Consider the following 246958-nt stretch of genomic DNA (forward strand, 5'->3'; position numbering starts at 1 on the left):
GAAATCTACCACCAAGATCTGGAGGGAGGAGCTGGAGGCAAAAATTTTTGCAAGGGTAAGAGGGAATGGAGCTCACTAACAAAGCCACCACATTACACAGATAACTTCAGATAGCTTAATTGGATTGAATCAGCTAATTGGACTGCAACAAATCAACTAAATTTGACACTTAACATCCTCTAAAAAACAAGCCAAGGGCAGCTAGAGGAACAGGGCAGACAGGGAGAAAGCAACATGCAGGGAGGAGGCAGTGGGGAGGTTGCAGGATACGTCCCCCTTCCTCACCGCAGAGGCATCCCATTCTGAAAGTGGAAAAAAAGATAAGGAAAGGTGAAAGACTTTCCAGGAGGAAGTCTTCACTCACAAAACCATGTAGATAAGGGGAGGACAGAAGTGGGATGGGCAAGCTTCAGGCAAAATTTGAGCAGATGTCGTTGACAGGGATCCCCCAAAGCAAGTCGGGTCCCATAATGGATGGTCATGGTCAGGAATTAGCTCTACAGGGTGATGAAAGAGACTTAAATAAACCCAAACCAGGACACACATCTGACCTGAGTGACTTCCCTCAGGTCTGACTGCCTGTTCATATTGCAAATTACAGCATGCAGAGAAGTCAAGGGACCCAGATGCTGCCTCCAGGGCAGAAGCAGCAGAGCCTGAGCCACAGAGCGAGTGTGCCGCGTGAGCCCTGTGCTACACAGGCACAGAGCGATCTGATAGACATCTCGGGGCTGGCAGGAAAGTTCCTCTGTCTTCAGTGGCCCTGTGAGGCAGAGACTAGCAGCAGTGCCATGTGGGTATGGGAGAGAAGGGATGCAAGAGGGTACTGGCCCTGCAGGGCCAGAGGAGGGATTCTGAAACTTATCTCCATCTCCAGGAAGGATGATGAAGCCTCTCAGCAAGGAGGGGACAGTTTTTGAAGCAGGAGGGTTTAGGGCTTTCATACCACATACTTTTCAGCTTCCAAAGAAATTCCTTTGGTTAGAGCCACAGTTAGGCTTTTCTCTTTCCCACTGAGGGTGACTAGGCTTATCTGGGAGGGGTTAAGGCTGATTAGGTGCCGTGGGAGGGGTGATCCTCCAGCTGGGACTGAGCTCACCTGAGCAGGTTGGGGGCTCAGCTGAACAGCAGTGCCCTGAAGCCTATGGAATGTGGGGGGAGCCTGGCTCCCTGCAGGCAGGCAGGTGAGCATGTGTAGGGTGGCTCCTTGAGTGACGGCATTCCCAAGTGAGTTCCTGCTCCTCTTATGAGCTTCAGGGGCTCCCGGGGAAGCTGAAGAAGAGCAGCCCGCAGGGATGGCCAGGCCGTGAGGCGGTGCCCTGGAATGGCATTGTCCTTCAGGCACGGGTAATTTTTGAAAAACAGCTAAACAAAGTGATTGCTATTTACAGAGTAATGAGCTGGCCGGTCAGAGACACTACAAAAACTGGCCTTTCTAAAATCAGCTAGCAGTGTGGTTTCTGAGATGCTATTTTCAGCATGCTGTCAAAACAAATCTCTATCCATAGCTGAACTGACTGACTCTTCTTGTCAGGACAACTACCCTTAGCAGTGGCTGAACCAGTTCTAATGCAAGGTTTCAAAAACAAGAGCAATATTTACTGGTTGATTTGCGTTATCTGTAGGAGGGAAGTGGGAAAACTGCATAGCTATGAAAGTGACCTCTTGAGCTGATCCTGCTTTGCCCTGCGAATGCCAGGGCTGAGTACTTGCACTCAGAGTTGATTGGGGAATCATGAACATCTAATTCACACCACGTAATAAAAAAAAAAAGAAAAGTTTGAGCAAGGGCTAAATCCCTCCCGCTTAGGTCAATTGCTAACTGCTTGATGGCAAGCAAAACAGTTCAAGGTTTCAGGCACTTTTCTCTGTGACATCTAGTACCAGCCATGGTCCCAGACAGACCTGAGACTGCAGGTCTGACTAGCCTGGTGTTTCCCCTACTTCTAGATCCTCCAGCTATTTCAGAACAGAGAGGCCCAACACATTTAGACGCACAAAGGCAGGAGGAGTGGCTCAACTGCAACCCTCAGGTGCAAGGATGTTGGTGCCCATCAAGCAGACATGCACGTGTGCTGTGAAGGCCGTCTTTCCAAGTTGTGTGTGCGTATAAGCATTCAAATGCTTCTCACTTGAATAGTCAGGCCAAGTTTACCCTCTTATAAAACACATCCTGCTGTAAATTAGAATAAGCAGCCATTCATAGGAGGCCTGCAAAACAGAAGGGGTTTTGTATATGCCATTCTTTAAGGCAGCAGCAGCCCTTTAAACCTCTTTTATAAGCTGTCGCAAATGGGCTCCCAGCATGCTCCTTACTCTGAGTCAGCATGTAGACAGTGATTGAAGCACTGGAAACAACATTTTGAGGGTGCTGGGAGGCCTGGGGGACAGATAGATATCAATTGCTAAACTCAAGACTCCTCTTCAAATCGGTGGCACCTTTCTATCTAGCCCTAGATAGACCACAGTCAGGTGTGAACCTTGTGCAGGCACAGCATACCAGAGACTCAGGTTCTTGGGGACTGACTCTGAAATAGGTCAGTGTCATAGTCCACTTTCCTTCAAGCCTGCTGCATAGGTCCCCCTGTCCTTAAAAGCAGACTGTGTAGCTCTGGTAAATACTGTATTGCTTTGTAATCTCTGTGCCATGGCAGTGCCCTCCCATGCTCATGGTCCCACGCTCTCACTGCCCTTGCCTTAAGGCCGTGATGCTCCTGTGCTGCCTTTTACCCCCATCCCCACCTCCTGTGGGGCAGCAGGGCTCGGTGATGCCTCCACAACTTTTTGCCTTCCAAATATTCTGGTGTGTCTTCATGCCAGCCAGCTTTTGCTCTGCAACAGTACACCTCCCTGCTGGGTTTATGTAGTCCACCATTATCTCTGCTTCCTGCTCCATGTGTTTTTAATGCTTTAAATGCACAGAGAAAGACAGACTCCCCTCTAACAGGTACATGCAGTCATGTTTCAGGCAAGCCCCACTCTGAATGATCCGGGTCCCTTTATAGGGGAGCTCTTAGAATAGTAGTTATTAATTTTTCCATTCAGACTAAAAAGCAACATCTTGGACCAAAGTTTTTCCCTAGACACAGAGATAAAATCTTCTTCCAACATTAAAACAAGACAGAAACTGTGATTCTTGATTTGACAAAGGAGTACAATGATATCTTTGGCCCTGGTCTGATTGCAAGATGGAAAAGATATTGACTCAGTAAGATATTTGTGCCTGTGGATCTGATACTTTGGGACAAGCGACTTAAACTGAGGTCATATGATGAGATGAACTCCTAGATGATTCAAGGAAAATGAGTTTTAAAACATCTGTTCTCATGTTCAGCTTTTCCAAATCCTTTATGAATTATTTGTTTCCAAAAGTCTACCAACCATAGGAGTATATAGGCTCACATTTACCTTCCTGCCCAAATCCTGCAAGACTGTTCAGAAACATAGAGAGCAGAAATTGCCTCTTAAATAAGCACGTAGGCTTATGTTTGTTAACGCCAGAGGCTGATGCTAGCTGTCTGCTACTGGTTTGGAGACTCCAGTGCTTTGGGTGGATAAATGCTTCCTATTCAAAATAAATGATATGAAGTTGAATCAACCTATGAGGAAAATAACAGCAGCCTAACTCAAGAAGCCCACAGCTGGAGGGCTGCCCATCTTCTCTCACTTCCCAACTGGTAGCAGGTGTCAGAGCAGCACCTACCTCACTGATAATGTGACTACCGTTTAAAAGAAAGGATCTGTGTGACCTGTCTGTACTGAAGGGTTTTGACACTGGCCTTTCAGCAGAGAACACATCTGGACTATGTTATTGATTGCCCATCATGACAGACCATGTCACATTGTGGTGGGAAGAATGAAAAGAAATGGGTAATAGGACCAGGAGGTTCTTTCCGTTAGAGGCTCCTCTTCTTCCTGTGCTCTTGGGTCAGCTGAGTTATGAAATGATGATAGCTCTAGTGCAGGCTTAGGTATTCCAAATGTAGGGCGGCGTGTATGGCTCTGACTTTGGGGGGGTAGAATAACCTTCCTGGCTAAGACTGCAGATGTGTTTGCTCTGGGCTGAGCTCATGGCTGGTCTGTAAGGTTGAATTACACACCCAGACTCCCAACGAGCCAAAGTGCATGAGATTCCTGCTTGGTCACCTATCATCTTGGCGGACTTTTAAGTCTGGTTTTATCTTTGCATTTCAAAGGTTTCACTGACATGCTGTTCCACTGCTCAGCCATTAGGAAAGAAATATAAAGGTACGTCCTCACGCCAGCTCTCTCCTCCTCCTCCTCCTCAGGGCCACCGCCACCTCTGTCGATATGCTGTTGTGGTCTCTGCCGCGCTGTTGCAGCTCTCGGTGGTACTGCTGCACAACGAGCAGCACCGGGGCTGCCACGACAGACCCTTCTTCCCCATGGCCAGGCCTTTGCCTTCTCCTCCAGCTGCACCTGCCTTCATCAAAGTCTTCTGCTTGCGTTCCAGCGCAGCAGCAGGGCGTGAGCACCAGCGTTTTGCCTGCTCTCCAGGCACTGCTTTGTTGCCCCTTGCCTTTTTGACCTTAAAAACGTTGTGGGAGAGCAGTGGCTGTCCGCCTGCGAGCCCTGGCCCTCCACAAGCCCCAGCCTCCTCCGTGCGTCCACGCCGGGGCTGGTGGCCATGTTGGTCTCCAGGCCATGCCCCGTGAGGTTCGCAGCATAGCTCTTATATCGCTCCGTAACGTGAGACAGCAAGACCTTCTATCAGATGGGAAAGGTTTTGTTGCAGCTTGACAGGGCAGTTCACTGCAGCCTTAGTCAGTGGTTTCTTCAGGCTGGCGCAGGGGCTGGAGACCCCACGCTCCTCCACCCAGGGCTCACGGGTTGTCAAGGCCGTGGCCCCTTCGCTACCTTGAAGAGGTTACGGCTCTGCTTTCCCTCAGGTGTTTGCACAGTCCCTGTCACGGCCCTCTAGAGTCCCCACGGGTGTCTGCCGGGTTCCCGTGGGCTGGCCGGAGTGGAGTATACAAGGCGGCAGCCGAGGAAGAGGTGGCGAATTCTTCGTGCTCCATTTGCTGCTTTACTCAGGCCCCAGAGGTGCTGCCCCCCGAGCCTGCGTGGTCCTCTCTAGCCGTGCCTTCCTCAGCTCTCCTTCTCCTATGGTATATTTTGATCCTGTGTTGCCTTCCCACTTTTTTTCCAATTTATTTTTTATTTTATAGCTTTGATAACTGCTTGGCCACGTCACCTCTTTTGCAGCCCTTCCTCATAATCTTGTTGGTGAGCCATGCTTATCTGTAGAGGTTTGCATAAAAGCAGAACCACCTCTCTAAATGTCTCTGTGATTTCCGTTTAAGGAATGGGGTGTTTAGGATTGACACGCTCCAGTCCATGCTGTTCAGCTCAGCAAAGCTAAAGCACGCACTTGGCTTTAAATACTCATGTAATTCCACACAGGTCTTCATTTAGTCATCTTTAAAGTCACTTCTAAAGGTTTTATTGACTCAAATGAGAGGGCTCAGAAGTTGGATAGAATCCTTTCGAGCCAGTCTGGCATTGCCACAACTGGAGAAGAATTAAATCAGGCCTGCTCTGTAGCATCTTTATCAGGTTCAGGGAGTAACCAAGAAGTTTCACTTGCTTGGTTTTAGCCCAAGGGTTCATTTTGTGCTTGCACAAAACATGCTTGGGTTTTGACATAAGTAAATACACAAGAGCTGTATGTCCTTATATTGGACTCAACTTTGTTCTTGGCTTCATATTCACATTTTGTCCCTTTATTTTACGTTATGACAAATCCGCTCTTGAACACGCATTGTGCATTTAGCCAGAAGTTCGAGAAAAACACTCTCCTTTCTCATCCAAGTTTTTTCTCCTGTTTTAATGTGTTTTGTCTATTTCCTTGCTACCTGTGCTAAGGACACAATGCCCTTGGAAAAATCTTGTTTCGCTGCATATACCACACCCTTTGTATCTGTGCTAACTCTAGAGACAGGCAAAGCACAATGCAAAGGTGTTCAGACAGCTTTGGCCCCTGCCAGCTGTTTGTCTTTGCACATTTCATGCATTTTTAATTGTACACACTTCTGTTTGTCCCCAGCTTAATGCTTTCATGAAGAAAGCCTGGCATTTGCTTGATTTGCAGCCATCCACTTCTTCGCAAGCAAAATCCTGTTTCATAACAGCCCTTCTGCAACTTGGGTGCTGGTTATACCACAGAACAATGTTTTAATAAATGTTATTTACATTTTTCAGGGTAGCTAGAGGGGTTTTGGTTTTAATTAGCTGAGTAAGAGAGCCATGACTGATTATACAGACACAGAGCTGCTACCATCATCTCCCAGCTCCATACCCATGGCTCCTGTGCCAACATAGCTAAACCAAGGAAAAAATAGTACAGGCCCTTGCAGGCAAATATTTTTTGAAAGAGGGGGAGGGGGAAATCGATGAAGATGTTACAGTGTGTATTGTGCCTGGAGTCCTCAATAGTTTTTCCTTACCTGATTAATTGCCTAAGCCAGAGGCAGAAAGTGTCCTTTAGATTTGGGAGGAGCGAAGGGAGTGCAAGCCCTCCTGCCATCCTCCTCCAAGCAATACTTCGGGAGGTTCTTATATGGAAATGCTGCCTGCTGAGAACCATTTCAATGAACTATGGGCTCCTTCCTCCCCTATCTTGCTGCTGCTTCCATCTCCTTCCCTTCCTAACCCTTACTCTCAGCACAAAAGTAAAAGTTGCTCAGAATCCCCCTGCTTATGAAACCTGAAAGGAGCAAGGTCCAAGGGACAGAAGGGCAGCCCAGGAAGCTCTTCAAGGAGGGACCTCACTCAGTAGCTCAGCCTAGGACGTCGCCAGGAATGTGGCCAGCTTGGATGGCAATAGAACCAAACAAGGCATCAGGCTTGCAGTGCTTGAGAAAACTTGCTAGTAGCCCTGCAACATTTTTTGGCTGAAAACTTCCCAACGCTTTGGACACTTGCAGGATCTGGTCCCATTGCGAACAGATTTAACTGCCAATGTCAAAGGAAAGCTTCATTCGGCTACAGGCCAAGTGCGAGTAAAAGAGTGATGGATGCAGGCTTTAGCTGGCAAAGTGCTTCTGGTAACTACAGCCTGGAGTGGGCTGTGGAGGGGAGAAAAGGGGCATGCCTATACTGTTGCCTGGTACTGCTGGGTCCTGCTCTACCACGGAGAATGGGGTCTCAGATTTGCCCACAAACATACTCCGTGATACTGGGCTGGGTGGGATCTATCCAGGACATCCTGCACTTAGCGATAAGACAAACTGTGCTGTTCACAACTCTACCCAGAGTCAACACTGGCAGTCTTCATGGTCAATCTCCTGCTTCTCAGACACTGTGTATTGCCACTACTCTCTTCCAGGGTACCTTAACCAAAGAGATGAACACAAGGCTTTTGAATATCTTCATTAGCACAAGCCTGGCCCTTCACAGAGATAAACATGTGTACTTAAAATGCTGAGATCACCTAGAATAAAACTCTATGTGTGAGAGTGGGACTGGCTTAATAAATACCATGTGTTGAAAGCAGCAACAATAGTCACTTTATTATTTTCCCAAAAGAGAGTTGCTTCTCTTCTGTGCACAAACTAATAGGTTAGCAGACTACAGTGCTCGTGAATGCCTGTCTGAACTCATCTGTTTTAGGAACTTCCACTGACTTCAGCAAGCCATGGTGGATCAAGTTGTATTTGCACTTCCTAGGACACACATTTGAATTGAAGATCAGCTAGTTCATTCCTCACTTCTCAGCATTGTGCCAGTTAAACACAAATGACTAAGCCCAGAACAGCTATCCTATTTCTCACTGATCACAGCTACCCACACTACCCCTGTCTAGCACAAATTCCTGCTGACATCTGAAATTCTCTTCTAACAAAGTCCACGCAGAGGATAAATTAAATAGCTTCTCTGGTCTGCAAGTTTTTCATAGTTCTCCTGTGTTCCTGTTATTACAAATGGAAACCTTTTCCACAGGTTTAAGAACATGAAACCTGGGTAGAGCCATGGGGTGCTATTTCCACTTACGTTCCCTGAAGGCAGTTTTTCTGAAAGTCATTTTATGGGGGGGTGGGAAATGTCCTGTGCACCACACCCACTTTCAGCTAGCTTCATACCATTTCTACAGTCAGGAACCACAGACCATCTGCAAGAGGTTTAGATCTCAGGCAAGCCAATAGCCACACAAATTCCAAGCCAGTGGGTTCATATTACACAGTCCGATTTAGAGCACATCCTATTTATCTCATGGGGTAATGACAGTTCAAAAGCTGCATGTGTGCAAGCAGGTAAACTTAATTCAGGTGAGAGCACTGAGCAGAAGAAACAGGCTAAGGAGACTTAAGGAAGAGTTCACAGCTATCTCAAGTACAGGAGCACAGTCTTTGGGCTGACTTCCCAGTTCATTTGAAATTAATTCTATGCCTTTTTAAAACAAACAATAACAAAGATGATTCTCGGTTGTACTGACCATTTCTGACTACTATTGGAAATCTCTTGCTAGCACTTCATGTGTCTTGTACCATGCATTTTCTGGTACGGGTGATGATCTATTTGGGCTTGCAATGAGCAGGGGCAGGTTGTGGGGCAGACAGGGGACTAGATTAACTTGATGTTAATGGATGGCTGTACCTCCTAGAAGAGCTTTGGACTCAGGATGGAAAGCCAGGGAGACTTGCTCTTGCAAAGCATCTGTTGCAAAGCATCTTTTCCTCCCTTTTGGTAGGGAATCGGTTGCCATCCTCACACAACAGCCAAGCAAGTATTTATATGCATTTCTGTAGTGCTTAATCACATTGCAGCTATTAACCATAATCACTGTATTGTAGTTAAGTATGAAGAAAGCCTGTTCTTCTGTCCTAATGATTACAAAACTCTCTAACCATACACAACTAGACAGACTTGCACATGCCCACAACACCACAAATCAACAGGTTTTAGCCATGCTTTTAAACTGGAATTAACCACAGATGAGACCTCAGGCAGGGTACTTCTGTCACAGTAGCATCAAAAAGCTGCTCTCAGTCACACACTGATGGACACTGGATGAGCAGTTGCTAATCCCAAGGCTGAACAGCCTAGATTGGCAAGGCAGAGACTAGCTGAAGCGAAGTCCCACCACTCCGTACCTCAGCTCCCTAGCTGCAAAACGGGACACGCCGTAAGCAAATTGCTTAAAGGTCTCGATGGAAGTCAGTGAGACCTAAAAATTGAAGCCACATTTTCTGGTCTCTAACCTGTGCCTCTGTAAGACAAATAAGGAATTTGTCTTCGTATCTGAATTATTAATCTATTGTAAAAAATACAACTACCTCAGTCCATCACCCTTAGATTTCACTCTTGTAAACTATTTCTTGATGTGTAAAGAACATGCTAATATATCACTTGGATGCCTTTGAAGAAATGAGCTCAGTATGGGAGGACAGTGCTGAGGGGAATATTCATGAAGATTAATGCTAGCTTAGCCTCCACAAGCTGCCTCTGCTGGACTTCTCTAGGCATAATTAAAAGCAGCCTAGTGAAGTTTTTCGTCGCAAGGCCTACTGAAGGAGCCCATCTCTTCCCTCTGGCTGCAGAGGTGGGTAAGGAAAATGGCTTCCCTAGGCTAACACCAGCCTTTGTGAAAACCTCTCGTTGAAAGCAGGAGAATGCAAGGATTGCAGAACACCAAACCCAACATCTGGCTGCTATTGAGGGAGGAGTTTAATTTTATTTTAGTTAGGCTTGTATCAGCTGGCCATGGGAGCAGGAGAGAATCTGGCACTGAATATGCTGTGTGAAGACTGGGATGTCTCTTGCATTCTCCATGCCTGCCTCTTGCTGGGAGAACAGAGGCCCTGTGATAAGCGTTTGAGTTCCTCAGGAATTACATCTGCTGCACAGTCTCGCCAAAAGCACTCTGCAAATAAAACTCAGTTGTTCACTTGTTTAGCACTTCACCCTACAGCAGGGCTGGAACACCCAAGGCTGCGTGAACAGACCACTCCACGATTCACCCATGTTAACTTGCTGCTCTGGCCAGGTCTAAAAGTAAATGGATCATTCAGGGAAAGGGTCATATAAAACTAAAGGGTCTGTACTGGGCAAAGGAAAGTTATTTTCCACAAAGAGAAAGAACTATAAGTGATGTCTATCTTCTACGTTTACCCCTTGTGCAAGACAAGTAGACTTGCACAACTCTTGGATACAAGCAGGAGGAACAATATCTTACAGATTACTTTATTACTCAGATTGAGTAACTGGTATGAATACTTGAGCCTCTCTGATATAAACCACAATTATTTTACATTTATGGATCCCACTGAATTAATTATTGAATGATAACAAGGTGGTCACTAGATCACACAACAATGAGGTCCTTTACAGCAGCATCTTTTGAAAAACATGATGAGGGTAAGGATCAGGGGGGTTTTGGCTGTGGGGTTTTTTTTCCCTTTCTCCCTTCCCCTCTTTGAGACAAAGGTGGGCTTGGTTAAAGGAGAAAATAATTTGTCTGGTCGCATACTCTTCTGACAGAAGAAGTTCCTTCAGAGGCGCTGAGATGCCCTGCGAGGTCTGCAGGGGCCCATTAAAGCGTCAAGCTTTCCTGCAGAACTACAGCTTTCCACTGACAAATCAGCTCCACAGTGGATTCAGCAGATAGTTTACCTTAACCAACTACCGAATAGCAGACCCGTACAGAAATTTTCCCATTCCCTTCACATCCTGTGCTGAGCTCAAACCACCTTATACATGTCTGATGGAATAGCAGGAGAGAAAATAGGAATGTCAGCAATGAAATGCTCCCTGACTGCAGTGACAGGAGCCTCAACCTCTGAGGTGATGGCATGACAGACAGGGAAGCAGCTTCGCTCTTAACTTGAGCACAATTTGTTCCAACAAGCTTACCTGAAATGCTGGAAAGGAACAAACTAGATCAGTGAGTTATTTCAACTTGTACCCATGCAAGTTTTCTCAGACAGTTTTCTTCTACTTACCCTTTGCAGAAAACATTCTAGTGTTCCCAGACTGCATCAATGACAGCGCAGTGGAGAGGAAGTTATTTGCACTTCCTCATCTGGACAAGTTTAGTTCTGCTTTACTTCAAGTACTTACTGCCTTTAAGATGTCAGATCCCACTATCTCTAATTTACATACTTAATCCCAACACATTTAGTAAGGAGGTGCATTAAGTATGACCACTGCTCCTATTGAAATTTGACCACAAGCAGCTCTGTGGATTTTATTCACATTTATGGGATCCTAAAATTTTGCTGCTACACTATTGATAAACATCAGTATCATCAAACGATGTATTTCAGGATTCCCACATATATGGTCCCAGGCTTTGAGACTTTCAGTCCTCTCCTGAGACTCTCTGCCTTTTCAAAATCAAGAGTTAAAATGAATGAACAGACATGCCCCACCTCACACACACATGCAAGGAACAGCATTTCAACTACGCAGTTTTAAAAATTTCTATTTTTGCCAATTCCAGCAGAGCTAGAGCTGGGAGGGACAGGGTGGGGGGAATTTCTGAAAATCCAGTCCAAATTAGAAAGGCCTTTAATTATTAAGCAGGGCATTTCACTATCATTCTTTTGCACCTTTTTTTGTTGCAGGCACCCATCTCTCTCTTCTCTATCAACCTCTCTTCTTATGGGACATTCTAACTGACAGACTGGAGGGCATGAGTTTCATTCCAGCTTTTTAACCCTGAGTTCAAATATCAGAGCAACCCATGTCAAGAGAGGAAAGAGACCCTCAGCTGCAGTTAATCCCACGCTTCCCATTTTGCTGCCAGCAGGATCCCCCTGGCTTCTTCCCACTCCTCCTCATGCACTCCAGATACTAAGGGAGAGCAACCCAGGCTGCCTAGCAAACACCACCCTGGTAAAAGCTAAACTTCACTGCAATCCCATTTCTTCCCTTCAATCAGCCATGCTTTCCCCCCTAAGTCTTGAAAATGAAGCACTGGTCAGGCTCAGCACAGTCAAGACTTTTGTGTTGGGGAGGCAGAAGGGCAGGTTTTGAGAGCGGACCCTCACACCCTCTCTCCCCCTCTTTGCTTCAGCAAGTTCCCAGTACCAGGAGTCACTGTCAGGTGAATCATTTTGTTTGACTGTTCCCTTTACGAAACATGCCCTCCAGGTTCAGATCAGCTCTTTGGCTTGAGACACGAATCTCTTGGTTCCTCTGCAAGGAGAAAGTGACACCAACCATTATTCTCACAGTTTTATTTGTAAAGGACGTAGCATGAAAAGCTGTATTTCAATGTACTTCAAAACCTGAAAAACCCATGTCAGTTTGTGGTGTGTATGTTAAAGTGCTTGATATAACAATACTTTTACTAATGTCGTCTTGAAAATAATCCAGTTCTTATTCAGTTAGTAATAATGTAAAGACAAAATATACTTAATGGAGACATTTAAGGATCATCTTAAGCTATACAGGGCACATTTGTACATTTCAAGTGTAACATACGGTATTTCCCCTTAAGATGCGCACCTTCATTTGATTGAAAGAAGGAATTTTCTCAAATATGCCGCTGCGCAACTATTCTAAAAAGACATTTTTGAACAATGATATCTAATTACACAAACCAACTTGGAATAAACATGAGTAGGTTTTTCACTAAACAGTAGAATTTAATTTGTTTCAGAGAATTATAAATACATATTTTGTACATAGCGAGGCATTTGATTCTCTGACTCCCTCAAGTTACCATGCTGGATGTTAGTATAACAGGACTATGCAAACTCAGACATCTGCAGACGGGTACTAGATAGGATTTTTTTTTGTTGTTTAAAAGCAGATACCAGAGAGCTTTGGTCTTTTGCAAGATTCCCTTTCTCAACCAAAGAAGGTGCTTTAACACTGAAGTAAAAACTGTGTTAGCTTAGAAGAATCCTGATGGGTTTCTCACCATTCTAGTGGGTAGAATGATTTCTGTAAACCTTACAGAAAAAACCTCACAGCTTCCAATAAACAAAAGTAGTCTACTAAAAAAAATAATCATATATGGTAGAATAAAAATTCAGTACAAAGAACCGTACTCCCAAGGTTGTCAAATAACTAGTCTTCTAGGAATCTGAGGCACTCAGGTGTGCCCCTTTCAACATATCTTAGGGTGTTTTATTGCCTACAAGGAAATATTAGACATACACAATTTTTACTGTATTATTACTAATATGATGTGAAACCTGACAAAACCAAACGAGTCAACACTTGCTGAAAAAGCTGACGTGAAGTTGTGTTAAAGTTAAGTGCTAAAGGTTCCTTAATGGAGTTTGAAATGGGGAAATCCCTGTTTTGAATTTTAAAATTTCTTAGGTTTTGACTTACTTTAACTTATGAAAGACTTTATGTAGTTATTGCCCTTTTCTCTGTGTGTGGTTTATTCATCTATGCTTGACCTTTAGAGATGCCCACATTTCTACTTTATCCTGCTTGCACTTAACCTGTGTCATTTTGGGTGAATGTTACAACTGCTTAAGTCATAAATAGTCTTTGGAGAAGTATGCAGCAGTATACTTTTGAGAAATATCCAGCTAGCAAATGCAGATGATGCTGCAAAGAAATCCAAGGACTAAAGAGGTTATTATTTCAGTAAAATGAAAGTCACTTAGACTGGGTTGGGCGTGAAAAAATCATGTATAGCAGTCACTAGACATAAAAGGCCTGAGTTGTAATAGAAATCAAAACATCCTAAGCAGTCATTACCAAATAATGCTGCCACATGGTTTCTGTTGCTAAATGTGTAATTTCTTGATAGAGTTAAGTACTAGGGACACATTTTCAATTGCTGCTGAAGGGTTGTCATGCATCTTCTGCTGACTTTAAGCAGAGTTGCCTGGCCACACAGAAAACCCTAACACCCCAAATTTCACATTTCTGGAAACGTAAGGGAGATGTCACACAGCTGTGGGCTCTGGCTACTAACTCATGACACCATTCACAGCCTTTATGTTAGTTACTCACAGTAGTGACATGGCAGTGCTGCCTACAGTATTTGGGATGAGTTTCATCAGTTTAAGGAAGTACAAGCCCAGGAGGAAAGAACGGGTATTAAAAGCTGGAACCCTCATTAAAGTCAATGACTCCCTGACAGTGTTATTTTACTTCTTAAAACCAAAAATCTTCTATAACATAAAACTCTTCCTTCTAATGAAACAAAGTCACATGAAGAGTTTTCTTCTGGCTGGGAATATGGAATATGACATGAAACTTTGACACTAAAGTGAGTGCTGGTATAAGAACTGGACAGCAGAGGAACCACAGGAAAGTAAAGCTTGACAAAAGGCAGGTGAGAAAGCAAACCCTAATTTTCATCCTCTTTCCTTTTCCTTAGCTCTCATCCCTCTCTCCACCGCATGCACACTATACTAGACCTGCTACTGCCCACCATTCCCAAGTCCCTCCTAATGCCACTTGAGAGCACAGTGCAAGGCAAGACACTTACAGTACCAGTTAGGGGCCTTTCCCAAGCCACAGCTGACAGTGAGACATCCATAGAAATCCACTGACGACATGGCCAAGATCATAGGGAATAAACAAGTGAAAACAAACACCTATATTTAAACTAACCTCCAAAAACTAAAACCATATGAAGCTAATTATGCCCTCAGATCCTTCCAACTCCCATCCACAAGAATGGAAAATACACTCCGTATTTGCTGCATGGTATCCACAAGATGATTTTAAGGTAATCTCTTGTTAAATTTTTAGCGTACAGGATTTTAGTTGCTCCCAGTTCCTCTTCAAGAGCTGTAGCTATATACACACGCCGTATTACTAACACATTAACTGGAAAGAGCGTAGGAGAGGAGCCTCAAAATACCAAAGTAGATTCTTTTTTTTTTTTTCTCCTTTTGCTTCATTCCTTTTTTGTTTTGTGTAGCTGGATAATTTAAAAAAAAAAAAAGTAATCAAAGATCCTGTACTTCCCAGGAGTACTCATTCTGCGGGATAAAGGAAGACTCATAACCTGTCAGCATTTCAAAACCAGCTGATACAGTTCAGTAGCACAGCAACATTGGTGTTTGTGGCTCTACAGCAACGATTCTTCTCAAGTATAGCAAGAATTTGGTACGAACCAAATTCCTCAACATGGAGAAAAATAAAAGTCATCCACAACATGAACTGGCTGAGCGTGAGGGGGAATCATCAGAACATCTAGACAGGCAAGGGACACACTGAGTGAGTCAAGCAAGCCATCGTTCCCCATCTCAGGCTGCAGCAGCACCACTTAAACAGGTCTCATACTCTCAGGCTCCGAGGCTGACAGCAGTCCTCCTCTCCAGTGTTTAAGCATTTCAACACTTGTCTCCTCTTTTGGAGATCAAAACAAGTGACACAAAAGACCTTACAGAAAAAAAAAATGACAACTCACAACTTCCGTGCATGGAAAGGGTTGAGTCTTCAAACAAAAAACTAAGACAGACCATGTACAGTAGGGTAAAACAGCATATGCTTACAACATTTCCAAGAGTGAGACAATCACAATGGCTACATAAGGATATTTGCTGTATTCATTTGCAATACCTGAAAAAAGCCCTGCTGAGTTTGCGCTGTATTTACACATTGATTGGCTTCTTCCTTGCAAGCAAGTAGCGGCATCCCTTCCCACCTCGGTCCTTCCCTCCCCCCAGTCCTTCCCCTGGGTTTAAGCTACTCATAGTCAGAACAAGAACATTCAGTCTAAGAAAAATTTCTTAGAGTAATATAATTTCTTAAAGAAGATAGCATATTTACACACATCTAACACATGAAAATACTCTATTTTATACTAAATTTCTGTTTCAAATAAACTACAATACTGCATCTTAGCTTTCTGCAGCTTTAGAGGACAGTCCCCATCGGGCACAAACTGGGCTTCCCGCTCCCACTTCAACCAGCAGCTTTGCCTTACAGTGGTGCACTACCATCGCGTTCAAGTCCTGACAGGTCTCCAGTTGTGGTTTGCTTGCTTGGGAAAGGAATAATGAAGTTCTCAGCAAAGCCATGCTAAACATCCACTCCTTTAACGAGCGATCCTTCTAGGACGATGTTGAAATCTTGCAATGTCTGTAGGACTCGGATAAGGGAGTTGACAGTCATGCGGTCCCGTAGGAGAGCATTCTCCTCATACATCCTTGTAATGAGTGGGCACTCTGCCAGCAATGGGATCCACTGAGAGAGCAAGTGGTCCCTGCAAACAGTATGAAAGGAATTATTTTAGCACCAAGTACAACAGATCTCAAACTGAAATTCTTCTCCAAGAACACAATCCAAAACGTGCAGTCTCTTTTTGCAGGTGATGCATATTGTTTGCAAGTAAAAGTTTCCTGTGTAATCACAACCCTTGATTTTGTTAGTAAAATGCAGGTAACTGAACATACTGTAGGAAGGAAGATGGAAAGGTATCAGCAGAATTGGACAACTGACTTTGGAAGAATTCAGCAACATTTTCAGATCAGGAACAAGGAAAGTACAACTCAGGAAAAAACAACAGACTGTTTTCCAACTGTTTTTTCATGTATCCAGACAGACAAGACAGAAATGGTACTTAGTTCTAGACATACCAACTTTCACCCTCCAAAATACAACTAAGCCCCTCCCTCCAAGTGCAAGACAGAAAGCATCCTATTAGGAAAGAAAGATTAATCTAGAACACTTTTGTCAAAATTATAACAGACATCCCATTTTCATAGGCAAAGTGATTCAAAGAGGGTTTAGAAATGCATCAGCTCTTGCAAAGGAACTCTGCATTCCCAAAGCCAGCACTTCATCAAAAATACAATTTTAAGACAGATTTTGTACATAAGACTGTCAAGCTAACACTTATAAAAGAGCTCAAAACATTTTTAGCAGTTTAGACACTAGCCATGTATCATTACTGCTTCTTTGCTCCAATTTTTCATGTAGCATTAAAGCTGCCTAGAATAGGTACTGGATAATAGATAGATATGGGATGTCTTAAAATGGAAAACTAAAGGCAATAATGGTGTAAAGATATTCTTCTAGTCTAATGCAAGAAGACACATCTAACAAAGAGCAGTTAGGTACCTTGTCCCCAGGCAAACCAGAATTTGGAATTTGCCGTCCTTTCCAATGTTTCTTGGAGCTGTATTGATGGCATTCACATAATGACAGAAGGTTTTGCATGAAGATCTCTGAAGCAAAAGGGCCTCCTCATTGTCTCCAATCTGGTCACTGGTTTCAAAATAAGCAACAGCTTTCTCTGTGGTAGGGAGAAAATCAGAACCCAGTGAGCAGAAGTACTTCATTGTGACATAGAATTACACAAGGGAATCCTTAAAAAAACCAACCTGCTGAGAGCTATTGCACAGTTTATATATGGATTCCTCACTCTGAAGACCACAGGTAGGTGGTGATCTCCACCTTTGCTACACAGCAGTGGTCAGCAGACTGGTTGATGTCTAATACAGTTCAGTAACATCAAGGAGCCTCACCAGAGTACCTGTCAATGGTTTCATTGTAAGTGATACCATCAGCTTTGATTTTTCACCTTTTCTGAGTAAGCACTTATGCTCAGGCTAAGTATCTCAACTTGTGAGCAAGTTTTAAAGGAGTAAGTACGTCTTAAATTACCACAACACAGGCCTACAGATAAGCATCACCAGTAGACCAGTGCAGTGATTAGGAGAATTCTCATAAGCAACTAGCAATGTAAACCTTTCACTCCCTGCCCTTTCCCAGCTCTCCCCTTAACATGGATTGCTACTCAACCCCAACCTCCAGCCTACCTTCTTTCTGGGTAGAAAAGCAGCTGTTTGAACATTCATCTATGAATAAATGACTAGAATTTGAAGTGCTTTTAAATTTTTGCACAGATTCACACTCACCCCTTATATAGAGTTTAGTATTTGTCATCTTCCATCTTGTTTCTCATTGACTTTAAGCAACCTGGAGCAGGTGCTAGGCAGGAACAAATGGCACCCTAGCTGACGAGAATCCAAGATCTGTGCATGAGTAGTCATTTTGCCCTAATCTTGCTGCTTCTGCCTCCAGATCACACACCATCTTACCTATGAAATCCCAGATGAAGACATTCTTATGAAAAATGCGAGCCGATTTGAATCCATGGTGGAAGACCTGCTCCAGCGCTGCAACCAGACCGTTTTCTCCACACAACAGAATGGTAAGGCTCCCTCTCTGTGGGAAAGGGAAAGTCTGTAAGTACAGCTTGCCTCGTTTGTACGCCAGAAGCTTCAAATCTAAAGGTTAACAGTCTCTACTGATACTTCAGTTCCATTTGTTTATAAAAATATTTACATGCATTGTAGATACCAGACAAGTAATGAAAAGTAGGAAGTACCTCTTTCTCTGGCTTGTGAAAGTGTTTCACAATATTGTTCACGGCTTCCCCGATTCCCTCCTGGATCTGTCCCGCATTAGGCTCTGTGAAAGCATGGAGAGCATACTAGCTGAAGATACCAACTTCAAAACATTCATCAAATTCTCATGATGACATAGCTTGAACTGCAGGAATTATTCTGTATCTTTACAGAGTTCAGGCAATCATTTGTTTGGGTAAACCTGAGCCTTAATTACAAGCAACTGATGAGCAACCTTGGAATAGTCAAATAAATCATCCTACTTAAAAATGCACAACCCAAGGATCTGGCTTGATAAATATTTTATTTGAGTTAATCACATCTTGCTCATCACATAGAGTACAGCAACCCTCACACGAAGAGGCATGGGCTGAAAGGTTGTAGCCCAGTCATTTGACTCACTTCTACATGACAGAGGCCAGAAAACCCAGCACTCATTAATTCCTGACTTGAACCCACAATGTTTTGTTGAGTCAAAACAAGTATCTATTTTAGGCACATGTCTAGTCATTGTACCAGTATGAGGGGCCACAGGCAGAGAATATAACTTACTCTGGGAACCATTAGTAAGGAATCTTCTGTGTTAAAATGTATGCCATGTTTCTGCTCTGAATCTGTTTAGCTGCCTCTGCTACTGAATCATGCTATGCCTCCACCTGCTACCACTTCATCTTCCTATGCAGGTACCTGCAGAAAATTATCTAGTCCCTCATTCACTTTCCGATTAAAACAGACTGAACTTTAAAAATTTCATTTTAAGCAGATGTTCCAGACTTCAATCACTTTCATAATTTTCTATGAGTCTTTTCTAGTTTTTCAGATGTATGTAGGTTGCTATTAGCTTGTCCTACAGTTGTTATTTTGGAAGCACAGAGTAATTCAGTATCGTATTAGTACATGATGACCTCCACACTCTTTGGCACGTCTAACACAGGGCCTCATGTAGCTCACAAGACGAATGAATTATTGGGCCTTAGCATTCTCAGACCTAAGGAAACGTTCTGGTGCCCACTCCTCCAGGTAATATGGATTCACACATATGAAGAGCTACAGTGGTCCCGTGGTGGTTTTTAACTGCTGCATTACTCCTGGAGGCTAATCTTTCCTTGCTTGACATTTCAGCAGTCATGTCCTCTAATTTTACAGGAGCTGGACAGATTTATGAACAGGATCTATGCTGTACTCATCTGTATGCTTTAGCGGAGAATGCCTCATGTGGCCCTTACAGTCCCATGCCCCGTTGTAGCCAGGTGCAGTTACTCATAAAAGCTAATTTTAGGGACGTGAAGTTGATGTCCCCTAGGGTCCCTCTGAAGATGTGCTCCTCCAGAAGGCAGTTCACAGCATATGCATCAGGCTCTGAACCGCCCTTCAGAGAGGACTGTCTTCCCACTGATAGCAAAGTGAGCTGGGAAGCTGAGCAGCATCAGCTACTGCAAATTCTGCTGCCTCCTCCTCCCTCATATCTTATCTCCATGCTCCAAGGAAAGAGATTATTATCTCTCAACTGTCAAATGGGGACATTGAAAGAGGCAATGTATACAGTCACAGAGCAAGCTGCAGACACACAAACCAGGCAGGAAAAACTCATCAGCTCGCAGCTGTTCCTCTGCACCAGGCCTTGCTTGGGTAGGAGCTCTCCTGTTCACAGCAGCTTTATTTCACAGCAGTTGCTGCCCCCTTCACTAGGGCCCTGGGGAGAAAGGAAAGGACTTACTGGTGTTCTTCCCTGTGAGGGAAGTGATGCTCAGTCGTCGAGCCGTGGTAGGAGATTTCTGCTGGGGTGGGGTACGACACTGCTTTCCCAGCTCTTCGTCAGGCGTGGAGGACACCAGCTCTCCAATGAGTATTCGCTCCAAACTGCCATCGTCAACACCCTTTCCCAGCCATCGCCCACAGGGAAACCTGCCATGCAGCCAGCACAAGCACAGGTCAGCCACACAGGTAGTCCAGCTTGATCTCAAAGTTAGAGGGACAGCTAGCACCCATAAACACTGCTAACGGGCAGGGAATACTCTGTAGCCAGAAACTTTTCACAAACCAGAACTCAGTAGGCAGCATCCCCTGCACCACAACTGATAGGACCAAACCGGAAAACTACATTCACCTCCATCCTTAGGAAAAGGGAAATATGCAAAGCTTGCATGAAAGCACGGGACAACAGAAATTATTATACACGTATTTCATGGGCCACATCTTGATTTCTGCCAGCTTATTTTTCACTTGCAACCACCACTAATATTCAGTCTTTACAAATATTGTGATTAACAATTAAATCCCCACACAGAGTTCCCACCCAACTGAAGCTGTGACATCTCCTCATACTCAAAGCTCACCTCACATTTTATTGCTGTGCTTTTTGACCCCATCCACAGTCCTAATGAAATCCATGGACATGCCCATACCCCCAGTGCTTGTACTCCATTTCCTCCTATTTCCACCATACACTGTGGCCAATCCTGAGCTCTGGAGCTCACCTCTCTGAATTACAGTTTTCCAAGTCAACATTTAAAAAAAAATGAAGTCTGCTCAGCCAGATGTTTTGTAAAACCAATGATAGGTTAGGAGATAATTTTGACATGAGGTAGGTACTCAATAGAAGATTAAGAAATCATCAGAACCTTTTATTTTCTTGTAATCCAAGTTTCTGTACATTTTTTATAGTACTTAGATATCTGAATATTTTTTAAAAGAAAAAGAAACCAAAGATTTGCCCTGAACTATCATTCCAGCTCTTGGGGGTTTAAAGAGTTCATTTGTGCACAATTTTACCACACTACTTTAAGTCAAGAGATTTAATTATTAGACACAAACATATGAATCACTTCAAAAGTATCCATACTGCCTGTCTTGTCTCAGAGATGCAAAGAAAATCCTACATTCAAGTCTCATTTAATATTTATCACATTATCTGACTTCAACTAGCACTTCTGAAATGAGAGAACTGGGGATGGGGGAGACCAACCCAAGCCTATCAGGTACCCAAATCAGCCTACAGTGCTCCATCAACTGAGGAGAAGATGAATGCCGCCTTGCTTTCTCTAGATTTAACAAGAATTTCAGACAAAGAAAATTAAAACTTGTTGCTTACTTGTACGTGTGTCCTGTTATTTCATTTCTGACCATGACACAATCAACCAGCCACTTGGCTAGTAGCCCTGAGTTGTCATGACCAATCTGAACGGTCGTCAGCTTCCCTAAATTCTGGCACTGAAATGAATAACATTTTTTACTTAATTTAAAAAACAATAGACAACCCCCCCCCATGCACACATATGGTCTCAAATGTATGTTTTTATTCATTTTCCTTTGATTTATACAGCAAGTATTTTCAACCAAACATGCAGAGTGTTTTGAAAAACAGAATAATTATTTTAAGACAGGAGAAAATAAAGACCTTGAAATAAAACTATTAAAAGCTTGTGAAGAGATTACATTCTTTGTTGTGAGCATTCGCTCTGAATATTTCTGAGAAGTATTAATTACAAATTTCTGAGCTAAGGTGATAAAAAGGTGTGCTTTTGTAGAAGAAATAGATCTTCAGTACAAACAGCTTTTCAAAAATGCATTTTGAGCATACTGACCTCCAGCTGACTTACTCTACACTATGAAACAGTCCCTAGATCCTTTATTATTTTCAAAGATCAACTTTCTTATTGTTGGGCAAGACAAAAATCACTAACATGAGACTCTTACCACCACAAAGAGACAGAACAAGGAAAACAAGGGACTGTGAATTCCAGTGCAATATGTTAATTGTAGGTGGGGCTGGCAGCAACATCTATTAACGTCACCTAAACACTTCCCTTGCAAGACCTTGGTTTTCATTGCTTCTAATACTGCCAAACAAGCAGCTTGGGCTGACATTTTCCATAGTGGGTGGCTACCCAAGTTGATATTTTAGAAAAGATTCAGCCAAAGGAATAATCCAGAACAGTGTTAGTATGGTCCTTAGAAATGTCTAAATATGTTCTTTTGCTAGTTAGAAGCCTGGAGATCTTTTCTACAAAATACTAATATCTGAATGAGGCAGCCATTGTATCATGGAAATATCCTCTCTACCTCTGTCAAAATCTACCTGTATTTGGCAAGAGTTTTCAGGTTTTGGTTGTCTTTTTTTTTTTACTATTGCTGTTGAAGATCAGTGTGCATATGCTCAATGGATGCAACTTCAATTTTACTAGCAGGTTTTCCTACAAAATCACTCCTTACTGGATATGGTACAGCCTGGAGCTACAGGAGCCTGATCGGGCTTTGCCTGCAATTCCCGCTACCAGCTGCTTTGGGGTGGCAGGAAGCCAACCAGTAATTGATGGGTGGGAAAGCAGAGGGCAAAGCCAGGTAGTCAAACACAAAGAGAAAACCACAGCAAGCACGGAGAAGAGAGCCCAATGGGGATGGTGGCTTTAGGGTTTCCTGGGAGTAGCACCCAAAGCTAGGAAGTTGAAGGGCTCAGGGGTTAGACTGGCTGGTTGGAAGGAAAGCAGCAATGCCGGACGAGGAGCTGGAGTGGGAAGAGAAGAAATTTGGGACTGGCCAGAGGTTGAAAGGGACCTGGGTGGTGGTAAGTGGGAAGACATTGAAAGAAGGGAAAAGAAACTTGGAAGGGAAATGAGGAGTCAGAAATGAGCCCTGAAAGGGAAAGTTAGGCAAGGAGACTTGGAAGGGAATGAGACATGGAAATAGACTGGCTAGGTGAGAAGAGGAGCCCTGGGCTGCTAAGCAGTGAAGCCTGTGATGAAAAGTGGTATGTGCTCACAGGAAACTTTCATCTAGCACAGGAGAGGCAGGCAGCACTCTTTTCCTGTACATATCTGAATGTACAGCAACCTTGAAAACCTGGACAGAATCTGAAATGCTGTGATCTTAAGACAATAAACCTTCACCCAATTTGTGTTAGTTTGGAACCACGTTTCAAACTGAAAAGCAAAACGTAAAGAGCATGTACTCACCTCAAATGTCATTTCTAGGTGGTTTTTAGGAATCTGCATTACGCCTGTATCTCCTAGTTCTCCTGATACACAAATCCAGGGGTTTGATGTGGTTATTGCATTGCTTAGTTTTTTGATGGGAATTATCACTGACCTATAAGGGATCACTAAGAACAGACAAGGAACAGTAAGTTAGCCTTGACTTCTCCCCCCCGCCCCGCACTCTCTGCAGCAAACCACGCCTCCCCCTCGAAGACAAGCTCTCATCCCACCTCTCAGCAGCCGAACAGGGAAAACTCCCCCTCCCTTCTCCCTCAAAACACCACCATAAACCCGCGGAGCGCCTTGCCGGTTCTAACCAGAAGCAACGGCTCCGCAGCCCGGCTGGTTTTTTGGTTTTTTGGGGCGGGGGGGGGGAGCCTGCCGCCGGCATTCATGAGAGCCAGCAGCCCTTCTGCAGCGCCGCCACCTCGAGCGGAGGGGCGGCGGCGGGCAGCGCGCGGCGGCGGGCAGCGCGCGGCGGTGGCGCCGCACGGTGGTGCTGCAGCACCACCGTGCGGCGCCGCCGCCGCGCGCTGCCCGCCGCCGCCGCCGCCGCCGCCGGGGCATCAAGGCTGTCTGATGTGTCTCTGTAGACATCCCCCACCCCCCCTTAAAAATTATTATTATTTTATATTTTGGTTTTAAATCTGCACCACCCGTACGTGCTTAAGAGAAGGCCCGCCGGCCACCCCGATTTGGATTTGACTCCGACACTGCAAGACTCTCTCCTTAACGTTTTACAAGCTGCCTTTTTGACTGGGTAAGATGAGCCAGGCTTTTTTGGTTTTGTGTGCCATACAATATAGTGCACTCAAGAAATTCCAAGCGCTTGTCCTGCAGGGAAAAGCTGTCAGGCTGGATGCCCTGCAGAAATAAGGTAATCAAGGATGAATAAATCTCTTTGCGCTGTGCTAGTTCGGAGGAGATTTATTGCTTTAAGAGGAGAAAAGGTAGAATGAGTGCCTGTTTTGACAGCCACGTAAAACCTGCTTCGCTTCACTCTAAACAGGCAGGGAAATGAAGACTAAGGGCTGCCAAGGTGAATCCAAATAATTAGGTCATCTCACGGGGTTCTGCCTTCTCCGCATTGCCCAGTGCTGGAGAGACAAAGAATCATTTTCAGATTTCGATCCAGTCTCTGCTCTCCTTCTTACAAGAGAGGAAGGGAGAGGGAATCTTTTTGGCATTTAAGGAGAGACAAAAAGAGATTTAAAATATACAGCAGAGCACAATACAAGTGCCTTGTATTTCATCCTCCAAGACCTCCCTCTCCTTCTCAGTCTGCAGAAAGCAGGCTGTTAGGATGCACACTTAGCAAAGGCCAGCAAGAAGCATTAGGATGTAGAGGACTTGTCTGGGAGGGAAGATGAAAGAGGCTATGCAACCCGGTGAGGAAAATCAAGTGCTACAGTGGCACTCTCTGCTGATTACTCTCCTTTGTGCAACGCTCTTATCCAGAGCACTCCCACACAACCTTGGCTCTTCAGCTGGTTTCCCAGAGCAACACCCAGCACCCACGAGCCCGCCAGCAACAACTAAGGTTTCCAGATAAGGGCTCAGCTACTCAGGCACCAGCAACAGCAACATCGTCTCTTACAAATCATGACGGCAGCTGATTTTTATTCAGGGGGGAAAAAATTGATTCTCCAACTCACTGATTGTGGTGAAGACGCTTGTGAAGCAGAAGTAATCCACGGCGTTGAGTGAGAGCAGGTGATACAGAAACTGTTCCCGTTCTTCTTCACAGCGCAGGAAAGCGTATCGCTTGTAAAGTTTCCTGGTAGAAACAAATACATTGCTTTTTTTTGTTCAAAAAGCACCATGCATCTGAAAAGGTGTTTGAATCTCAAAACACCAAATGAAGAGTTGATCTTAATGGGAGATTCCCCAGCTAACATAAGCTGCTAGAAACCCACAGGCAGCATTTACCCCCTATGCTACACGTGTTTTACAGATCACTCTCAGCTCCACACTACCATAGCAAGGCTACGGAGCTGATTTCGTTACAGGATCAGTTTTGGTTTTGCTGCAAAGCACAGATATAAACTAACACTACTCACAACAGCAGACCCGAACCAACATACAGCAACCTCATTTCTTCCCCGTATCTTCCCACTGTGGAATAGCCTTGTCTAATAACCTAATCTTCCTTCTGCTCCATTCTGTGACAGACAAAACTAAGGCGGCACCAACCAGGGAAGGCACCAAGCAGCAGCAGGCATCCTCCCACCACACCAATTGCCCAAGGCAGTGCAAAGGCACACCAGGAGTTAATCTGGCCCCTGCTATGACAAAGCACACAGCTTGTGACACTGCCTGTAGCCTGAAGGCAACAGACTCCCAAAAAGCTGCTGAGGTAGACAGATGTAGATGAAACTTCAGGAAAAGACAGGTCTGCCACCATGCCTTTACCTGATCACCCAAGAGGTGACTGTCTCCAGCTACTCCTCTTTCTTCCTGTTAGCAGATTTGAGGATTTGGTAGCTTCCGACATAAATCATGTGTGTAACTCATCACAGAGCCAGAACTGCATGCAATAGCTAGGACTTTTCATAAGGTTTGGTTTTTTTCCTAAATGCATTGCTTTGGGAACATGAAGTCAGGGAACATCTACACGGGCAGATCCTTTAAGTGCCTGCGCTTGCAAAAGGAGGCAAAGCTGGGGGAGCTGCTAACTGGCTGGGAGGGCCGGCCTCTAACCCAGCTCATTGGCAGTCAGGATGGGGGCCTGCATTTGACTTGAGTCAAGGTAATGCAGGGCTGCTGTGAGAAAAGGGGCATTCTTGCCCCTGCTGCTTCATTTGCACAAGATATAGTGATTGTGGGGCTGCGAAGTGGCTTGGATCAATGCACTGATCTGACCAAAACCTAACGCCTCCTTCCTGAAAATTTTGATTCATTTTCCATGCAGGTGAGCATACTTCAGCCCTGCTGGGTGGGCAGTACCTCCTCCCCCAGCTACCCTCTGCCCTTCAATCAATTCTAGCTGGAAACCACAGTATCCAAACGGGGTGCCTGGCTGCACCTCAAGCCTGCACAGCACCTTGACACACCACTGAGGGAGACGTGAAAGTGAAGCTTTGAGAAAAAGAGCCAGCTCACTTGGCAAGTGCCTGGTTGGAAAGCAGCTGCTTCAGGTGCTGAGACAAAAGCTTCTTCTCCAGAGAAAGTCTTATCCAGGCTCGGGCTCGCCCCACATCAGTCTTTATCTCACTCATGTTCTGAACATGCCTGAAATGGGTGGGAAAAAAAAATAATAATAGATGAATCATAAAAATCCTACATGCTTCAATGGCAACATCCAGTGTGATGCAGCAGCTGAATTGGAAAACATCTCCTGACATCATTTCTAGAGAAAGAGACCCCCAGCAGCGCCCCACAGAGCCCTGCACTGTGGCACTGAGACCCTCAGCAGCCCCAGGCTGGCCCGGGCACATGGGGCAGCCCTTCCCAGGCACAGCGGGTTGCAAACCAGATGCACTACAGCCCGTATCAGCTGCTCTGTGTTCTGGCATTTGCTTGGCCAAGGTGAGCAGGGGTAGGTCTGCTCATCCTTGCGTTGCCTGAGGTAGATGTCCTCATGGACACTACTAACACACTTACAAAACCCAGCAACCTTGCGAGACCCAGTTATATCACAGTCACTCCCTCAAGCTGCTGACACAAATGGGTATGTCTGGGAGGGCAGAGGACAAATACATATCTTAAGAGTTTCTCCAAACCACGATCTACTCTGAAGGCTCTAACAAACCCCTTGATGGCAGCAGCATGTGAAATCTGAGAAAAAGAGCATTGTTGGGGCAAAACCAGTGACAGGCAATCACAAGCAGAATCACATTTTCAGGGATATGAGAGGCCCTCGTGTGATAATCTGAACAGCCCTCCACATGCTTGGTCTGTAGGAAAGCAGAACTGTTCCATAGGAGCTTTCTCCTATGATTTTGCTTTGCTTTTTTTTCAAACTTCCCATATTTCAGTTTGGAGAATGCCAGAAACCCTAGTTTTAGAGCGCAGGGAGCTTTAGAAGAGGAAAAGAACTGCCATGGCAGGGCGAAGCTGCTTCCAAAAACCCCCCACTTGGTTAAATAAACAGCAAGAAAAATGAGTAACAGTTTCCAGCAGGGGAAAGAAAAGGCTGCAATTTCTTAATTTTCACGCAGTTTACATGTTAAGTGCACAGGCAATTCAGCCCTCCAAACCTCCATGGCAGGTTCCAAGTAACATCAGCTGAGTCTGAACTGCTCTCCCTTGCGATTTACTTTCCAGCTCCTGCATCTTCCTTGCAGGCCCTCCGTGCATTGCTGAGCGTTAGGGAATGTAGCAATATTTACTCCAAAGAAAATCCAACATAGTCATGCTGTGACTGATGCTTTTTACATTGACTAGTACAGTCTCACTGTCTTGTGCTTTCCCCCATCTGTTATACCCAAGCGCGTGCTTTGCGTTATATTTAGATCCTGCATTATTTGAGGAAAATACTCTCTTGTTTATAGAGCTTCTAACATAACAGGACTAAGACCTTAGGGGCAAATTTGCGAAGTACTACTTAGTGCTGTCCAGAAATACGTGTTTGCTCTGCACAAATGAAGTGGATACCAGACATAGCTCAGTAGCACCGTTCTCCGCCACGCTGACCTACCCAAATTCTCAAAATACAGGTCTACTTTTGCAATCCAAGCTGAGGTGTCTGTATCACATGGCTCTGTGCTGTACATCTATGAAGCACCATCAGGAAGAAACAATCAATAGGAGTAACAGTAGCTTGCCAGTGGAAAAACCTAGGTTACTTAAAACCCCCTTTAAAAAAAAAAAGGAAAAAAATTTTTTTTTTTTTTTAAAAAGGAAGTTTCCTCCTGTTTCCTAATGTGACACATGGGTAGTTCTCTGATGGACCAGGTGAGAAGTACTACCTCTCAGTGACCTGTAAAACAGACCCAGGAGGGCACATTACGCTTACAAGTCCATGCCCTTTCTGAGCAAACTCAGCAGCCTCCCCCTGTCAGCAGCGATGCCTACCAGCTGAATCAGTGCCGAGAGCCTTGCTCCTGGCACTGGAAAGCCCTTCCTGGCTCCGAGCGTGGCAGCCAGCGTTAGACCCTCCAGCCCAGACAGCTGGGCACATGATCCGATCCGGAGTCCTTGAGAAACAGGATGCGCACTACGCTCAACTACACTGTGTCGAGACACTTTCCTCAGACATCTCAAGTCTTTTGAGATGGGAAGATCAAAGCACAGACTATCATCTCCCTCCCTCCCCTTCCCCCCCAGTGCTTGGCTTGGATTACATCTAATATGAAACACTGAGTAGAATATGTTATTTTCCTGTGAGAAGATTCAAGAACAGATGGACTCAACCTTATTCCATGCATGCTCTGTACCTCTTCATTACCTGTTTCTGGTTCAGACCAGACTGGCATTAATTGTGCATTTGGGAAAAATAAGGATCTGCCACCACGTGGCTTGCCAGAGACATTAAAAAGATTCAGTAATCAGTCTTGGTGTCAGCAACAGCGGACTGTAACAGAACAGAGCATTCAGGAACTCAAATTTATTTCACTCTCAGTTGTGGGAGTCAGAACAGCTCTTTTTTTATCGGTGACCTAAGCATAAGCACTGTATGCTCACCATCGCACAGCAAACTCTTCTTGTCAGAGCACTGAACAGCAATTTCAATGCAACTCCCTAGGTTGGGACTTGCTTTTAATCCCATTAGTAATAAAGAAAAATCTATTTACCCGGTCAAATGTAAGCCTGGGGTATGGTGAAACATACCCTCTGCAAATAGCTGTGCTGACAGAAGAGGTTACAGCTGCTCAGTATCGCCATGCCCCCAAGGATGGTGTGCGTGCTCCCCATCCCAGCGCAGTCAGAAATGAGCTGTAGGTAGGTAGCAGGTCTTTGCTAACCCAGCTTCTCTCGACTGCAGCAGGTTAAGCATCATAGCCGTGGGCCCAGCGCCTGGGGCTTGCATCCTCCGCTGCAAGCTCCCCACGGGAGGGGAGGCATGACATGGGCATGAAAGCAAGTGCTGGTAGCAAGGAAGAGCTTGCCTGAAGGGGAAGGACCCGAAACTTGAACCCAGCTGGACCAAAGGTTTCGGGGAGTTGCCTTGGCACTGACTGGTCTGGCTGGACGTGCAGCGATGTGCCCAAGGGGTGAGGCCATGCTGGAGGCAGGCTGCAGCAGGAGTCTGCCAGGGAGCTGGAAGAGGAGTGGGAGAGATACTGCAGATCCTCACCCCAGGGGGAAAGGCTGAAGGGCATACCCCCAAACACACTTGTGCAGAGAGTCTCCATGCAAAGAACCAAAATAAACAACTTGAGCATCTTCCTTACCACATCTAAGATGCCTGGCTTTGCGAGGGAGGCAGAGGACACACCACGTTACCTGTAGCACAGGCTCATCGCACATTCAGAGCGTGACTGTGATTCAGCCCTGCTTTTGAAGTTGTTTACATAACCTTGCATGAGCCATCAAAAACAAGCTGTGCTTAAGGCAATGCTTAATCCTCTAGCCATTAGTTCAGTTAGCACTGCAACCCCGGCAATTTAACAATTACCCATCCTTCTAACTTCAGCATAAATCTGTGTGTGCAAACAAATATTAAGCAGCATTCCTTCCAACCAGGATAAAGTATGCCATGAGATTATGGATGACAAATTCAACTCACCATCTGCCCAGCATTGTCTATGACCAGACATGTTTGTGGACAATCACAAATACCCAAGATACTACAAACGGTAATGTTCTGCTTCTGTAATTTTTCTCTGAAAAGCAGCTGAAACACTCTTGTGATTCAAGCAAGACATCTCAGATCCATGCTGGGCTTTCATTGCTCAAGTGGAAATACACAGAAGATGAAACCCATGCATGCAGCAGCGAGCGCACGCAGCCTCCTCTGTCAGCAATCCCCTTCCCGCACACAAGTTTCCGCTCTAGATCCTCGTTTGTCCCTTCCTCAGACCGACCCTCTACATGCCTGTCAGCCTCACAGGACTGAATTAAGTAAATAGCTGCCACATCCCATGAGAGGGATGCTAAAATGACAGACACATGTTCAAAATGACCTCTTGGCATTATACTCCTAATTACGCTGTATATATTCTCCCTCCCTCTTTCGTGTGTTGTTTTAGCCTTATGTGGCATGTCATATTCTTCGAAATCAGAGCACAAGACTTAAACTACATAGCATCAGACAAAAAGGTTGCACACTGCAGGTGGGAAGCACAGCCATTTTCTTTCAGAAAAGCCTGACTAATCTGTGGGATCTCACATCAGAAAAAAAAATCTGTAAAAACACGCATGGTAAAAATCACATCACTGTAATCATGTTTTTGTGAATTAACTACAGTTAATCTTATTTCTACTATAAGATTTTTTTGCCATATTTTTATGTGGAAGAAGGACATGGTATTACAAGAAACAATACTCACGTTGCCTCACACATTAAATTGCTAGCAATTGCTAGCAGTTCTCTACAGATGAGCATTATTACATTACTCCTCCCCTCTTTTCATGGCACTTTTACCCCACTGCAACGTTTAGCCATAGCAAGTGAAGTATCAAAACAGTGGCTTGACCTGGCAGTGGCTTGGTGGAAGAGATGCCCTGAAGAGATGCCTGGTGCTGTCACATCAGCCTCCACCTCTTCTTACTCTCTCATCCTTCCAATTTCCAACCAACACTTTCTAAAAAAGCACTCCAGAGCCAGGCTATGATCTCCTACAGAGCACCTGCCCTTACTTCACATTCCAACTTTAAACTCACCCAAATGCTAGGTTTGACTACATTTCTGAATTCGTACATTTATTACTATTTGTCATAAAATGTTAATTGAAAAGAAAGAATATTGCTCAGGCATTGCAAGCGGGTTTTTATATCCCTTTGCTTTGTGTATCAACTGTATTTGCCGCATCAGTAATTTAAAACAAGCAAAAAGAAACAAACTTGAAGTACCAAGGAATTCAACATATCTGCTGTTAATTGTAGAAGTTGGTTTTATTGCTAGAAGAACTCCCCAGGGAAAACAAAAACCCTAGTAAACTTGTGTGTTCTTCATTGTCTATTAGCTAAAATAAATGAAGTAAACATGAAAAAAAGTTTTGTAAAATAAAAAGGCAAGACTTTGTAGATTTGAATGTGGGCTAAGGGGAAGGTTTAATTCTCCTTAGCCTTTGTAAACCCAAAGCTAGTAAGGATCTTTACCTTACCCTACACAATTAAAACCACAATTAAAGCTTTAGGAAACTGTGTACCTCATATCTTGTATCAGGGAAACCCTCAGAGTAGGCAGAGTAATTCCTGTATCAGACTTTCGTCTTTCTGTTCCAACAGCAACTACAATGGAGAAAATATACGAAGTTAATACAAAATTACAGTAATGGTCTGCAATGCATTTGTTTTACATATAGCTGAAAACAATCTTAAGTGGCTGGTAACTGCAATGTTTCTGTGCATTATCATTAACTCTATCCTGGAAATGTAGAAGCAGACAAAATGAAAAATGCTTAATACATTACCTATTCCTTCCTTAATCCAGCACTGAACTTGGAGATTTAAAAGCTTCCTTTTACGTATGTGAAATGCATTAACATAAATGTGTATGGTGATGAGCTTTATTAGTAATATGTTTTTATGGAAAGCTCACAACTGAGAAGGATGAGATAAAATTAAGCTACAGTAGCATATTCGATGCTAAGAATGCCAAGCATTTCTGTGCTCCGCTACCCTGATCAAACTGCTTTGTGGTGACACATTTTGCTCTCAGGAATTTGTGCCTGCCAGCCAGATTGCTTAGTGCATTACTCATTGAAGATTACTAAAATATCTTTTCATGAGCAAGACTAGTTTGTCCATAGATGTGTCTTTGAGGACTGATCATACAAGTTACCATCTGCATGATCTGGAGGACTGGAGAGTCTTTGGAAGATGACCCACTAAAGTTCAGAGATTTTTACTACAATACCCAGCAGAAGCCTGTAGGCAGGGAGATCCCAAGGTCATCAGAAAACTAACGTCTCTCACAACACAGAAGTGATTTAGTGATTGTAAAGGGCCAAGCCAAAGCATAAACTGAGCACCTAGACTGATGGATAGAGATTAATTACACAACTTCTGAACTGTACTGTCCACCAGTATAAAGATTTATTGAACATGGAGTTATTCACATTGGGATTTGAGAGACAGATTGAAAGAAAAATGTCAGCTGTCTGAGCCACAGCTCCACACCTTCAGCTCCTTCAGAAATCACCTCTTGCAGAAGCACTGCTTCTCACACCTCACTCAATGCTGGTTAAGAGGGAACGAAGGCAGTGAATAGACATCGAGTGATCTTCCAGACAGGGATGTCATGGTTTAACCCCAGCTGGCAACTAAGCCCCACACAGCCGCTTGCTCACTCCCCCCAGGTGGGATGGGGGAGAGAATTGGAAGGGTAAAAGTGAGAAAACTCATGGGCTGAGATCAAGACAGTTTAATAAGTAAAGCAAAAGCTGCGCACACAAACAAAGCAAAACAAGGAATTCATTCACCACTTCCCATGGGCAGGCAGGTGTTCAGCCATCTCCAGGAAAGCAGGGCTCCATCATGCCTAACGGTTACTTGGGAAGACAAAATGCCATAACTCCAAATGTCCCCCCCCTTCCTTCTTCTTCCCCCAGCTTTATATGCTGAGCATGATGTCATATGGTCTGGGATATCCCTTGGGTCAGTTGGGGTCAGCTGTCCCGGCTGTGTCCCCTCCCAACTCCTTGTGCCCCCCCAGCCTCCTCACTGGTGGGGTGGGGTGAGAAGCGGAAGAGGCCTTGGCTCTGTGTGAGCACTGCTCAGCAGTTAAGAAAACATCCCCGTGTTATCAACACTGTTTGCAGCTCAAATCCAAAACATAGCTCCATACTACCAACTATGAAGAAAATTAACTCTATCCCAGCCAAAACCAGCACAAGGGATAAACATGTTCATTTGCCTCCAACGATGTCAATCTATTTTGTCCAGACACCAAGGCATCCTCATAATGATTATGAAAGGTCTCAAAATGTAAATGTGATACTAGCAAGCAAATACACCAAAAATCCTGCGTGGTTTCATGTGGCTGCACTGTTCCTCCCAGGCCCAAGTTCATTCACTGTGATGGACCCTTGATGGAGTCAACTGCCAAGTACTCACCTGGGGACTCTGCACTATGCTCTTGCTTCTCTTCTCTCTCCTGGTACTGAAGTAAATGGGACCACAAAGCAGATTTCCCCTGAAAATTGAATATGTAGTACATAGCTTTAAATAAATCAGGCAAAAGAAAAGAGGCCAGTGAACATGGCAAAATTATGGGATGGCACTTCAGTGGGCCAAATGTTCAGGAGTGAGAATCAATCCTTCTCTCTTGGGGCATGAAGCCTCAGGAAGAGGAGAGGACCATCTCACTGACCTAGCAGTCACACCACCCGCCTTGTTTCTTTGTCCTCTCCCTGGGTTTCCCTTCTGAAGGTTGAAAGACAAGAAACTGAACACCTATTTGACAACATCATTGCAATTTCCAGAGGTACCTCTCAAATAAAAAAAACCCAAGCCCAACAAAACAACCCCCTCCCCCCAAAATCAATCCCCCCAAACTCCCCAAGCCCTCACAAGATATGAACCAGGGACTCTGAGCCCAAAGATACCTCCCACTTTAAGTTGGAATGACACCACTGAGCAGCAGCTTAAAAGGTACAGATGACATTCAGTATTTGCTAGAGTACTGTATGCACAAAGTCCTGAGTTTCCAGTTACCAACCTGCTTGACCTGCAGACCATGGCTCCAGATTCTTTCTAGCAGATCACAGAGACTAGCAATCAAAGTATTTTCCTCCAGACCTGTTATGTTGGCTTCTCCATGTCCCAGCTCAACTGCTTCATGGCCCATCTTCTCTACCAACATGCGTTTAGTCTATAAAAAAAAAAAATCCCCAAAAGTTTCTAAGAATGTTATCCAACAACGGACGGAATTTATAGATGAGTTTACTTAAACATGCTTAATCTAGAGACCATCACTAATGGCCTGACCACAGAAACTTCAAATCTCTTTACAGAGATTGTAAATTAAAAAGAATAATTAAAAAAAAAGTTTACACGATTACTCCATACTGTCCTATTTCCATACCCTTTATCTATTGTCCTATTCCTACACTGTTGATCTATTACCAACCAGTATCAAAAACAAGAGTACAGAGCTAAATACATTTTTGGTCTTACTCAGTATCTGTTTTTCTTCTTTTTACAGCTACTAAAGTTTAAAACTCAGGTAATACAGTATACCACCAGCTGCAACTGACACAAAGACAGAAAGAAATTATATTTCCATGGCTATAAATATATATATATAAAAAATATATTTATATAAATATATATATTCTTCAATATTAGAAATTACTATACTTCATTTGCTCTGCATAAACAATATGCACAACAGTTGCACGTGCTGAACACTTCCTTTCTTGACCGTGGGTCTCGAGCCCATTATGTTTAGGCTACATTTACATGTGAACAATTAAAGGAAATCCTCCCTAAGATGTCTGATCATGCTGGTTGTCCTTCCTGTCCTTTTTACTCATTTCATCAACTTTCACTGCATAAAGAGAAGAGTGATAACACGTTCCTTTATTTCCTAGCAGTTGAAAAACATAACACTAAAGGGACATCCACCCTGCAATAGCCTGGTACACCAACAAACCAACGGCATTCCAGCTGTGAAGGACTTTCAGCACATCATCTGCAGATGGTGTTTAGGCTCAGTTTAAGCAAGGGAGAGCAGGCAGTGGGAAGGGGGAGGACCTACCTTCATGCGACATTCCTTCAGTAACCCTTCCACAAATTTCCAGTTGGTCTGTGCAATCACAGCTGGAGAGAGGTCTGAGAGTTTGGGCTGCCTTAAATTTTTTCCTAAACTCCTTGCCTCCTGCATGTATTTCTAAAAATAAACAGAATAATTTTAGATATTGCAAGTCAGAGGGACTCTCTTCACCTTAATTCTAGGCAAGCAAATGCTGGTGAAAAGGAATAAGCTAGTGTTAATCTAGGAACACCACCATGATTTGTCTGATGCTTAGGTGTTGGGCTGGAGAAGTGGAATGCTCCCTTTTGACAACAGAAAAACAAGGTATTTTCCTGTGTGGAACTGAAACAGTCAACATCAGCTAGTGAACTGTGCTGTTAGCCACTAGCACAAAGTTAGCCACAGCAAGTGCATAAAAGTGCAATACCTTCATTCAGCAGTAAAATGAAAATACCAAGTAAAGTTTCCTTCCATTGTTACTCGGTTTTCACTTAAAAAGAAAATTAAAAAAAATTAAAAGCCATTTGTCTAATTTGTTGCAGACTGTACATGAATGGAAAAAATCCTCTGAAAAGAAATCACAAGAAAAAGAAATATACCTAGTGAAGGAGAAAGACTTCACCCATTACTTTTCATCTGGACAGTTTATGTCGGGGTGGGGAGGGTGGAAAAGCAGACTTGATTTTATTCGCAATTACCTTCTTAATTACAAGCAAAGCTCATTTTAAATGAAACTGACGTTTAGGATCATTCATATTTTTACTGTGGGGTGGTAATTAAGAAGTATGGAAAAAAATGGAGTGCTCTTTAAAAAAAGGATCCAAGCTATAATAAAGGACTTTTAAACCTTCCTGCTCCATTGCCTTATTGTTCAGGGCTTTTTTATTGTTTGGTTTTTTTGTTAAGCAAAAAAACCCAAACCAATCAAAGCGTCCTCTGCCCCCAACATCAGTGAGAGGGCTACATGCTGAGCAAAGCTAAGAAGTTGGCCACATTTAGGTGTGCAAATATGAGGCCTATCAAAAAGTTTCCCAAGCATTATTCATAAAGTTTTTGTTAAAAAGAGTAAAATAATAGAAAGTTGCCAAATAAAACAGTCTTGAAGCATGGCGCTCATAGCCTGGTGTGGGAATGCTCCATTTCCATAGCGTGTTTTTATCCAGTTAATGCTGCCTCTTTGGGGGACGGTATGTGACAATGACCACTCTTCCTGCAAAAGGAGCGGATCACATCCCTCCAGTGACTTAGTGCTGCTGCTGGCTGAGTTTTCTGGGGGACTGAGAGGTCATTACGGCTGCTGCATCAGACCTTTTTGTCTGGGGAGAAAATAATTTATTTCATAGAATCATAGAATGGTTTGGTTTAGAAGGGACCTTAAAGATCATCTAGTTCCAACCCCCCTGCCATGGGCAGGGACACCTTCCACTAGACCAGGAAAAGCAAAAGCAAAATCCAAACACATTGAAGTTAATTGAAATAGCTCCTTTTTTTTTTATGGGGGAGTACAGTTTTTCTGACACAATCGGATTTTTTCAATTCAAAATTTGGACAAGAAACACTTAACATCAGTCCAACAGCTCAGACAAGAATGTAGGGTTCTGCCATGGAAAGCTATATTCAACAGAAGTGTTCAGCTAGGTAATTACAGGTTCACCGATACTGTAAGGACTTAAAAATAGTTGAAAAACTACTTGTGGGAATAAGAAGGAAAAAAAAAAAAAATCACAGATGATGAAAGCGTGTTGTTCAGCAAGCAGTCTCACAAGTGACTTCCATCTAACTCAGTGCAAAAATTAGCAATGAAAACAGTGAAAGAGTAATACAGGGAATATATAATTAGGAAATCTAATATTTCTTTTTAAATGTAAAGGCATAAATAAAATGCAAAGTGCGGTTATATTCTGAAGAGTACAAACATGGATAACCTTACTGTATTCATTGTATGTCTTGTTATTATATTAAAAGAAAAAAGAAAAAAATATTAACACTTGTAAGTTCAAGAGAAAAGTAAGGGTGGGACGAGAGAACCAATTGATTGCCCTTTGCCTGTTCATCAGCATCCACACACCACAACCCTCTTCCACACTGGGACGTGACAATCCAGCAGTCAGAAAACAATGGGTTTTGGATATGACACTCTAAGCTGAATTGCCAGGCGAGCAACATGGGAAAAAATGAAGCAAAACAAAATTCTTGTCTTTCAGCCTTGGAGCCATCATGTTTGCCAGGGAGCTGGCGTGGAAGCCTAGAGCCAATTTCCAGCTACTTTTCTGATTATAACCACACTTCCAAGCGCTACAGGGATGTGCTCATACTCCACGAGAAAGGGAGAGGTTCGAGATGCAGTGAAGACAGCAGTTCCTCACGCTAACAACATCTCAAAAGCAGCTTTCAACAAGAAAAACTAAAACATACCAGGCAGCATTCAGAGAAGGATTTTTTAGGCGGCCGTGCAGGAGGGGGTGGCCCCTGATCCCACTCCCAGAAGGCCATTGAGTTCTGACGAAGCAAAAGCTCCTCCGATGGCTAAGAGGAGGCAGATGCCCCAATGGCAGAATAGCCAGAGGAAAGAGGAGACAAAGCAAAAGAAGCATGCATATGATCCACAGCCAAAAAAAGAAGAAAGTAAATACATGACAAAGTATTGAAAAGGCTCTGCTAAGATATACATACGCGGCAATGTTTAAAATATACTTGCAAAGCCATGTTAGCAAAAATAGCAACAAACACATACAAGTGCTGTTTTGCTGTGTTTCCATGAAACATCATTTGAAGCTGTAGTTCAAGAGTCCACTCATCCATTCTCGTTCTTTCAGAAGGCAAATGCCAACACCAGCCAACTTTATTCAGCAAGATTTACCACAAAACAGCATGAGTGTTTTATTTTTGCTAGTGACACACAAAAGAAGCACATGGACATCAATGGAAAAATATGGCAGAAAAAATTTAATGAAGGACAAGAAACTGAAAAGATGGTAAAGAAATGTGTGTATGTGACTGACATTTACAAGATGCATGGGAGTTTCCAAGCTTTAGGCATAAAAAGGCCCCAAAGTCTTAACCTTTGAAACAAGCTTACTCATGTCAGGAATCAACATAAGAGAGGGAGAGAGAGAAAAAAAATTCCATTTAAAAAAGAAAGAACCTTGCCTCATTTGCCTCTACAGTGCTGACATTTATTCAAGGACTTGACTTTTTCAGAGACCTTCACCCTGGCCAGAGCTCGGCAGCTGCACCCAGGCAGGCACCAGGGCTCTGCTCTCTGCATGCAGTAACGCGACCAGGGTCTAAATCAGCAAATAAGCCATTTTCCTGACAACAAAGGGGCTGTCTTATTCCAAAATAATAAAAGCATTTTATTTACATTATGTGCTTTGAAGTTTTACAACATATACAAGCATCTGCGACAAGCAGCGTCTAAATGGCTACAAAGACCCACACAAACCTTACGGTAGCCACAAAACTGCCTGAAGTAATAACACATCATTTGTCTAAACCTCACCTCCTGGATCACAAGCTCGTGCCGCCCGCAGATGATGCCACCTACCTCCCTCAAATCATTGTCCAGCCCAATGTGCTCCGAGTGCTGCCGCAGGCGGTCTTTCCTCCGCTGTGTGGTGGTGCTGCGACTGGCCCAGCGGCTGGGAAATCAGAGAGAGAGAAGACACACGTGAGTGGAGAAAAAATCACGTTTCCTGATGGAAATGTGCCCACTGCCTGCCAGGGTCTCCAGTGGGAGCTCCTGTGTTACCCAAAATTCAGCTCATGCCACAACATTGATGCCACCACTAGGTAAATCGTACTTAGTTACCCAACACCACCACTAGTTTGCTGTGTTTGCTGAAGTTTGATAAAAATGGTGTCTGTAGGAACAAACAAAATACAATGATGTATTTTGAGAAGCAACTTCTAAGACCTTCCTCTTTTGTGAGAGGTGGTACTTCTCCTTTCTCCACTTTCTGTGGTACTTCCAGGAATTACTTCAGAGAAACTTCCCATTGCAATAGTAACTACTGTGATATGGGGTGCACCTATGTCTAAAGGCTATAAGCAATATTGATGTTCCTGGGATTAAACATGTTGCTATCTTCATCATATCTTTTTTTGCATCAGGTTTCTAAATACCACAGAAAGCCTGTATTTTTTCTACATGTTCATATATGTCCAGTTGAATTTTTTCCTCATCTGAAGCTGTTGCCTGAAAGCAGCCACTCAGTAACCGGGTTTGAAACCAAGCAACCTTAAAGCTCCCAAGTGTCCAAACTCCTTTATGCTGGATACTATAAAAAACCACAAAAGAAGATAATTCTGTCCCAAGGAATTTCTAGTCTGATTGTAGGGTTTCTAATAATACCATAGCCTTCTGTCAAATCCTTGAAAACAAAAATGCTCAACTGGTGCAGAGAATAAAGAAGTTAATACATTATTTATAAAAGAAAGTTGAAATAACACTGTATAAAGCAACCTATCAAGCATTAAAAATAAGTATCTTAATGCACATGAAGTCTATATCTTCAGAATGATACTACTTAATTACTGTGGTTGTGTTTATTAAAATTAAAATTATCTTTCAAATACAGTAAAAAAAAAAAAGCCTTTAAGTGTCTAGCTTTTCAGTTGCTTCATGAAGTCATCTGTTCTGCCTCTCCCCTGCACTCAGAAGTTAAAGAGCAAAACCAAGGCGAAGCAGAATATAAAGCCTGCCCAGGGCAGCACTCCAGCTCTGGTGCCTGGTGGGATGTATGAATAAGGCTTGGGAGGAAACTGCCTGGAAGAATTTGAAGGGATAAACTAAATCTGGAAGAAAAAAAAAGAAAGAAAAAGAAAAAACCCACCAAGAAAACAACACCCCACACTCCCCAACCTCAGTACTTGAGTCAAAGGGACCCTTCAAAACCTGTGGCCATCCTGGCCTCTCTACTCCGGACTGAATTGTCTATACTGGGCACCATGCCAGAACGACTGCTGTGAGATGGCTTCTTCTATAGGAGATGTGATCAACAGGCAGAGCCCCAAACCCAGAGATTTGGGTTCTCTGACTTTGATAGATCTATACAGAAGGAAACCTAGAGAAGCTCATGTCAAAGACAGAGGTGTGTGCTTGGTAAGCTTCTCCACACAGGTGGTATTGGCGAGGACAACAGTCTCCAGATTCCAAACCCATCTATTTCTGCGTGCACCCCAAACAGGAGCATATACATATAGGATCTGGGATCTGAACTATTTGGGCAAGGAGTTTCAGCTGGCTACATGTAAGCAGCTGCATGCCTGGAGAAGGGAACCTTTGCAGGGAGCTGGACGTGGGTCCTGACATGTCCAGCAAGCTGTTGGGGATGCGTAGGGAGGAGAACCTGACCCAAGAGAAGTGCAGGGATGTGACCTCTGGTAAACCCTCCTGTTTCTAGGGAGGACTTTGCATAGATGTACCTGACTATCTCTACCAATTCCTCCAGTGGGTTAACCGAAGACCAAATTTTGGCTAGCCACACAGATAAAAAGGGAAAAGAGTCACAGGAACTATAGTTTTTATAGTCGAAGTCCCTTCCTGCCTCCCAAATAACGTCAAGAAAACAAGTACAAAGAAATAAACATCTGTGTCTGCATGTAATTATGGTTCAGCACCTCACCATCCCATATGACAAGAAATTTATTTTTAAAGCAATATAGCCTCAAGTCTCTGGTAACTAAACAAAACAGTCCAATAGGCGTCTGCACAGAAAACGCTGATACCTTCTCAGAGGAGTACGTTACTGACATAAGTGTCTTTGCACCTTCTCAGAAGTCTTAAAAATATACAGCCTGTGAGTTTAGTAAGTTACCAGTTCTTTTTTTTTTCCAGAAGCAACAACCAACGCCTCATTAGATGACTAAGAGGGGGGAAATAAAACCCTACATTTTAACAATCTCAACAAGTAGAAATGCAGCAGAAAAAACACCCCCTTGAACAGAGTATAGCAGACATATAAGTGAATTTAGCTACCCAGCTCTGGAGACCTTCCATTTATTGCAAATTAGTACCATGCTTACACTTCACACCATAGAATGCCAATGATACATTGGAAAGTTAAGTTATAGATCAAATATTACCTATATCATATTCTTCTGCTCCAATTTATATGGTATTTTCTGAATTCTAGACAAAGTTTGGATCCTCTCCACCTGCATTTCTGCAGTTACTGGAAGACATAAGAATTGCTAGAAGCGTCCTTTGAGGGAGCACATCTCACCAAAGGTGAAAGCAGAATGAAAGCCACAGAATAATTACAAGTAATACACCATCATTAAAGCATTTTCAGTTAATTCCAGCCTTGTACTCCATCTGGGAGAAGGCACAGACCATTCTCCAGATTATTAATCAGAACTATTTGAACACTTTAAGCATCCAAACATAAAGATCATTGGGCATTTATGAAAAAAAGATTGCTCCTCATTAGCTGGAGCAATTACACATGCAGCGAGCTGCGCACTCCCTCTTCCCCAACCTCTAAGCTGAGGAAGAGGAGCTGCTGGGGCGCTGGGTGAGGTCTGTGCATTCAGATGCCACTCTGAATCTCTCCGGGAGATTTTGCGAAGATCTAACAGCAGATAAGCGGGATTAAGCAGCTAAATCTTTTAAAGCCTTTTCTTTACTGGGCCACATAGAATTTTCCCAAAATAATGCTTCAATATTACAGTAACCATTCCCTCCCCTCTCATCAGCAGAGATTGCATTTTAAATTACTCCTCCTCACCCTTCAGTCACTTGAAGTGATTTTAAGAAGGGTAAAAGCCCTCTCTGGTGGCCACACCACCTCCCTTGGGTTGCCAAAATCCCACGCAGGTGCCTCTCCTGGACCTGCCGTCAGCTGCTGCCTTATTCGCGCCTCAGCCCTGGCGCTGCCGAAGCAGCGAGGAAAGCTGTACTCACGCAGGCAGACCGCCTGCTTGTTGTCAGCCCTTAGTCTTGGGCTTTTCAGCTAAACCACTACTGCCCATGTCCCTGTGGAGCGGATGCCAGAGGAGGCAAAGCCCTCCTGGCTGGTCCCTGCCTTGGGGGATGAGCCCCGAGCTGCCCGGCACCTGGGAGGGCACACAGCACTGCTGCCCAGCCTAGATGCTGCCCGAGTACTCCCTGACCCCCAAAATGCCTTATCCCCTTTATTTTTTGCCTGTAGAGCCATGAGCATGGACTACTGGCATGTTTCATTTATTCCTCACAGCGGACGCATTGCTACAAGCACCAAGTCTCTGGGGACGAAGCAGCCGCAGCTCGGGCACTGTGTTGCAGAGAGCCCAGGGACAAGCTGCCTACGTGGAGAAGGGAGAAAAGGCTCATTTCGGTAGTCTGCCCGTTCTAACTCCCACGTCCAAAGATGAATGCTCTTCACCCCCAGGGACTGCAAAAAAGCAGTGATATTTCAGAGGAGGGACCAGGGAAGACTGTGCTTTGTTCAGTATAGAGAAATTAAATGAAGGTACCTCCAACTGAAGACGGTGAAGTCAGTATTGTTTAGTATCAAATTAGGTTTGCAGAGGTTGGAGGAAATGTAAAGGTGACACTTGGAAAAGATCATACCTAACCTGTGACGCTTAATTTCTGTAATAAAAATGGTGAGGTAGTCAGCATCAAAGCTGAACTGTCAGAAACCAATCTAGCAAAACAGCAGCCTCACACCAGGGACTGGCCATGCAGAACTGCAACCTTGTGTACATCTCTCTCTCTCTCTCCCTACCTTTCCCCCCTGCCCCCCTTTTAAAAGCTCCATGGAGAAATGAAGAAATGATGTCTACCCAAACCAGACACGGGTGTAACAGGCAGGATATATACTGCAATAAATGCAACACACTGCTGGAGAACTTCATTCTCAGACGGATTTAACCAATATTGCCATCACCACGAAAATCACTATCATAATTTACAGTCTATTTACAGTGATAACACAGAGAAGGAAGGAGACAAATGCACTTGCCTATAGGACAGAACCTAAATCTCCTCATATAGACCATCTCCTGTGGCAGACTGCTATTTAGGTCTGCAAATCATGACAATATCGCTTTTACCTATATACTTCCATCAAAGGAGTTATCTGGCTGCATTTCTGTATTCACAAATTAGCACATAGCTGCACTACACCCTCCACCAAATCCCCCTAAAGCATGCATGCAGCCTGCACGCATTAAATACACACAGACTGCACATGTAATCTGCCTGGGTTCAGAAGTAGTTTGCGTGGGACTACACAGAGATTCCAAGTCAAATACACGTCGGACCAAACAAATTAAAAGGAAGGTTGAAACCAAGCTCCACCTGATCATGGATGGGCTGACAGGGGAAGGGTTCTGCACTGTGAATCTGCTCTGCACACACTGCTCTATGGTAAGGAGGATGAAGGCTCAATTAGAGACTAATGCACCTTTTCCATCTCTGCTGTAGGGCTGAACAGGAAAGCTTTTAAACTGCTGATTGGGTGGACAAAAATGAGCAAAATGCCTTGCAGAGAATGATCTTGCACTGACAGGCTGTCTCATCAGATTACATAAAAACCAGTGATTTAAAAGGGTGGTACCCACAACCGCCATCCTCTGCAGGGAACGGCAGTAGCTATTTGCCAGCATCACCCCCTAAGCGCTGACAAACCACTGTCCTAAGTGGTATTTAATTTGCAAACTCCCTTGAGACAGTAACACTGTTCAGGGGAGAGTAAACAGCATAGAGGGTGCAAGAATTCGACACACATTCTTCCCTGTGAACTTTAATATATCATTTTAAAATAGCTGTGCAGAATTAACTGAAAGAAGTTAATTACCCTTTTACCACTTTGCACCAGTTGAGCAGAGGATTGCCCACCAGGTTCCAAGACCCCATAGCACATAGTTCCTATTTCAGAAAACATTTTTAAGCAGATTTTCAGTTACACTTTACTCTTGAAAATGAATGTATTTGAACACAAGTGGTTAATATGTTCATTGCACCTGTCAGTGGTTTGCTATATTAGGTTACCTAATGTATTGTAACTGCTTGTTTCAGATTGTCATAAGTAAAAGGTGAGCTTTTACTACTTGCAGAGTTTAAATAACATCAGTGTTGTGTGTGGATGGCTCATTGCTGACTCATTTCTTGCTCATTTAGATGCGCTGCAGAGATGCTACTCTATACTACTTGAAAATGCAATTGTTTGGCTTGATTAAAAAAAAAAAAAAAAAAAAAAAGAAAAGAAAGCTTCTTTGAAGATAGCCAGCCTTAAAACAGTACCCAACAGATAGGAAGGTAGAAAAAGCCCATATAATATGAAGCACTCAGTACAAGAGACAGACCACTTCCCATACAAAAAATAATATAGTTAAAACCAGAATGAATTCTATCATCATATAGAGATTCAGCAACCACTTTGCATTATATATAAAATTTTCTTTAAAAATATTAACCGATGTTAATGTTAGTGAATAAGAAAACAGTAGTTCTATTTAAAAATTAGGAGAACCAGAACACCAGGCAGATAAACCCTGGGCAGTTCACAACTGGAAGGGGGGGCCAGTGATGGAGGCCAGAGGACAGTGCCGACACAAGTCGTGCCATAAACTGGAACACAAAAATGAACCAATTTCATACGCTCCTAATGCATGAATTTTACAAATAAATACTGACACAGTGGTGAGGTCAGCAAAACACAGCACAGGAACAAATGCCTGGAGAAAGCAAACAAATACTTTTGAAATCTGCTTCATGGGTAAAAGCAACACATCACTTAGCTAAAGCCTGAGGTTAGGAGGCCGAGTATAGCGGGATCTGTGCTTGAAGACTTGGACTGCACCCTCCTTTGGGGATCACTGCAGGTCAGGTAGGACACAGAGGACAGACGAAGCTCGCAGGAAGCTGGGATACAAGTGAGAGGGCTCGGGAGAGAGAAGTGGCCAGGGCAGGACAGAGGAAACAGGCTGGTCAGGGAAGGGAGCAAGGAGGAAAGCACGACTCAGGTAAAGAAGGTGGGAAAAGCAAACAAAGAGAAAAGCAAAAAAGGATAATTTAAGCCATTTTGTAAATGTGTAACAAAGCAAAATCCTCCTTTGAAAACCAAAAGAAATTAAGGAAAAGAGTATCAGTTCAGTTGTTCTTTGCAGGCATTCACTACAAATTGCCAGACTGCAAATACATTCCCATGCTTGGTGTGCAATCAATGTTTCCCTCTGCAATATTTAATCTCATTTATCAAGCTTCTTAGTACAAATTAAGTTACAAGGTAATCAATTAGATTGAAAACACAGCTGGTTTCATTGTTTTAATTTTGCACTGTAAGCATATTCACCCTAATTTAACAATTAGCTAATCAAAAACCATGAAGTGTTTATGTAGCTTGGCTTTTTGTCATTCAAATTCCTCTCCTGGATCATTGCAAATGCATCAGCCAGTGGAGTCCCAGCTACAATTTTAAAAGCCTGGCAGAAAACACATGCAGGGAAGGAAGAGAGGAACATGTAGAAACCACAGAGTGGTGCCGGGGTTTGAAAAAGGAAAGGAGGGCTCTGGAAACTGCTGCTCATTTCCAGATAAATAGACAAACTGCCTAAAGGACTGCAGCCTGTTTCCCCCGGGGATGCTTTCTAGGAGGACTTCTGCAGAAGCCACTATTTTACAAGGTTAGAGCGGCATGGATGGGCCACGTTTGAAACCAGAGGAAGCTGCAGCTGCTGTCTGCAGATTCAGAAGGTTTTCCCATGACTTGGGGCATGTATCAAAGGTGATGAGTGCAGAGGGAGTCGCTCAAATGGAACATTGCTGCCTGATGGGAAAAAGGACAGAACTGGGTGGGGCTTTTTTCGGTTTGGGGGTTTTTTTTAATTGCTATTAGCTGGGATGAATTGCTCTTTTCTTTACAGAAAAATAATATTTTTTTTAACTTATAGAAATAATTTGGATACAGTTATCATCTTTTGTTTAAGTTTAGATCTGCATATTCTGTAGTTAAAGTCTTTCCATGATCTGGCAGTTTTGATCAAAAAGATGATTAGGGAAACTGTACACCTGGGACCCTATTCTCCAATTTTATGGAGGTGGGGGTTTGGGGTGCGGTCTTTTGTTTGGTTGGTATTTTTGGTGTTTGGTTTTGTTTTGGTTTTTTTTTATTTGCTTGTTTTTAAACTTTTCATTTCTTTTCAGTAAATTGAAGTTGGAGTTCTTGTCAGTGAAGTTATTGCTTAGCTGAGCAAGTCAACATTTCCTGACCACCACAGGGGAAGAGGTGAAGACCATCCTAATGACACCAAGCATGCACCTGCAGTCTGAATGCTGGTAAGAATAGGAGAAAATGTAAGAGGAGTTGCTCTCCCTACCCACAAATGACCAAGCAGGTGAGAGAAAGCAGCAAGCAGCCGGAGGAGCACAGGTTCACCCCCTTGTCCACTCTTTTAAAGGACATCCTGAGGGGAAGCGGAAGGAGGCAGCAGAGTGACAGAAGTGGGGCAAAGCACGCTGCTGAGCATGGCCGTGGGCTGACAGATGAAATATTATTAGACTTCACTTGCATGACAGACTTTGGTGTTTTAACACTTACACATGGTAATGTGATCAACGTTTGTTTCCAGCTGTGTTTAAGTGGAAGTGATCCAATATGACTGTCAGCCCTCCCTCTGTCCCCGAGCCCTGCTTTCCATGCCCAGCAAGCAAGAGCCAGACACCTCCTCTCCCAAACACAATTTCTGCCTGTCTAGGCAATGTGGTTTTCAGGGATCACATATAGGATCTAGAACTAAAACTAAAAGTGTTTGTTCTTTGCATTATATTTCTGATTTAGATATATTAGACATAGAACAGCCCAGTAACTGACAGAGGTATCTTCAGTGCCCTGCCTGGTTACAGGAAGGGAATAGCTAGATAAGTTCTATGTTCTATGAGTTCTAGTTACGTATTTGTTAGTTTATCTGCCCAGAAAGGGAAGCAATAAAAATCTGATTGCTGGCCAGTGAGGACGGGTTTTCAGTAACACAGCTTTGAATTGGTTTATTTGCTACTGTCCAGCAACAATTGACTGTAACATGGGAATGATTCCCCTCTCCCCCGCCGCAAATACACTTCCTTACAACATTCAGGACAAAATTTGCTATGTAGAACTGAAGTCTGCAAAAATTATTCTCATCTACATTAACTTTATGAACACACACAATAGCTACATCTGAAGTGCCTGGGAATGTAGCTGAAACGTTCCCTTCCCCCATCCCCATGTGCAGCTGGCCAGTCCTGTATGCAAGTGTAACGTATCTCCAAGAAGCATACACTAGGAAATTCGAATCAACGGAAGGCTATACTTCAACTGATTTTGTGGTCAATAGAATTATGCTGTATTTGCAGAGAGCATGAAAAGGCTATCTGTTTTATACGTGGGTGTAAATTCAGCAGAATTACACATCTTAAATGAGAGAGAGTCCTCTCAGCTGCTCGCATAAAAAGCCAGGAAGCAGAAAGATATAAACAGATGGTCTTGAGATTTTCCAATTACAAACCTTTTTGGCAATATACAACTGGAGGAATTCCAAACATTTGTCACTTTGACACCGCTTTGCAGTAAGTAATGGGATTTGGGTACTTACAAATTCTGAAACATGCTGCAATTTGAAGACCAAAACCAGCTATCTAAATCAAAATTATCACTCAAGGAGTTAAAGTCACATTTTAGAATAGGTACCAATGTAACAGAAGCATCTCAAAAGGCATAAGGAAAACTATTTTTAATTGATGCTTATTCATACATTCACTAAGATTCTGCAACAGAGCCAGAAGATATAAGCAACTTTGAGCAAGCTGGGCACGCTCACACTGTTGCTGACACTGTAAAACTGAAACCCACCATAAGGATAAGAGGCAGACTGCTAAACACAGCATCTCACAAGATGAAGAAGTCCTCCATTCCTCAAGGGAGCATTACCTGTAAAGTTTTGTCTCGGTTTGCAAGAAGACTGCAAACAAAGGAACTTTGAAATACACATTCCTCCTCTTTTTTTTTTTTTTTGTAAATTATTTTTTATTTGTTTTAAAGAATTACGATTCTTTAAATATTCAATGCTTAAGGGTATCTTATTTTATCATTTGCAAGTCTTATTCCTAGTAGGTTATTAAAAAGGGATCAGCTAGCACTGGGGTGCACAAAAGGTATATAAATAGAATTGAGTGGGCACCTCATACAGGAGCTCAGAGCAGCGTGTGTGCATGCATATGTCTAAAACAAGAGCTAGCTTTAATATTTGGAGAGTCGTAGCTTTTGGAGCTCTCAGATTTATCGGTGCTCCCACATTTTGACCTACCACAGAAACTGGAAGTGAGGTCTTGAGCTAATAAATACTTTCATGAAGTAGCAATCATTGATGCACAAATCTTTCATTTTTGAAGGGGGAGAAACTCCCCCTTGTTCCTTGGGTTTGAGGGAAGGAAAAAAAAAAAACCCCAACAAAAAAACCCAACACTCAAACTTACAGCACTTACTTTATATTATAACTGTATAAATGTAAAGGGTATCAGTACTCCAGGTTCTCATTTTACAGTAGGTAAATTAATTATGTAATGACACACTCAATTCCACAGCTATAGGTACCCCAACCTTCATAGCAAAGTGCACTACAGAACCTTATCAGACTCAGAAGAGAAACCCAGGTACAGAACCACATACTTGCCACCCTCACCAAGTTATTCTTCTAGGTTATTCCAACACAGAAACTGAAAGAGAGCTATAAAAATCTTTGGGTCATGTAATAACAGCTAAGAAAAGAGAGGAACAGAGTGGGCATTAATTTTATTCTGCAGGATGGTGTGGAGGTTTCAATACCAAAATTTCTTTCAGAATCTGAATTTTGGTTTGGGTTTCCAAATTATCCTATTTAGTGCAAAACAGCAAAGAAATGAATTTTAAATTTATTATGCGATGATAAAACTAAAAATATGTATAAGAAGACACAGTACTTACTACTCAACAGAAAACAGTATTGAGGAATCTTCCCAAAACCAGAGCTAACACTTTCTAACATAACCCAAACCATGGCTATAACTTCAAAACTCGCAGCCCATACAAACCAGAAATGGAAAGAGTTGCTAGGCCTCATTAGACCGGTCAGAAGCCATCCAAAATTAGGAATTCTGTCCAATGATGCGATTCTTTTATATGAGAAACCTGCTTTCAAATCCAGGAAATAAAACCTGTGCTTACTTGTTATTGGTGGGTCCTGTTGCCAAGACATCTGATTGCAACTTCGGGAAAAAACCTTGTTCGTATTTCCCTTGGCCGATCTTCATATCAAGTAAGTGTGGGTGGATAGCTGTGTGATCAATCTTCATCAGCCGCTGCTCGATGGATTGGGCTGCAAGTTACAGTCACAGGTGAACAACCACGTCAGCAAACCACCTGAAGACACATGCTACGACAACAGAAGTGGTCATGCTCCAATTCCTGAAAACGCTCTAAAAAGTTAAATAGTGACTTTAGACCCAGAAATCTGCCACTTACAGAAGTGAGGAAACATCTGCGCTGTTATTTTGTTATTTTGCTTTTAGTTTCTTCACCCAACACAACTAGTATGGGCACAAACAAGTTAGCTGTTAAGCAAGCAGGTATTTACGGGAGCCTACAAGATGGGTTATGAATTGGCAAGAGCAGTGCAATCTTTCCCCGAAATTTGGTGTTTGGCTTTAATGCTCCTTCGGCAGGATGGAGACCTCTGAGGCCAGCTGCAACTCTCTGCAGGGTTGGGTACCTTGCTTCGCCCCAAACATGTCTCCCTGGGCAGACACATGGGGGGGTGATACCCAAGTTTTGCAAACATCTGGCACCTATAATGACCCTCCTCCTGAAATCAGATATGCCATTACTGGATAACAGGCCTTCAAAAAGCATAGCTAACTGTAGCAAGGCCTAAGCAGCATCAAGAAGATGATCAGATGCTTGGAAACAAGGGAGGCTACAGCAAGACCAGAGAGGGCTCCCTGGGAATCTCGGCTCCGCTGAGACTAATGCGGTCCAGTCGTTTGCTTCAAGGACGTGAGGATTTAATCTCAAATCTTGAGCAGGATGAAAATAAAATCTGTCACCCTCTCAACATTGAGTCAGATGCACTGTGAAGGAGAGGGGAAAGGAGGTGTATGGGGGAAATCAGCATTTAATTAGCAACTTTAATATTCAACTCTTCGTAGCCCATCCATTAACGGGCAGGCCCGTTCTTTTCAGCATATCACGACTAGTGAATAAATATGCAAAATGTGGAAGCTAAATCCATTTTCCATTTGTCAAGAACAACACAGAACTCGTTTCCTATTTTACAAAACTGTGATGGGAGAGAAACTGTCATAAGATTTACATACATTATCATTAGAAACTCAGCAGCTTTTTTTTTTCCCCCTCTAAAAAAAAAATAATAATCGCTTCATATAGTTTTATTTTGGAGAAAAGGACTGGGTAGTGTGGTGTCAGAGGGTTTGAAGGGTCCCAAAAATAGTAGGTTAAACAAACAGGTGCTGGATCGGTCTAGGGTCACATAGTCACATATATTGTGAATGGTAAATATGAAGATATAAAGGAAAGTTGGTATTACTATCAGTTTGCTGCTTTTCACAAGACAGAAAATGAGGTTCCGGTGCCACAATATCTACCAAAACTAGACGCTGAATAGACAGTTGACCTGTAAATTAGAATTGGTTTTAGACAGAAGAAGTTAAGCAGACACAGGATTTCTATTTCTGCCACATTTGTAACAAGTAAAACACTCTGAAGGAATTAAACAGACAAAAAACCCCCACATGAGAAATGTGTTTGCCCCAGTTCATTAATATGTGTCCCAACAAATTTAAGAGTATAATTTTCCTGTATTACTTGGAAATGAAATAAATACTTGCACAGCAAGAAACTCAAGTATAACTCAAAAATGCAACCTCTGACTGTAATGGAAAAAAATCCAAGTCTTTAGTACACAGCGTATTGTTCATTAACACTGAGCGTCTATTGCTGGAGCTACTAAATATGCCACACAGGATTATGTCCCTGGCATCCCCTGCTGCTCTAACCAAATGGTGTAAGGTAAAAAAAGGCCTTTTTAGGGGAAGGGGGAGATGAGGCCAGTGGAGCAAACACCGGGGCTCAGCTTGTCGGCGTGGCTGGCACTGGTCCTACCACCACGGTGAAGGAAAGCTCTCCTGGCAATGGAACAGGAACTGCCTGAAATGAGAAACAGCGAGCCCAGCAATGTGGTTTGGTTTGTGTTTATCAAAGGCACCAGCCTAGGAGAGCTCAAAGGGAAGGTAAAGGCTCCTGCTGGTTTTGGTGTTTAAAAGCATGCTGAAGTTTTTGCCTAGGGAAAATAAGGACACCGCTGAGTCCTCCTCAGGTAGCTCTAGTGCTTCCTCATCAGCTGCAACACTCAGATGACTGAGGACCTATATTTCTTTGTGGCTGACATTGTACTTTTGAATATTTTACTAGCCTGTCTGAACGTACCTGCTTCTTTCAAAGTGCTGCATTTCTGATAGTTGGATGTCCGCAGTGCAGGGGCCCTTACGTTATATAGCCTTATTTTCTCAATTCGGGAGTCAAAAACTCGCAGAAAAGGGTCCTTCTCTTCCCACTGGGAGATTATCTTATTGTCTATGAAGGTTGCAAACATCTGTGTTTCAATGAAGTGTGAAAGGAATGGGAGGTAAGGCTCGGGTTGGTCCGAAAGGAAGGAAGCCTGAAATAGAGAAAAGCTTGTTAGTGCCATGTTCCCGCCCAGCATTGACACAACGAGCCATCCTACAGCAGAGAACCGATGCAGCAGTCAATGGGAAGGCTTGGACGAGGCTTCCCCACCACAAAAACACCTCTCAGAGGACAGGATCCAGCTACGAAGGGGTTTGGCTCACGGGTCACCACTTTGGTCATGACTGTGAGAAATAAGCAGTCGGGAAGGCTTCGTGACAGCTAGAGTAAAGGGAGCATCGAGCTACTGTAGTAGTGACTGTGCTGCCAGCTTTTTCAAAGGAGCCTAGCAGCTACCACCCACAAGAATGAGCCCTGTGCAACCCGCAGCAGACCGCTGCCATGTGTGCCCACTTGGGACCTCTGGTCTGCACATCCCTGCTTGGGACCCAATCACTTACTGTCATACATATCAAGGGGTGTACAATGCTCTTCAGCTAATGCTCTTTTGTGAAGCTAAGCAGGACAATTAATCACGAAATTCCAATTAAAATTGAGTGTGTGCCTAAGTCTCTAACTGAGCTTTGAAAATCCTGACCTTAACATCCTGTTTTACTGCAGAAGTACTAGCAGAGATTGCCCAAACGACCCCCTCCTTTTGAATGCTGCACTGTTCAACGCCTGAATACAAACAAGACCAATAAAAGGCATGGCAGCATTTTTTTTGATCAAAAACTGACTCAAATCAATATTTAGTCTGTTCCTGACTGTTTAACCCTGTAACATTCTCCTTGGAGAAGGACTTCTATCTGAAAAAGCTGATGGCTAAGAGCGCTATCTACTTTGCAAAGTCACTTGGAAATAATAACTGTGCAAGCTTCCAAACATTTCTCATTCCTTTTGCTGGCCTACAGTCTATTTACTTCCCCATTTCCAATTTCAGCTTCCTTTTCGCTCTTGTATACAGACTACAAGGGAGTCATAACAGTACTCTTCTGCCATAACGATGCGATAACCTTCTACAGAACAACGCTACTCATTAACAAAAAGCCCTACTGAGAGATTATGAAACAATAAACACTGGATTTGGGTTTTGTCTCATGTGTGCACCTCTCCTCTCAGCAAAGAAAAAAGAAAGAAAGAAAGAAAAAGTCACTTTCCATTGCTACCCTTCCACCAAACCCACAGGAGAAGCCCCATCAGCTGGGCAGACACCTGCCAGCACAGTTCGTACAAGCCAGGACAGCTCAGACTGGCTCAGTGGATCTGCACCGATCTACTTTGGCAGGCTATCTGGCCCTGTGTAATCAAAATGGACAAATCTCTCAGTCAGGCAGATGAAGAATGGCGGATTAAAGAGTACCTAGGCTATATATACATACTATAGCTATTCTCCCCCACCTCCCAAAAGCACTTTCAGATGGAAAAATGAATACACAGCTATCTTTACTTTGTCAAAATTTTGCATTTGTTCCCTGTTTGTCAGCCACGACTCCATATCGGGGGCAGCCTGAATGACAAAAGCCTCGTAGTCTGCGAACATCTGCGTGAAGCGGTTGGCAAAAACCTCGCGAAGCTGCACGTTCAGTTTGTAGTCCCTCAGCTCCACCTCCTCACACGGCAATTTCCCATCCTTCTCCTTTTCCGCGAGGGGAGCTGTGATGGTCATTTTTTCCATCGTCACGCCTGTTCTCTTGGCGAGGGCTTGCAGGCGGGCGATGGTCTCGTTGCCTTTCAGCAGCTCGTACATGTTGAGGGCATTGCTGGGGATGTTCCCGTTCTTCTTATCATTCACCAAGTCACTAAGAACCAGGTTCTTGAGTTTGGTGGCACTGTCGCTGCAGTGCAGGTTACCCTCTGGTGGGATCCCAAACTGCAGGAGAACCTCGGAGATTTCCTGGATAAACTCCAGCTTGTTGGGGAACTGAGGGAATTCCTCTGGCAGTTCAATGAAATGGTTATCGATGTCTACAAAGCACAAGTTTGCCTGAAATACAAAGAAAAGTTTCAAAATGGACACTCGGCGCTGAACTGGCTCCTCTGCTAAGTAGCCCTATTTTCCCAGGGTGCTTCCAGACAAAAAGGTAAGAACATACACATGCAGGAGACTTAAGCTGTGTCGTCTAGCCTGTGACATTTCACATTTCAGTAAAGTTAGGGGGCAACTGAATGGCAATGATTTAACAAATAAATAAAGCCTCCTGCCCTCTCCTGTTCTCCTGGGACTTGCAGATCCCAAACTTCTCACTATAAAGATTTGATATCCCCTCCCAGACCAGCCAAGGACACACCAGCAAACAGGATGCACAGCACCACTTCTCAGCCCATGTAAATACTATCTGTGTGAATTACCACATCTCAAGGGCACGTTTATTTTACCAGGAGCCAACTACAGGAAGCCTCTGTAGCTGTGCTACCAAGGAATGAGATGTTCAGTGAGAAAGATGCTGCTGCTGTAAGCAAAGCTACAAAAGAGAGTCCCATGCAAATCCTTCAGGATCATGTCTGAGTATAGCTTGTCCACTGGAGATCAAGCCCTATTTCCCCACTCCCCCCCCCGCCCCTGTTTCCATGGAGGCTTTTAATCTTGGCAATTCCTCTGCCTGAGATTTAAACAGAGTGCTCTTCGACAGCTTTGCTACACATGGAGATGAATCTCAGCCCATAAGATTAAAGCTACATGAAGACATGAATCTAGCGGAGCAGATACTTTTACCAGGAAAGTGTCAGTGGGGGGATGGAAGAACCCTACATAAAAATTAATTACATTGCAAATGCACCCTCAGGAATAATAGCTGAATGAAAACCAGTAATTGATCTTCTGAACTGCGGCTTACATCTGAAATTCTCTGTCTAAGTGCACCGTGCTGAATAATATCTTAAACCAGGTCAGATTCCCAAGGTGCTGAGCTCTGATGGGTTTTACCCTGGCATGAAGCTGCAGAACGGGAGATGCGGAAACCCCCAGGGCAGCAGCAGGTCTTTGTTAGCCTGACTTGGCCATTAGCACAGCTCCTCTGCCTTCTCCAAGGCACTTTTACTGTTCTTTACTTCTCACCAAACACAATAGACTAATCTTCAGATTATGTGAACAGAAAGGACTTATTTTCCTCCTTTTCTGAAAAGGTGACTTTTCAGCAGGACAACACATTCCACAGCAGACATGATTGTAATATATTGGATATTTCAGGGACATGTTTGACATTAATCACCTTTCACATAAATACTTTAAAGGGTATTAGGATTCATTTGGTAAAGCAGGAGCATCACTTCAGCTCACTTCTTCATAATAAATTTGGACTGTACAAAGAAAAGCATTTCTTCATACAAAACAATTTGCTTAACTATACAGCTATTAAAGAGTTGTGGTATGCACGGTACAGTTCTTTAGCTCAGGGACTGTCTTCTTATCTATCAATATTTCATTTCAAAGGCTTTTTAATTTCAGCTCTGCATATCATTTACAAAATTTGAAAAATGAGATTTGGATTCAGAAAACCCTTGGGGAATTGGTCTCACTTCTCTCTTCAAAAACATCTGATGATTAAAGTTAATGCAGAGAGATTAGTAACCTTAAACAGCATGATGGCCAGTTGTTAGAATTTTTATCTCTAACAAACAAATGGTTTATATTTAGAGCAAAAGCTTGAAAAGCTAGCCCCTGGCCTGAACAATAAAGGAATGCTGAAGTGAACAGCGCTTCCTCACTGCTTGCATGTTGAAGGATTTTCTATCTTTTTATTGTCTAGAGGAATTTGAGATTCAAGATCTTCCCTGTTCAATACCCTTTCTTTCTTTCCCTTTCCCACAGTTACTGGACCTGTGGTGTTCATAAATGCTATGCTGATATTTCTCACTCATTTCTTAAACATTGTAAGGGCAGGGGAGGGGGAGGGGGTGGAGAGGGTGTTCCACCCCACTATTACTCTTCCCTCACTGGCAATATTTAATCTGTTATTCCAGTGATACTGCAAGCCCATCACATTAAAATTTTAATTTAAGGAAAATGACAGCTTAATCTGCTAACTAAAACCATATGACTAATAATTTTAAAAATCGCAGTAATTATGTAACATTAGCATGGTTTTACTGAAAAGCATAGCTAGATACCAGCTTCGTTTCCACACCAGTGCAAATTTTATGTGATTGAGCTATTGTACCCACGAGGTAAGACTTGATTTGCACTGTTACATGCCACCTAGGCTAAGAATCAGTCACCTCCACCTAATACTTAAAATAAATCTTTATTAAAAACCATATTACTCTTGCCCTGTGTTTATTCCTCCACTTCCACACACAAACTCCTCCTCCTGCATATTCTCCTCTGCTGCTGCTCCCACCTGCCTTCTCGGTAAGAGGACCTATTTGCAAGCCTTAGGACCTCTGCCCCCAGGAGAGGTCCCCACATGGACCTGGGCACAGCAGTGCCACTGTCATGAGATGTTACAGCTTACGAACAGTTATTCTTAAGGTTCCACTGATTTCAAGAAGAAACCCAAGTTAAAATGCATGGCATGCTCAAGGGATGGGTCCTGTCACCAAAGACGTTTCAGTATGGAGAGTGATCAGTGGCCAGGTTAAAATGTGAAGCAGTTTTAATTATCTTGGTCAAATTCTGAGTAGAAAAATCTCCATTTCACTCTTTACCACCAGTGATTTTAACACCTAGACTAGGAGGAATACCTTTCCTTCCTTTTTTTCTCTGGGGAAAACGTGACAGACCAGGCAAAGTTTTCACTTCCCATTGCACAGCAGGACAGAAGGTCTTCAGTCCAAAAGACCATCATTGGAGTGAGTCAATATTTTAAAAGTACGTATGTATGCCTCTAAGTGGTTCACGGGCACGGTATTAATGCAAGCCTGTCTCGTTTGAGGCCAGGACACTGGTTTAGTTAACAGACCTCGACCCAGCCAAGAAGACGTGGGCTCACCCTTAGGTGGAACAAGGCTGGCAGGACGGGGCACGCTTCTCCTCAGCAGTGGGGAGACAGGGACAGGTTTATACCATCTAGCAACCACACCCAAGACCCAGTTTCACAAGGACCATCCCCAAATGAAATGCTCTTTAGCCATCTGTCATGTCAATAGGACTGTTGACACTGACAAAGAGTAACAAAACCTGGTGAAGTGTGTGATGTGGGGAAAGCAGAGAAACTTTCAGTGTCACAGCAGGAAGCAGAAAGAGAAGCATTTAGAAGTCAATGCAATTAGCAGCACTCATTAAACTCAGAAATGGACCGGAGAAGGGCTGCGGAGACTTCCCCCATTACCTCACTCCTGCTCGCAAACAGTCTTCGCTGTGCCAGAGAAGCCTCCTAACACCAGGCATGGCATTTTCCAACAGGGATTCACACAAATATTAATAACACTGTCGTGGTTTAACCCCAGCCAGCAACTAAACACCACGCAGCCGCTCACTCACTCCCCCCCACCCAGTGGGATGGGGGAGAAAATCGGGAAAAGAAGCAAAACCCGTGGGTTGAGATAAGAACGGTTTAATAGAACAGAAAAGAAGAAACTAATAATGATAATGATAACACTAGTAAAATGACAACAGCAATAATGAAAGGATTGGAATGTACAAATGATACGCAGTGCAATTGCTCACCACCCACCGACTGACACCCAGCCAGTCCCCGAGCGGCGAATCCCTGCCCCCCCACTTCCCCGTTCCTATACTGGATGGGGGCGTCACATGGTATGGAATACACCGTTGGCCAGTTTGGGTCAGGTGCCCTGGCTGTGTCCTGTGCCAACTTCTTGTGCCCCTCCAGCTTTCTCACTGGCTGGGCATGAGAAGCTGAAAAATCCTTGACATTAGTCTAAACACTACTGAGCAACAACTGAAAACATCAGTGTTATCAACATTCTTCACTCTGAACTCAAAACATAGCACTGTACCAGCTACTAGGAAGACAGTTAACTATCCCAGCTGAAACCAGGACAAACACGTTTCAGAGTAGCAACCCCAAAGGCAGAGACTGACCTCCTGAGGCAGCTCCAGCTTGGAGCGGTCGGTTCCCTCCTTGGACTGCAGCCCCATCAGGTAGGGAACCGGAGCATCCAGAAAATGCAGGAGAGAGGCAGGAAGGATGGGGACATACACATGCTGCCACTGAAACGGGAACAGCAGCGTTGTGATCCCCTCTGCCACTGTCATCAGACGCTGATAATCTAGACAGGGAGAGAGAGAGACAAGACACCGAATTATCTTTCTGTTTCACTTTTGAAATCTGGTTGGCAAGGACATCAGTGACAAAACAAGACAGAAACCATGTTTATGTGGTAGGATGTTCTTTTGAAAATAAGACAGTACTTAAAAACCTTAAACATTGTTTAATTCATCAAAACTCATTACCCCCAGGAAGAAACTGCTGAGCATAAATATTCATATCTTATCTAGATCTATTCCATCATTAAATTCATTTATTAAAAGGATACCAAAAGTTCTCTCTATAGCACAAGATAATAATACTCTAATTCTATAAAATTTTTCCTTTTTTACAAGGGAAAAGGAGGAGAAAGAAATGAACTTCAAGGAAACATTGTGGTTTCTCACTTGCTCCTGCCTGTCTGCTTCTGCTCCACTTGCTACTACTTCTAAGGCTGAGTGTACTTTCCAGAAGACTTGCCTTGGCCACATACCAGCAGAAGTTTACACTCCCTAAGTATTTAAAAGCACTGCTTTTAAGTAAAGTCCAAACAGAAGCCTAACAGAAATTTAGTTCTCAAAAACATTCTGTATAGCTAGCATATTTATATTGCATTACTTTCCCAAATTTGTATTTAATCCACTAGTTCACTGCTTTGCAATGTTTTGGTTCAAGTAAACACATGGTGCATTATTTTTTAAATTAAAATTTAATTTGATCCAGCTGAGCTGCAAGAATATTTCAGAGTTTGGATAAGAGCACATTATTTCTCAAATATCCAGCTGGCATGATGCAATACCACAACCTATTTATTAACATAAATGAGGGAATCTAAATTTGAGAACACAGTTTAAAAAAAAAAAAAAAAAAAAATCACACGTTGGTATTAAAGTGGTGGTCATCCTTACAGAGAATCTCAAACTGCAGACAATCCATCAGGAAACAGGTAAAGACCCCTGGGTTTTGTAAGCTGCTGGTGAATATGAAACCAGATGATTGCCTCTACTCCATATTACAGCAGCGTCTGCATTAATTACAACTCCCCCCAAATTTCTAAGAAATGAAAGTACTTAAACCCCAATTCCTTAGGAATCTTAACTTATCATGAAGCAGCAGCACATCTCATTTAACAGTAGTGGTCAAAGACAGGAACACCAAAGTGCAGGCTTGTAAGTGACTCTGAACTTGGATGAGGTGGATGGCACAGACAAGAGGGGGAGTCAGTTCCGATTCCTGTCCTGGGCCTCTGCCACATGTGAAAGCTGCTCTTCACTATTTGCAAAAGGAGTTGTTCCCCCCAGCTTCGCTGCATGGGTACATCATCAGAAACCAGCAAAAGTGGCAGAAGGGCTATCTCCTCCATGGCTGTATCCAAAACCAGTTATCAGTGCCAGGCAAGCATCACAAGCTTTGCCTTGAGCAACCAGAAGACCTTCACTCTCACCAAGGCCAGATGCAGATCCTTGGAAACACTTGGGTTGTTGCCCATCTCTCCTAGCCCTTCTGCCCCACTCCATGAAATTAAAGATACATGTATGAACACTCTGGGTTTGAGTGGGGTAAGAAGGATTTTTTTCCTATAGCCCCACTGACTGCTTCTGCCTGGATAGGAACTCAGCCTGGCCCTTGCTGTTTCCTGAACAAGCCAGCCTGATACCCTGGCAGACATCAGCAACAGCAAAAGCACTTGTCATCTGACACTACTCAGCTATTAGGAGGTCACTGGGAAGATGCACTTGAATAAATACGCAAATTAAAACAACAAATTACATAACCCATTCTCCTTCTTGCTAGCACCTCTCTGTGGAAAACCAGCCTCAATCTGCAGAAGGTCAGCTGGCAGGGCAAAAACATTTTTCATCTTGTCTTACTAATAGCTAGTCACTCAATCTTCAAAATTATTTTCACTCATGGAAGTCAGTCGCAAGGTTACACCTCAAAACCATTCCCACCTACAGATCAGTCATTTATGAATCTCTCCCTATGCAATTTTCTATAATTATACATGTCCATTGGCTGTCTTGTTGAGGAGCACTTATACAAACTCAACTTACAACACTTACTGGTGAAGCTTAGGCATCTCATAACATTTCGTAAGGTTAAAAAAAAAAATCAAATACAGAAAGTAGCATGTCTTAGTATGCATGAGACTATTTTGAAGTCTGTTCTGGTCTACATAGCCGTGTGAAATAACAGGTCTTCACAGCAAAGCTGCAAGTATCTTTTTGGATAAGGGCGTTCAACTCTGGAAATGCATGCTTACTTTTCTTTGATGCTACTGATAATATTTAACATGGTCACTAGCACAAGTTTTGTAACCAATTTGCTATAAGAAAAGCTGTTTTTAAAAAAAAAAAACCCACAAAAAACTAGCACTGACCAAATTATTAGGCTAATTGTTACCATCTAGCAATGCTTGTTAGCAATTAGCAGAGATAAAAGACATTTATGTACCCAGCATCTTTCACTGAAGAGAAGGAATTTCCCAGGTTCCTCCATCAAAATCCTACTAAAAAACCTGGAAATAGTTCTTCTGATATTTGTTTAATGAAGTAAGAAACTCTAGTTACTTTTTATTTACTTTCAAGCCTGTACAAGGTTAGGCACCTATCCTGTAAGGCACAAAGTCTTTTTTGATGGAGAGATCCTTGTACCTATCAGCATCTGACAGAAGCTTAAGTGGTTACTGAGGACAACCTGGAAACAAAGGATTCCTCCATTTCCCCAAACCAGAGAGAGAAAAAGGGGAGGCAGAACAGAAAAAAAGGAAAGAGGGAAAGAATGGAAGCAGATGGAAAAAACAGGGTTTGTATAGACTCTGTGTGCTTGCATCAAGGGGGAAAGCATTTCCAGATCCTATCCCGCCATCACTACTAGACTTAGATAACAACCTTCAACTGCAAGCCAAGTTTTGCCTGTTATTTTATGAATGACAGGCCCAGGTAGGAAAACTATTCTCTGATCCTACTCTAACCTTTAAAGCTAGAATAGGGGATTAGATAGTATTTGCTAGTTTAGGGAGTGTCTTTTGAGAAAGGCCTGTCTGTTGAGCAGAGCGAGGACATGACAGTCGTGTTTCCCATCCATCTGACATCAAGAAACATCCGGAAAAAGATACAAAAAGTAAAAACACTGCCTGGGTGATATCCACAGAAGGTCACAAACTCAGAGTGACGAATGCCTCAAACCAAGGCAATTTCCTGAGACCTGTGAAATAAATCCCTTCCTCTTCTCAGGGCTCACCCACCTCATGTGGCGTATGCTACGCTGAAAGCAGTGAAAGGTCCTGCGGTGCCAACAAGGCTACTACTGACTGCTTTAAATGCACGAGCAGAAGGTCACAGCCCATGGTGATGGCCCACAGCAGCAGCTGGTGCCAACAGAGCAAAGATGTGATCTGTGCAAAATCATCCCCAGGTACAGAAATTAGTAGCAGACAGTGGAGACCTAAGCCTAGGGTGCTGCCTCCCCTTCTCTTTGCTGTGCAGCCCGGGACAGTGGAGAAAGGACCCAGAAGATCTGGAGACTTACTGAATGTCCCAAACACCAGATGTGTTTCTCTGCAGCATGCAGATGGGCTTTTAGCTTTAAATTTCTCTTACTCTGGATCTCCTTTCCATCTGATTGCTCCACCTCTCTTATATGCATTGCCGTATCACTCTCTTACTTTCCGTTTTCATTTCTCCCCACTCCCAAAGCGATGACAGCTTGTACCACAGTATTTATTTTGCTTGGGAGATATACCTGCAGCCCTCAGCCTGCCTTCTTGGGACAGGGAACTATCCTGTGTTCTCCAGCACAGGGAACACCACCAAGCACAGCCCCTACAGCAAGTTCTTCGTGTTCGCAGTTAAATCTCTAATTTGTACACACAACATTTTCCAAGAGAAACTGCTCAAGGAGCATAATCCCAGAACAAAGTGGCCCCTATGGCTTCTATTGCAACTCCTGCCTCCTAACAACCGCTTAGCTGGATTTGGCACGGGTCTGTCTCTCACACTTAACCTTCTCCTTAAGTGAAGAAGAGGGCAACAGAGTCAAGTTCAAAGACTCTGGATCCAACCCCTTTTTCTGGCAGCATCTGCGGGGGCCCTTGGCCAAGTCCCTGCATCTGACTGCCCTGCGCAGGACACGTAACCGCAGCGGGGACCCGCTCCGCCGCAGGTCGGCAGTTCTGCTGTGCAAGTGCCATGTTTCAGCCACGCTTTGCAAAGGTCTGGTAGCGTTCGCATGGCTCACAAGTTACAACGTAATGCTTAAAATGCAAACCCCGAGAGATTCCTGGATAATTACAAATCACTATTTTGTGCTGGAGATGGAAATGGTTTCAGCATTTGAACATCAATTCACTATAAATGTTTTTCTAAAAGAGGACAAAATTTGACAAATACTTGTACTGATGTTGTTTCTCCAAAATACAATAACAGGACAATAACCAATCCGCATGGTATTACAACAGATACTGTGCACGCAGAAATACCTATCCCAAAAAGCTTAAAGTCCAAACACAGGCAGTGACTGAGAAAACAAAACAAAATAATCCTTCTTTCATTTTACAGATTGGGTACAGAAGCTCTGAGATGTTAAGCAATTCACAAACCTCAACATAAAAATTACTTTTCCTGCTACAAGGAGTCTGATATCTCAAAAACCTTCTATGCTGCAGCAAAGCAAAACCAAGATCCTTTGAGAGGCGAGAGGGACACCAATGTTACCACTGCCCAGAACAGCTAAGGCCTCCCTCATTCAGGTGCTACCTCCAAAACAGGTTCAAATCTTTGGTCGTAATCAAACAGAAGAGAATTTCACCTGGAACCTTCTCAGCAAACACCCAGCCACAGGATTTTTGAGTATAAGACACGTGTAAGAGTATACACACGCTCAAACCAGAAACAGCGTTCTTGCTGTGATCAGTACGCTGTTATCCAGTTTCAACACACCCAGCCTTCCTGATGAAAGAAGAGCTTGGCAGTTTTCCAACTCTCTGTTCTAGTAACCTACCAAAGCTAAGGTAGAAAGCACTACCACAGAGCTGGAGTTTCAGCCTGGTTCTTCTAAATCCAGCACGATGCTTTAAAAATAGACTGTGCTTCCTCTTTCTTTTCCTTTTTAAGTCCCGCTTTACATACAATTTGAAAGCACTTGGAAGCATTTGAAAAGATGGGTTACCTGGACACCACTTGCTTTCCTCTACTGCTTTTTGAACATGCATAAAGTATAACAGCAGCTTTGCAAAGCCACGTATTTAAATATGTGGCCTGGAAGATGATAATCAGATGATGTTCTCAAAGAGCACCTTATCGAAAGGAACAAAACAATTCTAAGCAATAGTTTTACACAAAACAAAGCCAACAACAGAGGGGAAAAAAATAAATCAATGAACCTTAATGAATAAGAGCTAATTCTTCAGAGGGAAACACCTGAACCGGCTTTAAAACATTCTCATGACTAATAGTTTTTCCACATGCTACCTCTTCAGTCAAAGTATTATAAGCAATTGCTGTTCAACTGCTACTTTTTGTAACAAGGGATGGATTAGCTGAACCAGGTATATTGGAAAAACTGGAAAATAAAAAGTAACATTTTGCTTTGAGCTCTGAGCATGAGTCAGGCACGGTGCACAACAGTTATGAAACCTGTCTAGGGGCTTGGTACCTTCAGATCTGTAATGTTTATATATAGCATACTGCAGATGAAAAAGAAAATCTGAAATTCACATCTGAAACAAAAATTGTTTATGAAAGCAAAGGTTTTCAAATCAGATCTCAATAGCTCCACAGAAGCAACGCATATAAGTGTCACAGACTTCAAAGCACCCTGGAAGCTTCCACCTTTCATCTGGTTTGTATACCAGCAGCTGCAATGACTGACAAGCCAGACCAGGTGATTTTCAAGAGATGTTCAGATAAAATGCACAAAAAACACTTCAGGAAATGTTTATTCGCCATAGAAATCACCTTGCACCAGTGCTGCCTTCAGGGAACTCGGACAGGTCGGTGACATGGGGTTGTAACCAGCACACCGTCCTGGGGAAATGACCCACAGCATCTCAACGCTCTTTATGCCCAACAGAAGAGCGGATTTACCAGCGAGTGATACAGCGCGAGTTACAAGATAAAAGCAGAGTGGCAATTTATGCAAATCTGAAAATACGTATTTTCTTAAACAGGATGATCAAGACGAGCCTGCATCTAATTGCCTGAACTAAGAACTGGCCTCTCAGACTGGGGGTCAGCTCTGCCCCAAGGGAAACATCCCGAGGCTGATATTCACCAAGGCCAATTCTTCCCATTTTCCCTCGTTGGCAAATGCTTAATGGAAAAAAAAAATCACTTCCACTTCAATAAATTTCCATTTATATGATTTATCCATGTCACAGCCTGCCATCGGTGGTTCAGCATAAATTAGTTTATGATTAAGAGCCACCTTAAGAATTAATTCACAGGAAAATTTGAATTAGCTCCCATTGCCAGCATGGTTAAGCCTCCAAGAGCAGGGCAAAAGTCAGACAAAGCTGACAAGACAACAGCAGGACACATGAAGATGCCCCTGGTGACACAGGGAGCCCCTTGCTTGTCCCTGCGGACACTGGGGCAGAGCAGCCTCCCCAGTGGGCAGCAGCTCTGCGCCAGGGCAGCAAGGTGGTAGGGAGGGCACACACTCCAGCAGGTAACAACTTTGCTCAAGACCACTTTTGACTGCTGTGTTATTTATAACTAGCGTTTGCCATAGTTGGAATGTAAAGGCCTAATTTAACTTTCTTCCAACCCGCGCTGTTCTTAAAAGGTAAAGATGTTTTATAATGGAAAATAATAAGACCCAATTAAAAAAAGTGGAGAGGTGGTGGAGTGTTTGTGTGTGTGTGCATAGTGTTAAAAGCAGTTGCCCCATCTTCCTCTACAGTTGATTGTGAATACAAACAGGAGTAGGGTGGTGGTACAGACCTGTACTAGCTCCTTGTTTCCAGATGCTTTAAAAACTTGACTTTTCAGGCCATATTGACTTCAGCCAACAAAACCGAGCAACTTTTAATTAAAGAGCAGTTTTGTCTTTTCACCTAAGTTAAAAATGAAGAGTACATTTGATTCTCTGATTATTCTACCCAATTACTTGTCTCCTTTCCAGGGGAACACGCTCTGCAGTCTCCTCTGACTGTGGTGCTGTTGAAGCCCTAAACCCAGGTCTCTTTCACAGCATAGACACATTTTGTCCCTATGTAAACTGTTCTCTGCAACAGCTTCCCATTAGTTTTGATGAATACCAGTGTGGAGTGCAACTATTTAAATGAGCAGAAGAACAAAGGTTTTCTACATAACTATTTGGTGTAAAAATGCTTTAAAAGGCAAACACATCATGCGTGTATTCATTTTAAAAAATCTCCCCCAAAACAGACTTTGTAAGAAACATCTTTCAGACACCACCTTTTTCTAGGTGATGACTACATATGCATAGTCATTTGTATTATAATTTCTAAGACTGAAAAAAAATAATGCAAATAATATTTCAATCTTTAAGGAGTAATTACTCAAGCCCTTTGAAAAACAACTTGGGGAAAGCTCAAAATTATAATGAATAGAAACAGCCTAAGCTCTAAGAAGTTTATCTTTGTCTCTTCCACACGTTCTCTCTCATGTTTAAATCCCTAGAAAGGCAGACATACAAAATGGATTGCTGAGGTTTCCACAGAGCCCACAGTTTAATTCATCTCTCTCCAGCAGACATCTCATGCCAGTGGCATTTTGTTACCGATCCTTGGGAAATTGTAGCAGCTATTGCAGAGTGTTATTAGCTTGGACACTGCTGGGAACCTGGACATTCACAATACTCTTACATCTCCACGGTCGCACGGGAGACCTGTGCTCTGAATAAAATAAAGGGCACTTGCAAGAGTATTAATTTCTACGATTGAATAAACGATAATAAAACTACAACAGCAAGTCTGTTTCATAAATGAAAGTCTGTAAGCCCCAAGCTTACACAACGTTAGATGTGTGCTACACCATGTGCCTTGTTTAGTGATAACAAATACGACTCTGTATCAGTTTTTTCTGCTTTATTGGGAGTCTGGTAGCTCTCATGTCCTTCCTTTGAAAGTTGCAGGAAGACATCATAATCCAAGCTTTGATTTTTAGAGGATGAAGTTTATAAGGCTGCAATCCAAAGACTGCACCCTGAATAATTGCAGGGGAAAAATATCTAATCCCCTCCCTTGGTTTTCAAAGCCCCAGTGTTAAAATTTGGCCCTATTTAAACTTAAAAGTATTCTCTATAGGCAGGAAGATGTAACCTGAAGCCACAGGAGTTCTGCTTCTACTACTTTCAGGTACAGCTTTCTGTATCACCCTTGCAGGCCAAAGCCGGCACTTAGAGCAGTCTGTTACATCTACCCACCAACAGTGATTTTGATTAACTCCCTGGAAGTCCACACTGTCTCCATTAACAGTAAGGACTTGCCTTTTCAGTCTTGCCATTTAGGGCACAAGCACAGGTCTCTGCCAGTTCCCAAGCTATTCTTGCCTTGTTCCGCGTTTTGCCCTAACACTGCCACAGCACCGTTTGCTGCTCCCAAGCTCCACAGACGTTTCACAGCTTCAGACTGAAATGCTTTTGCACCAGAAGGACATAATTAATTATCCACATCGGTGGTTCCCAAACTCTAGTTTGTAAAGCCATGATAATAGCTCCTTAGCACCTGGCTGCTTCAAAGTTTAAACCATAAACTTGAGGCAAATTGAGGATCAAGGTAGTTGCCTGCAGTCCAAAACGTTTGGAAACAAAAAAGCTTAAAAAGTGAGCTCAAAAAATGAGCTCATCATTATTCTACGTCAGTCTCTCCACCACTGTGCTTCACCACCAGAGCTGCAAAGTGAAGTTACAGTCCACTGCAATCCCTTCACTCTCCCAAAGTGATGGGATACCACTCACCCGTAAAACACCATGAACAGAGCAACTAGATACCCAAAGTTGACAGTAGCAGCCATGGTACAAACAGCTACCAATTGGTCCTGTCTCCACCGCAGAGCTGAGCCAGACACTCTCGTGTCATGCTGGGAACGTGTCCAGGGCAAGCTGGGTAAAGTCACCCGACACCCTCACCTCTTCATTTAGTTGGATGCCTTTGTTCAGGCTGCTGGAAACATTATGCCTCAGCTACAGGGTTAAAAATAAACTTTTTCATCATCAACTACTAGTTCACTAGAGAAAAAACACTCCAGAAAAGCTAGTACAGTCTCTGTGCAACCTCCCCGCCAGCCCTTCGCTGCTGTTTCCACCAGCTAGGTGCAACTCCACCTGACCACAATCTTTTCACCAGGCAGCCCACTGCCCACGCTTGCCTATAAAGTTTAGAACTAAAGCTGTTCAGCCAGTTGTTCCCAGTGTTCGTAGTCTTCATATCCCTCCTGCTCTTTCTTGGCTGCGAAAAGTAATCTGCCTTTAGTGGACAGATGTTTAGTGAGAAGTTTCAGGTTCTCTGCAGACGGCCAACAGGCTCATTGTATGTTCAGGGCTGTGCAACAATTTGTCCTTTTCACTCAACTTTCCAAAAGAAGTCTTTATTCTTGAAAAAGAGGAACAATTACTTTGGCAAACTTGAATTAAAAGCTTCCTTCCAACGAGGCTAGGAGAACCACAAAAAAAGTCAGCTTACATTTCCCACGTGTTATTAGCAGCGCTCTCACTGAAATAGTTTGGTGAACTGAAGTAGGTTTTGGTCTAGTGTCTGATTTCTTGAGTATGGTAGCATTTCAGTGAGTTCTGACTTTGGGTTCATAATGCTGTCTTGCTTGAAATTGCACCCTGTGGATGCAAGACCATCTTCTGCTAATCTCTTGTTGAATTTGGGAAAGTTGCAGGAAGGCCAGGCCACTGGAAACACAGTCCAGCGAGTCCACCCTCTTTAAAGCAGAAGGGGAAGGAAGGACAAATTTGCAAAATCACTCTTTCATTTGTTACTTTGGAACAACAGATACATAAGCCAAAAACTTCTTTTCATCTTTTGCCTTGAAAGAACTTGGGAGTTAAGAAAGTGTTTCCCCCTGATGGATCTCAAAGCTTAGAGAGGAGACTTCAGTGGTATCTAGCCTAGTTATATCTCAAATAGGAGAAGAGCTGCTTTGTTTTCCTCTTTCAGGAACTGCAAGACTGACATTTAAAAGAAGCCGCAGTGCACAATTAGCCAAGCACCCAGCTATCAGGATATGCCAGAAGTGAGGCTTTGCACTTGACCTCCACTCCACATTCCTCACCTCTGGGAACCAGCATTATGATGCTATTTACATAATCACAGTATTTCCCTAATACAATTCTATGCTTTTCCCCATGCACCATCAAGTTGTGTCTATATTAGATAGGGAAGTAACGGTCATGTCAAGGACATCCCTAGAGTCACCAATAATAGCGGAAGAGTGGCGGGGGGGAAATATCTGAATTTTGGAGGGTAGAGAGGATTAATTCTCACTATCTCATTTTTCTTTAAAAAAACCCCACAGTGCAAACCCTTAAATTATAGCCATTAATTGGAAGAAAACCACTTATTTATCTAAGTTCTGGTGGCACTGAAAATCGAGTCAAAATTATTTAGTGGATGTTTTGTATCTGTCTCAAGGACTATTAAAAAAGTAATGCATATGCAGGTTGCTATCCATCTGCACAATATATTACGAAAATGTAATCTGAGAAGCAGATTTTTCCTAATGCTACTACTGTACAGTAAAAAAAAAAAAAAAAATCTCAGTTTTCAGTCAGTCCATAAGCAGGGACGAGGGTTGGAATGATGAGCAGGGATGGGGAGGCATTGCAGTGGTGTTGCTGCTTAATGTCAAACCCCAGTGTCAAGTGGCAAAGGCAGCATGATTCAAACTGAGGAAGAAAGGAGTAAGCACACACACACAGAAGCAGAAGGGAGGGGAAAAGCAGCCTAATCAAAACTAACAGCAGGATTTCTGCTCACACTGCAAACCGAGAGCAGATAAAGCCCTTCATTTTCAATTCTTGAAAGCAAATCCCTGGAGTCCATATGGAGAAGTACTCTGCAAAGAACCAGCAATTCTTTGAATTCAGTCATTTGCAGAAGAACTACCCTTCTTCCACCTCCCTGAACGTTTTTCCCCATTCTCAGTCATTTAGTCATTAGTATTACTATTACACACTTACTGACCTTTTCTTTTATATAACAAACCCAAGCATTCACTTTTGGAGCCTGAAAGTTTGTTCGTTACCCATACTAATTTTAGACTACGTCCCATCCTCTCTCTCCTCTCCATTTCCAGCTGTCTGTTGCTTGAACCACATCTCTTGAGAAGTCTAGGTATTCAGCACCTCTTCTTCTTTTTGTTAAAAGGTACACATACCTCCTGGCTTCATGTTGTTCATTCTAGTCTGATGGAACAACCCCGCCAAACTTTTTCCCCAATGCACATTTTCCTAATTTAGCGTCAGCATCACAGAAGCCACTTGGGAACCCAGATAATATGGACAGGCATCCAGGGAGTCTTCGAGGAACGTCCGAAAGGTCTGGACAACCCCTTTAAAGTCAGCAGGAACTTGAACTCGACTTGTTGGAGCACTCTGGTGCATCGCAACAGTTGCAACACATAACTTTTGGTAACAAAGTATCACCAGGGCCAGACTCACAGCAACCAACATCATACAGGAGACAGTAACAGGGGTGTAAAACCTCAGAGCACACCCAGCGCTAAGTCAAGATTCCCAAAACTCGTAGCAGAGTATTGCCCTATTGCAGAAAGACACAACCAGAAGAGAAAAGGTACACACCAGATTTTCAAAAGCTTGCTGGCATACTTCAGCATGGACAGGCTCTGCGCAAGCAGCTTCTGCCAATGTAGCTAGCCTTTGCCAATTGCAATCTTAAGTGTCTCAAAAAGAAGTACCAGCATCCTTGCCAGAAAAGTTTCCAAATATCTCAAGTGAGACTACAAAGGGATGCCCTGTAACTCCACTCAGTTCCAACCCAGCATTAAAACTTCAGCCTCTAAGTGCTAAAAAACTCTCAGCGCTTTAACCAGAACGTATCCATGATGGGGGGGGCGGGGGGGAGAAATCTCAGCAAACTTCAACATGCTGCTGAAATTTTAAAAAGAAAGTAGCAAGAGTGTCTTCTGCAAGATGTATTACTTTCTGCTGGTATTTTTGCAGAAGATAGGATTAGTTTCATGCTGTCTTGCAGCATGATCAAGGGCAATGTAAGTATAATAATTAAGGGAATTCTATTGCTAGCTGTCACAAGTGATAAATATAATGCATAATTAAACAAGCAGCACCTAGACTGCCTGGAGGAAACAATTATTTAGTGCTTTCATTAGGACAGACTTGTTTCTCCCACATTTTTTCATTACATTCTCACATTTAACAAATCCACCGAAAATCATCAGCTTTGTATTAGCTCCTGTGGCTGCAGCTGCCCAGGAACTGCCCGCTGGGAACAGACCCAACGTGCATCACTGGACAAGTGCCCACCTTGTGAGTACAGAAGGATCTGCATCTCCAGAAGAACGCAGGTGAAAACCTGGACTAGGTTCTCCAGGCCCAGCAGCTCGAAGACCTCCCGCAGCGGGTAGTCAGACAGCGGCAGCTCGTTGGGCCCAGGTCTCTGGCAAATGATGGGCTCGTAAACCCCGTAAAACTTCAGCGACCTCCCGGGGGGCGGCAGGGGCACCTCGTAGAGGATGTTGTGGATGTAGCTCTCCAGGGGCAGAGGTGGCGGCTGCTGGGAGGTCACCGCCTTATAGAGCTGGACCAGGAACTTCTTGCAGGCTTGCATGAAGGGCAGAGGCATGATGAGGCATATGCATTTGGAGACGTACAGCGTGTCTCTGCTGATGTCATAGGAGTTGTACCGCTGGAGCTTGGCAAGGGACGTGGCGTCACCCTCGTCGATGCTGCTGGCCAGGGAGTCCATGCTGCACGAGGAGGAGGCGCAGACGCTGCTGTATTGCTCTGCATTGTGCATCTGGTAGAGCGTTTGCATGGCTGTGCAGATCTGCTTGCTCGTGACCTCCTCGTAGAATGTGAGCACAAACCCATACGTACGAGAGCCGTCTTCTCTGGTGATGATGAATGAATGGAGCTGTGGATCTCTGTTATCTGCCTGCGTCCTGAAAGACAGCCCTTTGGGCATACACAGCTAAGAAAAGAGAAAACAAATAGATTTAGTTATCTACACTACAATTTTATTTTGTTACTTTTGCTTTACAGGCACATTCTTTTTATCCACCGCATCATAACAAGCCATTTATCATTAAACACAATCCCCCTGAAAAGTAGCCCAAGAACAAACAGCCTAAAACTGATGCTACTTAAAAAAAGAGGTAGACATGACTGAAGAAAGGAAAACACCCTCCAAAATGACCTATCTATTAAGTGGTTACGACTCATTTTCATTACTTTGTGAAATTATTTTCACTACTGAATAGTCTTTGTCTCATTTACTTAAGCATCACATAAAAACACCCAGTTTTGTTCTCATTCGCATATATTGTGCCCACAGTACTCTCAAATCAGAGCCAAGGAAGCATCTTATACCACTGAATTCAAATTACACAGACTTCTTGAAATTCTTTGATCTTCCCTAATTTTCTTAAAAGAAAAAACAAAACAATTGACTGACAACTATTACATTTACTTTCTTCCTTAAATGCTACAAAATAGCTTAGATTGGAAGAAGGGGGTGGGAGGGGAGGGAGGGAAACACCCAAAATCTATGAAAGCCTTGTTTTTTATTTACCACTCAGCAAAATCTTTTGCAGTGATTCTACTACACTGGGTGTTTCTCTGAAACACAGCCCTAGTGATAACTCGAGGCATTTTTCCAGGCATTCCTCAGGAATTCTATCAGCCATCTAATACAAAATAACAAACATCCAGCAAAACTTGTTTTGAATGTGCATCAGCATGAAACTCCTTATGTTCTAGCTAAATCAGTATGTTTATAAACAAAGAACTAAAGCTTCCATTGTACCTTCCTTCCATCTGAAGAAATAAAAGGAAAGAAGAGAGGGAGAGCCTTCAAAGTGCTCCTCCTGTTCCAAAACGCAACTTCCAAAGAAGCCAACTTTCCCAAGGGATGTGAGCCTGCACATGACTGAGTGCATCCCCTAATGCCTTGACCAGGAGTAAATTCTTGTGATGGTAGAAGAGGTCAAGAGAAATAATTGTATATTTTCAGGTACATCCTACCCTGAACTTCACCAGTGCACCTTGCAGGAGACCATTCAACAGCCTGATAAAGCTGCTACAAGCCCAGCTGGGATTTAGGCAAGTGGTCCAGACTCACTTCACAACATGCTAGCAAGCCCCTAAGTTATCTAGGGCAGCTCTTCTGTATTGCTCTAAAAGGTAATGTACAGGGAAATAAGTAGCCTGGAGTTGGTAGTAGAATTTAATTCAATTGATGGGCTTTGCTGACATCAACCATGAAATTGCAGCTTGAACCATTTTTGAACAGCAGCCACATTTCCATTCAAAAGGTTTATAGTTTTTATCGAGGCATTAACAGCAGTGCCGTGGTTATGGCTTCTCCAATAAAGTAGTAGTAAAAAAAAATCCTTGTTTCACACGTTATTTAAATTTATTCTGCACAATATCTCTTATCCTCATTTTTTGGCAAGCTTGCTTAATAAAAATTTATTTCTAGAATGTGGGCATTCAATAGCAGCTATAGCTTTATCAAATCCAATCAGGCCAAAATAATAGGTTTTAATCTCAACACTATCAAAGATTATATTTTCCTCACTTTACAGAAGAATATCTGGATAAGCAAATTATATGTACTGGTACAATCAAGAACAGATAAGCATCAGGGAAATTCAGACTGGCTACGACAGTTTCAGAAGGCTCTTTTAAATAAATTGCCTCCAAGTCTTAATTATTATTCCCTCGTCCTTTATACATCGAGTATACACACACAAAGGGATGCCCATCTATTAAGCTTCAACCACGGCCCGGCATATGCAGAATATTGACATTTTACGACCCTGGCTGCAAACCCTGACACAGAGACTGCCACTGTTGTTACACCTACAAGAGGACACAGAAAAAGGCAAAGAAAGAAAGAAGATGGGAAAGCACTGAGGCAGGGAAGAATGACCAAGAGTCACTTAAGAAGCTAAGATCAAAAGGAAGGGCCTGTGCTCATTTTCCAGCAATACAGAAAGCTTCAAATTTGCAGTTAATGCATGAAAACTTTCATCTTAGCGCCTTAGACATCAATCATTTCCCATCTTGTCTGTGTTTGTCACATGTGCCACAGGAGAGTGTTGGGGAAGAGCGGCTTGGGACGTGCTAAGGGGGTTGAAAGCTTTGCCTGCTGGTGAAGCTGGCTGACTAATGGCAAGAAGGCAGTCAGTCACCTTTATTACATCTTTGTACAAACACAGAAAACTATCCAAGATTACTGATCAAAGGACAGGATTTTGGTTTTCAGAGCACTTTACTATTTATATTTAAACATATCCATCAGCAGAAAAACATGGAATTAAATCATACTTGCAATAAGGCTTATAATCAACATGGTTTGGAAAAACAGAAGGAAGCTGCACAAACACAGACAAAAAGATACGAATCCATACCCCATCTCTAGAAGTGATGGGTAGGAGACACCCTTCTCCTAAACATGGAGGCAGGACACAGATACACACACACACACACACATTGTAATCCCTCCCTCCTTCCTCCCAGCCATCATCAGTTGCAGATATTTCTGAACCAAAGGTCCCCTCTGGACCACTGCCCATTAGCATTGGTTCACCTCTTCTCCATTAGATCCTCTATTTCACTTTTTAAGCCCTTGCATATTTTTCATGTTCACAGCATGCTGCAGCAGGAAGCTCCATACCCAAATTGCACTGTGGGTGAGGGGATGGAGAGGAAGATGCTTTTGTTTGTATTAAAGCCTAAAGCCTGCTCCTTCAAATTACACTGGGGAACCTTTAATGCTTTTATTTTAGTACATGAGATGTTGAACGGACGATGCTTCCTTGAACTTGAGAAATACAGGCAAAGATTTATATACCTTGACGAACCAGAGGGCTAAAATAGGAGGTTTATTTCCTAAAAATTTCATTTTCCTCTCTACTGAGAACTCCAGTTTGGTACAACACATTACTTGCAGAATGGCCACAGAAGATAGTATGCGACGTTAGGCAGGGATAATCACAAAAAGCAGTGGGGGGAAAGAAATACTTCCCTATTAAAGAGAACCCTGTACTTTGATATATACTTTGAAAGGGAGAGAAAACATGACTTGTAGGCAAAGTGATTGCTTGGGACTTCAGGGGGTTATTTTTAAAGCGATAGGATGGTTTCAGAAGGCAATTGAAATTCCTTAGGCATCCAGCAAAGCCAGAGTTCTCACAAGTTAACCTTCAAGGATTTATGCATTTTCTTCTCTGAGGAAAGTCGCTTCTGGAAGCTCACATAAAGCAAACACATAGGCAGAACTAATACAGCAAGGCAAGATCAGAAAGGCCAATAATGGCCTCAAGGGATTCTGTGGAGGTGGATATTACTTTAAGTGATGTTTCAGATCAAAAAAATAAAGAAGTTTTCCAAAAGATGATTTAAAAGACTATTAAATACTGCTGCTGTTAGTAAATGCTTTTTTTTTTCTCCAAGACACATTGCAAATGAAAGATGTGTTCTTCAGCCATTTGATTTCAGCTGAATGCAGCTCAGTTCGATTATTTTATTTTAATAGGTCTCTTGCTGGTTTTAGTATTCCATTTTTGTCCAATGATATGATCACACTTCATGAATACTAGACATTTTCAACTGTAATGTGAGAGACAAATAATGCAGCAATTCCAGCCATTACCTTTTGCTGCCATATTCCTGCTGCACATCCCCCATCCCTTCTCCTCTGAACACCCCCAATTCAAAGGCAGAACTAAAAGGCATAAGTGGCCTTGGTAGTTATTACCATCTTAACCGTGCTGACGAAGCATCATTCTGAGTCCTTCATGCCTTCTTTATTAGCAAAGTGATGTGGAGACCTGCCCAAACACTGCACCATCTCCATCAGTGCACATTTGGAAGGAGAGGACAGAAATCCCCAGCTGCCAGCAGGCAGAGGGAGTGATCAGGCTCATCTCTGCCTTTCTATGCATGTGCAGTGCCACAGTACCAGCTCTTTGTGTCACTGCTACTTCCAGCTCCTGTGTTTTCACATTAAATATTTGGCACAGAGCTAAAAAATAAAATTCAGTGGAAATTGAGATGAACTTCAGATTTCTACATCTTCATGATTGCAGAGAAGTTCCAAATGCATTTTTGCGTTTGCAAAAGCCATTTTATTGTGGGTTTTATGTGATCCCCATCTCTCCATCTCCTGGGTGAGGGCCAGGAGATTCTCTTGACTTCCTACCTGCACCATACAATGAGGTTTGTTCTGTTTTGAAGTAGATCGTATGTCGTCCTACCCTCCTCAAATGAGAAGCACATCTCAACTAGACTGGGGGGAAGGGGTTCCCTAATTTTCCAATTTTGAGTTAGACCCAATACACATTTTTGAAAACAGCTGGAAGCAGTAATATTGTTTAATGTTATTATTACAACAACTGGTTACTTTTAAGTTATGAAACGAATAGCATTTTCTGCAATGGGAAGCTCAAATACCAGTAATCTGTTGTCTTTGTCAGGATATGTTCTTAACAAGTGCTTTGGTGATTTTGGAAACATCCTTTGAATATCAACTCTTTAGGAAAATTTCCAGTGGATCATCAGCCTTTCAGTTGTCACTGCCCCCAACCCAGAAACTGTTTTCTCCTCCCTCCCCTATTCATGGGACTTAGCCACACAGACACTCACATCAAATTTAGCTGAGAGGAAAGAGATGTACAGAAGATGCATTGGTGCACAGGTGCCATTAAAAATGACTACCCAACAAAAGCTGTAGTTTAGGTAAGTTCCAGCTTCTGCGTAAAGATTCCTCTTTCCCTTGCTATATGCAGCATCAAGGTTTTTTGTACTCAGAAATTTCACATGGATATTAGTATCTTAAAAATTCCCTGGTTTGCCTCCTTCCCACCTGTGGATATGTATCCTGGGTGACTACACCCCTTCTCAGCCAGTCACTGAGATGGTGGTTGGACTCGTTTAATCACGCAGTAGACTTAACTAGAACTAATGAGGGAAATGCAGCATTTTACTTTTGTTGTGCCTGAAAGTATTCTGTATTTTCACAGTACCTCTTCCTCTACAGCTTTTCAACCAGCATGCCTAGTGGGTGCAACCTTGTTCATCACATCACAAGGGCCGGTTCTAAACAATTCAGGAACCACTTGAGAGTTGAAGTTGTCAGAAAACAGTTTGGGGGGAGAGTTTCTCTACCTACCATGTTGACGGCATCCTGGTCAAAGGGGTTCCACTCGATGTTCTGAGGATAATGGGCCAAAACTTTGGACTTGAAGGTTCTCCTTAAGGGACTCTGGTCAAAATTCTCTCCTGCAACAAATGAAGAAATAATGACCTGTCACAGCAGTGAGGCTTCAGAGAAACCTGGCCTGGGCAGCTTTCTTTCACTTTTTTTTTTTTCTGAAATCTGAGGGGCATTTTCACTCCCAACAGATGTATTACTTCTAAAAGAGAAACAGAAAAGATGCACATTCAGTCTGATCTTACCCTCCTTCTGACAAAATCTTACTACAGTTGCAACACAGCTTTCAGCTTAGTACTTACAGCATGGAAATTTATTTTTAAGAGAAAAATTACTGCTGGAGTTTTATAGAAAAAGACCCTGCAATCAGCTGAATTCTCCACCCTCCCCTACAGCTTGAATATCTAGAGATGGCTTTACTTAGACATTGAAAGAGCACTTTCCCCCAAGTTTGTTAGAAACTGTCTTATGGTCAATAAAAAGTATGAGCACCTCTCAGCTATTATAAATTATTCAAGGATTCATTATAGATCTTTTTTATACCACAAGTCCTGTGTGAAGATTAAACATTTATTTTTCTACATCAAATTTCAAGGACAGACTTTTTCCACACAAAGAATCCAGCAAGTGCAAAGAGCAAGACTGAAATTAGACTTCAAACAGAAATGCATCCAGTTATCAGCATACAAAAAGTGTATTTCACAGTGATATTGTTAATGGAGTTTTCACCACTAGGCAGTCTGCAGTATGCAACACATTAATCAAAATAAGAAGTTCTTAAAATCTATTAATTATATTACCATCTACTACACTTTTCTCAGGTATCAGGTTAGAATTTCAGGCTTCTTGCTTTAAAGACTACAGGTGGGTCTTTCCTGTTCAGTTCCTTTCTCACCTGAGAGAGCTGAATGGGATGAAAGCCTTAAGTTCACAATGTGAAATGTTTTTCACCAAACCTTACTTTGCACTCAAAGGCTTCCTTTGGGACTTCTTGGTGTTACCTAGATACTTTTAAAAATACATTACTGAAATAGAACTGGATTTCTTTTCTTTAAAAAAAACACCATTATTTCTCTTTATACTTAAAGACAGAACCAATATTCCATTAACGCTTTTAATGAGAGGTTATTTTGGATGAAAAAATACTCAATCTTTTGGCAAGCTCTAAAGGCCATCCACTGTTCCTGCAGAAAAATTAAACTACAAGTCACTAACCTCACTAACCCCTCTCTGAAGGCAACATGGACTGCAGGAGTACAATTGATGCTTGCTGAGTTACGTATGACAACTCAACCTTTGTGCAGCTAGCAGCCTTTGCATGATGTTGCAAAATTCACAGTTCAGCAGTTACCCAAAAGTTTCTGAGGCCACAGCCATTTGGCACATGCCCTTTGCTCCTTGCAAAGCACAGTCTACACAATCCTTTGGCTCAGAGTGAATTAATCCATGGCAATTTCTTTACAAACTGATTGAAAGCTGAGATTCTCAGTCTTTGCCTGGCAGAGCTTAGAATCTGCAGATAATTGCAGGGAACACAAGATAACAGATTAAAACACAGTAGCAGTTCACAAGGTAAAAATTATCCAGGCAAAGTTTTAGAAGGGTTGAAAACCTTTTGTTGTATGAAACCCTTAATACATCTTCAACGCAGAGGGCAGAACCTGTACTGTCTCTCAGGGGCTGCAGTGCCGGGGCCATCACAACACAGGCAGGTGGAGGAAGAGGAGGCGAAGGTCAGGCTTTTCTTACACCAATGCCAGCTGCCTGCTTGGTCAGGAAGGGGAGGTGGAAGCTTATGCCAGAGCTCCCCTCCACAAGGATGCATGTAGGCAGGCGGAAATTCCTCGAGATGCGCGACTCAGCTGTGCTGGGACTGCACCTCGCTCCGCTGTAAGAGCCGCTGTACCGAGTGAGCTCGGGAGCCAGGTGGCGGAGAGCTAACCAGCTCTTCCAACAGCACTTGCTTTCAAATGCATTCAGAGAAAGGGTTTAAAATTTTCCTTCCCAAGACATCTCTGAGATTTTAAAGATACGGGCATTTTTATTCAATGGCTTATTTTTAACACAGGATTTGGACACATGCAACATCATTATTTTTTTCTCTAACACTATGTCTGTCTCACTTGATTTAGGTGGGTAACCATGGGGGAGAAAAGCAAATAAGCTTCTACAAGGTTATTTTGTGCTTGGGAGGAGAAAAAGTCCGAGATGATGCAACGCTGCAGCCATATTTCCCGGGGCAGGAATAAATGGATATGGCAAGATGTGAGGAGCTTTGGCAGGGGAATCCAGCCTGCTTCTGGAATTGCTCAAGGCAAACCAGAAATCCAGCAAAAGCGTATGCGTCATAGAAATAAAGAAAACCGAAGGTATCAGCTAAATTGGATCAAATTAAAAGACATGTTGGGGTTTAGCTGATCAGCTCATCACATCTGCCAAGTTGGACCAGACTTGCCACTAGCTGCTATGGCAGTCCAGAGCACAAGCTCAGTGAAGGAACCTCTCCATGCTCAGTTACAAAGCTCAGACTGAAGTACACAGAGACCATTACTCTATTACAGAACATGGCAGTAGAATAACGTCTTATTTTGGACCAGAAGTTCTTTGCAGAGGCATTAGAGATAAAGATATAATGTCATCCACTGATTCCTAAAGTTTCACAAAATAAAAATCCCAACAGCAAAGCCAGCAAAAATTCTCTCTCTAGGTATGCACTTAAACATAATTGGCAACATTTTTAATTCTGAGTATCAAACTGTAATTAATGTGCTTGCATAATCAAATAAATATGCATGAGGTTATTTCCTAATTAGATCTTCAATTTTTCTCACATCTGACACAGTTTACCTTACAACTGTGAATTAGCAGAAAGGCAGATATTTGATGTTAAATTTGTTTGCTTGCTTCTACTAAAAGTTCGAAGAGCAGCTGGATGACTTAATGAAGTTCTCCACCGCTAACAGCAAGTGATTGCTGGAGTCCAAATTTCTTTAAAGGTTTCCTTTTTCATGAGAAAAACCAGTTACTGTGATGGATGCTAACTGGGTAATTTGTGTGGTTCAGAGGCACTCATCACCTCTGCAGTTCACCAGTTAAGCCCTTCACAGGTTCTTTGGGGGCCAGTTTTCCACTCTGCATCGTATAGGTGTTGTAAAAACACCTTTTGCTTGAAAAATAGCTCCCAGTGATGACAGTCAACAACTAAATTGATTAATCATCTGATATTAACACACAACTGTAAATGGGACTCCAGTAGCAACGCACATTAATCACATCATTTACTGTTTCTAACACCTGTGCTCACTTAGAGGCACCAAAGAAAACTGGGGCAGGCTTTGCCCTGTGTGCTGGGTGCGCTCAGGACAGCCCCGCTTCCAGCACACCTAAGATGTGTCATCTCAGGGGATGTGGCTCTGTGCGCTTAGATTGAATGGGACAGCAAACCGCCCAGCTTTCATCTAAATAACTTCCACGTGCACCCAGAGGTGGAGGGTTACATACCCGGTAGCTTTACCCACCTGTTCTGGTAGCACAGCCTAAGCTTGTGGTGGGGCAGAGAGGGCAGCTGCTGCATGGTGCTAGGTGCTGTCTTGCCTTTAACCTGTCCTCTGGCGTTACAGCAGCACTGGCAGACTCTGGAAGCACGTCAGACTGCTCAGAGAGATTAGGGAAGCAGTCCTTGAAGGCTTCTCCATGGGAAAATATCCTCCTCTCCTAGTTTGGTGGCTCAATTACTAACTAACCCCCCAGATAAAGTTGACTTATTTCCAAGTTAGACCAAAAATTACATCACTGGGCATAGAAGAGTGGGGAAAGCCTTGGTTTTTTGCTGGTCTTTTTATTGAATATCCTTCGTCTCATTTTCCCTATAAACCAGCCCCCCCATTTTGACAACCAATACTCTGGCAGCATCTGGAACCACTGGAGAAGAACAAGGCGTATTTGCCAATAAACCACTGTAATAATGAAAAACTGAGGGTTTCAATCAGCTTTTGGAAATGACCAATGATTTGTATGCTGCCACAAATACTCGTGCAGTTGTTTAGACACAGACACTTCTAAAAAGTTTTGTTTATGAAGCACAAGCATTGCTTTAAGAAATCCAGCTTTCTAAAACCAGCAGTAACAATGTCCTAGTAGGCTGACAACCTGGATTCATTTTATCCAGAAAAGTAAATGGCACAAATAACTTACCTTTGCAGGGTCTCTGCAGGGTTTGCATTTTACTACTCTGGCGGTTTTAAAAAGATATAAATTAAAGGTAAAACACACACAGAGAAAAGACAATTTTCTCAATCAGTGATCACGAGACAAAAGAGAAGAGCCAAGAAGCCACACTGGAGTGAATCAATCTGTCATTAGCTCAAAAGGACACAACATCACACCCACCATACAAAGCTGCCTCCCAGGAAGCCAGGCAGAGTAAGCTTTTAGAGAAGATACATAATTTAGGAAACAAACAGTACAAGGATACGACAGAAAGCAGCCTGCATGTCAGGGTGAAATGTCATCATTTGGCCAAACCAGCAGGAAACACCCCGACTCTCACCAAAGTGAGAGACGTGGACCGTGACAGCCAGCTCCACACTGACAAGCAGCTGGAAGAGAACCACAGGGAGCAAAACCTTCTTGGCAAACGTGAGGGAAGGGATCTGGACCGAAGGGTGCTTGATATCAGCTCTCAGCCTTGGTAGTTCTGAACTGCTGAGTCACACACGGCAAATAAAATTTATTTAGCTGTTATTCTAGGCAAACAGTGAATTTTCATTAAATCTACTATGTGCTTTTAAGTCCTTGCTTGCTAACTTCCCAAACAGGATTAGCAAGGCACATTAAAAATGAAGCGAGTATCAAATGCCAATTGAATCCATATTCTAAAATATTAATGGCCAGATAACAGTACTATTAATACAGACAGAAACATCGTATTTGATGTGTGGTACCCATTCATGCAAACAGCAAATCTCATAGGGTAAGCTGTCTCTCAGAGGCAAATTAAAAATTTGGTTTTGAATGGAATCCTTTTGCTTTCAGGATATTTTAAAAAAAATCATTCACGTACTTTTCAAAATTGTGTAAAATACGTCAGACTCAAGTTCCATTTCAGTTGGATACTACATCCTACATAACAGTACTTTGAAACAACTTGTGACTTCCCTTTAAGACATTCACTTTTAAAAGGACATTTAGTTTCAAATTAAAAGCAAATGGTGAAGTGATGGATGCTAGACCAAGAAAAACCGTGCTAATTTCACTTCAAAATGAAAAGATTTCTCAAAATTAGAAAATAAGCCTGATCTGTGTTTTGGATGAAGGATATAATTACTAGGGAAATGCAGCTACACTTGTGAGATTGTCAGTCATGATGGCTTTCATGTGAGTGATCATATTTAAAAAATTTAGCGATCTTAAGGTTTAAGCAGATCTGTTTTAATTAATTATCACAGCTATAAAGGCATAGAAAAATATGTACCAAATAGGCAGAGGCATCCTGTACCCACTCCCTCTGGTCCAGGGAATGCAAGCTATCTGTCACTCCTTCCAAGCTCTGGAACATAGACAAGAATGCTTGTGACCACAGAAATAAAAATACCTTTTATTCCTTTAGAGGAACATACTGGGAGCACAACTATGCGCAGTGACAACCTCTTTGATATCTATTTCTAATTAAAAGTGTTCAACACATCCAGCTATGTTGTTTCCCTGTAGAGTGAACTTTGTTAAGCATTGGATAACTGGATGACCCTGCATGAGAAGCAAGTAACCTACAACATGCGAGTGAGAAAACAACGTGGGGACAGGAATAATAGTGCTTGGCTGTGGAGCAACTAAGCTGTTAATTATTGGGTTCAGGAACCAGTTAGTTTAAGTAGTGCAGAAACTGTGCTCTGCTGCTTTTCTTCTGTGCCTCATCATGACACCAAGGTGGCAGTGGCAGGCTAGTTGGAGTTCAAGGACATTAATTCAAAGGCATTATTTCCGACCACATATTCTCATAATCTTACAGCGGAGAAGGGAAATTTTATGAAAGGGAAGACTGGGACAAGGCAGACCAAACAGTTTTCATTCCAAAATTTTAAAAGCTGAGTTGTCTGTAGGATGGTGGTGGCTTTTTGGGGGGGCTGGGGAAGGGGGACCAGGGTCTAACCTACCTCTTGCATGTTAATATGTAAAGGAATTGAGGGATCATATCTAAGCAGGAAGCCATAGTGGGTTGTGTACCCTACCAATACATCTAAATGATTTGGCTTTGGGGGGGGTGGGGGGTGTGTGGTGTGTCTCTGTGTGGACCTCACTAACATTGCTATTTAAATCTAGTCTGCAAAACATGGTTCCTTGAGGTGTCAGGAACCTTTGGGTCTCTGTAGCAGAAACTGGTGGAACTGGACCTTCCAGTACCCTTTGTTCACAAATCCACATAACTAAGCCTAGTTGGATTTCTGGATAAGTATCCTCTAACATGGCCTCATGCAAGATATTGTTCAGTCTTTATCAAGCACACAAAGATCTAGCATATCGTATATCCACCAATATACCTGACACCACTAGTGGCATCCATTGGAGAAGGGAAGCACATCTGCCAAGAGAGCTTCAAGAAATAGAATAAAATTTACCAGATATTGATTTAAATTAAGAATGAAAAAGTCCAGGGGTCTTGGTTTGTTTTTGAACTCTGACCCTTAATTTGATTCAATGGGAGTTGGAAGACTGAAAATAAAGAGAGAGAGAGAGAGGGCCTGGTGATTTGTTTTCTCCTTAGCCCCTCTTTACCTGAGGTTTTGTCTGCAGTATCTGAGCTCTTGCCATGGAGATCTGCTTCTAGCCATTTGTACAAGACTACACAACATAACAAACAGAGATAAAAAAAAGCAAGTATGAACAAAATGAAAAGATATACAAATGTACTGGGGAAGGGAAAACATGTGAAGCAGACATTAAACACTCGCCCTTGCAACCTCTCTTCCCCCCACTACTGGCAAAGGTTAGAACCACATGATAAAACCCGCCACGACTGTATTACTATAAAGGTGTTGAATGCAATGATAGACATTGTAGAAATACTTGTCAAAATTAGTAACAAGAGATTAAATTCTCAGTACTTCAAACAGCATGCTGCTGTACAGCTTCCCTATTATGAAAGACATCTTTGTTCATATATTGAGCCATTCCAGAGCCTGTGAAACTCAGGGGGAAAAAACACCAGTTCTTTAACTGGTGTTGAACTAAACCCAAGAAGTTTTCTTTAGTATAATACTGTTTGCTATGTTGTTATACCTTCAGTGCTGTACTGCATGCCATTTTCAGGACTTACTGAAGTTACCCAATAGCTCTATTCATCATTTCTGTCTCATAATAGGGTGTTTTTAGACTAAAATTTGAATAAATAAGCTATGTTTAGAACTTGGATGAACAATTTTAATCTCTTCCAGTAACAGCTACCCCAGTAGGCACTTCTAATGGAAGAGCTTCCCGCTAGCATGTCTGACTGAGGTTTCTTCCAACTGGTTTGCTCATCTCCTGCAGAAAAACAAAAATGTTTTCACAGACACCATGGCATTCCTTCGCCAAAGAAGTCCCATTTGTAAGCTATGCAAAGTCATTATGCAATCCTCCTCAAGTTAAATCTATTTTTATAAACCTACAGCATATATTAAAGCTGCAATGCCATTGACCTCTCTGGTCATTCAGTTTCTAGGTGTAAATTCAGAGTATTTCCACCCCGACGTCCTACTTGAGCTGTTAATCCAGGCACCAGTTAGAGGACCCAGATAATTCTGCCAAGGCTATATTGTCTGGGAAGGCAGCCCTCGGCAGAGGGCACAGGAGTTCTTTCAATAAAGATTTTTAGATGTGAATTTGTATTTCAGGATAATGTTCTCATTTCTTTAGGAGGCACCTGAAGATAACCCACATTCAAATGTGCAGGATGTTTTTCCACTCCAGGCATCTTAAGCTATTTCATTCTACCTTTGAGCTGTTTGAACTAAAAAGTTGCATAAATCTTTACATTCAAGGAAACAAAACAAACAATTGCCAAAGCTGGAGACTCCCCTCGCTAAAGGCCCATACCCACACTGCCTTTACAAGACTCTCTGCCAGGCTACCCTCACAGCTCTCTCCAAAAGTCCTTTACAACATTATCATTCAAAGGGAATTTGGCACTAAGCTTCCACGGACTTAGCCACCACCTCTGCAATAGGAAGAGCGAAAAGGAAAGATGTAACAGCTCGTGAAGGGATGCATAGCCAGATGCACTGGGACAGGTTCTGGTTTTACTACCCATTTCGGTATTTTGACCATTTATCATCATCAATCATATGGCTAAACAGTCACAGAAGTTATGTAAAAACTCCTGCACGAGAAGTCAAATGACAGAAGATCATTGACAACAGTGATATAAATACAGAGCTACGAACACTATTGTACAGCCTAATTCTTTATACAAACACAATGTAATGGAATACAACTATTGCCGCAAACTAATTACACTTAGCAAAGGCTCAGTATTTAAAAAATCCTTTTAAAAAGGACATTTGTTCACCTAAAAGAGTTATTGTACAAGTATAAATCAAGAGAAAAAGGCTCTAACATGAGCAGTTTAGTTTGCCATCATCCTTTCCTTCTGACCTTGATTAAAATACTTAACTATCTGCCTACAGAGTAACATTATACAGCACCAACACTGTCAGCTTCTTAAAATAGCCCAAGGTCCCAGCTGCCAAAAAACCACAGACTTCCCACTACACTAGGAAACAAGTATGAATTACACCATCCCTGTCACATAAAATTGCATCATAATCTTGACAAATCCAAAAAGTCATGACTTAAATTATGTCAGTTTGGGTGATTTTTTGCAGTGGGGTGGGGGGAGTTTAATAAACAGGTACCCAAGGCACATTGCTTCTACACTATTACCTTGGAGTCTGTCCCCAAAGGCTGGAACGTATTAGCAGCAAACAGTGGAGCAGGTATAAAACTGGACCTGTACTTACAAATATAGGGAATTTGTTACACCTCAGGGTTTATTTTCTCTAGAAATCAAGGTGTATGGAATTCACTCATTCTGTTTGTGCTGCCACGCTGCCTTTCCAAGCATGGGCTCCCAATCCACTGCTAGGCGGTATACAGAAAGTGTCCCCCAGAAATCCTTGGTCTATCCTGTTTATATACAGGAATTGGCATATTTTCTTTTTTATTGCATTTTTATATTCAAATCTGCTGTTCATTTTGAATACTTGATATGGAATGAATGAGCATTCATTCAATTACTAATAGAGAAAACAATTTGAGCAATAATTAAAAGTTCATTTAAATTTAAGTTTCATACATCATTATTCTTAAATTGCCTGCTAACCTTTTGGTTAGTTACATAGCAAATGAGCAATGTACATAACCATATGAAACTGAAGGGTTTAAAATCCATCTCTCAGTTTCCAGAACAACTTTAACAATGGCAGAGAAAAAAAATATTCAAGCAAGAGCAAGACACCAGCTCAGGTCCTTAAACACAGCAGGATGCCAAAGCCTGTCTGGCAAGGGGATCCCTGGCTTCCGAGCAACAGGCACCTGACTGCAGCCTTGGGCTGAACTGCCGAGGAAGTGAAGGCATTTTAGATGCCATCACATCCTCTGCAAAGTTTGGAGAGCTTCCTGCTCATTGCAACACCCTTTTCCCACTCTGCATTTCACACGTTCAACCTCCCTCTGTGGACTTAATGCAAAATGAGGTACCCAGTCGTGCCTTTTGCATAGGATCCCTTTCACGCTTGTGCTTTCTACTCATTTACAGGGGCAGGATCACGTTCAAATATACCTGATGTCTGTGTTAAAACATGATGCCACATTCTCAGACTGGTTTTCGAACCAGGCACTCACAAAAATAATTTTCAATTCAAATGAATCTTAAAGCAAGTTTTGTCCTCTAGTCCACCGGGACAGAGGTAGTACAGGAGTCTTGTCTCAAGATCTGCTTTATTACAGTTGGTATTTCTGGAGATGAGAAAAGGGAAAAAGAAAACCCAACTCACAAACAACCAGAATCTGTCATCCTAAAAATCCCTGTACTATTAGTGTTTAGGTTTGTGTGCAAGAATGCAGGAAAGAAAGGGGAATTTTTCAGTAAATTTTGCTTTGGGGCTTTTTTAGTACAAGAACAAGCAGCTTTATTTTTACAATTACAGTGCATTCAGTTATCTTTTAAAGCAGGCTGTATTAAGATAGATTTTTTTAAACCACTCTCCAATGCGCATAATATCATGCACCAATATTAGTCTCCCTTGACTCATCAGGATGGCAAATTTCAGGTGTTTTGTTACTTGAAATTAGAAGCAGTTTCACCAAAGCTGTGTTTATACAACAGCAGAGTGTGAATAAATTCACTGATAACACCTTCTGCCACTGTAATTAAGCTTGGCTTGCAAATCAGTACAAGAAAAGAAAGAAGCTTAATTTGGCCTGGACCATTTTCAGCACTAATCAACTTTGATGTAAACAGAGCATGAAGATGCCCATACTGCAGCTTGAATAGTCAGCCATGCCTGATTTGGGGTTTTGCTTTTTAGTGGCTTTTTTACCTGTCTCACACAAGCTTGAGGCCTTGGCTCCCTGGACTTAGCACTGTTAAGCTGGGCAATAGACTTCTCTGGTTTAAAGGAAGCCCTTGTTTTCTGATGTCCCCAAGAGCTGTCCTTTGGTGTGCTGAGCCACAAAGAGGATCCAAAGGACTTGTGGCTGGTTTTTAATCAGCGCTCTCCAGAAGCAAAGGCTGTGGTGACCAGAAGGAAGCTATCCCCAGTTTCTGAAGGTTTTTCTTCTTCAAACAGCACAATCCACAACCCAACAGTGGCACTCAAGCTGGCTACTTAAAACACCCTGAGCAGGGACAGCCTCTTTGTACTCCTTGAAGAGCCAGCCCAAACCTGCAAGGTTTAGACAACTGGTTTTATCAGTGGGGCAAGAGGTGGATTTAGAGAGGGCGGACCCAGAATTAGCTCCTCACTGTTCTGAGTTAGGTTTTTTGCACACCCTTTACAAGCAAAGGGTTATAGCAAGGCAATGCTTGCCTGTCAAAGGCTGCAGTTGCTAAGCTTTATGAAAACTTAGTTACATGTGGTTTTGATGGGAAAAGGGTCTGGCAAAGAACAAACTTTGCTTCTTGTAGTCAAGAAAGCTCTTTCATCAGCATGAAGTAGAAACACTCCCTTGTGTAGCACAAACTGATTTTGTTTAGGGGTTTTTGAGAAACTGCTGTTTAAGCTGCTGCCAATAAAGAATTGTCCTTATGACAGTCTCCAAGAGCCAGTCTTCCACCAGTTTTCAACAACTGAATCCTTTTAGAAGAAGAAAAGACAAAAACTTTCTGCATGCTGAAAAGTCACAAGAACCCGCAGGCAAGGCTTGAAGCTACCAGAGCTCCCAGATGGAGAAGCGTGGTAAGCAGGAATGAAGATGTGGGCAGATGAGGATCTGCTGCCCACACAGCCGTATTGGTCCTTAGAGCTGATACTTCCACTTAAAAGCTACTCAAGAAACCATTTCAATTTGGAGATTGCTCTCAGCTGCTTCAACCCAGCTGTACTACAATAATTGGAGATCAGCATATGGCTGCAAATGTGGACAAACCTGCTACCAAAGGAAAAAGACATTTATACAACATGCTGGATGATGCAGTTCTTACTAGGTTTGAAAAAACAACAGTGGAGTTTTGTCAACTATAAGTGTTAGAACATTGTTAAGAGGCAAAAATATCATCATATTGAAAGAAGATCAGTTCTTGTAACTATTCAATTAAAATACTTCTTCTGCCACAAACATCTTTGCAAGAACCTACATGTATTGGTCAACACCACCTGCACTTAGAAACTGTTTGAAGAACAGGCTGCTGCCAGTGAGTTTACACAAGGGATCATTAAGAAGCTATCAGTGCACAGTAATTGCACATCTAAGCCACATGAAAAATATACTCTATGCTTAAGTAAACGTTAAGTAAACCATGACTAGTTAGATACAGCTTTAGTTTTTCATTGCAGCAGAGCTCTATATATTTCAGACAAAGCATAAACAACCAGATTTATGCTTTATCACTGCTGACCATTTTGTGGCCAGTTTCCAAGTCTACTGAAAATGCAGAAAGCTGAAACCAGGACTCAGTCACCATGCCACAGTAAAGTGTCAGGATTCAAATCCAAAGGCATGGACCAATACTGATTTCTGGATCCAAACTAGACTGCAGATGGAAAACTCAAAAAGCACAGCAGCATTTCTACCACGCCTCTAGATTTAGTTCAGATCCCTATAAAGGGGAGCTGAGAAATTAAATCCTTTGGCTTCCCTTAATGCCTTGGGGGGTATTAGGTGCCAAAGCAACTCTGTAAAGGTGGATCTCCATTGAGAAGGCCAGAAAAATAATTGTCTCTGGGTTCAGCTCGCAAATGTCCCTGTACCCCAGACCCTTTCTTCCCTTGTCCCACAGATGTCTGGAAATGGAGGCAATTCTGCAGGTGCGGTCCTAACCTTTGTGCTCCCAAAATACCGCTTCAAGGCTTCTATCAAATTTCCCCTCTGGCGTATTGTGGGGTTGGCTGCTCTCCGAACAGCCCAACCTTAAACCCCAGGATACACCTTCCACTGTCATCAACAAGATCTCTTAAAGAACACAGGTAAGGTCCCACAAAACAATCAAAAGGGGTCAGCGCAAAGGCTTCTTCTGTATCTTAGAAGTCCCCCCTTTGCCAAAGCCCAGCAATGAAAACCTGTGTCTTGCCCCCTCTCCCCTCAAATTTCCACTGCCACTCCAGTAAAAATCCCTCTGTAGAGCAGTAGATAGCCATGTAAAAACAGTGCATGTTTCAGAGATGTTTTTAGACCCTAAAGGTAACAAGACTGTGGACAGTCACAAAAGGGAACAGGGAACATTTCCTGGCCTGAAACAGGGTTGAAAAGAGCCAGTGGGACTCTGAAAGAGGAGCTAGAGAGATGCACAAAAAGGAGAGTAAGAAACTGAAGTCCACTTTCACCCAAAGTGCGTATTTTGCCTATTATGTTAGTGCCCTGCTAGTAGAGATGGAAGCAGCAGAGAACAGAGATCTAAATAACCCTAAAATTACTTGGCATTTAAGCAAGTATTTCCTCTTTACCACTAATCCACTAATCTTTTAGTGCCTGGATACCAGGTTGATTGGCATACTAAAAATACATAGGTAGAAGGCATGTAATTGCTGCTCTAATTTTTAAATAAGCGTGAGTTGTCACCAACTACAGAGAGGCTACTTCAAAACCAAGGCATTTAGAGCCACCCCAAACAGACACAAGAGCCCTCCTGGCCATTGCACACAACTCCTGTTATTTCTGCATGAGATATGTTATAGTATTTTACACTTTGCTTTTGCATAACGGGGAATTTTATGGAGTTAAATAGAATGCTTCACGTAATGGAGCAAGCCATACCATGTTTGAGCATACATTAGAAACGGAGTATTTCATACTGAGCAGATCAAGGCTCCATTAGGCACAGACAGCACCATAGCTGAACACACTTTAATACCTACAGTGTCTGTGAGCGTACAAAGGTTTGGAAGGTCTAATAAATGCAGGGAAGTGCATGCAAAAGGCAACAGAATTAACAAAATGTATTGGCATAGCAACACGACTCTGAAAACGATGGCATCTTGGTATGACAATATGGGACAGCTAAATCTGAGCATCCTATATTACAGAAAACAAGAGCATAATCATTTTGCTTGGAGAAAGTTGTTATTCCTTCAAATCAAGACAGGAGAGAGTAGTTTATGGTGCATAAGGATGGGTTTCACTCACATTCCCTACAAAACAAGCCTACCAACTAAAGAGCATTAATCTATGTAAGAGAGAGCACACGTACAATGTATTCACAGCCACGTACATGTGCACGCTCCCTCTCTCCCAAAGAAAGGGGACTGGCAGGAACGCTCCATTACAGGTTCAAAAGCTGCCCCCTGCATCTGGGGCTCTTCCCAGCTCCACAAAATTGTCTGAGTGGCAACAGAGACAGTCCTCAAACCTGGACACCAGCTGGCTCACAATTCCTCACAGCACTGCAGTAGCATCAGGAGTTCCTGCATTGCTCTCACGGGATTAGAATTCCCATCTCAAATCAGACAGGATACACACATGCCAGATTAAAGAGACGCAGGCATCTGCATATCTCTTTGGGGTTTGACAGGTTTCTGGTGATTTATTCTGCAACATGCAAATGCACTGAGAGCATCCCCGATGGATACCTCCTCAATGCAAACGTTAACAGGTCTGTGTGCATTGGATTAAATATTTACATTAAGGAAGCAATTTTTTTTGTTACACACACAAGAGGAAAAACCTAAACTATAAATATTTGTGACAACAAATGATGCAGATCTCTGCAGTTACACAGCTGTTAGCAATAAACTAAGCAGAGGATAGCTGAGCACAAGTATTATTGGATATTTGCTTAAATAAAGTCTGCAGTTTTATCATCAGGCTGAAAAAAATACCTTCTTGTAAAAGACTGTAAGATGATTCACTAGTATTAGATTACCACAGACTATAATGAATATTTCAAGGGCTTCACACATATACAGCAAATCGGTCCAACAGGGCTGGTCTCTGAGTTGTCACAAGAACAGGCGGTGCACATGGGGAACACAGAATTACCCTTTGAGATAAAAAAACTGTATGTACATGACATTAAAGGTATCTGAGCACTCACACACATCTTACAGCTGCAAATTCAAGGGTCATGAAAGAATTAAAAAACATTCAAACTTCTAGCTAAGCTTATTTATAAGTCAAAACAAAAAAGCTTCCAAAAGACACTCCTTTTGCCTCTGAAAAAAGCTGCTTGTTAAAGTAGGACTATCACCCCAGGCTTTGAATTCAGCAAGGTTTATTCTCTGTTTATACCAATATGACAGCCTGAATGTGACTTATTTTAATACAGAAATATGAAACTTCAACCTGAATCTGTATTTTGTGGCATCAGAGTACCAATTTATAAACAGCCTGAGGAACTGTTTGTTCTGGTGGTGCTTCTGGTTAACCCCTTCCCAAATTAATCTTTCCCCAAAGAAACATCCTTTTGGTACCTGTCCCAGAGATCTGAACTCTTTGGTGTGTTTATCTAGGTATCTCCCTCACCTTTCCTGCTCCCTTTCTTATACTGGTGGTTTCCAGCAAAGCTGGTTTAGGCTGCAGGTTAGCACCGAGGCCCATTTCATTCAGGTCAGTAACACTTTCCACTTTGCAGTGAGGGTGGAGGATGCACTTTTAACAATCCTGCAATGGCACTGTCCTGCATCACCTTCCCACCTCTCCATCGCTTCCTTCATGTCTAAGGAGACAATGGATTTTGATGCAGCCCACGGGTAGATCTTGAGCAGCTGACTTAATGGCAGCAAAACCCGAGCCCTGTATGGGTACGGCTCCTTGTCCAGTTTAGATCAAAGTGCAGTCGCCCTACCCAAATGATAACACACACAGACTCACATGACTCCGCAACAGTCATCCAGATGGACTCTCTGACAGAGGTCTGCACTTTCTTAGGTAAACGACAACATTGCTTCATCTCCCTGAACTGTCAGGGCATGTCGAAGAAGCCATGCAATCAACATTTAGACAATATAAAATAAAATAACTTATGTTTCCTAAGCCTTTTTAGTTTCTGCTTTGAAAATGCATTTAATCACAATCTTGTGTCAACCTGTAAAAGCAAAAGCACTTATTTCAATATGTGTTCTGTCCTCACAGAAGATCAGTTTTTCCCTTTCCCTAACCTTTCTTTTACTTAATATTTTGGAAATTGTGCTCTTTTGAGAAAGATCGTATCCTGTGTGATTGTAGTTCAGTAAGCAAGCTACAGCAGAAGCGAATTCCAGTCACAAAATAACACAAAGCTTTGCAAAGGCCCCCAACAGAAAACTTCTGCAGTGGCTTCTAAGAACAATCTACACCTGTAACGAGCAGAAAAAGGGGGGAGAAAATTGCCTGAGTTCCTCTGCAGCTTTAACCTCAGTGGCTACAATAGAGAAAAGCTGCAGTGGATTATTTCTTAAAATCAAGCCTGTGTCACCTCGGCCCCACACAGTTCCCAGGCTGTAACTTGGTTGTTGCTACTCATCTGCCGCATGTCCTTTGGCGAGCCGCAGGCTGGCAGCCTGCGGGGCAGATGCTCTGCAAAGCCGCAGACACCCAGCAGCAGCAGTGATGCTTCAGGAACCACAAGCAGCTCCCAGCTCCTCCTCTTCCCTCTTCTTATTCCCAGGCCTGCATCCAAGCTTTTGGTTCACCAGCTTGGGCATCTCCATTGGGGAACCACACGGATGACCTGAGCCAGCTGAAGGATACCTGAGGGAGGGATGGAGGGATGAAGAACAGAGGGGAAAGTGCTGCTTTCCACCTCCCAGCTGGACTCGTCTTTCCATCCAGTTCATCACATCTGCACAAAAACCGTAGGAGGGTGGGAAATAGTAAGTGAAGGAGAGCAAGAGGAAGGAGGACTGCACATGCTGGCACTACTACCCAGAACAAGGGAATACATTCAAAGTCCAACAAAAACCACAATGCCTCAAAAACTGAAAAAACGAGCTGCACATCTACAAAATGAACTTACAAGCACCAGCCCATCTAGCTCACAAAGAGTACAGGGAAAGTTAGGCAATACAATATTAGTGCACTACAGCAAGAAGCATAAATGTGCATGTGTGTGTATTTTTTTTATATATTATACAATTTATGCAATTTTAAGCAGAAGAAAAGCTTTTGACTACAGCTTATTTTCCCAGCATTATTCAGAAAGCAAAACTCCCAAGTCAGATCATGAACTTGGAAATTGCTACACCTCCAGACATTTCAAGTCCAAGCTGTCCCTTCTTTCAAACCCCTGGTCTATGCGAGCTGGACACATACAAAACTTGATACCCACACGTGGGCCTTAAGATGGAGAAAGGACCTGCACCAGGTCGAATTTTCCTGAAGAGGCCTTCTCCTCGAAGATGAATAATTAATTCCCTGACAACCAGAGCAGCTCTGCACTTCTCACAGGATGCCCTGAGGCAGAAGTGGCAGCGATGCACTGCAGGCTGCTTCAGCTCCTCCAGGACCAGCTTGGGAGTTGCTACAGGGTAAACCTGCACTGTGAAAAAGGGAGTTTCCAGCTAGGACATCATGCAGACAGGCTCAACAGGACTTCAGCCTTGTTTTAGTTAATGGTGTCTTTACAGCCTCAACTCTAGAACATCAAGGTGCCTTTCTGGTCTATAAGGCAGACCTTTTCCTGTCTTAGAAATGCTACCTGTTGTTTCTTCTCCCGTCTTCTCACAATTTCAAAAAGGTCACCAAACGCCAAAATCCCCTTTTAGTAGACAATCATGACGTTTGGAGTTTTGTACAAGGGGAGGGGAAGAGAGAAAACCAAAACCTCGCAAAACTAAGAAGGGATTGGTTTAACATTACATGTGCAAGCTCCGTAAGAGCATTAGAAATCAAAAGACTGATAATGATCAAGCAGGAGAGCACAGGTAAACAGGTAGGACCTCAGACCACAGCACTAGCTGTCACAGGGAGCATCAAATCCCTTCCACGTTTGTCAGGGACACGGGATCTGTTCGAACAGATACACACAGTCTAGCCGCTCTCTCCTAAGCCCTGTTTGTCATCACCAAGGTAGGAGTGAAACCGTTCCAGCATCCCTTTAGCTGCCATCTGCGCTCCCACAGGGAGGGGGCTCAAACTTGTCAAATGCCTTGAATTAAAAAAACAACCTCTTGCATCAGAAATGGCAAGAGGCGGCAATTTCAGGGTAACAGCCTGAAGCCACTGGCCGTCAGCAGAGCACACTGCGTGTGATTAAGCGTGAAAAATAGGTCCCCAGAATCCAAGTGTAACAACTGCATTGGGGAAAGTAATTTTTGAAGATTCAGAGACTAACAGAGAGACTCTTAAAAAGCAGTAACTTATTTAGGAAAAAATACCAGTCTTTAAGGATAGAAAATAAAAGGGGGTTTGGGTTACAGCAAATCTAGTTTCTGTTACTGGCCCTCCCTCTTTTAAACAGCTGTTTTCGATCACTTTTGTCAGGGAAAGAATTAGACATATCATTAGCATGAACACAGCAGGTAAGATATTGCTGGAAGATGACTAGGGAAAAGGAAAAGGAGAAACCTGAGCGGAGGCATGCTTGGCACAGCATGGTCCAGTTTGCCCTGCAGTGTGGGAGGTAAAAGCGATGAAGGACCAGATCCTGCTCAGCCATCCCCATCTGCCCTGCCCACCTGCAGCATAGGCAGAGCTCCCACACCAGCCAGGTTTCTCTCACCAAGGACCAGGGGAAAGAAAAAAAAAAAATCATACCAGAGTTGGAAAGGTTCATATATATTTTCCACATGCACATGTGGGGACCAACCATTTCAGTGACTGTTCAAGGATGTGTATTGGAGGCTCCTTTGAAAGCCCATCCATTTCTATTAGTGCCTAGCTGGATACCAAGTTTTCAAAAAATTAAGGGGTTTTTTGTTTGGTTGGTTTTTTTAACCTTTTACACCCACTTAGGAGTATCCCCCAAACCATTTCATCTCCTTTTAGGAAAGTGGTGTTTCAGAAAGTACTGCTGGTAGCCAATACTATTCTGCCTAATTAATAACCTCACACCCACTAAATGCTCCACATGGTCAGACACTGCCCGAGAAGACCTTGATGGAGAAGTGTTCAGGCTTTACATGAGCTTTGGTAACACAGTGCTGTATCTTGTCACAGCCCCACACTCAAAGCAGCCAGAGTCTTGCCAAGATCCCCACCGGTGCTATCTCATGTATGAGTAAGCACAACACAAGGCTGGGGACTTTGGTCCCTTCTTCACTGAGGCCTGAAGGATTTTTCTAGTGATGAGAGCACTCAGAAAGCTGCTCCGTTCTTGGGTCTCAGTTGACTCATACAGGTTTGTTGCTAAGGATTTTTTTTAGTAAGGAGGGTTTCTTACATTGCATAGCTTATAATTAATTGGGGCATCTTAGACCAGAAGGTCTGCTTGCTCGCCCTAAATGAGCTTCCTAAACAACGAAAACACGCTCAACATGTGGCAGGGACATGGTTCAAAAGTTCATTTGGGCTTAGCTTTGTACTAGAAAACAGTTTTGACATTAAATTTAGGCAGACACAGATTTACCTAGAGGTTTAGGAGGCCTAAAAGGCATTTAGAGCACATGGCTGTGCCTGCTGTGAATAATGCAAGAGCATACCCATTTCATGTAGTTATACAATGAACTGTTACAGCTACAGTCAGAGAAGGGATGACTAATGCTGAGCAGATACACAAACAGACAGACCCCTAAGACTCAGAGAAGAAGCTGGAGAATTTTCGGTGTAGGATCATTCAAAACATGTACCTGTGAAAGCAGGGGGATCAGGATTGAGGGGATCAGAATAATCAGGTTGGAAAGGACCTCTGGAGGTCATCTAGTCCATGCCCCATTCAAAGCAGAGCTGACTTCAAAGCCAAATCATGGTGCTCAGAAGCAAGACAAAACAAAAATTTTTGAGATGAAAAACTGCAAAGACAATTCAATAGCTGTAGGGAAAGGAGAGGAAAGTAAGATGTCAACATTTCAGTATCTTTGGAGCAAAAAGCATAAGTTGGGATCTCTCTGATTTAATGCTATCAGTGCAAACCAGGAGGCACTCTTGAACCTGCTGTGTAAATGCCAGGCAGGAAAACAGAGACTGTGAGGTATTAGAGCTATGAATCAACCCTTGCCAAGCCTCAGGTCTTCTCTCAGAAATATCTCCACCTTCCAGCCTTCATATTGTTTAGTACCAACACATCTATTACAGTATATAGACCAGCAGCAGCATCACTAACATCACCTTTTGGCGGGAGACCACACACTGAACTTACTCATTCCCCGCCGCCTTGCTTCCCCAGGAGAAGAAAGCCCAGCATGCTCAAAGGCACCACTTGTATCTCCTGGATATTACAGCTCCATGGACACTGCACCTTCTCCTGGCTTTCATATTTATGGTCACATACAGCAAATCATGCCGCTTTCTCACTGTGAAGCCACTTTCTTTGGCAGTTGGCTAGGGACTTTCACAACAACAAGGCCCAAGAAAAATAGTCCGTACAGTTTCGGTGCCTTTCCTAGCACAGCTGCATCCCAGGCAGGACTTATGCTAATCCCTCCTGAACAGCCTTGTTGCTCTTGCCTGGCTACAGGGCAGCCTGCCGCAGCCCTCCTGACATCAGTTCAATGCTGATTAGTCCTGACACAATTCTGGTGCAGGCTTCCTGCCAGGCAAGGGAATGAACAAAATTGGTTTGCGCACAGACCAGACGACAGCTGCAGTCACTCCAGCTCAAATCTGTTGAATAAGGACCCTTTTCTTGTTTACCAAGATGAGGCTAAATTAGCCCAGCATGAGACAGAAGGACAGAGCAAATCCTAAAAGCCAGCAATGCCAACCTGGCTCTGAAGGTGTGAGATGTGACTTGGTCAGGCCCTGTCGCCTGGGCTCAAATAAGCCACAGGGGAAGTGTAAGTTTTGTGTAAAGTGAACAGCCTGCGCCCCCCCAGCCCAGGTAAGAGCTAGAGTTTTAAAAAGAAAGTATTCTGGGCGGGGGGGGGAGAACTACAAGCAGAATACCCTCAGGTTTTTTTCAGAACCAGAGAGACAGTCAGTGCATACTTTACTTGGAGCATATTTTTACGCATCTCTTTTCCCTCCAGCTCTAGGAAGAGAGAAGCCTCCAGCCTCCATAAGCTCTCCATGCCCCCACTGCCCTTAAGGCAGTGGCAGGCCCTAATCCCACTACCACTTTTTCCTCCTGTTCTGATTTTCTTGTATGCTGAAAGACTGGAATCCATCTGCATTTATCCAGCTAACTTAAGATGCTTGTATTATGGTATTGGACAGCACTATAAAGCTTATCGGGCACACAGGCATCTCCAGACTGTTGCCAAAGTAAAACTCAACATGCTTTCTAAAGTCATTCTGATATATATTTAAGGACAGATGGTCTTCAGGTGCAAAACCATTAATATACTGACAATATACTGTTCAGGCCACAGAATATAACTAAAATTAGGACACATCAAGATTGAGAGAATCAGTATAAGTACTCATTTAGATGATTGCTGCTCTTGGTTTAGCGACAGGGAAATAGGGAAAGAAGGAAGAGTCGAGAAAGACTCAATCTGAAGAGAAACAACCAAGTTATTTTTTGACAAGGTGCTTATATCTTACTCATTCACCTGTTCTCTAGTTTGACTAAAACTCCATTATGCATAGCTGCGGAAGCTGCCTGAATAGCAAAAGCTTAAGGGAATGCTTTTTGTTTGTTGGTGTAGTCTGAAGGGAAATCTCCATCATCACTTAAGCATACACTTGCTTGTTCCCCTCCTTGGAGAGCACCTTGGGCTACCATGGCCTCACTCTCCACATGTAAAAGATACCAACCTCAGAGATGCTTTAAAGAGCATCTACAAAGCTACGAAAGTTTCTAAAATAAGATGCCCTTATCAGCATGCTGTCATACATACAGTACCTGTATACCAGTATTAGCTATGATGCTTGTTTTTAAAATACAGCGGGTATCCTGTTTGGAAGGTTTGCTGCTCAGGAGTGATCTATTGATTTGATCTGAAGCATCACCTCTGTTTGCAGAATGATGCACACATCTCTTGACATGAATTACAGAATCCATCACCTTCCCAGAGGCAGCACATGCACAGAGGCAATACTTGCATGTGAACTGCTTTCACAAACTTATCGTCAGCAAGGCTGGTATTACTCAGGCTCTTACAAAATGGATTTAATGGAAAAGTAACACTGCTGAACTCTCTGGTCTTTGAAAAACTTTAAACCCATATTCAAAAGTGGATACAGCACCATAGGATTTTCCTTCTGTATATATGAAAAGCCTGGCTTTTGGCACTTGCAGGGTTAGTTGCTCACTGATTGGGGGTTTATGGATTCATTAAGTAACTCCTCCTTTGGCCTGAAAATTCCTTGGGCACCTCCAGCTTTGCAAGATGCTGCTTCCCATCATGCTTCTTCCCTCAGCTACCAGAGACAAAGCTCCTGCCCACATCTGCTACAGTTCAGGCACCAATTTGCCTGGTTTCCAGTCCCTGCATGGCCTGCTCCAGCAAGCAAGCAAGCTTCAAGTGTTTTACAAGCATAGGATCTTCACAAAATGCAGCTATAGGGCCTTTCTAAGGGAATAGCAAGGGTCTGCTTTAACATGGCATAAGAAGTAGGACACTTGCCTTCAGGCATGAAAAATTTGTTCAATTTGAGGTTTTTTTTGCTTGCTGGAGTGGGGAGAGACTGGGTCTAAATTTCCCTCTCCCACCCCCCAGAAGAGGTGATATCAACCAAAAATGGCTTACTGCACAAAAAAAGAAGGGCACCTTTAATACGTTGGAAGGAGACGTGTAAGAAGGATCTTGAACGTAACCCAGTGGTCCGGATTTTCAGTCAGTGCATGAACACTCCTGGTCTGCTCCCTGCCCAGCTTTATGTGCATGGGGATCCTCCCAACCAGCCCTTAAATAACTGCGAGAGCAGGGACTGGCACCCAGACAGCTGTGGAGAAGACTCTTGGTGGTATCTCCCAAGTGATGTCTAGCTAACAAAGGAGATCCCAGCAACTAAAGGCATCTAAAGAAAGACATTCCTTATTTTAGGTTTACTTCATATGTCACCTACAACACTCCAAAAGAGCAATATGCCATCTTAATTATAAAGTCCATTTGGAAAAAAAAGAACCAACAACTTTTTTTCCTGTTAACAGGATTTGGGTCCCATATGTTCCTGAACAGCAGAAAGAGCAAGGGAAGAAAAAATTCGTCTCTTCAGTTCATTTTGTTAAAGACCACCAAAAGGAGGGCTGAGGTAGGGGAAAGGAAATTGTGTCTTTGAAAGAGTAAAAATGAAATGCATCAATTAACTTTTCTTACAAGTTTATTAGTGGCTACAGAAGTTCTGCTTCACATATAGTAACCGTGAGTAAAACCACAAAGCTTAATCAATCTATTTTCTTACATCCTACTCATGGCACCCAAGTTCTAGGACAACTGTAGCACCTTGACTAAAAAGGTAGCGCCTTTCTCTACTTTATTAAGAACAAACAAAGCACATGCCTGAAGGACTTTGGCAGCTATCTTTGCCAATAAACAGTATCTTCCAATTATCTGGGTACCTGCAGAAGGCGGCAGCATGTCACCCTTCTCAGGGCAGAGTAGAGCTCTCAATATCACAAGGTTCCCAGAGCTACTAGCTGCTACTTCATCATCCCCGCAAGCAACTTCTATCAAAATCCTGCCAAAAGAAGGAATTTCACCAAACTCTTTGCTGGCCCGTTTTAGACTGAAATCTTGCCCAGTAGGAAAACAGAAGGAATTGGTATTTCTCAGTAGTTCTCAGTGCCTAGATATAGACCAAAGGAACTTTGCATTTAAAGCCATTTGGGGAACTTCAGTGCAGAAGGACCTGGCCATGCAGAAACCAGTCTCAGGTCACAACCTAAACACCCTTCCCTCATCAGCCATACCATAGACAGCTTTTACACACAGGGAAAAGAAAAAGCCAGTCTTACTGATGATGCCAAGAAGAAAAAAAGAAACTTTGTTAAAAGACAAAAATGGACACAGAAGGGGAGGGGGAAGTACACAGTGAACTTTCATATGTCTATATATTGACAAGACAGAAGTGTTACTAATTTTAAATTCAGAATTTATTCATGCAGTTAACAGCTTTTCTGAAGTTCCCCATTTCATCTCCAAGACTTACTGCGTTTACATAAAGGTAACTGTATCAAAGGCTGAAGGAGATTTTAAGTATCTCAGGATGAACACAAATAAACCACTAGCTTCTAGAACAAAAATTTCACTTCCCTGGAAACAGCAGACTGGGGAGAAAGGCCAGTCTCTTAGCAGTCAGCAACCTTCAGTAAACGGTTCAGTAAATCTACCATGGCAGAGTTATTTACTGCACCAGTGCTGGAAATTCACCTCCACTAAAACATTATTACAGATAAAGCTTAGCAGAAGTCTCAGATCCAGCACAGGACAAGCAGTGTGTTCGTCGTTCCATCATCCCTCAGAGAACAGGCACCCAAATGAGTTTCTGTTAATCACTTTGCTACACTATTCCCTATGACTAAGTTGCACAAGTTACCTTCAACCCGAGTGACTGACTACTGTCATCGCTGGTCTCAAGTGAAACTTCATAGCATAAAAGGTGCATTGATCATGGTTACACCCCATATACTTTTATAAGGTTCATATGGAAAACTCTAGTGATTTGCCATCAGCCCTCTAGCACATAAGGCTTAGCCAGGTACCAGACCAGCACGCATCTGGCTGGTTCCTGGGAAGATCAGGGGGGTTAGAGGGATACAAGGATCTCCAAAGCAGGGAAGGACAGCCAGCTGTTTGGGTGGCAGGAGGTAGTCCAAGAAACAATAGCTCTAGTTTTCCTTTCACCCCTGTTCACCTGTTTTTCTCAACTTTGCAACAGTGTTATCTGCATTTCAATCTTGTGGTTTAATTAATAATAATAAAAAAACCCCAAATCTTTTATGTTTACCTCAAGTTACTTCACAATAGAGAAGATTTCAGGCTGTGGTGGTGCATTTCTTCCCACTCTCTGGCCTGATCTATGAACTTGGGACGTCTCGCTAGGCCTTAGCATGAGTGTAATGAGTTGGGCAGTTAAGCATCCCTTGACCATACCAGGAATTCTTGCACAGCTAAGACAGGGACCTGCACTGACCATACCAAGGACTCCTGTTGCCCAGTGGAGGCGGGGGACAGGAGCAGGGATAGTCATTTCCTGGCAACCTTGGGACATATCTCAGTCCTCTCCTGACAGCCTTGGAGCATCCCGTATCTGAATTTTAACTCATTCCCGACAGCCTTGGAGCCTTCCTTATGTGAATCGTAACTCATGTGAAATGGTACCAGCACAACTGGCATCCCAGTAATTTGCTGATGGCTAAAGCCAATCATCTCACAAGCCTATAAACAGTGGTACTAAGTGAGACCCTTTGAGCAATCCTGGACTGCAGTGGGCTGCAACCAGCATCTCCCTCTCAGAGCTCACAAAATCTTCAGTTTGCAAAGATCGGAGGTCCATCGCCAAAAGCCGACAAGACTTGGGCTGATATTATTCGCTCCTTGAGGCTCAACCCTTCACTCGTTGAGAAAGATGCTGAAGCATTTGATGTGAATATTTTCACTGAACTTGAGCAGAATTTTTAACAGGTATACCTCTTTTACTCACTTACATGTATCTTTTAGTGTCTTTATGCATGTGCGTGTACTAACCTGAATATTCTATAGCAAGTATATTACAAGTTATTGCTTTTCAAATTTATACTTAAATTACTGCCATGAACTTTATTCATCTGTGAATGAATCTCAAGCTGCTATTATACTCTTAATCTCTTTAGATATAAACCGTTGACCAAGTCTGAGACTAGGAGTTGATCCAGCTGCACCTAGACTCCGATAGGAATTTAGAAACCAAGGGGGTCTTCTCTGAACCTCATGACTTAACAGGAGGGTCTCCCCTACCTTTTTACATACCTGATCTCTGTACCAATCACGAAAAATCAATTCTAACTCGATTTTCCTTTGTATGTTTCTCTTTTACCCTATTGCATCTTTGGTCTCTGTATACATAATTTTAGTTTGATTCCAACTTAATTTTCCTTTGTGCATTTCATCCATGTATTAAGTAATAGAGTGAACCTTGCCATCAAATTCTGTGAAGTCGCACTTTTATATACATTCCTATTAAATCATTTTTTTACCAATACCATTGAAGGTGATTCTTTAAGCAGTCAAAACCACTCCATTTTGCGACACAGGCCAAGTGATGGACACAAGATACTCCCTTTCTTCAGGGTGGCTATCCCAGAAATGAAGGCACCAGAGCACCATCACTATGCCAAACCCTCTGTCCCCTGGATATTCTGGAGAAAACAGCGCAGCGCTGAGGAGGTGGCTGTTCCCCGGCTGTGCGTGGCAGGACACAGCCAGGCTGGCTCCCTGGCAGCAGCAGGACAGGGGGTGAGAGCACTCCAACCCCCAGGGAGCCCCAACCCCGGTGGCAGGTAACATCCACAGGCCAGAGCCAAGCTGCTGACTCAAAGGGCACAGTCCAGCACTAAAAGCAATTAATTTATTTATCACAAAGTGTGATTGAAAAATAGGTAGGTATTGCTACAGTTTGTTGCTTTGCTGCTTTCCTTCCCAGTGGCCCAACAGCTTATTGCCATTTCTAACCCCACTGGCCCCAGGTATTCTTGACACTTTACCACTGAGATACCAGCAAGGATTGCTCCAGTAGGCACCATGCTATGTAACACAGTTGGAAATTATTCACAGCAGGAAGCACACCCCTAATTCACAATTTGTAGTCCTGCCACTTTCCCTTCAGTCCCTCCCAAACCATCTCTGTTACAACTCCATGCTTCTTTACTCTAATTTTTCCTTTGGTTTGACAACTCTTACAAATTGCACCTGACTTGAGTTGCAAACAGTATTATAAAAGAGAAGGAAAGCTTCTAATATTATGTCATTAAGGTCCCATTTTCTTTGCTCCTCTTTTACAATGATGTCTATCCAGCCTTTACAATAATCTGAAAAGCAAGGCAAACTCACATATCCAGAGCAGCTAGAATAAACATTCTTCTGTTTTAATGTGTCCTCAGGTGTTATTTATATTGATGTCTAATTACCCTGGGCTTTTTGCAGTACAAAAGCTAACTTCAGCCTGCTGTCATGCCACAGGGCTTGAGGATGTTTTCACAAGGGCAATGCTTTTAAAACAGGAACCAGAACAAGCCCCAAGAGGTCAGTTCCCAGTCAGATAACATGCCTTCCCACAGCTCCTGTTCACCCTGCTCTCCAGTGGAAACTCTGTGTTCACCAGCCTCAGTGAGATAACAGAAGCAACATCTCAATCTGCTGCCCAAGGCAAGTCAGGCAGAGGAAGGGGCTCTCTGGGAGAGGCAGCTCAAGGCAGACCCAAACCCGGCAGACACCGCAGGAGCAGCCCGCTGCCTGCTTGGCACCACCCTGGAGGGAGGGAGAGGGGCTGTCCCAGCTTCTTACTAACGTGGGGAGGGTTCAAGAGGAACATGGGGCAGTCCCATTGCTTACCGCCAAGCGTCCTCTCCCTTGCACCCCTCCAGTGGCCACCCGGGCCCTGCCATGTCCTCTCCAATCTCCACGCAAGAGCAGCCTGCTGCCCTAACCTCCCCACATGCCTCGCCAGGGAGCCCAAAGGGTGAGCACCCAGAGACTGCAGCGGTGACCCGATACGCTCTTGTCCTAGCAAAAGTAGATGGTGACACTGGGTAGGTGGGGAGACCTCTCTGCTCCCACCTAAAGGTGGGCATAGGGTGGGGATGAGAGAGGGAGGGGGACACTATCGCTCCCACCAGCACTGCCGTGTGCGCTTTCCCCCTGGAGACACGACGAGAGGGAAACACCACAAAATGCCCCAGCTGTGAGGGAAGGCTTGTGCTCGTTCTCAGACCGTAAAGATCAATCATGCACAAGGCAAATCCACAGGAGACCTGGGCTCCATTTGTTCCAGCGCTCAAGGAACTGCTGGTTGTTTGCTTTAAATATGTATTACTTCCCCACGATAGCAGTTAACATACCACTTATTACTCCCACCATCTGATAGGAAGGTGTACGTTAACGCTGGTTTGTAGTTTGCATGCAAGTCACCTACAGCTGACCCAGGAACTATCTCTTAGAATTGCACATAAAGAGCGCTTTGCAATTTAAGTTAACTCTGATAGAAGGGAGGAAAAAAAAAATAAATCCACTTGCAAGCAGAACAAAAACCTGTTTCCAGGGGGTCTGTCTCCATCATCTTCTAGCTACTGTTTTCCAACAGTACCAGCCACTAATAACTCAGAAAGATACACTTCCACTTAAAGAGGAAATAATACTGCAAAGAAAATGAAAAAATAAATTGGAAATTGTAGAGTTGCAATAATGATAGCAACTGTTACTAGATTTTCTGTGCCCTTCTGGCTCCTACTTAGCTGGTTTCTGTTCCAGTGTAACCATAGGAACAGCAGTGAAGAGTCTCATTTAAAAGCCTTCACTTCAGCTGGTAGGTTAAGTTATGAGACTGCAGTGGGCTTGAATATTAAAAACATTCAAATGGCTCTAAAAAAAACTCAGTTTGAATGGGAGCTGTATAACTGTATTGTAGGAGACAGACATCTGTGTTGTGAACAGACGCAGTGCCCTGCCAATAAATTGGCAAGGGGAAGCCTGACACAAGCCACCTAGAACAAACAAACTCTACTGACGGAGGTTACTAAAAATCGGGCTCAATAAACAGGTTAAGAACACAAATCATGAATTGCTTAACACACTGTGCCACTAAAACTGAAACCATATGTTTCCTGTAGCTGTGGTTTTGTTTAACGGACTGCAGCAGGACGACTGGATTAACAGTGACGGTCCTCAGTAATACAACAACTTCACTGCAACATTCACCCAAACCAGTAAATTTAATATCCCAAATTTTACTTAATCCTTCAAAGTATAAAATGACTTAGTTCTGGCTCATCGTCTTTCTTTCACGAAATATGAACAAACACAAGTCAGCTATCTTAAAAGAAATCCAGTCACAAGAACAAAGCCAACCAAATACATAGCCCAAATAGACTTGGAATGTTAAAGGAAGCACTCAGGAGCAAGTGAAATAAAAAATTATGGATCAAAAAGGTGTACCTAGGTGCCCTGTACCTATGGACTTACACCTTTCTCCTAAAGAACATTAAGATAGCTGCTACCCTAAAGCATCTGTTACTTTTCACACATTAGCAGTAAGATTCATTTGAAAGCATATTTGGAGACATGTTCAATTATTCAGTAACAGCTATTTAAAACACTGTACTACAATAAACAACTGGACAAGAAAAAGATGGGAACGTGTTCATGTTGCATTCATTACAAGGGACAGGCCTGTACATAATAGGAAAGCATAATGTCCCTTTTTTATAAATTAGTGAACACAATAACTTTTAAGCAATTACTGTGTCCACAATCTAAAGGGAAAGTAAATAATCTTTCAGTACTTATCTGTGCAACTTGCTGCCTTAATTCAGAAGTGTTCAAATATTTCAAGCAGTTAAAAAATTATGGGATCTCTGCAAGCCCACATCAAAGATGAAGCAGAATATAAAATAAAGATTCAGTAACGATCTACATACATTTTAGGGAACAGGATTTGCTGTCCTTAAAGTGGCTGCAATCTTCTGCTTAATTTCTCATTCTGTGTCCCTGCTCTGCAGGCTCCGGCTGAGGAGGAGGCAGGAAGAGATAAATACTCTGTTCTCCAAACTGCCTTAGCATCACTTGTCAAGTATTTAGCAAGGATCAGACACATCCATATTCTTTTTCTTATAATTTTAATCATTACCATTTGGCTGGCCCGTTTATGATTTTCTATCTATTGCTACTGCTCAAACACACTCTCCAGTCTGTCTTACATTCACTTTTAACTAACACCGAGGCTTTGTCCCCACAGGCCACTATCTGCTTTGCCTGTAGTAGTCAGATTTTCAGGAGTGCTTGCGACCCCACAGGTCTCTGCAAAAGTACAGCTGATGTGGTAAGTAATGTGGAAAAACATCAGTACTTTAATGCTCTGTATAATGTTGGTCACCTCTAACTGCCTCAAAGCTGCCATCAGAGCTTCAGAATTATGATCTTTGTAATGTTAGAGAAACCAAAGAAAAGTAGGCTTGTGTCACTTCAAGATCTTCACATCTAACCCAGAGCCAGCAGCCTTTACTGCTGGACTGTTGTCAGGAGGAAACTAGAGGTGCTCTACCAAGAAGGTTTGTACTGGCTAGAAACAGACAGAAATACTGTGCTTGTAGTTAATTTTGGCTTTATTTTAAGAGAGAAATCAAAGTTTTCTATTTCCTGTGCCCTTGTTGTTCTAAGCACCTGTGCAGCTGAGTCAATTTAATTTACTCTGCTACAAGTGCCACAAAAGGATCTCGGACATCTCCGTTTCAGATTTTTGCATTTCTGTTGACTAACAAGTCTCATTATTATTGCAAAGCCCTGTCCTTGTTTTATTTACAGATGGTAAATGATGCTACATTCAGATCCACACATAAAATTTTCATGTTAAGCATCTTCAAGTTTATTATGATATAAAAGTCTTCACAAGCTCCAGTACATTGCATGGTAGGCTAGTGATGCCTCGGAGATGGTTTCAGTCTCTTCTGTTAAAAAGACACCTGGAGGATGGGGAGGATATGGGGAAAAGGAAGCTAGCAGCAGCAGCTTTCAGCAGGTCAGGGAAACTGTCTCTGGTTTCACAGGCAAAAGAAGTTTTAAATTTCTGAAGAGTGGAAACTTTTATTTAAAGGAAGAAAGATTTTAATGTTCACTGATTCAAAAAATGACAATAGAAGACAGACATTCTCTCTAGAATTTGAGACCCCAAACTTGTAAAAGAAAACTGTTAGGACACAGAAGAAAGGAGGGGAAGAATGCAATACATGAAAACCAACCTGAAATGTAGGATGATGAAAAATATTTAATTACCTCTTTTTGAAAGAAGGTTCCCAAAAGCTACCTTACCAAAAGGTGGCTTACGAAGGGGTAATCGTGGGGTTTTCCAAATGTGTAGCCAGCAACTTCATCTTAAGAGGATACTGCTCGTTTCTGCCCTCCCTCCCACTCTTTCCCACACACACGCTACTGCAAGGCAGTCCAATAATATGCTGCTATTCAACATGACTGCATTTATAATTTACACCAAGACAACTACTGCAGTGAGAGAAGCCTGCACCTGAAGAGCCTGAGGCTGTTCACTGCTTTGGAATAGTCATCCCTGCAATGAGCTAGGGATATTTTTTATTTTTGTAATGTATTTGCTATTTTTAAATAAAGGATCAAATGAAGAGAACTATCAGTTTTACAGAACCACTGAACCATAACTGCTGCAACCAAGAACAAAAGGCCCTCTTAGAGATGTATGCAACAGCACCTGAGATCTCCGTATCAGAGACACAGACCACCTAGCTGCAAATGGGGTGCTCCAAAGCATTGCCAAGTCAACCACTACATACAATCCCTCAGAGCGTACATTAAGTATTATGCATTACTTCAAATGGTGCCATGCCATTGACAACACTTTAGTAAAGGAAAACGTCATGCCTGGCTAAGCCAAGAAGCTTCTAAAATGACCACAGACAAGACCCATAAGGTGACTAACTCCATAGTTCCCTGGTGACATCAGTCATCTGACTGGGATGAGCTCAATGTCGTCAGGTAAAATACCTGACTGATCCTCAGCTGGATAAAATACAGGGACAAATCCTGGGAGCGTGGACAGGGACTTCTTCAATCTTATGCTGAACTTTGAAACTGCGTTACAGAATCAAAGTTCCTCTTGTGCTCTGCAGCTTTCATTAGGTCAGAGAGATTTATAGGCCTCATTAAGTAGAAGGTGATGAACAATTGCTTTTTACTTCCTGGGGCAAGCTGTTTTATGGATACGAACCTAGTGACTTAAATCCATGCAGATTCCTGTAACTGGCACTGCTAATGTCAGGCTTTACTTTCTGATGCTTCCTCCCTACTATTCTGATGGAGAAGGGCAGGGGAAATCCTGTTTGCATGCATATTTCAGGGTAATCTTCTCCTGCTTGAACTCACACACTGAACACCAAGTTCTAACATTTTAATGAGGTGTCTAAACCATGCTTGTTGTAATTAAAGTTTAACAAGTTTTTCAAGCAAGATTTTAAGTTCTACATTAATATTTCACAATGTGCTACATTACCTTGTGCAATGCCATACCAAATAGTTTATGCAACGTGCAAAAGCTTTTTATTCAGCCAGGTACTGCAGTTCTCCAAGACACAGCAAAGCAGCGACCTGTGCTCTGCCCTAGGAGAATGCACTCCTTCACACAAATCCTTACAGCCGCTACTGGCCTTGCAATACAACCAAAAGCTTTGTCCTTGTAAACCAAAGCTGTGGTAGGACCTTGGAATATGGACTACACGACGACATTGAAAAGAACTCATGTTTTATACCGTAAGGGTATTTAATCTTCTCATCAGCAATGACTAGTGCAGGAGCAGCTAATCAGAAGTCACACAGCATTCAGTCCTACTCATCCCAGATGCCTCACACAACTTTCAATGAGATTTCCCCCTCACCACCCCTCTTCTTCCATGAGAGATCTGTTGTAGGCAACCATGATAAATGGTGGGACCTTGTGGCAGTACACTCCCCCCCTCCCAGGTTTTCCTTAAATAGTCAAAGTACTTAATACCCCTTTGTGAGGATGTTCCTCAACCCCACAGATGCTGTGTACCAATTCTCATCAGAAGACAAGTTTTTAGTATCACTACTCCTCTTGAGGGATACCTCAGGGATACTGTCTAGAAAGGAGGGGGGAGAAGGGAATGGCAGGGAAGAGTGTGCAGCCTGAGCACAGGACTCTGGAGGGGAGTACCCCCAAACCTTTCCTGTCAGCCTGTGCCACTGCTTCCCAGGTGCTCGGAGGTGCAGATCTGCTGAACACTCAGCCAACCACAACATAAAAACACAAATTAAAATGGGACCTAGAAGCTCTCTTTTGCTCTTCCTACAAGGATTCTGGGGGCTCTCCCAGGAATTTTCTATAGGCAAGCCCAAACTTGAGGCCTATAAACAACTAGCTGTATACTTCATTGGCAGACCTGCAGTGAGCAAATATGCTGATAAACTGAGTCTTGCCATAGCAAGTTGCCTCCTATGGAGGGCTGAGACCGTCTGGTGAGAAATAATAGCTACATAACAAATGAACTGGATAAAATGAATACACCAAAGAGCAAAGTATTGATGGAATCATTTCCAAATTATAATGAAATCCATATTGATGAGTCCATTACTTTGTTTCAGCTGGTTTTGTGCTCAAAAGCAGGGCAGTTTTGATTAACGCAGTGATTACATTGAACTTCAATCTGCTTAATATTTTATTTCTTCATATTCTTGCCTCTGAAGGACCATGGCTTGTTGACCATGAGTAACCATGCACCAAGAGGCTGCTGTACCATTTGAGACAGGTTTCGCAAACAGCAGGGTGCACCAGTCCCCTTTCAGGGGCAATGCACGCACTGCTATTGCAGTTTCTTAGACTACTGGAGGGGCCCAGCATCTTCCTGAGCTGGAATAGTTTCCTAATATTGTGTAAAAGAGCAGTAAGCATATTCTTCAAAAATGCCAAATCTGCCTGCACTGTACAGTTTTCAGAAAGTCAGTCTGGCAGCCTCAAGGAAGCAATCCAAATAGCTACATCCTCCTCTCTCTCACTTCCAAAAATACCATCATGTCTCAACAAGCTAAAACTCCCCCCCTGCACCAACTGACTAAACCACTTTCCAAAATAAAGTTAAAAGTTGCAATAGAAATGTAATACAGTGACAGGGATAAATCCCATCCATCAAACAAACTGAACAAAGTTACACAGGCATCACTTCAATTATTTCACAGGCTGGGGATGCTCATGAAGAAAAGAACTCCGGGTACATCGGAGATAGCAAAACAAAAACTCCCTTTGATATCAGTAGAAGATGAAAAGCTGACTGGCCATTGCCCATGTCTGCCCATCCCAGCACATTGGTCTCAGCAGAAGCAAGCACGTGCACACACACAAGCTCCCTACTACTGCAGTATGTAAATGAGCCTTTCCAAAGGGCAACCATGAAGATGTGCTCCCTTAGGGAGAGTTATTTTATAACATTGTTGATGAACCATACTCCATAGCAACAGCACATACCAGCTATTAGACAAGATGGACAGTATATCTGACCAGGACAGGAATTGCCATATGAGTTATTCACCATTACTGGGCGACAGGAAGCACTCTGAATCCTCTTTGGCATTAGGTTGACCCTTTGGCGATCTAGGCAGACATGGATATGCAGCACAGAACAGCATTTGCAGCTCAAGCTACTTAATCAACACGTGGGATTGCCTGAACAAGACAACCCAGCTTTTAATTCAGCCTTCCAACTAAATTTAACCCAGTAATGCAACATAAGGCAACAACTACGATTAATCATCTCACATTAAACTGGCATGTTTCAAAAAGGAAACTACTTTTCTTTGGACATGTAGCAAGGTAAGACAGAAGGCAAAGAGAATTGTAAGACCTTTTTCCAACTAGACAGGTTAAGAATTGTGGAGAAAGATGAAGCTTGCAGAGCAGAGGACTCTTCTGAAGGGCATCTACTGCTGACAGAGCAAGTCCCCCGCGGCCTCTTCCACCACACTCCCACTTGCAAATAAAAGCTTACAGGCCCTCAGATAACCCTCTCCTTTTTGTTAATACTCCAATCCAAGAGTCAAAGATTGAAGAATAAGAAAACTTGTTTTGAAAATTGTTTTTGAAGGAAAGAATTTCCGATATCAGTGAATGGACTTAAGTCTTTGAAAACTGTCAAAATCTGTTCCATGCTCCCACCCATGTGTTTTTTAGCATGATAGTTCATCTTTTTGTGCAGTTAAGTGTCACCAGACAGGCCAGTCCAGATCAAGTCACACATCTCCCTAAAATTTGTCATGAACAGTTGCAACTCTCCTCTTCCTCCAGCCACTGCTTTGCTAGTGCTGCAGTAACCATCACCACCGCACGAAAACGGCTAACTTGGTCCTCACTCACTGCTCCAATAGCAGGACAACTTTTGCAGCCTATTTCAGAAGCCACCCATCACCTTGCAGAACTATGTGGTACCTGCACTGTAGGGACAAAGACCATGCAGCACTGAAAAGCACCACCTTGGCTGATGACACACCGCCTGCTAGCTTCAAAAGGGAAAAAAAAGAAGACAGCTGTAAGGCATTAGTCACTTCTAAGACCACAAGACCACTGAACATCTTAGCGAACGTGGATGTAACTGAGCTTGTGCCTTCACAGTACAAACCAAGCCTTCTGGATAAGCTTGTGGTAAATGACTCTACATCACAGCCATATCACAAGAAAAATGTAAATGCTGTACCCATTTAAGAAATACTGTGATTTGGTCTGTCAGAGGTTTAACATCAGTTCATCTTGTAGTACAAATATATACATATATAAGGGGTAATCCCTATACGTCACTTATTTCAACAAATCCTCTTAGAAACATTTATCAAAAGCACTCCCATTTATGTCTTTTTACTTCTTACCTCACAGATTTTGAAATACGGATTTTATATTCAGAATCCTAAGGAAGTTAAGAACATTACCTTGACTTATCATGAACACACACACATACACACACACACACAACACCCCAAAACCCAAAAGATTGATTTTTTATTTCATGTTTCCACAACTTTCTGCTAGTGAACTGAGGGACAAAGTGAGGGAATCAGGTCTCAAAATTTCTACCGTTAACGTAAGTGAAAAGTTTGGAGAGATTTAAAGGATCACTCCTAGTGGAATAATAGGACTTGTGGAATAATGAGGGTCTTGAACAAGCATTGGAATTAGTTGTCATGTACCACAAAAAAAAGCCACTGCACATTCCACATCTGCAAGGGTCCTGGCACCAAATGAAGTAGGCTTCTTTGCTCAGATCACTGGCTGGACACCCCATCCAAAAGATTATTATAGTTATTTAATTCTCAGATCTGGTGCAGAAAAAAGAACACACATAAGAAGCCATTAAGTTTCCTTGATTCTTCTAGAAGCTGTACCTGTTGGCCATCAAGGTCATCGTCTCTCATTTAGGACTATCAGAAAACTCTGCTGAATTCTCATCTAGTGACAGGAAAAGGGTCACAGACAGTTGTGAGCCTGCAGAAACTCTGTTTTCTAACAACCCAGGTTATTTGGGGTCCCTTCAGCTGTGATAGAAGAGAGGGACTTGATCTGCACATGCATCTGTATACACACACTCCCTCACCGATCTGGAGAAAGAACAGCTACCACCACCCTCAAGCCTCCCAGGCATTGTGCATCTTTGCTTTAAGGACATTTGACAGTGTTGTAAAACTATGACTTTTAGTATCATCAACTCATCACTCTTCTGTTTGATAATCTTTTTTCCCTTATAACCTGGAAAAACTATCAGGTCTCTTATTGGTTTTGCCTATTTCTTAGGCTACAGGCTGCTTCTCCTCTACAAATTTCTGCAAGTTCACTGTTCCAAACAGCAGTCTGTATTCCAGTGTTAGTGTGCTTTTTAACCTTGAGCTTTGTATCTGGGCTATTTTAATGTGGTGCACCAACCAAAAAACAAACCTAATAGATAACCTTAAGTTAGAAAGAGACTTCTGTTCATTGCCTCTTATTCTTCACCCCCTGCCCCAAACACTATTCATTGCACTTCAAGTAATTTCCTCTGGGTCCAACAGAAGCACACACCATCTCCCTTAATCCAGTGCAGGAATCTCAGGCCCACAGAGGCACACCCATGCCCACAGATAAACTACATCACTCTTCTCCTGACTGCATTAAATTCCTCCTTTTTGTCTGAACATCTTACTAATCAGCACAAACAGAAAGCTCTCATTCTAGGACTGAGAACACAAACCCAGCAGAGAGCCTGCCTGCCTGTTTTCACAAGGAAGTTACATAGTCTTCTGTCTTGCTCTGTTGCCTGAAATTTGGCTTCCTTCTCAGAGGCATCTCAAACATATTCAAATTTTATAATCAAATATACCTGAACAACTTGAGGTCCCTGCTTTTTTACCTTAAAAGCTTTGAAGAGTTGGCATTCATCCCAAACCAAAGCAACATGCATTTTACAAGGTTATTAAAACAACCTTCCTGCTCAGGCTTGAGCCTGTGCCCTCCAATTTCCTTCTCCACCTCAATTTATCTTCCTCCAATTGAAATCACTGTTACAGCAGATGAGGTTTATCAAGCTTATCAAACAAAACCAGCAGCTCCTACATCCACAGCTCCAAATGAACTCAAATGGAAGGCATTCATTTGCACACCGCTCCTCCCCTTCCCAATTAAAGCAAAAACTAATTTGGTAGGATGTTAGTCCCCAGCCATCGCACTAGGCAGGCTGAAACCACTCAGCGCTGAACTGGTTCAGAACCGTCCAACTGTACCTGTAAATAATTGCAGCTTTCATAGCCAACACTTTCATTGCCCTGTACAAATAACATGTTTTTTCCAGAAGACTGCAGGAAAGACAGAACATAAAGCTCCTCGGGACCTACAGTCAATGCCACGTCAGGATTAAAATTTAGGATTTAGACTCCTCTACTATACCCTTATTCTTCCAGACACAAATAACACTCCTATGTAATGGGATAGGAAAACTCTTGGCCTCCTCTCACAGTTCCCAAGTAATCTCAGTTTTCCTTCTCCATAAAGGCTTGATCAGATCAGGTGCATTCTCCAGAGCACAGCTTGTGCAGACACCCGCCCGGACGGCGCTGAGTGCACACACAGTCCTCTGCAAGGAAGAAAATCCCTGTGGTGGCAACCTGTGCTACCTGCAGTAAGCAATTCATTTTTGTGCACTGGACACGTGCCCAAATGTCCCAAACTGACTCAGAAGAAGGAAATGACCCACCATCACCACCAGGTCAAGAAAGCATTTCAGTGCTCACTCTCCAGTTCACACAGCATTTGCTCAGCATTTTTCATCACCTCTCTGCAGCTTTGAATGCTGCTGACTAGCAAAGGCAGGGGTTGAAACTGCTATGCCAGGGCTTGTTCCAGCTTGGCAAATTCAATTAAGTACAGCAGAAAAGTTCTGCTCTGATAGAGCCAAAACTTCTCTGGCTAAACCGACTAAATCAGCTGTTGTTTCTGTGAATGATGTTTCCACCAGTTCTGTCCTCACTCTTAAGTATTTCATCCCCTGCCCCCCCTCCTTTTTTCTTTTCTTTTTTTTTTTTTTTTTTAAGGTGTAGAAGATTAGAAGATACAAAGACCACACAAAAAGAGACGATACAGAGGATCATACAGCTACCACTGGAGCAAGTTCAATGGCTCCCACGGAGCAGTATATACACATGTTGCCAAAAGCCTGGAGACCACAAATGGACCAAAAGAGCATGTTGGCTTCTTAAACTCAACACTCATTTTAAATATAGTGATAACACAACCACCTAGAAGTACTTGATGCATCATCGACTTCTGCATCCCATTACAAAAATTTTTCTTAAACTAAACCTTTTCAATTTTAATCTGCTCCTCTTAAGCTAATGAAGACACTTCTGTGAAGCTTGTTGTGTCACCCTGTATTTTAGTGGAAGAGAGCCAAGAGATTCTCAGCTTTGGTAATTTAAAGTTAACTGCATGAAAACGTTGGGCTTCCTCAAACATATTTCCAAGGGTCCCATATAGGTGTTAGGACTCGACACCATGGCATTGTTGCACCTAAAAGGAGACACAAAGTATTTCTGCTGCTTGAAAGGAGTTAGAGGAAGCTGGATGGGCTCACTCCTGAGGCATGCATTCGATGGCTGAACCATCACGTGTCTCCAAAGAAAATCACCAGCGTCAGCTATCCTGAGATGGCTAGATTACATGGCAGGACCTGACAAGCCGTTCCTTGGCAAAATATTTAAACTCCACAAAATGGCCAGGTAGAGCGACTAGGAGCCTGTATTAGTAGAAGCAGCCTGTGATCAGACTGCCTACTATGTAACTTCTCTGGTCTTCATGCAAGAGCTAGGTACACCCTCGTTTAAGTTAACCCCATTGACCAGGAACGACGCTTCTCCAGGCCTCAGGTATTTACCTGGAGTGTTTTCCAGGCTTGTTGTGCCGCCCTTTGGACTTTGAAGACCTCAGCTCCTCAGAAGCGAGACAGGGACTTCTGCTGCAAGCGGCCGTCTCTCAGCACAGGCGCTCCAGGCCAGCTGCAGAACCACCTCTGACAAAAACATTCCTGACATGTTTGAGGATGGGATCTCCAAGGAATACGGATGGTGTCTTCGCCTCTCAAGATGAAGCCTGAAGAGTCCCACCCTTGAGGAATAAGCGCGGAGGCTGGGAAGAGGTGGAGGAATTGAGCTAGGCAACGCCACACACCACTGGCGTGGTTTCCACAGGCAGCCAGGGCCTGCTCTGCAGGAGCCATTAACAGACTTTGGAGGAAAATTTGGCAGAGGGGCAGGCTATCGCCTCCTGCGGCAGAAAGCTTGGTACAGAAACAGGCCACCACATCAAAGGCTGTCATTTTGTTCATTTAATTCCCTCAAAAAAAAAAAGAAAAATCTTCCTCTCTTCACAGCTGCCTGCATGGCAGAAAAGCCCTCCTTGCTGAAGCAGTGCTGGCTGAGGCGCAGAGCTGCGAGGAAAGCCAGGGCAGAAAACCAGAGCTGGTCGTGCTGCTCGCCAGCTGATGGCCGCGTTCCCATCTGCCCGGCGGCGGGCAGGCAGGGCAGGGCAGCAGCCCCCCCCCCCCAGCAGCCCACAGCACCACGCTGCTCACCAGGGCTGGGAGCGAGTTTGGAGAAAAGGTTAATCCCGGGAATGGCCAGAAATACGGCAGTCCGGCAACGAGAGCACGAGTGCCCATGCCGCTTGCCAGCTTTCTGCGAGTGGCTGGCAACTGGCAGAAACAAAGAAAAAGTGTCGGTGGCAAACGCTGGTTTGCGGGAGGGTGCCGAGATGGTCAGGTTGGCCACAGAGGCAGGCCTTTCTGGCACAGTGCACGGGCTGTTGTGTTTGGAGGCGAGTGGAAGGTGCCAGTTTCTTCTGGCTGCCACTGCCGTCTTAATGTGACATTCATCGGCAGTGTATTAACTCACTTGCCACAACGAGGGGAGCATTGCACTCCCAGCCCCATATTCAGTGATGCACATGTGTACCTGCACAGCTACAGCAGCCACACCAGTCACACCCCTTAATAAAAAAGAAAAATGCACCATAAGAGTGTTAGGAAGGACCGGATCAACCCCCCCCACATTGCATCAGGAGAGCAACTGGCTAAATAAATGGGCAGGACAGGATTGTGAGCCAGGACCTCTTTATCAGTGCTGCCAGTCCTGTTCGTCTCCAGCTGGAAAGAAGAAAACTGCAGAGGCTTTACTCATTATTTTTGCTAAGTCCTGCAGCAGGATGTTTTCCTGCCCTCCAGACCTGGATTGTGCAGGTCTGTGCTACCTCCAGTAGTTATACATAGAAACAATCCATTAACAGTCAAGTTAACACATGGCACTTAAATAGATCATACTTGTCAGCACGTCTAAGCCCTACAGGTTGGCTGGCCATTTTATTTAAGAGACTCTGCAGTGCAATCACTGCAGGAAAGTAGGACTTTCCAGTCTGGATTATAGGGGCAGAGTATGATCAACTGTTTTTTCTGATGTTTTTAAGAGAGCACAAGACAAAACTTCAGCACAAGTGAAAAATCAAATGAAGACTGAACATTATTTCTTCTCCAATCTGTGCCTTATATGCTTATGTATCAGAATAAATGCAAACAACCTCAATGCAGCCAGACATTGCATTTCAGAAAGCTTGGGTGGGGCCTGGAGAGAAGAATAGAACACACTTGGGGGATGAGTAAGTGTATTCTAAAATACTTGTATTTTAGAAGACATCAGCCCATCACTAATGATATTTGGATGTCCAGCTTGCCTGTGGGAGGGCAAAAGGGGGGTCCTCCTATTAATAAACCGTGCTTAGTTTTGAAATTAAAAGCTCAAATACAAAGTCTCAGCAGTTCTCAAGAAAAAAACCCCAACTTTTTCAGCATGCAAGCTGCATCCCTTCTCCACAAAAACTTGCTTTTAGAAACAGATGGCAGCCTGCAAGACCTACAAATCCTTTGTCTGGAGTAGCAAACTAGGCCCTATTGCCCATCAAAGTCAACCGTCATATTGTGAAGCACTGACCCTAACAAATCCATTATGTTTCTTTCTACCACAATGCTAAACCAGACAAAATGAGTCAGACTTAATAGGAAAGGGTGAGGGATTTCAAATCCCTTTCCCTCCCATCCTGACAAAAATAACGACAAGGGGGAGAGTCTGTGATGACCCTTCACTTACGAGCCCTGCCAAACCCTGCCATTAGGGCTGCCCGTTTGGGCCAGGCTGCCCGAAGGAGGATGGATTTGGGTTTGAAGCATTTATGCGGCGCTGTGCAATGGCTTTGAAGACGGCACACTATGCTAGTCAAACTACCCACACAGTCAAGAGCAAATATCCCGAGCAGGAAAGAAAGGCCCTTATGCCAGCTGAATAATTAGGTCTGATGTGCTTTGTAGTTTCTCAGCCCTCCCTTCCCAGCTCTGCCAAAGTGCTGTGCAGATACACAGCAGAGAGACGGGAAAGCTCTTCACAGGTAGCTGCAGGGAAGAGAATATAATGTTTTTTCTCCTGTGTCAGCTGAACGCAGGCAATGGAAAGAGAAATGTGAAGAAATAGAAGCTCATATCAAAGAGCTGCTGCCTTCAGTCAAGGGAGGAAACAACAGAGAAGCCTGCTGAGTAGGTGATGGATGGTGTGATGGTGTGGAAGGGATCGAAAAGCCTTTCCCCTGCTATGGGTATTTGGTGCATCTTGAAACACAAAAGGAAACACCCATCACTAGTACTGTCAGCAGACACCTCCCAGCAAGGAATACTTTTGTCGAGAAAATCTCTCTCAATAACAGTGGGTCAGGTTTATGAACAATCCAACTGCTTTCATCTTGCATATTTAAAAATGAGATACAACAAAAAAGTCAAGTTTCCTCAGAGCAACAGATTGACTGGATTCTTCACACTCTCATAGAAATTGCCTCCCATCTCCCTTTACTGGTTTTCTTCGGCGTAAAACAATCTCTCAAGGACATGGCAACGACGACGCTGAAATTCAAAGCGTTGAGATCAAACACATGAAGCTGATGCTCATTACAGCTAAATTATGTCACCTATCTGAAGGCTCAAGCTTATTATTTAAGACAATACAATAGTCATTAATCACAGCCATTGTGTATTGCTCGAAAGGCTTCTAGAAAGCTAAAGAATACAACGGAGATTTATTATACTACAGTGCCAGATTTAATTACATGGTTTTCTCCTCAGTATCTCGCCGCTTGTAGTTCACCACCTGTTTGCACCAGAGGACCTGAAATAAAGCCGTGCCGGCCCTTGAGGCTAGGCATGCAAGAGAGGGCTTGTGCTGAGCTTTTGCTGTAACTGTTGGAGCAGAAGACCAGTGGGCAAAGAGAATGGACCATTTCGGAGGCAGCTGGCAGGCAAATCACTTACGTAGAGCTATTGTTTTTCTTCTGAAGTTTTAAACTTCCAGTTCCTTTTCATATATATTTATGTGCAGACAAAGTACATCTTTGAGCCTGTGCGCAAGGAGAAACAACTCGCTGCCTTCTTCCTAAAGCTGCACAGCGAAGATTCATGCCCTCACCAACACAACAATGTATTTAAGCAGTACGTCTGTCTGCTGGCAGCCTTCTAAGTTTGCATTTTCTTCTATAAATATTTAACGTAGAAGAACTGTTCATGTTACCCACTTTGCCCGAAGTGTTTTGACAGCCATGCTCACCACATGACAGTGATGCTCTCTTTAACACTGCAGCTGCAGACAGGAGGATTTGGTTTCAGTTTTATACAATATTGTGAAACCGATGACCTCCTACAAAATAAACCAGATAATACATTTTTAAGAAGTAGAATTTAAATGCATTAGCAAGACAATTATCAGTATGCCACTGCAAGGAAGGAAAACAGAAATTTAAGTCCTGGATGCAAGAGTCTGCTTAAATTTCACTGCAATCCCTTTTTTATTAAACATATTCAGAAAATGAAAATAAAAGACAATCAACCCTGCAAAAGCTAAGTAGCCTCCTGAAATGGTTTCTCGTAAGGCTAGAATAATTTCCAAACTTTCTGGACCGCAAATTATTGTCAGTCCTCAGAGACTTCTACACACTTTTACCAACCAGTTAATTGAATCTGCTCAAAAGAAGAAGATGGCTCAGCGGACCGCTTGGCTGGCCCTGAGGGAGGTTTGGCCCCAACCTCTCTGTAACATACTAAGACTCAGCATAGTCTAGCAGCAACTAACCAGGAGTCAGTCTTTCACATCTGAAGATTGCAATTTTTTTCAGGTAGAGAAAGTCCAAGGAAACAAAAAGGCTTAAATAACCCAGCCAGTCAAACCCACACAAAACAGCTCTGCTACTGTTAGTGATGCAGAGAGGCATTTTAAAATGCTCACTTTAACATGGAATCACTTAAGCACTGCTTGGAAAAAATATGTAGAGGTAACATAAGAAAGAGAAACTGAGTCAGCAATGTTTATCCTTTCTGATTTCCCCCCCTGGCCCCTGAATGTAGTCTCGGTTACCCAGGGGCTCATTAATGCACTCATCTATTACAAGCTTGCTGGAAGCATGGAGCGATGCCACTTTGGTATGAGCAGATTAATCAAGTGTGGATTGCCAAGCTCCCACTGCACTGCAACGCAATGCCATCTCTTTCTATGCTGTTTCCATGGTCAGATTCAGCTAAATATTGCCATTTACCTCCAAGACAACTCATAAATGCAGAGTGATTAGCCATCCCTTGCAGTGCCTTTTACTGGAGTTACTCAAAATTTAATGCACTTAATACCGTTTTATGACTCCTTATGCATCATTAGCACTTTAATACATCAGAATGCAGTTCTTGGTTCCTCACAATATTACCAGAAAGGTCAGAATAGCTTTTTAAAACAATAAAGCATGAGGATGAGCTGGTTTGTCTTTAAATGTGGGAAGGGGGAAGATAAAGAAGGAATAAGAAAGTAGAGAACCCACTTCCCCAACACATTCTGCTGCTGTACCTCCCATTCAGTGCATTTAAAAAAAAAAAAAGTGCTTTTCCATAGACACACGTCTTGGATGCAATAGCACCAACACAGCCAAGTTCCTACATCCTTTCATCGAGCTTGAGGAAGGACTTGGATGCAGCAAACAGCCATCCTTGCATTGCTATTTATTGCCAAATGTAGCTTTGCTCCCACCACCTGTTATCACATTGTAGGAGCTGTAGCAGAATTGCTCCCCTAACAAATACTCTTCATTTGAGACTGAGAAGGAAAGACTAAGAAAGATGGCATTAACACAGCTGTATGGTTTCACAGGTATGGGTGAAGGGCACTAGGAGTTATGCGACAGGACACCAGGACAGAAACCATGGTCCTCTCATCTGTAGCTCCTTTTGCTCACACAAGCCTGTTAGCTCTGATCTTCCTTCCCTCTTTCCCCCTCAATACCACAAGTTACCCTTTATTTTCCTACCCATCAGATGGGCAGGAGGCAATGCACACTCTGCTCAGATCCCAGCTATGCGGCTGCCAATTAGTCTGCCAGAATACCCACGTGGAGGGGCCTCTCTTGCTTTATAGAGTGCTGTTGCTTTTCCTGCAGCCTTTGTATTATTGGAAGGTTAATTAGGATCTCTGCTCTAGCTGCAGGGACTTCACCAAAAAAAATCCCGTATCTTTTCAATTTCACCTCTGACAAAATTAAATTGACCTATGGGCTCAGAAGTTGGTAGATAAGGATACAGACTGTTTTGGGGGGTTGTTTTCTTGACTTAAAAAAAAAAAAAAAGGAAACGGGTCTAGTGTGATCATGTTATCAGTCACACAAGCTGAGTTTTGAGTGTGACAACACTACACTTAACAACACAGATGGTCTCCCGCTTAGCGTCAGCTTCCCTTTTGAGCTATTCAGTGCACCACGAGCAATGCTGGGACACAGTCAGAAGTCATTGCCACGAAGTGCTGACAAAATATTAACCACTAACTGAAACCCAAGACAGATTTTGAACTGCAAATAGTTTTCAGTTCTTCACCACTATCAAATACGACATATCTTGGACACTCCACTCCGATAGTTGCTCTGAGCAATTCATTCTCAGCTCCGGGACAGACCTAAATCTGTGCCTTTTCTCCCCAGCTCCTGGACAAATGCCTTTTCCAGCGGTAGCACAGACCTGCTGGCAAGGAGCATGAATACATCCAGGCCCCAAGACAAGATGTTTTCTCATTCTTATTCCCGCCGAAAGCACAAGAGCTGAACTAATCAGGGCCCCGAGCCCCTGGGTCACAGCCAGGGCACCCGCGCCAGGGACCTCAGCTCTTTCTCACCTGCTGACAGGGACAAAGCAGGGCTGAGGGGTCTGAGCTCATTAAGGCAGAGTTTTCATGGGAAGTTCAGCCCCCATTAAGCTAGAGGGGGTTTTTTGTTGTTGTTGGTTTTTTTTTAACAGTGTGTTAGACTGAGCAATTTTCAACAAGGCTCGCTCTTTCCCCTCCCAACTCACCACCCTGTGGGCGGCTCCAGGAAGAAAGAAAACAAAGACATGGGCATAGAAACGACAGTAAGTTATTAACCAGAACTGCTATTGTGAAAGTTAACATCTCCCATCACCATTCCCCCTTTTGCTAAATATGACAGCAGACCACTGCTGCAGCTGCCTCACCCTATGCAGATGTTCATATTTATACAGGAAAAAATGATTACTTAATAGCATTCCTTACACCGGGATTCTTTAGCTCTTAATCATTCCTCAGTTTGAGATAGAAACACTAGACTACACATCCCTGCTTGAATTAAGAGAGTCAAACAACATCTGCTATCACACTTGCTAAAGCCAGAAAGAGTCAACATATTTGCAAATGCTAGTAAGACAGACTATCTTGAATAGTATCATCTTGGGGAGAAGGCTGAACACCTAATTCATCTGTGCTGAATGGCTGCTATCCTGATTTCCAGAGATAAATATTCTCCCTTAATAGATTCATAACAACAGTCATTAGAGACAAAGGTTGACAACCCAAAAAGGGGTGCATTAGAGACACGGTAGTGCCATTCTTCCTGGCCCTGACGTTCTTCAAGTGTTTACAAGGCCAAATGTATAGCAGAATACACCCTTCAAAGCTCTGTGACAGAGCATACATCCACCATCAGTCATTTTACAAAGCACCTGGCAGCTTTGAAGCATTGTGAGTCACGACCAGCCATTTCATCTTCATATGATTACACAAAATTTTATGGGTTGGGTGTTTTTGGTGTTTTGTTTGGATTTTTTTTTTTAGATAAAATAGGAGAATTCTGTCCCAAATAGTTGATGCTGTGTATTTTCAAGTTGTTATACCAGAAGAATAAAGCGAGAAAGCACAACACCTACATTACAAAAAGCCCCATTCTAGAAACTGTGTAACATCCCTTCATCTCTCCCACACCAGCCAGTATCACAGCCAAGAGAAAGTCTGTGTTAACAGAGCTGTTGTCTTGTTTTTAAGCATAAAAATTCTTAATTTCAAATTCATGCCAGAATATTGCACAGCATAAAACAAACAAGAATACCAAGTGGGAATACTGATGGAAAATAGTATTGTGTGAATAACTAACTAATCAGCAAATCCTCCCCTCCCTCAACAATGAAAAGCCAAATATTTACTCAATTGTATATTGCATTCTTTGCTCAAATGCTTCATAGCTTGAATTAAAAAAAATAAATCTTGATTCTCTTTCCTGAGCATCTCACGGGAGACCAGAGGGCTCAGCAGAAGGTATTTACACCATCTGACTGGATTCATCTCAGCAGCAACCTGGAGAAAAAGCAGGAGAAGTGGCTCCTAAATCAGCGTTTTGCACCCTCCAGACGGTCTCCAGGCCAGCAAGAACCTGGGCTCCAGAACCTGTCAGACATCTAAAGTCAGTGTAAGCAATACCTATTTGGACCTTGAAAGCAGGATCCTCTCCCAGCAGGCTCCAGCTGCATCCCGAACGTCAGTCAGTCCAAAGCAGACTGCTTGGCCCATTTGATCAATATTTCATTGAGAAATTACCCATTAAGTGAGCGCTTGGTTTCATCGTTTCATTACAAAGAGCTCAGCCCTCTTGTCTTTCGATCACAAGAGACTCGAAGCACCTCTTCCACCTGGGCAGCCCCGTGTAAGGAGCATCCATGCTGACACTTGCTTTTTCCTTGTAACTATAGTTAGTGCTAGCACAGGTAACACTGCATTATATCGCATGCCACCACACGCCAGTCAGTTTGTACGTGGAAATAGCTATGCATGGAAATGAGTATAGGTTTATATAGATGCTAAGGGGAAAATGCAAATTTATACAAATAATTTCAGTCATCCATGAAAAGCAGCAGCCACTGCACACACATGACAGTTGAGCTTTGCTTATTTTTTTTTCTTTTTAATCCTGTCATTGTTTACACAGAATGGTGTTTCAAATTAAGCCCCCTTACCCTTCCACATGTTAGTCTTTAACATGACAAGAGAATACCAAGAAGGGGGTGGACAGAGGATTCTTCTAGCTTTCATGCTGTGCAACCTACCACTCACACAGCTTCAAAGCACAATTTGACTCCATTTCATATAAAGCTTGCTTTTTAAAAACAATTGCTACTAGGTCCCAGAATTATTATTGCAATTTGATGAATAGTATTACTGTAAAGCAAAGCCAAGTTCATGCTCCAAAGCAGGGGACAATGACACTCACTCTCCAAGACTGACATATTTAAACATGGCCTCTGAACACAAACCAAGAACTGCTGACATTTTTGTATGAAATTGTGAAGGTTGTTCTCCAGTGAGAGAACAAGCTTTCTTTACAGATCCACCAAAACCAGACCCTTTCCCCCAATATTATATTCTACTAAGAGTTAATTTTTATACTATCACTCGAAGCAGGTCACTGAGATCTAGCAAAGTCCTTCAAAGCAACTCCACATGGAGTATATATTGGCAAGGGAATACTCTTTCCGTTTCACTCTTTAAGCATCTGTTTGGATGTTTTGATGTTATTTTTCATGAATTGGGTTGGTGAGTGGAGGAAGGAGGAAGAAGAAAAACCTCACACCTTGAAGGAGCATGGCTCCACGTTTCCAGCCAGGCACCTTTATCAAGCCTAGGACACCCTAATGAGAAAGCTCTCTGCTAAGATACAATGATCAGACAGCTGAGTAAAACTAACTATCTTTGACTCCAAGCAAGGAGCACAAATTGAGTTGTTTATATTTTCATACTGGTAATGTAACAGAAGCTTCTTCCAGCCATGCCAGCATCTGACACCTCAGCAGTCTGTCACACATTAGTCATCTCCCTAGTATGTGTCTTTTTATTGTGACGACCCATCACCATTTCTTCCCTAATTACTTTTGAGATTATCAATATGGCTAATGAGACCAAAATACCACAGTGAAGGCCTGCTGTTTCCTGACCAAATTTGTTTTTCCTCAATGTAACTTTTCCTACCATACAAGTTTTTTGCTATTTTCTGGTCAAGAGGTAGATAATGGGGAGAAAAAAAAAAAATTTGTAGGTTATTTACACTCACGAACTTCATGTAGGTTCCTCTCCATATGCAGAAGAGATGGCTGAACAAGCTACTTGTAATCTTCTTCCCATACATGTAAGAGGTCCTGCATGATTTCAAATAGCACCAGCCAAACACCCACCATTAACTGGATCAAAGTGCACATGCTGGTTTTTTCTTTTTTTTTTTTTTTTCCTTCATTCACATTTCTCATTGACTCCAACCTTCATTGCAACAGATCAGCAACTGCAGCAGGGAGCAGCGTGCCAGCCACGTATCCAGCGTCAGCCCACGCAGAGGCTTTGCGGGCTGTACATTTGCCAGCATGTTTCAGGGACGAGCTGGCATTAAGGACAACTTGATTAGTCCATGACAAGCTGGTGAAAGAAGGCAGGCGAGAGAGCCCTGACACTCTTGTCCTGCTGGCTTGCACGCATCTCAGCCTCTCCTGAAGCAGCTCATTTTGGAGGTATGGCTATGGTGAGCTCCGCACTGGCACAGGAGAGCTGTGGGCAGGGTGTCAGGGCACGGGCACAGCTCCTGCAGCGCTGGGACATCGCTCTGGAGAGGGCAGAAAGGCTTCACGGGCAAACAGCTGAGCAGAGAAATCAATACTACAGTCAAGCACCGCCCTGAGCAGTTCCGGCACATTTACGGTTTCTGCTCTCCCCTTTTCAGAGGGGGGGGTTATCGCCTTCCCCCAGATGCCGCCGTCCTCCAGTGCCGTGAGGACCACCGCGGAGGAGGACATCGACACGGGAGTCTCTCCGCTGGCAGCAGGGACTTTCACCTTCACCGTAGGCTCAAAACCACCGTCTCTCCTCACGCTCCCTACCAACACCCAGCCGCGACGAGGCCTGACCCGGCACTGCCACGCTCCTCAGGACGTGTGGACGTTTGCCTTTCAGTGCTCTTCGCTCGAAGCAGGCGGCTGCAGTCCCGGGCACCCCAGCTCTCCCCAGCCACCGCACCACTAAGCCGCCAGGATGGGGCCAGTGGTGACTTCAAGCTGATGTGCAGGAACAAGATTAGCGTTGGATTTAGGTCGTTCTTATAAAGGACAGCAGCTCAGCCATTCTGCCTGCCAGCACTTTGATTACTACTGCGGTTTACACTACGTGAAGGAGAAAGGCTACCTACTGCAATATTAACGTACCAGTTACAAGGATTCTTACTAAAAAAAACCCCTCACGTACACGCCACACCTTCTTCTCCTGTGCTACCGCAAGAGCCGCTGGCAGCAAAACAGCCTCCCAGAGTGCAAGGGGGTTTAGTCCTTCTAAGTGGAAATTAAAACAGCAGCTTATCTGGCAAAAAAAGTACAAGAAATTCTCTTTGGTTTAGCATTAGTGAGTTAGTGCTATTGATAGGAATAATGATGTTTTTCCAACTCAATCAATACCTTATTTTCAAAGGAATATGGTACAAAGAACTTAGATGAAGGCAAATGTATAACAGAATAGTCACACCAGGGTTGGCGGAGCATTTAAATCCAGTGTCTGTCTGGCATATATAAAGATAGAGAATGAAAGCACTATTACTAAAGCATAATAATAAGTCACAGCCATTAGCAATTCCACAAATGGTCTGTTATCCAAGTATGCAAGAGAGTTACTCCTTATTAAAGGTTATTCTAACTGGAGATAATACTTGTCAATAATATTGACAATTCTTTATAAAAAGCACTGTTTCCTTTGGCTGCAGAAATCCTGCTACAGGAGCTAAGTCTTCAATGTATAATTCAGAAATCTATTTTTAAAAAAAAATAAAAATCTCTGTAGTGTTACAATTGAATTCTGTTTTTCCCCAGTAGCAAAAAAAACCCCCACATGTTTAAGAATAAACCATTACAGCAACTATCCATGCCACCACCTTTGAAGGTGTAGAAGAGAGCAGAAACATTATTTCTGTTTCAGCATCGAGTCGAGGTTGCACAGAAGCAGGGATTATCTCCATACTCCCTCTAACTAGAAACACAACACTTTACTTACGCAGACTAAGATCAAAAAATTTGTTTTCACAGGAACAAAATATTAACCCAGCTTAGATTTTTATCAAACAGGTTTCCTAAATGTATACCCAGTGTTTCATTGTTTATTATGACAATTCACAAAAAACAACAATTAGTTCAATAAGCCAGCTACTCCATCCAATCTCTCATCCATGAGACTTGCTTATTCCAGCCATAAAGTCCGAAGATTTATTGCTGCATTTGAGCATCGCTTCTTAAGGGGGGCAGGAGAAATACTTGAGTCCCATCCCTCTCACAAGCCCTATAACAATCAGAAATCCTAAGCAATCTACTACAACTGCTTCTGAGGAGCAGGTGAAGTTTTGTTAAGTTGTACAGCATAAGCCATCTTCTCCTCTACCCACACCACTCTCATCCACATCCAGGTTACTTAACCTGGACAATCCCTCCCAAAATGCTTTGTGCAACTCTGGACTGTACCTAAAAATTAAAAGCAAAACTCCCGTAGCCCGCTTTTCATTTGTGGCAACCGAGTAAGTCATGAACAGGAACCGCAACTGTTTAGATATTCCTTGGTCAAGGGAAATTTCTCAGTCTATTTCCAGTAAACTAGGAAAAAACCCAATTACTTATTTTCAGAAAAGCCATATACACGAGAAGTTGTATCACTGTAGTAATGCCACCAAGTTTTCTGGCACTGCAGGGTGACTTGGCATGAAGGAAGTGCGATGGAGAACTGCGCAGGCTGCGGGGAGACTCTGCAAGGCGTGAGCACGCAGGTGCCAAGCCCACACAAGGATGAAAAAGTCTTTTAGCTTTCTAAAAATAAGAGCCTACTAGATAAGAAGCACAGTTAGCCAAACTGCAACACGCTCTGTTTGGTTTTCAACGTTATGAACTGAAGTAACATTTCACTGGGGGTAAATTAATAACCAGTATCTGGATATTTGTAGGGAAACAGCATGAGGTAGAAGTAGTGTTCATTTTCCCCAAGACACTCAACATTTCCAATGAGCATGACCAGTAAGCACTCTCAGCTTTGCTGATCATAAAGAAAGAAAAAAAAATAATAATCTATCTTAAAAGTAGAGTAATGAAGCTCTCTACAGCTTTAAAGTATACATTGAACCAGGACAATAAGATAGCGAATCTTTACACAATGGCCAAAACTAGACAGTGCAAATATGTTGCTAGACAAGATACAATACCTAGAATGTGTCCTCACTAATAAGCATAGTCTTGAGGTAATATTTTACGGTTTCAGTGTGGAAAAAAGCTATAAAACTTTTCATTTCACACAGCAAGAGGGCTACCACAACTCCACCAACATTCACGTTCCGAGATGCAGAAGGCACCATCCAACATGGTCCTTCAGGCCCCAGTTCCCGTGCTGGCTTACCGCATCCTCCTCCCTCCAAACTGCTCTGGCAACAGCATCCTCCATGGAGCACAGACCAGTCCTTCCACTTTGGAACAAAACACCCATCCCTAATTCTCTCTCTGCTTTCCTCCAGAGCACTAAATTACTTCCCTAATAAAAGAAACTCCATGTTCTTTTTAGTTGAGTCATATGTATTCTGGATTTTTATAAATTGTAGTTTGTGACACTGTAACAAGATACTGCAAAATTTAATATGCTCTCAAAGCAAAATGTAAAAGCTGCTACAGCCAGAAAAATCTCGTGCCTTGCACATACACTTATGAGGCTCATATAGTAAGAACAAAATATGGAATAGAAACAATTTAATGAACAATTAGGTCTTTTTGTTTAAGGCAATGTTAAATATTTACTATAACAAGTTCATTTAAGCATATGCAATTCCAAGGCTGATAAGTCTCAAAATAGCTTTACCTGAAAGAAGTAGGCATGAAGATGAAAGTCAACCGAAACATATTTTCCATCAGCCCTGAACATGAGAGAAAAGCTCCCTTCATCCTATTTTAGTGGAGTTCAACAGGGCACAGAAACCAATACTGAAATTTTCATGCTTTTCAAGATATTTCACATCAAATACCCTGCTTTTCTTTTCTGACCTCTCCAGCTATTAAGTAGATTGTTTCCTTTCCTCCCTCAAGTCCCTAGAAAGATTTTTTTTTCTCCCATCCTTGACTGAGAGCTTGGTGATAGTGCCACAAGTGTTTTGACAGCATTATAATCCATACGCTACTTTGCTGCATGCCTGGATACACTACCAAGCTGAGCAATAGGTACAACAGCTTTTTACTTTTCAAAATTAATTCACTTAAAAAACCAAAATTAATCCATTTCAAAAGCCAGCTGCGGAGCATTTTCCTATTAAAAAAAGAAAAAAAAAAAGGAAAATCTGTACCAGAAAATAGCATAAATGCAAAAGAAAAAAAATAATCTAAGCAAAATGAACCATTTGCATGGTGGAAAATTCTCATGTATCACATTTATTTTAAGCACTGAGCATCCACAGGATCAAGAACTATAAAGCAAGTCACTCTTCCCTAAAAGCATGTCAAGACCTTATACAACTTTAAAACCTTGATTTTATATCATTTGGTGAACAGACCTAACAACCCTACAATAAGAATTAAAAAGGGAGTTCTTCACCCTGCCTCCAAGAGCATCATTGAAACATTTCACTTCACGCCTGATGCAGTAGATAAGGGTTTTTTGGTGTGGGTTTTTTTCATGGTTTTTTTCTTTCTTTCTTTTTTTTTTTTTTTTTTTTTTTTTTTACTGCAGAGGGTTTGCGTGGAAAGAGATTTTGGGCTTAAGCCATCAGGCAAGGAAAGCCTTCACACAGGGCTGAGTCCGGGGCTGTCCCCAGCGAAGGGAGGGTGCAGGTCAGGGGGCTCCAGATGACGCCAGAACTGACTCACCGGCAGCTCCTTAGCACACCACGTACCCCCCGTGAGGTGTCTGTGCCTTGGCTGATCACCAGCAAGCCCATGTGGAAGTTGAGAATCCCTCGAGGATTTTCCAACTTCTGCTTCTGTGTTCACAGGAGAGGCCCCGGGGCCGCAGAAGAGCTCCTCTCGTCCTCCTCTTGCCCTCCTCTGCTCAGCCCTAGCGCAGCTCCAGTCAGCCAGACCTGGCTTGAGCAAGGCACTTGGTGTATGCTGGCTGCTAAGGGATTCACAGGTTTGGAGATAAGCAGGTTCTTGATTACTTTTTTGCTAAACTGGGGATGATCTGTGCAGCGGCTTAAGTCTCAGCAACTTTTCATTGACGCCGTGACTTACCTCAACAAGCTCTTTAAGCACAAGGATAGCAAGACGGAAAGCTATCACAGCTACATAATTCAATACTGAAAGAACAGGATCATTTCTTTCTACAAAATGTTGTAAGAGCATTTTTAGAAAGAAATAGTCTTCATTTGTGGGTTTCCTGTGATACAACAGACTTTCTGTTCCCTCAAGCATCTTTCTCCCCACTTATTCTGGTAACAAATTCAATCCTAGTAGCTCGCTTTTTGAAACCCGTAACAGGTTTCTAGATGGGTTCTCACTACTGCCTGCCTATGGCGGCATTAATGCTCTCCAAGCTTTAACAGAAATGTTTTCTCAGCTACATCTAAAACCAGAGTTAATTTTTCCATGGCTGCATTATATTTGTGGCTCACAGCACTCCCTGTTCCTCCCTAACATTTCCAACTGCTGCGCTCCCAGCTGATGGCAGAAAGCTCTTGTCACGAGTCCCTAAAAATATAACATTGCTCAGTGGCAATATTAAGTGCCATCATATTTCTGTTACTCCACTTCTTCCTCTAACATATCCCAACCCTCCTAGGTATTAAGAATGCCTCCCAAATTAGCATTACCAAAAATTTTTGGATGCTCAAACCATACTGCTGGACCTTGCCTAGTTTAAACCAGTTACAAAGACATTTCTACTTGTTATTTCCTATTGGGGGAAGGGAGAAAATAAAAAAAAAAAAGCGCCCCACTTGCTTTAAAAACAACTACTTGTGGTAATTTCTCTCTGAATTCATTCATGGTTGCATTGTATTTTATAAATGGGCATATCCCAGCTGTGCCAAAATGTCTTTCTTTTACTGAAAAATGAAGAGGGAGACTTTCTTTAGCTTTTAAATCTGCTTAGTGTTGCTGGAGAAGTTTGGCTAAACCTACTGAATGACCATAAAAGATGAGTCCTGAAGCCGAGCCGCTACCCTGCACAAACCCACCACCTTCAGCCTGTCCTTGAGCAGCGCTTCCCAAGAACACACCTGCACATCTCACTGGGAAATGGAGCAGAAATCAGCAGAAGACAAGTTCTAAAGTCTGTGGGTACTCATCAGGGAAGGCACAGTCTGCCAGCCAACACTGCTTTAAAAATAGTTTTTTGCAGATAGAAGAGTTAGCGATGACTCAAAGTTTAAGTAGCTGAAACCCCAATAGGTCATATTATGCAAATCAAACCCTGTACGCCATCAGCTGGGAGATGGCTCACGAGCCAGGAGTTTTCTACTAAAAGCAGCAAAACTGAAAACATACAATTGCGGTTACTAGTACATGTGAAAAAGCAGAGGTTAAAGCACACGTGGCTAATGCTTCAACTTGGAGATCCTAGGGCTACCTCCAGCGTGTGCTCACTGCAGAGGGAAAAGCTTTAGGTACCCCGAGTTAAGATGAAGCTCCTTAGAATGTCAGGTGCGTGTATCCACCCCTTTTACAGGTGACAAAAATATGAACTTCAGCCAGGGTACATTGATCAGCGATATAGATCAAGTCTTTCTCCTGCACAACCAGGAGAGGTACTTCCTGATGCAACAGCAGCGGAGACCTCGCCAGGATCCCGTCACCAGGCAGAGGTGCCCACCGTGACAGCTACAGCTGCCTTCAACTTCAGTCACATACAGCTCAGTCGCCTGCAGTGCGAACGCATAGAACGACGGTCAAACGTATGCACTTCAGTGCTTTCAAACTTGTAACTCAGTGAGGAAATGTTTAGCTTCCATGTAATTAAGCCCCGTTATTAAGCTTGGAGGCGATCTAATTTTATGCGTAAAAACCTGACTTAAACAGTTCCTTTCGAATAAACAAAAGTGACATTTAGCCTTTTCCCAACATAATCAGCTCACATCCAGTCATGAACACTCCAAAAATAAACATTTTAGAGAAAGAGTTAGATCCCACACTAATGATTTTGTTCTTTAATTCCGTAACATTTTTGGGGGTGGAAGGGAAAGGAAGGATGCAGGAAGACTATTTCTGAAGAGACATAAGATGTGAATAAAGCAGCATAATTAAAGATGCGATTCCATTAATTTATTCAGTTCTTCCCAGATCCCCCACCACCACACACCTTTCCAGGGCAAACAGGGAAGAAAACGCATCTGCCCCGACAGAAAGCTCGGTCATACGGCTCCCTTCAATTCCGTACCCCTCTCCCGTCAGTCGCACCCCGCTGGCCGCGGCCGAGCCGCTGCACCCACCCGCCGAGGGCGGGCCAGGACTGCTGCCTTTCCCCTTCCACCATTAGGGACCAGGGCCAACGGCGGGTCGGCGGGGCCCGGCCTGCGGGGGAGGGCGCATCCCGGCGGCCGGCAGACAAACGCCCCCCCCCCCCCCGCCGCCAGGCGGGAGCTGCCCTCCGGGGGATGCTCCGCCAGCCCTCCGGCGGGGGGACGGACGCTTCGTCCTTCAAAGTTGCTCCCTCCCCGCGGCTTCTGCCGGCCCGGCGACACCCCCCCTCCCTCCCTCCCTCCCTCCCTTCGCCCCCTCCTCGGGGGGAGCAGACATTTTGAAGCAGCGGATCCCAAACGCCCGCCGGGCCGCGGCGAGCCGCAGCGGCGCGGGTGCGGGCGAGGCCTCCGCGCCCCGCCCGCTCCCGCTCCCGTTCCCGGCGGCGCCGCTCACCTGCCAGCTCGTCGGGCTCCAGCCCGCTCTCCGCGTCGATGCCGCACAGCACGAAGTAGTGGGCGAAGCGGCAGGGTGCCGCGCCGGGCCCGGGGGCGCCGCTCCCGCTCATCCCGCCGGCGGCGGCGGCGGCGGCTCCCTGCGGCAGCGCGGCTCTGCGCGGCGGCGGCAGCGGGGGCGCGCCCGCGGGCCGGTCACGGCGCGCCGCCCCCCATCCCCGGCGGTGGCGCGCAGGCCGCGGCGGGCGGGCACCGAGCGGCGGCTCCGGCGGGCGGGCGGGCACCGAGCGGCCCCGCTGTCAGCTGAGCGGGGCGGGGGGGGGGGGGGAGCGGGGCGGGGCGGGCGGTGGCGGCCCGCCCCCGCGGGGCATTTAAACCCCGGGCGGCCATGGTGGCCCCTCCCCCCGCCCCGCTCCGGCGCCTTAGCGGGACGTTTCCGGCCCTTACCGGGGTTTTGGGTGTGAGGGGTGCGGGATTGTGTGTGTGTGTCCCCCGGGCCTCCGCTTTGCCACGCGGCCTCGTCACAATAGGTGCCCGAAGCTTCCTCCCCCCGTTATCACCCCCGAGGTGTGAGTAGGGCAGCGTGGCTGTTATTTGAATGGAAAAGGGGACGGTGCCGCTTCCTACCGGGGATGTGTCCGTTCCACAGCCAGGAGGGAGCACCCGAAGGGCCCCCACCGGAACGGGCCGAGCACCGGGCAGCGCTGAGCGTTTTCTGCGGGAATCCTCCGGGGGGGGGAAACGGCTTTTTCGTCTCCCGACCCGAATATCGAAACAACATCACCACACCCACCCCAGGGAGGGTCTGACGGATGGCTTTTGTGTGGTCTCCATCCCTGCGCCGTGATTGCTGCCACTGGTACCACGTTAACTTCTAGGAGGGAGAACTATTTCTTTGCTACATGCGCTCCGTTTCAAAGCAAGCATCTAAAACGCTGCTTCGTTCCCAGTCTATTTAAGATTTACTAACCATTCTGCCGCGTCCAGGAAGAAGTCAGTATTATTTAGTCCCCGTTGCTAAAACCCCTCCCATTATTATTACCCGATGCCAGAGTACTGGCAGATCCGCTCGGGAGTGGCACCTACTTTTAAAGGGGCAAAGATGATTATTCTGCAGTTCTGAGATTTTCTTCTCCAAACTGATGAGATCCCTGCTTACGTCAGATAATTCTGCCACCTGTATATTTTAAGGAGGTTGTCTGCAGAATTCAGTCTGCACTTTCATCCTTTTGTGTTTATCTGTTTACTAGTCTTGGTCCATGCAGTCTGTGATAATTAGTCTCATCCTTTGCTTTCTGTGGACTCTTATGACCTCTTTCACTTACCTCTCTGCAGCATGAGCCACATTTTTTTCTTTCTGTGGTTTACATTTGTTCTTATTCAACAAGCGCCTTTGACAAGGAAATGCCTGCAAGGAACCTGATATTTCATCCAGCATGGGTCATTTTATGGAGGTATGTGGAATAACTGTGCCTTCCTACCTGGAGGCAACCTAGGTCAGCATCTCTCTCTCATCTTCCCTTTGAATTAATAAGTTTTATGCCCTTTTACTTCTCAGCTTCCTGTAGTGCTCTACTGAAAGCAGACAAGAGCTAAACCAATTTCCTCACTTCCCAATATCCAAGAATGAAGCAGCTGAGTCCTCTATCACAATCACTGATTCTGGTGGTTGCAGCACTCGCTGTAACAAAGTGAACCTTGGTAGATCCACGTAGGAATTTGCCAGGACACCAGTTATTTTCTCGACTTTGCACTGAGAGCTAGGTTATTTTATTTAGTTTGGTTTGGTTTGTTTATTAACTTGTATGTATTTGCTTATTCAGCTCTAGGTCAGATGATAAGAGTTAAGTCAGCCTCTGACTCCCATTCAAACCTAATTGCTCTTACTGTGGAGAAGTACCATCTTATTCTCCTATCGTAGGCTTCTCTTTTGGAGGTCCGATGGCATGGGTGGCTCCAGGCAGTCCAAGATAGAGGCTTCACCAGCCTCTCTAAAGGATGTACAAGTTAGGACTGCTTCTAAGATTAACCCCAAAATTAGCAAAACAGTCCTGACCTTTTTTCCCCTCGGGCAGCAGGCAATTCTAAATTGTTTTGGTTTCGCTCTCTTCTGTACAGGATAGCATTTTTTGCTTGAATAAAGTTCAGTGCACAGACACTTCAATCTCAATAAAATCAGTAATACATATAGCATTAAACAAGGGGATAAAGCACAACACGTGAGATTGCAGGTATAAAGTCTAATAAACTCAATCCTCTTCCTGGAACAGCTGTGAGGTTGAGCTCCCACTCCTGTACATACAGCTCCCACAGACGCTTGTTGGAGTTTCATGGGGGCAGTGATTTCTTCTTCTAAGACAACTGATCTTCTGGGGCACAAACGTCATCCCAGTGAGGCCACTCAGCTCCTTTGCAGTGCCAGCAGACCTGGCTGTGCCAAGTGTGTTTGGGCTCTGATGAGTCATGTTATGTCCCTGGGCCTGGATTTTTCTCATCTAAACCTCTCCATCTAAGTTGTTCCAGTCTTTCCCTCCAAGCTGGTCTGGCTTTAGACACTGCATGATGCCTTTGGGTAGCTCTTCTTCACTCATGTTTTCGTCCTCCATCCTGGCTCTTATCCCAAGGAATCAGTAACTTTTAGAAGATTTTAACAGTGCAAGTAGGCTTGAAAGTTAGCTCACTGGACAACAACAATTATAATCAAAAATTTCAGAGCCCGACTGTGGGATTTTAGTTACATCAAGACCCTTTTCTTCCTGCCTAGCGGCAATACTTCCCTCTGCTCATGGAGGTGGACTGGATACCCACTTACAGCTAATTTTTCACTTGCCTTCTTTCCCTCTCACAGGAACACAACCAGGTCCGTTGTAAGCCACTCCCTTCTTCTATCCAGGTATAAACAACTGCTCCCAGGAAAAGGCAGCAGAGGCCTTTGCCTTTGGCTGGAGCAAGCCTACACAGCAGAGCAGAGTCGGCTGAGTTGCGCTGGCTTGCAGCACGCAGGAGCACTTTGTGCGCACCCCATGCTCTGTTGTGCCATGAAGTCTTCCCACATCAGGTGTGCGAGTAAAGTGCAATGGCACCTCTCTCTATCACAGGCTGTTGCCTGATGCACGCTATCTTATGATGTACAGCACAGGAAAGCATCAAGGTGTTCCCTCAGTGTGCGTAATTGCCTTTTCTCCATACTGAGATTTTCTGAACTACTTTTTTCCAGAATCTAGGCATTTTGGTTGTCTTTTCACCATCCAAACCCACCCTGCACTGGTCACCAGTGCCTCTCTAGAGGGGCTGCCCTGCTTTAGAGACAGGCCAAATGCTTCTGCTCTACTTGCAACATCAATTGCTTAAATTTCACAGTGGTCACAGGCAGGTCCACAAAGGGGCTGTGGAGCTTCTTGCAAGAGTGAGAGGATAAAGAAGATGAGACCCCAAAGCATCATGAGCTGCTGCACATACTCACTAATCAGCCAAATGCCACGGAAAAGCATTTGTACAGCATAGGAAGAGGCAGTGACTGATAGGATTGTGCTGTGAGGCACATCTCAGATGGAGGTAACTGGGTGGCATTACAAGTATTTTTTCCTTTCACCAACAAAGCATGTTAAAGCTCCACAATGGGCACGGATGAGCTGGATGTCCCCTATTCAAAGCATATTAACAATAATCCCGGGGAGATAAGTCTTGTCCCTGGCACAGCAGAGCACAAAGCAGCGTCAGAGCACTAGGAGCTTCTTACGTGTTCCTCCAAGGAACAGGGATAAGGTAGGATTCAGAGTGGGATGAGCACAGAAAAACTTACTAGCATAGACCAGATCTGCCTGGAACCTTTTGCTTTGATCTGCTCTCCTGTGACAACAGCTTTGTCCCATCACCAGCTGGATTGCCAGTGGTGCAACACAGCAAGGGAAGGCTTTTGGCTTGGTGGATTTGTTCTTCTTCCTCAGGTACTTGTATCTTCAGTTGCAGTGAATATTTCTATCAATATCAAGTTGGTTCAGCTTTCCCTCTCCTTAACCTCTCAGCGAGCTTTTGTTTCGCAGAACCTGTTAGTTTAAACTGGGTCAAATGCTAACAAGCGTGTCAGCCCCCCCTGCCCTTAGGATCTGCCATAAAAGATCAGACTACAGGCCCGTCAAGCAATTTGTCCTAATTCTGCAAGGAGCCAATGCCCTATGCTTCAGAGAGGTGGAAAAAGCCTGCTAGTTAAAGGTTAGATCCCTTCTCCTTGCTGTGACGCTCTTGCTTCACTTTTTATTTTCTTCAGCGTTCTTCAATGAATTGGAAATCGTGCTGCTGGTGATGGATTGCTCAACTCCTTCACACAGCCCTACAGTTCCCTGTAGAAGATCTTTCACCAGCTGCCAAGCCACATTGATTTTCCATTGAAAGCCTCTCCTGTTTTGCTCTAATATCTATAGGGTCATGAGATCCTGTAGGGTGGAAGAGAGGGAAAACCACGAAGATGCAATACAAATGTCTGTAACACTCAGAAGAAGTTTTCTACTTTTGGCTGACTTTCAGTCAAGCAGTTCACAGTGCTGCTTCACAAGAAGCTAAGTGTGAATAGTCAGCTGAAAAAAATGGGATAAGGATGGGAAAAGGATGGACTGTAAGACTGAAATTGAAGTCATTCTGGCACAAAGCAGAGAAGATCATATAGCAGAAGTGGGAAGAAAAACAACAGCAGCAGAAGATTTTATAGCAGGGTTCATAAAGGAAGCAATTCTTATTCTCTGCAAGAAGACTACTTAAACCATTGGAAAGGTATTGGCTGCCTTAGGGTTTAAAACAAAATAAACCAGATCACTAGCCATAAGGCATAAAGCAAAGAACATTTCCTCCAGCGCACTTCATTGTTGCTTAGAGAGCAGATACTGCAGGCACATATTCTAATATTAAATCAAATTATAATACCATTAAAGCAAGTAGCTCATCTTCTATACTGGCCTCATATCTATAAAGATTAAGCTTGAATAAAAGCACACGGCTTTCCTCTGTCACATTGTGTAATTATTATTCATACAGCAGAATTATAGATAACAAAGTAAAAGATGACTACTTTTCCTGCATCTCTGCCATAGGATCTCTGAAGCTTCAGTGATTTAAAATTTAAAGGTTTAAAAATCTCTAATTCCCTGTTGTAGCTCATTGCATTTTATTCATTTTATGTACATCCATGATACACTTGCCCTTGCATTGCAAACACATATAGATACATTCTGCTCTTATCCGCTTTCAGAGAGGATCCTTGAGGGAGAGGTTTCACAAGGCAACTGAAATGATTTAACAGTTAATTGCACCTTCTTCCCCCCTCCCTGCCAGGACTGGCCCTGTGTTCCTGCTGCTTACTTCACAAAAAATCTGTAGCCTTGTCTGCCTCCTTGGTGAGTGCATCCAGTTCACCATCAGAAAACAGATCCTAAAAACATGGGCAAAGATGGAACTACGTTGCCTTTCATCATTCGCGTGGTCCTTGTGCTGTAAGCCAGGCTTCACAGCATGCAGCTCAACGCTCTGCTGAGGCACCTCCTCTCCAGGGCTGGCCTCCTCTCCTGCGTTTCAAACCTCCCCCCGGCCTGAATCAGCCTTCTTAGGGGTTCAGATCCCGGGGGTGAAGTGGCAATGACACCCCAGGCAGATAGGGCACACGGACTTTGAACACTGCCTCAGAAACAACTCCAAGGCAAACCCCGCAGTTGCCATGCCCGGTTTCTGGAGGTTCGTGTCCTTTGCCACCCTGCCCTTTCCTCACCAAGTGTTCAGTGGCACAGAACGGCAAAAATCTGTGGTGACTTCTGCCATTTCACTCCACTTCTGCCTGTGATTTTATACTGAGCTTGTGAGGTGCCCCTCTTCCTGCCAAACAACCGATTAGGTAGGCTTTCCTCCCCCCCACTCCCATGAAGTCAGGAGAAGGAGCATATGCAACCACTACCTTTTGTATGATTCAGTGCCAAGACCCTGAGGTCAAAGACCATATTTTGCTCAGTGAGGTACGCCTTCTGCTCTTTGGATGTAGGAGACACACAGACTGTTCCAGCCGCTACAGAGATAAAACCTAATCAGCAAAGTACGCTGCTTGGATAAATCACTAGCGTGTCACACACTAATGGAGGTGGTGTGCTGGGACCATAAAGCTAAAGCACCCACACAGAGATTTCCATCCATCTCTGACAGCATCACTCACTCGCTGCATGACCTTGGCCAAATTGCTTACAGACTGACTTGCAGAAGCATCAGCCTCTTCGAAATCAGGTCAGTGCACTCCCTGTGCTTCAACTGCCCTCAGGAAAAGAAAGCAAATACTGCTTCTCCTCTGCCCAAACATCTGCCAGGCACAAAGCTCTATTGTTCCCAAAGCTGGCCCCGATGGCATCGCACCGGGAGGCAGATGGACCTCTACACAGGCAGCGGCCCCAATGCCGAGTCCTTCCAGACCACGCATCCCAACGACATCATCTGCTGACAGATGCCTTTCACACCAGGCCTGAGATGAGGCAGGTATTTGGTGTGGACAGCAAACCTGTGTTCTTCATTTTGAAATAATTTTTGCTCTCTGCTGAGGATGTTTGTTTCCCTGCCTCTAAACTCCAGTTTTCAGTGCTCCAGGATCCTGGCACCTTACAATCTGTCTGCTCGGGAAAAACCCAAGGAGGTAAAAGAGTCTTGTGACATAATATACCAGCCCACATAAAGCATAAGGAAAGGGCTGTGGCCTTTCTTTTAAAAACACTAGAGCTTCATAGGTACATACTGTGGCAAGGAGAAAGGCAAGAGGAGATCCTGGCGAGCTGCTTGGACTACATGCCCACAGCAATATTGTATGCGGTGGCAGGGGTTCGGGCACAGCTGTGCCAGTGGTCTGTGCTCCCAGTTAGCTGATCTCTGGTGCTGGGAAAGCTTCCAGAAAAGATGCGCTCACGCTGTCACATCTACCTGAGTAATAGCATTGTGTTCAAAGCCTAGTCACAAATATTGTTTTCCTTTATCTCGGTTTCCAAAAATCAGGCAGTCCCATATCTGCAGATACCAGTGGGAGCGTGAACCAACCCTACATTTTCATGTGCTCTGGACAAAATCTGTCCATGAACAGCAGGTAAGCTCTTTGTCAAAATGCCTTTGGCCTCTGTACAAGTGTAATTAGAGTCTGATTTCAACTTCCCTGATTTCAATTTCCCAACTTCCCTTTGAAGCCTCATTCAGTAAGAAGTGCCAGACACCCTGCATCTACATTACAATGCATCCTAGCACACTTGAAAGCCCAAGGGCATGCTAAAGAAATCCAAATCCACCAAATCCATAGCCAATATACAACACGAGATCAAGGACAGATGAAAAGTATTTCCTGCAATGAATATGCATCATGAATTGTTTTGTCATTTAGCAAGGACTGCTGCTTTGCTGCATGCTCTGTTATCATACGTGTTCACATCATTGCAGCAATGTTACATTATGAATCTAAAAGCAGTTCTTGCTAATCGAAGCACTAAAGGGTCTGTTTCAATTTCCTTACTAGCATTTTTAGCAGAAGTCTAAACATTTATGTCCATAGGTTCAGCCATATCTCTCTGTCACTTATTCTTCATGCCTGATGACAGCACATTGCCTTGAAGTACTTGCTGCTTAGGAGACTTACTACTGACAACAGCTAGATTGTAGCTTTTCTGCATTAGCTTACTGTGCTCTCACTTTACTGGAAATCGGCTCTGAGCTCACTTTGAACAGAAGGAGAGAGATCAAAGCAGTTAACTTCTCCTTGAGGATCGTGTTTCTTAGCGACTTCCTTGCAAACCAATAGCCACAACTTATTTAAGCCTGGATCCATGCTGAGCAACTCCAGCAGTTCCCATCAAGCACATCCTTTGGGGATGGGAGCATTTGACACTGTCTGATGTGGCGATGGGCTAGCTCAGCACCTCCCTCCAGGCTGAAATACAACTATTACTGGGAAATCCCAGTAAAAAGTATTTCCCAGGCTAAATCAAAGCCATCAGCTTCCTGGCGCTCAGCTCTACCAGGCAGGGGTGAAGGCAAGAGAGCAGCAGTGATCTTTGGTGCCTGGCACTGTCAGCATGTCCAGCTGCTCTGACTCTGATGCCAGCCCATGGGTGGGGGCCAGGATCAGGCCCAGTGAGGGGAACCTGGCTGAGAACACAGCTCTGGGATGGCTGTGGGGAGGGGGATGGCTTAGTGGGGCCCATGGACGAGCAGGGCTGTGGGGAGCTGGAGACCAGCCCTGCTGTGACATTGCTGGGGTAGAGACCAACAGCCCCAGGGGTGCTGAAATAGGGTCCTGGGCTGTGGGCAGGGTGGGGGGAGCCCCAGGGAGTGGGCAGGGCCAGTAAGACCCATTAGTGCCCTCAAGGCCCTGACACCCAGAACATACAGCCGAGATGTGCCAATTTCAGTTGTAGAAGTGCTTACTTTCTGGTTTGGAAGATGACAGAGCCTCTCTGCTCTGTTATTCTTGGGCCATTTATTCAGACTGAGGATTAGCCTGCCTGCAGATGCTCCCGCCCTGGTTCCCCCAGCACCAGTTCATGGTGCAGCAGCCAAAGAGCTGTGCTGCAGGGTCACAGCAACACTGCTGCTTCTGCTAGAGCTGGATGCAGCTGCTTGCATGAAGCTTGACACCTCAGCTGATAAAATCCAAGATGCAAGATCACACAGCATGATATTGGGGGTTTCTTGGGCTGCCTTCCCTATTAGGAGCCCTGGGGCTGCAACAAGGAAGCATCCAAGCAGCTCCATGTGCAACCTGCCCAGCCCTGTGGGTAACAGGTCCAGCTAGAAGCAAACCTGCTCCCAACGAGCCATTCGAGTGTTGCTGCACCGTGTCCTCTGCTGCGGTGAAGGAAATTGCAGCGCATTGCCGACACGCCAAGCCTGGAGAAGCTTCAAATGCACAAAGACATTATATATGGGCTAATGGCAGTTTAAGTTGTTCTGTAAACAAACCCTATAGAATCATTTAGGCTGGAAAAGACCTTTAAGATCATCAAGTCCAACCATGGATCTGGTCAGGTCCGTATCTGAAACCTGTTGATACAAAAGTGACAAAGTTGCACGTATCCTAAAGAAGAGGTGTGCCAAATGCCCCTTTGGAGCGTATCCTGCATAAGTATGGATGGGAAAGCCAGTGGAACTAAGACTTTGTAGGATACCACTGAAAATTGATAAGAGGTCCAAAGACTGAGGCCTTTTCCAGCCCCTTGTGACTTTCCCATGCCTCCATGTGTATAAACAGTAGCTATTCTGTCCTCAGTCACATTGAATTTAAGCTCCAGCCTGTTCATCATGTGAGGGACCTGGCTGGTGTTGCAGGAGAGCTGCGTTTCCATCCCTCTGGGCATCCTTGCAGTGGTATCACTTGTTTTCCATGTCCTCTGGATACTAGTGCAAAATAGTGAAGAGCAGAGGTCCTGACATAGCATAACCCTGACTCACAACTAAGTTGCCTGAGGACCCTGAAACCCTCCCAAGACGCAATAGCAAATATCAGCCAAAAGACGAGGCGTATTGTATCAGGTCCTTGGCAAACAGCTTCCTCTAGGAGCTCTAGAGAGTAAGCACCACCTGTCTGTCTTGTCTGTCTCAGATCTCCATCATTTCCTCTGTCCCCAGGTCCCTGGAAGAGTCCAAATGTTTGGCAGACTACCATGTGGAAGGCAAAAGGAAGAGTTCAGCTAGTGCCAGGCTCTGAGCAGCAGCAGGAAACTAAGAAATTTGAATTACAAAATCAACCAGCTGCTCTTAACTGATGCAGCTCCTTGAAAACTTGATTTGCTTACCTTATCCCTGGCACCAATGGCTGTTAGCATGATCCTTGACATCAGATGACCATAGGTACTACAGCTTCAGGCGCTGTTTCTGGAGCAAGCTGGAGCAATTACTCTGCCTGAAGAGAAGGAATTAGTCATAGGTTTAAACACAGTAGTGAATCCAGCCTACCTGGCAACAAAGAGAGCTAAGCTTGGGAAGCATCACTTGCATTAGGGCCCTAACCTGTGGTCATGGTCTCATGCTCCAGACTAAATGTTGGCTTAGCACTGTTGTTTGACATCATTATTTCTGCCTGTCTGGGAAAAGCTAAGGTCTAATAAATACACTGAATTCATGAGACTTGTGTATCGCCCTTGGTACATCACACGTGGAGGGGATGTGGGACAAAGCCATGCGGGGAAGGCAGGTAGGATGGATTTTCCTGTCACAGGAGGTCAGTAGGGACGAGGACATGGAGGATGTCTTTGTTTCATTCAGGAAAACTTAGGCAGCTACGGGCTTTCTGGAGACCAGACTGGAGAGGCTTCATAGTGCCTAAGCAGACCCTTTCCCTGGCTGCCCTTTTCACTCAACTTCTACCATCTTCCTCTCTCAAGGCTTTGCAGGAAAACACAGAAAAAACCCAAAACAACAACAACAAAAAAACCCCAAATAAATGCTGTAACACCAGGCACAGCCATTGCTTGGCTCTATTCCCAGTGCTTCCTTCTTCCCCCTGCGCCTGTGTCCCACCTTGGGCTGGCTCCAGAGCTGGCCCAGACCTTGGGGATATCCAAAAGCTTCCTGCAGACCGCCGTGACCCCAGACCCCTGGCCACCCAAGACAGGACACTGGCATCCAGAAAGCTATTACAGATGACCACAGTAGCATCCCAACAGTACAAAGAGTACAACAGGGATAGTTCAGTTTGCGGAAAACCGAAGGGAGCTACGAAAAAAGCCCACTGCAAACTGCCCACCACCACTACCTCTTTCAGCGTGCTCATACAGGTAGTTGTATCACCAGAAGCGGCTATGCCAGCGTGGTGGCTGCTTCCTCTTTGTTGCTGCCTGTGCTGCAGTCTTCTTGCTATGCAACTAAAACCACCAGAGCACCTGTTTTTATAGGACACGTCTCTGGACATGTTCATTAGCTACAAATACATTAATCAGGCTGGACTGCTTTCTGTCTCATTTTCCTCCACAGTGAGGTTTCACTCATGCTAGCTGATTGGCACAAAATATTGCTGGACCTGAAACTTAGGAGCCCAAGCGTCATTACTCTAAGGGACACATGGGAGTCAAAGGCCCACTAGTTCAAGGAGACTTCACCTGTTCAAAAACAGGGCTTGAAAATATGTACCCTTTAGTTTTAACATCAAAACAAGTATCCAAACACACCAGAGAGAAGCACAAACCATTTGATGCTGCATGTCTTTCCAGTCTTCATCTATGCTACTAAAATGCTCCCATGTCTGACTGTGCATGAACATAACCAGCCAGCTAAGGCCAAGCATGCTTTAATTACACACACGGACAAAAGACAAAATCAAGAATGAGCTCAGAGATGATAGTTTTCAACCTCTTGGTCTTACTATCAAGGCTCTTGTAGAGACTCCTCATGTCAGTAACACTAACTCTGCAGTGGCACAAGGGTCAGATTAATACAGCTTCTGTTCATTTCATCACCCCACCTCCACCCCCCAAAAAAGCCGCACCTTGCAGATTCTCCTTCTTGCATTCACTGCCAAAAGGTACTTGATGACTTTATCTCTGCCAGCTGCTGCTCTTTCCTGCTCCTAACCTAATGCAGCTGGCAAGGCAGCGAGGAAAGGTAATCCTATGAAAAACACATCTAATGCTTTCGGGACGTATTACAGGTAATGTGTGATTTTTATTATGTTAGGATATCTATTCTTCAGCTGCAAAAGATGTACCGTGATTCTGAAATGAGTAAGTGTGGATTGTAGCTGAAGGCACAACAGAATAATTGAATTGCCTCTCCCTTACCTAGCCAGAGCTCTCATCTTCAATTTTACCTTACCTACTAGCTAATGTGTCAGCTACATTTTGATAATGACTTGCTCTCACAGCCTCTGGGTAACATAAATTGATCCTGATGTGCAAAAACCCTGACTATGATATTGAGTTGTTGGGATGCTTTTTACAAATCAACAGTGCTCTGAATCCATCCATCTTCCCTTCTGTACAATCGCACTGAGGCCCTATCACTGCAGCAAACTGTGGCAGCTGGCCTTGCAAAAAAAGAGTTCTGGAAACTGGGGCTGTAACAGCTAGAAAAGAAGGAATGAACTGGGGTGATCACCTGGCTGCCAAACCACAGGCCTGCGTTCCTTTGAGTTAAATCTTTCTATCTATCTGTGAAAATTCATGAGTCGTGGGCTGGTTAATGTGAAGGTCCTCACTGCCTTTCCCTTCTCTCTGTCCTTGTGCAGTTCCATTTCTTTGTTGTTAATTGGCTCAAACAAGATTTCCCCAGAGACTTGGGCAGTTGTATCATCAGCCAGTAATCTGCTAATTCCCTTGGACATTGTCCTGGTTTCAGCTGGGATAGAGTTAACTGTCTTCCTAGTAGCTGGTACAGTGCTATGTTTTGAGTTCAGAGCGAAGAATGTTGATAACACTGATGTTTTCAGTTGTTGCTCAGTAGTGTTTAGACTAATGTCAAGGATTTTTCAGCTTCTCATGCCCAGCCAGTGAGAAAGCTGGAGGGGCACAAGAAGTTGGCACAGGACACAGCCAGGGCACCTGACCCAAACTGGCCAACGGTGTATTCCATACCATGTGACGTCCCATCCAGTACAGAAACGGGGAAGTGGGGGGCAGGGATTCGCCGCTCGGGGGACTGGCTGGGTGTCGGTCGGCGGGTGGTGAGCAATTGCACTGCGTATCATTTGTACATTCCAATCCTTTCATTATTGCTGTTGTCATTTTATTAGTGTTATCATTATCATTATTAGTTTCTTCTTTTCTGTTCTATTAAACCGTTCTTATCTCAACCCACGGGTTTTGCTTCTTCTCCCGATTTTCTCCCCCATCCCACTGGGTGGGGGGGAGTGAGTGAGCGGCTGCGTGGTGTTTAGTTGCTGGCTGGGGTTAAACCACGACAGACATGCAGAAGTCCCTCGTGTGCTACTCTACAACTGCATTTTGCAAGTGTTGCACTCCTCCACGATGCGCCAAATCGATGTTATGTTGTGATCAAAGATGTCCTTGTCCTCAGAGCAAATTCCAGCACAGTTATGGTAGTTGGCTGCACAGTATACCATACATTTGAGCAGCAAAAATTCTCAAGATGTCACCATCTAAAGCAAAAAGCCTTTGGAAATGAAACATTTTTTTTCTCACAGGGGACAGGCTTTGATACTTTGCTGAAGTAATCAGCACAAAGCATGTCCTGAAAGTCTAAGTGGTTCCCCTAGACCTCACAAGAGGGATGGCAGCTATCATTGGTATCAGAGCTTTCTTATGTCATGCTAGGAGTCTATACAATAATAACTAAATATTTGTAGTTAAATAAGAAAGAGTGGATTTCTGTTTTTAACATCCCAGCCAATGTTACTGGGAAGCAAGGACTTCACCCCTCCTTTTTCACCTAAGCAATCCCTGAGCTGGGAGCAGCCAGGGAACATTTTTTTTTAACTGCCTCAGCGTGATGTTGGTCTGTATTAGACAGCAGTGGCTTCACTGAGGTTCACATAGCTACTGAGTAATATCATATATCAGGAGTTCAGAAAAACTAGACCTGAGAAGTTGTTTGTTAAAATACCCAATCAAAGAGGCTGAAGATCCAAGTGAAAAACTTTTCCTGCCAGATTTCTCTGAGAAACTTCTCAAGCATAAAACAAAATGTGCAAGGTAGAGGTGTATCATCACCTGTCAGTATGCTTAAAGCTGTTACCATGTCTTACATGGCATCCTGAGCTAATGTTGATAATGATTTTCCTGTTACATTAGGGAATTATTTATTCCTAGCATGGTGGTGAGTATCTAGAGGGCACAAAGACCTGTGTCCTGAATTGCACATTTTATGCACAGGTTTGGGTGTTATGAGTGTTTTCAATGTCTCCCTCCTTGCAGAGGCCCAGCAAGAGCTGCTGAAGGACTCAAGACCTTTGAAACTTCGTGGTTCCCCTAAGGGCTCCAAGAAATAATGTCCTTCCTGAGCCTAAACCACAAAGGCCCACACCTTTATATAAATTGGGGGGTGGGGTTGGGGATCATTTCTAAAAAGACTGAGCATGAGCCCTGCTTTACAAAAGTAAAAGGCACGCGAGTATCCCTATAGCTTAACATGTCCGTGGACTTCAGGTTCTTTCACGTGGTAGATGGACACCAGCTTCTGTCTGGGTCCGGGCCGTGCCCAGCGCATGCCTCCACCCCGGCCTCTCTGCAGCCCAGCATGGAGGGGCCACCTTCCCTGGGGACACTGGGGATCACCCACCTTTAAAGGTCCTGCCGTACAAGCACCTTTCACACCCTGGAGAGCACGTTTTCATTGTGCTAAGCCGGCAGATCACTAGATGGCCTCATAACCTCAGAGATTGGGTCAGACGCAGGTTTAGGCTGCGCAATCGCCAGATTGATTTTTAAAAAACCTGGCACCCTAAGTGCTGCAGGACTTAGGATCATCACCGCAGGCAACGCACAAGAGCCTTTTCAAAACGCAGCGTGAGGAATTTGGGACACTTTGTCCCGCAGGGAAGCTAGAGAAAACCACGTTTGTCCCTCTCGTTGTCAGAAGCTGCTTGTATTCCCTAAATCCCGCCGGGTGGGACCGGAGACCGAGTGGGGGCCGTCGGAGAGCGGCAGGCATCTCTCTCCCCAGCCTCCCTCGGCTGGAGCCGGCTCATACCGCAGCGAACCCAGCCCCCGCGGGCAGCACGGCCGCGGGATGGCGGCGGCGCGCCGGCCAGGGGCCAGCCCGGCAACCGCCCCCGGCCCCGGCCTGGCCTGGCTGCACCCGCGGGGGGACCGGCCCTGGCCCCGGGCCCGCCTGGGCCCCCCGCCGGGGGCATCCCTGCGGGGAGGACGGTGGCCGGGGAAGGGGGGCACGCAGGAGGGTTCGGTTCTTTGTCCAGCCGCCGGCGAGTCGCGGTCGCTGCCCGGTGCAAACGCACTTCGGGGCCTCGGGGGAAACGCCGCTTGTTTGTGGGTTTGTCCGGAGCAGAGCTGCGTCCTCCTGAGCAACAACAACAACAACAACAACGCGGTGCTGCGAGGGAAGGCCTCTCCCTCCTGCCCAGCCGGAGAGGGTCTGGGGAGCGGAGAAGCGAGGGGGTCTTTAGAGCAGTGGAAATATTAACGGGAAGGCTGGAGCGCGGGGAAGAGAAACACGCAGAGGGGAAGGCAGGTTCAGCTTGCCTGAGGAACAAACCCGGCACTAGACCACTGGCTGGGGGTCTTTTGGTGGCCGGCACCTGTTTGCAATAGCTGTTGCTGTTTCAAAGAGATTGGGATACATTGGTTAGGCCGTGCCGGATTTGACAGTGGCCTTGATCCGACGTGCAAAGGAAGAAAAAAAAAAAAACAAACCCTCATTTTCACTGCTGTCAAATTCGGGTATGTGTTATTACTCCTCTTCCCGTGTGGATTTTTATTAACATTCTAAAACACAGAGCTAGTTTACGCCGACACAGGTCTTCTAAAAGTGCTAGAAAAGAAGCAGGAGCAGAGCGAGTACACGACACTGATCAGCGGTCCGGATTTAGAGAGGGGCAGGCCCAGGCCGCTGCCCCGAAGCGCCGCGGTACGGAAAACAACGACCCCGAGCACCAGCGAAGGCTCCCCGGGGCCGAAGCTGCCGGGACCGGCACCGGAGCCGGGGCCGCGGCGCTGCCGCTTTAAGGGCGGGCGGAGAGCGCGGCCCTCCCGGGCCCGGCCCGGCCCGGCCCCCGCGCAGCGGGGCGGAGCGGCGGCGGCGGCGGCGGCGGCGGCGGCGGCGGCGGCGGCGGCGGCGGCGGCCGGGAGCAGGTAGGTGTGGGCCGGGCGCTCCCCGGCCCCGGTCCTGCCCCGGCGGGCGGCGGCGCGGCCGCGGCCGGGCCCTCCGAGCGGCGCGGCCGGGCCTGCGCGGGGTGGGACGGCCCAGGCGGCGGCGGCGGCGGCCTCGGTGGCGGCCTCGCCCTTGGCGTCGCGCCGCTGGGGCTGTGCGCGCCCCCCGGAGGGGTGCCCGGCCCGGGGTGAGAAGCCGGGGGTGTGTGGGTGGAGGCGGCGGCAGCGCTGGGGCCGCAGGGGTGGGTGACGGCGCGGAGTTTGCCTCCCGCGCTGGAGCGGGCAGCCGTCGGCCGCCGTTCGGTCTGGCTTCTGCCGAGGGGAAGCGCGGGGTCGGTGCGGTTATGCTGGGAAAGGCACCTGCTGCTTTCGAAAGAAAGAGCTTAAATCGCACGAGAATCGGTTGTGGTTTTTTGGGTTGGGGTTTGGGGATTTTTTGTTGTTGTTTTGGGTTTGGGGGTTTTTTTGGGTTTTGCTTGGGTTTGTCCCCTTTTCCAAGTTCTAGTCGCCCACTGGCTTTATTCCCGTAAGGTGGGAAGACTAGGAGTGTCAAACGCAAGGATACCTATCCTGATGCCTTCCAGCGCTAAATGCTTAAGCTCAGTTTGACATTTTGAACACAGAACTCTTGGCAGATATTTCTCTACCGACAATTGATTTAAAAAGAGTAACCATCATGACAGGCGATGCAAAATGTATGCTACCGAATCTCAGTCCTGCTAATTTGCAGCAATTCATGGGGAAAAACCAGCATATGGCATTAGCTGACAAGATTTATATTTCTGATTGGTTTCCGTTAACTTCATGCTTCCCTTAGGCAGATAAGGATTATATAGCTCTGCCTTCAAGAAGGAAGGCATTCATTAATTACATTCATTAATTACACAGACACTGCTGAATGGCATTCTCAAATGTGGAGAAGTGCAAAACGTTCGGTCACATGTATTTATTTGTAATAAAAATACAAAGCCTTTAGCCAATGATTTAAACAAAAGACTTAACTGGACTATCAGCCTAAATAGCCAAGCGTAACAGGAGGGAAGTTCACAGCTTAACATTTTAGTAAGCCATCAACCTAAACCCAGTACCTGAAGCAGAGGCCAGCACACAACAAAAATACCACTAAACACATACAAACTTCTACTAAAGATACAAGTAAAGAAAAACTGAAGTAATGAAATTCTATATAAAGTGTTAAGACTTTGTTTTATTAGCATATTTTTCCTGTTGGCCCTTTGTCTAGTTTTTTTAAGGACAACCTGCACAGCTGTAGATGGCAAAGCTGGCCATAATTCTTCTGTTGTGAAAAATTGGCAGGGGTGGGCTGAAGTTGATTTTCTTCATGCATCATTCTGCTTTTTCATGAAAACCACTGCAGAAGGGAGAAAACAATCACAAAATAGAGAGTGCGGTTTCTCTTGTATCTGTTCGTACTTGCAGTCTTGCTGTTGTGGAAGCACAGGCCTTAAATGCTGCTCTGGTCATCAGTTTAGGGGGAGGTTCGAAAGCCGTGCCCTGAAGCAAGTCAGTCCGAGTTATTGAAAAGAAATTAGAGAGCAAGATGAGGAAGGAAAAGAGATACGGAAATATTAAAGGATGGATGAAGGAGGAGATTTGACCAGGAAGGCAGGAAAACAGTTGCTCTCTCTTCAGGCCACTGCTTGGTAAGTATACTCGCAGGATCAGTGTAAGAAAGACCCAGGGTCAGCAAGACATGGTGGGTGAGGAGAGTGTGGTGATGAAGCGCTGAGAGGCTCTTCGTTCGCCTGTCAGCTGAGTGCTGTGGCTTTCCACTCTCCATTCTCCTGATTCTTTAATGAGTCTAAACTCTGACGTACCAATATTCCATTCTCCTTTTCTTTACTGCTTGTGACCTGAAAACTGGCCTTGAGTGGTGTCAGAAGGCCTCTGAGTGTGAGCTCATCCAGTCTGAATGTCTCACCTTTTAAAAACTTAATTTCTTTTAAAGGTGTTGGATTCAGTTTCTCTCTCTTTAGACAGCTTGGAACATGTTTATGTAGTTCCCTCACAGGGAGTGGGCTACAGTGATGGAGGTCTACTTTCTTCTACAGCCGAGAGCATCCACATGAGACTATTGCACCATAAGACTAACTGATCCTTTAAAATACAGACTGAAATGCAACAAATTGGGAGTATTCTGATTAAGATCAGTTCTTGGGGACTTTTTTTAAAAATCTTTTTTTTTTTCATTTTGGAGCTGGCGGCCTCACAAATCTGAGGGAGAAAGAGGAAAGTCTTTTGAGGACATCCTTTAATTGTTTGCCTTTAAAAAGATGCTTTCATATAAAAGACTCATCACCATTATAAAACTTGTAATTAATGGCATCTCTGAAACAACCTACTGGTAACCTTTGCTTTGCCCTGCAATGCCAGAGCCCTACTACAAAATGTTAAGATTCAATGGAAGAACCTTAAATGTGAGTAGATTGCTCTGTGTTTATCTTCAAGGCAGAGGGAAGGAGATGTTAAAAGGCTGCACATTTAACTTTTAGCTCTATCAGCTATCCAGCTAACTGGTTGTTTCTCACTGGATATGTTTATAGCACTCTCCTGAATGGGTCTCTTGATAGCTTCTTTCTTAAATACCACTTCTTTCGGACTTCAGGGGCTCTTTGGGCAGGGGCAAGGCAAGCATTCATGGTCACACAACCGCGTGTCAACCTCTTCTTTCTAAAGCCCTGGTGGTGTATAGCCTTGAAGTTACTGAAGAAACATCACTTATGTAGCGTTGTTCTCCTTTCAGGAATTGTCATCCATCACTATGAAAAACAACATCCTGTGAGTTTGTTTCAAGCTTTCTGCCTCATCACCTGCTTCAGATAAGCCTTGCTCCGAGCTCTCCTGGGGTTTGTCCTTGGGGAGACATGGCCTTCCGCAGCTGGAAGTGGCTCCTCCTCTTGGGCAGGCAGAACACCTTTGCCAAGGCTTGGAGGAGTAGGAGGGGAGGCCCCTCTCTGCGCTGGAAGCGCTGCTGCCATTGGAGCGCCAGCAAGTCTCTGGACCCCGAGGTGAGAGCGTTTTTGGAGGAGAACACGGAGGTCACCAGCAGCGGGCACCTCACGCCAGAGATACGACTGCGCCTCCTCACCCCTCGCTGCAGGTTCTGGAGGGAAAAACCTGACCTGTGGCCTTACGGGGACCCGTTCTGGGCAATTTACTGGCCAGGAGGCCAAGCCCTCTCCAGGTACGCAGCATGCATCACCAGAGTTGATAAGTCCAGCCTGCTGCAGGCCAGAATGTCAGACCTGGCGCTGTTTGTAGTGATTCCTAACGATGTGTATTTGCCTTGTATGAGAGTGCATATCCATACTGCTCTCTGCCTATACAGGAAGAGACAAAATCTCTGCTGGTTAGCAGTGAAGTTTCAGCACCTGCTGTATACAGAATAACTTACGGCTCTTAAGTTGAAATCTGTTGTCTTCAGTGGCAATGCATGTGTTGACAACGGGGCTGAATTTGGATCTGTGCAGTTGCCATCAAAACCTAGCGAGGTGTTTAATTTTATCACTCACTGTCGCTCCAAACAGGAGGATTGCTGTTTTGTCATAACACATGGGGGTTTTTTTGTAGGAGACAGACAGGAGTGTGGATGTGTGTCTGGTCTGTTGAGAATAGTAGGTTTATGCTGATGCACTTGGAGTGCTGGTTAGCCTGAATCGCTCATTTAGGATTTCAGCAGTCTTATTGTCAAGCTTTATTGTGGCTCTCTCTTAGTCACATCAGAAGCCACATTTTTATTTTGGCCACTTACTGTCAAAATGTCTTTAACGTTCCTGATTCCCAGGAATTATTTAGAGTTCTTTTATCCTGTAAAATCAAATCTCTTACTTTGAACAGCAGAAAAAGTTCATAATTGTTACAGCAAAGAACAAGCTGTCAGACATTCCCTACATAGATGAAAGGGAAGGACCTGAATTGGGGCTTTGCTGTTTTTCTGCAAGAAAGCATAAATGGGAAGGCGTTTTTGACCAGGAAAAAGATGAGACTTAACAGTTAAATTGCGAGTTGATTAGCCTGCCATGTAGATGAACTAGAGTGCTCCTAAACATTGCATAATTAAATTAGGCAAGGTAATCTCTACATTTTGTTACTGTATGATTCATATGCCCCGATATTTTGGTAGCAATAATAATTAACTGTCATTTCACCACTTTATTGACTTATTGTTTATGCACTTGTTTTGATGTATTGGGAATGTCAGAAATTAGCTGCATAATCTGGAAAAGTAAAAAGAAAAAGGGAGCATGAAAACATCCTGCTTCCGTAACTCTGTTCATTTCACAGTTGGCATTTCCACAAGATCAGGAGTCTCCTATTTCAAGCTATTCCTCTTAGTGTAACCAAAGATACCTCATTAACCCAGCACGGCAGACAGCAGTCTCCAACAGCAGCCCTGTGCGTGTGCCAGGGGAAACAGTCGGTTCCAGCTGTCCTAAGTCACCCCAGTCATTAGCGGTAACTGGAGTACCACTCAGCTGGAAACAAGGCACTTGCAGCATTAGGCTGGATCATGCTCTACACAAGAAGTTACTGCTGGAAAGTCATTGCAAATCCAAGCATAGCCCCTAGAAAGGGGAAACGGAGCACTTTACGTGGAGGTCCCACCCGTATCCTCTGCCCCGTTGGTAAACTAGGGGCTGTCCTCAGAGGCATGACAGCCTCGGGGGGACTGCTGCCAAACAGCAGAGCTGCTGAGCCTCTGTACAAATGTCCTGCCTGGGTGCCCTCAGGAAAGAGAGCATCTGTAGATCTTCAAAGTAGCAAATAATGCTGCAACATTAGGGTAACGGTGCCAGACCTCATAGGAGAAGGTGATTTTCATTAAAACTGAGCTAGTTGCACTGACCGGATTCATAACCACATACTCAAAAGCACCAAGCTGCGCATGCCCATGCTGTCTGGTAGGATTCCTTGTGATGACATGTAGGACAAGAGGCATGGGATGTCAGGTCCTCCTCATGTCTCCTGGGTTTCTGATCTGGGTATTTTGCATCTTCAGTCCTGGTCTCGACCTTCCTGCTATCGTCTTGTAATGGCTCGAACTGTTTAATTTGAGGGTAGGTTGTCTTTTGTTCTCCCAGTCTGGGCTCCTGGGAATCTGTATACAGATGTGCTGGGGTCTAGGTGCCATCAACACTTGACACTCTTATTAGGCCTCCTTGTGCCATTCCTGCTAGTGCTTCTAGGCCCAGGCATTCCCATCCATCCGTTGGCCATTTACACCAATCTTAACATTTCCATTACAGTTCCCTGCAGTGGAATCCACCTGCAAAAGCTGTGCTTACCAGTAGCCCTGCGTGAAGAGTCAGCCATCACCCTCCATGACAGAAGACAACACAAATGTAGAATCCTTTCCTGTTTCTACTTTAACAGATAGTTAGTAGTAAATGGTAGTAAATTTATGGCAATTTGCAGTAATTTATGTCACCTAGGGCTCCTCCCCCTGTCACTTAGGGCCTTCCCCTTTGCAGAAGATTGAATTTCAAGGCAATTGTTGGAGTTCTGAACCCTCAGTAACAGCTATATGATTTGTAGTGTTTAACGATAACTGCTGCTTGCTTTCTGTCACTTCTTCTTCCTTTCCAGCCTAGAGGTTTTTGCTCGCTGATTCCTCTTGGCAGGTGTCAGCAACTAGATGAAGATACTCTTTCTGCTCACCACTGCTCTGTTCTCATTTTCCTGTTGCTACTCAGGAGCAACATTAAGCAGACTAGCAGTATTTGCATCTGTGTCTGCATGGCTCAGGAAAAGAAAGAGGAGAAATTCCTCTTCTTCCAAGCAGTTGCATAAGCAGTATTTTAGGGCAATGGGTAGGCCTTGTCTTTTGAGGGGCACAATATTCACTGCAAATGCATTTTCATATTTCTTCAGTCAGATTGCTTTTCATTTCTACAAATCCTTACCAACAGTTTACTTTCCTGTTTCTGATGCCAAGCATTTTAGTCACCTTGCAGTTTGTATCCAGTTATTAGATAAGCTCACCTGTCAGGGAAGGAGCTGATTGAAATAAAATGTTGCTTACTTGGCTGGATTTCTTTCCATTTGGGGGGTGGGGGAGGAGTAAGGGAGAAAGATGGTGGTTCTTGATTTTTATATCAGCAGAGACAAATAAGGAGCTATGTACCAGCTGCATATGTGGAATAGTGTTTTTAAGATACCATGCTTCATTACATGTATGAGAAGAACTCTTACATAGTGTAATGCAAAACTGACAAATCTGCATAATCTTGTTCATTGCTTTAACAGTTTTTCTTTTCAGGTATATTTTAGATAATCCACGGGTTGTTAAAGGACGATCGGTTTTGGATCTTGGAAGTGGATGTGGAGCAACAGCAATAGCTGCTGTGATGAGTGGTGCATCACAAGTCCTTGCTAATGACATTGACCCTAGTAAGGCCTTTTTTTTCATCTCTGTGTAAAGATATTTATTATTTTTTTAAAGCACATTTAACATTGACTTTTCTTTGCTCCATTTGGGTGCAATTCAGGTTCCCAACATAGTTCTAAGAATACTAAAAAGATGAATGCTTTTTGCCAGTATTAGAAGCTGGGTTGTACCAGCCTTTCCTGCACTGAGTGTATCTCCATAGCTCCCTGGAATGAACAAACAGCAAAGTTTCTATCAAGTGTTGCCTATACACCACCATGGCTGGTTTGGAAGAGAACTCCAAGCGCAGGCAGCAAATTGGCTTCTCTGTAGGACCATAGCATTTTCCTGCACTTTCATATGTGAGGGCCTAGATTTTGCCTTTTTCCCCCCCAGACTTTGTTTTCCCCTAATTGACTTATGAATTCAGCTTATTCATAATTTAATTACTCATTGGTTAGGGAGGAAGTATATCCATAGATTAAGGCAGTTGGATATTCTGGTTTGATTCTGTGATTGGTTTCCATTGGTATCTATTCCAGGAATAGTTCTCTCCTGTGTCATGGTGCAATGAGGATAAAATTCCATCACTTTATGCCAGATTTTGACACATAACAAAAACTGTGGAAGTCCCTAGAAAGGATAAACAAAAATATTTCAGAGATGAAACTGAAAGATGTGTCAAGGAAACGTGTAAGGGGGCTGAATGGCAGAATCCTAAAATGTAACTTTTGTTTGGCTTTTCTTCAGTTGCAGGAATGGCAATGATCTTGAACTGTGAACTGAACCACCTGAACCCCTTCCCCATCACCATTAAGAACATCATTAATTCAGAGGCTGGCAACTGGGACCTGATTGTTCTAGGAGATATGTTTTATGATGAACAACTTGCTGATGGTCTGCATCACTGGCTGAGGAAATGCATCAGGATACAGCAAACTGAAGTGCTGATTGGTGACCCTGGCAGGCATCAGTTTTTAAGCCACAGCATTCACAGTCAATTGCACAAAGTTATAGAATATTCACTTCCAGAGTATACTAGACAAGAAAACAATGGATTAACATCAAGTATCGTCTGGAGTTACCAGCCCTCAAATAGCTTAGAAAACTGTTGAAGCTGGTTTTGTAATGAATTTTGTCTCACTTGGTTGGCTTTTTTGTAAGTATGTAAAATGAAAGTGGGAATTAAACACGGAACGTATCTGTTGATGCAAAGTAGATTACCTTCACTGTACTGATTTCAGACATACTCAGAGGCTTTCGCTCCATTTGAGGTAAAAACTACGTGCAAACTATTCAAAGGGCCCTGCGCTCAAGTGCAAATCCAAAGACAAGTTACATGTAAGAGTTTGCATGCTTGATGTTTTTCATGTGTATTCATGTCTTGCTCTCTTAACACTATTGTGAAATGTTTTGGACATCGAGCATACTGCTGTGGGGAGAAGGCGATGGCTGAAAGATTACTGCACTGCTTTCGCAGACTTTTGCAGCTTATTTACAGAGAAAATTATTGCTGTCCTTCATAAAACTCTCCACTAGATTATTAGCTCATACTATGCTCAACTTAAAGTGCCTTGCTCTTTTTCTGGATATCTCTTCTGAACGTCAAAGTAACTAAATTGAATCTTCCCCCTTCCTCTCTATAATAAAAATTTATTCTTCCTTGAAGCTGCCAGCGTGATTATTTAGGAGTTGCACACAAATCTAAAATATGCTTCTTGAACTCTAGCCAACGTTTTTACCAAGTGGAAAGTGACTAAATAGTAATAGCTATAGGCTAACTTTATCCCCTAGAGAATAGGGTCAAGTGATCTACATTCTCTAGCTTTGCAGGGTAAAAAAGGTAATCTGTCACTACAGGAAGCTGGTGAGGGATGAAGAAATCCTTCCATGATGGTTCTGAACAGAAGTTACCTGAATAAAAACAGGGAATAAAAGTTGGATATAATTTTTTTTCTCCTGAGGAGATGCTGGACAACAACCTCCAGAATCACTTAGCTACATCTGCCAAGGAAGAAACCTCTGCAAGGTGGAGGGGGGCGGGGGGAAGGAAAACTTGATCCACAGTTAAGAGGCTGTAAATGCAGCGATTTGAAGAAGAAACCAGTGTTTTCAGAGCAGTCTTGCAGGAGCTATCACCTTTAGCAGTTAGCTATTGAACAGTGATGGGGAACTAATTGCAGAATGGAACACAACGCACCTACAACTATCCAAATACCAGCTGACGTGGTGGAAGCTTATAAACTTGAAAAAGTATGGGGTACTCACTCCGAAAACCATGTTTATGAAAAAGGAGGTTTAGGAGCACATTGAGATGTACATAGTTGTAAAATACAATTTAACAAGTTTTCCGAACTATCCAAACGGAAGATTTACAAACTTAAATCTTCAGAACAATGTGTGAATATTCTGCAGTGCTCACCCAACAATTTACAACAGTAGCAATATCCAAACGATACAGAATATGAAGTGGTAAGTGCACACATTACATTCTTCTCCCACTTCACCCAGTGCTTGTAAACATTTGTTGAAAATGATGTCACAACCTGGGCTGGACAGACCAGGGAGGGGTCATGGTGAGTTTGGAATTCCCTCAGGCTAAATTAAGGTGAAACAACACCAAACGATAGGTTAAACATTTTATTTATGGCAGAAGGAGCCTGACCTTGGAAGGTGTAATAGCAGGTGACGTGTTTTCTCAGAACAGGAACGGGCATGAAACTACATCAGTGAACTGCGTAACCCGTGGTAACCATATACATACCAATTCAGGGAAGAAGGCAATCCCTCCTGTTGAGTCACGAGGTTCAGAGCGGAGCCCCTTGCTTTCTAGACTCCTCCTCAGAGAGGAACCCAGGGGCAGCTGGATCCAATCCTAGTCCCAGACTTGGTCAACAGTCTTATCTCTAAAGGAATGAGGTGCAGGGATTGTAAAAAAGGAGAGAGAAAGAGAGAAGAGAGGAAAAGAAGATAAAGATGTCACCAGTCCTGTGTCCAGCATTGGTCCAGCCAGTCTAGATGTTCAGTTCCGGAGGGTGTGCACATAGTCTTCTTGCCCCTCCTTCAGGCAGGCACTTGAACTCATTAGCCTAATTAGGTGCCATGCGCGGTTTGTACCTTCAGAACCTTCAAGAAATGGGTCGGTGGGCTTGGGGTTGTTTGGGGAGTAACTTCTCCATCCCTGCAGGCATAAGCCTTCTTTGACCTTTGGCCATATCTGGTGAGCTGCCCCGCTCAGCGTATCGGAGCAGGGAACTGTGCACCCTCCAGCACACCCTCCATCAGCTTCTCACCTGCGGTTCATGCAGGGTTCATTGTTAGCCAGAGTTCGTCGTTACGCAGAACTTGCCCCACCACAGTGTTTGAGACATTAACTTGTTAGTCTCTCACAAATGACTGATTTAACCTGAATCAAAAAATACTCTAGTAGAGTTATGCTAGTAATAAACACATAAGAGAACAGACTCAAGATAGGGAAGGATTTAACGTGACTTACATTAAACTTTCAAACCTAAAAATACAGCGTTAATTCATTGCAGCATTGTACAGATTTTTAAGCACAAGGTGAGAATATACCACTAAGTTACACGTTTAGAAGAGGCTATGGGAGAAGATGGTACATCTACATGCACATTTAAGAACACAGTATAAGCTGCATTTGCCTTCAACATGACAAATCCAAGGTTACATCAGGAAGGGGAAAAAGGACAACTTTGCCAGTGAGGTTAGCAGTAGCACAGTCCCACAGATGGAATTTTTTTTAAGTATCTTTTGCTGTTACAGGTGTTGGTGGTCTTCCACCTTTAGCTGCTTTACATTATCTTCATTTACAATTTTCTTTCTGGATGTAGCACTTGAGATGAGAGTCTGGTGACCATCACCGTGCTATGTTACAGTTAACATATCTTACAGTAACAGACTGAAGGAACTGGGCTTGTTCAGCTTGGAAAAGAGAAGGCTTCAAAGGACCTATGAGCAGCCTGCCCATACCTATGAGGAGGTTGTCGGGCTGACAACCAGGCTCTTCCAGCAAGAAAGGGTGTAAGTTGCAACAAAGTAAGGTCAAACAGGATAAAAGGAAAAAATTTTCCACCATTAATACTGTCAAGCAGTGGAACAAGTTGCCTCAAAAGGTTGTAAAGGCTCTGTCACCTTCAGTTTTTCAAGACTTGGCTGGATAAAGCCCTGACTAAGCTGGTCGTTGCTCGGAGCTGGTCTTGCTTTGGGCAGGAAGTTAGACTAGAAACCTCCTGAGGCCCTCTCCCACTTGAGTTAGCTTACAATTCTACTTACTCTTTTTGTGGCACCCTTCCTGAAACCAGGGCTGGCAGCCTGATCCTTATGCTTTACTTACCTGACACGATTACTAAGCATGTCATTGCTGCTGCCTAATCAGCTAGATGGATCAATATGAAAAACAGTGCAAAACAAATTTATTGCCAACTCATGTCCAAGTGTTCAAAGGAATGATGGGTCTGATTGATACCAGGGATTCCACAGGGCGAAAAAATAAACTACTCTTTAGCCAAAAAAGGGAATAAATCATGGTAGATTAGGTTCTTAGACCTCTATCTGGTCCAAGTTATTTGCTGCAATTACAGCCTTCAGATGCTAGTTGCTAATGTAGCAAAACCAACTTCTCCTGTTTGCAGGAATAGTTTGTGTTGGTGCAGCTACACCTATAGATGTCACAGGAACACATTCACCACTGGGCAGAGCCATGGTACTGCACAGAACAAGAGTTAGGGATTTAGGCACTGGAGTTTGAAAATTATGCCTTCAGTTACACTTAAGCAAGTTTTATAAATGGACTTGCTCTTCCATAAACCATATAATCAACAGAAGAACAGAGATTATTGTCAGACATCATAATATCCTTTAATATTACTGGATGCAACATATATTATTATCTTCCATGCAATTTGACCTGAACTTTAAATAGATTAGACAACTGGTTTGTTTCTGCAACACTTAAAATGAGTGTGGCTATGACAAGTGTTAAATTATAAAGTAAACATTCCTTATGGTTGCCTAAACTCATCGGATTCTAAGTGTCATCAGATCCATGTAAGACCACCCTAGCTAAACCGTGCTACTTCCAGATGCAGGGTATCAACATAGTGTGCTACCTGCCCTGTATAATGTTAAAATTGCTAGCGTTTTTTAAAGTTTAATGTAGAAATCATAGAAGTCTTACTAGAGGTTATGCTGTTTCAAGAAAGCCAATGAACATGGCTTATAATTGTGATGAGACCACTGCTCCATTATGTAATAAACTCATTCTACACTTCTAAATTTTTTTTTCTTTTTCACATACAGCAGAACACATACTCTGCTGAACTCTACCACCCTGAGATTCATGTACTCAGACACTAAATTTGGTCCTATCTGACTCACAGCTATGCTTATGAGGACCAATGTTTTGTTCCCTAAAAGGATTTTCATGCAGGAAATGGCATGAAAAATTGGCAAAAGCCAAAGCAAGTAAGTATTTGCCCATATACAAGATTCTTTTAATTGGTCATAGCTACTACTCTGAAATTTGTTAAGTTACAACAATTTCAAAGCAAGTTTATGTTTACATGTTCACAGACTGTACTTCCAGATGTGTAAAAATCCAGGAAGTACTTGATGGTAAATAAAAACAGAAACATGCAGCATCAGTAACATCAAAAGAAAGGTATCCGTGGTTTTTCTTCCAGACCTAGCAAAAGTACATGGTGAAAGGAGATTGCTTGTTACTACTTAAAATACATTTGCATTGCTGTTAATGTCACCTCCATTCACCAGTTCTGTCTGTTGACTTTTGTCAGATTAAAGTCCTAACTTCACAGACACTTCTGCGTAAGCGTTAATACTATGTTTGGGCTTGGTACTTTTAGTTGCAACTACCCCCTCAGACTACAAACTCATAACACAGACTTACTTAAACTGGGTTTGTATATGTAGCTAAGATGCTAAAAGATGCTATGTAGTAACCAAATCTGATATTTCAAGGAGGCTGAGCGATGACAGTGTAACATTAATTATAGTTTAACTTTCCTCTTAATGAGGTATGATCAGCAATGCAAAGACAGGCAGGGCTCTAAGTAGAGACAATGGGGAAGCCCAGACTCACAGGCAAGGACTGGAATGACAGTGGAGACCTGTGGTGGGAACAAGTAGGGAAGCAATCTGGTGGTACAAAAGTCACCAGCTATTTCTCCAAGGTGCTTGTTTTCTGAAAGAGGTCTTCCATCTGTAAACTTTACACTCATATGTACATGATAGATAATCAGTAAACAGTCCATGTTACTTGCTTGATTTTGTTTGATATGACTAGCTGCTCTAAAACATCTCGGGAACGATCTGCAAAAGAACCAAGGAATTTCTTGTTATTCATTCAGAATATATATAGGTGGTGTTTAGAAATTAGGTAAACAGCAAAATAGTTCAATTATGTACCTGCATTTATGTTTGTCTTGCTATTACAATATCACACTTCAGATATACCTGTAGTAATTCAAACCCACTTGGTTCTTTCTCTAATCACATAACTGTAAAGCATCGCCAACCAACCAACTGAACTTAAAAACCCAAGATAGATGTTACTCTCTTAAGTTTGGTTTTTTTTCAGGCTGACCAGTCCTACTCCATTCCACTGTTTCTTGAATGGACGCTGTTCTGTACTTTTGGAAAAGAGTAGGGGTTTAAGATGCTAACGTATTTTTCTGAAGTCTTATCATCAACTCTGGGTCTTCATCAGCATGTTGAGGAGAGGAAAATGGGAAAGAAAAAAAATCCGTATCTGAAGGTTGCCATGTTTCAAAGCAAAACTCTCGCCTTGCTTTGAAAATCTCAGTGTCTGATTATTGTTTTATCTAGTAAGTTACTATATGTTTGGGATTATTTACAAAGTATAGTGTGCTTTTCCAGGGAGCAAGAAGATACTGTAAGGAAGTAATTACTCTTCTTACTCCCTGCATGATTTGACCTACCTGTTACCAATGGGCATCCATGGAACAGAAAAATGTGTATCTTTGGACAACAAGTAAGGACTGCTTCCACAGCAACATCAGTCAGATTCACACAGCGTTCCATGTGGATCTCCTGTTATGAAAATAGTAGTAACAAAAGCCTGTCAGAGCACCCATAGTTTTGAGAGCAGAGCTTTCCTTTGCCCAACCATTTTCAGAGATCCCCACCCAGAAGAAATTATGACTTACTACTCCTCTGTGCATTGACCCCATATGTGGTCCTGTACAGACCATGAAAATATCCTCAGGAAAAATAAGACAGCTTTTCTATAAAGAGTTGAAACTAAAAACACAAACCCAAGTTTTCCCAAAACACATATATCACTCAAGACAACTAAGAAAACTTTTCAGGGAGATTCTACAGTGTTTGAGTCCCATCAGTTTTCCTATGACATGCATCCTCCTAGTAATTTGTTGTCCAGGATAAAAGAACCCAAACTGAATTCTGCAGTTTCCCAAAACAGGCAGGATTCACGAGTCTCTGCTGTATTTCCTAATATCTATCTCTATGTCTACATAGTTCCTAAAAGAAGTCTAAGAACTTCTTCCAAGATTAGACTAAAACCTGCTCTCTTCTTCATTTCTGTGCAGTTGTAAAACTAGTACCTGTTGTATGTATGTAAAGGGAACTAGGCCTTAAGCCTCATTGTTTCTAAGACTATTCATAATAGACATATAACTAATGATTAGAGATTGCTTTAGATGTGATTAATAGAATGCAGGTGCTTATAAAACAATATGCATAAGCTGCTTATTTGTCCTATGTGTAGCCCCCACCATGGCTGGCTTAAAACCCAGTCAAGCTGAATCAACAGAAGAAGGATCATACATCTTAGACCTAAGACATGGGCGTAAGTGATTAACCTTAGAGCAAGATAAATTAATAGAATAGCCTGAGTGATTTTCAGAAATTCAAAGGTGACCTTTGATGTGTAAGAAGACAAGTGACTGTGGTGACCAAAGACCTTCTGCCTACGACCACTAACTTCAGAGGAACCGGGACACGAGAATTGATAAGATGATGAATGATAACGACACGGGAACTGAGAGTGACTGGAAAATTACAAAGACTTTGGACTGGGATAATGCGTGGTAAAAAGGTATAGAAGACCGAGAAATTTTTGGAAGCTTGCCATTCACTGCGGTGGTGGCCCAACTCTGAGTTGTTAATAAAGCAAACCTAGAGAAACCCACGTTTGAAAATCGTTTAACTGAGAGAAGGGGAGTTAAGGGAATCTTAGTAGATATAGTAGATATGGATGTAGATTGGAACTGTTTAATAATTATCTAGCTTGTAATGAAGTTAAAGGAATTTCAATAGAAGTAGACATAGCCCAAGGGGATGAGAAATGATGTTTAACGTTTACATTGTTGAAACTAACTGAAGCAAGAGATAGTTCCTGATAAGAAGCAGAAGCCGACCCCAAGAACTAGCCAAGACCCCAAGAACCAGCCAAGACCGGCCTTGTGATTTAGATAAATGCCAAGAAGCGACTGAGTCTGCGCAGGGACAGAAGGTTAGGAGTTCACCGTGAGGAAGATATGCAGCCTTCATCTTCACGACCCCCGACGACGACCACAAGGAGGCACTGCGCAGGCACAGCTGGGAGGAACTTAGGGAAATGACTTCTTGGAACTAATTTTAATATGAAGTGGGGATAGGTCATGCATATGTATAGGCGTATTGGGAAATCTTATGTATATGCAACACTTGACTGTTTAAATTTGAAGTGAGTTGCCAGGTCAGGCGCGCAGGACTTTGGCGGGACTACCCTCCCATGCTGCCCAGCGCTGGATAAACATACCTACTTTACAATCTCACTGATTGTGGAGCCTGTTTCCGCACATCATAACAATGTGCTAGAGAAAGAATAAATGCAGAATAAATTAACAGATTATTACAACTTTTTTTTTCCTCTGAACTGCCTTACTTATTAATAAATATAACATCCAAGAAGAAATGCAGAAAAGAGACTATCAAATCTAATGAAAATAGGATTTGGGAAAATATACTTCAGGGATCTTGGGATAAAAATAAAAAACCTCCCATTGTTTTATTGTGAAAGAGTGTCTTTCCAAATGATAAACTCCAAGGATCTTGAAAGAGCACAGAAATGAAAGGGACCTTTTGTAATAAATCCAACTTTGTACAGAATGATGACACAGAAAACAAGAACTGTATTCTCAAAAGCAAGATATACAAAAGCTGATATATTGTTTTTAGTTCATTTTACTAAGTGAAATGTGGAATCTGAATGCCTCTAAATGAAGTAAAAAGATTTATAAATCTGCCTGCTAGTTACAGTTTGAGAATTTTAAAGACCCTACTGTTTTCACCGTGTACCTGACATTAGATCACTGTCTATAAACTTGCACTTTGATGACATGAAACAGAGGTATGAGGATTGTGAGACAGACAAGGAAAAGTTACACTGAAGAAGAGATTGTAGCAAATAATTCCATATTCTCTACTAAATTTCTTTTCCTTACTGCTTGTAAACTAAAAGACTTAACCCATTCTAGCTGTTTATAGTGACAGAACACAACTTTTGTTTTTAAAATTGTCATTCCACAGAAAAACATTAAATTTTGCCTTACTAAAACTGCACAGACTGCGCCCACCCACCCCCCACCCCCCCCCCCGAAAAAAAAAACCAAATGCAAAAGCACTTAAATACATGGCTTTTAAGAATGTGGAAACAAGTACTGAGCATAGGAAAACAAGCAAGCAAAATCCATAGTACTATTCAGTCTGGCATGACTGAAATTTCTCACTAGTTCTTCTGAAATCAAAACCCACCACCTCAACATTACTTTCTTGAAGACTTATAGATGAAGCAGGTCTTATGTAAGCTACCTAACTTGGTCTTCCTGACCCGGTACAGCTTCCACAGGCATCCATGAGCAGCACACACAAAAGAAAACCTGCGCACTTTCAAAGAAATAGTAACTACAGCAACGTGATCAGGAAACACCAAAGGCCACATTTTGTAGCTGGAAATTTTTATTAAAAATAAATGGCACTGCATTTATATGGCTTGAAGAAAAAGGGCTTACGCACAAGAATATAATTCTCTACAAACTGTGAACAGTTAATAATACAGAAGAGGGAAGATAATACTGACAGAATAATTATAGCAATATTGCTGGAAAATAGTTCAAATCCCACCAGGAAACCTCTAGAAACTTTACAGAACCCCGCTCTACTCAATAGCAAACCCAAAACTTATCACAATAAACCTATGAAAAAACTTGTTATAATATTTGTGTTTTAAGACATGTACTGAAGACTTTTTGAGAGTGACCTAGTCCAAATGACCTAATCCAAATCACAGTGATACACGTTGATTTACATCTGTAGGCTGGATATGAGAGGTGTCTTTTGAAGACTACCTGCATAGTCTCAGGGTTGTCTAGAAAATCTGGAATCAATGTTTTGCTACAGCTATAGGTGTAACCAGCTATAAGACAAAGACATTTTCAAGTCACTGCTAGCATATAAAAAAAAGATCTCTCATTGCTATGGTCTGAAAAATAATAATTTCATCTTGTACCGCAAGACTTAACAAGACTAAAAAGATTGTCCAAAATAGACAAGATCAGCTGGAAAAAACCAAAACCAAATCTAACTGTTCGCCCTCCAAATAAAACAGTAACAGTTCTATTTTTTGCAGGTTATTAATATGTGAGAGACTGAAAGAGTTAATGTCTCAAGCATTGTGGTGGGGCAAGTTCTGCTTAAAGACAAACTCTGCATAACAAGGAACCGTGCACACCAAGGAACCACAGGTGAAAAGCAGCCGCTGAGCACCCATCAGCAACAGGACCCAGGAGGGGAGGGTGAGCTGCAGGGTGGGCAGCTCCCTGTTCTGATAAGCTGTTCTGATACAAAGATCAAACAACGGTCACATCTGCAGGGAAGGGGAAGTTACTCCCCAAAGGACCCCCAAGCTCACCAACCCATTTCCCGAAGGTTACACCTAATTAGCCCAATGAGTTTGAGTGCCTGTCCAAAGGAGGGACAAGGAGATGATAAAAGGAGAAGCTCCACGAGCCTGTGCCCACCCAAACGGGACCCCTCAGCTGACTGGACCAACGCTGGACACAGGACAGGTGAAATCTTTCTCTCTTCCTTCTTCTCTCCCTGTCTTCTTCTCTCTTTCCACAATCCCTACACCTCATCCCTTTAGACATAAACCACTGACCAACTCTGGGACTAGGAGTGGATCCAGTCACCCCTGGGCTCCTCTCTGAGGAGTCCAGAAAGCAAGGGGCTCCGCTCTGAACCTCCTGACCCAACAGGAAGGATCACTGTCTTCCCTGAATTGATGTACATGGTTATCGCGGGTTACACGGTTTACAGAGGTAGTTCCAAGCCAATTCCTGTTGTGAGAAACCATGTCACCTACTGTTATGCCTCCCAAGTTCAGTTTGCTTTGCCATGAATAAAATGTTTAACTGATCGTTTGGTGTCACTTCACCTTAATTTAGGGAATGAGGGAATTCCAAACTCAACACAACTCCCTGGTCTGTCCAGCCCGTGTTGTGACATAATACTGTCAGTTGACCCAGATTTGGTATTTTGTTTAGGGTTGGTTTTTTTATTAAACACTATAAATTTGTTTCCCATCTTAGTTTCCAGATTAATAGCTTGGATTCAGAACCAGCCTTTACAAAAGCAAAAAACCCCACACAGATAAGAAATGTAATATATAGAAAAGTAGATAATTTATGGTAAGAGGTATGGGGTGCCTCTTCTCCATCTTTTTATCACTAAGTGCCTAGAGAATCTTTATGCAAAGACAACTTCATTTTCACAGTTGCTTTCATGAGTTAGAGATTTACCTATGCAGAAGTGCTAACTGATTTCTTAAATCCATGAAATTGTCCACATTACAAATTCTGCCTCAGTGTTCAACAGAATCAATAACTCCAAAGAAATCAAGGGAAAAAGTTAAGCATTCATTTGCATTTATTATACAGCTCTCTAAACCAACATGAGTTAAAATAATCATACTACATTCAACAGAAGAAAACATTTTGAAAAGACTGAGGGTCTCAAAAAGCTGGTCTGGGGCACTGCTACAGAGAGACAGAAAATATTCAATTCACAATCAAAATCAGGGCAAATGTGTATACAAAGGCAAAAGTCAGTCAATAAAAACCATCCCTCAGAAGTAATACTGATAATAATTTAAAAATGCAGGTATTTGCTTTTGTTCATTTCTTTGTTATTAGGTTAAGTAAGTTACCTTTAAATTCTTTGAACATGTTCCACTCACTAGTGCTACAACGCCATCATCTGTTACCTAGAGAAAAAAACACGTTGTTACTAACAACTAACAACTAACACAGCTATTTGGGGGGGAAAAAATTACATTCATTTATTCACTCCCTGCAGTCACTGAATACACTTAACATTACAGTATTTTCTTCCCAACTAAGCTTGTAGAGAAAATTATTCAAGTATTAAACACTGCTGCATTTTACTGCCATGTGCTTTCTACCCAGATGTTTCCAACTGTGTAACTGCTATTTCTGCAGCTTCCTTGTCTCACTTAACAGTGGGTACACTACTACGGTCAGAACATGGCACTTTAAATTTATTAGGTTTAAAGCATTTCTGCTATACCTAGACCAATTTTTCTCCTGTTTTCAGGACTGCTGGAGATGTTCCTTAAGTTTCTTGGGTTGGGAAAAAAAAAGTAATCATAGCCATCTTTTATCTGCTGTCTTACTTTTACTTATCTTGAAGCAAACCAGTTACATAAGACAAAAATCCCTCAAACAAGCAGTCTTACAGCAGTCATCATACGCTCACACTAAAAGGTTTCTCAAAATGATTGGCTACAGCCAGCCACGAAGCAATGATTACCTGCAAGAGAGAGGAGAGAGACAAAAGACATTTCTTTCCTTAGAAAGGCAAGAAAGGCCAATTTATTCATTTGCTTCCAGGAAGAAAATTGATTAAACTTCCTCCCCACTTCAAAAGCTGGATTGGTTATCAGATCCGTCACACAGGTTTTTTTCATAGAGTTTATATTAGATGGCAGGAATAGTAGTCATCACATATACACAGTAAGGCTCAGCCAAATTTGACAGCTAGAATCCAGAGGCCACAAGCTTCATTTCTGTTAAAGATTTGATTATTCCCATTGCACAGATTGTCTTACTGCCTTCTGGCCCTCTATTGCAAGTCTACCGTACAGAGCTGTAATAGAAAGGGTCAGATCAGTGCAAACAGAGAACAGACAGGAACGTCCCAGCATGGATGCACATAAAGACCTATAAGAATGGCAGGTATTGTCAGTACCTAGCTTAGCAGGTCATCAAGACAACAGCACATTTAGTTCCTCAAGACATCCAGACCAGGAGACAAAGGGCAGTAAATGAATAAATTCTAGTAACTCCCATAGGTGGGACAGAATGGAGAGAGTAATCACTGTCAGTTCCTAAAGGGTATAAAACAGCACATTCAAAACCAGTGCATGGTCACCAACCTAAGACCAACCCGAGTAAAGTGATGAAGATTTGATAGCCTGTGTCCCTTATCCTCCACCTCATCAAAACAAACCTGGATCAGACTGCCTGGTTGGTGCATGAACACCGGGAGAGACCATCTGAAAGCTACTGTCTTGATGCTTGTGAGCATATGGTTATGACAGCGTGAGAGCATGAAACCAGTTTTCTATCTAAACAAAGTCCCCTGACTTCCCTGTATGAGCTCACAGCAACCACTGTTACACTATTACTAGTGTTGCAGTATTGTCTCCTACTCTGTTGCATATCTACATGCATTGTCCATAATGCCACATCTGCCCATCCTCATCAAGGGATACACTCATATTGGGGATAAACCACCTGCAGTTAGTACCAAGCCACAAATACATCAGCTTCTTGGTACAGACCAGTTGTTACCGAACTCCGTATGCATCTCTCACAAAGGCTTACATAGCCCAGTACCAGCAGTTACGTACATTAGCAACCCAGCTCCGTTCTACATGAGAAGCGTCTGCACAGATGAAACTGCTAACCTGCAACACTCCTGCTTTTGCCAAAACATTTTGCAGAGAACTAAACTGTCCCACACCCTACATAGAAAACTGCTGCAGTCTGCACAGCCTTTTCAGGCAAGGTTCTTCCCACAATTATTTGCCATACAATGAGTCAATGAACATTAAAGAGGAAATGTACTGTTTAATTAGTGCAGGGATTTGGATTCTTGAGACTGTGTTTCTACCTGTTAATACTGCGGGATTTAGACGCCACTAGAAGGAGAGTAGTAAGTACCGGGTTTATGTATAAAACCTACCTCCTCAGAATGGTACTATAGGCGTAGTGATAAGTAAACATATATTTCTTATGGGGTCTTGGGCCAGTGTAGCAGAGTTCTTCAGGCCAAGCTTCCACTCACTCTCTGTGTGCGCACAGGAGACACAGAGCTACAGCTCCTTCTTAGTTCAATCCTTCCCTTGCCTCACCCACCCCATTTCTTGTTATTTAGTACCACTTCTATACCTTCTACTTACTGTATTTCATCTCTGCAGTCACCAGATGAGCCTATTTTTAAAATAGCTACATCACCTTGAGGCATTTGGCCCCTTTGTAGTCTAGCTCACATCTGCTTCCTTGTTCCTGCAAGTGAACTGTGCCCTTCTTTGCCTGTTCATTTATGTCCAACGTGCTCACTGTTTTACTCTTTCATACAGCTTTGCCAGTTCCACTTGATATTTTTACTATGCATTCTGGCACTCAAACACAGTATGGTTAGGCCTCGCAATCTCTACAGGCATGAGCCATCCATAGTTTCTCTGCTTCATCCTAAACTTATTTCATTTATACCTAGTATATGTTTCCATGTATTTTTAGTCAAATGAAATTCAGAATTCTAGTGTATTGTCACCATATGATTATCAGAAAGGAAAAAAAAAATGTGGAAATGTTTAGTTACTCAAGAAGCTTTAATCTCATTTAAAACATATACAGGGAAACGTAGCTATTTCCTATAAAAGAAGAGAGACGCAAAGGAATAAAAAAGTAATGAAATAAGTTTGAAGAAATAGAGTTAAATGATAATTATGAAAATTACCAAAAAAAAGATTAAAATACTTTTGATGCCCTACTTCTGGAAAAACTGAAAGAAGAATACAATCTAAAATAAGAACCTGCTACGTGTTTTCCAGATCTGGCACTTCATTACGAATGCTCTGTGCTTGACTCACATTCAACATAATCACTCACCATCACAGTCAACTGAACACTACACTTACTGCAAAAAATTCTTTCCCTCACTTCATTATCTTACTGTAATTATGAAGTATGTTACAGTATTGCTGTTGCAGCTGTCTTCCCCCTTCCCATGCTAAATACTAACTGTTGTTAAATCCTCTTACCTGCCCTTCCTGACATTGTAAATGTCATTCTTTCTGCGTTGACTGTATAACATAACTCTGACAAGCCATTCAGAAGGCACAGTCACTCTTGAACTAGAACTAATTATGAAGTGTTCACTTCTACTAGGGACTTACATTGTTTGACATCCTATATTATTATTACTCAAGTCAGTTTGTCCTAACTGAAAGCAGACAATAATCTGTCCAAGATTCTACTTTTTTGAAATGAAATATTTTGGATTACTTTACAACTTGAAGATAATGATTGCACTAAATAAAGATACTGAAAAAAATCTCCAATATTAGGTATATTCTAATAAAAGTTTATCTTTGGTCCACAATACATGCTGTAATACCAAAATGTTTATTTTTCTGGTTACCAAGATGCAAAATGTATCTTTCCTTTTCCTTGAGAGGAGGAAACTGGAAGTGAACTGTGGTCCTAAATCTTGTAAAGAGTAGAGCTAAAAAGATCCCCTTTCAATTTTATCATGACAATCTTAAAAAATAAACAAACAAAAGTCAATCAGCCAATTGCCACCATAGTTACCCGAGTAGATGAAAAGTCCACACTGTGAAGAAATTTGCAGTTTTCTCCTAGTGCCTGCAGAGATGCATCCATGATGCCTGAACAGCTGCCCAAGTTCACTATTTGTAGGAACTGGCAGTTGAGCGCAAGAGCAAGAACTCCACTGTCAGTTATATCGCAGCACCTTTTAAAAGACGCTTCACACAAGTAAGGACAGGACAAGGCCAGTGCTATGACACCTGTCAAAGAAACAGAGCAATTTAAAGAATTATTCATTTTTTAAACATAACCACCACGCTGAATCCAATATGCTGTCCCCTGGTCATTGACTGTTCCAACTTTCATCTCATGCGCGGCAGCAGGACTGTACAAGGAAATAATTTTGTGGTTGGTTTCTTTTAATTCAAGGATGAGAAAAAGAAAATGACAATGAACAATGCTAGAATTGATGAAAATTTCTAAATGCTGAATTCCCTTCTGTACTGCAGAGGGATACCAGAGGGATATTACATACATGAGGTATCACCTCAGTGAGTGCATGAAAAAAAGCCAACGGCTTGAAAGCAGACTGATGATAATGCCAGTTCCCACTGATGGTGCAGTGAGTATCAGGCAAAAAGCAAGGTAAGAGGTCATATCCGAGGTCAATTCAAGAAATCAAAACAGTAGTTCAGAAGCAGGACAGGAACCAGGTACACCTATGACACAGCTTAGGCCGGGACTGAAGGTCCATGGGCAGCTGGTGTAGGTGGGCATGGCAGGTGAGACCAGTCATGGGCATTAGGGTCTGTTGGTGCCCTCAGAGCCCTGACAGTTAGTAATAACCAAAATATTTGCACAGAAGTGTCAGGAGGTAGACAATAAAAGTACATGAACTACAGATGCAATTTGTGAAAGGTATTTATTTTAAGGATGATGGAAACATTATGATTACAGCGGTACAGAAAATTACATCACTTACGAATAGATAGAAATAAAAAGTTGAATGTCATTAAGATATGTTACTATGTAAGAACTTCAAAGAAACATGGATAAAATAGTACTTGCTTGGGTCAGAATCACTTTGCAAAGAATGATAGAAGAGACAGTAGGAGTAGCTGAATTTGACAGAGAAGTAAGTACTACTGGATATTGTATTGAAGGACACTATATGTTCCACATACAACCTACAGAGCAAATGTTTCCTAGTAATGACAGGGCTCAGGTATTTCTGGATGTGGTAGCCAGCAGGTTTCTTAAAAAAAAAAAAACAAACCAACAAACCCACACAAATGCCCCCCCCAAACAAACTAACCAACCCCCCCCCACCTGTTACTGAATTAGTAAAAGGTAACACTGCTTTAAAATGGGGTGGTTTGGGGTCCTTTTTTCTGTATGTAATTGAGATGAGTGATAAAGAACTGTTCCAGCTTAAACTAATGGCTTCATAACTGATTCTCAGTTTAAAAAGGGCTCAGTTTATAAGTAGTAAAGTTGGATGGACTAGGAACTTGCCAATAAAGAACTAGACTTCCCAGTTTAATTGCAAAGTAATCTGGGATCTCTATCCAAAGAGATGAAAAGTATACCTAAAGAGCTCTAGGCTTAGCTGGTACCTTAAAAACCGTACTAGAAATCAGTGGACAGATGAAGACATGGTGGGAAGACTGTTGCAAACTGTATCTTAGGGGTCAAAAAGTATAACAATGAGGTGACACTGAAAATAAATAAAATCGATTTTTAAAAGTTTAACCAATTACTTAAGTAAAAAGCTAAGTGTATCAGTATGCAGTGGTAAGAAAATACAAACCAAGACTTATCTAAAGTACAGTATACATTAGCTCAATACTAAATTAATATTTTGCCTCAATTTTCAGTAAGGATGAGTTAATGATGGAGCAAAGGAGTAAGTATAATTAAAAGACAAAACAAAGCTTGTGGGAAATAAAACTCAGCAAGCTTAATTCTTTTAAGCTAATAGGTCCTGATACAACTTGAAATTGGAGGTTACAAGTAACACCTGAAATCTTAAAGTCCTAAAGCAAGTCAAGTCTTTTGTCAGAGAAGATGCTATAAGCTTACTTGACAACAAATACATTTAATTAAAAAAGGGGAAAAAAGTAATTTAGGAAATCACAAGCCTGAAACTTCAGCCCCAGTGGTACTGGTAAGGCTCTGGAACAAGTTTTGAGGAAGGAATAATTACGGTGAAGTGGAAAATACAGTCAAATGTAGCACAGTTTTACCAGAAACCTAGCATGAGAGTAACCTGATAGCTCCTCTCATAAGATAATCAGTGCTCTAGGCCTATAATTGACACCACTGAAGTAGTATTGGTGTGGCATTGGGGATTTTTTTAAGCAATATTTACCCTATATATTTTTTGCAATTTACTCCAATCTAACAAGAAAAATAAACCAGAAATAAGATCCCAGTTATCTGTGCACAGATAACATACCTTCTGAAGTGATTCCCAATCTGTTTTCTTTGCAAGAATTTAGGTTGATTTTTTTCAGTTGCTTGCAGTTATAAAGCTGCAATAATGCATTATCTGAAATATCACAGTCTCGAAGATCTAGAGACTCTACAGCGGGGTGCAATACCTGTAATGAAAACCTACCATTTCAGTCAAACTCTGCTATGTCATAGAACATGCATATTTTTATCTAAAATACTTGTAATGTTAGACATCACATAGAACTTCTAAAAATATTCACTAGAGGATGGGGTTACCAGTCCTAGGAACTAAAAACTCTAAAGAAAATATGGTGTATTTGCCACAACAATTCATCTCCTCCAGCATGAACGTTCAGTTTCTGTGATCACATCTAGAGTAGGAGCACATCAACAATAGTATTTAAACAGTGGAAGTACTATTTTGATGGTACAGTTGCTAACACTAGCGCTTCTGCCAGCACAGATATGTTTACCAAGGATAATACCCTCAAACTAGCACAACTTTGATGGCAGAAATCCGAAGTGTAAAAAAAAAATACTGTGATCAAAACTTAAATCCACTCAACAGGTAAGGGTAATATTTGAAAGATGTTTTGCCCCGGAGTATTTTTCTCACCTACACACACTCTTTTTCACATAAACAAGCAATCTCATTATCATACCACGAGGAGTTACCAAATCCTCATTAAATAGGCTCTTTCACTCCCACAAGACCATAGGTTACAGTTTTTGTGAAATCTTCCCCAAGAGGACATTTATGAAATTTAGACCCAAAGCAACGGAAGGCCTCAGATTTTAATAACAATAACCATATATCTTACCTCTAATTAAATTTTCAAGGATTCTCACTACTTTTTAATAAATACTGTTTATAGCCCCCAATCTATACCTTTGCTGAGCTGTCCTTCAGACCAATAGGCAAGCATTAGATCAGGTTTTCACATTACCTTATGTTACCTCCTCCAGCTTGTCATTCCCTTCCTTAACTCACAAGGATAAAAGCATACGGTAAATCTCCATACACAAGCAAAGATAACAGCATAGCTGACAGGCTTGTTAAAGGCCTACTCCTTTCTCACATTCACCATTCTAACAGGTACAATAAAGATATTACCAGGAATACTGTTTTTCCATTTTGCAAATATATAAGATGCTAAAATATTTACTGAGAAAGTCAAATAAACCTTTTGAAAAAAAGTAAAAACTTCTAGTAGATTATAACTGCAACCCTTCTGCAAAATGAATGGCAGACCTCAGACAACTTTGACAGCTTTTTCTCCCCAAATGTTAAAATCCTCAAATATGTCTCTCTATGCCACAAAACCACCAACATATCCCACAATACACTTGTGAGTAGTTTTCACAAGATAACATTCAGCTCTTATTTCACTCATATTTCTGAATTCCTATCTAAGGAAGTAAACCAGCCAAAACCAGAGATGACGTGCTTAAAGCCAAAGTCACCATCAACATTTTTTCAGGATGCTTTCCTTGACTGTTGGCTTTCTTTCACAATTCCAAATTGCCTAGGACACAACAAAAGTGAGCAAACTGCTGGTTTTGAAGCCACGTGGGAAATCTTCCGAGAAAAAGAACCATTAGATGCAAGGAAGTCTAAATGAGAAGCAACAATACTATCAGAATACCGCCTTTATAAAGTACCTGGAGTATTAAGCTTCCCTAGCTCATGATTCTTCATACACTCAGGTATTACTTAGAGGTTTGCCTTCTACTGTTATTCACAGACTCATAGTCACTGAATGCATATACTAAAATCTAATCTGTCTCAAAGAAGATGGAATTTTAGATAGAGTAGAGATTGTTTGGATGCAGAGTACAGGACATTAAAGTATAGACTTATATCCTGCGGACACATGCTGATTGGCTTTATAGATCTTTATGGTAAAAGTGAATTGGAATAAGGAGCTTAGCATGCGTGTCATGGAAGGCTGCTCCAAGAAAAAAGCAGAGTAAGGGAAAAAAAACCAAACATGGTAACACAAATCCGGGCAAGAACAGGGAGGTAAGAGATGAAATAGAAGTTTATACGTAAGTGCAGGTTAACAGAATTTCAACTGGAAGAAATTTAACTTTAAGCAAAATGCTTAAACACCACCAAAGAAAGGACATGCATAAAAGCAAATGAGATAGCATAGCCTGGAAAATTCCAAGAGAATAGGTCTAGCCTATAGTGTCAGCAGTACAGCAATACTGTGGAGACTATGAAAGAAAAAGGCAGGACGGAAGCAATGGCAAAGAAAAAACATTCCTTAACCATATGGAAGACTAAGTGAGACGTTGCAAATGTGTCACATGTAGAATACTTTGGTTATACGTGATGTGAGCAAGGAATAGTAAGAAGAGCTAAACAACATATGCCATTTTTACTATGCTGAGCAACAAGAATATCTGCAAGATGAAAGAACAGGAAAACTGAGGAGCGAAATGGTATGGAGAAACAGTATGAATTCAGAATCCGAGACATGGCTAGCATTTTTTTAAAAATGCAAGTGAGATAGACCTGGAAACTGTTAGCAAAGAAAGCTAAGGTATAACATGCCCAAGAAAAGCAATGACAGCTAAGGATAGAATTGCAGGGAAATGCAGGAAAAAAGAAAGGAAAAACACATGAGAAAAAGAACCAGAACAGAATATCCCAGTGTCAGATGGAAAACAGGCTCCAAGAGAAGGCATTGATCAACTGCTGAATGAAGACAAAGACAGATGAAATTTTACAAAGAGACAGAAGAAAAGATTGGGACTTAAACCCTCTAGTTTGTTTCCAGAATAAAGATATCCTAATAGGTTTTGTGCATTTGTACACACACAATCACATGGTTTTAATTACATACATCTCTTAGGACGCTTAGAAAGGATTACTTACTGAAAAGATAGCCTAAACCAAATTTTGTCAACTCAAATTTTCCAAAATAAGATAAATTAATAAGACTCTGAATTTTACTCAAAGACTTATTTTGTACAATCAAAAAGTAGTGCATACTAAAGATAAATTTTTTTGTTCATACGTTTTCCACAGTACTTCTGATTCTGCCTCTAGTCTTGGCTTCACTATTCTGACTCTGAGAAACTGACACCATTTGCCTCTTCCAAGTTACACATCAAAGCAGGAATGAACAGGGAGTCGTTCATTTTCTGTTTCACCAAGGCCAACCTTTAGCTTTCCTCAATTCTCATGCCTCCCTTTGAGGCTAAACAAGGTAACAGTAGATAGATACCAAAATAGATGTGCCCCTGAATTTAGAGCTAAAGAAAAGTAATTAACTGGTTTCATTTTGAAACACTGACACACATCAGTGAGCAAAAGGCATGAGAGAATTTGACCTGTCAATTTCTAGCCCTAGCATCATCGTATTTCAAAGAATCAAGATTTAAATAAATTATATGGAGATCATGTGCATAATATTAATAGATGATAACAGAAATCTAACAAGTTCCTGAAATCTTTTCATTACTAAATTATGCACTAGCTTCTTGACACCATACTACATTCAGGAACAGAGACTGGTTTGCAATAGAGTCTAGTTTCCTGTACTGAAAGGGATAATATATGTCAGCTGATCACACAGAAGTCAATTATCACTGAAGAGAGAACGTTTTTAATTTACTTGTCACTACAAACATAATCTTATTGCTACTAAAACAGGACTATTGACATTATGACGTTTAAGAAAAAAACTGTAAAGACATGGACAGAGTAAGCAGGCCTGAATTTATCTGTTGTCCCACGTAAACAGTTTTAGTTTAGTTCATCCTTGTGTATTAAGTATCACAGACAGAATAGTTTTGAATGGGTTCTTACCTCACTGATATTTGAATCAGTTATTTGCCCTTGCCTACTCATTAATGTAATCAGTTTATCCTTTATGTTGGGTGGCAATGACTTAATATCTGCAGCATATCTGGAAAGGTTCTTTGTCAAACACTGAAGGCATCTGAAATAAAGGAAAGTTACAGTACAGTCAAAAATAGGTGTCGTGGTTTAACCCCAGCCAGCAACTAAGCACCACACAGCCGCTCACTCACTCCCCCCCACCCAGTGGGATGGGGAAGAAAATCGGGAAAAGAAGCAAAACCCGTGGGTTGAGATAAGAACGGTTTAATAGAACAGAAAAGAAGCAACTAATAATGATAATGATAACACTAATAAAATGACAACAGCAATAATGAAAGGATTGGAACGTACAAATGATGCGCAGTGCAATTGCTCACCACCCACCAACCGACACCCAGCTAGTCCCCCCAGCGGTGATTCCCCGCTCCCACTTCCCAGTTCCTATACTAAATGGGACATCACATGGTATGGAATACCCTGTTGGCCAGTTTGGGTCAGGCACCCTGGCTGTGTCCCCTCCCAACTTCTTGTGCCCCTCCAGCTTTCTCGCTGGCTGGGCATGAGAACCTGAAAAATCCTTGACATTAGTCTAAACACTACTTAGCAACAACTGAAAACATCAGTGTTATCAACATTCTTCACATACTGAACTCAAAACATAGCACCGTACCAGCTACTAGGAAGACAGTTAACTGTCTTCCCAGCTGGTAACTCTATCCCAGCTGAAACTAGGACAATAGGCATTACATTATTAGTACCAGAACAATCAAATCATAAGATGTCATTTTCTGCATCCAGCTATGCTGCCTGCAAGCCTTATCAGTTCCAGCTGTTCCATGCTACCACCAATTCAGTTGTTACCCTTTGGGGTCAATCTGCTGATCCTTCTGTGCAAGTGTTCCCCAATCAACTGTAGGCAAAAATTAACCTCATTCACTGCAATCACGAACCCAGCTCACAAAATGAGTTTGCTGGAAGTACATTCATGAGGTCTAAGAAAAGCCTTTTTCACCAGCTAACCCTCCACTCGGTAAGCAGTAAAATCTGTAGTTGGGACAGCTAGTTCCAGAGAAGAGTCACCTCTCTTTCACCTCAGTTAAAAACATTAAGGAGATATTTTCAGATGTAGTATTTTGTTCACTGTCTAGTTTGTAGTACTCTTTTAATATGAATTGTGCTGCATAACCCTGTGCACAACCCTTTTAACTCTGTGCTTAAAACTAGATCTGATCACAAAGGATTGTCACTTGAGGCAGAAATTTTTCTGTCTTAGTGAGGTCCAGGAAATCTCAGATCAACAAGCTCGTGGTCCTACAAAGTAGATTAGGCAAATAAAATAACAAGTGGACACATAGAAAATACATAGGAGAAAATGAACCCACTTGGATTTTTACAAGGTATTCAAAAAGCCTCATCAGCAATGGTTCTTCAAGAAATTAAGCTGCCCTGGGATGAGAATGAAGGTTCTCACACAGCTGGTTGAAATCCTATCACAATCAGAAACATTTGATTGGTTTGACTCAGTGTAGACATTCCTTTTTTAATAGCAGCATTTTAGGCCTCCTTCCCCCTGCATGTTTATTCATAAGAATGATTTATCAGCCTGAAGGAAACAGCCTGATTATCATACACACCAGGCTAGAGATTTTGAACTAACAATAATGCCAACATATACTGCATTGTCTATACATCATAAACACCCTGCTCTCAGAGCACCTTTTGTATTAGGGTCAAAATTGTTTCCCCGTTCTAAACAATCCATTCCCTTGGCCAGATACTGAAACTTGACTTACACAAAGTTTCTATCATGAGATACTGCTGAATGAAAAATTGCAAACAAATCTCAAAGACACACAGGGCTTAAGTATTCATCTGAAAAGGAAGGACTAAGCAGAAATAAATATGAATAGGCCTACTAGAATCACAGAATACTGGGTGATGCTTTAAGACAGGATTTGACATCCTAGGATTTTTTCTGTGTGAATGCAAGAAAAAGGGATCATTTCAGTCAGAATATGTTAAGAGACTCCAGATGGAACAGAGCTTTTTGGGAGAAAACATTAAGAACTTCACTTAAGCAAAATAAAACAGAGATCAATATTATCCAGATATATGTGGAATAGTACCCAGGTGGGACACTTGAAATAACGCTTTTCAAGATCAAATATACAGAAGAGTATTCACCTATGCAATATTGAGTACTACAGAGGGACACTAATCATGCAATCCTATCTCTTTGAAGATTCCTAAGGCACTTTAATATCTCATAGGATACATAAAATGTTAATGTTCCAACCTCTGCAACTTTAAATTACAATCACAGGCTTACTGAAACACCAGAGGCAACTTGGGGAAGAGTTTATGAATAGCTTCTAAGCATCCTGAGCACAGTGACCTTCAGAGCAATCACCAATCGTTAATATGGTAAAAGACAACTGCTGGTCCTTAAGGAAGAAATTGCAACTCTCTGAAGGGAGATTTTATTATCAAAAACCGAAGTCCCTAAGTAAACAAGGAACATAAACTAGAATGAAGCTAACCAACATCCAGAGATAACTGAAAAGGTAACACTTTGTCATCTAGGAAATGCCAAGACTTTAAAAAGGATTACACTACAGCAAAACTAAAATGCACAGAACTGAAATGGGGGAGGAAGGGGAACTCCTCACTGTCCCCCTCTTGCTTAGGAACCTAACAGGAGTCCATATAAGTGATGGAGTTCTTTGAATTGGAGGTTCTATTATCTGTTGACCATGGCTACCTGAATTAGATGCCCTAGGCCAACTTTTCTTTTTAAATCCTATCCAAAATTTTGAAAGAAAATATTACTGTCCTACAAAACATTTTGCTTTTGTAGAATCAATATTTTTCCATTAACTCACCCTACTAGTAAACTCAGAGCAGCTACTGTAATTGCACAGTAACCCTCTACTGTAGTTGGCCTCTATACTTTTATGTGATCTGGATACACACAGCAATAACTAAGACTGGTAAATAAAGAGTATAATGCATTCACCTGGCAGACAGCTTTTGTCCCAGCCTAACTTAATGAAAGAAACCAGGAATCCTGTTTTTCATGGACAGGGAAAACTGAGTAGTGCTTTACTCCTGTAATGACCTGATAAAAGACCATTCCTTCTTCCAAACCCCCCAACTGCTTTTTCCCTGCTCCACATTATCAGACTTGTTACACCAGCTGTTTGTAGTTCAGAGTTGTCTATAAAGTGTCAAATGGCATACTCACTTGTTCCAAATGTGTCAGGAGGTGCAGAACAGAAAAGGCCTATATGATCTTTAACCTTAAGCTTTATGACAGGGTTAAGGCCTTGTAAGAGGACAAATGGGTATACTTCCAATACATAAAACAGAAATTAGATCTTTATGACTAATTACTCTACAAATAGTCTAACTTACATCAAGGTGTAGCTTATACTAAGTTATGTCACATGAAATATAATAGCAGAACAGATGTTAGAAGCAGGACACATCAGAAGAAGAAAGGAACCAGAAGAACAGATACTACAATTGGTTTAATGGCAAATAACAAAATAGATACATCTTCCTGCATTCTTTAGGGATGGATAATTCATATTCATAGTAAGACCACAAAAGGAAGCTCTGTTTTGAAACTGCTGCTCTACTTCTGTCCTCAGTTTTTGTTCATGCAGATGTACCCATCTGCAAATGTTATGATGCCTTTGTAAGACACCGACAAGTTACGTAATGCATTAGTCTGCAATAGGCTGGCCCCCTGTTAATGATATCTGTTACACAGGAGCTATCTATCAATGATGCATGGAATAATCAAACCTATGCAATACCTAACTACATACTCTTGTGACGACTTACATGTGCAGCACACTTCTTTATCATGTAGTGACAATCTTAATTAAAACACCTTTAAATCTGATGTTTTATTTGTGTTGTTCCAAGAGTCTCATGTTTGATCGTAGAAACACTCTTGGTTCTGAGCTCATGTCTGGGCACGAACAAGTCAGCTTAAAATACCTGCCAGGGCTCTGAGAGATTTGTAACAGCAGCCTCCTGAAAGTATGACAACTAAAGCTGTTATCTGCCCCAGTTGCCGCCTTCACCTCTCCAGCAAGCATTGTTGCTGCCAGGCATCCACTCTATTTGGCAGGTCCTGCAACTCCTACACTGTCAGTTTTCAACCAAGCATAATTATGTAAACCAACTACAAATTTGGCGTACCTCAGCATGCTGGCCTTAAAAACTGCATCAGCTAGGAGTGCAAGTATAAGTTGGTCATTTCTCATCTTGGGAACAGTAACTTCAGGAAACAGAAGTTAATATAAGACATAACTTGAGAAAAAAAAAAAAGAAAAAAGAACATTTCTAAATATTTTCAATATGATGCTCTTGTGCATGTGACCTCTGGAGTACTAATTTCTCTTTTGGGGCAGGGGGCAAAGGCCATCAAGCAGCAGACAAGCAGCATATACCATCAAGCAGCAGAAACACCTTAATAAATGCACTTTCTGTTAGGTCTGGAGATCTTAAAAATAATTTCCTTATCAAAAGGACTAGTCCACACACTAATAGATTTGTTTCAGGTTTTAGTTTCTGCTGTAAGATCTACTAGTTAAACAATGAGCCTAAGGGTTAGCATAGGCAAGAAGCTTAAAGTACAGTCTGGCATAAATAGATGGCCACCACCCGATTGGCATAAGACAAGAAACAATACACTAAAATTACAAGCATTTGTTTAAAAGTTGTATAATTATTAGTTTCAAGTATTAGTCATACTGGTATAATTATATTGTTATATTATATAGAAAATCATTGCACCAGTACTAATAATTAGTGTAAGAAGATTAATAACCAATCAAAAGTAGAAATTGTTTATGGTATCAAGTGCTACAGTACACGTAAAGAGAAATTACTAGGTCTAAGATCTAAGGTTAATCATGAGAACATAAGCAGGTAGTCTAATACGCGTCTTAAATATCATTTTAACGGGTTAATCATGCACGACAAAAAAAATATGGGTACTGCAAAATGAGAAAAGTTATTAGCAAGACAGAACCCTTGTAAATAATTTCTATTAGCAGTCCAGCTGTCATTACACACCACTCTAACCAAATGTAAAGTCCAAACAGAGGTTGAAAAGGCTAGTTCCATGCCCCCCTTGTCTCCCCAACCACTTTTTACTGCACCTTCCTCATGCAGGTTCTGAAATTCACAGCTGCAGCATGGCATCTGATCTGAATGAAAATTCCCTTTGTTACATTTTAAAAGAAATCAAATCTGATTATAACTGAAATATTAGGAATATAGAGTTGTGGGGTGTAACCATAGTAGATAAAGAACTTAAAGAATGTGCAGTACTGTACTTTTAGCTGATTATCGTTGGCTTGTATTTTCTTTTAAGAAGCCAAGAAGATTCGCTTCTTGAAAACTCCCTACCTTTCCCATTTTTGATAACAAACTGAAAGACCAATCATTGAAAAGGTTGGATTTCAAAAGAGAACATAGTATACATTTTTATGCAAACTAATATAGATAGTGATGAGAATCATACTGCGCAGAATCAGCTAAAGGAGGTCAAGAAGCGGACAAGTGAGGAAGACTATGAAAGACCACCAGAGGGCTTCTGAAGACCACCAGAGACCTTTGCTGCGCCTGCGTGAAGAGACATATACATATGCTAATGATTTACTGGAAAGTTGATGATTATGTATAATATTTCCCAGAAACTTAATGAATATGTATAACAGGTGTGTATTTAACTGTATCATTAGACAAGACAGGTGCACACGATAGGTGGAGCGATCCCCCGTGTGCCCAGCGCTGCAATAAAGGAGTGCCTGCTTCTTAACTTCTCATTGCTGTTAAGGAGTTTTATTCCGGATTTCGGCAACAGTTTTGGCGACCCAGGTGGGACCTTGCGAGTGAGACTGGACGAGATCGAGTGGTGATCGAACTCCAGCCGGCACCGAGGGATTCTCGGGGGGGAACCATCGCTCTCGACTCGCAAAGCTCCTCGCAACGTTCCCTGGAGAAAGGGTAAGGCACTTCTTCTCTGGAATCTGTTCGGATAGCCTGCCCGTAAGGCGCGGCGAAAGCTTCGCAGGGTTGGGGCTCAGAGGGTACCCGTCTGTGGAGAAGCCTAGGCGTCTGCCCGTAAGTCATAAGCGAAAGCTATTGCTGGGTTGGACATCTGTGTATCTGGGATAAGTCTGCCCGTAAGTCATAAGCGAAAGCTATTGCTGGGTTGGACATCTGTGTATCAGGGACAATTGTCATTTGTATTTATTTGGTATTTGATATTTGATATTTGGTATTTGATATTTGATATTTTTAATATTTGGTTATTAATATTTGGAACTTTAATAATTGATATTTGGTGTATTTGGTAATTGATATATAAGCATAATGGCATTAGCCAAATTATTTAAGAGTAAGAGTATGGGAAATATAACCACTGATGAAAAGATACCAAAAACATCACCATTGGGATGTTTATTGGCACATTGGAGTGAATTACATGATGATTTACGTAAAAGTCAAATGATTGAATATTGCAATCATTGGTGGCCTTTGTATGTTTTGGAAGATCAAGAAAAATGGCCAACAAATGGAACTTTAAGTTATAATACTATATTACAGTTAATGTTATTTTGTAGGAGAGAGGGTAAATGGAGTGAAGTGCCATATGTGGATCTGTTCTTTTATTTGAGGCAGAGAACGGATTGGCAAAAAGAATGCAAGTTAATAAGTCGAGACAATTTGGTGATGACATTGACTTCAGAAAATAAGAAAGTTAAGAGCTGTTGTTCAGCTTGTGATGTTGGAAGGAGGTGCATTAGATGTACGGTGCCAAAGGAGGATGAAATGGGACTAGAATTAGAAATAGCCCCACCAAGGGAGGAACAGGATCTCTCTCCCTCACATCCACGAGAGAGGAGTATTGAGTCAGAGAGAATAATAGAACCGGACAGTACTAGAATGAGGGAAGAAGCTGATGAGACACCAGAAGTAGTAGTTCATACCCCAGTGTCTCGGAGAACTCGTCAGCAAACTCAATTGTTGGCTCCCTTGAGACAGGGAGTGGGACAGCATGGGCCAGTATATGTCAAGGTGCCGTTTTCTATTATGGATTTGATGGCATGGAAACAGGCAGCAGGAGTTTATAGAGAAGATCCGGAGAGAGTAGGAAGGGTTGTAGAAACAATTATTAGAACTCAGGATCCCGATTGGAATGATTTACAAGTAATATTGGATAATTTATTGGATAGTACTGAGAAACAGATGGTATTAAAAACTGGAAAAGCACAAGCAGAGGCAGCACTTCTGAATGAAACGCTTTCTGGGACTTTGGAACAGAGTTTTCCTTCAGGGGATCCCCAGTGGGATCCAAATGACACTGTACACAGGAGAAGGTTAACTCGATATCAAAAATGGGTATTGTATGGAGTAAAACATGCAATGCCGAAAGCTTTGAATTGGTCCAAATTATATGAGATAAAGCAAGATAAAAATGAATCTCCCTCTGTGTTTTTAGAAAGATTGAAGGAAACCGCTAGAAAATATACTGATTTGAAATTGGAAACAGAAGCAGAACAACAACAATTGGCTTCGATTTTTATGGGACAGTCGGCGCCTGATATAAGGCGGAAACTCCAAAAATTGGAGGGAGAGGATTCAAGAAATTTAAATAAAATGTTAGAGGCAGCATGGAAAGTCTACAATAATCGAGAGAAAGAAGAAGAGCAAAGAAAAGAAAAGAAAGAAAAGATTAGAGACAGTAGATTAATAGCTGTCTTAACAGGGAATGCAGCAAGAGGAAGAGGACGAGCTCGGGGAAGAGGAGGTTTTAGAAACTTTGGTAACCGGGAACCTAATGCACCTCTAGGAATAAATCAGTGTGCATATTGTAAGGAGGATGGACATTGGAAAAGGGATTGCCCTAAAAGGCAAATAAGTCAGCAAGAGGCTGCAAAAATGATGACTTTAAATGAATGAAGGGGACCGGAGGGGAACCCAGCTGAACCTCTGGTTACAATTAAGCTGGGAAATGATAAAGTTGAATTTTTAGTTGATACGGGAGCAGTATATTCTGTTTTGAATACTTATAAAGGAAAATTGGGAAACAAAACAGCGAACATAATTGGAGCGACTGGGAAACAGGAGAATAGACCATTCTTTCAACCCCTTGATTTAAAATTTGGAAATAAAGCAATTACACATGAATTTTTGTATGTACCAGAATGTCCGATACCCCTGTTGGGTCGAGATTTGTTATCCAAATTGAATGCACAGATAGCTTTTGAGGGAGGAGAAATTCTTTTAAAAATACCAGAATCAAAGACAGGGGAAATACTGATGATACAGGAGAAGGTTAAGATTCAGGAGATGCCACAAGAAGTTGATGATGCTGTGATCCCTACAGTTTGGAACACAGAGATACCTGGAAAATCTAAAATGGCACAGCCTGTAAAAGTAGAACTGAAGGAAAATGTGAAACCAGTGAGATTAAAACAGTATCCAGTTAAACCTGAAGCTAGATTGGGAATCAAGAAATTAATTGATAAATTTTTGGAATATGGAATCTTAGAGGAGTGTGAATCTGAATATAATACTCCAATTTTACCAGTGAAAAAGCCATCAGGAGAATATAGATTAGTACAGGATCTGAGGGCGATAAATCAGATAGTGAAAGACATACATCCTGTAGTGGCCAATCCATATACACTTTTAACAGCTCTAGGGGAGAATCACCAGTGGTTTACAGTGCTTGATTTAAAAGATGCTTTCTTTTGTATACCCCTGGAAGAAGGAAGTCGAAAATTATTTGCTTTCGAGTGGGAAAATCCAAAAACAGGACGAAAAACACAATTGACATGGACAAGATTGCCGCAAGGATTCAAGAACAGTCCAACAATATTTGGGAGCCAATTAGCAAAAGAACTTGAGATGTGGAAACGAGATGGTCCCAAACCTGGACATTTGCTCCTACAGTATGTAGACGACATATTGATAGCAACAGAGGAGAGACCAGCGTGTATAAAGGTAACAATTGATCTTTTAAACTTTTTGGGGTTAAGCGGATACAAAGTCTCTAGAACTAAGGCCCAGATAGCAAAACAGACTGTGATATATCTGGGTTTTGAAATCTCACAAGGGCAAAGACAGTTGGGAACAGACCGCAAAGAAGCAATTTGCAGTATCCCGGAGCCGAGGAATACCCACGAATTGAGAACCTTCTTGGGAATGGCTGGGTGGTGTCGGCTATGGATAATGAACTATGGTCTGTTGGCTAAACCTTTATATGAAGCTCTTAAAGGTCCACCATTTGAATGGGGTCCAGATCAGCAGAGAGCTTTCAAGAATCTAAAACAGGCCCTGATGACAGCACCAGCCCTGGGACTTCCGGATCTGACTAAAGACTTCCAGTTATTTGTACATGAGAAACAACACCTTGCACTGGGAGTGCTGACTCAGAAGATGGGAAGTTGGAAGCGACCGGTTGGATACTTTTCCAAACAATTGGACTTTGTAAGTAAAGGCTGGCCTGCTTGTTTGAGAGCAGTAGCAGCCACTGTGATGATAATACAGGAGGCTCGAAAATTGACTTTGGGAAGGACGATGGTGGTATATGTACCACATATGGTGATATCAGTGTTAGAGCAAAAGGGGGGCCATTGGCTCTCCCCAAGCAGAATGATGAAATACCAGGTAATTTTGATGGAGCAAGATGATGTACTTTTGAAAACCACTAATTTGACTAATCCTGCAGTCTTTTTGAGTTCTATACAGGAAGAAGGACAACTGGAACATGATTGTCTCACTACCATTGAGTATGTATATTCCAGTCGAGAGGATCTGAAGGATGTACCTATGGACAATCCAGACTGGGAATTGTACACAGATGGTAGCAGCTTTGTTGAAAATGGAATCCGCTATGCAGGATATGCGGTAACAACTGAAAAATCAGTTATAGAAGCCAATGCTTTGCCAAGCACAGCTTCAGCTCAGAAGGCGGAACTAGTGGCTTTGACAAGGGCTCTAGAATTGAGTGAAGAAAAGAAAGTGAATATTTGGACTGATTCGAAATATGCATTTGGCGTGGTCCATGTCCATGGGATTTTATGGAAGGAAAGAGGACTATTATCCTCTCAGGGGTCCAACATTAAATATAAAGAGGGGATTTTACATTTACTACAAGCAGTTCGGAAACCAACTGCAGTAGCAATCATGCACTGTAAAGCACATCAATCAGGGAATACAAAAGAGATTGTAGGGAACAGATTAGCAGATAAATCAGCTAGGAAAGCAGCCAAAAGGAATACCCTACAAATGGCATTAATTCCTACAAAAACTATTGCAATACCAAAGGAAAAACCTAAATATTCAGAGGAGGATGAGAAATTGGGGAAATTATTAAATGCAAGGAAAAATTTGGAAGGATGGTGGGTGACATCAAAAGGACAAGTAGTAATTCCACCATCTGTAATGAGGGAAATAATACAGACAAAACATAAAGAATGTCATTGGGGGGCAGAAGCATTAATAACTCTTTTGAAAAGGCAAGTAATATCAGTAAAAATGCTAGAAATAGCTAAAATGACAACTGCGAAATGTGAGATATGCTTAAAGAATAATCCAGTTGTAAAAAGAAAAGTTCAAATGGGAATGTTGAAATCAGGAATGGAACCAGGGGATTATTGGCAAATAGATTTTTCGGAGTTACCTCGACAGAATGGGTATCGATACATTCTAGTGGGAGTTGATACTTTTACAGGATGGCCGGAAGCCTTTCCCAGTCGAACTAATCAAGCAAAGGAAGTCATTAAATGGTTATTACAAGAGATTATCCCGAGATTTGGGGTACCTATTGGAATCTCGTCTGACAGAGGTTCCCATTTTGTTGCAGAAGTAGTCCAGGGTGTTAGTAGAATTTTAGGAATTACGTGGGACTTGCACACACCTTGGAGACCACAATCTAGTGGGAAGGTGGAAAGAATGAATCAAACATTGAAAAGACAAATTAGTAAAATATGTCAGGAAACTAATTTGAAATGGCCTCAGGCCCTCCCACTAGCCCTTTTACGAATTCGGGTTCAGCCAAAGAGTGGGACATTAATCAGTCCCTATGAACTATTATATGGTAAACCTTATGAATCTCCTGAGCCAAATCTGAGCATACATTTAAAAGGAAAGCAAGATGTGTATAACTATCTGCTCTCTTTAGGAAAAACTCTAACTACGCTTCGGAGTGCAATTGTTTGGAACAGACCTTTATCTTTGGAAAATCCAGTACATGATTTCCAGCCAGGTGATTATGTCTATGTGAAGACATGGACTTCTGAACCTCTTCAGGAACGCTGGAAAGGACCCTTCCAAATATTGTTGACCACCTTCACCGCTGTCAAGATTGCGGAGTCAGATGCATGGATTCATTATACTCGACCAAAGAAATACAGAATGGCCATGGTCACAAGCTATTGTTCAGTATACTCAGAGTATGGGACGATATCCCAAAGGCCGTTTCCCAAGCTTAGCCACTGTAGTAATGCATGATTCTGAAGTGTACCACCCATTTGAATGGGGGGAATGGGACAGAAAAGACTGGGTCCGTGTCTTGACTGGAACGGTTGGAGAACAAATTCAAGTGGGATGCAGAAAAGTGGAAGGATCTCTTTATGAGAAAGCCTCTTCAATTACCATCTCTGGAAATTTATTGGACCCAAGTTCCAACATCACTACGAAACTCTGTCCTACTATAGAATGGAGATGTAACAAACAGGATTCTATCATTATGTGTTGCCGTCAAAAGAATGTCGGTAACTACTCCCTAGACCCAAGTACCAGCAATGTTGAAATTACCAAATCCTGTATTAAGGAACAAGGAGATTGTTGGTACAACTTTACTCTGACCAAACCAGTCTATGTGGTGTGCAATTGGCGATCTAATCCACCGATAGGAGAACTATCAGGCCTAACATTTAAATTCAAAATGAATGCTGTAACTAGACCTATAGTGATGCTTGTTGCAGTAGTCACACACGATGACATAGATACCCTCTTTCCGCTAACTGACAAAGATGAAGTTATACCCTCTTTTACGGTGATACAAGGAAATAACATCGCAATAAGGTGTAGACTGATCACTGAATCTCACATTGAATCCACAAAAAGTTATGGGATTGGACCATATGGCCCTACTTTGTCGTGTAAAAATCAAAATTTAGACTGTTGGTTAAATTTGACTGCTGTACAATATCCTTATAAAGTCATGTGTGGAAAAAACAATACCAAATATTGGGGAGGATTTAAAATAGATGTTACAATACCTACTACTCAACCAATTGTTGTACTTAGCCCAAAAATCTTTGAAATTGGACCGTATGTGATCAGAAATACGGGCCTACAACAAATGTTGCTTAACCCGGCATGGTCTCTCAAACGGGTTGAATTGTCGATGCAGAACAATGTTTCAGACATTCAGCCAGCTTGCTCACCTTTCCTAAAGATTTCTTACGAGGGATGGACAACCTGGCTGCAAAAACGAACTCTTTCCATGAGAAGAACGCGGAGAGACCTAACCGGTGTTTTGGGAACAGGATTGGGAGTTTTAAATAGCATCGATTCGGAAGTAATAATGAACAAGTTGGCTATTTCAATTAGTGATTTGACCAAATTGCAACAACCTTTACGATCCTCGTTATTGGCTTTGGGAACCAACCAGTGGCTGTTGTCCAATATATTACCAAAATGGGAAGAGGTAAATGTAAGAGACCACGAATTGATTACTGATGCACTTGGGGTGGTCCAAAATAACCTTTCTTTGGCTCTTAGTTGTATCCAGGCTCAAATATGGATGCAGTCGGTAGCCGCCTCAATTATAAGGGAAGGTGAAGAAGGCATTCTCCCTACTGAAATTCGGAAAATAATTTGGGACAGTGCCACTGATTTTGAGAAGGAACTCCAATCCTGGTGGAACTTGGTAAACTTCACTTATGATCCCGTTACAAACACAGCTACAACTTTTGTACTTACTATATATAATGCTACCATATACCCAATTTATCCCATTATTGCATTAGGGTTGAACCACAACGGAACTATACTCTATCCTTTTGAGCATAGAGTATGGGCCCGAAAGGTGAATGAAAAATGGCAAACTGTTAATTTGGAATCTTGCATTGTATGGGAACAACAAGGATTTGTTTGTGAAGGTAATGCAATTGAGGCACAAGATATTTGTTTAGATACTGAACAAAATATTTGCCATTTCGAGATTCATCCTAATGAAAACCCTGAAACAGTACTTATATATATCGGCAAAGGCTGTGTATGTTTGAGGACTGTTTGTGACTTTTTATCTGTAGACGAGGTAGTTGTAGAGACTAAAAATCATTCAAATTATTGTGTTTGCAATTTTACTAAGATTGTAGGATGTGACTTTTCCTATTCGGCCCCGGTCACGTCTCACCAACTTTTGCAATCTAACTATATGTTGATTCATGAATTACTACCTATACCCATCGGAATGAATCTCGCTTTGGTAAAACAGTTACTACAACACAAGGATTTAGTTGAGATTTTGGAGAAAATTAGGGAAAATGGACAGAAAACCTTAATAACTGTTCATAACAATGTGAAAGAAATACACAGAATTTTTGAAAGAGTGCAAAAAGATGTAGAACATAAATGGTGGGACACACTTTTCGGATGGTCACCTACTGCTACAGGCATCCTGAACAAGTTGTGTCACCCCATCGTGGTTCTTTTGATATTGGTTTTGATCAGTTTGACTCTGTCAGCAATATTATATATCCTAACTTGGAGAATGATGAATCGGCTAACACGTTTGACTCGTGAAACTTCTTTTAATCACATGATCGTCCAAGCTGTTGCAAAACAACAAAATGAACAAAGAATCCCAGAACCTCCTCCAATATATAGTAACTGATCAGTAGAATTATAGTGAAAGTATTGAAGTGATTTTCAAAACTTTCAAAGGGGGGGAAATGTTACATTTTAAAAGAAATCAAATCTGATTATAACTGAAATATTAGGAATATAGAGTTGTGGGGTGTAACCATAGTAGATAAAGAACTTAAAGAATGTGCAGTACTGTACTTTTAGCTGATTATCGTTGGCTTGTATTTTCTTTTAAGAAGCCAAGAAGATTCGCTTCTTGAAAACTCCCTACCTTTCCCATTTTTGATAACAAACTGAAAGACCAATCATTGAAAAGGTTGGATTTCAAAAGAGAACATAGTATACATTTTTATGCAAACTAATATAGATAGTGATGAGAATCATACTGCGCAGAATCAGCTAAAGGAGGTCAAGAAGCGGACAAGTGAGGAAGACTATGAAAGACCACCAGAGGGCTTCTGAAGACCACCAGAGACCTTTGCTGCGCCTGCGTGAAGAGACATATACATATGCTAATGATTTACTGGAAAGTTGATGATTATGTATAATATTTCCCAGAAACTTAATGAATATGTATAACAGGTGTGTATTTAACTGTATCATTAGACAAGACAGGTGCACACGATAGGTGGAGCGATCCCCCGTGTGCCCAGCGCTGCAATAAAGGAGTGCCTGCTTCTTAACTTCTCATTGCTGTTAAGGAGTTTTATTCCGGATTTCGGCAACACCTTGACTAAACTGTGAGGTCACAGAAATAATACTGCCAAAACAAGTAGCTGAGGGCAGGGGGCGGCAGCAGCCTAGAGTAAAGCCAAATTAGCTTTAGCATATAGCCACAACTCTGGAGTCTCTGCAGACAACCTTTTTGCAACAGAACCTTGTCTGGCACCAGAATGCCACCAAATCACAGCAAATTAAACTCATACGAATTAAAAACTCTAGGGAGGTCAAAATATTAAGGCTCTATAATCTGAAGCATAGCACAGATTTAAGCAAGGAAAGAAGCAAGATTTCCAGTGTGGAAGCACATTAAAAAAACAACACTAAAGCTAGCACAGTGTAATAAGAGCACCTGTAGCAGTTCACTGCAGAAGACACTGCAATGAGGAGACAGCGATTTAAAGCAGAATCTGGGCAGAGTTTAACCACAGGCCTTGCTTGCAGAGACCTGTATGTCAGCATGAGTGACCATTACACAACCTGAGCACACACCAGGATTGCCTTTAACTTGTTCCCCTGGAGATGTGTAGGAATGTAGTGTTTTCACTGTACCTCAGTGACTGCTGGATGAACTTGGCTGACTGACTGTAACAGAGAAGCCCGTACATGGCTCCGACTCAGTATACATAAAAGTAGATTACACCACCCACACTCTTTGTCTTGTCTTGAGATTAAACAGCATATCTACATGTAACTTTCCTTTACTTGACTGCAGAAATGAAGAATAGTTGTTTACTTCTAAAAAAAAAATCTTATCAAAGCTCTAAAGACCATGAGTGTGCACCTCACCACAGACGGGATCTGTGCAACATGCTGATCAACGTGAAGGGGCTTGTCTCATGATGTTATAGGCAGGGTCCTCAGTATCAGAAGAGACTTAAGATTGCTATCACATTTTCCGCTACTACTATTCTTTATGCAACAAACCAGTTAACTAGCCTTGAGAGCCCACACCTCTCCTACTGAGATCCCAAATGAACCAGAACCTCCTGGGTGCAAAACAGCACCCTACCTTTGGCTAGGGTGAGTCAAACAGACTTTCTGAGCCTTTGGGGGGCCCGTGTCCACCTACCACGAGACTGTTCCTGCTTCTATGATGGATGTCTATTGAGTCATGTGAATGGGCAAGCAGTCCTTTGTCATACAAGGGCACACACTTCAGTTACGTGCTAAATAGACATTTATCGTATGACACCTACATTTAGGCCACTGGGTAAATGAACTTTTCTGGCTATTCATCCTGAAGGAGGCAGACTGTCACTGTATACTGTAGTACTTAAAATCAATTGTATCTAAAAACTTAATACGAACTTAAGATTAATTTTTTTCTCTTGAAGACACTAAGTGGCTAATGCAGCCATGCTTCAATAGGGACCTGCAAATCTAGACCGATTACTTAGCTAAAATTTGCAGAAAATATTCCAAAACCAATGCAGATACATGAAAATCAATGTGCGCTATGCCAAATCTTCTAGTTACATTTAACCGTCTCTTGCCACAGAATTTTAAATTTAGCTTGAGAGAAGAGCTTATTAAGATTAATTGCATTCTTTTCAAAAAGCTGGTTGATATTCTGAGAGTATATTACTGATCTGCAGTTTAAATGATCATTTAAATTAAAAATGTTTTCACTGTTATTGGACTTTATAGGAAACACTAAAACTTATTGGCTACACCATGGCAAATATAATCTTATCTTCAGTGCTTTAAAAGAAGAATAAAAGTCTAAGACTAACTGTATTGTTTGCTAGCTATTTTCATCTGTCCAATCAAGTATTTTATCCCTATGCTGTCTCTAACTCTCTCCTAAGCACAAAGGAATGTGATATAACGAAAAACTCAAAGCAAAACACCATTCAGTGGATTGACTGGGGCCAGGGATCATCAGCCATCCCTCCACGTCCAGACCTGTCAGGGATCATCCTGTTATCTACCTGCCAAACCCCATCAGCCCCCGCAAACCCTGCCACCTGTCCTGTAACTCCTCCCAAACCGTCACCTCTGCCAAACCCTGTCACCTACCCTGCCACCACTACCAAACGCTGTCACCCACTCTACCACCCCCACCAAAGCCCTGCCAAACCCTGTCCCCTGCCCTGTCACCCTGGCCAAACCCTTCCTCCGGGCTCCCCCATAGGAGGGTCCCGAGGATTGCCTCGCTGGCGCTGCGTTTACTCGAGGCCGCGGCCCCGCTGTAAGGCCAGCTGTCTCACCCGCCCGGCCGCCCCTGAACCCACCGGACTTCCCGGAGGGAAAGGGGGCCGCCGGGCACGGGGGAGGGTGTCGGGGCGGCACTCACAGGTCCAGGAGGAGCTGGACTTCCTCGCCGGCACAGTCCCAACCGCCGCTCAGGCGGCTCATGGCGGCGGCAGGGAGCGGGGAACGCGGCGCCGCCCCGCTCCAACGGCTCCGGAGTACGGCGCCAAAATGGCGGCGACCCCCTCCCGCAGCCGGGCTTGACGGGAGATGTAGTCCTGCTCCCGGCCCGCCCTGGGATGGCCTCAGGGGTTGTGGCGGGAAACGGCAGGAGTGCCTCATGAAGCGGCCTGGAATATTGTGAAACTCCCCAAATCTCGCACAAAGGGGTTGTCTCTCCCCACTTCCAGCGCTTAATGTCTAGGCCAGAGTACCTTCCCAAGCCTGGAGGAAGTACAGGGGAGCTTAGCAGCCTTCGGGCAATGGGCACAGTTTTAACCGCTGTTTCCCTCATTGCTGCCATCAGTGGAGTCGTACCACAGCACTGGTTTTCCTAATCTCCATTAATCTGCAGAGACGAGACCCTGCTGTCTGCCAGATCTTTCTACCTGCAATTCATTTTCTCTCTTTCTCTTTTTTCCTTCTGTTTTTTTACATTTCTGCCTGGATAGTGTGATATAAATTGAGACCACACAGTCCTTAGGAACTAACAATATTATTAGCGTATAATTGCTGCGTCATTATCTTCAGACCCAAGACCGATCACCTCTCCCTACTATAAAGAACAAGTGATCCACTAAGATAAGGAAACCTCTGTTCTCACAAAATTAACTGAAGGATCCACATCCAAGAGAAACGGGGGTTGCTGATGATGCCTGATAACTTTGCTGAAGTCAACGACTGAAACATCTGGATTAACAGCTAAACCACAAGGATGCTGATGGGTGATGATGTTGCAAGACCTACAAAATATACTTTTTTATGATTGGATAATTAGAAATATGCATTAGTAGGTAATTGGATGATGCATATCATACCCTTATAGTGTAAGCTATGATATGAAAGAAAAAACGCTTGGATGTGTCCAGTTTGGCTGGGACACATCATGCACATTTACCTTTGTAATACTATTCGGTCAGCATGGGCCAGCTGTGAATTTTGTAGCAAAAGCAGGAGGCACACAAAGACAACAGAGTGAGCTTTGTTTTAGCTTTCTCCTCAACAGCCCAAGCGAGGCGTCCCTGAGGATCCTGAGCACCAGGGAGGCTACAGGAGCAGGCTGGTCTCAGCCGCCACGGAGGGGTATTTGTCCCTAAGGAAATGCAGGAGAGATGAGTTTCCCTGAGTGGCTGGTGGCTTGGAGGGCTAGTTCCCTGGAAGGACATGGCATGGCCGTGAACAAGAGGAAATGTGATGCTTGTGAAGAGGGTGACAGGAAGAAGTTTCACAGAGCATGTGTGCAGACTGTGCCTTTTTACTCTATTACATCAAAATCATTCATGAGATCCTTGACCGTTTAGGAAAACATTTTTCCAACAAAACACATTTTCAAATAAACGCACTAAAAATATTTCTTCTAGCATTGGGAAGGCAGAAACCCACATGCCGGTGGGAGGCACTGGGTTGAGCAGGGAGCACTAGCAGGCCTCCCTGGAGATCCCTTTCCTGGGGTCAGGAGATACGATAAAGCTGCATCAAACTGTGTGGTACAGGCAAATTCTGTGTGCCTGCATGATGAACCTAATCAGCAGATGCCCCTGGCTGACAAGCAACCAATTCTCTTGCTATTTTTCACAAGATTCACTCTACCATATTTGCTTCTCCCACCAGCTAGTCTGGCAGGGGGTAAAGCCTAGTGGGTAGCAATGAGGCTAGGGTTGTGCTGAGGGTAGGTTTACTATTCCTCAGCTTGTGGGATCGAAGTAATTACTTGCCCAGTGAGAGCCTTTAACTGTTTAACCTCAAGATTTTCTTCTGAAACAGCTCATGAACTGCCAAACTTGAAACACTCGTGCTGTATCTCAAACTGAAACCAGCACCAGGCTATCTCAGGGAGCAGGTACATGCTGCTCTTACACCGATTTGACTGCAGGCAGCTGCAGAAAGGACTTCAGTCACATCAGCCCAAACATGGTGAGAAACTGTACTGATAAAAAACCAGGCTGTAACTGGTGATTCACAAAGTGCTTGAACATAGACTCTCTGCAAAGCTGTTTTTAGTAAGTCAGGCCTCAGCTTGTACTGGTACATGGGGTTGTTCCTCCCCAGGTGGAGGACAGCACTTCCCTTTGCTGAACTTCATGAGGTTCCTCTCTGCCCATTTCTCCAACCTGTCAGTTGTCTCTGTTCAGAGGGACACCATCAAGTACATCAACCACCGTTCCCACTTTTGGGTCATCTGCAAACTTGTGAGCATGCACTTTGCCCCATTGTCAAGGTCATTAATGAAGATATTAAGTGGTATGACCCTAGTATTGACCACAAGGGACTGGTCTCCAGCTTGTCTTTGTGCTGCTGATCCTTTGAACCCAGAAGTTCAGACTGTTTCCAGTCTACCTCACTATCCAATTATGCAGCCCATACTGGGCTGGATAGCAACGTGATCTAGTTGAAGATGTCCCTGCTCGTTGCGGGGGGGGGTTGGACTAGATGACCTTTAAAGATCCCTTCCAACCCAAACTATTCTATGATTCTATGAAGACTAAGGCAAAGAAGGCATTGAGGACGACCTCAACCTTTTCCAGTCTGCTTTGCAGTGTGAGATTCCAGTTCTGGATCTCAAGAAAAAGGCACAAGATGCTTAAGAGAAAAAGATGTTTTTAAAAGTTACAGTGAGAAGTCTTACATGTCTCTTCCAATGCTGGAAAACATGCAATGATACAGCACTGGACAGTCCTCTCTGGTAGATACACTGCTGTGCAGAATTCTTCTGTGGTGAAGTTCAATGGCCTCATTGTTCATGACATCTATATGGTATTCTTCCAAGTAAAACAAAGACATCAATCTCTTACTTGTACAATACTGAATGTTCTAGAGGGTACACTGAGGTTTGCTGAAAGCGTTATGCTTCTACACATTCCCATGGGAACAAGCTCTTACAGCAGTACATACTACTGTCACGTTACATGCTCAGGTTTAGCAGTCACTCATACTAACATACGCATCTCTACAATCAAAATCTACAGTTAAACTCAGCCTAAGTTCTGCTTGAAATCACTATTTCTTCTTTATAATGCTTTCTGTGGTGGCCCACTACAGTATTCTTTCTCACCAGGTCCCAGCCCCATTCAGGAGTGGGCCCACATTTTCTCTTGTAGAAGCACTTCTTGTTGCCCTTCGCATCCCTCACCAGATTCAACTCCAGATGGATTTGGCTTTCCTAACCCCATCCTTGCAGACTTGGACAGTGGTTCTATTCCTTCTGGGTCACCTGTCCTGGCTTCCACCTCTCGTATGCTTACTTTTCATAGAATCATAGAATATCTTGAGGGACCCATAAGGATCATCAAGTCCAACTCCCTGCTTCTTGCAGGACTACGTAAAACTAAACCATACGACTAAGAGCATTGTCCAGATGCATCCTGAGCTCTGACGGGTGCCATACCCACTTCTTTGGGGAGCCTGTTCCAGTGACCGACCACCCTCTCAGTGAAGAACCTTTTCCTAATGTCCAATCTGAACTTCCCCTGACGCAGCTTTATTCCATTTCCTCACGTCCTATCACTGGTCACCAGAGAGAGGAGATAGAATAGAATAGAATCATTAAGTTTGGAAAAGACCTCTAAGACCATGCTTGAGTTCCATCAGGATCTCCTTGTTCATCCATGCAGGCCCTCCTGCCACCTTTGCAGGTTTTTCTGCACACCAGAATGGACCATTCTTGAGCTTGTAGGAAGTGATTCTTGGGGGGGGGGGGGGGGGGGGGAGCAAACCCAATAACCACCAGCTCTCCTGGACCTCTCTTCTCTTCAGGACCTGTCACGACCCACTCAGAAGAGGGGGGTGAGTGACTCAGATTCACAAATCCCCAGCAGCATGAACTGAGACAACTCTCAAGGTCCATATACAAACATTTCTTAAATTCCCACAGTGATTAATATACGTCTTAAACTAGATTTTCCAATAATTGGCTAGGTATATAACAAATTATGGCAAGTGGTAAGGTATACCTTGCGTTACTTAACAACTCTAAGAGAAAAGAGAAACGAGGGGGGAGCGAGATAAAAAATCACTGGTCCTGGATCCAGCGTTGGTCCAGCCAGCAGGGGGTTTCTGGTTCATAATAGCGCTCTTCTGCAGATTCCCCACTTTTTCTTTTTCAGTGGCACCTATCTTCCCCCTTTATGTTCGCCGTATCAGTACGACCTGCCCTCCTGCCACAGTGGCAGGTTCATTTCAGGTTCTCCCCCCCTACCAGGTGATGTGAGCATGATTTGGCTTGAGAGACAAGTGCTGTAGTCACATATGTTTAGCATGATCTCCCTAATTTTCACTAGCATATGCAGCGGTGTCAACTTTAATATGCATTTCATGGATAATGAGGCAAAGGTCATTCATCGGACACAATGGCCCCAAAACCAGAGAGTTAACAAGCTTCACAGGTTGCACCAGAGCAGAACCATTCTGTTTTCACAGGGCTTCCTCCTTCAGCTGCATCCTTTGCTATTCCTCCCACATGGGTCAAGTGTCAGCCTTATCAGTTCATTGAACACCAGGCCTACATTATCCAGACTCCACATTATCCACCCCATGATGATAGTTTTGTTTTAGGGTACTTTGTGAGTGTTTGAGACATTCCTCAGAAAGCCTCAGAGGGCCTCCACCCCCCTCCTCCCTTATTTTACCAAGTTTTATCTTTCACCATTGTTCATGCTTCCCTCAATCTTTGTTTCGAGGAGTTACAGGTTGTTTCCTACAGGATCATACCAACTGAATTAATCCAAATACATTGGACAGGCTGAAGTCCAGCCTCTTGAAGACCAGGACCATGATCCTAGTTTTTGCCTTCTTCCCTCCTTTCATGATCCTGAACTCCATTTCAAGGCTGCCCCAACCTTCACATTCCTGACTGTGACTCCAGCCTGCTTGTCAGGATCACTGCCAGCAGAGCATCTCCCCTCATCAGCTCCTCAATCTCCTGTGTTAAGAAATTGTCAAAGCGCTGCGGGATACTAACAGAAGATTGGCAAGGAGGGTTATAAACACGCTCAAGTAACCTGCAGCTGGGGTGTAGAAAAATACATATGTCATACTAATTGTTGTTTTTCCTTGTGTGCTTGACAAGTAGAACGTTTGTGTTTAGATAACATAGACCCATGATAGACTTAAAGGCACCCTATCGGACATGCTTGAAATTCCTGCCCTGCTACAGAGAAGATCAAAGCGCAGGGGTACACTACGCCTGCACAAATCCTTGATAAAACAGGTGAAAACAGCAGGGTCTGCAATCCTCCGGCATGGACCGAACTCAGCTTGTGTACCTCTGCCCAGGTGCTGCTTTGGGGATCCCCCAGTTGGTGAGGTAACGAAAATAAATTTACTCTTTGCATTTCATCTGTGGTTTTGTGGTTGTTCCTGTGTCCTGCCTGTGCTGACTGACACATTTGGTGTGTGATAGTCGGCAGGATTCAGGAACAGCCATGCCACAACCAGCAAAAAGTCAGTGACTCCCTCTATTCCAGGATGGCCCAGTACTGAGCACTGGACCCCCGTGGCCTGTTTCCTGGCTACACTGGCTCTGCCAGAAGCATAGCCTGAAATAGATGATGGGATGGTGGTTACCCCCAGACAATTGAAATGGCTATGTGTGGATTGCCATGGAAAGCGGCATTGGAGCCTTCTCACAAGTTAGCAGGGAGATTGGCATGATTATTACTTGTCTTAGGGCTCGACCATGAAGTTGTAGCATTACGGAGTAAAATGCAAGAATTGGAAAGGGAAGTTGGGACTTCACAAGATGCAAAGGCGATTGTGCAAAAAGTAATTACTACTCAAGCAGAGCGGTGCCATGGGCTGCAAGGTACTCTAGAGCAGTTGGTAGCACATATTGCTAATAAACAAAGGGACAGATATGGAAAAAATAAGGTTTCAATTTCACAAGTTTGTGCTCTCACCACAAAACCTTCATGGGGTCCCAAGGAACAGGATAGAAATATTTAGAGTCCTTGGACTCCAAGGTTGAGTCTGAGTCAGATTTAGAAGGCAGGGAGGTGGTAGAAGCATGACCCCTCATACAAACGAGGGGGCAGCAGGAACAAGAGGATGGGGGAGTGCAGCTCACACGTACTTACACCCTGAGAGAGTTAAGGGAATTTTTAGAGATCTATCAGAAAAGAGTGGGGACGGCATACTGGCACAGGTTTTGCAAGCTTGGGATAGTGGAGCTGCATCTATCCGTTTACTAATGGGTGAAAAAGATTTATTAAGCCCTATAGCCAGTGATGACCAGATACAATGAGGATACACTCAGTTGCAAAATATTAGAGATCCTGATGGGCAAGATATTATTGCACCTATGCTATATCAATGGTTGCGTGCAGCAGTTTTAACTGCATATGCTGAACCTGCCAAATTAGTGTTGACCCTCAGAAACTGGCATACAATGGAATAAGATACTAGTTTGGTGTGGCACATGGGGATGGCTCATGCATTGATTACAGAATCCAATCCTGACAGGGTAGCAGTAACAAGAATTATCAAAGTACAGCTTTTGAGAGGAGCACCTGCCTCACAAAACTCCTTGACTTACCAGCAGCCACAAATGCTAATGGTAATGTAGGCACCCTAGCAAACACCTTGAGGACATTTGGGCTGTAACTTCAGGACCATCTGTGCAGGTGGCAGATAAAGGAAAGCTGGCAAAACCAAAAGGAGTTCTATCATGGGTGACAAGGAAACAAATGTGGAATGATCCTGTACAAACCAGTGTCCCATTATCAGAAATAAATGGGATCACAACATCAGAAATGTTTTGTCGATAGCAAAAGTTAGCGCCTATGCAAAAGAACTACCAAATACCCTCAGGCCTGCCTGCCACCTCAAGGCAAGACACTACCTGGCAAATGCCAAGACAGCAGAAATGAATGTTTGGTGGGTGCCCCAAAATTGCCACCACTGTAGCCTATTACCATGTGGGGGCTGATGACCCTGTGTTCCTTAACTACAAAGTGGGGGATTTTACATGTGTTAGCTCTGGTGGATACTGGAGGTGAAGTTACTCTATTACACAGTAATATGAATAATAAAGAAGCCACATCACAGATCTGTGGATTAGTGGGAAATCCAACCTCTGCCCTCTGAGGTAAGATTACCTTAATAGGAAATGCCACTCCATTTACCACAATAGTGTTAACTGCCCCAGTTAAAGAATATATTTTGGCTATTGATATGTTGGCAGGACAAACAGTTGAAACTTTAAACAGTCGCTTCAGCTTCAGGACTTTGCAAGTGGGATTTGCTATTCGATCTATAACTGTCTTGTGTGGATTCCTGAAGTGGGATCCTGTTGTGCTGCCCATGCCTGCCAAGGCGGTAACTGTAAACCAACATTGTATTCAGGGGGGAGGAGGAGGAAATTACTCAAACCATTCAGGCACTTTAACAAGTGGGAATTGTTAAGGAAACCATGACTGCTTTTAATAGTCCTATTTGGCCTGTTAAAAAACCAGACTGCACTGGGAGAATAACTGTAGATTATAAAAAAATTGAATGAAGTAACCCCCCCCTTGCAGTTACGGTACCAGACATGGTTACTCTTATAGAAAATATTAGCAAAAACTTACAGCCCTGGAAGGTGGTGATAGATCTTGCTAATGCTTTCTTTTCAATAGCCATTGCTTCAGAAAGCCAAGACCAGTTTGCCTTTACCTGGCAACAAAAGCAATATACTTTCCAAGTATTGCCTCAGGGATACAAACACAGTCCCTCCATTTGCCACCAAATGATAGCAGCTGATACACCATTACGGTCAGGTAGCATTACTGTTTACCATTATATTGATGATCTATTGATTACGGCAGAGTCACAACACGACATTGAAGTAGCTGCCGAATCGCAGAAAATGCATTTACAGAACCGAGGCTGGGCAATTAATCCAAAGAAAATACAGGGCCCTAGTACTACTGTACAATTTTGGGGAACAGTTTGGCATGACAGATTAGAGAAATACCAAATAAGGTACAGCAAACAGTCCAACAATTTCCTGTACCAACCACAGTAAAACAGCTGCAGGCCTTCATGGGACTTTTAGCATATTGGAGAACTTGTATCCCACATCTGGCAGTATTATTGTGCCCTCTTGTCGTGGTTTCAGCCCAGCCGGTAACAAAGGACGACGCAGCCGCTCGCTCACTCCTCCCGCCCCCCTCCGGTGGGATAGGGAGGAGACGGAGGAGAGAAAAGAAAAAAAACCTGGAACCTCGAGGGTTGAGATAAGGGCAGTTTACTGGGACAACACAAAAAAAGGTTACAACAACAACAACGGTACTAATGAAAGAATATACAAAAAGAGTGATGCACAGTGCAACTGCTCACCACCCGGAACCCGACGCTCCGCCACCGAAAGTCCAGAGCCCGCCCCCCGGCCCGCTCCCCATTTATATACTGAGCATGATGTCACATGGTATGGAATAGCTCCTTGGCTAGTTCAGGTCGGCTGCCCCGGCTATGCCCCCCCCCACCTCCCAGGTTCCTGTAAAAATTAACTCTATCCCAGCTGAACCCAGGACACCTCTGCAGAAATTAACTAGGAAGAAGGTTGTTTGGCAGTGGACCAAGCAACAACAAGAAGCCTTTGATGCCTGCAAAAATGCTTTGAGTATGCACCATGATACACTCCTAGGCAAGGATATCCTTTTAAATCAGAAGTAACAATTCTAGATTATATAGTCTCATGGGGATTGTAGCAGATGACTGGGCTGAAAAATCGGAAAGAACCTGTAGGATTTTGGTCCAAGGCATTACAAGGCTCCGCTATATATTATAGCCCAATGAAAAAAAAAAATTAGCTGTAGGTTGGGCACTACAAGAAACTGAAAGAATCACAGGTCAAGATAGTGTGACTGTACACACACCCTTACCTATTCACACGTGGGTTACTGATGATTCTGTTAAGGCCCATGCAGGGGCAGCTCAGGCAGCCATGCATTGGAAATGGAAACATTATTTACAGCAGCAATTTCTACTGGGAAGACCACATGTAACCCCTCCACATGCCACTGTTCTAGGAATTGTATCATTTAATCATATGCCCACACTAGAGGAAACTCTTGCCCTTGGAGATATCCCTGTATCTCTTGTGGAGGAAGCTCCCCCTTATGACAAGTTAACAGAAGAGCACAAAAAAGATGCCTGGTTGACCGATGGAAGTGCAAACATACATGGCAACTGGACAAAGACAATGGAGAACAGTTGCATATGCTCTGGTTCCAGAAATTATATTATGGCAAACAGGTGTACAGGCATCTAGTCAGTGGGCTGAATTGATCACAGCATCTCCTGCCATCCTAGAAGGCAAGGCACATTACTTATATACTGACAGTTGGGTTGTATACAAAAGCCTCACAATGTGGTTGCCCCGCTGGGCCCAAGAGGATTGGCATGTACAAAAGTACCCTATATGGGGAGCAGATATACAGCAACAAATTTGGCAATATGTACAAAGGTATCCTTTAAAAGTAAGGCATGTCCCAGCTCATCAAAAAGATGATTTGCTTGAGTCACAAAATAATAGGGAACTAGATAATACGACCTCCACCAAAGTACATCCTCAAGGTATAAATGCACATATAGCTTGTGGACATCGGTCAGCAAATACTGCACATGCATGGGACATTGCTCATAATCAAACCCCTCTGCCATTACATATTTATAAAGCATACTGTTTGTACACAGCTAAATTTAAGGGCATTATATAGACCATGGGAAAAGATAAAATGGGGTCAGTGGGCCTTGAATACCTGGCAGGTCAATTCCATGGGCCCCCTGCCCCTGTCGAGGAGGTGGCAATATGTATTCACTGCTCTGGATACAGTGTCAGGACTGTTTTTTGCTAAACCCACCAAATATGCTAATCAACGTCACACAATTGAAGCATTAAAACAACTCATTCATCAGTACAGACCTCCTCACCAAATACAAAGTGACTGTATTGGGTTTCTGTGGCAAGGTTTTGGAGGCAGGCAGGGGGGGTTCCAGGGGTGGCTTCTGTGAGAAGTTGTTAGAAGCTTCCCCTATGTCCAACAGAGCCAGTGCCAGCCAGCTCCAAGTCAGACCTGCCACTGGCCAAGGCCAAGCCCATCAGCAACAGTGGTAGTGCCTCTAGGATAATATATTTAAGAATGGGGGGAAAAAATCTGTGCAACTCAAGCAGCAGTCAGGAGAGAGAGGAGTGAGAATATGCGAGAGGAACAACCCTGCAGACCCCAGGTCAGTGAAGAAGGAGGGGGAGGAGGTGCTCCAGGCACCGGAGCAGAGATTCCCCTGCAGCCCATGGGGAAGACCATGGTGAGGCAGGCTGTCCCCGTGCAGCCCATGGAGGTCCACGGTGGAGCAGATATCCACCTGCAGCCTGTGGAGGACCCCACGCTGGAGCAGGTGGATGCCCAAAGGAGGCTGTGACCCTGTGGGAAGCCCGCGCTGGAGCAGACTCCTGGCAGGACCTGCGGATCTGTGGAGAGAGGAGCCCACACTGGAGCAGGTTTTCTGGCAGGACTTGTGACCCCGCAGGGAACCCACGCTGGAGCAGTCTGTTCCTGAAGGACTGCACCCTGTGGAAGGGACCCACGCTGGAGCAGTTCATGAAGAACTGTAGCCTGTGGGAAGGACTCACATTGGAGAAGTTCATGGACAATTGTCTCCCTTGGGAAGGACACCATGCTGGAGCAGGGTAAGAGTGTGAGGAGAAAGGAGCAGCAGAGACAACGTGTGATGAACTGAACACAACCCCCATTGCCCGGCCCCCTGTGCCACTGCAGGGGGAAGAGGTAGAGAATTCAGGAGTAAAGGTGAGCCCAGGAAGAAGGGAGGGGTGGGGGGAAAGGTGTTTTAAGATTTTGTTTTTATTTTCTCATTTACCTACTCTGATATCATTGGGAATAAATTAAATTACTTTTCCCCCAAGTCGAGTCTGTTTTGCCTGTGACAGTAATTGGCAAGTGACCTCTCCCTGTCCTTATCTTGACTCACAAGCCTTTCATTATATTTTCTCTCCTCTGTTCAGCTGAGGGGAGTGACAGAGCAGCTTTGGTGGGCACTTGACATCCAGCCAGGATCAACCCACCACAGTGATCAAGGGACACACTTTGGTGGACATAATCTCCAAGACTGAGCTCAAAGGCTAGGGATAGATTAGATATTCCCCATTGCCTACCATCCTCAAGGTGACGGCTTGATTGAAAGCATGAGTAGGATGTTGAAAGAACAATTCAAAAAGCTAACCAGTACTAAAGCTTTACAACATTGGAGTTCCCATCTTATTAAAGCAGGTTTTTTTTGTTAAACAGCCAGAATATTCATAATCAAACACCCTGTGATCATATTACAACACCTCCAGTACAAAACATGTTAAGAATTGAAATTCTTCCAGATGGCATCTCTCCCAAAATATTAACTACAGGGGAAATGGAATTCTTTACACCGATGGATTGCATGGTAGAACTATGACCTATTAGTCTAGACATGAATATTCATATAATAGCCCCCAAGAATGCCATATGGTTCCATACCTCAACTTCTCTTATTTTACATCCTCTGTTGATATCAGATTCTCAAGTTCTTGTATTTCAGTTATCTTTGACAAATACCTGTGCCTTATCTAGAGGAGATAGCATTCAAATGATGTTACTGGTGTCACAAACACAACATCAAAATGAAATTCAATCTGAAAAAGCACGAGCCATAGGTCTTCAATCTGTGTGGGCAATTACCCCCCATTGTGTTATCAAACCTGGAGTAATATTAACTAAAGGAGCTGGAGCAATTACATACGTATTACTGGAAGGAGATGATATTCCTGTTTTCCTCCCTTATCACAGGTGGGCTCATTGTGCTTTGTAGTCTTGTACTACAAGCACATGCCTTCGTAATGTATTTGGTAGCAAATATAGACCACTTGGCTTGTGCTCTACCACAAGGTTTAAATTGGACAAAGGCAATTGCTGCCTTGAAATTGGAGGTAATGGCTGTACGCCAAAGAACATTACATAATCGATAGGCAGTGGACTAGCTCCGTCCTCAACACCATAAATGCTGCTCTGATTTCAAAAACGTGTTACTTCAACATAACTGATGAATCAGCCAGCATAGAGGACAACATTCAACATCTCCAGGACTTAATGCATGAAATAAAACAATCTACTCATGGTACCTGGCTAGCGGAGCAGTTTAGTTCCCTGACAGAATGGGTGGGACATCTGATTCAAAGCATTATTGTAGGGATACATTTATTTCTTTTTCTATATGTGTTTATTATATGCCTCTCTAAATTACCCTGCCCTACACTCTTCAAGCCCAAATGAACACCTCCAGCTTTGCCAGCCCCAGCTGAAGCGGTCCCTTGAGTGAAGGGGTTGAATGTGGGTTAATGATGGAAGATTGGCAAGAAGGATTATAAACACACTCAAGTAACCTACAGCTGGGGTGTAGAAAATCACATGTATCATACTAATTGTTTATACTTGTGTGCTTGACAAGTAGAACATTTGTGTTTAGATAACATAGACCCATGATAGACTTAAAGGCACCCTATCAGACATGTTTGAAATTCCTACCCTGCTACAAAGAAGATCAAAGCACAGGGGTAAACTACGCCTGCACAGATCCTCAATAAACAGGTGAAAACAGCATGGTCAGCAGTCCTCCAACATGGACCAAACTCAGCAGTGCCTGCATCCCTACTTGTGTGCCTCTGCCCAGGTGCTGCTTTGGGGAAACCCCTGGTTGGCAAGGTAACAAAAATAAATATACCCTTTGCATTTAATCTGTGGTTTTGTGGTTGTTCCTGCATCCTGTCTGTGCGGGCTCATACACAACTCCAGATGGATTTGGCTTTCCTGACCCCCATCGTTGTGCACTTCGACAGTGACTCCATTCCTTCTGGGTCACCTGTCCTGGCTTCCACCTCTTGTATGCTTCCTTTTCACGCTTGAGTTCAGTCAGGATCTCCTTGTTCATCCATGCAGGCCCTCCTGCCACCTTTGCAGGTTTTCCTGCTCACAAGGATGGACCAGTCTTGAGCTTGTAGGAAGTGGTCCCTTGGGGGCAGGGTGGGGGGTGCAGGTGGAACAGGGAAGAACAACCAGTTCTCCTGGACCTCTCTTCTCTTCAGGATCATACCAAATGCATTCATCCAAATACATCCCTGAACAGGCTAAAGTCCAGCCTCTTGAAGACCAGGACCATGATCCTAGTTTTTGCCTTCTTCCCTCCTTTCATGATCCTGAACTCCATTTCAAGGCTGCCCCAACCTTCGCATTCTTGACTGTGACTCCAGCCTGCTTGTCAGGATCACTGCCAGCAGAGCATCTCCCCTCACCAGCTCCTCAATCTTCTGTGTTAAGAAGTTCTCAAAGCACTCAGAAGTCTGCTGGATTGCTCATGCCCTGCAACAGACACCAGGGTGGCTGAAATCCCCCATTAAGACAAGGGCCTACAAATACGAGGCCTCTAGTTGATGAAGGAAGGCCTCATCTGGAACTCCATCCTGAAGAGGTTGTCTTTAGCAGACATGCACCACATTGCCCATGTTGGTCTACCCCATTAATCCTGAGCCATAAATTGTCATCTGGCTTATTATCTGGCCCCAGGCAGGGCTCCATGCAATCCTGCTGCCCTCACATAAAAAGCAACTTCCCCTCCTCACCTTTCTAAAAAGCCTGTATCCATCCATTGTAGTACTCCAGTCATATGAGCTATCCCACCATGTCTCCATGATCCCAATGATATTGTAGTCCTATAACTGCACAGTTCTCTCATTGCTCCCATTTGTTCCCCATGGTGCACACATTAGTGTACAGACACTCCAGAGAAGCACCCAATCATACTGTCTTCTTAGAGAGGGTATGAAAGCATTCCCTACAATGCTGTCCTGCAAGCACTTGTTTGTATGCATGTACTTGGGTGACACCACTTCAGCCCTATTTAAGTGATGATGAAGTCCCCTCTGTTCACACAAGCCCACACCCTTTGCTTGATAACCTGATCCATCACTTCCTCACTTGATTATCATCCTCTTTCCCCTGTCATTCCTAGTTTAAAGCTCTTCTTACCAGGTTGACCATCCTGTTGGCAAAGATGCTCCCCCCTGCCTTAGTCCAGTGAATCCCAGCTCTTCCAAGCAGTATTCAGTCCTCAAAGAGCATGCTATGTTCATAGAAATCAAAACCCCACCATTGTTGACCAGCAGGGCTGTGGAGACACCAGACGGGCCCTTATGCCCTTCACCATCACCCCAGAGCTATATGTATCATATTTGATACTTTCCAGGTCTCTCCAGTAATATCATTGATACCCATGTGAAAAAGCAGCAGGGAACAATAATCAGGGAGCCAGAGAAGCCTCTGCAGGCTCTCCGTGATATCATAAATCAGAGCCTCCAGAAAGCAGCAAAGCCCCCCAGACAACAGGTCAGCAGACAGGCCTGTTCCCCACAGCAGAGAAGCCACCATCTACTAACCCTCAGTGCTTCCCTCTGGTGCTCCTGCATGGCTCAGGCTCAGCCAGCTCAGATGTTTCACCTGACAGAGCTCCCAGCCTCTTTTCTCTAACCATGGCACTGAACATATTTCATAGTTACAAGTCTTCAGGCAGAGCATGAGCCTTCCCCCTAGTACTAGGGGTCACCAGCTTCTAACATTGTGGGAGTCTCTACTTCCCCTCCGATAGACTCAGCCTGCCTCTCCTTCAGTACATACCTCCATGGTTTCTTGAAGCTGTAGGGTCTCAGAGAAGACACAGCCAGCCTCTTTCATGATCTCTGATGACACATAGTGTGCAGACCTCCTCGTGCAGCTCCTTTGCTAATAAAACATCTCAAACACTATGTATCTCCCTTCAGGCTAAAGGAGGATCTCCCCCTGCTCCAGACCAGCACCCTCCTCCTGAAGTTCTGTCAGAGTTGAGACCTCCAATATTACAGGGGAATTTTTTCCAAGAGCTGCTGAGGACAGTACCTTGTAGTACACCTCCACCACTGCTGAGGAAGTAGTGCACTGTTAGGAGGTAAGGCACTAGCCCATCCTACACCTGCTGCACTTAAAGATATATCCTTTAGGCACAGCTCTTATACAGGCCTCTCCTGAGCACAGGCTGAAAGGGTGCCACCCTCCCTAACCAGTGTCAGCTGGAACAAAAACTCCAAGGGCCCTTTAATCAAGGACAGCTGACAGAGCTCTCTAGCACTGCTAGACCTTGCTAGAAGTCAAGGCTTCCTGTAGTTAATGTATTCCCAACAGCAGCAGGCACCCTCAAGCTCCTCAAAGACTTCTCAAAAGGGTTTCCAGAAGTCCTTCGACAATGATCCCAGAAGAAGGTCTCAGATCTAGAAGAAAGAGCCCAGAAACTGCTGTGCTAACTATTCACTGCATCTCTTAGCTGTGCTGACCAAGGAAGACTTTTGTGACTATTAGATTTTATTAGCAATGGTATTAAATCTTGCTATTGCTCAGTATTAACATGACTGAGAATTAAGTAGGCAAGGAACAAGGTACCAGAATGCATGTTGGAATAGCAATTTAAGAAAAAGCCAGTCTCTGTTGAAGAGGAAGAGCATGTCTAGTGAGCCATTCCAGCAGATACCATTTTTATTCTGAACTCTGTGTAAGGATCCACCTAGCCCATCATGCCAGCTGATACTGTGATAGTGGGAACTGTAAGGGACAGGTGTCAGACATTTGCCTTAAACATTTCTTGGCACCGAGGAAACCACAAGACTGTACAAACATTTCTTGGCAAAAAGGAAACCACAAGCACCAGTCTACAGAGCAGAGCCCTACGGTGAACTTGTACCCCAACAACGACACCTGCAGCCTGGCGCGATCTCTCACAATCTCAACGGCGCAGATACAACAAAAGTTTGGCTGGTAGTCATGGCACTTAATGGGGGCACCTGGCGATCCCTCAAGCATGCATAGTGGACTGGAGAAACCATAGGGTCTCCGTTGCCTTGACTACTCAAGTTGGAACTGGGCGGAGATTTTGGGGACTTGGACTGCATAAAAGGGCACCATCAGGAACAAGGGTGGGAGACCCTGCACCACCCAGCCAAGAAGTGGGGAGACCCTCACCACCACGACACCAACAAGGGTGGGAGACCCCCCCACCCTCAGGACACTGGCAATCAAGAGGACCAATGGGACGTTGCTGGATCCTACGGTGGTGATATCTTCTGTCTCTCTCTCTCTCTTTTCTATCTTGCTCTTCCTTCTCTTTGTGGTCAGCACCTTATCTTGCTCTTTCTCTTTCTCGCTGCATCTACCTCACTTTATGTACATAGTTTGATGTTGTAGTCATCTGAATAGTTCATCCATAGAGTTAAAGTTTGATGTTGAATCATTTTGTAAAATTGGGTAAACTTCTCCCTCCCCTTTCCCTTCGGTTTTGTGACTCGCCTGACAGACAGCAATATCTAGAGTTCTCGCATGATTGTATAGGCTTTATTAATGTTTGTGCTCAATAAACAATTTGATTGGTCGTCTGGCATCGTTTCACCTTAATCTACTCCGAGGGGATTTCGAGCTTTACACAACCTCCCGCGCTACCCAGGGTAGTTTGCTGATTGGGTCGTGACAGGAATGCCTGTCAGCTTTGATGCAAGTGAGAGGACTACTATAACCTAATCTTGGCCGAGGGTTGAGTACAACGCAAAGAGAGGCTGAGAGCGGTAAGTTGTAACAAATGGGACCGCGGAGCCAGAATGGAGCAGGAGCTGTGTTGACAACTGACAGGAGAACACATTAGCAGGAACACAAGGTGTAACAGTGTATAGTGGGAACCATATCAGAAGACATTGTAATGAGGAGTTAGTGATCCTGAGGTATATGCAACTATGACTAGGCCTTCCCAGCTGGTGCCTGTATGTAGCACTGAATGTCCTGCTCCACTTAAGTGAACACTGAATGACCCAACCTGCTTTGGGCAGCAGCCCCAATCCATGTCCTGTTATGCTAGTTTACAGATGTTACAAGAGGAGGTATAGGTGGCCCTGTTTGATGTTTTGACACGTATGACCTGTCCTTCATGGAAATTTCTCATTCTTTGACAACAGATTAATGGTTGTATTGTGAGGAAAAAGTCTGGTCCAAACAGTAATGGAGTCTGACAACAAGTTATAAAAGCTTTGCTGAGGCAGTAAGATGAGCAACAACGTGCCCATACAGCAACTCACCCAATCACCAATAGCAAACACGGGATCATGAGTGATGCCATGGCTCCAGCTGACTGCCAGGGACACTTGGCATCCTGGTCATCTGGCAGCCACATCCATCGTTCGAATGCCTTCTGAGTGTGGGTAAGAGTCGTGCTGCCCCGTGGCTCTGCCAACGGCAGTGTGATTGGAGAGAATTGTACCTCACGTGGGTAACGTGGGTGGCATCCTGCCTACGCTGCTGATGGTAGTCAAGGGGCAGGGTGTTAGGAGAAATGGTGTCAAAGACTTTAAAAGCAGTACAGGTGGTGAGGTATTCTGAACTTCACCACAGTTGGGAATTCTGCACAGCATGCCATGGCCACCTTGAAGAGGTCTCAAATGCCACACTTTTGGCTTCCCAGCATGAGAAAGGACATAAGATTGACCCATTACTCTTAGATTCTAATTATTCAGTAAGTAGCATTTAACTACGTATACTTGTGAGCTGCCTTTTTTATTGAGATCTGGAAAGAACCTTACGCCTGCTCTGGTCTAAAACATAGCAGTGTCCAGCGGAGGATAGAGATTGTAAATGTGCAAACATATATGGCATGATCCTTTAATAGCCTAAGCATTCAATCACATAATTACTATAAACTATGTAAAGTGTGGCAACATATAATTATGATAAATAAGATCTCAAGTTCTCCTAACTTGTTAAAGTGTGCAGGAATGCCAGTGTTGCCCCTAGGGTCCATGTTTCTGGCACAGTGGCTCCTAGAGTGTCCTGTCTGGCACGTTGAAGTGCTCTAGAGGACAATATTTGCTTCCACAGCAGTTGGTCCCAAGATACTGGGGTCTTCGATGCTGATCTGCTGCTGCTGCTCTGACTCCATAGTTTGTGAATTGATGTTTTATCCCCTTTAGTTTCTGTGACCTGTGATCTTTTTACTTTCTTTTTTCACTCACACTGATGTTCTCTGGTGAATCGCAGTCTGTGAGACTGATCCGGAGATGGCCAGTCCCTTTGTATCCAATACTGTCTCCCTTATGTAGCTGACTTAATTGTTACATTATTTACCATATAGCTTGCCGAATGCTGAATGCATTTTTGCTAAATTGGCAATTCATTTATGCTAAACCAGTGACTCAGCTATTGTCTCAACACAAAAATTCTCTGTATATTTGTGCTGGGTTGACAATTTTCTTACTGTACCATCTCAGTGCAAAGGTTCCCATAACCACGAGCCCGTGACCTTCTGCTGCCTTTAAATTTCCTCCTACAGAACACTACTTGAAACTGCTGGAAAGGTATACTGCAATATCGTCACGAACTGATCCGACTGGCAGTCCATGCTGACGTCTGGGTACAAAACCCCCTTAGCAGTAGAGATCCTTATGGGGAGGTCTGACACTGAGTACAGGCAGAGGGTGTGAGGTGGAACTGTTACATGCTGGAGCCAAGTTGCTGCCCAAGAGGCTGACGCTGAGCCAGGTCAGACAGAGCGAGTGGCAGGTTCCCCTGGGCTCAGCCGCACCGTCTGGTCGGAGTGGTAGATGGGGCTGGTCTCAGGTGACGGGATGTGTGTTTGTGTGTCTGAGAGTGAGAAGCTTTTCTTAGCACAGCCTATCCATCGCTTGGTCTGTTGAATTAATTGAACTTGTCAGTCATGTTGTTTGGTGTTCCTTTCCTCCTCCTGAGAGCTAGGAACTCAATATTTTGTTTGACAGAGTTATCAACAATTACTGGGTTTCCCTGCTCCACTACTCAGAGGTTTGTGTCTAGCTTTTGTAAGACCAACTTTATTTGATTAAAACCTGGTTTCCAAAATAATTTCGTATTTTAAGACAGAGGTCATGATTCTGGAAGACTTTCTTAGGTAAAACTGAAGAGATCAGAACTTCAGCTGTAAGAGAACATTTTCATCCACTGTGAAGCTATACCATAGTCCCAAAGTATCTGTTAAGAAATACTAGTCTTTTAGCTTAAGTACTAGTCATTTAGCTTAAATACTAGTCATTTAGCTTAAATAAGTAAGCTTTAAATAGACTCTCAGAGTCATTCATTTAGCATTAGGATGCAGGGGTTACAGCATAATGTTGTGTGATTTGGTATACTGTTTGTTTAGCTTTACTTACTTAGCACGAGTAGCTAGATTTGCTGAAGCCTTAGGCCGCAAGCTGTGAACTTTCACCTAGATATGATGAACTTTTACCTAGTTAAGCAAAAAAAGGCCTCCAGAGCCAGCGCAATCCAGAAGATAAGGATGCTACAACTGTCAGCAGAAGCTGCAACTTGACAAGATAAGAACAGTTATCGGCCTGCCTGGAGACAGAGAAGGAATCCAATAAAACGTTAGAAGATCCCAGACCAGAAATCACCATTGGACCAAAGGGTGTGTGAAAGGCACATGAAGAGCGTGTGAGGGGCGGGTGCGTAGATCGGAAGGGTATAATTGCTCAGGGATTTCTTTCTCCAGGGTCCCTCTTTGGAAGCACCCAGCTCGAGCTGCTCCTACTGCTGTATCACTCAATTAAATTACTTTTTTTATGGAATCTGGTGCCTGAGACACTGCTGCAGGAAACCTAGTGTCCGAACTGCAGGGAACTGGATGCCTGGACGGTGTGAATTACCTTAACAGTATCGTAATCCAGTGTTGCACCCACATTGCAACAAGGCCTTAAGAGCTGGATACTAGATCCTACACAAGCATTTGTGGTTTGTTTTCTTTAATGATAGCAAGATAATACTTGCAAACAAAGCATTAAAGAATGCCAGAATGATTGATTCTGCATACCTCATTCTGAAACAATGTCACCCACATAACTAGTTCATTTTGTTGCAGCCTTGTACACAATCTAAAGATCATGCTGTTTCCATCAGTTACACAATTATTCTTGTTCAAAAGTTACATGACTCTTGTACAGTGGTTGGCTGATTTTCCAACAGTTCCCTTTTTTCTTAGACGTCCTTCAGGATATGCTTTTCTGATAACAAAAACAATGTTTTCCAGATGTGGCATCTTGACAACCTTTGCACATGCTACTCATAGAGAGCATACATTCTTGTTCTAGGGTCAGTGAATAGGTTGTGCACACATTCTTGTCCAAGGTTCATTAAAATTTTTTTCTACAGAACAATGGTTCATTAAGAGAATATATACATATATACAATGCTTTTGCATTATACTTGTTATTACTATTTGTCTAATTATGGCAGTGTTATTGTCACATCGCTCTATCAGTTTTACTTAAATGTATTCGATTCCCTTCAGGTTATGACACCAGATGGACCTATGTTGAAGTGAGTAATCATAAATCTTACTTCACTTGCACTTCAGAGCTCTGTTTAGTACTTAAGGAGTCAGGAGGTCACTGAACCGAAAAAAAAGGACGTTGACAGATTAGTTTAAATATCAGTAAAATGGTATTATAATTTCTACTGTGTCTTGTTTGACAGCAATTTTTTTTTTCACTTAGTGACACAGCATTATGGCTTGGTTCTCCAGGCACAAGAGATGATGGGATTCTCTCAGTGAGGACTTTATTTTCAATGATTTTGAACGTATGTGCTGTGTTGAAGAAGATACCAGAGTATGTTTCCAAAAATACGTCCTCTACATGAACAACTCTAGCAGAGTCATGTGTACCTTAGCAAACAATTGAAATTCTCTTTGTTTTTCCTTTCTCAAAACAAATAGTGCTGTGTACAAAACTACTACTTCATCTCTCTTGTCTAAGGCCTAAGAGGAAGCAGAAAAGTAAGGGAGACTGCCTTAATCATAAAAAATGCCTGTTTGAGTTTAGAAATGTTTAGGGGTGATGATAGATAAGTGGCATCTTTCAGAGTTGCAATTTTAACTTGATAAAATTTTGACAGCCTCCTGCAACTGACCATATCTATCCTCACCCACAATTCATTGTTTCATATGAGGAAAGGATTTACCACAGTGCTTACGGTGTTGTGCATGTATCCATGAACACTGGTGCTGCCGTTTGTTAGGCGCTGAGGAGTGCTTATTGTAGCAAGAACCAAATGTGCCATCTGCAAGTTGCCTGGGAGCCTTCCCATTCTATATGCAGGAGTCCCTTACTAAATATCCCATGACTCCTTTCTCCCTGTCTTATGACCATCTTTTTAAGAGGTGACACCGCTTTAACACTACGGAAGCACCAGCTAGGTCTCTGTTTCCCAGTAATGAGTAATAACACACAACATTTCCCTTAGTTTTCTCATGTCACCTTCAAGCGCCTGCTTTTTGTCAATCCTTCCATGGAGAGGAGGAGCAGGAAGGAAACAGCTATGGCTTCTAGTGCAGATATTCAATGTTACGCTGCAGATATTTAGCCAGGGGTTCCAACTAGTAGAGTAGGACTGTGAAGGTGAGAAAGATAGCAAGATTGCAGTGATGGCTCGGATTCTTAAAAACAGCTACAGTCTTAGTTCTCTCTTCTGAGTCTGATAAGCAAGTGAGGGGGCTTGAGAGGTAAGCTGTAGCCACCCCAGGGCAGCTGCAGAGCTTCAGCATGACAGACGTAATGAGGGACCCATACAGACATCTCTGTGTGGGAGACTGCAGTTTTCAGACATAGTTAATGCATCACGTATACAGGGTGCCTTGAATACTTCATTGTAAAGGATGAAATCTTTTCCTGTCTTGGAATAAGATAAACAGATAAGCACATCTGGCTAAATAGCCTTGCAACCAAAGAAGATGTATTTAGATATCCCAACGTAATTTTCAGTTCATTATTTATTTACAACTGGCAGACTTTTATTACCCTGCAGATTACATCTTATTCATCTATGACACTCAGCTTGAAACCTTCAGAATGGCTTCCATTTTTTTTATACTACAGATCTTGTGACTGTTCACGATCTACATATTACAATATTTTTCTTACGTAGTGCCTTTTAGCCCATAGCATGTATTAAGGAATTTTTAATTTCCCATGGAAGTTCAGATTTTTCTTGGACTATCTTGTATAAAACCACCCTGAGTTCTTTAGAGAGATGCAGCCAGTTTAACGTGTTCAATTATGTGCTTTGAGGTCAAGCAGAGTGATCTCACTGCATAATTTCATTTTGAAAATAACATTTATGATGCTTCCATGGATAGTTCATCACAGTTCTTGTTAATGCAAATCACATGGCTGCAGCTGTGTTGGCCTGATGAATCAATAAGGCAGTCTTCACCTCCCTTAGAAACATCATTGTAAGACAGTGCTTGAAGAACTAGTTGGAGTAGGAAGTTTAGTTTTATTTTTGTAATATAAAATACAAACAGGTCACCCTATGCCTAATTACTTCCTATGAGCCTACAATTGCTCTCTCAGTGTCCTAATTTGATCTTTTATCACGTCTACTATCTTCTTAGCTCCATATTCTCTGGTCCAGGCAAGACTACAGTGGTCCTGATTACGCTACATCCACTGAATCCACAGTAACGACTTGGGCTTTGAGAAATGTGTCACTCAGCTAGGAAGTGATTTCAAAAAGCAAGAACTATAATAAGGCCTTTTCCCTTTAGAGAAAGAAAATGTTGATTACAGTTCCCTGTAATCTCCAGGAAAGGTCATGTGATATGAAGAGTGAAAGAAGGCAATCTAAAAATGTCAAAATCCTTTCCAAGTACCCGCTTCTTTATTATTGCAATATACAATGATACAGACATAGCATTAGTCCTCTAGTAGAGTAATAGAAATTTACCACGGAGACAATGACAGTTTATAGGGACTTTGGAAAAGAGTTCATTTTACATTTACTTAGAGAAGCCAAACACACATATAGGTTTATTGCTTTGACTTCCTAACATAGAGATTTGTAGCAAAAGTATTAAGATTACTCTGAATGGATTATGAATGGAAACATTTGCATGTGAAAGCAGCAGGAAAAACAATAGAGGAAGGGTTAAAAGAATGCCCTGTGTTGGCCCCTAACTGGGGAGAGGGCTAACAGCAATAAAACTGGTAAGCACTGAGGAGCATGCTGTTTGTATCACACCTGAAGACCTGCACTCTAACATGGCTATGACACATATGACTTATCAGCAGAAGACCTACAGTGTCAGGGCCCTGAGGATGCTAATAAGCCTTAACAGACCTGACCAACCTCACCTGAGACCTCCTCCCCACAGCACGGGCTCAAGAGCTCTATTTAAGCTGGGCCTTTACTCCTTGCCTGAGCTGTGTTAGAGGAGTGCTAGCTTCATCTCAGCGACAGCTGTGCCTGGCTGTGGAGCTCCTTGACCTAGCCTTCAACCTATGGACTGGCTTAACCCTGGACCTGTATCGTTACCATGATGTTGTCTTAAGGTCTGGACTCTGGGCTGACGTCTCCAGGTGTGACCTGCTTCCCTTGCCCAGGAACTGTGGTCCGGGGCGATGGCTGTAGGATTCCCCTCGGCTCCTGGTGCTGGTCCCTTAGGGAGCAGCCTTGCTCTTCTTGCTTCCTGATGTGCGGTCTGGCAGCAGGAGGGTAGCAACAAATTTACGGCACGCTGTGTTGTACTCTTTCTTTTCCTTTTAGATCAACACAAAGACAAACTGTAGCCCTGATGATATTCCTATTTTTGTCAGGATAGGCCTGACAAAATAGGAAAAAGATGGTAGGCAGCAACTTTACTGAAGGCCTAAGGATCCAAGGCAATTAATTGCTCTTGCTAGAATTACTGGTGACTCCTACGTGATCTGTCCAAAAAGCAACAAAAACTCCTGTCATAGTCAATCAAGAGGAGCCCAAGAGATGCAGAGAAGACTCGATAGCTGGTTTGTGTCCTCCAGGTGATGTGCAGGTGATCCTGGTGAGTTCACTCTGATACATATATCTTTGATGCTTGAAGCATGAGAGAATGAGTACAAGTGAAATAACTTTTAAAGTAAAAGTACCTTCCCCTTCTATAGTGTCTCACAGTGAGTTTAGTTACACTTATTTCCTCTATTAATAGCTTACAACAGTTAGATAATGCATTTGATAAGTCATCTCAGTTCCTGGACACTTCCATAAGTTAAGAATATGGCAGCAATGTGTACCATAATTAATTCTTGAACATCTACTGCTGGGTGAGCTCTGTTAGACTGGCTTGCACTGGCTCCCAATTACTGATAGCTAAAGGGTATGGCATGTGCCTTATCTCCAAAGCCAGAAGGTTTCTTTGCCCAATAGTCACTAGCTGTTCCTGCTTTCTGGTTCATTAACCTGTATGAATTACAAGATCCTCTTTCCATGGTAACAAGTGTACTATTTCTCTTAGGACACAGTATCTCACGTTGTTAGCCAGTATAGCTTGTGTCTGATCAGTGGACTCTGTTGTCACTTGAAACTGGACTTGATGCATGTCAGTAAGAAAGCAGACCTTGCGTCCTGCTTTTGTCCCTTCAAAGGATGAATGTAAGGTATTAATAAGCTAATCTCCTGATTTGAGTGATGGTGGGCCCAAATCACAGATGATGGGCAGGTAAGGGGAAGATAGTTTGTATAGCCCACTTTTCAGAGCTGGAGATGAGGTGGTATTTGTGTAGGAGACCACAAGCAATGCTGGGGTACAGGGAGTTCTATAGTGGGTGAAGTAAAAACAATGTTTCCTGTTCTTTGTCTCCAGCAATTTCAGAAATGGTCTTACATAGGCAGAACTATGTCAGTGAGCGTATGAGAACCTCATTAGTTCATACTGGGAGGAAACGTGGAGAAGGAAAATGTGATGATATGGAATTTGAGGTGGAAGGTAAGTGTTGAAGGCAGGCTGTGTCGTATTTCTCTCTGATTAGTGTGGAAGTTGGTTTGAGTGACTAGTTACTGTGTGTTACTGAGGAGTCTGTCTACTCTCTAGTAGCACAGTTATTGGCTATCTGCATCACAAAAAATGCTCAGCTGCAAATTATAAATGCAGTAAGCCTTTAAGAGATTGATAGGTGTTGATAAATGGCAGGAGGCTCCTGAAAGACAGTGAAGCAAGATGTGTGAGCTAAAATGGTTCTGCTCAAGACTGGCAAGATCTAGGTTGGAGGCAGCTTTGGATATCTGGAGGCAGAAGCTCAGAATTGGGAAGGATGAGTATCAGCAGTTTGCTAACTAGCAATTATCTGAGATGCTTTACCAGAGGCCTAAGGTTTTAAGGGAAGGGCTTGCAATTTTACAAGCTGCTGCATAGGGCTGGCTAGAAGATTTCACTTAAGAGACTCACTCAATATGCTGGCAAGAATTTACAATCAGATTGAGTAAATAACATTTGGTTTGCAATCCTAGTATAAAGCTACTGGGACTTTCTGCAGGCTTTTAAACCTTGTGTAGAAGCCTGCAGTTTGAAAGTGTGGAATGATTACTGGAGGTGACTTAGAAATTAAGCCTATATTAAAGGTATGGCATTGTTCACACCTTAAGGAAAGGTATAACATCGAAGAAGCTTTCAGGGTGGAATGCAACTGGTATGCAAGGAATCCATTCCACAGTGGTTCCCTAGACAACATTGCTTGCAAAATGGCATGGAGGGTGGAGCAGAGTGAAGACTCTGTGGCCAGGCTCTGTGAATCACTCCAGAGATGGGAACTTCATGGTACTATGGTACTGATAAGCTGCATATTTGTCACCCTGGGCCAATAGTCTGTCATATTTTGATAAAATGCTGTCCTTTGTGTGAACTTTGCTCATTATAATGTCATTATAATACCAAAACACACCTCCATCCCAAAGACTACCCGCCTCTGAGGTGCGACCACCCCTCACTGAGCCTGCACTCTGAATTTTTGTTAATCTATACCCTTAAAAGCAAAGTGAGAGAATTTTATACCAATCATAATAAAGGTATGTGTGATGAGAGTCACTAAAGCTCCACCCTGAAGGTAAAGAATTGTATAAAAATGGCCTAAGAAAGGGGGAATGTTAGGGAAGGCATCATTGAAAACAAGTCAGGGAAGATACCATCCCAGACTACCTCTGACTCCTGGGATCAGTTGATGGGCTGAGCCACTCTTCCCCCCATAGGGATGCCTTTGGGTAAGATCCAGGCTATACTGAGTGCTTACTTGGAAAACTTGTAAACCTCTATATAGAGAGTCGCTTTTCTGATTTCACGCACTGTATTATTCATAATCTCAATGTTTGCACTTGCTTTTGCCGACAGTGTATTTATCACCGGCAATCCATAAGAACCTGTATTTCTGTTGCTTCAAACTTTACTATTCGTTAAGCTGGCTGTAAAAGGTTCTCACTGGGTGCCGCCAAACTCTAAGGCTGGCTGTGTGAGTCGATGGAGCGTGACTAAGCTGAAAGTGCATCTGTAATTGTGAGAGTTCAATAAGTTGAACATGACCGGACTAATAGTGCCAAACTGGACATCACTCAGAATCTAAACCTAGCTGCCCCCAGCCCCTCTGATATCTGAGGATAAGCTGGAACTCAAGGGGTTTATTTTCTGCCAAATTACCCTTTCACACGACAGAAAGTTCTGGTTGTTTAGTATTGTGAATTTTAAGCAATATGTGCCTGTAAACTTCCCGTAGACTAAGGGTACAGTGCATGCTTGCTTTGCAAGTTTACTTAATTAAAGCAGCTTTATGTAGGATTTATGCCAACATCATTGACTAGTACATAGCAGACAATAAGAAACCGAGCACTAATGAGTTGCTTAACCCTGGATTGCTTACAGTGTTAAGAGTTCAGGTATGTAGTTAGGGCAAGAATAGTTCAGGGAGCCAAAGAGCTGAGGCTGGCCTGGAGAAGGTGCTGGGATGAGACCAGCAGCACAGTAGAGAAGTGTGGCACTGAGATGGATCTTGGGCAGGGCTGAAGCAGAGTGAGTGAAGGCTTTGCTGGGGCAGAAGCTGATCAGCCGTCCGGAGGCAGTGAGTGGTGTCACTGTGGCAAAATGTTTCAGAGGAGGCGGAGCTGAGGCTCCTGGAGTAGCTTTTCTCTCCTTTCCTTTTCACTCATTTTCCCAGTGCTGCTTGGGACATGTGCTGCACTTGGACTCCTTTCTGCAGTTTTGTGTTCGCTCCACTGGTCCTGCACACGTGCTGTATTTTGCATAATTTCCTTGCAATGGTCCAAGCAACACTTATCACCCTTGTGCATCTTCTTTAACAGACATTTTCCAGGTATTCTTGTTTCCTGTTATTTTACATGTGTTTGACCTCTCGTGCTGTAGCCCTCACTTAAAATGCTCTGCCTCCCTTGAACACCCATGTTAGGTTCATTCACAAAAAAAGCTGGAAGTGCTTAATTGCTTTGTCTAGGTAGGAATAAGTAATTACCTTAATTTCCATGACCACCCACTAATGCAGAAGCCTGTTGATTGTTTTGTGTCTAGTAATTGACAGTATGTCTGAAATGATGGCAAGACAACTGTAAGTCTCAGGGGTGGATTGCATTGCAGATGTTTAGATTTTATTTGAACCTGTCTGTTGGGGGCTGATCTGTACAGTCACTCATAAATCTTGCGAATTATAACAAGGGGTTAGGAAATAAGGCTTTATCACTGACAATAACAATGTAATTGCCTATAATGTAAAAGGACAACAAATTTGAGACAAAATGGTGTAAATGGGACAGAGGTGAGAAGGGGTGACATGGAAAGATGAATACCTATAAACATTAGAAGATTTGTGGTGTCCAGTGAGGGCTTGGAGCTGGTTGACATGTACCTCCTTTGCTCTGCGTGGTGATGGAGATGCTGGGGCTGCAGTGCCTGTCACCAGGAGAGCCCAAGAGGGGCAGCTCCACAAGACACTCCTCTCCCTGGCTGCAGGAATTGGCTTGGGTCATGGGCACAGCTGGTGGACATAAGCTACAAGTGCTGAGCAATAAACAAAGTTTTGTGTGCTAAACTCTGGTCTAAATGTGCCTAGGTGCTTCCTAATTTTTCCAGTGGAGTCACAATATGTAAGTGCTTGTGGTTGTTTTATGAGGCAGGTTAACTTAAGCTGAACAAGATGCTCCTGCCGCTCAGGTTTTTGTGAATGACAGAAGGTAGCAGTTAAGAAACTATTTGTGAGGCAAATGTGGGTCTTCTGGTTGTTTTGCAAGTCTCAAACACAAGCAAGGGAATGCTGCTCATGCTGGATGCAAAATAAACATCTGGGAAAGGACATTGGCTATTGCTAGGAGCTATGCAAGCAAAAGATGATTGAATGGTTTGCACACTACAAAGGCTCTCGAATTAAAACTTGAAGGGCATACCATATAAATGTGTGAAGGAAGTGGAGAGTAATTGGAGCAATGCAGGTCTTTTAAGAGATGTAATTGTAGAGCAACATGGAAAAGCATGTCTAAGAACAATTTGAGGACCTGATACTGATCAAAATAACTCGCCTGCAACCAAAGTCTTTGTAACAAATCATTTCTTCATTCTGCTCTTTGTGCTTGATTTGGAAACTGCCAAAGGTGACAAAGCTTGAAAATTCCTGCAAATGGAGTTCTGTTCTTAAACTTAAAATCAACATAAACCAAACTTTCACCAAAACCCCTGGAGTTCACAAGTGATTGCAGGGTAATTTGGCTGACCAAGCCAGGGATACTGGATGTGCATGTGAAGGAGAGAAATATGCTCTCAACTTCACTGCTTCTCTGAGGATAGCACCCATCAGGAGCTGCTGCACTTGTCTCCGCTCCCCTGTTCTCTGCCACAAGACCATTTCTTTAGCTTAAGCTTAACTCTTTGAGACTGCCAGCCTGGCTATCATGCTCTGGTCTTCCCCTTCAAAATCCGATTAGCCTCTGTGTGTTATGTAATTGAGAGAAATTGCATAAATATCAATCATACTTCCAGATTTATTTGTTTCTATTAAGCTGGCACCAAACTTGTAACACTTGCTGCTGAGGAAATAACATACTAGCAAGACACAAAGGGATGGATGATCCTGTCCATTCATGCCATACAGAAGTATGTATTCTATGCCAGATGTTATCACAAACATTTTAAAACATTGATTAGTTTCTGGGATATTCTGTTTAAAGCAAAAGAAAAGCTGTCAGAAACAGCTTCCATAGGATGTTTCGTTAATGGTTGCTGTGGGAAAAGCAGTTGGGACATGCTTGTCAATAATCATGTATGTCCTATACCAGGTGGGAGACAACAACAATAAAGTGTGTCATGGGAAGAAATCACAGATGCTGGAGATTTGAGGATGAAGCTCAGAGAAGATATGCTTTTGGCTGCTTAGGTATCTGTGAGATTTGTAATAACTAGTCTAATCTATTTTACCTTAAATCAGGGGAAACTTCGTTAACTATGTAGTTGTACAATAGTGAAACTGTTGAGAAGAATTTGTTTCAAGTGTCTTCATCTTTGGTGTGGGGAGGAAAAAACCCAAATGAAAAATTTAAGAATTAAATGTAGCTTGCCAAAAACTAACCACAAAAAACGGAATGGAAAAAGGCAACTTCTACTTCCCAATAAATTCAGCCAACCTCATTTTAGAAAAGTCTAATCTTATTGTTAGCAATGGGAAGAAAAACTCATCTATACAAAGTAGATAAGCAGGCACTTCTTTACTGCAGCGCTGGGGACATGGGGGATAGCTCTGCCCAACGTGTCCAACTTAGTTTTGAAATCCGTCAGTTTTTATATACTTTTTCTGTCAAGTCATTGTTACGTAATTTCTTTTACATAAAAATGCATAATATGTTCGCTATTAAATTTAACCTTTATAATGATTGGTTTTGTTAGTTATATAACCTTATCAATACTCTTACCCCAAAACAATCATTGGTCAGTTCTACCTCAACTCTGTTGATTGGAATTCTTCCTATTCAAATCACAATGGGAAGGGTAAGGGGATTTTCAAGCAGCATAACTGGTGTCCATGAAAATCTCCTTAGTTTCTTGAAGCAAAACATAGAAAAACCCAGTAACTTCCTGGTTTCTATGGTTAGCTATTTTTAAACTTAATCTTGTACATTGTTTCACAATTTTCTACTTCTTAATCAAACCTAACTTTTCTATGAGATCAAATTTTGATTACTTTATCAGAGTATTTATAACATCATGACTCAGAACCACCCAGACTTCCTCACACTTTGCTTTATCTGCTGCCTAGTTTTGTCTTGTGACAATGCTTTGTGTCTAAAAATTAGCAGAAATATTGATTGTACTTGTATTAAGTTACAAGAGTATAAATATAGTATACTCAGATATTCTCAGGTTTACCCTGCAGCAATGGGATAATGTGACAGCTACACTTGACTCCTAGCCATACTTTGGTTCAGGCTGACCAAGAAGCAACAGACCTCACATCCTTGGGGTGCGCCTGTGAGTTGGAAAGCCCCTGGCTCATGTACAAGGGAGTGAAGGTGTTTTGAAAAATATTTTGAAAGGTGGTTTCAAAACCCAAAGGTACAAGATAGCCAAAAGTACAGAACAAAATACCAGAGCAAAACAAGACACCTATCTTGTCTATACTATTGACTAGCTGCCAGCTATTTCACTGGACAGCCTGTAGAAAGCTTTGAGCTCCCCTTGCTGAAGCAGCAGGCTGCACAGCAGTGATCTCCCCTGGAGCAGTGACACCTCTCAAGGTTACTCCTTGGGGTTGAGAAATCCCTCACCCATGACAGACCCTTGTAAAGTGATAGATAGCATGCTGAATTAATACTATGAAGCATTACTAATCTATGCAGCTACTCGGGTCCTATAAACATTGTATGAATAATTCCATTAGACATGAACCACTGACCAACTCTCAGACTAAGATTGGATCCAGCTGCACCTAGGCTTGAAAAAGGAGTTTAGAAAACGAGGGAGTCCACTCTGAACCTTGTGACTCAATGGTAGGGTCCTCTTTACTCTTCATGCCTCTGACCCTTGCATGAGCCATTCTAACTCAATTTTTCTGTGTATGTTTCTTCTATGCAGTAATTAATGAGGTGAACTTTGTTGAATTCCATCAAACTTTGTCAAATCACTGTTTTACCTAAATAAAACATTACTGCTTCTCTCTTTTGAGTGAGGTGCATCCCTCTTCTACAACAGAATCTTTAAGTGTTTAACTTAATCTTGGAAGGTGGACCTCGTTTGCTAGCCAGTCTGTTTCTAAATGGATGTACATGACACCTATTGTAAGCACAATAAAAGTAGTAGGTGAAGTTAGATATTTTATTCACCCATTAAAATAAAATTATTCTCCTTTGTTGAAAAAGGGTTTCCAAGATTAATCAATAGAACTGTAATCACTGAGTTGCAGAGCAGAGTTTATTGGGTGTTTTAATTCATCCTTTTCTTCCAAGTATCTTAATTGCTTTTTAACAGTTATTGCATATAGTAACAGTGGCTAAAGATAGGGAGTCACTTTTCAGTCATGTTCTGTAGGGCCTGGGTCACCTTGAATCAAACAACTGACACCTGGTAATGTGGGGCAGAACTATCAGTTTTATTGATTGTGTCTGAACTTTATCATATGAGCACACCGAAGTGATTTAGTGGCAAGAATCCTTCTCCTGATATATTGAGTTCACTGTAAGATCAGGGATGGATTCTTCTGGGCTCAGCCTCTTTCTCTGGCTGAGAAGAACTTTATTTGATCACACTGTTATGTGCTAGAAAGAAACATTGTACAATGAGCATCCCTATTGTTTTTCACTCTAGCTTGAAGCAGGTATTAATAAAACTACACAGCTAGCTTAAAAATGACCTTCCCTCACTGACCTACCCCCCCATTTCTAGATGCAGCACCCAGAAATGTGTCTGCTTCTTTTGGTTTCTCATTCAGTGTTGCTGGCCAGCATCACGTGTGCCCCAAGAACTTTGTATTTTTGCTTGACCATAGAAACACTGCAGAATACACAGATAGGCAAGGTCTATATACTTCTCAGTGTCTGTTCTCCCTGTCTTGCTGCTTGTTTGCTAACATCTAAAATTAGGTTTTAGGAAGGGAGCTATAGTGTACAGCAGTGCACTGGAATCTGCAGTTTTCCAGTTGATGTGAACATGGGGTAAATATATGTATGAGCAGAATGGAGATCACCATTTGGAACAGAATGAAAATGTAACTCGTGCAAAACCATTTGCTAGTTGTGTAATGGATAAGTCTTTATGCTGAATATCAGGAAGTAGTCAGCTCTGGGTTTCTGATGCCTTCTCCTAATACAGATTAAACTGTTTTAACTGACAAGTCATAGCACCAGGAGTCATTGCTACTAACAGATGGTACCTGCTATACAAAAACAGAAGTAAAGGGTAAATGAAGATATCACCTTTTTCATATCAGTAGAGCTGTCTGAATATAGATGGCTGTGATGTACAGGCTGATTGTCCTTCTAGCATTTAAAAGCAAGAACTCACACAGACTGAGTAAAAACTTGCAGAATACCTTTTATTTACCCTGTTTCCTTCTGGCCTTGGCTTGTGGATGTGTTGTTATATGTGCATAAGACAGAAATACTGATTGAACTTCAGCATGGGGATACTGAGGACTCCCCGAAAACCTGCTCCATTCAGGTGTCTTCCATACTCAGAGCCCTGGTGATATCGTGGCAGATGCTGCTGTCACAGAGCAACCAGGTTTCCTGTCCCCCACAGAAAGGCCCCCAGATGCCAAAGGTGATGACCTGGTGGGTAGAGGCCTTGCTGACCGAGGACAACATATTAAACCTCTGCCTTTAAAAAAATTAATGAAAGGGCTAGGACAACCTTCTTTTACATTGCTATTGTTATTGATTAATATGTATAATATGATTGAAATAACCAGGGAGCTGCTAAAGTCCTGTGTACAGCCCCCATCAGTTAATATTTAAAATAGGGAAGCAGTAACTAGACATGATTTAGGGTTTAGGAACTAACTATTAGACAATGGGGCTTTGTAAATAAGTAGGATGTTTATGTCAGAAAAGGTAATGGGTTGTGGTCTCGTCAATAAACCTTGAAGAAGCACTTGGAACTGCCAAGATTTACGAAGAAGTAGGCAAAAGGTAATTCCTACAGGGGGAGATCGTGACCACCTACTCAAATGATACCACCTACTCAAAAGAAGACAAGGAAGAAGACAGAGTCTGGGCACTAATTTACATGAGGGGTGAAGTAAAGGGAACTAGGCCTTAAGTGTCATTGTTTCTAAGACTATTCATAATAGACATATAACTAATGATTAGAGATTGCTTTAGATGTGATTAATAGAATGCAGGTGCTTATAAAACAATATGCATAAGCTGCTTATTTGTCCTATGTGTAGCCCCCACCATGGCTGGCTTAAAACCCAGTCAAGCTGAATCAACAGAAGAAGGATCATACATCTTAGACCTAAGACATGGGAGTAAGTGATTAACCTTAGAGCAAGATAAATTAATAGAATAGCCTGAGTGATTTTCAGAAATTCAAAGGTGATCTTTGATGTGTAAGAAGATAAGTGACTGTGGTGACTGAAGACCTGCCTACGACCACTAACTTCAGAGGAACTGGGACACAAGAATTTATGAGATAAATTGATGAATGATAACAACATGGGAACTGAGATCAACTAGAAAATTACAAAGACTTTGAACTGGATAATGGGTGGTAAAAAGGTATATAAGACTGAGATTTTTGGAAGCTTGCCATTCACTGCAGTGGTGGTCCAACTCTGAGTTGTTAATAAAGCAAACCTAAAGAAACCCATGACTGAAAACCCTTTAACAGGTGAAGAAGAAAGAACCAATCATTAAGGAAAATAACAATGAATATGTATTAGTTAAGTGTATAGTTATGAGGATTTTTGAGACAAGGGTGTGCTTGTCTTAAAATTCATGCACATCCATGAAATAAGTTTGAAAATACCTTGACTCTGTGTGTTATTGGCTTGCACACTGGGTAAATGAACGCCATTTGTGGGACAACACTATGTTTGGCTGTTTTCCTTGCAGTATTTGTTAATTGGTGTTGCCAGCTGGGTATCAGACTTCCGCAGTGGTGCTAGTAAGACTACTGATTTATCTTTACAGTGATTATTTCTGCATTTATAAATGAAAAAGGAGGGAAGTGGCTTATACTTCTAATCTAAATGCCACTAAAATCTCACTTAACCTTACAGAAGGTTAGGTTGGCACATAGACTTACCACTTAAACTTATATACAGTGAACTTCTAAACTTTTGCTTTGCTGATGTTAAGCCTTGACTTCTTGGTGGGTATGGAGCTCTTGGTATAGAATGCAAAACTTCACTTATGACCAGTTTTCCTACTATGATCTCATTGTGGGCCTACATACAGAAACTTAGCACTGATTGTGTAATAATTGTGTATTTCAGTACAGAAGTTAGCATGTAGGTAGCAGGACACTAACAATTACAAGAGAAGGAGATCTCCCTAACAGACAGTGACAGAAGTGTCCATCAGAATGCTTCCTCTCCCACTGAATAGAGGAGCATTTGGCCAATGTCTTGTTCAATTTGGGGGAATCAGTAAATCAGTGTATTAAGCACCAATGTAATGCACCAATTACAGCTGTTGTAATTTGAGGCACCTACCAGTCACACCTCCTTTATCTTCCAACTTCAGGATGTCTTTTGTCAGAAAGCAGGTCTTTGGGTACATAAACTGGTAGGTCAATAAATTCATTACCTAAATGGAGGCATTATTCTTTGAGAATGTCTATCTTACAAATAAAAAAAAAGTGGGCTGTCTTCTAGGGTGTTTTTTTAAAGATTAAGCAAGAAAACAAAAAAAATAAGGAAATGATGTCCTTTGTGTATTTATTCAAAGTATTCAATAAGTATTATCAAGTATTTAGGTGTGGAATTGTCGTGGTTTAACCCCAGCCAGCAACTAAGCACCACACAGATGGTCAGTCACTTCCCCCCCACCCAGTGGGATGGGGGAGAGAATAGGGAAGAAAAGTAAAACTTGTGGTTTGAGATAAGAACAGTTTAATAGAACAGAAAAGAAGAAACTAATAATGGTAACACTAATAAAATGACAATAGTAATAATAAAAGGATTGGAATACACAAGTGATGCACAATGCAATTGCTCACCACTGATGTCCAGTTAGTCCCCAAGTGGTGATCCCCCCAGACCTCCTCCCCCCAGTTTATAATAATACTAGATGTGATGTCACATGGTATGGAATACTCCATTGGCCAGTTTGGGTCAGCTGTCCTGGCTGTGTCCCCTCCCAACTTCTTGTGCCCCTCCAGCCTTCTTGCTGGCTGGGCATGAGAAGCTGAAAAATCCTTGACTTTAGACTAAACATTACTTAGCAACAACTGAAAGCATCAGTGTGTTACCAACATTCTTCTCATACCAAACTCATAAACATAGCACTGTACCAGCTACTAGGAAGACAATTAACTCTATCCCAGCTGAAACCAGGACAGGAAGTATTAAGGAAACTACAGGTATGAAACTAAGGAAACACTATAGTATGAAAAAATTACTGTAATGAAACATTTCCACATGAACCAATAGAATTTTAGCAGTAATATGGTTTGAACATTTTCTTTATTCTTAACAAGAAATTAAGAACAATATCCTCTTCTTTCCAGATGTCTCCACCTTACAGTTAATCTCTCAAAAGAATTGAAACTTGTGGACAGAGTGAAAAACAAACCCAAAACTCATGTGTATGTCTTACATTAAAACAATACACCAGTGCTTTTCACAGCCCTTCTGTTTCCTGAGTAGCTGTACCAACATTTACCACTGAGTAGCTGAGATTTACTATTATACTGTAAATGTGGGGGTTTTCTGTTAACCCATTAAATATTTCTATTTTTGAGCCTTCTGCTTTACATGGATGTAAGATAGCTTCCCAGTAACTATAGTGAAGTGAACAGGGTGGATATTAGAGGGTTAGTCCTGTATTGCTTGCCAGCGAGCCTGTTTTTAATAGCCTAACATAGACTAGGCAAGCTAATGTCCTAGCTATCTGTACTTATAATGCTTATATGCTCCTATGAAACATGTTTTTAATTCCTCTCCTTAATAGCCTAGTAAGCATGCTCCGAATCTCTTTCTGGAACTGATAATAGGGATTTTAAAAATCTTCCTTCAGCAGCTACGTTTGAAGTGCTGATGAGATTGTTTCTTTTACTTAAATTGCAGCCTGACATTTTCCCTCCATGTGTTGCTCTTCTGAGTGAAGAAGAGCTCTTCTGCTCTCTCTTCCTACAGCCCAGGCTTGATGTGTTTTATTCTAGAGCATGCATTCGTAGCTCTGGTTCTCTGCCATCCTTTGGAGTGAGCTGGCAACCAAGAGAGGTCAAGGTAGTGGAGAAATAACTATTTAATAATTGATATACAAATGTTAATATTTTACCTTCATGAGATAAATTAAGAAAAATACAGATTTTACTAGAGCAATGAAGTCATAAAAGACTACTTAGTTAACTTATTTGCTTATTTTTTACTGGATGTTACACAGACAGCCTTTTTCTGGCTGTTCTGGTGCTAAGTTCTTCAGTTTGAATGAGATCGTCTCAGGTATGAGCTGATCTCCAGGAGAGAGATGCCTTGTTTAAAATGCTCCGGTTCAATTAATTTATCAATTATAATATGTAGTGAAACAAATGGCCATGTATCAGCCTCTTAAAAGACTAGTAACAAAAGTGGTTGGACATAGCATGAATGCTGTGACCGAAGTCATAGACATCTCTTACTTACTGACAAAATACAGGCATTTTCACTGTATTGCTTCAGCCTCCAAACACTTTCCTCTTATTCTGCACTCCAGAAATACTGATATACTTTCTTCTTTTATTGTTGCAGACCTGACTGTAAACAAAAAGAGACGTATTGCGTTCGTCGCCTGCAGTTGTCCTCCCTCGGCAGGCACTGCAAACCGGCACGCGGCTCGCAGCCCCGTACGACGGTGCGGTGGTGCCGTACCCCCCACCCCCCTTCCCCCCGGCCCTGTGAGATCCCGGGATAAGCCACGGGTGCTTTGGGAAGAACTCCCATTGTGCTGTTATCTCGGATGCAAGTGCGGTAGCCTGGGGCTGGGGTGGCCGCCCCACAACCCCCCCCCCCCCCGGCCACACCTGGGCCGTCTGTTGCCTGAATTGTCTGTCAGAATGACTCGGCACAAACCGGGGCCAGAATGTACAATACTGACCAAAGCCAATCTCCTCGCTGTAAACCGCGGTCCGAGGTGAGGCCTGCGGAGCTCTCCGGGGCTGGGCGAGCCCGCCTCTCCCCGCCGGGGCGGGACACCGCCGGGCCGGGCCGGGCGGGCCAGAGGGCGCGGCCGCGGTGTGGTGAGGAGGGCCTGAAGGCCTGGTTTCGCCAGGTTCGCCGGTGAACGCTGGCACATACAAGTGAGTACTTAATGGAACTCACGAAAGGGAAATTTTACGTGTGTGTGTGGTTAAAATTTGGTTCAGAACTGTTTTATCTGTGCGCGTGCATTTGCAGTTTGGTTCGGAGCTGTTTGCCCGTCTGCCCCTGGGTGATGTGGTTCAGAACTGTATCTGTCTCGGCTGTCTGTGCGGTTCGGGACTGTTTTATCTGCCTGTGCGTGCGTGCGACTTGATTTAACCTCCACCCGTGTGTGCAACCCTGCTGTGAGTTTCAGGTGGTCCTCGACGTTTTCGAATCTTTAACTAAGTCGCAAATTTGATTGGAACAAATTCCGTTGAATCACTCAGTTAAATCTATTCCTTTTCCATCCACAAAAGAAATCGACGTGGCTGTCTTTCAGAAACGTCACTCTGGCACGCAGATATGGTACAACACAGAAGTATGGTTTCTTAGCCCATTTAATCTCTTGACAAAGGCTTAAAGATTTAATGTTGATGTATTGATATCTTGAATACCACAGGAACTAACAGAGTCCCTGATAAGAGATCAGCTTGCAATGGGATTTCAGTGAAAAAGGTCAGAGAGGGACAATTAGATTAATCTCTGACAAAGCTGATTATCAAATTATTACAAAGATTTACGAAACATGGAAAGTCACAGCAAAGTGGTATGGCTGCACTAATATTAATGTTTTGTGAAACATGTTAAAGATGACCTATATTCCAAAAAAGGAAATAAAAAAAGAGTCTTTGTGCTCTCTTATTCTTTCTTTTTCTGGTATAAAGGATTTCAGTGTCTTGCCTAATGTTTTAGGTTTTTTGCCTTAATATCTTAACCTGAAAGTTGGAGATAATGATGGAGAAAGCATAATGATGACACACAAAATATGCTAAAACTAAGATTGAGGGGGGAAATGTAAAACTTCATTTGTAGAATAATGGTTGTGTCATCAGCATGGAAAAGGGCTCCTCTGAAGTCAATTAAATTGAAGACAGTTAAAAGATTGGATTGACCTCAAGAGGCTTTGGTCACAGGAAATACTGGTGCGATACTGTATGAACAATGTAGGAAATACGCTTGTGTGACCTTATAGGAGGTAACTTTGTTTAAAACAAACTGAAATGCACCTACTGTCATTCCCCCCCACATGCACCAGAGTGTGTGTGGTGTCCAGAGTCTGCCCAGAATCCAGGCACCAGGGCATGAGTGTTCCAGCTATCCGACCAGCAGTCAGGCACCACGATGCTTGTGTCCAGATGTAGTCAACATCTGTTGTGATGACAGGGAGGACAAGTGATACTCAGTGTCAAGTCCTGCTAGTCTCCTGGGTGGTCCTTAGGTTGCTGACCATGAGCAGGGTTTCAATATGTCTTTTTGCAGTTTTGGATCTTAAGTGATCAATATGTTTCCCTCCTGTTTCTATCTCATTACAGTTGTCTCCATGTCTCAATGTCCTGTGAAACTGGATGTGCTATGGTCTTGATGACCTGCTAGTTGGGTGCCCTTAACACAGGCCCCCTTCCCTGGTGGGTACAATTGGCTGCCTCCACACCCAGACGTTCCCATTCATGCTCCATTCACACCAATCTTAGCCTTTTGATTACGCTAGTATAACTTTGCTCAGGTAAAAACACTGAGGATGAAGGGTTGTGAACTGGGGTGTGACTCTGGTCAGAAAAGAGGAGTGTTGTGTTGATGGTGGCTCCCCTGGGATCCGTGAAGGACTAGTGGCTTCTTGTTCCACTGCCAGGCTGAGATATGCATGGGCAAGGTGTGATGCCCCTTATTCCCCAAAAGGAGAGATAAGAAATGCTGCACTGTAACAGTTTTTGTGGGAAGGATGTCAGCAGTTGTTCCTTCCAACAGTAATAGGACAACACTTATGTATGTAGCAATACTGATCAGGATCCAGAGTTCTGCACACCCTTCAGAGTTCTGAAGACGATAGGAATCCAAGTGATGTTTCTTGTAGTCTCACACCCACAGTGTAGAGGCATTTCTGCCTCTGCTATGAGAATGATTGGTTGAATTTTCACTAGGAGGTTGGCCTTTTCTTTAACTTGGTATCCTGTTTATCTGTAGACCACCCATCAAGGTAGCTAACAGTCTTCAGGTAGGCTTGCTAATCAAGATAAGTTTGTTTACTTCAGATGCAGACTGAGTCTTTCAGATGTTGCATCTGTGTGATGTTTTTCCAAGCTTGGTTCCAGATAGCCCTATTACATTCTTTGTCTTGTATGTATTTGTAGCTTAGTTCCCTGATTTCTCAGGGTTCCTGAATGTTCCTATTACACAACAATGCAAAACCCCTTTCTGCATATGCATATCTACATGGGTGCATGGGTTTAAAATGCATTTAAAACTATTTATTATTGACATCTATTTGCAGCAATGTAATTGGTATGTGTTATGAGTCTTTGGGGGTTTTCTTTGCAAAAGTTTTGAACCTTATCTGAGGAGGATGTTTAATGCCATGGCAAATAAGATCCAACTTGAAGTAAACCTCATGAACTAGAAGGAATGAGGGGGTGAAGAGCCTCAAGACCACCATATTTTACTGTTCCTGTTGCACTGACTTCCTTGCTAATGTAGACAAACCCCAAATCAACACCACTGAATCTCTTTTAGGTCCTTCAGCCTATTTTTAAAGCTTTCCAGAAGAAAACAAGCATATTTTGATCCTATTTGAAAAGAGCTATTAGAGATCTGTTAATAGAAGTCTGTTGCTTTAAGTGCAGAGATTTTACTGTCAACTGACATTATTTTCATAACTGTTCACATTCAAAAATGTAAAATAAAAAATTTTATCAGTCTCACTAGAGCATCGCTTAGCAGCACATCTACTGTGCGCAGAAAAGCACTGCCGGGAAACAGGCCTTGCAGGAGCTGCGTGGGTATGTTTATACAGTACATGGTCCTCACATCAAGTAACAATGGAGATGGTTGTACTAGAGGGATCACTCTCTGCCTGCATGATAAGGGTGTGTTGTTGATACACAGATCAGTATGTATTTCTGGTGCGAGGTGCCAGACTCTTTGAAATGCAAGGGAATATAATATACAACACATTTCATCAATGTATAAAGGAAGAGCAAACAAAGCTCATAGTTTGTGTTGCTCTTGCTAGAGGCACACAAGTGTTGATACCTTCTTGAGACAAATGTGTTGGTGCCTTGAAGCTGGCCAAGTGTTTGCCAGCAGAAAAAGCCTCCAGTTGTCCCTTCTGAAGACCAGCTTTGGAGTTTCCTGGCAGTGATCCAATGGTGCTGAGATCCCCGAGAGGAGTGTTACTCCTTGCATGCTAGTGCAGGGCACCCATCATTGTTAAAGAGAAGCAAAAAAGAACGACTGTTGATTTTTCTCATGCTTGCTTTTATTTTTAGTATTTGAGGGTCCTTTGCAATGTACTTCAGTCAATGCAGCTATTGCTACAAGCTTCCAGTTTCTCCATTTGTTTCTGTAGGGATTTCTCAGAAGTGTGTGTGGTAAAATAATTCTTGGAACTGAAGTGGCTTTCTTTAGCTACAGTACTTTTAATGCTCCAGATTGTTTAGGACACAGAGATCAAAAAGAGCCTTTAGAGGTAGCAACACTGGTCACTGGCATAGGATGAAGACTAGGTGCCAATGGAAGTGGTGCTTGGTGTAGCTTTTAATTAAATATTCCTTCGTTAAGTTAACTTGACCAGTTTCTGTTGCTGTCATTCTGATTCTGTATCAGCAGAAGTTATTGTAGGTTATTTGAGTCATAAATCGATATCCTTGTAGCCCAGTAAATATGATGATTCCTTCACAAGTTACAGGTGACAGGGTTTGTATTAAGGTAACATTGCAGGTCTCGGGACTTGTCGAGCTTTGCCTGGATGGTTTGGCTTGCCCAGAGCTTTCTGTTAGTTTTTTTCTAATATGTAACAGCATTTTTCTAATGACCAGTTGGCTATTGCCCAATTTATTTCATTTTTACTTAGTTTTGTATAATTGTGCAGTATAACCATAGTTTTTAAACAGATGGTAGTAACAAGTATTTATTCTGAGAGGAATGAACTATCTATGACTCTAGCCCAGAGATGTAGTGTGTAGGGGAGTATGCGCACAGAATAACAGAGGCCTTGAATGTGTGCACAGGATGGTGCTAAAACTACTCACCCGTGGCCAGTTACTGATAGTTAAAGGAATGAAAACTTAGGAGCTGGAAGAAGAGCAAGTTGCATGTTAGAAAATGTATAAAATAGTGCCAAGCAGACTGTAGGATGAGGAGGAAGAAACTGTCAACCTATTCACCATCAGACCTCTTGTCCACCATCAACATCATATCCTTCCAATGAAAGGAGGGCCTAGAAGGCTGACAATTTGCCATAACCTCTTTTCAGGCTGAAGCCAGCAACCTTAGGAGCCAGATGGGCAGTGAAAGGGAGAGCATAACACCAAAGAGAAGGGCTAAATGCTAGGAAGCTTTTGTGTAACAGTTTTAATTTTAGTGACAATTTTAATGACATTCTTAGTGAGACTTCTTCCATATGAAATAGAAAATTTGGACTATGCATATGAATATAATTGCAATTTTTCCACACTAACAATAACCATTTGTTGCATTTTGATTAGATTAAGGGTTAATCATACTAACAATAAATTCTTGACTTTGCATTCAAGATACATTTTCTTTTGCCCATTCTAGCTTATCTGACCTGCAGTAGTTCTAGTCAGAAGAACTAAACACCTGATTGAGGTAAAATGGGAGTAAGACAGAGATTTTGACTTTGCTATGACTGTTAGGCACCTGAGAAATTTCTGAATAATAGTGAATTTTCCAATAATGCTTCACTTTGAAATGCAATCTGTCATTCAAACAAAAAAGACCTGGCGTTGATTGCTTTCAATCTGACCTATTTTGTGAGGGAGTTTCTATTCTTTCAGGTGCGCTCCTTGTAATCATCTTTCTATAACAAGGTTAGCACAGAATATGCAGTTATTTTTCTCAAATAGCCACATCTAATAACTTTATTCAGCATGCCACCACAGAGAAACGGAATATTTTTGCTCCTATTCAAAAGCATTTACCATTCTATTCCTTTGTGCTAAGCCTCACATTCTACGATAATCTAGTTGTTTTACGATCACTTTGTAAATCAGATTAGTAAAGGAAATATTGTTACCCATCTACTTGAACAGAATGAAGTCTTCATATTCTTTTTTTTCTTAATGTGAAAGAGTCTAAGACTGTATTTCCCAAGCTTACACCACCAGCTCAGGAAAATGGAGAACCTACGTAATCTCTCCATACACTGTTTCTATCCAAGAAACTGGTTGTTTTCTCAGTTTCTGCACACTTGGGAGGGTTTGGGGCATATCTGTGTGGGCAGATATGTTGTTCACTGCAGTGCTGTCTCCAGCACTTTTTAAGTGAGGGGATCCCAGCAGCAAATATTGTAGTAGACTTACATGTGTGTACATGCATAACGCAATGGAGTTCTAAGGGAGCAATATTTAGTGAAGGAAGGACAGTGTAGCTTATTCACTACCAAGCTAATACTAATGAGATTAGAATATTCATTACATTGGAAAATAGAAAAAAATGGCCATTACCCATCACATGACCTTGTAACTTCCTCCCATGAACCACTATTCACACTCAGTCAATGCTGTTACTTGTTAAACACTGTACAAGTTTCCATAGATATTTTTCATGAATGCTGTTACAGAGTGAGAAGGCAAGCTTAGCACCTAAAGGAACTGCTAGCAGAAGTTACAAGGTCCTCAGTATGGCAATAGCCTTTTTTTCTGTTTTCCAATGTATTGAGGCAGAACTACAGAGGAAAAATTTTAATGTGATTTCTAAAATTTAGGCAGGGTTGGACCCCCCTATCCTCAAGGAAGGAAATGCCCCTTTCCTGTCCATGTGTGGGCTTCATTCTCTGCTTATGTCTCGTCCTGACAAGCTCCTTGCAGCTGTCCTCCAACGCCGCAGTAGTCTCCCCTGGTGTCAGAGGGCTACGAACAACAAGGACTCTCCAATGTTTTGGTCATTTGCATGCACAGATGACTCAGCTGATCCTTCTGCAAGCTCACATGGAGCATCTTGAGTCCCACCTCTTCACTTCTGTCAGCACATGTCTCCCAGCAGGTAGCCTCTGAATTAGACTTGCAGAGAATTTGGCACCTCTAGCTGGCCCAGCACAGAGCAGGAGGCTGTGCTTCCACTGCTGCCTTGCTTCTGATGCGTTTCTGTATGTCCCTCCCTTCTGGGCTTCCCAGCCCTGATGCAGCGTGGAGCTTTAGCCACCACCAGAAACACCCTGGCCAACTGAAAGTGAGGTGGAGGGGTACCTTGAGATGCTTCTCAAGTGTGCTGCTTGTCTGTGAGGCTCTCATGCTACAGCTGTATCTGGAGCAGCCTCACTTCTCAGGATAGGACCACGTCTCCCACTTGGCCTCAAAACAGCTGCCAATGTCTTTTGTCTTCTTGTACGCATAGGTTGAAGCATTTGCTGTAGACTGCGCTAATGCAGCTCTCAGTATAACTGTTTATATATTCCCACTGTAAGATGCAATAAGAAGCTGCACTTTTAGGGAATTTCCACTGACCCCTTTCTGAACTGAGTCTTCTTACCAGAGATGAGAGGGAATGAGTATCTCCACTTGGGACGACCTGGTCACAGTGGATAATAGGCTGGATGAGCCCGGCATGTGCCTTCCTGGAGATTATCACCTCTTTCAGAAAATACTTAAAGCGTATGGGGGATGGAGGTACTCAAGCCTGTCATTTGCGTAATCCAAGTAGAAGGGAAGATTTTGGCAATGATCAAAAAGCTGTTGAGGACTGATGTCCACAGCTGTTTATGGTGGCAGCAGGAAAATACACGACTACTACCTCCTTTCTCTAGAAACAGAAACTGTTTTACTGGTTTCCAGTGAAGACTTCCTTGGATTTCCCATGGAGTATAGCAAGCAGGGTCTGAACATGTTTCTCTGCAGAAGAGGAGACATCAGTATATATTCACTCCAGAGCATTCAAGACAAGGCAAAGGCATGATCTACTTGAAACAGGTAACACAGGCCAGTGTAACTCTGGCAAACCAACCAGGCAACACAGCAGAGTTGAAAAGGCAGATGGTCAAACATCCAACAGAAATTGATGGTCCTGTCTTTTTTTTTTCAAAATTAGATATAAATTGCTGAACTTGCTGTTACTGCTTATCTAAAGGCATGAACCTGTATAAATCCATAGATTTTACTCTTGAAACATATCACAGCTTTTACATGCTTTGAAAGTTCAGCATTGAGAAAGTTCTATTCATCTGCCTTTTATTCAGTGCTTATAAGAACATGTAACGCATCTTGGGGATAGATTCTTCATTCAGTGTAGAAAACGTGACTGTACACCTGCCAGAAATTTTGCTTATAAATTAAGTGAGATAGTAAAGGACTGTGAGAATACTGTCTATATATATATTTTAGCATATGTGCCAAGCATTCTAGCAATGTATGACATTTGGTTAACAGTGCAAAAGCTTTAGATGGATGGATAGATGGGTAAACACAGTTTAGCATGGAATAATTGGGTAGTTAATCTATGTTTAAATTGTCAGGCTGCTTCTCCTTCCCACCTGATCTGACTAAATGCTCTTTGCATGAGAAAAATGTCCTGCTACTGATTTGTCCTATTTTGATGGCAGTGCCTCCCTAATTATCTTCAATGATAATATGTATCCAGGAAAACACTGGGATTTTATTAGTTTGTTCCCAGGAGATACAAGTAAATTGTGGCTTTGCTGTGTGACCTTGCCTCCCCACCTTGTTTTTCTTCTATCAAGGCAGGATGGTTTGCACTGTGCTTTGGGATAACTCATTTAAGGATGGATTGTGTTAGTTGGCCTTTAATGAGATGCTTATATTCTGGCAAAAGAGAAGCTATTCACTCATTAGAAATCACAGCCAAGACCATGGCTATTGCTAGCATTACAGGAGTCATGAGCTCAATAAAAAAGGCCACCTCTGACACAGAGTGGTCCGACCAAATACTTGAAGCCCTGTCTTTCCCCAGCAAATCATCAACTGTTACATGTAGGGCTTTTGTATGTGACTAAAAGCCACACATACACCCAGAGAGTGCAAAATTGAAACTGGTTTGGGGAAATTAGTTCAAATGGTGCCTACATGATTGGGATCTCCAAGGTCCTGGGTAGCAAGCACACAGGCTTAAGGTTCAAATTCCCAGTGAGAGACACAAATCATGATAGTCAAATTCACAGTCTTACTTGACAGCAAATAAAATACAGGAACATGAACGTACAAGCATACACAGTTTGCTACAGGGCTCCTTAAAAATCGTCGCTGGTATATCAGGAATTATACTGTTGAAGAATCGTATCTTTAGTCAGCCCTCTGAATCTGAAAGTCACTAACTTAGCATCAAATAGGGGCTATATCCCCAGGAATTCCTCTGACAAAGCAGTCCCCCAGAACCTGGGAGGTTATCCAATTCCAATGTAAAGAAACTACAGCAAAGGACAAGTGACTAAAGACTCAAGTCTCTCAATGTTAGGAAGAGAGAAAGAAAGTGAGAGAGAATCAGAGTGAGCCAGCTTCACTTTCTCATATGAGTGAAGTGAGCAGAATTCATACCTGTCCTTAAGTTTGTGGTGAGTGGATTCAGGGTCCCTGGTGTACGATTCAGATCTGCCTGCTCTCCTTCCTTCCTTCTGCTATTTACATTGATTCTTATAAAGCCTTTTCAGGTTTACATGTGTTAGCAGAAAGGGGCTCTTCACTTGGAAGCGGTGTTTGGGGCAGCACCGGCAGAGAATCAGGGTTGCTGTGAGTCCCGGACTGAAGCAGGGACTGGTAGATGGCTGCTTCTCCTGGGAACAAAAGGGAGATAGCAGAGAGCCATCACCCTGGAAAGGCCACCCAGGGCAGGGCATCAGCAGCTAACAGCTTTCCCTAGCTCACTCCAGGCACTTGTCCCCATGCCTGGAAGGGGAACTGCACCATGATGCATCCCCAGCCCACGTCCATCACCGGTGCTGGGATGCCTGAGCTGCCACAGCAGAGGGTCCAGTTGATTCAGAAGCACTTGAGCCTGACTGCCCATCTAGCCCATCTACTTTTCTTTATTGCCAAAGACTCCTGCCCACACACCCTCGGGGTGCAGCTGGGCAACCCTTCCCGTTTAACCCTTGCTGCTTTGGATTTGACCTTGTCTGAGTCAGTGGATTGCCCAGGAGCGAGCTGGAGCTCTGCATTACACAGCAATTGTTTTCATCCAGGGGTTTTGTGGGAGTGTTCATTTCTCCTCCAATAACGTGCATCTCCAGAATAGTGTTGTCAGGATTTTAATAATTTCTCAGTTCTTTATTTATTGATAAACATTTATCATCTGATGTGCATAGCCCAAGCTTAGTATTAACCTGGTGTATTTAGATACTTAGTTTTTATTCTGCATTACCTGGCTTGGCCCTAGTGAGATGCCTGTACTACTGTGAAGGGACAGAAGGACTCACACAGCCAGTAAGATCTACAGAAATATATACCTAGGAAAGGTATTCTCACAGTTTTTCATTCATGTAACTAATAAGCAAAACTACTGGCAGTTGTGAAGTCATCTTCCCTACAGCACCAAATGAAGAACCTAGCCCAAAGATTAAAAGACTGTGGTCTGGCCAAGATTACTTCCATATGACAAGGACGACGAGAGATACCAGCTAGAGCGTGGTCATCATATCTCTTGAGTTGCTCTTGACTGGGGAAAATGAACTGGGCTTTTGTCGTGGTTTAACCCCAGTCAGCAACTAAGCACCATGCAGCCACTCGCTCACTCCCCCCCACCCAGTGGGATGGGGGAGAAAATCGGGAAAAGAAGTAAAGCTCGTGGGTTGAGATAAGAACGGATAGAACAGAAAAGAAGAAACTAATAATGATAACACTAATAAAATGACAACAGTAATAATAAAAGGATTGGAATGTACAAATGATGCACAGTGCAATTGCTCACCACTCGCCGATCGACACCCAGTTAGTCCCTGAGCGGCGATTCCCCCGCCCCCACTCTCCCCAGTTTATAATAATAATAGATGTGATGTCACCTGGTATGGAATACTCCATTGGGCAGTTGGGGTCAGCTGCCCTGGCTGTGTCCCCTCCCAACTTCTTGTGCCCCTCCAGCCTTCTTGCTGGCTGGGCATGAGAAGCTGAAAAATCCTTGACTTTAGACTAAACATTACTTAGCAACAACTGAAAGCATCAGTGTGTTATCAACATTCTTCTCATACCAAACTCATAAACATAGCACTGTACCAGCTACTAGGAAGACAATTAACTCTATCCCAGCTGAAACCAGGACAGTTTTGAATGTGTCTTTCACTCTTCCGAGGTACTTCTGGAGTTGACAGTGATTGTAATCTTTTGTCTTTTCATCCTGTTCAACCTTCCTGAACTAACTTTGCTGATTTAATCCTCTTTGTGTCTCCCTCTCTGGGTATTTTATGGATCAAATCCTGTTCTTTTATCTTCCTGCCATTCTTTCTTCACATCTTCAGTTCTGTGATGCATTTTCCCACTATGGTCACTGATGTGTGGGGATCTTGATCTCTATGCCACCAACAATCACCAATTTTTTTAACCCTTCTGTTACTGTTTCTGCTGGTGCTTTCAGACACATAGGTATATTTACCAACCTTAATGCTTCTATTACAAATCTCTGCATCAATAGATCCAACCACTATATAGAAATTGGCTTTTTTTCTATAGCTAAATTAGCAGTTGCTGTGTGTGGTTCCTACCTTTTTTGTATTCCAGAGAATGGATCCAACCACTTCCTTTTACAACAAAGAGGCAGTGGTGGAAATGTTAAGGGACAAGCCACTGCCCGAGCATTCACACGCCATTCAAGGAGCCGCACATATATCACCCAAGACTTTAACTGCTAGGACCAGAGTCCTTTCGCAGCAGGCAGCTCCAGTGAACTGACGGGTGCCCCTTCTGACTCCTCATACACACACATTCACCCTCAGGCGCTTCTTCTTCCCTCAGGCTCGACCAGAGGTTTCCCAGAGCAGAGTCTCTGACACATGTACGTCAGACGAATTCATTGAGTCGTACAGCGGTATAGAACAGCTCGAGCTGGGTGCCTCTGGAGAGGGACCCCGAACAAAGAAATTTGTGGCCAATTATACCCTCACAATTTACGTTCCCTTCCCCTCACACAACGGTTTGGTCTCATAGTAATATTTGGGTCTGGGGTCTTCTTGTTCCTCACTGGATCCTTTTTCTGTTTCCAAGCGGGCCGTTCCTTTTCTTATCTCAAGGATGCAGCTTCTGCCGACAGATATGGCTGCCTTATTTTTCACAGGATGCAGCTTTTGCTGACAGATGTGGTTACCCTTTTTTTTTTTTTTTTTTACAGGATGCACCTTCTTGGGGCCTCCCTTCATGTAACTAAGTATAAGTTCAGCATAAGTTCACCACTTGTGGCCTAAGGCTTTAGCAAGTCTTTCTATTAATGCTATACAATGGATTTCGTTTGAGCTAGGAAGTGACTATACAATGGATTCCGTTTAAGCTACTATAACAGATTTCCTCTTACTTTCCCACCTTCGATTCTCTGCCAACTAATGTGGCAATTAATGAAACAAAACTCAATACAAGACCATACAGATAGGGAAAGTAATTTTTATTAAACTTTGTAAATCAGCTGACTCTGTTTACTCACATTTTCACCAACAGAAGTATCAGGATGTGCGCATCCAAGTAATCTGACCAGGACGACTTGTACATGACATGTAGGACAAGACATGCCAGTACTGAATCCTCTCTACATGTCCCAAGATCCTCTTCATTGCTGAGAACAAACTGGTTTTGGATAGGCCTTGTATAGCCTTTAAGAGTCAACAGTTATTGTGATCTTTTGCCTCAGTATCTAGTTTCACTCCATGTGAGTCTTAGGCAGCACTCCTGAGTCAATGCTCTGCTTTTGTTCTCTGTATCTAGTTATCTTCTGGCTCCAGGCCAGTTCTTTTCATCTTATCTTATGGTTTCATTTTCTTGCTATCTGGTTACTGAATGAAACCATGCGTAGGTGGCACTGTGATCCAGGTGAACTGCCAACCTTAGGTAACAATATATGCCATTATTTTAGTCCTTATTCTACTCTGTCTTCTCATGTTTCCACTTGCCCAAGCACATTTCTGCTCTCACTTCATTCGGAACAACCTGAGTATTTATGGCGCAAATGTCTGCATAAGTTCCAAATAAAAGTTTGGAGTTCATTTGCAGATTAGGATTTCACGTTGCTTTCTTTTTGTACGTTATCCATCACTAACATACTGTATATAAGTTAAATTGCTAGTTTTATTTGTCTATTCTGTTGTCAAACAAGTTTTAGCTGGACTTACTGTAGGAAAGCTCTTTGCTTCTGACGGTTTTTGTCTGTTATGCTTTCCAGTTCTGCTGTATCTTTTTAGTAAGAATGCTGTCAATATAGGCTAATATACTGTTATAAAGCTTGCTAAGGCATATTTGTGGACCTATCAACCTAGGATCATGTAGTGTCTTAAGAGTTGAAGCTTATCAAATGCCCTAAAAGTAGGCCTATGGTTTTCTTGCCTTGCCCCTCTGAAGAACAAACGTCTGTCATGCACAATGTTGCAGAGAACTTAAAAGCTTACAGAAAGTTTTGTGACAAAACAAGAGCAAAACCAAGCCAGTGACTGTCAGCTACAACAGTCCCACCCACCATTTGTTCAGCTCCTCTCTTGGGTTTCCATAATTTTCACATGGAAGAGTCCCAGTCACAATATAGTCTGATGGAAATACTTAATCTCAAAACTAGGCTGGTAATGCCTTGCCTGTGCAGGGCTTGGTTCAGAGGTAACTTACAGATCTGCCCCTTTCCTGGTACAAACCCTCTTTAACATACTTGATTTTTACCAAAATGCTAAACAGCATGCTGTCTTAGACCTGTCAGCTTGCAGCCGAGTTTATTTGCAAATTGGTCTCAGAGAAGAGTCTAAGGCTCTCTCGAGTACCCCAGTTCTGAAGGGTGCCTTTGCCACTTATTGTTTCAAACAGGCTAAGCTTGCCTGAAGCACTTGTAGAGCCTCAGGCTTTGGGATCTGTGGTGATTTAAACGTTGCGGTTACCATTTTCCTTCAGGTTTTTGTAATGGTTTGATATGATTTCTCTGCGTTCCCATCAACTTGGGGGTTATCTAGTACCATGTGTGGTAGTGCATTTCTTCCCCCTTTCTGGGCTGATCTACAAACTCGGGAAGTCTCGCTAGGCCTTAGCATGAGTGTAATGAGTTGGGCAGTTAAGCATCCCTTGACCGTACCGGGAACTCTTACATGGCTAAGACAGGGAGTCATGCTGACCACCTCAAGGACTCCAGCTACCCAGAAGAGGCAGGGGACGGGAGTAGAGGTAACTAGTTCTTTCCTAACAACCTTAAGACATATCTCAGTCCTCTCCTGACAACCTTGGAGCATGCTGTATCTGAATCTTAACTCATTCTGACAGCCTTAGAGCCTTCCTTATCTGAATCGTAACTCACGTGAAATGGTACCAGCGCAGCTGGCATCCCAGTAATTTGCTGATGACTAAAGCCAATCATCGCACAAGCCTGTAAACAGTGGTACTAAGTGAGACCCTTTGAGCAATCCTGGACTGCAGTGGGCTGCGACCAGCATCTCCCTCTGAGCAGGACACCTCTCAGAGCTCGCAAAATCTTCAGTTTGCGAAGATCGGAGGTCCATCGCTGAAAGCTGACAAGACTTGGGCTGATATTCTTCGCTCCTTGAGGCTCAACCCTTCGCCCGTTCAGAAAGATGCTGAAGTATTCCACATGAATATTTTCACTGAACTCGAGGGGAATTTTTAACAGGTATACCTCTTTTACTCACTTATGTATATTTCTTAGTGTCTTTATGCATGTGTGCGTACTAACCTGAATATTCTGTAGCAAGTATATTACAAGTTATTGCTTTTCAACTCTATACTTAAATTACTGTCGTGAACTTTATTCAACTGTGAATGAATTTCAGGCTGTTATTATACCCATAATCCCTTTAGATATAAACCGCTCCATTTCTTGACACCATGAAAATGTGTTTTATAACCTGTTATTTACAAATCAGTTGAACTAATTCTTCTGTGAAGTATGATTGGGTTTTATGACACTGGAAGTGCCTTCTCTGGAAATCATGTATTCTGTCAGATATGAAAGTGCATAAACCTCTATGCTATCCTTTTCTATGAGAGAGTTTCAATCAAGTTGGTTAATGATATCAACAAAGACAAGTAAATAGTTATTTCCACTTGCTGTAGTTTGCAGGAACCCTGCATAAGTGATACAAATGTTATGGTGATGACCATGGTTCTGGTGGTACTGAGGATGAATCTTTATTCTCCTTTGGCTCATTAAGGCTGTGGTTCATCTGATTAATTAAGCCGTGGGGCATTGGAGTATTTTTGGTTTTTTTCTGACCATAGGTATTTAGTGCTTGTTTGGAGGATTTTCAGGATTATTGGATTAAAGCCTGCCTGCAATACAGAACACTTTATGGCCAGTACGACTAGCTTCCTGCTTTTGTATAGGGAGTACTGTTGCTTCTGCAAATTTGCTGCACTTCTGTGGGGTTTTAAAACGATCTCTTATGTGCACATACGTTATGTCATATAGCGCATCTATGATGAGTTCTTTTATATCATTTGACTAATCTTATGGTGTTTGTCACAGGCAAGCTTAACCACAAAGCACCTACTTTAACCACAGAACTTGAACAAATTACAGCAGTTATAAATGATTTAGGCACAAAGTTCTGAGTAGATGAGCAAGTGGAGGTGTGTGTGGAGGATATGGCAGGGTGTTTTATGTCTCTTGCCGTGCAAGAAGTTTGCATGAGAGATGCCTTCCTCTGGAGTCACATCAGGGACTCTTTGTGAGTTTGATGGTATAAGAGCATGAGTGTGAATGAAAACAGTATTGTTTAAAACAAAAAGCACCTTCCCTTTCTCATTTTGCTACATTAGCAGCAACGTTATCTGAAGGGTGGCTTACTGGATGAGGAAAATGATAGCTCTGGGCAGACCAGCTGTAGGTATTGGCTGGTAATAAATAGGTTTAGAAGTAAAGAAAAGAAAATAGAAATTACGTGATGGAGCAACCATCCATTCTCCTGAAGATAATTCAAGAGCAGGGGCCTAGTCATTGGACTGATAAAATGAGACCAGGCAGTGCAGCCCTACCTGACACTGAGAAAAGTTTTGATAGATATCATACTTTATACAAAATAAGTGAAAAGAAGCAAATAGCATCTGCTTTATGCCATCCAAAAGGGTATCCCCTCAGAGGAAAAGAGTATGTGCTTACTCTCAGAGATGGAATAGTCAAATAGGAAATACAATAATGTAATAATGACACTCTGCAGGTACCAAACCAGGGAATACAAGATGAGGTTATTGACCTGCAGGTACACTTAACTGCTATTGCACAGAAGATAACTTGAGTTGCAAGACTATCGGAAGCAGGTGGCAAGTCTGCAAGTTTTGATTTAAAAAGCTGACCATAGAAACCCAAGATGATGGTACTACAACAGATAAAACAAAATGAATTTTTGCTAAATGAATTACATTATTGTGTCTGAGTAAAGCAAAACATAAGCTATAAGGAGGCTGATATCTTACACCAGTCTCACCCAAACCAAATGAATCGTTAAGCGCTGGTCTTTCTGTAGGGAAGGGCGGTTTTATGATAAATTGTTTTTCCTTCTTTTCTCTCTTCAGGGATTACCTTCTTTTATGTTAGTGTGTTACCATGTATGCATTAACTCCTTTTTGCTACCTCACTGCATGAATAGTCTT

General features: G+C 43.0%; 3 protein-coding genes and 1 long non-coding RNA gene across 16 annotated transcripts; 2 read left to right on the forward strand and 2 right to left on the reverse strand.

Annotated features, from left to right (window-relative positions):
• Positions 1 to 12185: 12185 nt before the first annotated feature.
• On the reverse strand, positions 12186 to 132526 carry DENND5B (DENN domain containing 5B). 5 transcript variants are annotated; one of them, XM_052790650.1, is made up of 23 exons: positions 132351 to 132526; positions 83021 to 83086; positions 76208 to 76317; positions 70336 to 71002; positions 57693 to 57880; positions 53157 to 53693; positions 51527 to 51758; positions 49250 to 49400; positions 38629 to 38722; positions 37497 to 37607; positions 35085 to 35216; positions 34044 to 34196; positions 33440 to 33518; positions 31531 to 31612; positions 26378 to 26506; positions 24931 to 25052; positions 23255 to 23400; positions 21394 to 21512; positions 20020 to 20207; positions 18284 to 18366; positions 17994 to 18120; positions 17011 to 17185; positions 12186 to 16153 (listed from the first exon to the last, which is right to left on the reverse strand). In XM_052790650.1, the coding sequence occupies exons 1-23, from the start codon at positions 132460 to 132462 to the stop codon at positions 15970 to 15972; spliced, it is 3987 nt and encodes a 1328-aa protein (XP_052646610.1). In that variant the 5' UTR covers positions 132463 to 132526; the 3' UTR covers positions 12186 to 15969. The 5 variants fall into 5 exon arrangements, with proteins under 5 accessions (XP_052646610.1, XP_052646609.1, XP_052646611.1 ...); XM_052790649.1 differs by having other exon boundaries at positions 38584 to 38722; XM_052790651.1 differs by lacking the exon at positions 83021 to 83086 and having other exon boundaries at positions 38584 to 38722.
• Positions 132527 to 138951: 6425 nt separating this feature from the next.
• LOC128143441 (uncharacterized) lies at positions 138952 to 142474 on the forward strand. Its single transcript, XR_008235754.1, has 3 exons — positions 138952 to 139007; positions 139361 to 139448; positions 141977 to 142474. It is a non-coding gene; the product is annotated as an uncharacterized LOC128143441 (long non-coding RNA).
• A 5607-nt stretch (positions 142475 to 148081) lies between these two features.
• On the forward strand, positions 148082 to 156181 carry ETFBKMT (electron transfer flavoprotein subunit beta lysine methyltransferase). Of its 3 annotated transcripts, none has more exons than XM_052790657.1 (4): positions 148082 to 148107; positions 150890 to 151330; positions 154406 to 154536; positions 155264 to 156181. In XM_052790657.1, the coding sequence occupies exons 2-4, from the start codon at positions 151011 to 151013 to the stop codon at positions 155626 to 155628; spliced, it is 816 nt and encodes a 271-aa protein (XP_052646617.1). In that variant the 5' UTR covers positions 148082 to 148107; positions 150890 to 151010; the 3' UTR covers positions 155629 to 156181. The 3 variants fall into 3 exon arrangements, with proteins under 3 accessions (XP_052646617.1, XP_052646615.1, XP_052646614.1); XM_052790655.1 differs by lacking the exon at positions 148082 to 148107 and adding an exon at positions 148629 to 149789; XM_052790654.1 differs by lacking the exon at positions 148082 to 148107 and having other exon boundaries at positions 150369 to 151330.
• Positions 156182 to 157978: 1797 nt separating this feature from the next.
• On the reverse strand, positions 157979 to 193806 carry AMN1 (antagonist of mitotic exit network 1 homolog). Of its 7 annotated transcripts, none has more exons than XM_052790660.1 (8): positions 193671 to 193741; positions 191924 to 192109; positions 176708 to 176840; positions 172889 to 173033; positions 170473 to 170690; positions 166782 to 166838; positions 161491 to 161602; positions 157979 to 160861 (listed from the first exon to the last, which is right to left on the reverse strand). In XM_052790660.1, the coding sequence occupies exons 2-8, from the start codon at positions 191977 to 191979 to the stop codon at positions 160788 to 160790; spliced, it is 795 nt and encodes a 264-aa protein (XP_052646620.1). In that variant the 5' UTR covers positions 191980 to 192109; positions 193671 to 193741; the 3' UTR covers positions 157979 to 160787. The 7 variants fall into 7 exon arrangements, with proteins under 7 accessions (XP_052646620.1, XP_052646618.1, XP_052646621.1 ...); XM_052790658.1 differs by lacking the exon at positions 191924 to 192109 and adding an exon at positions 180953 to 181063 and having other exon boundaries at positions 193671 to 193739; XM_052790661.1 differs by lacking the exon at positions 191924 to 192109 and adding an exon at positions 192571 to 192663 and having other exon boundaries at positions 193671 to 193710.
• Positions 193807 to 246958: the final 53152 nt, after the last annotated feature.

The sequence above is a fragment of the Harpia harpyja genome, chromosome 6, assembly GCF_026419915.1.
Source record: "Harpia harpyja isolate bHarHar1 chromosome 6, bHarHar1 primary haplotype, whole genome shotgun sequence".
Classification (NCBI taxonomy): domain Eukaryota; kingdom Metazoa; phylum Chordata; class Aves; order Accipitriformes; family Accipitridae; genus Harpia; species Harpia harpyja.

Bases quoted from the DNA above. Each gene is read 5' to 3' on its own strand.
- ETFBKMT (XM_052790657.1), top strand. From the start codon at position 151,011: ATGGCCTTCCGCAGCTGGAAGTGGCTCCTCCTCTTGGGCAGGCAGAAC. The intron at 151,331-154,405 runs GTACGCAGCATG...TTTTCTTTTCAG, and splicing joins GGAGGCCAAGCCCTCTCCAG to GTATATTTTAGATAATCCAC. The intron at 154,537-155,263 runs GTAAGGCCTTTT...GCTTTTCTTCAG, and splicing joins TGCTAATGACATTGACCCTA to TTGCAGGAATGGCAATGATC.
- DENND5B (XM_052790649.1), bottom strand. From the start codon at position 132,462: ATGAGCGGGAGCGGCGCCCCCGGGCCCGGCGCGGCACCCTGCCGCTTC. The intron at 33,519-34,043 runs GTTGGTAACTGG...TTCAATTTTCAG, and splicing joins ATGGTCTGCAGGTCAAGCAG to GGGAAATCTGCTTTGTGGTC. The intron at 18,121-18,283 runs GTACTTCCTACT...CCTTTCCCACAG, and splicing joins TTCACAAGCCAGAGAAAGAG to AGAGGGAGCCTTACCATTCT.
- AMN1 (XM_052790658.1), bottom strand. From the start codon at position 181,017: ATGAGAAATGACCAACTTATACTTGCACTCCTAGCTGATGCAGTTTTT. The intron at 176,841-180,952 runs GTACGCCAAATT...CCTTTATTTCAG, and splicing joins TTTAAGGCCAGCATGCTGAG to ATGCCTTCAGTGTTTGACAA. The intron at 166,839-170,472 runs GTAACTATGGTG...TTTTTTCTCTAG, and splicing joins TGGACTTTTCATCTACTCGG to GTAACAGATGATGGCGTTGT.